Genomic DNA, 285,378 nt, shown 5'->3' with positions numbered 1-285,378 from the left:
ACTTGAGCAGATCTGCAGGTACCTGTGACGAGCTCATTAGGGATCCATTTGGGCAGCAGTTTGAGGTCATGGATGGGTGTGAGGACTCCCTCCAAGTTGCCAAACATGGAGGAGAGGCCCAAGCTGAAGAGCATTACAAAGAACAGTATGGCCCATATCTGTGAGCCTGGCATCTCTATCACCGCTTCAGTGAACACGATGAAAGCCAGTCCGGTACCTGAGGCGCTCTGGGGGAGGAAGATAAAAGAGGCAACAAATAATGAGGACGTTTCAACTGGCTGTACATATTGAACAGCTCATGATGTACTGTACTCCAGGAAAGAAAGGGGAGGCAAGAACAGATGAACTACAGAAGAATTAAGGGTAGAGAGATAAGAAAAAGGAGACTGACACAAATAGTATGCGATGTGCAAGACTGGAGGTAATACCTGGTCAAGGAATGTTTTCAAGTTGCAAGTCCTCAGGTTCAAGTCGGTCGTTAGGTTAGTATGTGCCTGATTTAGATAATCAAACCAGCTGTCGTAGTTCTCCAGTGTTATGTTCTGGTCTGAAATCTCAAAGTGGTTGGTCAGTGTCCAGATGTTTCTGTAGGAGGGGGGGTACAAAAAGATCTGCTTTATGGTGTTGAAAAAGCAAAGACGAGGCTAGAAAGTTAAACAAAGGAGATGTGCGAACATACTCTTGTAGGCAGTTGTTGAAGCCACTTTTAGCTTTAAATCCCAGGATGGAAAATATGGATATGGAGGCATACAGAGATGTGGCACTGTTTATAACTCCTACGAGAATGGCATCCCTCTCACAGTTGTTTCTAGTGGACACAGAACAGAGTAAAAAACAAGTTTTAAGTGGTACAAATCAATAAATTCAATCAATTAATTATCAATTTTACAGGTTTCAGTTCTTACCTCTCTTCATTGTAGCTGGAAAAAGCTATGAGACCTCCAAAGGCCACAGAGAGAGAGAAGAAGATCTGGGTGGCGGCGTCCAGCCACACCTGAGGGTTCATTAGTATCTCCCACTGGAGAGAGTGTAAAGACGGACATCAGGTCATTGTCTCTGACAGGAAAGATATTTCTCATACCTGCAGTAGCAACAAGTCTAGCTCACATCAGGAGAGAAGAGGTACAGCAGTCCATCGGTGGCTCCAGGCAGAGTGAGGGCACGAATCAGGAAGATGGTCAGGACCAGGTAAGGGAAGGTGGCTGTCACATACACAGCCTGAATTAAAAAAAAAAATATATATATATATTAGGCATGATACTGTGGTGGATTTTTAAATTGGAGCTTATATGTTTTTCACCAGATGAACTTACCTTCCCCATGGACTCGATGCCTTTGATGAAACAGATGTAGACTATGCTCCAGGCACTGGCCAAACAGATGACTATCCACCACTGCAGGGAGCCGCTGGTCTCAATGTCAGGTGTGATGTTCAAGGTCTCCCGATACCAGAAGTAATTGACAGGTGTGCTCTTCACACACTCAACATCATAGCCTGCAGAGGTACAAGAAGATTAAGTAAGTGGGGTTAAGGTAATTGCATGTACTTGAATATTCAGGACATTTGTTTTTGTATTTCACATTTGTAAAGTCATCCTGCATAAGGTTTCACTATCCGAGGGCCTGAATTTGATTAAGGCTGATTTGGAGCCAGTAAGGCAATACCTGTCAAGCCAAGAGGTCTTGCCACACCGCCCTTACACACTTTTTGCACACTTTATTTGGGATCTAGTAAATCAGCCCCTAAGTGTATTGCTGAAAACACATGAAAACGTAATGAAAACAATGTGTGCTCTTAGACTGTCACACATTATCTACCACTGTTCAAATACTTCATGAAAGGAAAAACACACCCTGAACATTTTATGTTGCGGTGTACTATTCCTTTGTGCCATAAAACAATCCAGTAGTTTTCCTAGTTATGAGTCTGCTCTAGATAGTTTAGTAAGTTTGAGGTAAATATGAAAATTTCCTTAAACCTAAGATAATGGCATACTTTTTGTCATTGTGTAAGTGTGAACTCATGGTGGTGTCCATTTACTATACTGTACTGTATGTCCACAAAGTTACCAGCCGCAGCTAGACTAAGGGCAGGCTATATTGTAAATGAGGTTACTCCTCAATATATCTCCGAGTTTAAATAAAGGTTATGAAATGAGGTGAGTTTCCCTCTCACCTGTCTGATTGACATTGACTGGACACTGGCTCCAAGGCAGTGGGTTTTGGAAGGAGTGACAGAAGTACCAGAGCACCCAGGCCAGGATGGTGTTGTAGAAAATACACACCAGAAATGACACCACCATAGAGGCAATGCCTACATGGAGGAAATAATGTTAGGAGAATAATATCATTAATAATAATAATAATAATAGAATAAGGAATAATAATAGAAAAAGGAATTGTGTCATAGCAGTTTAATATTTGAAATTTAACATAACAATGGTGACATTTCTTTTAATTTGTATAGAGGAGATGTTACTAGGCCACCTACCGAGCCCACCCAGCACTGGTGAGATGGAGTTCCAGACACCGATGGGGCCCATGCGGAGCCTCTGTCCTATAGCCAGCTCCAGGTAGAGCAGGGGGAGGCCCTCAAACACTAACGCTATCAGGTATGGGATGAGGAATGCGCCTGAAGACAATCAGTAAACATTTGCTTCACAGTTAAACATCAGTCAAATTACCATCAACATACTTTGCTGTGAAATTTAAAATGGGTTTTGTGATCATGTGTGGCCATTAATGAAGTCACCACCATTTTTTATTATCCTGATGGAGCCATAATAAGATAAGTCATATTTATAAATAAGGGCACTGCAATACTGAAAGATGTACATATTATGTATATTGTATTACAATGTTAAACATGAGGGGACCTGAGTCAGGTGAGTAAAAATGTAAAAGGAAAAAAAAACTAAGTATTAAAATCCTCACTCCTCACTGCATGTGTACCAAATAATCTGGAATGAAAATGAAAGAAAATGTGACTAATTGATCCCTAAGCCGAGGTCAAACAGAGTCTGAACCACTACCTGTGGGAATCTCAGAATCTAAACATTGTAACTTGATAGACGTGTGCACATTTGCAGGATTGGCTGTTTACTCAACTTTACTCTGACCCAGGTCCTTTAGGATTCTGTCTGTGGGCCTCAAGATATCTCACTGAAAGCTATGAGGAAGTGAATACAGGAATTTAGTCTATTGAATTGGAAAGATCTGTAATGCTCCCACCGATCAAACAAACATAGATAAGCCTCACCATTTTCCACAGGCAGTCACAATGACTGGCCTGGTCCATTTGGTAATGAGTAATTACACTAAAACAAAAGAGAGAATCTTTGCTCTTGTGGAAATTCAGCTGTGGCCAACAATAAAGCATCTCATGACTAGATAAGACAATTGATAACACACTTGAAATCTCTCACAGAAAATGTGATGAATTATGGTCAAATGTGAAATAATGTGGGGAAAAAATGAATGTAAAGGTAGCATCTCACCCCCTCCATAAATTTGGCAAAGGTAGGGAAAACGCCAAACATTTCCAAGTCCCACTGCGAAGCCGATGCATGTTAGCAGGTACTGCACCTTGTTGTCCCATTTGGGTCTCTCCTGTGCCTCAGCGTTGTTTGTTTTGCCCATCCTCAGCTGATCCAGTGCTTGGCATAACCACAATTCTGTTACAAGAATGCAACCTTCCTAATTCCAACATTCACTGTATACCTGTCAGGTCGTATATATATTTGTCATTTAATCCAGAATTCTCCTTCTGCTCTCAGCCCAGTGTATGTTAGAATAGATACTGTTTTCAGTGATGTTTAGTGCTCACCTCTCGTCCTCTGTCTGACTCCCTTCAGTGGGCTGTCCTTTAAAATCCTACCAGATTCACCTACAAGGCAGGTTTGAGTGTGATGCTTGAAATTAATGGATAACCTGGTGATGCTGTACCAGTGTTCCACTGACCTACAGCACACTGTTCAGTCGATAATGTAGATATCATGAAAGTTGTAAAGTGTTGTTTACACAATTAAAATGTACACATGAAGCTGGTTTTGTTAATTTGAATGCAAGACAAAATAATAATAAAAAAGGGATTTAATTTAAAGTTAACAAGTCACTGTTCAATTAAAAATATATATTTTGATAGCACAATAACTATGGTAATTTACCTCATGTTTAAGTAAAGGTGAAAAGATTCATAGAGAAATTTTTTGAAAGTTCATGTGTGCCAAAGACTTCTGCAGCAATCTAATGAGAGTACAATATAAGTTTTTGAGTTTTCTGTGCCTCTGAGAATGGTCTCTTTCCAGGAATGGGTGGTGGTGGTGGTGGTGGCAATGGCACATTGGAGGCTACCGTGAGTTGCTGTAGTAAATGTGATGAGCCAGATGACTTCAGTTGAAGAAAATACATGATGCTCTTGGTGAGTAAGGGAATTTCAGGGTGAGGGTTACTTGCTAAACTTAACTCTCCTGTTCTCTGACCTGGTCAGTAAACCACTGTTAAAACCAATGTTATCAATGTACTTTATATGGGAAATGGGAAATACAGTAATTGGCCAACTGTCATTCATACCCCAATCAAATGGAGAGCATGTGACAGAGTGCACTCTTCAGTCCCCGCTCCAACGTTTAAAATTTCATTAAATTAGTTTAATTTAAGTTTTTACCAACTCTCTCAGTGCCTGTCATTCAAGGTGTACATGTAAGCATGCTGTGTGCATGTTGTGGAAACCTTCTTTCTGACCAATCACAACCAAGATATAAATGCATGTGTCCAGCTTATGTTAGCTAGACTAAATCTAACCTCAGCCCAGGGAAGGAAGATGTAATAGCATCAGTAGCTGAGACTTATTCAGAGCAGTAGATTGGATGGGCAAGGGTAGCCAGTTAGCATGCTAACTTTGGTTGATAGGCTTTTCTTTGCAATACATGGATATCGCTGATACAACATTAAATGTTTAATTTATTTACATTCTGTTGACAGTCTCAGTTCATGAGACTATATGAGCATATTCTAGGTTTTGACCCACTTTTGTTTTATCTCTGGCAGCTGGTTTGGTTGCCAATAGCAGTCTTATCTGCAGATTAGAAAAGAAACGTGTGATAAAGCCTTCATGCCTGCTTCCTGTCTGTGACTGTGAGCTCAATCATGTTCTCCCCTCACAACTTCGGTTTTAATTAAATAAGTTGTTATTGCTGCTGCCAATTTTCTTTTATTCCCTTTATTTTCCCTATATGCAACACAGAACAGTTGCATGAATGCTTGTAAAATTGATTCGCAGTTACACTAAACTTCTTTTTGATAGATTTCTAGTCTGTCCAATACCCTCAAAAACGACCATATTTGACACAATTAGTTCATGAAAACCATTACTTTACACTGTCAACTCAGACTACGCCTACATAACATAGATGCAAGGACTGCAAATGTGAATAACTTCTCTACTACACCTAATAATGATGATTTTCTCCTATAATTCTTTTCCTGTTTTAAGGGAACAACTCTCAGCAGTTGTCTGTTTCTGCCACCTGCTGGTGTGCTTCTGTGTGTCTTCAGTTGTGTGTATGTCCGTGTCCGATCCTTCAATCATTTAATTGCCAACTACACTTAAGAATCAAGGATGTTTTTAATGTTACAAATATTTATTAAATGCAACATTGAAACATAAAGAAATCAAATAAAAAAGAACAATGTCACAATACAATGCGCACCAGTCACCTGGACAGAGAGAACAACAAGTTGTTCTTTTGGCAGGCTCTGGTGCTGCTGGTTACATACAGTGAAGACATGTTCATATTCACATGTCTATACCTACATTTCATTTCATTTATTGTTTATTTGACAAGGACAGTGCACATTAATGAACAATTTGTGACGTGCACATCACGTCATGTAAATATGCTGGATTTAGCTCAAAGCTAAATTCCATATATACACATGGTTCCTACGCAAGTATGGAAAGTATGGAAAAGTATGGAATTTGATTTTATACATTTCCAGGTCTGGAAAAGTATGGAAAATGGAAACTATTGTCTGGAAATATATTTATTTTATTGATCTTATCTTGGTTTGGTCTTATCTGAGGTTATTTGGGTTAACTATTTAGTATGTGCTACTATTGCATGCTTTTTTTATATTATGCACATCTATTTACTTAAAGCAGAAGTAAGTGGTCCGTTTTCGCTAATGCTGCGTTCCAGGCAGGCTTTTGAAATCGTAAATTACAGCTTCAAGTCACAACTTACGACTTTGTAGCGTTCCAGGCAACCCACTCGTGTTTTTCCGACCTGTTTTACCGGTGAAAGTCACTATAACGGCCACTCGTAACTTCCGACCGGTGAACTCGTACCAGATCGAACTGGTAGGACTTCACGGTCGGAAAAATACGAGTTTTCCTTGAACGCACCATAACAGTCCTCGTCCCTACGTCACCACATTCACAGCGTCCCTTGGCTGCACACACAGCCCTGCATGCCGTTCTCTCTCCTCATTGGATAAAAAATGTAGGATACGATAAATGTTTTCTCCTCGGCTCAGAGCAGAGCAGAGTGACTGACAGACCCGTGTTTCAGACCAAACACTCTATGTAAGTGATTGCTGTCGGAAGATATAACTATTTAAGACTTATATTAACACAAATATATCACTTACTTCTGCTTTAAATATCACAAATTATTTTAATTTTTTTACAGAGAAGTCTGGAAATTAGGGTCTGGAAAAAGTATGGAATTTGGACATTTCAAATGTGTAGGAACCCTGTTATATATGCATTCACTAACCATACAAAAACATTCACATGTATATGTATGTCTATTTTTAATGCATACATACACATACCCCACTCACAGTATATACAATATATTGATATACAGTATATGCATAATCACTAGCTCACTTGTAGAGTTTATATACACATGCATATAATACAGATGGGATAGTTATGCACAGAAACTATAAGTATACATATAAAATCAAACAAATAATTCAGTTAACAATAAGTGCCTTCAAGTGTTTATGTACTCATAAGTCCAGCTGAAGCATTTTTTCTTTTGTCATTTACACAATTCACAATACCTTACTTATACTAAGGGGATATTGTGTTTAATAAAATAGTAGATATGCATTAAGTTAATGCAACTTGCAGTTTGGGCACTAAACTTTATAGTAAAAAAAATTGAAAAAAAACGACTGAACAAACTGAAATAAAAAAATCATGCATTTTTTTAGTTTTTTTTTTTTTTGGTTTTTGGCTCAGAATTTTTCACTTTAGGAAATTTCCTTAATTTTTTCTCTTGACGCACATTTTTTCTTACAGCAGACATAGACCAGTCGACATAATGCAAACACAGGCACTGCCAGGCTGGGGACTCCTGCCAAAAGAAATATGACTGCACTTATCCATGAAGGGTATGGTATTGATGCCAGAGATGGAAACTCCACCTGAATAACACAGAACATTGTTATCAATACTTATCATTATATGTTATAGCATTAAAAAATCGTTTACCAAAATATATCATCATAAATGTATCTTTTTCAATAAGCCATGCGAAAAAGCACAGTGTGATCAAATTTGCTCTGACTTCCAATTAGTAATGATCACCAAGTACTGTAAGAATTTATGTGCTTACGGTGTTGATGTCCCAGACTAAATAGGTGAGCTCCTCTTGGGCTTGGGTCACGAGGTAGAAAACTAAGATAACCAGGATGATCAGAGGACTGACAAGTCTCCATGAAACCTGCCAGAAGAGGCAGGGCTTACGTCCAGTCATGAACTCCAAGTCCTCATTGAACCTAACACACAAGAAGGTTTTGATTGGGTTATAACATATAACTTTAATTCATCTGGAAAGTTCTTTGCAAAAAAAGCCATTTTACAGGGGGGTCCTTGCAAAGATACAAGAAAACTCATACAACAAACAATACAGTATGCAGGAATAGGAAGTGCTAAATTGAGTGATACTTATCTTTAGGTTTGTTGCTACAGGTTATAGAGTAATTGTTCCATTAAAAATATGAATGCCTGTGTCCATATGGTAATTTCACAGTGAGATGTACAATATCATGATATTATATGAAGTAGATACAGGAGCTTCGTGAACTAACCTGTCGATGCCGTAGATGTAAACAACAGCGATCAACTCAAACAGTCCAATGGTCAGAAGTGGAACAGATCCAGCAAAGTTGTCAAAGAGAGTTACCCAGTAAAGTCCTGAGTACTGCGCAAACAGGAGGGAGATGACAAAGGACACAGCGCATGTTGTCACTGTAACACACATGCACAGAAACAAAGTAGTTTGTGTTAAGACCAAAACCAGACATAGCTTCATCTCCGGTTGCAAAGCCGACGTGAAGATTAATTTAACTACAAAACAGAATACCAGTCAGTGCTTCCTGGGGCCATTTTTTAGGAAAAATATTCAGGTCTTTCAAGGGTACGACCACTCCTTCAATGTTGCCAAACAGGGTTGAGACCCCCAGGCAGAGAAGCATGACGAAAAATAGGACAGACCACGCTGGAGAGCCAGGCATCTTGGTGATGGCTTCTGTAAACACAATAAAGGCCAAACCTGTTCCCTCCACTCCCTGAGCAAACACAATGTAGATTAGAGTAACAAACAATAATAACTGAGGAATTTGATAGATATACGTACATCAAGATAGTTACCTCGCTGAGAAGTTTCTGCATGTCACAGGTTTTGATATCCAATCCAAGAACAGTGTCAGGATAGGAGCTGTTGAGATGATTCAACATTGTCTCATAGTTGCTCGTAGTGATGTTGTCTTCAGGGAGTTCAAATGCATTCAATAATGTCAAGATGTTTCTGGAAAAAGATATATGACTGATTAGCAATTTTGGATTGCTGGAGTCAACAGAAGAGATCATATTTGTGTTTTTACTCTAATAACTGAAAAAGTAAAAGTAAGTAACAAATGGCAAAATTGATTTTTTGTTATACAGTTTATCTAAGGTCAAGATATTCCTGATATCTGATATAAAAACCAAACAAAACTTAGAAACTGTCTCTACCAATTCCTTGAAGGCCCAATCAGTCATTTTTTGCTATACCATCCATCTTAATACACATTAAATTGTGGATCATTGAAAAAAAACAAAGAAACCCCTTCTAAAAACTGTACTCACTCATTGATACAGTTGTCAAATTTCTCAGTAGCCCTGAAGCCAATGATGGTGTAGGTGACTGTGGCAGCATAGATTGAGGTGAAGCCAGTTATTGCAGTCAGGATCACAGCATCTTGCATGCAGTTGTTGCTGAGGAAAGACAATAGAGAAATGATTGAGGACACACCATGTCTGACAATGGCTGCTGTCTTTTTTTATTTTGATTGAAGTGAGGCGCTCTGTGGTTATAAAACACTTCATGTCTTCTAAATGTCTCTTACTGAACAGGGTTATAGCTTGAGAAGGAGATGAGACCTCCCCATGCTATACTGAAGGCATAGAAGACCTGGGCACCTGCATCAAGCCAAGTTGTAGGTTTCATCAACTCCTCCACCTGCAAGAATATATGGATTTGAGTGCAGAGGTAGGCTTTATAACAGTTTCTGACATCTGCGAATGACCATAACTGACTGAGTGATAGAGTTCAGTCAGTGATAAAGATATGCTATTGGATATGTCATTGGTTGATGGATTGGCTGATCATTTGTTAAAAGGACCTGGAACCAGCAGCTTCTATTATATTGTTGGATGCATTTACAGTTGATTCACAACCACCCTCATTTCAGGCAAGTCATTAATATCTCTAAATCCATGTGTTTGATCTGTTTAATTTGTCATTCTGGTATGTTAGTACAAAGCCTCTGGTCCGCTCCTGATTGCCAAATTAAAGTTACAGCATACAACTTTCCAGTTGTTGAGGTTTCTGATGTTTACATGCTTTCACATGTGTACACATACAGTACATGCTTGCTGATGGCCCCTTTCTCGTTCTATACAATCCTTCATGCCTAATGATTTCTTCACCAATTTTAGCAATAATGACACATAATGGAAGAAGTTTATGTGCGGTAATAGTACTGGAAGCATAGTTTGGCCTTAAAGCCACATTTCATGCCATGGTTTTTTCAACAACTAATTAAATCAGATCAATCCAATCAGAAATGGAATTTCTCTGTAGCTCTTAAACTGTATGACAATTTCCTGAAAGAGGATTTCATCCTGGTGTGTTGAATTAGTATACTCTTTTGATTTGTACAAATGCCAGAGAAATATACCAGATATTGTTGCTCTATTAAGATTTGAAACATACGTCTGGTGTGAAGAGGAACTGTATTCCACTCAGGGCTCCTTTAAGAGTCAGTCCTCGCACCAGGAAGATGAACAGCACTATGTACGGCAGGATGGCTGTGACGTACACTGCCTGAGGTGAAGACAGGATATTAAAACACATGAAATAATTGCGATAGTGACTGATAGCAGTGATTCAGTATTATATATTATTTAACATCAGATTCTACAAACCTTGCCTGATGTGCTGATGCCACGTATGTAGCAGATACAGATGAGTGTCCAGGCAGCTAACAGGCACACCACTATCGGCCAGTGGAGTCCCGTTGAGTCAGCGATAGAGGACGAACTATTTAGAGTCACTCGATAAAAATAGTAGTCCACAGTAGAGCTCTGTTGACACTCTGGAATGAATTCTGTGGATGCAAGGAAGAGGCATCTGCACATGTTTCCATCATGAGTTTGGGGTGCTCACTGTGCTTGAGTTTGTGTTTGTGTGTATTTCCAAATACCTGTCCCATTCTCAGCGAGAGGACACTGGGTCCAAGGCAGTGGGTCTTGAAAGGAGTTGAATAAATACCACAAGATCCAGGCAATTAAAGTGTTGTAGTACAGTCCAACCAAAAAGGACACCAGCATGGAGGCTATACCTGTGGGAGAGCGTCACTGACTGTGATATTGCACATTCATTAACACAAACATTCATTGACAGCTTTGCGTTGCTGTGTTTCCATGTTCTTTCAACTTGTTCATTTTGCCTCTGCTTTCAGAGCCTACTATACTTACCAATACCGGTTAAATAAGGGCTGATGGCTCTCCACACTCCCACACTGCCTTTCCTGAGGCGCTGGCCAATGGCAAACTCCATCAGCAGAAGAGGCATTCCTTCCAGCACCAGCAGGATCAGATAGGGAATCAAAAAGGCACCTGTAAAATGTAAGTGATCAGTGGTGCACTATTACACCTGTCATACTGAATTTCTGACAATCATAAATCTTTTTAGCAATCAAAATGTAAGCATTGGCTACAGATAAAGCTTTGATATTTAATACATCGATTAACCTTGGCTGTAAAACATTAGGTCAGTTAGTGTCATTAATCTCTCAATGCTGGACTCCGGCCATCCAACCCCCATGTGTCCGCTTGGTTTGTTGATATTCCAGAAGAATTACCTCAATTTGCTCTCATCTGCTGTTTGCCAATCAGTGTTTAGAGTTAAGTTAAATGTACGCTTTATTAATGTGTGTACAGTTAAAGCAGAAGTAAGCGATCCGGTCGTTTTGGCTAACTTCTTGTCAGCCGATGGAGTTAGCAGTCCCCTCGTCCCTACGTCACCACATGCACGCGCATCCCTTGGCTGCACACACAGAGAGGACCGCCCCTTTATGCCGTTCTCTCTCCTCATTGGATAAAGGTTGTAGGATACAAGGAAAGTTTTCTCCTCGGCTTACAGCAGAGCAGAGTGACTGACAGACCCGTGTTTCAGACCAAACACTCTATATAAGTGATTCCCGTCGGAAGATATAACTATTTAAGACTTATATTAACACAAACATTCCGCTTACTTCTGCTTTTACTCATTTGTGTTCTCAGCCCATTTTCTTGGTCATGTTTATAACCACTAGCAACTCTTTACTGTGAGTAAACTATCTAACAAGCTACCATGATAGTTAGAAGGCTTATCTCACAAATTTTAGTTATAGTGTTGTGTACATACAATATTTTTTAGTGCATTCCCACTTGTAAATGACATTTATGTCAACATCCAATTAGTAATTCCAATTATTGCAAAAATCTGCATCGTTTTTGATGTCTGCAGTATCAGTCTGAGTGATTTACACTGTTGCCCATAAAGTTGGAATAAAATATATTTTTTACCTTTTCTCATGAAATGATTGTGACAATGTGATTTATTCTTCATAGATAAAATGTATATTTTCTCAAAACTTTATTGACAAATCTCTTCCAGATGTATTACTGTGAAAATTAAACCACAATTAAACTTTATAAAAGGAATTAAAAGGAGGAATGTGTCTGAAAACAAAATTATTCCAACTTTATGGGCAACTGTGTATAATATAAAAAAAGTAATTGTAGACAATTAGTATACAGATACACGCAGTCATACAGATACAGTGTCATGTTCCACAGCGTAGTGCAGTATTTTTAACATCTACAAAACTATCTTTGTAATTGAGCTGTTTGATGACGTAATCACTCTCAGGTTGCAAACATGGGAGTTTTTCCAGTGGGGGCGATCCAAAGCTGGATATCAGTTACAATAACCAAAAACAAACACAAATCACTATGCACGGTGTTGGAACTGTAGTGTTAACAGAGCAGAGCATATGCTTAAACTAATGACTGCAAAAGACAACAAATACAATACTACTGTTTGACCGTTAAGATAATTTTTATTAGTGGTAGAAATAGATGTAACAGGAGTGTTTGCTGTGTTTTTTCTTTCCTTTGCGCTTACTAATAATTCTGCCACACGTACTTGCACTTGCATGAACCAATACGAAATTGATTAAACAACCTAATTTCTTCTGTAATTACATTGATTTGAGTTTTCGCTGTCTTGTCCCATCGGTGGGTTGCCCGTTGTGTTACAGTCAATAAAACAATGAATAATATTATAATGAATTATCTTTGCAAAATTGTCTCATCCCCTGAGGCTTAATACATATTATTTCAGATCCATTGTGGCTCACTTGGCACAGCCACTTTTGAAAATGATACTCAATTTCCAAGTGTGTGCTTCCTTTGAGAGTGAAAGTGTTCAGAGTTCAGTTGTATACTATCAGCAGTTGCCTTTTGAACCCTTTCTTGAAGGCCAGTACTAATAGCGAGTCCTTCCATGAAAAGCTCATATACAAGACCATTCTTTTAGATTCATGTAAGAAGATGTCGCTTTACCATTTCTGTTTAGACTTACCTCCTCCATGACTTTGACATAAGTAAGGGAATCGCCATACGTTCCCAATTCCTATGCAGAAGCCCACACAGGTTAGGATGTACTGGGCTTTGTTGTCCCACTTGGGCCTGTCACTGGACTCTTCCTTCTCCAGCCGCTCCAGATCTTCATAGTTGGGGATCCGGAGATCCAAGCCCCGGTTGGGAAATACTAGTCTCATGGCAAACTGGTCAAAGCAAAGATGTTAACACTATCGTTCTTGGATGTTGAAGTGAGCCCTTGGAGTATGCACTTGCCAAGGTTGAGACATGTTTATGATCTTTTACTTTATCTGGAGCAGTTCATTGGCTGGTGCATACTCTGTACTTCTATTTTTATGCCACCAGTCTTGCTGAGTTGTTGTTCCAAGTATATTAATACGGGGTATCAGGTGTAAGGGTCTGTTGAATGGAAGGTTTGCCAAACTATCTCTAACTTTACAGCTGAGGCAGTCACTCACTGAGTAGAGTTTCACCTTGAGAATGAAACGAACCCTCCAACGAGGTCAAAGGGAAGAAAACCTGTTCGCTTGCCTCCAGCTTGTCACATGGATTTATGAACTCAAGGGAGCACGGGGTAGTAAGATTTCATAAAACAAACCTGTTGATTTAGTACCACTCAAAACTGCCCTGGCCATTGTAAATAATACATGTTTGAAGTTACTGTGCATTAATCTACTGTTTCGGTTTAATTTAATTGACTGTGGTGATGAAGAGTGAACAACCAATGCTAATAAATTGAGGTCCACATGTGCAGGACTGTGTAGCAAAGCTTACCCCAGTGTTTACACAGTCATGATAGCGTAAGTATAAGGTGACAGCTATAACCTCAACTGGGATCTCTTATATACCCTAAACTGTTATGTCTCGTGTAAATAAAAGGGAGAAACATCAGGAAATCAAAACAAACTCACTGGATTCCCTTTATGCTGTTCTTACTGTGGTGAACCACAATACCATTTGTTTTTGATTATTTGAAACCGGTATGCATTTGATGTGATAATGAGGGTGTAAAACCTGCTCAAGTTTAGCTTAAAGCACATTACTTATATTCTATATTTTCCATCATGTCATAAATATAGTACACATAATCATTTGTACTTTAAAAATTAAGTTTAGTAATTCAGTTTATATGCTGTAATGTACTTGGGTTAGGGGGTTAGGGTTAAAAATCATGACAGACTACATGAAAACAAATTCTGAGACACCTCTATTTTTATAATTTGTAACAATGTCCAGAGCTAATATAGAATAGAATACTTTATTGATTCCCCGAGGGGGAAATTCACAGTGTAATTTTGATGTGTCACTCACCTCTGAAATATGTTATAATGATGATATTATAATTCACGAGCCTTTAGGTAGCTCATACAGTTACAGTACATATTAAGTATGCAGTGGGGGTCTATCAGTGAATGACCTGTTGATGATCCTGCAGTAAAATTCACAATTTATAAGACATCAGCAATATAAAATGTTCTGATACTGTTATCGTTATTATGAATTATTAAAGGACAATAGTTTGGCAATTGCTCAGGTACACTTAATCAACAAGAAGCAAAGTTCAGTTTGTTCAGAACATGCTTCCATAAAAGTTATTTTAAGTTATGAATCATTACTGATTATTAGTTGTAAATGTTACCACTAGCGCCACCAATCAATCATTGTCAGTGTACATAATGTAATAAAAGCAAAATATATCAGATTAAATCATATCCTCCTATACAGGAGTTGGATAAGTGCACAAATAATGGCTTTATTACCAACAGTGATCTGTTGATACGTCATCACAGTGGAGGAGCCTTTAACGTTCCTCCTCCACAGTGCTTTGTGCTTTACTGTGTCCGGTTCACCTGACCTTGCCACTACCCCGAGTTCTGTCAGTGAAATGTCTCCCTCTCCTGGTCGATTTGCTTTTAAGCCGATCTTCTACAGCATTACTGTTCAGCTGATTCAGTCCCTTACTGTATGTCATCTCATATGTTCAGTGAAAAAGTTACTATTTTATCCACACCCTTTGTATCTGTTCTAGATGTAATTTCTTAAGTTACATCTAGAATATTTAATTTATAGGCGCCATGAGCCAGAGATGTTCACAAGTCTTTTTTTGCAAGTCCAAGTCAAGTCTCAAGTCTTTGGTCACGAGTCCGAGTCAAGTCTCAAGTCTTTGAGGGGTGAGACTTCATCAAGTCTCAAGTCTTTGGTCACGAGTCCGAGTCAAGTCTCAAGTCTTTGAGGGGTGAGACTTCATCAAGTCTCAAGTCTTTGGTCACGAGTCCAAGTCAAGTCTCAAGTCTCTAAAAAAATAAAAGTCTCCTGTCTCTTCTGGTTGTAATGACCCTTCTATCATCTGCTGCTATCCGGTCTACTAAGGATACTGCACAGCTATATCTAAGAGATTCAAAGCATTTACTGTAGGTTATTATCACTCCTTTATCTATACAGTATTGATTAGTTGTTTATCTATTATATGATCACTTTAAACAGGATATTGCAATGCATGAAGAAAACACACAATGAAAGCTTTCCTTTAAAGGAAACTGTATTCTGAGCTGCTCTGCCCCTCTGCACTGGCCTTTTCTCTCTTTTTTGCTTTGTTGAATTCAGAAAACCCAGATGAACAACATGGAAAATGATTTAGGCTGTTAATTACGGGTCATAAGATCTGGATGGTATAGCTCACATCTTTATGTGCAGCAAAACCTTTCTGGAACTGCATGTTTCTGAGAGAAGAACTGGTTTTTTTTTTTTTTTTTAATTAGCTCCGTCAACTCATGGGGGCGTGTCGACACGTACAGACTTCCATACAGGCCTTTTATTTCGCAGCAAAAACATAAATAAACAGCAGGATTTAGCCTACAGTAGCCTGATATGTGCCAGTTATACATCAGCTAGTCCCCGTGAAGGAAGGTCTGACAACAAACGGACGTTGTAGGCTACCTCACATGTAGGCTACGGACGGTGCCGCTATTAAAAAAAAAAAGCCATGCAGTTCACAGTCACCTGTCACTCACCTGCAGCTGACTGCGCTGTCAGAGGAGCTCTGCTGTTCCTCTCTCTTTAGACACTGGTGTTGCTGCACTCTGTAGGAGTTCAATATGAAGATCTAACCTCCATCTGAATAACGTTACCGGCCATGTGGCGCTGCTCCGCTAGTGGTGTGTTAACGGCAAAAAAACAAAAAAAAAAAGGTCGTCGGTCGTCCTGTCAGGAGGGAGGCACGAGCCAAAACAATAATGATTGTTCAGGAGTCTCAAAACACGAGTCCGAGTCGAGTCTGAAGTCTTTTGGGCACGAGTCCAAGTCAAGTCTGAAGTGTCTGTGGGTGCGATTCAAGTGCGACTCCAGTTCGAGTCGCAAACTCGAGTAATTCCCCCCATAACCCAGATGCCCACAATGTTTAGATTTTGCACGTTTTCAGACATATTTTTATTTCTTTATACATAAAGACATTTCAAAATATTTGAAGCAATTTCCTTTAATTTTTACTCGTTCAAACTTTTCTCCTCTGAGAAATACATTAAGTTAATGGCAAATGAAAATAAAATAACAAAAATAAGACTTTAAAAAGCCAGAGGCACCAGGCGGTTCATTAGCAACATATAGTTAAGTTATTTAGACAAAATAATATTAAACTGAGGTGAAAATGATTTCAGCAGCAGAACTTTGTATGTCTGTATAAATATTTATACAGAATAATATGTTTCCCTTCAAATAAAGCATGTCTGGATGGAAACTAACTTTCTCTCATCTCTGCGTTAATAAAAAATGATACGACAATAAACTGTATCTGTACGGTGAGTCAGTATGTTTATACAGAAGCCATAAAACAGCACAAAAACTGAACAGAAACAGGTACTTTACTTAAGTAGCTATTTTATCATGTTGATCGATTTCAACAAGACAAAGAAATGATTTGGTATCTGGATTATTATAAAATGCAGAGGTGTGGACTGAAGTCACATGAGTTGGACTGGAGTCACAACTTTGACAACTTCAGACTTGACTTGAGAAACACAAGAAAGACTTGAGTCAACTTTGAGCACCACTGACCCGTGACTTCACTTGGACTTGGTCCCTTTGACTCGGAGAGGCCTGACAGTCTCCCTATAGCCACAAATTTAAAAAAGAAAAATGCAATTAATTACTTTGTGCAAGCCCCACAATGCGTTAGGAAATGTTGCCTGGCTTTGTTGACATCTGGAAATCCAAGATCCACCCTGAACCAATCAGACAGCCAATCCTATTGCACGTGATAACAGTTCAGGCAGTGTGTGTGAGGTGTGTGGCTCTTAAAGAGTTCATAGATAAAACAGAGGTGAGCGGGAAGTATGGTTACGATATTAACAAAATAAGAGTATGTATCAAGCCAACAACAATCAGCTTTATGATGTTAGGTGGAGGTGTGTGTGTGTGTGAGAGAGAGAGAGAGAGACTGAGAGTGTGTCTGTGAGTGTGTCTGTTTAGGTTTAAATACTTAAGTCTATGAGTGCCATTACGATGTTCATATTGTTGACAAGCATTCATTTGAACCCACCTTTGCTAAAATGGATGACGTAGGACATCTTAAGTAATTTGGTCCTGTTTTTCACTGATTGCATTCTTCTTCTTACAGCAGACATAGACCAGTCGACAAAGTGCATAAACAGGCATTGCCAGGCTGGGGACTCCTGCCAAAAGAAATATGACTGCACTTATCCATGACGGGTATGGTACTGATGCCAGAGATGGAAACCCCTCCTGTGAAATAAAGAGCAGTGTAGTAAGTACAGTATATTTACCATGCAAATGCCTTTTTAAACTTTGATGAATGTGGTCAAGCTCTTTGATATGCTATTGCTATGCTATTTTTCAATGGTCTTATGCATAAGCTGATTCCACAGTTTATATTCTTACAGAGTTGGGGTCCCAGACTAAATAGGTGAGCTCTTCTTGGGCTTGGGTCACAAGATAGAAAACCAAGATAACCAGGACAATTAGAGGACTGATGAATCTCCATGAAACCTGCCAGAAGATGGAGGGCTTATGTCCAATCAGGAACTCCAAGTCCTCATTGAACCTGAATAACAAGAGCATTGAAATTAGATTAGTTTTGAAACTTGTCATGGTATATGGCCTGGACTTTAATAGATCAACCATCATCATAAGATTTTGCTGAAAACTAGTAGAATTTGGTGCTGCTATGGAGGTATTTTGAAGCCATTTTGCAAAAGATAATATGTTGCTTAAAATAACTGAGCTAGCACTAACCTGTCGATACCGTAGACGTAAACAACGGCGATCATCTCAAACAGTCCAATGGTCAGAAGTGGAACAGATCCAGCAAAGTTGTCAAAGAGAGTTACCCAGTAAAGTCCTGAATACTGTGCAAACAGGAGGGTGATGACAAAGGACACAGCGCACGTTGTTCCTGAAACACATTAGTTGTCCATCATTAGTTGATGAAAATGTGATAAACTGACTTGAGTTGATCTGTAAAAACTGGCTACCTGTCAGTGCTTCATGGGGCCATTTTTTAGGGAATACATTCAGGTCTTTCAAGGGTACGACCACTCCTTCAATGTTGCCAAACAGGGTTGAGACCCCCAGGCAGAGAAGCATGACGAAAAATAGGACAGACCACGCTGGAGAGCCAGGCATCTTGGTGATGGCTTCTGTAAACACAATAAAGGCCAAACCTGTTCCCTCCACTCCCTGAGCAAACACAATGCAGATTAGAGTGACAAACAATAATAACTGAGGAATTTGATAGATATACGTACATCAAGATAGTTACCTCGCTGAGAAGTTTCTGCATTTCACAGGTTTTGATATCCAATCCAAGAACAGTGTCAGGATAGGAGCTGTTGAGATGATTCAACATTGTCTCATAGTTGCTCGTAGTGATGTTGTCTTCAGGGAGTTCAAATGCATTCAATAATGTCAAGATGTTTCTGTAAAAAATGATATATCTCCGATTAGTAACTCTGGAGTCCACATTATGGGTTCAAATTTTACAGGAATTGTCCTAATAGAATTCCCATATAGACACTGAAATGGTAATTGGTCACTATTATAGTTGCTCTTGACCCTGTACTTATGCAACAACTTCTGAGTCTGATGTGTTGAAGCTACTTTGAAGGCATAGCTTTGGAAGTTACCACTCACTTAATTTGTACAACAGTCAAACTACCCTATATATTTAGTCTAGTTAATTCAAACTATTTAGACAGGTAGTACAAACTACTTAGCCAAAAAACATCAAATTTACATGTGATACTTGTGATTGCATGATAAAAAATGAAAAATAAAAAAAGTCTACCTGTTTAGAGGTCATACGGTACATAAACCAAAAATAAGTAATAAATAAATAATTTTCTAGTGGCAAGAGTTGTCATCATGCGTCATAAAACCTGCATGATAATGCTGCTCTGCCTCTGACCACAAAGACACATGTACAACTATAAACAAATTAATGTAAATAATGATTTAAGAGTGGTTTGTCATGACTGAAGTGTACTCACTCATTGATACAATTGTCATATTTTTCAGTGGCCCTAAAGCCAATGATGGAGTAGGTGACTGAAGCAGCATAGATTGAGGTGAGGCCAGTTACTACAGTGAGGACCACAGCATCTTGCATGCAGTTGTTGCTGATGAAAGAAAACAGGCAAACAATTTGAAGTAATCTCAGTGAGAAATGAGCTCCTGTGTGGTTATGAAACAACAAGTATGTTCAAATGTCTCTTACTGAACAGGGTTGTAGCTTGAGAAGGAGATGAGACCTCCCCATGCAAGACCAAAAGAATAAAAGACCTGGGCACCTGCATCCAGCCAAGTTGTTGGTTTCATCAGCTCTTCAACCTGCAAGAGTGAGGTACACACTGTAATTTTGGCTTTGACAAACAATACACTGTTCTCACAACTTGAAACTTGAAACATACATCTGGTGTGAAGAGGAACTGTATTCCACTTAGGGCTCCTTTAAGAGTCAGTCCTCGGATCAGGAAGATGGCCAGCACTATGTACGGCAGGATGGCTGTGACGTACACTGCCTGAAGTTATAACATAAAAACATGAAATGCTTAACAACAGACACAAAAGTTTTATCAGCTATTTATTATAGTCGACCATTTCCTAAAACCCCTTCCCCAGATACTAATTGTACAATTAAAATGATCTGCAACCAGACTCTGGATTTGGATCTCCCTGCATGTGGAGTGTGTCGACATGAAGCTTTGAAGAGGCAATACATAAGTTTTCTGTGCCACCAACTGAAATCTCTTGTTGAGAACCAGTTGTGCCGATTGTCACTTGACAAGAGCTTTGGCCATTGTTGTTGTTGTTGTGATACAGGAGGTTATATAAGCAATGCCACCTGTCCAGAGCAGATTGGAAGCTACAATGGGCTGCCGTCACTTAAATAACTGAAAAGCTAGCTATGTAGTAATGGGAAAACTTATATTTAGCTCCTTTTAACTTAGTAAGTAAGACACCCTAGGTCGCCATTTTCAACCACTTCACTCAAACTTTGAACCAATTTTAGAAATAGTTCATAACTTAAATAGTGAATCTTTCTCAGTTATCCTGTTTTTCTATTTTTAGTTATTTCATTTATTCGATTAGCATTCAAAATCCACCCCCAACGAAGTACATCGAAGATTTACCTAAACTGCAAACATAATACAAAAAGGGATGAAGCTCATTGAAAATGTGTATGCTGAAGCTCATGCTTATTATGCCTACCCCTTTTACAAAATAGCTTCAAGCAAGGAAACTTTTAAACTACACGATCTGCATTACACCAAGGCTTCAGAACAAACAGACTTTTAAACATCTTACAAAAGTAGATAAATAAATAAATCCTTATGTTCTTATGATTGACGGTTCAACAAACCTTGCCTGAAGTGCTGATGCCCCTTATACAGCAGATAGCAATAATGGTCCAGGCGGCAAACAGGCAGGCGACTATGGGCCACTGGATTCCTTCAGAGTCATCTATAGCGGTCGAACTATTCAGAGTCACTCTATAAAAATAATAATCTATGGTGGAGCTCCGTTGACACTCGGATATAAACCCTGAGGGATCAAAAAAAATATATACAAATAAATAATAGAGCAAATTGGGTGCTTTAGTGTGTATCAGAGTGTATGATAAAATGTGTCAAATGTAATATTTTTCTGTTCAGATACCTGTCCCATTCTCAGCAAGAGGACACTGGGCCCAAGGCAGTGGGTCTTGAAAGGAGTTGAAGAGATACCACAAGACCCAGGCAATTAAAGTATTGTAGTACAGTCCAACCATAAATGACACCAGCATGGAGGCTATACCTGTGGGACAGCATAATTAACTGTAAAGGTTTGTGGCTCTGGGAACTCAACAAATAGAAAACTGCAAAAAACAAACAAACAAAAAAAACACATGCAAATGTATTGTAAGAAGTTTAATTTGCAACAGCTTATCTGTATTTGTGTGTTTTCCTAAGTTGTGTTGCATACTCATCGGACATTAAACTCAGTTTTGATCCAGAGCCTATACCTACCAATACCAGTCAGATAAGGGTTGATGGCCCTCCACACTCCTACGCTGCCTTTCCTGAGACGTTGGCCAATGGCAAACTCCATAAGTAGTAGAGGCATGCCCTCCAACACCAGCAGGATCAGGTATGGAATCAAGAAGGCACCTAGAAAACATGTGACTATTAGTTTAAAGGGGACATATTGGTCCCTAGTTTCGTGGCGCGGCGCAGGGTGGTGCAGGGTGGCGGAGCCGGCGCAGTGCAAGTTTCAACCAGTGCAGCCCTGCACACGGTCAGTTTGGCAGTTTGGTAGACCGCAGTGCGCTGAGATGGGTATGGTGGCGCGGCAGGGGGAGGCGTCACAGATTTAGCGTGGCGTAGTGGAAGTTTAGTGCCAAAAAGCGGTGACGTGTGCACACAGGCAGGTTTCCACAGTTCCAGGCACATTTAAATAATCACAACTATTTACTGCGCACTTGCGCTGCGCCTAGACTGCGCCTGGTCTACGAATCTAGGGCCCATTATGTAAATATCACTCTCCGAAGGCTCTTAAACATCTATATTTGGGTGTTTTGCTTGGCTTCCGGCCCCAAAAATGTGAGAATTTACAAAAAAAATCTGTAATTTGCAGGCTCCCTAGGTTGAAATCCATGTGGTTTTACAAGCTGTTCCCTCAGTTGTTAACCGATGATAGCATTAATTTTCGAATTTGCATAATACCACCCCTACTGTACCTGTGTGTATCAGTACCAGTAGAGGGGCGGGGTGAGCAGTGGCTCATTTGCACTTAAAGGGACAGGCACTGAAACTGGCCGTTCTGAACAGAACAGAACAATTTTTAAATCTGGAAAAGTGGCATAATAGCGCTCCTTTAAACCTTAATTTCTAAATAGAAGATGTTTTTCTTGAACGTAATCAAATAAAATAAATCTTTATTAATGCTGTTGTAGCCGATGTCGATCTGGCCCTATGCGTTGTGTTTCTCACGGCCTGCCCTAGGTGGGGTTCGATCCCACGACCTCCCGCACCGGAGGCAACGATGCTAACCTCTTCACCAAGAGGTTGACAACCGCTTGGCAAGTTGGTTAGCACGTCTTTTATGGGTGGAGTGAGTGCACATCCGTTACACTGTCACCAGTTTCATCAGCCATCATAAAACTGATGATGATTTGGATAATGGGCCTTCATTTTGGTCCATACGATACCTCATGAAATTCAGCTGCATTTCAGCATTTTAGACTTGTTTGTATAGATTTTGGTGGCTCTCGGCAGGGAAAATCTAAGACATAATGTAAAAGTTTTATTAGAGGAATTTTGCTGATAAAAGTAGTTAATAGCAGTTATGTATTAACTATAAGTACACTGTCATTACTGTGGCTGATGATATGGACTATGGACAGTGGTTTTAACTGTACAGTGTGGACCTGACCTCTCAAGTTAACAAGTGACAGAAACAAAAACACATTATTTTTGCTATGATCTATCTCCAGTAGCCCAGTGTGCAGCACATCAAAAGCATAACAATGACAACTCCTTTAACACACAAATAAACAATTATATACAGTACAGGAATGTATAGCATTCTTTGCATTTTGTTTCAACTAAAGGCAGAATAACTCAGGATCTCTGTCTTTGGCTCATATGTGATGCCATAGGTTAGCTATTACTTCAGAAGACCTCATACACTTGAGAATCATTGATATGACTTGATGGTAATTTCATGACATTCTCTTCTTTCCATGAATGAGTAACATATTTAACTCTCCATTTCCCCCAGTTGCAAAGGACCAGTGATTTTGTCGAGAGTGAAATGGCTTACCTCCTCCATGGCTTTGACACAAATAAGGGAATCGCCACACATTTCCAAGCCCGATGCAAAACCCCACACAGGTGAGGATGTACTGGGCTTTGTTGTCCCATTTCTGCCTGTCCCCAGCCTCCTCCTTTTCTTTCCTGTCAAGATCCTCATGGCTAGGGATCCGGAGATCTAGTCCTGGGTTCGGAAAGACCAGTCTCATGGTGATGACATGTGTACTGAAACAGAGTGGCAGTGTCCTCAATTGTACAGTTGAAGCATTAGTGAGAGATTGAATGTCCACATAGAAGCACCCAACAATGTTGACATGTTCGTAATCTTTTACTGCTGCCGATCATTGATTAGCCAGAGCAGACTCTGAACTTGTTTCCTTATATACAGGTACGCAATCATTCCTATTTGTGACTCACTTTCATAATTAAATGTCATATGTAAAAAACTTCATGGATAATCTGAGAAAAAAGTTGGATTGAGTTAAATTACAGTTGAATTACATTCAATTTTAATGACTGGAAACCCATTTGACACAGACAGGGGGAAAATAATTTTTAATTGCTTTTGTGATATTAGTGATTTATTTTAAAAGAATTTGTTTGAAATGTCAGTTACAACAGTATAATAATAATAATGATCATACTGTGTGTATGTACAAGTTTGCTCAGGAAAAAATAATCTAAAGTGCCAGCTCATGATAGTCTACAGTATATTGTTTACATAAATAATTTTTTAAAATATTTTTTTCTCTGAAGTCTTAACTGATGAGATGCTTACTAGCAGATGAGTCAGTTAATGATGGTATAAGTACAGTATTATAATGTACACTATATTAAAACAAACAGACAAAAAAGTGGATTTAAAAAGCCCTGATGACATTGATTTGTATGTCAGAAGATGTAACAATAATTAATTATTTTTGCCAAATATTAAAAACAACAACAATAACAACATTTTTGTATAATAGAAACATGCATTATAGTAAATATACAATATTATGGTAGAGACGTATTACTTTTCTTTTCAAAGTGAGACAGAACTGATGCCACTCATTATAGGCCAAGCTTGTATAATCGACAGCTGCAGCTGGTCCCATTATATTTGGTGCACACACATAAGAATGATATCAGTCCACTTGTCTTCTTGGTGAGAAAACATATAGAGAGCCTAAGCGGAAGCAGGAAGTAACGGTCGCCATGGGACCTCAACTCTGAAAAACTCGCCATTCAAATGAACGGGACTGAAAATTTTATTTCGTGATCCGTTTGAATTGTGCCATGAGAAAAAAATATGTTCTCTACCTGTTTAAAACATCACGTTTCATCCAGAGAAATCAGCAGTTTGTTGTAAAGCTATTGTAGAATAAAATTCAGAAGAATCTGTAAGCAGAAAGACTACAAGTCGCGTAGGTGACGTCACACACCAAATGCCGCCCTTCCCCATGTCAGTTGGTGACGTATTTTCTGTGGGACACAGATCTGTAGTCCGTGGAGTGGTCTTCACACAAAATACATTCTTCTGTTGCCGTTTTATGATAAACGGCTGATTTCTCGGCATGAAACGTGATGTTTTAAACAGGTAGAGGACATATTTTTTTCTCATGGCGCAATTCAATCGGATCACGAAATAAAATTTTCAGTCTCATTCATTTGAATGGCGAGTTTTTCAGAGTTGAGGTCCCATGGGGCCGTTACTTCCTGCTTCCGCTTAGGCTCTCTATAAGTGTGTTTCCAAAAATGTCCAGCTGTTCCTTTAATGCATAACTATATACCTAAAATGTGAAACATGATACAACAGGAAACTAATATTAGATAACGAAAAACATATTATTAAATTACTTATGCCTTAATGTGCTTTAATCACCAACAGTATTTTACAGAGGATGCTTTAAAAGTTTACTAACATGTTTTTTCTATTATTGTACAGGGTCAGATTTATACAAAAAAATAACAAAACAGGCCTTGACTCATTTTGGTTTTAAATAATCAAAAGAAATACTATTTAAAATTTCATTTTGTCATCCATTTGTATTTTGGCAGAGATATTGTCCAGTGTCTTGTCACTGTAGTCCTTCTGCTTGCAGCATTTATTTTGGATGAATTTGAAGAGGGCGAAAACTGGGATAGATAAACTGGGAATTCCAGCCAGGATGAAGATGGTGACGTAGATCCAGTTGGGATATGGACGTGGTTCAAGGGTAGGGAAGTCCTCCTATAGCCAGAGTCAAGAGAAAATTTTGTGATTTTTCAGTAGTGTATTAAATAAGATATTAATTTATCACAAGTAGGGCCGGGACTCGATTAAAACAATTAATCGAATTAATTAGAGGCTTTGTAATTAATTAATCGCAATTAATCACATTTTAATCGCATATAAATATTTGACCTGAGAACAGTGAGAAGCATTTTTTTTTCACATGGATTTTAGTATACCATTGAATGAGTGAACACATAAGCTTAAGCATTCAAGGTGGTACTTAACCAAGACCAACAGACTAGGGATGCAAATTATCGATTAATTCATTAATCGATATTTGATACATCAATCAATCAATCAATCAATCAATCAATCAATCAATCAATCAATCAATCAATCAATCAATTTGTTTATTTCGGGCATGTCAATTACATACAAATACATACAGATTAAATGGTCTTTCCTTCCAATACACTATGATGATTACTGTAGTATTTAACTAGGCTACTTAAATCACAGTAGCATAAACTGATTTGTTGAACTCAGTCTGATGTAAACATTAATAAAACTCAGTAACCAATCACACAGGCAGCTCCATGTTGTCCCTGTGTGATGTTCAGGGACAGGTCAGGACAGTCTGAAGACAGACAGCTCTGAGGGTGAAGTCCTATCATAATGAGATGAGATGCACCTGTGACAGTGACAGGTCATAGATATAGCGCTGCAGCTGAGCAATTAGCGCTATATAGGCCGGTGCATATTCTCATTTGTCCAGGTCATAGTATTTCAAAGGAGGTTAAATCGAAAGCAACTGGACTTAGTTATTTGTCTAGGAAGACGTTTCACCTCTCATCCAAGAGGCTTCATCAGTTCATGTACGCAGCTGACCAGGCTGGGACTGGTCCAACTATCTGGTGTGGAGACTCACTATTTAACCTCTTGTGTGGGCGTTTAACAAGGGTGATGATGTCACTGGTTCCCTTTTGTGCTCCAAGTGCCAACGACAGTCGTTGGAGTGACAGTCGTTGGTGGGAAGTTGGTTTCGACTTCGTTAGTGCCCTATTGTGTTCTAACGACAGTCGTTGGAGTCACTTGCCTCTTTCAAACCATCTGTCAGATGATTTGAAAGAGGAGTTAAAGATGGTTTGAAAGAGGAGTTAAAGAAGCCATTTTTGTAAAAGTAGAAAAACCAACCCTCAACAGGGGAGGTGGCCTCAGACACCACCTATCTCCAATTTACAATGCTGCCCTTTCATCCCTTCCCAGGAGACTCAACCATCTAGCCTCAAAGAACAACCACTGTTCACAAGTGGCAAGTGACTCCAACGACTGTCGTTAGAACACAATAGGGCACTAACGAAGTCGAAACCAACTTCCCACCAACGACTGTCACTCCAACGACTGTCGTTGGCACTTGGAGCACAAAAGGGAACCAGTGACATCATCACCCTTGTGAAACGCCCACACAAGAGGTTAAATAGTGAGTCTCCACACCAGATAGTTGGACCAGTCCCAGCCTGGTCAGCTGCGTACATGAACTGATGAAGCCTCTTGGATGAGAGGTGAAACGTCTTCCTAGACAAATGACTAAGTCCAGTTGCTTTCGATTTAACCTCCTTTGAAATAGCGCTATATAGCGCATTTAGCGTGCGCCCGTGTCTGTGTATCTATGTGCAGGCAGAGATCAGAGATGGTGTTTTAAATAACCATGCTAGCGTTTCACCAGCTCTCATCTCTGCCAGTCAGCCTCTCAAACTGCCGCCTCTCTCGCGTGTGGGCGCACCGCACGTAGACACACGTGAGAAAAAAAAAAAAAGATTTGAAAAAAATGTTTATAAGTGCGATTAAAATGCGTTAATTTTTTTAACGCGTTAATTTTTGTGTAATTAATTAATCGTAATTAACGCGTTAAAGTCCCGGCCCTAATCACAAGATAGAAGGACGCGATACATGGTAATAATAGAAACAGACAACACACTTACCGCCTCCAGGTCCCAGACCAAATAGGTGAGCGTCTTTGAGACTTGGGTGATGAAGTAGAAAATCAGGATGAAGATCATTATGAGTGGGCTGACCACTCTCCATGACACCTGCCAGAAAATATTGGGCTTGTGGCCAATCATAAACTCAATGTCCTCGTTAAACCTGCGTGGAGGCAATAAGAGGGAGATTTTATGCCAGCTAAGCATGTGCGGAAGCATCTATGAAAAATGAGTTTGTATTTTTATAGTTTTAGCAATAATGTGTTGCTGATATTGTGTTCCCCTCGTGAGGCTGTGTCTATGTGTGTCATCATGGTAAAATGTTGTCCAGGAGAAACGTACTGTAGTGGGATCTACCACAAGTCCTCTTGCAAATGTCTGTTTTGTTATCGTGTCACTGTGTAGGATGCAGTCACAAAACTTTATAGACTCACCTATCTATGCCATAAATGTAGATAACAGCAATCATTTCACACAATGCGATGATCAGAAGGGGAATGGAGCCTGCAAAGTTGTCAAAAAGAGCTAGCCAGTAGTTTCCTGAGCGCTGAGCAAATATGAGCCCAACAGCAAAGGAAATGAAGCAAGTCAGGCCTGAAAAAAAAGACAATGATAAAATAAGTGGTTACACCTAAATCTATATCAAAATTTCTAACCCCACATAAAAAGGTATTAATATTTATAAGGAAAATTACCACAGAAAGCTTCTTTGGGCCATGTTCGTGGTAACACTCCTAGGTCCTGCAGAGGGACCACCACTCCCTCAATGCAGCCAAACATGGTTGAGAGCCCAAGGCAGAAGAGCATGATGAAGAAGAAAACCGCCCAGAGAGGAGAAACAGGCATCTTGATGATGGCCTCTGTGAACACGATGAAGGCCAATCCTGTTCCCTCCACACCCTGAAGGGAAAAACACCACATACCATTCACATACTCTTTGGCTTATCAAATGTGTGAGAGAGAAAACTCAAAATTTTGGTTGAATGAATATGTATTGATTTTTACTGACCTGACTGAGGAAAGTCTGCATGTCACAGAACTGCAGTTGCAAGTCTTGGATGACATTTGGATTTGTCTGGTTGAGATGAGCCAGAACCTCTTTGTAGTTGTTCTCTGTGATGTTTCCTTCAGGATAGTTGAAGGCATTCATCAGCTTCAAGATGTTGCTGCAACAAAAGAAGAGACAAAGGAATTAAGTCTGATATAGTAAGTGACTCAGTCTCTGTTCCTTTTGAGAAATTGAAACTCACTCTTTCATGCAGTCATCGAAGTTTTGCATGGCCCTAAAGCCAATGATAGAGTAGATAACGATTGCAGAGAACACTGAGGTGCAGCCATTGATGATAGAGATGAGAACAGCATCCTGCTCGCAGTTGTTACTACAAGAAAAAAGTGATGACATTAAGATGTGTACAAAACAGTTCTCATTGCATAATGGTGCAAGCTGAATCTGTTACTCACTGAATAGAGTTGTAACTGGAGAAAGAGATGAGACCCCCAAAAGCCAGAGAGAAGGAGTAGAACACCTGAGCACCTGCATCCAACCAGGTTGATGGATTCATTAACTCATTCACCTAGAAACAAAATATAAAGAAAATATATTCTTCGTAAAACTGAGCTGAGATAGTTAAGCTTATTAGTTTCTATCCAGTCTAATTTTAATCAGGAAAATTAGAATTTAACAATGTTACTACTATTTAATGACTGAAAACTGGAGGACTTTATACTTTTTTGTCAGTTTCAAGTCCCTATGTGATATTAAGCTAAAAGCTTCTGACTGGCCTTTTACTCTGACAGACAGCTATCAAGCAGCTCATCTTGAGGGGATAAAAAAACATGATTTAAATTACAGTGACAAATGTAGTATATTGGTGTTCACAACTGTCCTTACATCTGGTGTGAAGAGAAACTTGATCCCTTCTACAGAGCCTTTCAGAGTCAGTCCTCTGATAAGGAAGATGGTGAGGACCACATATGGCAGAGTGGATGTGATGTACACAGCCTGAGAAGCAAGAAAATAAGAAAATAATCAAGAGGTATATCTGAATTAACACAAAGACACAAAAGCAGGGATCATCCCCACATTGAATTGCTGTGATGTGACTTGCAGACCTTTCCAGTGGTCTCGATGCCCCGAATGCAGCAGACATAGAGCAGAGACCAGGCAGACAGCAGGGACAACACCATCCACCACTGCAGACCCCCAGACTCATCAATAGCTGTTGAAGTGTTCAGAGTCTCCCTGTACCAGAAGTAGTCGACGGTGCTGCTCCGAGCACACTCCTCTACCAGACCTAGACAGAACCAAATAGTGAAGAACTGGATGTCAGAAACCTTCAACATTTGTTTTTCACTCAGTCTGACTTCAGTCTTGATAGATGGAGGAATACCTGTCCTGTTGGCATTGAGAGGACACTGGCTCCAAGGCAGAGGGCTTTGAAAGGAATTGAAGAGATACCACATGATCCAGGCCATGATGGTGTTGTAGTACATACCCACCAAAAATGAGACCAGCATGGATGCAACACCTGCAACAGGATAAAACAAAGAGTCTAGAGGTACAGTAGTGGTCTTTCTTTTAAATGTGTCTAAAAAATCTGCAGATGATCATAAGTGTCTCTACCACATACCAAGTAACTGTTTTGATTAAATTGCTGAACTATACCTAACTGCCCTCCTTGGGGCATGTGCTTGTGTCATTTGATTTATTCATTTTTACAATGCATGTTGCTTTTTGTTTACCCACCAACTCCTGTCAGGTAGGGATTGATTGATCTCCACACTCCCACGCTGCCTTTCCTCAGACGCTGACCGATGGCAAACTCCAGGTGCAACAGTGGGATTCCCTCCAGAACCAGCAGGATCAGAAACGGGATTATAAATGCTCCTAGAGGTAAAACATTTGCATTATATTGAGTCAAGACCACGGTGAGTGGTTGACTTCATTCAGTAGTGAAAGTGAGTCAATACTCAGCAGCTAATGTTGTTCAAAAAGTGTTTGTCCGTCCAAATCTCGCGTGATTCGCAGTAACCGCACTGACGCCGGCGCAAATCACGCGAGATTTGGACGGACCAGGAAGAGGAGCTTCGAGAAGCTTCCGCTACAAACAAGCTTAAAATATAGACTTATTTAATTTTTTTCGGGACAATTACGCAATTTGGGGCTTCAGCACAAGACGGACATTACATACGAGCATCATGGAGGTATTTGGATGTTTTTTTGTGTGTGTTTTTTTACGAAGAGCTCTGGTGTCCCTTTGCAACCGTTGCATTGAAATGCACTGCTACGCCAAGACCCCCTGTAACTCAGAGAAGGGACGGTGGACTCTGAAAATTCTTCCAGCCCTTAGTCAACATGAGGGTGAGTAGATAATGAGCGAAATATCATTCTAGGGTGAACTATCCCTTTAATTTGTGTAGCTACAGTTCACTGCCTTATCATGTGTTACAAACTCTGATCTGTTTTCTTAATCTTTTACTAATTCAGAAGCCAATCAGAAAGTATCCAGTCCCTTTCCATCTTACCTCCTCCATGACTTTGACACAGGTATGGGAACCTCCAGACGTTGCCAAGTCCCACACAGAAGCCCACACATGTGAGCAGGTACTGGGCTTTGTTGTCCCATTTGGGCCGGTCCCCAGCCTCCTCCTTCTCCATCCTCTCCAGGTCCTTGTGAGAGGGGATCCGCAAATCCAGTCCCGGGTTTGGTATCTTAAGCTTCATGGCCACTTTTTGTAAATTTCGCTGGACACAGAGTTGGAAAATGTAGCCGCGGAGTCTTCCAGTTGGTAAGTAGTTGTTGCTTAGGTGCTTTTCTCTGGCCTTTGCCAGGCTGTGTGTCCTTCTCAAAATTAATCTCCTCTACCTGAAGCTGTTACTGATTCTCTGGTGACTGTCCCTGTCTCTCACACCCCTACTGAGTGTCTTCTGAAGTATTTACTGTGACCTATGGCACCTAAACTGCAGTTATCAGTTGCTCATCACAGTCTGTCTTGTATCATGTAATGTCAGCAAGTTTAAGCAGAAAAAGATGCAAGCTTTGTGATAATGGTTAATAAATCACATGTCTGGCCAACACTTTTCCAGAAATTATGAGTCTGGTATTCATGAGTTTTTAAAGGAAAATATGTGATGTGGTGCGAACAAATGACAGGTCTTATATATCTTAGATCTTAATATATTGGAGTTGAAACAAGATTATTTTTTAATAATGGTTTACTCTTCAAAGGGGGGGGGGGGGGGGGGGGGGGGGGGGGGGTGTTCGAGTTCTCGTGGTGGAAACAAAGGAGTAAGCTCCAGGTGTTGCGGGGTGCTCTTGAAGTTGAAAAAGAATTTAAGAGACGAAAAAAGCACAAGGCTTGTTTCAGGCACTCACACGCAAGGAGACAAGGTGATGCATAAAAGGCCTTTAATTAATCAGGGCATGGATACAGGATAAAAAAGAACGCCGACCGGTTAATTGTTTACTCTTCTTTAAAAAAGCCAAGCCTATTTTTTAGGCCTTTTCTCGAAAATTGCATATCCATAATAAAATGAGTATATCTCTGCAACCACAAGGTCTATTTGAATACTTTTGGTGTCATAGTAAAGGGAAAAAATTGAGAAATTGCTGAGATGTGTACATTTCAGTAAATGTGTTACTGGTGAAGAGTAAATGAAGATGACACAGAAAAAATTCAATCAAATTAATATTTGCCTAAAAAAATCATATTTTTGATGAGTGTCCCTTAGAATAATGCTATCCAAGCTCAAACCCTCTATAAAATCATTGCACAACATATGAACATTAGATAATTTATTATTAACATTGTCTCTGCAGTGGTTGATTCTGATTAATTGAAGCAGGACAAAATTATTGAGATTTTACTACAAAATATTCAGGCAAGCTTTCCAAAATGTCCATTTTTGGCACAGCTTGGAACCACCTGCCACTATAAACCATTGTTTAATCTTTATTTTCACACAATTTGCATAAACTAACTGAAAAAGAATCAACCGGGACTAAATAAGAACTCCTTTCCAGGCCCTCTGTGTCCCTCTCATGGATGTGTTATGGGTCCCTCTCATAATACATCCATGGTCCCTCTGCATAAATCTGCACTGAGAGCAGCTTATTTGGGTGGGTTTGAATGCCTGGCTCTATCTCTGCAGCAGATTGGTTGATTCGAGTGATTGACAGTGCATTCGAAACGTTAAAGCCAATAGAATGAGGCTATACCCACGTTGATGTGGACAGCACTGGCAGCCAATCAGAATCAGAATTCTTCTCATGAGCCAATCAGAATCAGCAGAATCCATGTGCAGGCTGTTGTGTGCGCCCGTAAAGGTTCCGCTGCTCCTAAAGCCCGTCCGGACCGATTTAGATGTAACACCAGTCAAAGTTCAACTGGAAATATTATGGATTTACCTTTTACAGTCTATAGGATTTACCCATGCAACAAACTTTTCATGGCAAAACAGCAAAGGTAAGAGGAAAATGTACAACCATGTTTTGGCCAAGCAGTGTCTGTGTTTGCTCGACTTTGCTCGTTGTTGGCTTCTCTCTCTGCCTTGCACTGTGTGTGTATTTGAGTAGCCTAGTGTTTGGGCTGTGTTTGGGTCATATAAACATGGTTTTTACACGTTGTAGCCCAGCTTTTGCTGTTTAATTTGACATTCATAATTAGTCCAGTGGTGGCTCTGTGATTGTTCTGCATGTCTTAAAGTGATTTTGTAAAGCATCTAAAGCATTTAAATGCCACAACAACACAGATTTTTTCTCTTTCTTGGAAAACATAAACATATATGGAAAACACAAAAATGTTTGACCTTATCTTAACAACGCCTTTTCCAGTCCTTGAAAAGTCAAATTGTTTTATTGCATAGTGATTGGTTCAGTCCTATTTAGCCTATCTCATACTTCAATGTAAATTTCTGAACCACTCTTAAAGCAGTGATTATCACCTGAGTGAATGTAAAAAAAACTTAAATACTAATACAGAACTTAAATTCAATGCAATTTTATTTGGGTGGGACAGTGCAAGTTCAAGAACAAGAACCCTGGAGTACAATACAATAAATAAAAACATGTTACCACAGTTATAAATAGCAGCATTCAGTTACAGTTCACTTTTTAAAGTAATAATAGCCTACATACAACTGGTATTTGTTCACTGCCTTCATTGCCCCAGTGACCCACTCCCTCTCCGATGGAGCTTTGGAACAGATCCAGTTGTTGATGATCACCTTTTTTGTGATCATGAATAAAGAGAGGAACACCTTCTTGTCCTTAGGTGGAACTTTATTAAAATTATGTAAATCTCCTAATATACTTGGTGTTAGTGGAATAGTTATGTTAAAGCAGAAGTAAGCGATCCGGTCGTTTTGGCTAACTTCCTGTCATCGGATGGAGTTAGCAGTCCCCACCCTCGTCCCTACGTCGCCACATTCATGCGCATCCCTTGGCTGCACACACAGAGAGGACCGCCCCTTTATGCCGTTCTCTCTCCTCATTGGATAAAGGTTGTAGGATACAAGGAAAGTTTTCTCCTCGGCTTACAGCAGAGCAGAGTGACTGACAGACCCGTGTTTCGGACCAAATACTCTATATAAGTGATTGCCGTCGGAAGATATAACTAATTAAGACTTATTAACACAAACATTCCGCTTACTTCTGCTTTAATATGGGTCATAGCCTGTTTTGTTATACCAAGCCAAATTTATTTTATTTTATGGCAATCCCAGAGCAAGTGAAACAAAGTTCCATCAGTATTGCCGCATTTTGGGACATTTACGGTCTTCTTGTAAGCCCATTGTAAATAGTTTTGATGGTGTGTAGTATAATCTGTTGAGTGTTTTGAATTGTCTTAGTTTATTTTTTAAAAGGAAAAAAAAGAAAAAGAGGGAATATGCGCACACTGGATTAAAGCTCCCATTTATTGGATACTTGCATGCAACATTTCGACCAGATGTACTAGTCAGTCCTCAGGCAACTAGAGAGAATTTTTAAAAATAGGTTTAATAGGTTAAATCAGTGTTGTTTTACTGTATTTTGTAATGGACAAGTAAAAGTTATGCACTACAGCTTTAAAGCAGAAGTAAGCGGAATGTTTGTGTTAATATAAGTCTTAAATAGTTATATCTTCCGACAGCAATCACTTATATAGAGTGTTTGGTCCAAAACACGGGTCTGTCAGTCACTCTGCTCTGCTGTAAGCCGAGGAGAAAACTTTCCTTGTATCCTACAACCTCAATCCAATGAGGAGAGAGAACGGCATAAAGGGGCGGTCCTCTCTGTGCAGCCAAGGGATGCGCGTGAATGTGGCGACGTAGGGACGAGGGTGGGGACTGCTAACTCCATCTGATGACAGGAAGTTAGCCAAAACGACCGGATCGCTTACTTCTGCTTTAAGTCTAAAATGACATTGTAAGTAGTAGCCTATTGAATGTACATATTACACTAAAATTAAAAAAAAAGTCCTCACAATAGAGGAAAACTCATCATTAAACCAAGGGGACTAAAAAGCACATGAATGTGACATGATTGTAGACATGCTTTTAAGTTTGTCAGAAGTTTCAATAAGACTCCTCTCCTTTTCACAAAAAAAAAAAAATTATAATGGAAAAATGCATAGAGTAATTTTACAATTTTAAGCGATGGACTTACAGTATTAGTTTTATCACACAGTGAAACAGAACTGATGCCACTCTCTTGGCCAAGCTCATAGAATCATAGCTACCTATCCCTTTATATTTGGTGCACAGACAGGAGCAAGAAAATAGCAGCAGTTTCCCAAAATGTCTAGCAACATACAGCTACACAGATACAACAGGAAACATATGTCACAATAGCCAGAAACACATTATTAAATGACCCTTTTCACCTAAATTTATTTATTTTTTATAGAAAATGCTTCTGATTTTTATTGGCATTTTTTCTATAATACATGATATAGCCTACAAAAGACAACAAAACAGGCCTTAACTCAATTTGGTTTTGGATAATCAAAATAAACAATTTAAAATTTCATTTTGTCATCCATTTGTATTTTGGCAGAGATACTGTCCAGTGTGTTGTCACTGTAGTCCTTCTGCTTGCAGCATATCCTCTGGATGAATTTGAAGAGGGCGAAAACTGGGATAGATAAACTGGGAATTCCAGCCAGGATGAAGATGATGACGTAGATCCAGTTGGGATATGGACGTGGTTCAAGGGTAGGGAAGTCCTCCTGTAGCCAGAGTCAAGAGAAAATGTTGTGATTTTCAGTAGTGTATTAATAATTAGCTAATTAATTAATGTATAAAGAAAATATTCATTAAGATTAAATAAACCGATACATGATAATAATAGAAACGAACGACAGACTTACCGCCTCCAGGTCCCAGACCAAATAGGTGAGCGTCTTTGAGACTTGGGTGATGAAGTAAAAAATCAAGATGACGATCATTATGAGTGGGCTGATCACTCTCCATGTCACCTGCCAGAAAATATTGGGCTTGTGGCCAATCATAAACTCAATGTCCTTGTTAAACCTGCGTGGAAGCAACAAGAGGGAGATTTTCTGTCAGCTAAGCATGTACCAAAGCATCTATAAAAGATGACCTTGTATTTAACAGCAAATAAAGCAAGAGGTTGATGACACACAACTCGACATTTTGCTCTCACTGAGTAACAATTTTCCTGCTTTCATCAACACTATTATTGTAACCTTGTTTGTAGCTTTGTTTTTTTTATGAACACACTCAACACACTTTTGCTACATTACAAAAATAATCTGTACATCTTTATCTTCCATATGATGGATGTGACACATTTTCTCTGTTCCAAGGTAACAGTCGGAACACAGAACCCTGTTATTTTCTAGCCTCGTAAACCAGCCTCTCGTGGAAGTGCATTTCATTTAATTCCGAGGGAGAGTCTGGCCTCATCCCCATTCTAAGCGTTTGGACTGAAACCCTCAGAAGGCCGAGCCAATCAGCGTCGCCCGCTGTGATTGACACAGCACGTTGGCCAATCAGGGACCGACTGGTGCAAAGCCCCGTCACTACACCAACTTGCTGATTGGCTGAATGGGGTTGTCTGTCAACGCTACTACCAAAGATATTAAACCGTCTTTGCTACTACTCCCGCCCAGCTCCCGCCCACCCCAAACGCTTAGAGGGGGGATGAGGCCAGACTCTCCCGAGAAATGAAATGAAATGCATTTCCGCGAGAGGCTGGTTTACGAGGCTAGTTATTTTCTACCTTGTTACCAACTATGATAGCATGTTTCTGATGTTGTTTTCACCTTTTCAGGTTGTGTGTGTCATGTCACAAAACTTTACAGGTGGTCATTTATTGGACAAACTTACCTATCTATGCCATAAACGTAGATAACAGCAATCATTTCACAGAATCCAATGACCAGAAGGGGAATGGAGCCTGCAAAGTTGTCAAAAAGAGCTAGCCAGTAGTTTCCAGAGCGCTGAGCAAATATGAGCCCCAAAGCACAAGAAATTAAGCAAGTCAGGCCTGAAAAAAAAGACAAAAATTGTGATTACACTCAAATCTCTATAGATCAGAACTAACCTCAAGTGGAACTGTATTACTTAATTAATAGTAAAATTACCACAGAAAACTTCTTTGGGCCATGTTCGTGGCAACACTCTTAGGTCCTGCAGAGGGACCACCACTCCCTCAATGTTGCCAAACATGGTTGAGAGGCCAAGGCAGAAGAGCATGATGAAGAAGAGAACCGCCCAGAGAGGAGAAAAGGGCATCTTGGTGATGGCCTCTGTGAACACGATGAAGGCCAATCCTGTTCCCTCCACACCCTGAAGACACAAACATCACATATACTAGGGCTGACCCAAAAAAAAATCGAAGCTTCGTTCGTTGCCATGGTAATCGATCATAAAGTCTGTGATCTATTGTTTTTTTTCTCTTCCTTTTTTCCTTTTTGACACCGGTTCTCATCGGAAATTGTTACATTAAAATGAGTAGGCGACTTGGCATCCTGGAAACCTGCCTGATTTTGGAGACATGCAGTGTTTGTTTGCCATTACTTACATCATTTCCGCTACGATCGCCCCCCCACCCCCGGTCAGACGCGCATCCCCCCGGCCGTCGAAGCTTCGATTAAAATCGATTTCATGTCCGCAAAGCTTCAATTATGAAAATATGATAATCGGGTCAGCCCTAACATATACTACCAATCACTTACCCTCTGGTTAATCATCTATGTGAGACTAAAACTTGAACTGATGAATATCTATTGATTTTTACTGACCTGACTGAGGAAAGTCTGCATGTCACAGAACTGCAGTTGCAAGTCTTGGATGACATTTGGATTTGTCTGGTTGAGATGAGCCAGAACCTCTTTGTAGTTGTTCTCTGTGATGTTTCCTTCAGGATAGTTGAAGGCATTCATCAGCTTCAAGATGTTGCTGCAATAAAAGAACAACAGAGAGAGATGTAAGAGTATGGTCAAATACGTAAGTGACTCAGACTCTGTTTTTTTTTGAGAAATTGAAACTCACTCTCCCATGCAGTCATCAAATTTTGCTGTGGCCCTGAAGCCGATGATAGAGTAGATAACGGTTGCAGAGAAAACTGAGGTGCAGCCATTGATGATAGAGATGAGAACAGCATCCTGCTCGCAGTTGTTACTACAAGAAAATAGCAATCATGTGAGAACAAGTGTTCAAAACAGTGCTCATTGTGTAACTGCAGCAGAATATGTCACTCACTGAATAGAGTTGTAACTGGAGAAAGAGATGAGACCTCCAAAAGCCAGAGAGAAGGAGTAGAACACCTGAGCACCTGCATCCAACCAGGTTGATGGATTCATTAACTCATTCACCTAAAAACAATCAAAACTAAGTGTCAACCATCTTTCCTGGAATTAAATGCTGCAAATTACAATTATTAGCTGCTTCTGACCTCCTGCTGAAGGTTTCAATTCATACATATACAACTGTGGCAAGGTGAAGAGGGCCCAGCCGGGCCGGGCTCTGCAAGCTATAGCAGCTGAGACAAAAAGTGTTACAACCATCCCCGGCCTCAATAAATCTTCAATTCAGATTTCACGTCATATATTTAAAGCAGAAGTAAGCGATCCGGTCATTTTGGCTAATGCTGCGTTCCAGGCAGGCTTTTGAAACCGTAAATTACAGCTTCAAGTCACAACTTACGACTTTGTAGCGTTCCAGGCAACCCAATCGTGTTTTTCCGACCTGTTTTACTGGTGAAAGTCTCTATAACGGCCACTCGTAACTTCTGACCCGTGAACTCGTACCAGATCGAACTGGTACAACTTCACAGGTCGGAAAAACACGAGTTACGGGCTGCCTTGAACGCACCATTACAGTCCTCGTCCCTACGTCACCGCATTCACGGTGTTAAGAATTCTTCAAGTTAACTGGTTTCGTATTCATGCTTTTATTTTGAAAGTGGGCGTTTTATTTTGAAGACAGTTTATGCAGTTCCTCTTCCGGCCTCACGTTCGCCGATTGACATGTTTACAGTGGTACAGCAGTCACTGACGATGTAAGTTATGGTCATAATGATGTGAAATGAATGTGGATATGTTACTTACCCTTTCTGATAGTGATGTGTAGCTCCTGGTGTTTATTTACGCTCGTTAAAAGGGCCGTTTTCACCCGTTAGCATGATCGCGAGTTAGCATCTATAAGCTAACCAAGTTTGAATGAGTTTGTATGGCTGCTAGCCTTCATATTTGTTTTCGGTTTACATGTGTATGCTACATAATTAATAGTTAAAGCCACATTGATGAATATTAGTGCTTGACACTGAGATATGTGTTTATGTACTGTGAAGTGGCTGTTAAGCCTACTGTATTCAATTGCATATATTTAAAGCAGTACACTGTGGTAATTCAGTCTTTTATTTCTTTGTATATTTACAGAAACTGCATTGCATTGTACCAAACGAATTGCTGCACAGTTCTACAGTAAACATCATAGACTCCATTGATGTCTCGTGTGCTTTCTGACCGAAGCCCTGCAGTGGTCAGTTAGGCTAAAATCAGCAACAGAGGTCACACTCCACAACACACGGTGTCCCTTGGCTGCACACACAGCCCTGCATGCCGTTCTCTCTCCTCATTGGATAAAGGTTGTAGGATACGAGAAATGTTTTCTCCTAGGCTCGGCGCAGAGCAGAGTGACTGACAGACCCGTGTTTCGGTCCAAACACTCTATGTAAGTGATTGCTGTCGGAAGATATAACTATTTAAAGCAGATATCAGCTTCACGGCCGTTTCGGCTAATGCTGCGTTCAAGGCAGGCTTTTGAAACCGTAAGTTACAGCTTCAAGTCACAACTACGACTTGGTAGCGTTCCAGGTAACCCGTAGCTCGTGTTTTTACCATCCTGTTGTCTGTGAAAGTTCCCTATAACGGCCACTCGTAACTTCCGACCCGTGAACTCGTACCAGATCGAACTGGTATGACTTCACAGGAAGGAAAAACACAAAGTACGAGTTTCTTTGAACGCACCATGAGTTAGCAGCCCCCGCCCTTGTCAGGCATCAATTGGTCCTCGTGCTACGTCACCACATTCACGCGCATCCCTTGGCTGCACACACAGCCCTTCATGCCGTTCTCTCTCCTCATTGGATAACACTTGTATCCCACAAGGAAAATTTTCTCCTCGGGTTACAGCAGAGCAGAGTGACGGAGAGACTCGTGTTTAGGCTGAAATACTTCATGTAAGTGATTGCTGACGGAAAATAGGACTATTTAGGACTTATATTAACAAAAACATTCCACTGATATCTGCTTTAAGACTTATATTAACACAAATATATCACTTACTTCTGCTTTAACTCATTTAATTTTCAGCAAACTTGTGCATTTCAGAAGTAATTCATGTCTGCACAGTAGCCTAAATATGAAGCGGGGTCATCCCTATGTTCCCCGGGTCCCATGTTCCCCACTTTGTATGGGACCGGGGAACATAGAACCCTATTTTTTTTTTTTAAAAAAGGTCCTATATGTTCACCGCTTTTCCCCAAAAGGGTCCTATTTTCCCCGCTGTGTCCGGACCGGGGAACATAGAACCTTATTTTACAAAAAGGGTCCTATGTTCCCCACTTTTCCCCAAAAGGACCCGGGGAACATCCAATTTTTGTACCCATAACTGGAAGCGGAGTTGTGAGTGACTTGGCATATCTTTGCCTATTTTTGAGTGAGAAGTTGAGTTGTGACTTTGAGTGAGAAGTGGAATTGTCCCATTGTTTGGGTTTAGGCAATGAAGAAAGGAGTTGGTTAAGTTTAGTAAAAAGACTAGGTAGAGGTTAGACAGGCCAGATAGATAGAGAGAGTCCAGATAGAGAGAGTCCATCGACCGGCAACAGCGGGGAGTGGAGAGACTGGGGAACATATACAGATGTTACTGGTTCAAATTTGTGGACTTCACGCGTGGTCCACGCGAGACGGCACAAGACTCATGCATTTTTTTTCTTTGGCGAGACAAGAGGTTTTAATGAAAAGCCTCAATGTGCCAAAACAACCGCCAGGTGGCATCTGTGAGAACGGAGGACGACAGGCGGATGACTCAGTGATCTGTGCAGTAATCCACAGCTTAAACTCTTGGCTATTAAACTAGAACTAACTACTGTATACCCTGCCTAAATCACAGAAACTATTGTAATATGATAAAGCCTGTCTTGCTTTATGACTTGATGATTATGTATCACAAATTATGAAGGATCATCTGCGCAAGGCAAAGATGATAGCATCAACAAAACACGGCGTAACACACGCGGCTGTATGGGACAGGCTTTTATTTAATTCAGAACAAACCGCTTAGCAAAAATGGAAAATATAGTCTATAATAATTAATTGATCTGTTGTTTGGCCACTGTTTGAAAATAACCCGAATTATGAGCAAATAATCGGATCCAGAACAGCAGTCATAATCAGACTTCTTCTAAATAAACCTAAACATTAAATAACTGGGTCAGGTCGGACCATGGGGTTATTTTTTCTCTTGTTCTTCACAGGAGAAAATGAGGTGCGCTGCGCTCACGGACGCGTTGATGTTTTGTGATTTATCTGCTGCCTTGACTCTGCCCTTTATACATGTGCGTTCAGATTAACAATAAGACAAGCCATGGTTGAGTTTATTGAGTTTTAGCTGCTCAATCTCATTGTTTCAAAGAAAAGGGATTGATTTTTATAACGAAATGAAACGAAAACAATATTATATTGATACATTGTTGTAAAAAAAAATCCAAAAGAAACGAAAATGAACTAAAGAAAATAACTTTCACACACACACATTAAAACAGTGCGATTGGTTGAAAGCTGATAATTAGCCATGTGCTTATAAGCTGATTGGCCGAAACCAAGAACAAAGCCGCGTGAATGGCCAATCGCCATACGGCCGACATGTAAATCAGCTGTTTCGATGGGCGTTATATGAATAGAGATGTTAATGTGGTACTTTGCACATAGGCTACTTTCTGTAACTGGAAGAAAAACAGCCAGCTGGAAGAATGTGTTGCCTAAATCTTTTACTGTGTGGGAGATCTCCACCAACGTAGCCGGGGAGAAAGCAAGTGGGACCGTTCTGCTGCGGGGGGAGGGAGGGGGGCTGTCGGGGTGGAGGTGCTGAAATGGAGAGCTGTCCCCCACAAGGTGCTAAAGTGAGGGAGAGGAGTGGAGACGCCGGTTGATTTGAGCGATTTAAGCAAAGCAAAGCCTGGGCTTTTATTTGGTTTTATTATATGCTTGTGGTTTTTCTCTATTTTTGCCTGTTTTCACTCTGCACCTGCCCTAATGTGTGTCTCCCTTGTCTCTAGTAAATGAATATTTCCCACAATAAAATGAGTCTTTAGAACAAAGAACTGATTTTTTTCTCTAGCTTTATAGAGCTTTATAGGCTATAATAACCTTGCTTACTGCTTTTTGAATCACTTGACAAAATAAGATGCCTCGAGCAAACTTGGATATGAAAACATTTTATTGAAGAAGAAAAAACACACACACACATTGTAGCATCAAGTACTGTAGGCTACTGTAGGCTACTGTAGGCTACAGTAGGGTGAGGATAGGACCCTCAGATGATCTTCTCGGAGTTCGCAAGAACTCGTTGATCTTATCTATGCAGTCTTTCAAGTCCTTTCTGTCCATGCCTGGAAACTCCGTTCTCAGTGACTGCACTCTAGCTTTATTTAAAATATACAGCAGCTTTATATTAGGCTACAGTCACCAGCAGGCACACAAACAGCATCCCCAGGACAGGATATCGATTACGGTCACATGCCAGTCGCTCCTCCCTTCAGTTCTATAACTTTCTCAATGACACTGTCCAGATGATCGATGTACTTATTACAGACGCTGATGGTCAGCTTCTCCATCCAAAATGTCTGGATCGCTGCTTCCAACTCCTCCCTGTTAGTTGGTTTCGCCTCAGAGCGGATGTAGTGCTTCATCGAAGCCCAGACCAGCTCTATCGGGTTTAGATCTGGTGACCTAAACAGAAGAATATGATAGATTAGCACTTATTTCCTGCTATTAATTTATCCCAATTATAAATGCATCATTATTAATGCAGGTAATCACGCCAAATTTATGACTAACTTACTCTGCTGGTGTTGGCACCCAGTTGATTCCCTCTGTCTTCATACAGGCTCTGACACTGATTGCAGTGTGTTTGGGATCATTGTCTGGTGGAGGGAAAATAAAGAAAACATTAGATTTCACCAACTAAATCATCATTACATTGCCTTTATTGTAGCCTAAGAATGTTAAGGATGGTTTTAAAAAAGTGTTAAGATGATACCTTGGAAGAATCGATGTGTGCGCATCGGATACTGCTCTCTGAGGTATGGACCAGCAACTTTTCGGATGATTTCCTCTTGGTAAAAGTGTCGGTCCATAATGCCTGTGGGTGACATAACGGGCTTAATTTCAACATTTTTTATTCTTCATTTTTTTATTTTTTTTATTTTAACTCTGTTTCAGACTAAATTGTTAGGTAGGTCTATATATATTCAAACTACGTTTTTTCCCCACTCACCGTCGAAAATGAGAAGCGGGCAAGGGCCACAGCGTGAAATTCCACCCCAGACATGAAGCTTGAGGGGGTGTTTAGCTTTAGGCTTTGGCGTCCCTGCAAAGTTGCTCCTCCTCCAGCACTTCAAGGCAAAACGCTCAAGGGCCACAGTCGACTCGTCGGTGAAGAGGACATCGTCGAATTTCTCCCCAGCAGCTTTCCATTTCTCAGCCTGGAGTAGACGTGCTTCTTTGTTTTTGTCCCTCGTCATAGGAACAAATCTGCAGAATATGTAGAAATTAGGCTTAAGCGAGCAGTTCATTACTAATAAATGTAACATAATTTCAAATTTCAATGCAAGATGCAAAAGAGCCTAATGTTTTACCTTGACTTCCCATAGTTCCAGCCAAGCTGATGCAACACCTTCCGCACCGACCATAAACTGATGTTTATGTTGTGGTCACGCAAAAGAATCTCTTTCAATTTTCTTGCAGGTAACTCGTCGTTTGCTTTCAGGATGGCATCTAGTCTTTCCACCACCTGACTGATAGAGAGACATTGTTAGGGTAATAACAACAACAACAATAATAATAATAATAATAATAATAATAATAATAATAATAATAATAATGAAAAAACTATATTGGCAATACCTTGTCAGTTTACGTGGTTTACAGACTCTTTTCTCCACAGTTGCATGCAGGAAATGATGCTGAATTGTGCGCAGGGAGGCTGAGACTCCGGCCGACTTGAGATGTGCAGCGATGGCTCGTGCAGTCCAGCCTTTCCTCCGCAGAGTCTTGATGAGTTCACTCGTTTTCGCGTCGATCATAGCCATCTCTGAGTAAATCGAAGTCCAACTCAATGAAGACTAACCAAATGTAGTCCATGTAGGCTACAACAATTTATTCTTGCTGAGTGGGCGTTGATTAGGATGCCTCTCCCAAGGGGCGTGTCTGGTCTAAAATGATTTTTTTTCTTTTACTGTGGGTCTCACATTCGCCTAATGGGCGTGGCTACCCTACTGTAACTCTGCTGCCTTGTTCAATCACGTCCTCAGTTCTGTACCATATGGGCTATATGGCCCCCTGCTGATTACTCGACTCGACTCGACCTACTGATTACTTTAGCTGACCGAATTCAACTGCTTCAAGATGAAGAGCGCACGTTTCTACGGAGCATCCAAGGTCAGCAAGGCTCTCTTTCCCCGAGATGAGAACTCACCACCTGCTGCACGGGGGCGCAAAAAGGTATTTTTTCCCATTACATTTACAAGCGAGAATCAAACATTTGTCAACCTAATGGAAGAGATCAACGTTTTTAATTTTCAGTCTCTAATTTCTTTGCTATTTTTCCTTGTTACAGGTTGCAGCAAAAACCGCACAATCGTCTGCCCCGCCAGCAAAGCGTCTCATCCAAAAAAAAGCGGTAAGTGTCATAGGCCTAGACTACACTTTATACCGTGTACTGTATACTACTCTATCTCCCTTGTTTATTATACCGTAAACCATGACTCATTACTTGTTTGTTTTTCAAACCACAGGCAGAGGTTTCTCGTTTGGTGGCTCCTCGTGTTCCTGGTGATGTTGCTCTGAATATGCTCCTGGACCACAGAACGCAGCAGCTGCAGCGCGAGAAAGAGGAAAAAGGCAAGCTTCTGGCAGAAAAAGAGACCCTGCTCGCAAAAATTACCCGGATGGAGGATGAACTGGCAACCCTGAGGCAGGAAAATCAAAACCTCAGAGAGAGCGGGAACTCCGAAGGAAGAGGGCAGGCTTTCATGGAGGAGATCCGAGCTGGGATCGGAGAACTGCGAGATGCTTTCCGCGAGCAGCGAACTCGCATCCCGGTTACGCCCCTTACCCCCGTCAGGCCGATCGCACGACACACATCGACTCCTGATCTTTCCTCGTCGCAAGCCTTGATGTCTCCGCTGGTTCTATCTTCAACCTCGGACAGCATTAACATCTCTCACCAACACCCCGATGTAAGCTTGAGGCATGTCGGACCTGAAGACCATGCTCAAGTCCGTCACCAGAGCCACGGCCAGGTGGGACGTTTTGGGTGCCTACTGTTCCGGAGAGTCATTTCAGAGGACAATTACCGAGCCTGGGCCAAAACGACAAACTGGGACGGATCCCGGGGGAAACATGAACTGCCACAAAATGTGAAGAACTTTGTAGTGCAGTCACTGAGAACGGAGTTTCCAGGCATGGACAGAAAGGACTTGAAATACTGCATAGATAAGATCAACGAGTTCTTGCGAACTCCGAGAAGATCATCTGAGGGTCCTATCCTCACCCTACTGTAGCCTACAGTAGCCTACAGTACTTGATGCTACAATGTGTGTGTGTTTTTTCTTCAATAAAATGTTTTCATATCCAAGTTTGCTCGAGGCATCTTATTTTGTCAAGTGATTCAAAAAGCAGTAAGCAAGGTTATTATAGCCTATAAAGCTCTATAAAGCTAGAGAAAAAAATCAGTTCTTTGTTCTAAAGACTCATTTTATTGTGGGAAATATTCATTTACTAGAGACAAGGGAGACACACATTAGGGCAGGTGCAGAGTGAAAACAGGCAAAAATAGAGAAAAACCACAAGCATATAATAAAACCAAATAAAAGCCCAGGCTTTGCTTTGCTTAAATCGCTCAAATCAACCGGCGTTTCTTAGGACGGCCAGTCTCTCCACTCCTCTCCCTCACTTTAGCACCTTGTGGGGGACAGCTCTCCATTTCAGCACCTCCACCCCGACAGCCCCCCTCCCTCCCCCCGCAGCAGAACGGTCCCACTTGCTTTCTCCCCGGCTACGTTGGTGGAGATCTCCCACACAGTAAAAGATTTAGGCAACACATTCTTCCAGCTGGCTGTTTTTCTTCCAGTTACAGAAAGTAGCCTATGTGCAAAGTACCACATTAACATCTCTATTCATATAACGCCCATCGAAACAGCTGATTTACATGTCGGCCGTATGGCGATTGGCCATTCACGCGGCTTTGTTCTTGGTTTCGGCCAATCAGCTTATAAGCACATGGCTAATTATCAGCTTTCAACCAATCGCACTGTTTTAATGTGTGTGTGTGAAAGTTATTTTCTTTAGTTCATTTTCGTTTCTTTTGGATTTTTTTTTACAACAATGTATCAATATAATATTGTTTTCGTTTCATTTCGTTATAAAAATCAATCCCTTTTCTTTGAAACAATGAGATTGAGCAGCTAAAACTCAATAAACTCAACCATGGCTTGTCTTATTGTTAATCTGAACGCACATGTATAAAGGGCAGAGTCAAGGCAGCAGATAAATCACAAAACATCAACGCGTCCGTGAGCGCAGCGCACCTCATTTTCTCCTGTGAAGAACAAGAGAAAAAATAACCCCATGGTCCGACCTGACCCAGTTATTTAATGTTTAGGTTTATTTAGAAGAAGTCTGATTATGACTGCTGTTCTGGATCAGATTATTTGCTCATAATTCGGGTTATTTTCAAACAGTGGCCAAACAACAGATCAATTAATTATTATAGACTATATTTTCCATTTTTGCTAAGCGGTTTGTTCTGAATTAAATAAAAGCCTGTCCCATACAGCCGCGTGTGTTACGCCGTGTTTTGTTGATGCTATCATCTTTGCCTTGCGCAGATGATCCTTCATAATTAAAAATAAAAAGTCCAGGCCGGCTGCATGGCTGACGGTGTCACTTTGTATCGGCCGCGTCTTCTATCGAGGGAAAGTTATTTATCCTATGTTTTATCGCCCAGCCCCAAAGTGACACAGACCCGTTCATTCACAAGAAATCATCCAGCTGCACTCTCAAACAAGGTGCGGAGTGAGAAATCTGCGGCACTACTGCACAGTACTGTAGTTGGCTCATTTTAAAAACACATTTTGGAGATGACGAGACAGATGACCGAAAAAAGAGAGTGAGACGTGGGCTATAGTCTACTGTAGCTGCCGTCGTTACATTTTGTCATTGAAAAACAAGGCTACTATATTATTTACTGTCTGCAGCTAGTTCTCCTTTCATCCTCTTGTATTCTGTATCATGAACAGCGCCACTCCTAATTGCGGCTATCAGGCTGTCAGCATTGTCCCCAAAACGTCTGAGCAGTATTTAGTACGGTGCTGCCACCCAGAGGAAAACAGTTGTGGTGAAAAGTCACGCGATCACGCGATCCTGCAGTGCAGGACAAACCCCGCAAATTTGAACCAGTAACATCTGTAGGGACCCTTTTTCAGAAAAAGGGTCCGATGTTCCCCAGTATGTATTGCGACCGGGGAACATAGGACCCTTTTTGGGAAAACGGGGAACATACAGTAGGACCCTTTTTCAAAAAGAGGGTCCTATATTCCCCTATGGGGGAACATGGAATTGGGGAACATAGGTACGCTCCCATATGAAGCACACAGACTGCAAAAAGGTAAAATTAGCTAGCATACAACGATAACAAAATTCACTCACAGCAACTCTCACAACCTGACATTTAACTTATCATAAGTCATATGTTAAACAAATGAGACTTAAGCTTTTTGCCAGTCTCAAGCCCCTATGCTAAGCTAAGCTAACAGCTTCTGACTTTAGCCTTTTACTTTTCATATCATTTAAGGAAAACAACACATTATGAGCCTACAGTGTTTACAACAGTGCTTACATCTGGTGTGTAGAGAAACTTGATCCCCTCTAGAGAACCTTTCAGAGTCAGTCCTCTGATAAGGAAGATGGTGAGGACCACATATGGCAGAGTGGATGTGATGTACACAGCCTGAGAAACGAGAAAATAACAAAAATAATCAAAAGGTATAATATTGAATTAACTTAGACACAAAAGCAGGGATCATCCCCACATTGAATTGCTGTGATGTGACTTGCAGACCTTTCCAGTGGTCTCGATGCCCCGAATGCTGCAGACATAGAGCAGAGACCAGGCAGACAGCAGGGACAACACCATCCACCACTGCAGACCCCCAGACTCATCAATAGCTGTTGAAGTGTTCAGAGTCTCCCTGTACCAGAAGTAGTCGACGGTGCTGCTCCGAGCACACTCCTCTACCAGACCTGGACAGAACCAAATAGTGAAGAACTGGATGTCAGAAACCTACAACATTTGTATTTCACTCAGTCTGACTTCAGTCTTGATAGATGGAGGAATACCTGTCCTGTTGGCATTGAGAGGACACTGGCTCCAAGGCAGAGGGCTTTGAAAGGAATTGAAGAGATACCACATGATCCAGGCCATGATGGTGTTGTAGTACATACCCACCAAAAATGAGGCCAGCAATGAGGCAATACCTGCAACAGGGTGAAGCAAAGAGTTTTTTGGTAGTGATTTTATAGACCACTATGACAGGACTTTTCAGCAACATGTTATCTTGTGTCTCTACCACACACTGAGTAATTTTTTTGATGAAAACGGTCTCAGATGAAAGTGTTGGACATCAAAGGGACTAAGAGGAGTTTCAGAAAGCAAAGTGTTTTCACTCTACATTTCCCATGAGCCTCCGTGCACACGGTGAAATTCTTGGACTGGCACAAGATGGACGAAAGCAAAAGCATTTGCCAAGAATGTTTTCATTAATCAAGAATGAAAATCGGAGGTTCGAAGACGATCAGGTACCGTCGTAGTTCCGACCATAAACGGCGATCCAGCAGCGTTATTCCCAACCGAAACTAGGAAATGCAGAGCGAGTTGACCACTAAATAATTATATCAAAATAACTATAAAGACAAAACGATATATTTATCGAAAATGGGCCCATTAACAAGAGTGAATAATGTAGATTAATCCACATTACGTAATATGAGACTCTTTTATAATCAAAAGCAAACTCCTCGGGGTCTCTTAATACTGTACCCTCCCTAGGGCATTTGCATTTCCATTTGTCATTATTCATTTTTTTAAATGTTTTTTTTTGTTTGTTTACCCACCAACTCCTTTCAGGTAGGGACTGATTGAACTCCACACTCCCACGCTGCCTTTCCTCAGGCGCTGACCAATGGCAAACTCCAGGTGCAACAGTGGGATTCCCTCCAGAACCAGCAGGATCAGGAATGGGATCATAAATGCTCCTAGAGGTAAAACATTCATAATAAGTCAACACCACAGTGAGTGATTGACTTTATCAGTAGTGAAAGTGAGTGAATACTCAGCAGCTATGTCGTTCACAAAAGTGGTCAACACTATGTCTTGTTTAACAGCAGAGGAAAAACCTTTAAACAACCATTTTTCAACTTGATATTCAACGACTTTTCCTGGAGTCAACCCACCATTAGAAATCTCCTACTTTGTTAGTATTTCCATCACAACTGTCCATTTGTGGTTCTGAATGTAAATTATCATCACAGCTGAGCTGGGTCTGACATGCTGGTGCCCTTCCACCGGTACAGTCCACACCACTATCAATAAATGAAGTAAATCTGGCCAGAGTTCAGTATACATTTTAGCTACTTCACTTACCATTACTGGTGTGGACTACGGTACTGGTGGAACAGCACCTGCAGCCAGCACACCAGCAACCACCGCTCACTCAATCTCTCCTATTGGGAGTGGACTGGCCATGTTTTATTCGCACACAGCCGTCTCACCTACTCATGGTCTGTGGTGTGTGGACGGAGACATGTGAGCTGGGGAGAGTGCAAGGGACGTTTACCAAAGGTTCAGACCTTGGTTTTTTGCATATTTTGCAAATGTTTTACTTTCCACTTAATCTCCATTTAACATTTACACTTAAATTTAACTTTTTTGATTTAGATATAACATTTAGATGTAACATTCAACATTTTGAATTGGATTAAACATTTAACATTAGATCCAAGCATTGAAATTAATGTTTTACGTTTAAAATGATTGAATATAAAATGTGGTTTCATAAGAATTTCTGTCTCAGAATACTCACTATTAGCAATATTACTGTAACCAAGAGAGAGAGAGACATTTAGAATGTGTGCTACTGATTGATCTCTGAAAAAACAGGACTTTGTTGTACAAGTGTGGTATCATTCAAATTTACGTTTCAAGTCCTATCAGTGTCAAATTCAATAAACATTAATCGAAAACATTGTTTACTACTGAGCATGTAGTCTCCATTAGTCAGAGTAGGCTAATACTGGATATGCAATGAGGTATCATCTTCAGATGAAGAAGACATTTTCCAAGCTGAGAGAGATACATTTTTTAAAGAACAGCAATATGGTTGTCATCACCATTTGACAATCAGGGCAGAATGGCAGCACAAAAGTCATAAGGATTGCCCGGGTCCTGCAAGATTATGTAGTTATATGCGCAGAAGAACATTGCTTTAATATTCCACATGTTCATCACACCAGCCATTGAAAAAATCATCTTGAACAAATTTGGAGGGTGTCTGTAGGGATAAAGGGATAACGAATTCCATAAACTTAAAAAAAAAAAAAATCAATCATGGTTTATTATCTATTATAGGTACAATATAAGTCAAGAATAATGTCTGAACACAGGTTCTTTCATAGTTTGATGTATTCTTCTTCTTCTTCTTCTTCTTCTTCTTCTTCTTCTTCTTCTTCTTCTTCTTCTTCTTCTTCTTCTTCTTCTTCTTCTTCTTCTTATTATATTATTATTTGATGTAATATTTTATGGATAAACAACTCAATCAGAAAGTATCCAATCCCTTGCCATCTTACCTCCTCCATGACTTTGACACAGGTATGGGAACCTCCAGACGTTGCCAAGTCCCACACAGAAGCCCACACATGTGAGCAGGTACTGGGCTTTGTTGTCCCATTTGGGCCGGTCCCCAGCCTCCTCCTTCTCCATCCTCTCCAGGTCCTTGTGAGAGGGGATTCGCAAATCCAGTCCCGGGTTTGGTATCTTCAGCTTCATGGCCGCTTTTTGTAAATTTCGATGGACACAGAGTTGGAAAATGTAGCCGCGGAGTCTTCCAGTTGATAAGTAGTTGTTGCTTTGGTGCTTTCCTGAAAACTGTCAGTCTCCTCTGGTTGAAGCTGTTACTGATTCTCTGGTCCCTGTCCCCACTGAGTGTCTTGGGAAGGGGAACTTAGGTGTTTACTGTGACCTATGGCACCTAAACTGCAGTTATCTGTAGCTCATTACAGTCTGTGTTGCATTACGTAATCTCAGAAAAACCTTCATGATCATGGTGAATACATACAAGATAAGTTTGGTATTCATGATTTTGAAAATGGAAATAGTGCAATGTGCTGTTGGGTGAACAAATGAATTGTCTTTATTTACATAATAAATTAAGGAGTTAAAACAAGCTTGTTTATTATTTCAACTGCAAGATTCAATCTAGTGGCAAGCAAGCATCTGAAGCATGAAATTACTACATATATTGTCTCTTTTTGGACAAAAATGTAAGATGAAACTTTAAGGCAGTACATTTTGTCAGTAGTGTAACCTTATTTATGACTTGTGCTATTATTTTTATTTACAATCTACTATTATGTTGTTTATATGTTATTATAAATTATTACATATAATATTGATGCTATTTTATATTATTATTTAATATATATATATTGTGCAGTATGGTTTATTATTAGTTTTATTACATTTTTAAGATAATTGTTTTATTATCAGTTGTATTAATTTTAGTTCCCCCTGCTCATCTTTTGCAGGGGACAGGTAAAAGTGAAGGTCTCACATCCTTTGACTATAGTTTGCAGCTGGCATGCGATCACCATGTTGAGGTGTGTGAGAGCTATAAATTTGGAGTTCTACTGTCCGGATGTCCCGGTGCCAATTTTTGAAGGTTTTTAAACCCCCTTGTATCCTGCATTGTCCCACAGCTCTGAGAAAGCTATACCAGATCCACAAAAAAGTTCTTACAGTAGTGTTTTAGTTTTGAAGGGTTTATTCAAAATCACAGTTACAACAGGAAATATCGCATGTGCAATAAGCCTGTGAATATTCTCATTAGTCCAGGTCATAGTTATCTCAAGGAAATTTAAAACGAATGCATGCAAAAATTGCATTCGATTTAAATCCTTTCCTTGAGATATTGCATGTGCAAGCAGGCAAAAATAATTTAAAGTGCCACACAGCTCATAATATACTGCATGGTTTACTTAAATACGGTAACACATATTTCTTAAAAAATCAAGCAACAACTTAATTTTGCACCTATATCTGAACTAATCAGCTAATTATTTACATGTAAGTAGAGTATAGTGCCATAATGTACACTGGACATCAAAACTTTACAAAAAGAAAAGAAAAAGACTGATGACATGAATGTTGTCATGTTTACATTATGTCAGAGGTTCAAACAAGAATCCAGTCTTTTTTACAAAGTGTCAAAATAAAACATTTTCTCGTTGATATGCTTATAATAAACTAACAATATTAAGCGATAAACAACACCTTGAGAGAGAGAGTGCAAGAAAGTGATACCACTGGGTCAAAGATGGTGCATGGAACTAGTGTATAACTTTGTGTGATGAAAATGTGTGTTTTCAATTAGCTGCCCCATTGTGAATGAGAGGACGCTGGGTCCAAGACAGTGAATCTTAAGAGAAGTTGATGAAATACTCATGCCTGTTAGCCCAGCCTACGAGCGAACCTCCAGAGTCTCCATGCCCGTCTTTTGTTCCTCTTGTCCTCCCCTTTTTATGGGTTAATTTTCAAATATTTAGCCCTTTTCCTATTGTGTTGTTTTGCCCTAGGGTAGGGTAAAATCTTTACTGATTAGCCACACAGTTCCAAATGCCAGTGGCAAATATTTCCATTCACACATTACATTATCATTTTTATGAAAAGAGTCCCCACAATAAAAAAAACTCCTCATAAAACCAAAGTGACTAAAACGCATTAGTGACATGATTGTAGTCATGCTTTCAGTTTGTCAGAAGTTTCAGTAAGACTCACTCCTTTTCATAAAAACACAAAAACAAAATTCTTGTATAACAGAAACATACATAGACTTAAGTAGGCCTAATGTTTTAAAAATAAATAAAAATAATTACAGTGAAACAGAACTGATGCCACTCACTCTCTAGGCCAATCTCCTAAAGTCAGTAGCTACCTATCCCTTTATATTTGGGACACAGACAGGAGCAAGAAAATAGCAGCAGTTTCCCAAAATGTCTAGCAACATACAGCTACACAGATACAACAGGAAACATATATCACAATATCCAGAAACACATTATGAATTTACCCTTTTCACCAGAATTGAATTTTTACAGAAAATGCTTCTAATTTTCATTGGCATTTTTTTCTATTAGTGTATCATGCATGTACATGATATACAAAAAACAACAAAACAGGCCTTAACTCAATTTGGTTTTGGATCATCAAAAAATAAACGATTTAAAATTTCATTTTGTTATCCATTTGTATTTTGGCAGAGATACTGTCCAGTGTCTTGTCACTGTAGTCCTTCTGCTTGCAGCATTTATTTTGGATGAATTTGAAGAGGGCGAAAACTGGGATAGATAAACTGGGAATTCCAGCCACGATGAAGATGATGACATAGATCCAGCTTGGATATGGACGATGTTCAAGGGTAGGGAACTTCTCCTATAGCCAGAGTCAAGAGAAAATTTTGTGATTTTTCAGTAGTGTATTAAAGAAAATATTCATTGAGATGAAAGAAAGCCATACATAGTAATAACAGAAACAGACAACAGACTTACCGCCTCCTGGTCCCAGACCAAATAGGTGAGCGTCTTTGAGACTTGGGTGATGAAGTAGAAAATCAAGATGACGATCATTATGAGTGGGCTGATCACTCTCCATGTCACCTGCCAGAAAATATTGGGCTTGTGGCCAATCATAAACTCAATGTCCTCGTTAAACCTGCGTGGAAGCAATAAGAGGGAAATTTTATGACAGCTAAGCATGTACGAAAGCATCTATAAAAATTGACCTTGTATTTAACAGCGAATAAAGCAAGAGGTTGATGGTTGAAGACACACAACTCGACATGTTTCTCTTTTTGTCACTCTGAGTAACAATTGTTCCTGTTTTCATAAACACTATTATTTTTGCCTTGTTTGTAGCTTTGTTTTTTGTTTTTTTCAAGTTCAAGTTCAAAGTGATTATTGTCATTTGCACAGTGGAAAGGTGAGTTTCCCTGACAATGAAATTCTTACTTTGCTGTCCTCGTCATAGAAAGCCAGCAATTATAAGGAAAATACTGTAACCCTGTTATTTTCTACCTCGTTAGCAACTATGATAGCGTACTGCTGATGTTGCTTTCACCTTTTAAGGTTGTATGTGGCATCATGTCACAAAACTTTACAGGTGGTCATTTATTGGACAAACATACCTATCTATGCCATAAATGTAGATAACAGCAATCATTTCACAGGATCCAATGATCAGAAGGGGAATGGAGCCTGCAAAGTTGTCAAAAAGAGCTAGCCAGTAGTTTCCAGAGCCCTGAGCAAATATGAGCCCCAGAGCAAAAGAAATAAAGCAAGTCAGGCCTGGAAAAAAAAGACAAAAGGTGTGATTACACTCAAATCTCTATAGATCAGAACTAACCCCACATGAAAATGTATTACTTAATTAATAGTAAAATTACCACAGAAAACTTCTTTGGGCCATGTTCGTGGCAACACTCCTAGGTCCTGCAGAGGGACCACCACTCCCTCAATGCTGCCAAACATGGTTGAGAGCCCAAGGCAGAAGAGCATGATGAAGAAGAGAACCGCCCAGAGAGGAGAAAAGGGCATCTTGGTGATGGCCTCTGTGAACACGATGAAGGCCAATCCTGTTCCCTCCACACCCTGAAGACACAAACATCACATAATCACTTACCCTCTGGTTAATCATCTATGTGAGACTAAAACTTGATGAATATCTATTAATTTTTACTGACCTGACTGAGGAAAGTCTGCATGTCACAGAACCGCAGTTGCAAGTCTTGGATGACATTTGGATTTGTCTGGTTGAGATGAGCCAAAACCTCTTTGTAGTTGTTCTCTGTGATGTTTCCTTCAGGATAGTTGAAGGCATTCATCAGCTTCAAGATGTTGCTGCAATAAAAGAACAACAGAGAGAGATGTAAGAGTATGGTCAAATACGTAAGTGACTCAGACTCTGTTTTTTTTTGAGAAATTGAAACTTACTCTCCCATGCAGTCATCAAATTTTGCTGTGGCCCTGAAGCCGATGATAGAGTAGATAACGGTTGCAGAGAAAACTGAGGTGCAGCCATTGATGATAGAGATGAGAACAGCATCCTGCTCGCAGTTGTTACTACAAGAAAATAGCAATCATGTTAGAGGGGTGAACAAGTGTTCAAAACAGTGCTCATTGTGTAACTGCAGCAGATTCTGTTACTCACTGAATAGAGTTGTAACTGGAGAAAGAGATGAGACCTCCAAAAGCCAGAGAGAAGGAGTAGAACACCTGAGCACCTGCATCCAACCAGGTTGATGGATTCATTAACTCATTCACCTAAAAACAATCAAAAGATGCATTCTTAGTAAAACTGAGCTGAGATAGTCATGCTTACTTATTATATTACTTTTAATATTTGATTTATCAGTGGGATTATTGGTTGAGAGGGGGCAGAATAGTGTTTTTGGACTAAAAAAGTGTAGCGTTTTTGCACATCTTCAATTCTGATTTCACGTCATAGGCTATAATTTTAGGTCATAGCGGTTGACTCTGTTTATGTTATAAACAAACCAGTTAATTTAAACTTGTGCATTTCTGAAGTAGCCTAATTCATGTCTGCACAGTAATGAAGCTAAAGTTACCTTAGCACACAGACTGCAAACAGGTGAAATATCATCCTAAAATAACAAAATTCACTAACAGCTGCTCCAGAACTCACAACCTAACATTTACCTTTTACATTTTACCATTTACCTTATCATAAGTAATAGACAAATGAGAGCTGGGGAACTTAAAGCTTGTTTTGCCAGTCTCAAGCCCCTATGCTAAGCTAAGCTAACAGCTTGCTTCTGACTTTAGCTTTTTTGCTTTAATATATAATTTAAGGGAATGAAATAACATTGCTGCATTATGAATTATAGTGACATTTGGTGTTTACAACAGTGCTTACATCTGGTGTGAAGAGAAACTTGATCCCTTCTACAGAGCCTTTCAGAGTCAGTCCTCTGATAAGGAAGATGGTGAGGACCACATATGGCAGAGTGGATGTGACGTACACAGCCTGAGAAACGAGAAAATGACAAAATAATCAAAAGGTATAATATTGAATTAACTCAACACACAAAAGCAGGGATCATCCCCACATTGAATTGCTGTGATGTGACTTGCAGACCTTTCCAGTGGTCTCGATGCCCCGAATGCAGCAGACATAGAGCAGAGACCAGGCAGACAGCAGGGACAACACCATCCACCACTGCAGACCCCCAGACTCATCAATAGCTGTTGAAGTGTTCAGAGTCTCCCTGTACCAGAAGTAGTCGACGGTGCTGCTCCGAGCACACTCCTCTACCAGACCTAGACAGAACCAAATAGTGAAGAACTGGATGTCAGAAACCTTCAACATTTGTATTTCACTCAGTCTGACTTCAGTCTTGATAGATGGAGGAATACCTGTCCTGTTGGCATTGAGAGGACACTGGCTCCAAGGCAGAGGGCTTTGAAAGGAATTGAAGAGATACCACATGATCCAGGCCATGATGGTGTTGTAGTACATACCCACCAAAAATGAGACCAGCAATGAGGCAATACCTGCAACAGGGTGAAGCAATGAGTTTAGTGATTTTATAGACCACTATGACAGGACTAAAGCTGTGCTAGTTGCTCTGTGAGGCTGTAAATACTTTCAGCAACATGCTGATCCTAGTATCTCTACCACACACTGAGTAATTGTTTTGTATTTTTTATATTAATTTGTTTTTTGTTTACCCACCAACTCCTTTCAGGTAGGGACTGATTGAGCTCCACACTCCCACGCTGCCTTTCCTCAGACGCTGACCGATGGCAAATTCCAGGTGCAACAGTGGGATTCCCTCCAGAACCAGTAGGATCAGAAACGGGATCATAAATGCTCCTAGAGGTAAAACATTCACATCATGAGTTAACACCATGAGTTAACACCACGGTGAGTGGTTGACTTTATTCAGTAGTGAAGCTATGCCATTCACAAACGTGTTCCAATAACCTTTTTGTTGTCTTGTTTAACATCAGAGAAAAACCTCTAAACAATATTTTTTTGTCTTTAAATTCAACAACTTTTCCTGGAGTCCAGAGTTCACTAATTACTTACAATTTAGCTACTTCACTGACACTTACCATTACTGGTGTGGACTGTACTGGTGGAACAGCACCTTGTACTGCAGCCAGCACACCAGCAATCACCGCTCACTCAATCTCTCCTATTGGGAGTGGACTGGCCATGTTTTATTCACTCACAGCCGTCTCACCTACTGATCCATGGTCAGTGGTGTGGACGGAGACATGTGAGCTGGGAAGAGTGCAAGGGACGTTTACCAAAGGTTCAGACCTTGGTTATTTGCATATTTAGGGCCTGAACGGGAAAGTCCTATGCAGACCCTATCGAAATCGCTCTGTTTATTATTACTCCTGTGAACATTTAAACCCCTATTTGGCCCCTGAAAACACTCACAGCCCCCAGGTGCCTCAGGCCCCCACGGTTGCATGGGGGAGCGATCATTGCCGCTGCTTGCGGCTTTATTTTCTAAACGTTTTGCTTTACACTTGACGCCCATTTAACATTTACACTTAAATTTAACATTTTGATTTAACATTTAGATGTAACATTTAACATTTTGAATTAGATTTGACTTTTGATTCAACATTTATCATTTAGATTTATATTAAAGCATTCAGTTTAATGTTTGATGTAAAGATATTTAGGGCAATAGTATGTTGTTTTATAAGAATTCTTGTCCCAAAATATTCTCAATATATCAGCAATATAGCTGTAACCAATATTTGACATTCAGCCCCCCAAATGTACAAAGATTGTTTTAGTGTCATTTTTGACCCAGCATGTAAAACCATAGTCAAAGTAAGTTACATGCTATAAAAACTACAAAGACACACACACACACACACACACACACACACACACACACACACACACACACACACACACACACACACACACACACACACACACACACACACACACTCACACACACTACTGATTAATCGCTGAAAAAACAGGACTTCTTTGTTGTACAAGTGTGGTATCAACCATTGATTCAAATTTATAGTTAAAGTCCAATCAGTGTCAAATTCGATAAACATTTATCAAAAGCATTTTTCATTACTGAGCATGCAGTCTCCATTAGTCAGAAGCATTTAGCCATGAGAGCAGCTTTCAATGCCAAATCATTTAGCTACGAGTGACTTCAAGTGTATTATAAAGAATGCAGTGAGGGAAGAGTGTCATTGTTTTTCTCGTATGAACTGTGTGTGAGTCTCTGAGTTTTATTGTTTATTTTATATCTTGTATGGACTGATTTTACATGGCTGCTACCTTGGCCAGGTCTCTCTTGTAAAAGAGATCTCAGATCTCATTGGGATTTGCTGGTTAAATAAAATAAATTTAAAAAATGCCCAACAGGCAATAGACCTGCTTTTTTCCTGAACCAATGGGGAACAAAGATTCAAAGGAGGGGGAAGTATCTGAGAAGGAGATGGGGGTGAATATTATTCAGACTATCATGCATCATCTTCAGATTAGACAATTTCCCAAGCTGAGAGATATACTTTTTTTTTTTTTAAAGAACAGCAATATGATATGGTTGTCATCACCATTTGACAATCAGGGCAGAATGGCAGCACAAAGTCACAAGGATGATGGGACCCACAAGATATGAAGTTGCTATGCGCAGAAGAAGGTTGCTTTAATTTTCCACATGTTCATCACATCAGCCATTAAAAAAATAATCCTAAACAAATTTGGAGGGTGTCCGCAGGGATAAAGGAATAAAGAAACCCATAAACTGTAGAAAAAAAAGAAAAGAAAAAAAAGCATGGTTTATTACTATTCTATGTACAATATGAGTAAAGAATCATGTCTGAATGTTTACGTTTTGATGCACAGGTTCCTTCATTTGTGTAGCTGTTTTGATTTATTTTATGGATAAAGAACTTAATCAGAAAGTATCCAGTCCCTTGCCATCTTACCTCCTCCATGACTTTGACACAGGTATGGGAACCTCCAGACGTTGCCAAGTCCCACACAGAAGCCCACACATGTGAGCAGGTACTGGGCTTTGTTGTCCCATTTGGGCCGGTCCCCAGCCTCCTCCTTCTCCATCCTCTCCAGGTCCTTGTGAGAGGGGATCCGCAAATCCAGTCCCGGGTTTGGTATCTTCAGCTTCATGGCCACTTTTTGTAAATTTCACTGGATACAGAGTTGGAAAATGTAGCCGCGGAGTCTTACAGTTGGTAAGTAGTTGCTGCTTTGGTGCTTTCCTGCAAACTGTCAGTCTCCTCTGGTTGAAGCTGTTACTGATTCTCTGGTCACTGTCCCTGTCCTTGGGGAGGGGAACTGACTTATGACACCTACTGCAGCTATCAGGAGCTCATAAACAGTCTGTGTTACGTAATGTAATCTCAGCAAATTTAATCAGAAAAACATTCATGATCATGGTGAATGCATACAAGATGAGTTTGTTCACCCAGTGCTGCTGGGTGAACAAATGAAATGTCTTTATTTACCAAATAAATAAATGAGTGTGTGTGTCTGCTGTTTCTTTTTATTTAGCCTGGCATTTGGCTGCACTCAAAACTGTTCAAAATGTGAAGAGCTAATCGCCATGTCTGAGCCAGTGCACAATGGACGCGGTTCTGCACAGCTGGAGCAGCATGCCTGTTGTCAACACATGTTTTACAACATCAACAAGAAAAAAAGTATTGCCGATCATCCTTTCAATCACTGATCGCCGATCGGCACAAGACTATTTGGGATGACGGATAATAGACTCAAATCTAGTGGGGAAAAAAAGATTGAATGTCACGCGATCTACATGTAGTCTACTATCTTTGCGTTCTACCGGCCCATTGCGATCGACATAACGAGCACCCCTGCTCTAGCACAACTAAGCAAAAATATTGAGATGCCTCACACGGAAGCACCAATTAAGGGTTTGCACAATGTTGAACAATAATGTTACAATGTCGGAGTACTATAATTTAAGGTGTCCATTACACATGGCTCCAATTATGTATCTGACATAGAGGGCGCTATTTACAGTGCACTCATGAGGGTTATTGGCTATCAAATTAGTAAAATATTAATATCAGAATATTAATAATTACTATAAAAAAATGTATAGGATTTAATTTTATTAAATACACCTCAGGGCACCAGACAGCCAATTTACCAAAATCACTCTCATAAAAGTACGCTATATTAATACAGAACCTTGATTAATAATTAAGTTAATGATTATAAACATTATTACCTCATTAATAGTAGCAAAGTTTAAAGATTTAAGAGTTCTACAGCGTAGAGGTTGGCATATCATTCCTGTACAACATTAACAGACGAGCAAAGTTTCAAAGGAAGTTTATTGGACACATCTAGAAAATGAAATAACAAAACATTAACCATCATGAGCTGCATACAAGTACACGAGGTGTGTTCCAAGTCACATGAAGGAGAGATGATTCCAGTGGTTGAAATCATGTGGTTGCAGGGTTGCGGCTCCTGTGGTTGCTACAAAGTCCAGTTGTTGTGTCCTTGTTCAGTGATAGATAGATAGACAGATAGATGGATATAGATAGCCTTTATTATCATTGCAACGAAATTGAGGGTGCTCCCACAGACCCACCATGCACCACAAGATAAAAGGAGTGTTCGTTCGATGCTGCTCTAACGTCCTGCTCCTGGCATCAAGCTGGAGTTCTGATGGGCCTGACAAACTACATTAAACATTATTATGATTAGCTATTGGTATGAAAAACTAAGAATTTTTTTTATAAAAATGAATTACATGGTGAAAAATGTATTGTACTGTAAATGAGAGAAACAGAAAAGAAGAGTGGAGGAGAACAGTTATTAGGAATTAGGATAAATTAAAAAAAAAATAAAATAAAATTAAAAATTAAAAATAAAGATAGGATATTATTTTAAACAGGGACAATGCACAAAAACATAAATCTTGTAAAACAAGAGAAGATGCCTTGAGCCAGGTTGTAGCAACATTTGTTAATTTCCACCTGTAGTCCCTGGGCAGGTAAGAAACAGACAGATAACAATATATTAAGAATGCTGAATAAAAGTGATATGATCTGATATAATAATATTTTTAAAAATAGACAGAGTTAACTAGCAAAAGCACCAAATCATGAAATGCACAATAGAGTTAAATGAACAGCACATTCTCTTATTCTCATCACACATTCAAATACAAGCACACACATAGACAACAGTCCAACTATCTCCTTCCCCATCCTCACCCTCATCTAATATCCACACTCATGCACATATTAATAACCAGACACATTTGCATACACACTCACATGTAACTCAACAATGCGTGCAAGCTTGCTTACTACAGTAAGTAACCAGCTCTTTGATAAGCATGGAAATGTATAGGAATTTGTACATTAAAATAAATTCTGTTGGAAGGACATTGACTCATGGCCACACATGAAAAAGAAGAGCTACCAAACTGAGTACGTTGTGGGATGCTACACTCACCCCTTGTAACAGATTGAGTTATTCGTGCTGTATTTTCAGAGCAGAATGTAACAAACTTTTTCAGAGGGGGAGCATAAGCATTGTAAATAATTTTGTGAAGTAAACGAACATTTGAGTGTATTATCAAGTTTTCAAAACTCAAAATATCATATTTATCAAGTACATGACCATGTTTTTTTTGGCATGGGTCTTGAGGCTACTTTTAGGCAAGGCAAGGCAAGGCATCTTTATTTATATAGCGCATTTCATACCAAGGCAACTCAATGTGCTTTACATAAAGACAAAACATAAAAAAGAAGCATAAGACAGAATAAAAACAAACAAAACACTAAAAACAGAGTTAAAAGCAAGAGCAAATAAAAGTAAAAGAAAAGAAAATAGATAAAGTTTTAAGTTCTCAGCTATAAGCATGTGAAAAAAGAAATGTTTTTAACCTGGATTTAAAAGTGCTTACAGTTGGGGCTGATCTCAGTTCTGCTGGTAGTTTGTTCCACTTGTGTGCAGCATAGCAGCTAAATGCTGCTTCACCATGTCTGGTCTGAACTCTGAGCTCCACTATTTGACCTGAGTCAGTAGATCTCAGAGCTCTACTGGGTTTATACTCTACTAACATGTCATTCATGTATTCTGGACCTAAACCATTCAGTGATTTGTAAACCAGTAGCAGAACTTTAAAATATATTCTGTAGCTGACTGGGAGCCAATGTAAGGTCTTAAGAACCGGGGTGATGTGATCTGATCTCTTTGTTCTGGTTAAAACTCGAGCTGCAGCGTTCTGAATGAGCTGCAGCTGTTTGATGCTTTTTTGGGGGAGACCAGTCAGAAGACCGTTACAGTAGTCAAGTCTACTGGAGATAAAAGCATGAATCAGCTTCTCCTGATCAGTTTGGGACATAAAACCCTTAATTCTGGATATATGTTCTTAAGTTGATAAAAGGCTGATTTGGTGACTGATTTGATATGGCTGTTGAAGGTCAGATCTGAGTCTATCAGCACACCAAGGTTTCGGACTTGGTCTTTAGTTTCTAAAGACAGTGACTCAAGGTGTTTACTGACAGCAACCCTCTTCACTTTATTTCCAAAAACAATGACCTCAGTTTTTTCTTGATTTAACTGAAGGAAATTTTGGCTCATCCAATTTTTGACTTGCTCTAAACAGTGACATAATGACTCTATTGGACTGCAGTCATCTGGAGACAGTGCAAGATATATCTGTGTGTCATCTGCACAACTATGATAGTTGACATTAGAGTTCTGTAGAATTTGACCCAAAGGCATATACAGGTTAAACAGAAGGGGTCCAAGGACTGACCCCTGAGGAACTCCACATGTCATAGCCACTCGATCAGATTGATAATGGTCACAAAATAACTCTGTTCCTCTAAGTAGGACCTGAACCATTTTAGGACTGTCCCGCTGAGTCCTGCCCAGGTTTCCAACCTGTCCAGCAGTATACTGTGATCCACAGTGTCAAACGCAGCACTGAGATCCAACAGGACCAGAACTGACACCTTGCCTGAGTCAGTGTTCAGCCTTATGTCATTTAACACTCTAATAAGAGCTGTTTCTGTACTGTGGTGAGGTCGGAAGCCTGATTGAAATTTGTCAAAGAGTCCACTGGAATTCAAGAAGTTGCTGAGTTGATTAAAAACCACTTTCTCAACGATCTTGGCTATAAAGGGAAGATTTGAGATGGGTCTGTAATTGGTTAAAATGGTAGTGTAATACAAGTGGGTTTTACCTTTGGCAACGAATGCCAGGAATGTCAGAACCTTGAACAAACACACCGTGGAGAGAGTGGCGTACAAAAAGGACAATTCTTTATTAACAGCAATAATTCATAAAAAGGAGTGGAGAGTTACGGCAAGGTAAGGATGACAGTCGGGGGGGAAACACATAGGCTCCCTTTAAGTTGAATCTCAGCACACAAATTGAAGAACCACTACACACAGGGCTAGTCACTACTTTAAGGCACACCTGGGAACACGGCACACTAAGTTGAAGGATCACTACACACGGCTAAACTTTTAGCATAAGGCAAAAGGCATGCTACACCCTCTTAAGGCACTGCAAACACACACCAAGGAGAACCATAAAATGTCCCGCCCACGGCTTGCCACTACCCCCCAAGAACTTCTCCCTCACACTATTAAAATCATACAATAATAAGATAACACATTACACACAATATAAAATGGACATGTGTGGTGTAAGTGTAATGTTACTTAACTCGCCCTCTAGGCGAGACCCTCCCCCGGGGTCTGAGTTTATGTCGCCGTCCAACTCCCCGGGGCAACGGCTTCGCTGGACGGCGAAGACAGGAACTGGATGCAGTGTTGCAGCAAGCACAGCGGGCAGCAGAGTCAGTGCTGCAGCAGAAGCAGCAAGCAGCAGCAAGCACAGCAGGCAGCAGAGTCAGTGTTGCAGCAGAAGCAGCAAGCAGCAGCAAGCAGCAGAGTCAGTGTTACACAGGGAGCTGTGGCAGCCCAGCACTCTCTAATGTGGACCCTAAGTCTGGCTACAGGAGGCACTCAGCCTCCCCTCCTAGTCTATGGGGTTAACTCCCCTGGCTACCTGTCTTCATCGCCGGCAGCTCTAAATCACTGCGAACGACACCCTCCCGGCCCGGACCCTCCTGACAGAGTGCCGTGCTGCCGTGACTGTTGCTCCAACCCCCACCTGCTGCATCTGTGAGTCTCTTCACTGCTCCTCTCTCTGTCCCCTCTCCGCCACACCTGCATGAGATCAGTAATTAAGGAGTCCCTGCTCCGCCTCCCACCAAGTCTCACCACAGTAGTATCCAATGTTCTCTTTTTTAAGAGTGGCTTGATGGCAGCTACTTTCAGGGGTTTAGGAAACGTGCCTGATTGAAGTGAGCAATTTATTATTTGCTGCAGATCTGTTTGGACAGAGCTTATAATAGTTTCAAAAAAGTCAGATGGTATTGTGTCAAGACAACATGTCGATGTTTTAAGATGCTGAACTGTTTCTTCTAAGGTTTTTTGGTCAACTGTATTAAACTCTGACATTACAGTTGATTTATTCCTAGGTGATTTTAGGGATTGCATCATTGTATTATTTTGCTGATTTGTGTTGATATTTAGCCTTATAGATTTGATTTTTTCTTTGAAAAAGTAAGCAAATTCATTGCATTTTTCTGTGGAAAAGAGTTCTGAAGCTATCTCTTTTGGGGGGGTTGTAAGCTTATCAACCATAGCAAACAGAGCACGAGTGTTGTTGATGTTCTTATTAATCATTTCATTAAAGTGTTGCTGTCTAGCCTTGAATAACCCATGGTTAAAATTACAAAGACTTTGTTTGTAGAGGTCATGGTGGATTTGAAGTTTAGTTTTTCTCCATTTACGCTCAGCTTTCCTGCATTCTGTTTTCAGAGCCTTTACCATCAAAGTGTTCCTCCAGGGTGTTCTCTGTCTGGTCAAGGTCATCTTAGTTTTAAAAGGTGCAATGGTATCAATGACATTTGAGATTTTGCAGTTGAAATTATCCAGGAGTTCATCAACTGTCTCTGCACTCACAGTTGGTGACATCGGTCACCAACAGACCGCAGTATGTCATACTGAAGGACATCACATCTGACACTGTGGTCAGCAGCACAGGAGCACCGCAGGGAACTGTGCTGGCCCCTCTCCTCTACACCCTATACACCTCAGACTTCGGCTACAGCTCGGAGCTGTGTCACATCCAGAAGTTTGCCGACGACACGGCCATTGTGGGATGTATTAGGGATGATAGAGAGGATGAGTACAGGAGCCTGATAAGTGACTTTGTTGCCTGGAGCGGAAGAAACCATCTACAGCTCAACACCTCAAAGACCAAGGAGTTGGTCATAGATTTTGGGAAGTCCAGACCACGTCCACATCGAAAACATTTAGAAAAATTTAGATTAATTTAAATTAGGATTGATGTATTTATATGTATTTAATGCTGATGTTCTAGCCCTGACTGCACTTTATATTTTATGTTTTTATATTTATTTTTATATTCTATATCTATCTGTGCCTTTTTAATGTATGATCGGTGCTGTGCTGCTTGCTGGAACCTCAATTTCCCTGAGGGTAACCTCTCAAGGGATTAATAAAGTACTATCTATCTATCTATCTATCTATCTATCTATCTATCTATCTATCTATCTATCTATCTATCTATCTATCTATCTATCTATCTATCTATCTATCTATCTATCTATCTATCTATCTATCTATCTATCTATGACTATAGCCTCCATAAACTTAACACTGGTATTCTCATTTATGAACCTTTTCCTAACAGATACAGAGGGTAACTGCATGTCGGAGTTATCTGTAAGTCAAAGAACACACAGAAATGATCAGAAAGAGCCAAGTCCTTGATATCAACATGTCAACAACACCTCTACAGATAACCAGATCCAGAGTGTGGCCTTGGGTGTGTGTGGGCCCTTTCACATGTTGGGAGAGGCCAAAAGTGTCAAGAAGAGAGCAAAGTTCTTTGGCATTTGTGTCCATGTTATTGTCTATGTGAATGTTAAAATCCCCTGTTATGATAAAAAAGTTGTAGTCAGTGCAGATAACTGACAGCAGTTCGGCAAACTCATCAAAGAATTTTCCTGGGTATCTTGGTGGTCTGTAAATAATTAGGAAGAGAACTTTTGGATCCCCCTTTACTAAAAAACAGAGATATTCAAAAGAGCTAAAATCACCAAATATAGTTTGCTTGCACTGAAATACAGATTTAAAAATGGCAGCAACTCCCCCGCCTTTCTTACCACTTCGACACTTATTCATAAAACTGAAATTTGTTGGTGCAGCCTCATTGAGAATGGTAGCACAGCTACATTCAGTCAGCCATGTTTCACTAAGAAGTAAGAAGTCTAGATTATAGGTCATAATGATGTCATTTACTAACAAGGATTTGTTGGCTAGTGATCTGATACTAAGTAGAGCTAACCTTGTGGAGATAACAGGAGACACTGGTGAGTTTCGAGGTTGACAAGCTATACTCACTAGATTGGTAGATTTAATTGAACCCTTTTTATTTCTCACCAGTTTGATCACTTTTCTGTTACCCGTCACCACAGGGATTGAGAAAGCTGCCTGAACTCCATAGGGCCCTGACTTTTCCTGGGAAAGAACATTCTTGATATCAGTATTGCAGCCTGGACCCGGCACATATCATTCAGACTCAATGATATGATGATTCAGAGGAGGTGGGGGGGCTCGGTTGCTTTTGGTCGAGGGCTGTTTCTGACGCGGTGGAATGGGAGGGGGTGGACGATGTGGGGGGTTAATGGGGGAAAATATGAGACCCTGGCGTGGTGTTAGTTGGATTCCAGTAGTGATGAAGCTCTTCATCCTGTCAGGGAAATCCAGAATTGGGGAGTCAAGACTAGATGAAGAGAGTTGGGGGCTGGATGGGGTCCGGGGGGTTGAATGTTGGGAGTCTCCTGTTGGGGCCGGAGAGACTCCCCTTTTGGGGCTTTTGGGGCTAAGGGAGACTCCTCGTGTTGTGTTGATGGGGCTGGTGTATAATCCACTTGTTGGGGTGCAGATGATGATGTTGCTGGGACTGGTGTATAATCCACTTGCTGGGGTGCAGATGATGACGTTGCAGGTTCTTTCGGAGTCTGCTGTCCTCCGTTGGCAATCCTTAACTCAGCACCCTCACCAGAGCGCCGTCTTATCTATACAATGACTCTAATGGTTTCATAACTGTTTTACTTGCCTGAGACCAGGATGTGATACAGTACATAATGATAATGAATAATGAATAAAAATAAAGTGTGTGTGTGTTTTCTGTGCGCGTGGTCACTTTTTGGGGAAAAAAATCCCCCGCCTCCACAAGGCCACAAGTTCCTTTACCTCAGCCCTGTACGTTGTCTCGTCCCCGTCGCAGATGAGTCCAACCACAGTGGTGTCGTCTGCATATTTCATAATGCAGTTGGTTGGGTGGATCGGAGAACATGTGGATCGTGGGTGTACAGGGCGTAGAGTAGAGGGCTCAGAACGCAGCCTTGGGGGGAACCAGTGCTGAGTATGAGTGTGGAGGAGTGGTGGGCGGGGGTCGAGTTTCACAGACTGTGGACAACTCGACAGGAAGTCTTTTATCCAGATGCAGGTGGGAGGGGGATCTGCAGCTGAAACAGTTTTTTGAGGAGAATGTCTGGGATGATTGTGTCAAATGCTGAGCTGTAGTCCACAAAGAGCATCCTCATGTAGCTCTTCTTGTTCTCCAGGTGGCTCAGCACTGTGTGTAGTGTGAGGGTGATGGCATCCTCTGTGGACTGGTTTGCCATGTGTGGGGGTTGAAGGAGGAGGGGAGGCAGTCTCTGATGTGCTGGGAGACTGATCGCTCAAGGCACATGATTACGGACATCAGGGCGATGGGTCTGTAATTATTGAGGTTGTGTATGGCAGGTTTTTTGGGGATGGGGACAATGGTCGAGGCCTTCAGGCAAGTGGGAACAGTGGCATGTGTCAGGGAGAGGTTGAAGCGCTTGGTGATTATCTCTGTCAGCTGGTCTGCACATGCTTTAATGACCGCTTGGATACCGTCAGGACCAGCAGCTTTCCTGGGGTTCACTGCTATCAGGTTCTTCCTCACCTCATGCTGGAGGATGTGGGAGGGGGGTGGCCTTTGTAGTTGGTTAGGGCCTGGATGCCCCTCCACATCTGTCGCGGGTTGTTGTTTTTCAGGTATCCCTCCACTTTCCTTGTGTAGGAATCCTTGGCCTGTTTGATGCCCCTCCTCAGGTCAGCTCTGGCGGTGCTGTAGAGAGCTCTGTCCCCCGTCCTGAAAGCCGAGTTGCGAGCTCTGATCAGAGTCTGGACCTTCCTGTTCCGGAAGACAGCTTTCTTCTGTGACATTGAACTACAGCTGTCCTGGCTGTGTAGTTCAAGTTTCGGTCCTAGTTCTCCTTGCATATGTGACAGTTGAGGTTCCTGTCACTATGCCTCCAATTGATAATGCACCCTGGCTACTTGTCCAAAGGGATGTCCCTTTGGGTGACTGGCAAGCGCACATGACTCTTACCCGGGAGGTGTGGGTTCAATCCCCGCACGGGCCCTCTTCACCTTGCCACACATAGTTGGTTGTTTGCTCAGCTTTGGGTGGTTGCTCCGTTACTTGTTAACTCAACTAGTAGACCTTGTGTCGTGCTAGTTGGTTTCCATCCTTAAATCATTTGGTAGACACTCGCGTCGCTACCAAGGTCCAGTCCAGTGAGGCCTCTGCTTTATGCAGGCCTCATGGAGGTTGGAGAGCTGTAGGGGAGATCGGAGCTCAGAAGAGCAGAGAGAGAGGAGAAGGATACTTCTCCTTTTATATATAGTCTGGTGACCTCAGAGGTCCTGGGCCATACAGTGACCAATGAGGGTTAGAAGTGGGGGTTTTACACCTAGGTGTGAAAAGGTGAAGGATGCAGGGAGGCTGAGTTCAACAGCTTTGCTTTGTCTGGGGGAAAAAAAGCCACAAGGTCTTATCCCCCCCATATATATACTGTACATATATATGTGACTGACGTCTGCTGTGAACATGGTCCATGTGGCGATGTTCGTTGGTTGCCTAGGAGATAAAAGGGACTGACGTGGAAACAGCTGGAGAGAAAGGCCCAGGACAGACGAGGGTGGAAACAATTCATCAATGGCCTATGTTCCGAAAGGAACACAAAGGCCTAAGTAAGTAAGTATATATGTGTGTGTGTGTGTGTGTGTGTGTGTGTGTGTGTGTGTGTGTGTGTGTGTGTGTGTGTGTGTGTGTGTGTGTGTGTGTGTGTGAATTATGTTGTCTGGCCTGCCCTGAGTGGGTTTCAAACCCGGGTCTCCCGCACTGCGGGCGACGATGCTAACCGTTTCGCCAAGAGGCCAATGGCCACTTGACAAGTTGGTTAGCACGTCTTTTATGGGTGAGTGAGTTTAACTTCAGTACCGCTAACCGCCACACGCTTTTTGAAGGTTTTGAACCTCCTTGTAACCTGCATTACCCCACAGCTCTGAGAAAGCTATACCAGATCCACAAAAAAGTTCTTACAGTAGTGTTTTAGTTTTGAAGGGTTTATTCAAAATCACAGTTACAACAGGAAATATTGCATGTGCAAGTGTTCTCAGGCAAAAATAATTTAAAGTACCAGACAGCTCATAATATACTACATTGTTTCCTTAAATACGGTAACACATATTTCTTCAAATTGCAAGCAACCACTTAATTTTGCACCTATATCTGAACTGATGAGTTGATTATTCGCAAGTAAGTAAGTACAATGCTGTAATGTACACTGGACATTAACATTTTACAAAAAGAAAAGAAATAGACAAAACAGAAGTAGACTGATGACATGAATGTTGTCATGTTTACATTATGTCAGAGGTTCAAACAAGAATCCAGTCTTTTTTTTTTTTTTTTTTTTTTACAAAGTATCAAAATAAAAAAATATGTCTTGAAATATGCTTATAATAAACTAACAATAAACATATTCGATTTTTTTTTTTTTTACAGTTTGAGACAGAGGCTAGTTGTTTTTCTAGCTAGTCATCACTGTAGTCCTTCTGCTTGCAGCATTTATTCTGGATGAATTTGAAGAGGGCAAAAACTGGGATAGATAAACTGGGAACTCCAGCCAGAATGAAGACGATGACGTAGATCCAGGAGGGATATGGACGTAGTTCAAGGGTAGGGAACTTCTCCTGTAGCCAGAGTCAAGAGAACATTTTGTGATTTTCAGCAAAGTATCAAAGAAAACATTCAGTAAGATAAGGGAAAGCGATACATGGTAATGGAAACTTACCGCCTCCTGGTCCCAGACCAAATAGGTGAGTGTCTTTGAGACTTGGGTGATGAAGTAGAAAATCAAGATGACGATCATTATAAGGGGGCTGACCACTCTCCATGTCACCTGCCAGAAAATATTGGGCTTGTGGCCAATCATAAACTCAATGTCCTTGTTAAACCTGCGTGGAGGCAATAAGAGGGAGATTTTATGTCAGCTAAGCATGTACGAAATCATCTATAAAAGATGACGTTGTATTTTTATAAGTAACGGTAAATAAAGCAAGAGATTGATGCGTTTACAAGAGCTCTTTACTGGTCTTTTGATGGGCTTCAAAGAAACACAACTGTATTAGAAACATCTTTCTACTATTGTAGCTTTAAAAACAAACAAACAAAAATAAACTTCTGATGGATGTGATGCACTTTCTCTGTTCCAAGGTCTGAACAGTCAGAACACATCACCCTGTTATTTCATGCCTGGTTACCAACAACGATAGCATGTTGCTTTTCACCGTGTGAGGTTGTGTGTATATGCATGTGTGTGTCATGTGTGGCCAAATGAGGTCCTGTTGAAGACATGATATGTCTGTTTTGTCATCACCATGGCATCATGACTTTACATGTGGTCATTTATTGGACAGACTTACCTATCTATGCCATAAACGTAGATAACAGCAATCATTTCACAGAATCCAATGACCAGAAGGGGAATGGAGCCTGCGAAGTTGTCAAAAAGAGCTAGCCAGTAGTTTCCAGAGCCCTGAGCAAATATGAGCCCAACAGCAAAAGAAATAAAGCAGGTCAGACCTGAAAAAAAGAAGGCAAAAAGTGTGATTACACTCAAATCTCTATAGATCAGAACTAACCTCACATGAAAATGTATTACTTAATTCATAGTAAAATTACCACAGAAAGCTTCTTTGGTCCATGTCCGTGGCAACACTCCTAGGTCCTGCAGAGGGACCACCACTCCCTCAATGTTGCCAAACATGGTTGAGAGGCCAAGGCAGAAGAGCATGATGAAGAAGAGAACCGCCCAGAGAGGAGAAACAGGCATCTTGATGATGGCCTCTGTGAACACGATGAAGGCCAATCCTGTTCCCTCCACACCCTGAAGACACAAACATCACATATAGCATCACGTCTCATCTATGTGAGACTAAAACTAGAGATTTTGGTTGAACTTATTGATTTTTACTGACCTGACTGAGGAAAGTCTGCATGTCACAGAACTGCAGTTGCAAGTCTTGGATGACATTTGGATTTGTCTGGTTGTGATGAGCCAGAACCTCTTTGTAGTTGTTCTCTGTGATGTTTCCTTCAGGATAGTTGAAGGCATTCATCAGCTTCAAGATGTTGCTGCGACAAAAGAACAACAGAGAGAGAGAGAGAGACAGATGAGTTCAGTCTGATATAGGTAAGTGAGTGACTCAGATTTTGTTTCTTTTGAGAAATTGAAACTCACTCTCCCATGCAGTCATCAAATTTTTCTGTGGCCCTGAAGCCGATGATAGAGTAGATAACGGTTGCAGAGAACACTGAGGTGCAGCCATTGATGATAGAGATGAGAACAGCATCCTGCTCGCAGTTGTTACTACAAGAAAATAGCAATCATGTTAGAGGGGTGAACAAGTGTTCAAAACAGTGCTCATTGTGTAACTGCAGCAGATTCTGTTACTCACTTAATCGAGTTGTAACTGGAGAAAGAGATGAGACCTCCAAAAGCCAGAGAGAAGGAGTAGAACACCTGAGCACCTGCATCCAACCAGGTTGATGGATTCATTAACTCATCCACCTAAAAACAATCATTATTGGTTAAGGTGTCTCAGAATGTGCTGGCAGTATAATGTTTTATAGAATTTGCATTGCCACTTTTATCAGTGCGTATGTTACTGTGTAATTGTACATTGCATTGGAAGTAATTGATGTGCCTTTAAATATGAAGCTAGAGTTAGCTCAGCACACAGACTGAAAATAGCTAGCATGGTTTGGTTTGGTCTTAAGATAACAAAATTCACTCCAAAACTCACCACCTGACATTTACCTTTTTATGAGTCATAAAATAAAGTATCAGTCTATTCATCTTAAGGGAATAACAAAACATCACATTATGAGTTACAGTGACAAACGCTGATTGGTGTTTACAGTGCTTACATCTGGTGTGAAGAGAAACTTGAGCCCCGCTAGAGAACCTTTCAGAGTCAGTCCTCTGATAAGGAAGATGGTGAGGACCACATATGGCAGAGTGGATGTGATGTACACAGCCTGAGAAACGAGTAAATAACAAAAATAATCAAAAGGTATAATATTGAATTAACTTCGACACAAAAGCAGGGATCATCCCCACATTGAATTGCTGTGATGTGACTTGCAGACCTTTCCAGTGGTCTCGATGCCCCGAATGCAGCAGACATAGAGTAGAGACCAGGCAGACAGCAGGGACAACACCATCCACCACTGCAGACCCCCAGACTCATCAATAGCTGTTGTAGTGTTCAGAGTCTCCCTGTACCAGAAGTAGTCGACGGTGCTGCTCCGAGCACACTCCTCTACCAGACCTAGACAGAACCAAATAGTGAAGAACTGGATGTCAGAAACCTTCAACATTTGTTTTTCACTCAGTCTGACTTCAGTCTTGATAGATGGAGGAATACCTGTCCTGTTGGCATTGAGAGGACACTGGCTCCAAGGCAGAGGGCTTTGAAAGGAATTGAAGAGATACCACATGATCCAGGCCATGATGGTGTTGTAGTACAAAGCCACCAAAAATGAGACCAGCATGGATGCAATACCTGAAAAATTGAAGCAAAGAGTTTATTGGTATAGTGGTACTGCATCTGTGCTAGCTGCTCTAGGCTGTAGTACATGCTGATCCTAAGTGTCTCTACCACATACCGAGTAATTGTTTTGATGGTTCAGTCAGGATGAAAGTGTTGCACATTACTACCTTCCCTAGGGCATTTGCATGTGCTTTTTATTCATTCATTTTTATGATGTTTTTTTTGTTTTTTTGTTTACCCACCAAGTCCTGTCAGGTAGGGACTGATTGATCTCCACACTCCCATGCTGCCTTTCCTGAGACGCTGACCGATGGCAAACTCCAGGTGCAACAGTGGGATTCCCTCCAGAACCAGTAGGATCAGAAAGGGGATCATAAATGCTCCTAGAGGTAAAACATTTGCATCATAATAAGACAACACCACGGTGAGTGGTTGACTTTATTTAGTAATTGAATGTGAGTAAATAAAAAGCAGCTGACACTATTTACAAAAGTATTCCTATAAAACACACCCACAAAACTGTAAAAAGCATGTTTTATCTATTCTAGGTACAATATGAGTCAAGAGTCAGACTTGCATGTTAACTTTTTGATGCACAGGTTCCTTCATTTGTGTAGCTACAGTTAACTGTGTTATTATGTGTTACACACTTGGATTTATTTTCTTAATATTTTATGAATCAAGAACTCAATCAGAAAGTATCCAGTCCCTTTCCATCTTACCTCCTCCATGACTTTGACACAGGTATGGGAACCTCCAGACGTTGCCAAGTCCCACACAGAAGCCCACACATGTGAGCAGGTACTGGGCTTTGTTGTCCCATTTGGGCCGGTCCCCAGCCTCCTCCTTCTCCATCCTCTCCAGGTCCTTGTGAGAGGGGATCCGCAAATCCAGTCCGGGGTTTGGTATCTTAAGCTTCATGGCCGCTTTTTGTAAATTTCCAAATAGTGAGTTGTATTTGAAAAATGTAGCCGTGGACTCTTCCAATTGGTTAGCAGTAGTTTGTTTGGTGCTTCCCTGCAAACTTTCAAAACCTACAATCTTCTCTGGTGGAAGCTGTTACTGATTCTCTAGTGAGAGTCCCTCTCTCTCAGAGTCCTACACCCCTACTGAGTGTCTTGGGAAGGGGCACTGAGGCTTTTGCTGGAACCTATGAATGGAAGGGTTAGTAAACTGTAAGGAAGTAAAATTTCCTTCTGAGCTTATCGTAATTATTATGCAACACCTTTTCCAGTCCTTGAAAAGTCAAATCATTTTATGGCATGGGGAATTCAGTACATTCAGCCCAATTTCTCTCAAACGTACTTCAATTTCTTAATTGTTTTTGGAAAAATAACAATATCTGAGTGATGGTGGAAATGTCACAGAGTTGTGGAACTGATGTTTCTTTTGTTATTACATTTTCTTTTTGCTGTGAAATTGTAAAGCAGCTGACAATCTTATCAGTGTTCCTTTGTAATGCAATGATTTACCAAAAAAGATAAGTGTCGGCATTTACAAAGGTGTATAGTGACTGGTAGTTGTCAGCAGGCATATCAAGGGTTATTTTAAGGATGTCTATAGAGCTACTGAGCTGCGTGTAGGCCTATGTACAGCATGTGCACCACTTGGCCCAAAAAATACTTTCTTAATCTTACAAAAAACTGTCTCAGTAAAAAGTTGGAGGTGTATGTTCGCAAGTAGGGTGGTGGAAAAAGAGAGTTTCTCTCTGGGTTTATTTTAACATTTGCAAGTGAGGGGCTTACACTACACAACATGGGTATGTTTATGTTTCATCATAATCAAATATATAAGTTTGTTATTGTTGTTATTTGTAACGTTGCCTGTGGATAAATGTTGATACACTATCAGAATATAAATACAGACTTCATAATATATTCATGCCCTGTATTGAACATCAATCTCCTGGGGTGAAATTAAGAGATGAAGACGTGCTCTTTTTTTTCACAAAATGGTGAAAAATGGTCAGTATGGAGCAAAAAAAATATATATATTTTTTTACAATTACTACCATTTTGAAGCAATTATCTTTATTGTTAAATGTAGATAGAAATATGAAAGTTTCAAATGTGGATGTTACATTTAGTCACAGGTTCTGGACTCAAAAATGCAAAACTCTGACTCAGAGACAAAAGAGGTCTTAAACAGACACAAACGTTGCAGAAACAAAAAACAGCTAGCAAGGCTTGGAGTTGAACAGCCAGGCATGGGTCCTCTAGAACGGGTATCACAGTAAGCCTCTCCTGACGGCAAACAGAAAGATATGTGGAAGCAGATGGGCCTGAAGTGGAAACAGACAGAAGTCAGTAACTAAACTGGGACTACTTTTATTAACACTGGGAATAAAAAAGTAGTAGTAGTAGTTGTATCTCTTTTTATCCAAAGCAAAAATGTATTTCTTAGAGAGTGTAGCCTACGAAAAATAAAAAAGACACATTAATATTGCAATTCCTACTGTATGTGAGCATAATCATCAAATTCAGAATAGTGTGCACTTAATAAACAGGGTTGTAACCCCATAAAGGAGAGAGAGAGAAAGAGAGAGAGTGAGAGAGAGTGAGAGAGAAGAACAGTTGAGTGAAGATGGTAACTCTTTTTCACAAGACATTTGTAATACTGATCCTCTTCTTTTTTTCAAGTCTCACATCGAAGCAAGCCTGCCTACTCTCTTTAATTTCAGCACCAGCACTCAATCATATCAATTTGTATGCAATTATACTTCTTTTTTATTTTAACCCTTGTACTTATGGTTTATTGTGCCTAGGTTTTCCCGAGTACCATGAATGTGCGTATTAATAAAATGTATCTTTATTACAGCATGAAGGAAAGGAAAGGAAAGATACATTTAAAAGGGCAGATTTGTTTCACTTTAAAATAACATAATAACTCAAAACAACAGCCCAATCCCCTACACTGCCCTTCCCGAGGCACTGGTAAAAGTTCAACAGTGGAATATACCGTCCTGGACAGGCAAGATAAGGACCTGGAGCATAAAAGTAGCTGAGGACACACCAAGGTAACCTCAGATAACCAGAAAGATAGAAGACATACAGTATGCATGTTAAAGTAGATACAATCTTATGTGATCTTTGGAACAATAGACGCCTCAACACTGAAACAACTTGCGATTTCTGTCTCACAGTACAGTCTAAGAGGCCTTTCCAATTTTATTACTCTCTTCATTATTCCTTCTGTATCCAATTATTGAATCATCCCCCCAGTTTGTCCTATGTACTTATTCACATACAAAACTTAAGAGTCACGTGAAACGTCTACGGAAACAAGAAGTGCAGCCAAAAAAAAAAAGCAGTAAAAGAAGCCTTTATTATCTTCATTATCAAGATGCAGGTGGAGTCGACTCAAGGCTGAAAAGTTCACTCTGGTGTCAGGACAGATAGCACATGTCTAAATTAGCTGATACAAAAAGCTGGAAGCACACATGAAATTAATTATTATCTTTATGAATAATCATCTTAAAGTAGGAGGAGATAGAATGACATTGGCCTTCACAGAGAGGTGGAAGTCATATTTAACTTGTTACTCTCTACGTCACTGAACCTTTCAGTAATAACATGAGCTAAATGTCAACCACATTGGACTACAGACTCATGTGAATGGCAGCTGGTGCGTTACCTTTAACACTTGTGCGACAGAGGCTGATATCATAAACTGTATCAGCTGGCCATTTGTATGTTCACCGCCTTGTCATCATGCTGTTAGTAAGCTAAAATGACAGGAAGCTATATAGTTTCTAGGTGTTCTGCTTGGTGAAAACTAGGTTGACTGGAAACGCTCTGACCATGAAGGCAGAACAACACTGACTGTTATGACCTTTGTTACAGACAGCTTTTGCCTTGAATGGAAAGCACACAAAGAGACAGGAAATGGGGAGGCAGAGAGGGGGGAATGACATGCAGGAAAGGGCCGCTCAATGTGGGATTCGAACTGGGGCCACCTGCAGTGAAGACTGTAGCCTCAACACATGGGGCGGCTGCTTTACCAACTCAGCTAAACACCACCCCGTGGCCCAAGTCTTGAAAAACGCGTGCTGAAGTGCCCTCTTCAGTGGCGAGGACACGCTGTATGTGCCCTTTTTTTTTCTTTTCGCCCCTGCCCTTCAAAAAGTCTGTGCACGCCACTGCACAGTGGTTTAATGCATGAGTGGTGCTTTGCTGTCAAATGGACATTTAAGCTTCACGCACATCCACACGTGTAGGAGTTAATATTTTACCTGAATCACTTTAATTGCAGATATTCGGCGCTAGTGATGCATAATGGTTTTATGGTATGGTACTTAGTGTGTTTACTCAATAGATAATTATCTTTTATATCCAATCCTGAATGTTAATGTCATGCTCACAAAATTTCTTACAGTGTATTCACATACAGTATCAGCGCAAGTTAGCCAGCTTTTAATACTTAGATATTGTATTTTTTATATGGATCGTTTCATATTGAGCATTGTGTTAAGCATTCATATACTTTGAATGTCTCTTAATCCATTTAAATTTCCACTCAGTAACATTGAAATATGTTCATTTTGCATCTTGGCAGAAGAGCTTAGGTCCACCATGACGTGGGAGCCATTAGATGTTACCAAGTCTCTCCCATTGAAGCCCAATACAGGTGAGCAAGTACTGGGCTTTACTGTCACATTTATTCTGTCTCCAGCTTCTTTCTGCATCTTCCACATTGCCATGATTTATTGTTGCTATAAACAGGGCCGTTGCTGGGAATTCTGGTCCCCCTGAAAGAATACTAAAGTGGGCCCCTGCCCCCTGACTTTTCCCCTTCTTTCTTAGACTACGTACTGTATGTATTATCATTTTTTATTGACTTTGTTTTGATGCTAATGCAGCATTACATATGAGTATCAGTCAGGGTCATATGCAGAATAATTTAGTCATACAGAGATTAGACTACTGGGTTTTTTGTGGGCCCTATGGGCGCTGGGCCCCAAAAATTATCATCACCTTTCTCCCCTATACAACGGCCCTGGCTATAAAGCACATGTACCGATGGCCTGTGAGACTGTTTACATCTTAATCTCACCAACCATCTTGGACAGGAGTATCTCCATCATAAAATATTCCTACCAGTTAACAAAATAGAATTTTATTTGCAACGTGTTCTTTAAAAAAAAAAATTACACTAAATATATGTTTAATGTCGTGTATCAATCTTCTTGCATAAACCAGCATACAATTACACATGTTGAATTCTCCAAGTTGTAGTTGTGGATTTATATTGAAAGTTCAGACTTTAACCAGTCTTACTTAGGATTTTATCCAAAATGACCAACTTAAGAGTGACTGTGCATTTCACACAGTTAATAAACAATCTACTGAGACTACTGTAAATGTGTGACTATAGACAGGAAAGGAGAAGCATGACAGTTTGCCCCGTCAATAAATTTTATGGGAACCAAAATGACCCCTGAGACTAAGGAAGGAAACCAAAGTGACTTATCGATCTGATCTTGTACTTTCTGTCATGCCATGTGTTTATTTCATTTAGCAACAACACAGCCACACCTGACCAACCAGAGAACATTGGATGTCTGCAGCCCCACTGATAAGAGGGAGTAATGCAGGGTAAGGTGCACTTCTGGTTTTCCCCGCAGTGCTGGGGGAGATCGTTTGAAATGTCTAAAGGTTGCTATAGAAGCTGCAGACCAAAATTAATCTGTACATCATTGCAGCAGTGCAGGGAAGCTGACTACTGCAACATTTTCAGGATGCAGTTTACTAGCAGTGAAGCCACTGTGACTTCAAATAAGAAACAGGGAACAACACAAAAAAATACATCTTAATCTAAGTCTCAGCTCCTCAAAACTGACTCTGGTAATGCTTAAAATAGAAAGTACTAGCAGCTTTATCAGTACAATGAATACGATGAACTTCAGCAATCACGTCATTCATTTCAGTCATTTCATTTATGTCCTTCTTAAGATATGAAATTGTAAGGTTAATTTGATTGAAGATATATGTTTAGTTAAAAAAGAACTGATGGTGTGTATGACCCTGATTATGATTTACAATGTTGAAACTAATTTCTGTTTTTCTCTTTTTGAGGTTATCAACCTGATTAATTCAACAACAAGAAAAATCAAATAAAAGGAATAAGTTGAATTGAGTTGACTCCTGCGTCCTCTGTGCCAAGTGGTCGAGTTCAGGCAGATGAAGTCCAAATAACTCGACAATATCCTAATTGTCTGTTAACAATAGCAGTTTACTTTTTCCAGAGATGTAGTCATCATAACCTAAACCTACACACATGTATATAAAACAGATACCAAATTGTTTTATTCATTTTCTGAGTACAAAGGTGTGTCTGAGGATTATCAAACCGAGTTTAGGCATGGGCCGATCATCTCCAACCCTGCTGCTGAGCTACAGATAAGACAACATGCTCTATGTGGCTGTCAGGGTGTGTGAGGAAATCTTTGCACTTTCAGCCTTGTTTCATATCATTCACTGGCTTATGATGCATGTTGTTCTGCCTCTATTTTTTATCTCTTGGCTGATGAGTGGTAAAAATCAGTGGCTTTCTGCCCTCCAGTGGTAACAGAGCAGCTCTCCACTGATTTTTTCCCCACAGGCAATTACATTTTACACAATATTTTGTACTCACTTTCAGGTGCAGCGTAGGCCAGGTGACATGCTTTTATTTTATTCTATTCTATTTGAATCTATTTTATTTTATTCTTCTATCCAAAGGGCTTTATTATTTACCTCTCACTGACAAATATCAGCAGCAAGGCAAGACAAGGCAATTTTATTTGTATAGCCCGTTTTTACAAACAGTTTGTCTCAAAGGGCTTTATGTGGCATCATAACAACATCCTCTGCCCTTAGACCCTCACATCCACTGAGGAAAAACTCCTGGAAACCCTTTTAACAGGGAAAAATGGGAGAAACCTCAGGGTGAGCAACAGAGGAGGGATCCCTCACCCAGGACGGGCAGATGTGCAATAGATGTTGTATACAGACAAGAAAACAGTTTATAACACAGAATATGAAAAACATAGAAATGTTAACAAGAGCTGATGGAGGCAGCTTCTGGTGGGAGAAAAGAGAAAAGGCATGAGGGCAGGCCAGCTTAATGGGAGGACTATCCCAAGCTACAGTATCTTACAAGGCACTGTCCTTACCATTTGGGGCTTTAGTGAGACATTTTGATGTGGGGATCAAACCATGATTTGCATGATAAAGATTAAAGAGCTTATCGCAGAGCTCTGTGGTGTGATTAATTACATTTGTTGTCCTTTTAATATTTTTCCATAATCACTGCATAGTTTACTGATTATCATCACCTACAGCAGCCTGGGCCACTTTACTGTATTATTCCTGTATTGCCACATAGGAACTGGAAGTGTATCCACCTATTATTATTATGCAATTATTTGATATGTTGTAGAGAAATAATCTAAGTTAGTATAAACTGGACATGAAAGTCTTTGCATGTCACATTTTTGGCCACAAGATGTCAGCATTGGGCAAAATTGTGCTCTAAAACTCTTACCAAATATAGCTTCTTGTACCGGCCTACTCTTCCCAGTAAAAGTAAAATGAGGCTGCAGTGTCTCTTCTACTGGATAATGAACTTATAAAACATCTGTCTCACTATAGTTGCTTGTATTTCACCTCCTTATTGTAGTAGGCAGTTTGTTTATGAGGTAGCTTAATAGCCTACTGCCTAAGTTATAAAGCAGCTTAAGAATATATTCACCTTGTTGTTTTCTTCTTCATGGCAAATTTAACGTGTGATTTTTATTTGTCTAGTCTTTCATGTTGGAATAATAGCCCACTGAGGCTAACTTTTTTTTAACATGTGTTGGCCTCAAAATATTATTTGAAATAAATAAGAAGGCTCAGTTCATTCTTATAGGAAGCCACTGCTAAGCCGGGGACATAGATCTGAAGGGAGGGGGGAGGAGGGATGTGAAGCAGAGGGGAAAATAGATATGGTGGGGGGTGGGGGGTGGATTTACCAGGACTCAGACAGACAGCAGACCGGCTGTCCCAAGCTGCGCTGATCCTTCACTCTCCGGCACCAAGCTGGAGTCCGCCCGCCCGCTGCCTCCCCCCCTTATCACCGGCCACCTGCCCCTCCGAGAATAACACAGCGGCACCAAAAAGCTCCGTGGCGCGCACAAACCAAAGCAAGGAGGCGAGGCAAGATACTGACCGGCTCCCTGTGCCATCATTTTCGGCATCCAAGCCCGACCAACAACCACCCGTCCTGCAGAGGACAGGCTGCGCACAGGGCGCACTTAGCGACCCGGGTTTGTTGTCGTTACCAGGAGAGGGACGCTCAGCGAACAGAGAGTCTGTGCACACCGGGCTGCCCCTCAGAGGAGACACTTGCATGGATGCACCATGGCCACGTTTGTCTGCAGGGTTCAGTTTTTAGATGACACCGATCCGTTCAACAGTACTAATTTCCCAGAGCCGACGAGACCACCACTGTACACCTTCAGAGAGGATATCCCACTCATCAACCAGTTAGCAGGCGTCCACCGGCTCCTCAAAGCCCCTCACAAGGTAGGATCACAAATTCCGTCCTAGAAGTGACTTTATGAAAATATTTGATTGCCTATAGAGAGGTTTACTAGGCTATATGAAATTTATAGTAAATTATCAGACCAAAATGTATTTAAAAACAATAGAAAATCAAAGGCTTGAAGAGAAATCTCATGTTTGGATTCAAACACACACATTGATTCTTGGGAACACATCCTGAGGTTGTTTTGCAACCTTTAGGGCTGCTGTTTTTCACTTCAAGCCAACTGCAAATAAACTTCCATACCCACCATTCACAGGCTATTTTGAGAACACATGCAAATAGGAGTGATTGGCTCTCCAGGCTGTGGACTGAAACAAGGTTGCAAATATTTGCCTCACAGCCCCCAGCAACACAAAACACTTCAACTGTAAATAATCCATCATTTTATCCCACTGGATCTCACCATTACCCAGTTAAGGGATGCCAGATATTGTTGCAAGTGAAGTGAATCAACAATTTTTTTTTACAACTGGGTTATTTTACACTCCGCTTAGCATGTTACAGTTACAGGTGGTTGGAAAGGTATAACTGCCACTGCAAACAAGCAATTTGGTGGGAAGTGTCAGATTAAGATAAGTGTGTGAACCAGAGAAAACGTGTGATGGAGAGAGTCCACTGTTAGTGATAAAGCAATCAAAAAAAACAACAACACATTCCTTACTGACAGGTTGACTCAGAAACACAGACACACCTACAGAGGCCTGACATGTCAAGCAGATACTGTATGTGACCGTATTTTTTATTCTTCATTTGAAATGAGATGGTCCACAATTCAAGTAGGAAACGTGGATTGAACAGTTGAAAATAAAAGTGAGACAGAGGAAGGGGAGGGAGTTGGACTGCTGGCACACAACTCAATGACAGCAAATCAGTGTGTTCAACGGCAGAGTGGTTTTCCAGACCGGGTCGATCTTTTGCTGCCCCATCTTTAAAAGCCACAAAACAAATGAAAAATGGCCCACAGCACAGAAATGCTTATGATTACAACCTATACAAGGACAGATGGCACAGCTTGCGTCCGTGTTTGCAATTTTACTCACATCAGGAGGATGGCTGTGAGCAGTGGCAACTGCATATTGCACTTAGATTATAGGGATGGAACTGAAGTGCTAAAAGGTGGTGCTTACAGAAAGGCTTGAGCGTTCTCCTGCAGGAAAACGTGCTCAGCTTTGTCTTTTCTTTGAATATCTTGAGCTATTTCTTAGTCTTTATATGCTAAAACACTCTTCCTCCCTTTTTTGTCTTAGCCTCCTCTGCTTCTCTCTCAGAAAAGGTCCACTGTATTATTATGTTGTGATGGTAGAGCTCTGTGTATGGCTGGCTGGGCTGCATGTATGTAAGTATAGGTCACTTGTCCCAGAATTCCTGCGGCCGGGGCCTGGATCCCTGCGACACTTTGTTCTCCTCACTTTGGCTGCTGTGGTTTTCCTGACCTCTTCCTCCATCTCCTTTTCCACCTCTCTGACCAAGCACCCATTTGCACATTCAAACACAAACACTCATAAACACACACATGAGGATGCATGAGATGTGTCATTTTGTCCCAACTGCTGAACAAAGAAGTTTCCTTTTGATTCTCACAGAGGAGAGACAGGCACTAGCTTTAAATAAATAACCTAAAATAATAAAAAGTTTGAAACATTTATCCCAAAATGTAGAAATAAGTGAGTGTAGTTAAGCATCAAGATAAATTACCCTCACAAAATTGTTAAGCTCAGTGCAGAAGCTTCACCATCAGTCAAGCAGCTCCAGTTTTGTAAAGAAAAACTCCCGTTCCCATCAAAGAACAACAAAGCCCAGACTTCACAGCGTAACTTTTATGTCATTACCAAAGGGTTTCCATTAAAGAAACATTGGGGGATTTAATAGCTGTGTAGAACACGCCCTCCCCCACGCTCTTCAAAGAGCCCGATCCTCTGCAGCTCTGATTCTGACACACAAAAAAAGTTCTTAAAAACTCATCGTCTAAGTTACGTAAGGGCATCGTTAACTGTCGGCCCACTGTGATCGCCAGCAGGCTCAGTGTTGTTTTAACGTGGAGGCAATTAACCCCCCCCCCCTAACTTTTTCCCTTTGCTTTTGCTCTTCTGGGAGAATTTGATTAAATGAGTGTAAAGTATACTAGCCACTAAGTGTTTCCGTGGCCCGTCCTACAGCCTTGAGTGTGAAGAGTTAGCGGTTCCTTCTGGAGCCGCCTCTGTCCCGGGCTTCATCCAGCATGATGTGTTTTGTTATGTTATTACTCCTGTTACCCAAACAGAGTGTTTTAGGCAAGAGTCAGCCTTTGGAGAGGGAGCTGTTAACATAATGTTACAAAGTGGTCCACTCCAGGGTCACTTCTTGCTGCCCAAGAAGAATTTATATGATTGACTAATGTTTTGAGATAAAGAGGAGCAGCAAAAGAGGAGGTGAAAGTTAGATGTTTTCAAAAAGACAAGGAAAACCTCACTGAGAGAGGAAGGGGAAAGAGACACAGGTCAGTTGGGTGGAATATCACTGAAAATGCTGAATAACGTTGACAGATTGGGTCATACAATTTGGGGCAGTGGGACAAGGCATGATTAACCCCACCCACTGTCTCCGCCCCGCCTCTATTCAGTCAAACCTCAATCTGAGGTTTAACAACATTCTTACATGCCTTATTTACACGAGATGTGTGAACACCACCAGGCATTGTTTTGGGGTTCAGCATCTGGTGAAAGTGGGTTCAGGCTGTAGAGCTCTCACATCAGATTGCTTATGTTATTTGTCCCTTGTGATTAGTTCACTCAGGATGGAGATGTGCCTTCATGCATTAGATGGACAGGCAAAAAAAAAAAAAACCTTATTCATCATTCCCTTTGATGATTCCCACTTTTCCTCCTGTGGCACCACCATGAGGTCTGTGTTTTTGCCTTTGAGTGAAGTATCTCAGCAATTGTTTAATGGGATGCTATAAGATGTGGTGAATACATAAATGACCCCCTCTTCAGGATGAATTGATACTTTTTTCATTTCACACCTCATCACTTCAAAATGTCAGCTTCTCTATTTGCTTGGTTGCTCAGCTGTACTTCCTCTTTACTGCAAATCATAGGATGTTAGCATGCAAACATGCTAAACTAACAACAAAAATCATTACTTGAGGTCAACTAAATATACTGCCAGCTTCATGAAGACTCCCCCTACTCATTTCCTCTGAATTTTCCCTGTGCATGTTATGGTGTAGGTTGTAGATAATAAAATGAATCCAGCCCATACTTGGGCCGCAGCTTGTTTACATTCTGGCACAGTATGTCCAGTTGTCAGATGTGAGTTCCACATCTGGACCAGTTCCTACCAGCTGTCAGTCAAATAGTGGAGAATAACTGTCCGAATCTGCCCAGATGTGGAAGTAAGTGCAGGGCCAATGATCCAGGTGTTTGTGGGGCCAGCAGTTTCATTTTGCTATCTGGGTTCTTAAATTTGGGCTGCCAGGGGAAATGTTTTGACAGCACTTTAACTGTCTCAAATTTCAGTGAGGATGTATTCATTAGGTGTGTGTTTTGCTTTGTGGATTAGGAATTTGTCACAGGGGAGTTGATGTGGTCTGGGGAAGGGGAAACTGAAACATATCCCAAAGTCACTTCCTTTACTAATAGAGTGTGCTCATGGGATTGAAAGCATGAAAAATAGGTTAAAGTAGCACTTCAAGTTCATTGTAACACTTTGGCCGGTGCCCCCCCGCCCCCACCACAAACTTTCAGCCTCGCAGACACACCCACTGTTGAGCTCCTGTGTGCATGCTGCCTCAGAGCAGAGTAAATATAGCAAGGTTATATTTATGCTGTGAGTCCATCCGACAGTCCGTCTCTCTGTTTCCGAGTGAAAGGGAGGGACAGACAGAGAGCGGCAGCTGGTCTTGTGATCTGCAGTCTCTGCTGGTCAGTGAGTGTCGTCATGAAGCCCGGCTGGACGGCGTTTGGCAGTCTACCATACGCTGGGCTAGGTCAAACCCACCAATACCACTGAGGTGCTAAATGCTAGTTCAACTCATGACACTGATCTCACTCACCTATTCATACATCAGCAGCTTTACCACTGTGTTGTGAAGCTCAGATGGTTGTTGCAACATTATGATGTATGTTATTTTTTATTGGCTCTCTAGTCGCTGGGATGGCAGCTTGCACCTGCTATCAACTTGTGACTGTACTCATAAACATCATAGTGGTGTGCAGATATATTACTGTGCACCTGGTCTCAAACTCAGCAGGGTTTCTCATTACACAGCAGAGTGGGTCAATTCTGATATACGTATGCCGCTCTGCTGTGTTACCTTAGATCAGGCTAGCACAGATGGCCTGGGTGCAAGATTGGTCTGTTCTTGAAATGAAGAATGGGGACATTGCACAATCTGTGCATAAATATACATGTAAATCATTTACGTGGGGATGACTGTGCTATAGATTCATAATATTGTACACAATTAGGTGTCATATTCCTCACGTGGCATTCAAAAGGTCTAAAATCTCTCTATCCGTCCTTGCTTTCTCGTCTGGTTTTAGTTTCATGTTCTGCAGCCTTTATGGCTATGTCTCTACTACTTAATTCCCTTAACAGCTTTGTAATAGTGGAAGCAGAGCCACACTGCATATGGCTCTGCTCCCCCCCTTTTCATGGACCTCAGTACACACTCGTGTTCAAACCCCTGTCCCGTAAACTGGATTTGTTTTATTGGCTTAAATTGTTTTAAAAAAGGGTGTGAAATGTGGAGAGACATATTGAGGGAACATTAAAAAAGTGAGCCTAGAGACCAATGTCATTCCTGTGGGTAGTTCATATGTATGTACATCACTGCCAGGGAAATTTCACATGCCACCATGTATGTCCAAGTTCTGAATCATATTTTCCATTTTTCCATCTAACTTAGGTAAAAATGTGAAGTTTAAGTATAGGGACCACTTTAGCTATAGGATTTCTAAATCTAACCCAGTATCTTAGCTCAGGTTCATTTCATTCATTAAACCGTTCTGTCTTAAAAAAGATTTTTCTCTTTCTTCCCTACCACCACAGCTTGATGACTGTGCGCTACAGCTCTCCCACAATGGCACCTATCTGGATCTGGAGTCCTCACTGGCTGAGCAAAGGGATGAGCTGGAGGGCTTTCAGCAGGACGACACAGGGTGAGACTGACTCACATTTATTCCATTTGCCACAACATCCACTCACTCTAAATCACATACACTTTCACTCTTCCATATCAAAATATCATCTGCAATCATCTAAGACAAAGTGATGAGTTCCCTTGCCCTTTTTCTTCCTCACACGCGCACACACACATACATACATACGCACTCATGCACACACATTTTTCTGAGTTTCTCCATTCTTATAAAATGGTAGAAATCACAAGCTGCTGGATATGGATTTCTTGGAAGCACAAGTTCACGGAAAGTATGAAGCGCTCTGGAAAGTGAGACAGATGTGCCCTCACTTCCACAGCAACAGCTCCTCTCTCACTGTACTTCCATAAAAATCGTTATTGTGGTCTTCTTTGTGACAAGACTTCACAGTTCACAAACCTGTCAACTCTGGCTGCTGGAGGAAACCACATTACCACTTTGTTAGAGTACTGCTGTGAATCATTTTCTTACTCTCACATATCCCAGCTATCTCTCTTTGGGGAAACGGGAGAAATGGAAAATGGCTGATCTGATACTCTGGCTCAAAGATTTCCCCCAAATAAGATCAATTTAATGAACAATAGCAACACTATTAAATGTTTGGCATTTTCATTGTGGAATACCACCTCAGTATTGGCAGGTATATGATTATTCACAGATTATATGTGCAAACCTTTAAATGAATAATAATTACAGCATGTTTCATCTTAATAGTACCTATACATCAAACTGACTCTGGGTCTGGCATGAAGGAACCAAACACTATCAATCAAATAAGTTTGATTTTCTGCACCTGGCAGCACAGCAGCATCTTACCGTGCGTTATTTTTTACTTTTGATGTTTATTTTGTTAGTACAAGGTTTTGTTTTGCCTATTGTTGGTACATTTATTAGCTATCTTAGCATCAAGTTTGGTAACTAACTGTTGTTTACATCCTGTGGTTGAGCAATTGCTGCTTAGTTGGCCAGGTGTTGTAACTTAAGCTAATTAGCTGTATAACAAACAGGTGCACATCATGCACATTCATTTGACATATTGTAACATCATGAGTGCTGGGGTTGCTTAATAAATCATGTAAGAAGCTAAATCACAACCTTGTTGCCTCCAACACTATTTTGTCACCTAAAATCTCTTTATTTATACAATACATTGTCATGTGGAGCTGTGGGAAATACACTATGAAGGCAGCTGTTAACTTAAGTGGCTGCACATTTGTGTGTGTGACAGTGTGCATGGTATGTTGATCTGTTGGGGGCAGCATGATAAGTGATGGCAGACCCCATAGAGCCTGGTTGTTCTGTGTCTGTTTGTGTGTGTCTTGTTTCCATATGTACATCTGTTTGTTTGGCTGGATGTGGGTGTGTAGCCATTTTGACACATGATGGGTGGATGAATGAAGGCTGTGTGTGTGTGTGTTTCTGCAGTGGCTGTGATCTTGGGGAACTGGTTGGTTTGGATGGGCCTGTCTGTCTTCCTATCAAACTGAGGCTTTTACCAAGGTCACACTTTACTGACAATAGGAAATGAATCACACACTAGGTTTGACCCTCTCCTGGCAAGAAAACAAGAAGACTGTGGATGGACGCATATTCTACTAAACATGCTCTGTCCTCCCTCTGTTGGATGAACACTTTTTAAATAGTTTAAAAAATGAATAAACCATTCATACTCAATATCAGCCTAATCTCTTAGTGCTTTAAAATCAGATCACATTTTTACAGTTGCTGTTACACATTAAAGGCAAGCTGGACATCAGAAACAAAACATCAGTGTTATTGTGCTGTGTGGATAATAGCTGCCATTCAGGTACATTATAGTGTAAAGCTTCTCCGGTCTCACAATATTAAATATGCATTTGTCATGTGTGCGTCATGGTATCGTGGTGATAGGTTTGTCACTTGTCACATGAATTATATGTATAGAGATATATTTTAAGGAATACAAATAAGGCCTATAGCCTACTTTTTCTATTTTTTACTGACAAAGTGAAACTTGCTTTTCACTGACAAATGGGCAGAGGTTTATGCAGAGCACATCAGTGAATTTATGTTCCCACGCATCAAAAATGTGTTGAGATTCCAGTTGTGGTGGGACTCCGCTCACCGCAGTTGACAGTAAACAAAGTCCTCTGGCGACAGGATAGCTGAGACTGTGCTTCCCCTGAAGGAAGGTTTAAGAGAAAACTGGATTGAAAGGTTGGTATTTAAGGAGACATGATTGGACACTAATGCCAACCTGATAGACTTTGGGAACTCAGACATACCTCATTTATCCCCACGGATGTCAGTATAAAAAGCTAAATCCTCTTAAACACCCTCACGCCCAGTGTTTACCGGTATCTAATTTTTCCTCCCTTTGTTGTGTTGGCTGTCAGCCTCTCTGAGTCACTGCTTCAAGTGTCATTCTCACACAATAGATTACCAGAGAGGTATGAAAGATGAATTTGTTCTATCAGCATCTCAACAGATTGTGTTAACATTTTGCTCTATTTCCGAGCAAAGCTGATAACAGAGCTTAACAGCAGGATAGGAGGCCAGCTGCTGCCTTGTTTGGGTGTATGCTATCCTTACTGCATGTAATGCATAACGAGTGTCTTCCAGCTGTGTGTGTTTTTAGAGTGGCTTGGGTTAGATTCTATCAGTGTGTTAGTGATGGATGTCAGTGATTAGCTCCTACAGCTTGGACGATAAGGGCTAGGGTTTGGAGAGAGAGTTTGACGTGTTCTCAAAATACCATCATACTTGTGTGTACATATTTTGTTTTCCCACTGGAAATATGCTGTGTATGAATGTGTGTTCATTGGCACACTAGTGTGTGGCAGTCTATAGATGTGTATGTGTGTGTTGTGTCTGTTCCTGCAGTTCTGCTGTCTCTCCTCAAGGCTCAGATGTTTATCAGTATAGGGGTACTAATCTAATGCAGGCCACTATTTGTCTTCGTCATTCCCATCATCCCAACAAGTTTGCACCATAAGAATTGTCCATCATAACAAATCCTTGCCTCGTATTGTCTGAAAATCTGATTTGTCTGGACATGAACACCTGAAATACGACAAAAAAAATGACAGATCATTTTTGCTACAGCCAAGAAAATTACACAGGATAGCTGAAATGAAACATTAACCTCAGCCGTAAGTCACCTGTTTGCTTTTCTCACTCCACTTTCTCTCCTAGGTCCAGAGGAAAGAAGCACAGTGTTATCTTACGGACCCAACTGACTGTCCGTGTACATGCCTGCATCGGTGAGTGCTGTGTGACATGTTTGTGTATGTGCTTAACACGTGTTTCTCCCTGGACACACACGCAGCACAGTTAGATACATCAGCAATGAGGGCATACAGTACAACACATTCACCCTGGCGTTTACATGTGGTATGTGCTTGGGCTGGACCACGGTTTAAAATAGTGAAGCAAAGGAGGGGATAAGATAAGATGCATCTTAATAAGGGGAAAAACTTAAATAAGGGATAATTGAGATAGGGAATAATAGGAGTGTTTGTACTTGTTGTGATGTACACAGAGCCATTTTAGTTTAACAACAAGCATACAACAAAATCATTCATGATGTATGAAGATGTATGCAGATCATGCGGTCCCAGATAAAAAGAAACCAGTGGACTTTTACAGTTTTCAAACTTATATACTGAACAGAGTGAACTGAGTTCTAGAGATGGAAACATCCAGGTCCAGACTCAAATATCTCAACAACTATTGGACGGATTAAAATTGAAAATTGAAAATCCAAACAACACCTTCCTCATGATTGATTGTAACACCTTTGCAGTACCTTAACTTTTTATATCACACTCTCACCAAGTCCAACTTTAATTTTGGTTTATAAACTCACCAACTTGGCTGTTGACATAATGTACAAGGTCTATATTAATGATCTTAAAAAAACAATCTACTGAGAACACATGGATGGTCTTGGCTTCTCTGGTCTTATTACTTTAAACTGTTGGCCAAAAACCCAGTGCTATAACAAGCAATGCATTCCTTTGACTTCTTTCTGATCATGTGGTCTCATGAGGGTTGTAATATGCCTTTCTCTGTCTTTATCTCAGTCTCTTCAGATCCATTCAAATCACCCCACTCTGTCTGACTGTCTTTCCTCTGGGTCTATGTTCCTCAATCCTTTCCTCTATGTCTTTCCTGCACGGTCAACATTCTCCATGCTAGTGATAGGGGTGCTAATTCTGGATCCTAGAGTCAGTGACTCTGATTGGATGAGAACATGATGAGGTGAAAGGTCACACAGAGAGGGGATAGGTGTGCTTGAGTGCCAATAGAGAAAAATAATCTTCTTTTTTACTATATACTGTATACATAGGAGGTGTCATGTTCACAGTGCATTGATAACATGACAAAGAAAATAATTAATCATTCTATACTATTATCAAACATGTTGATTTGCTTTGGTACAAATCTAAAGGATCTCATTCCACTAGTAGATTGTATTGCATATGAAGAAATAGAATAGGATAAATGTAGTTTTTTTCATTTGGAGTTTACTCAACTTCCTGTAAATGACAGTTCATCTTTTAGCTGATCTTACCCAATATTATATTATTGCACTGCAATTTTATCATACTCAATCTCAATATTGTGGAAAGGGGTATCAGACTTTTGGTTTCAACACTTTGGTTACTTTAGACACAAATACACAAGCCAAAGCATTTGTATCATTTCTTTGCTTTACACAGCCTGACCGGTGGAAGCTAAATCTAAAACACACCCACTCACACACATAAGCCGTTATGAGGGATCTTCCCATGGCTCATCTTGGTTTGAGGAAAACCCAGTTCTGGGCTATATTTGTATTTCTCTTTCAGGATATTTTGAAAAACAGCTTTTTAGTCAAACATGTCTTTCTGTTGGAGAGAAACCTGTGTCATTGCCGTATGCGGTGCATGTCCTTTTAAACAGCATGAGTGAATTTTGCCCAGTGCAAGAGGTTAATGGTAGAGTTTGCTCACTTTATTCAGCACTATACAGATTTCAATCAGCATGGCACAAATTTTAGGGCAGCAGACTGGACTGCATATTCCTGGAGTGGCAGGTTGTCATTCGACTGAATTAAACAGACATATAATCAGGAAGCTTGAGTAAGTCAGGCATCCATTCACTTCAGAGATCTACTGACCACTTTCCAACCCCCTCTCAGTGCTGCATCGTTCAGCTGTCCACTCATCTAACCGTTAAACGCTCCATAATCCTTCTGGGCCTTGACCTTCAAATCGCCTGAGTAGTGGTCAGCATACTACCCACTAAATGAAAAATCTGCCACAATCAAGGATACAGATGGCTTGTAGAATCATGTGTCTGTGGCTCACAAGTAGTTGGTTAGTGTAGTCAGATTGCGTGTTTGAATTAAGAGTATGGATTACTGATAGTGGCAAATGATGCTTCATGGTTCACTCTCGTGATTAAAATGCAGGAAAGGATCAATTCCTTGCCGATTTTCTTAATCTTGAAGGCTTCATCAGCTGTCAGCTTTGATCGGTGATGGTCAGGATTCTATTGTATTAAGGTCAAATATTAGGGAGCTCACAGGGTCTTCGACCTTCTGCAGACTTCCATTGATCTTCTCTCTAGGCCACAAGGTTGAGAAAATGAGTATAACTGTATGAGGAAAACCGCTTTCCTTGGCACCACTGCTAACGGGAAGCTCATATTACATGCAAGCTTGCCAACCTGGGATTAAGGATGCTCTGTGATGTGTGTGTGTGTGTGTGTGTGTGTGTGTGTGTGTGTGTGTGTGTGTGTGTGTGTGTGTGTGTGTGTGTGTGTGTGTGTGTGTGTGTGTGTGTGTGTGTGTGTGTGTGTGTGTGTGAATGAGGGGGTGAGTTAGATATGAAAGAAAGTCAGATTAGCATGCTCAGCAAAGCAGTTACTTTGTCTGCTGGTCTAAGCACTACACTGCAGGCAATGTGTTTGCACCGGAGAGGCCCACTTTACTGATCCAGCTCCTCTTAGCACTCATGAAGCCCATGGGGAGATTGGGGTCAGTTTTACCTGATTTAAAAAAAAATATGCAGGGCTGGTGCCCTAAGTGTCCATACCTTTAGGTTGAATAAGATTCCTATTTTGTCTCTCAAAATGTACTCATGTGTCCTCTCTCCTATATGCCTTCTCTCAGTCCATCCAGTGATCTGCAGTCCTGTCAGACTGCCAATCAAACCTGCCAACCTCTTGTTTAAGGTTTAATTTTAGCCGCCTCTGTCGCAGCAGAGTTGTTGTGGACCATGGCTGACGGGGGTGCAGAGAGGTGGTTCGGGGGGGGGGGGGGGGTGAAGTGCAGGTGTTATCTTTAGAAAGTGTTGACAGCACAGAAACATGCGGGGAAGGCAGCACAGTGCCGAAACTCTACTCACTATGTGACAGTTATGAAGCAAGAGGTGCGAAAGAGCTGACTGAGGAAGCCAAAGGAAAACTGGAAGGAATTACGTAGTGTTACCTTTTGTTATACCACTGACAGATTTAGTTGTTTTCTAAAAACTATACACTAAGCAGAGGTTTAAGGTCTAGACGTCTAGAGTCCTGCTGGATGCATCAGTGGCACCTTGAGCCATCAGTGCTTCTTACATGATAGTAAAAGAGCTGTGTTCTGCATATTTGTCGGCCATTCAGCAATTATTGTACTCCAGGGATTGTGTGCAAAATTGGCAAAGCTACATATTAGTATCCCAAGCTGTAGTGTTCATCCTCATGGGAGCATGAAAGTGGACCTCAGCTGTTGCCAATAGCTACATATAGAGGAAAAGTCATACTGTAGGGTCGTCTAAAACAGCAGGATTAATTTGAGACCACAATACTACAGTACTGAATTTTGTAAGATGGATACTAATGTTGCTTGTTAGTTTATTTAAAAAAAATCATCATTAACAAAGACAGACATACTCTACCTTTAATTGATTTTTATTATGTTAAAATTTGAAGAAATCAGAGAAATATCCTGCTGCCATAGCTGATATATTGTTGTCAGTTTTTAGAGTTGTTTATTTTAAAGGGATAGTTAAACATTTTGGTAAATTGGCCCATTGCCATAATCCCTATAGTTTTAGGAGTAGGTTCGTTACCTTTAATTGTCGGTGCAAGCTATTTTTAGAACGGCGGAACAGAACCGCGAGCAACTGAGCTATGCTAGGGAGGCTGATGGAATTTCTTGGTTTCCCTCATCAAACTCATCAAATACACAATCCAACAACTCCAAAACGCTCTCATCGACAAGTTGTGACCTGCACATTCACCACGCTATGAGATAATAATGGAACATTACGAGACAGAGTGGTTCTCAAGGCAAATACAGAGGCTGCTTGCCAAAAAACTGCCCCCGACAGAAACGCGCATCAGCGGTTTTAGATTAGATGCAACTTTATTGATCCCGAAGGAAATTCCACGTTGGTCCTTTTTTTTTGCATGAATTTACCTCGAAAACAACTCCACGTTCCATTATTAGTGTGACTGCTGAGCAGTCACACTATTGTTCTTCTGTTTGGCCATTTTCTTCCGCCTTTTTACGGTCTTCTTCTAGTCCTTCATACTTTGTGCTATTTCAACAATTCATATATCAAAACGTGCAGCTTTTTCTGGACTTTATTGGCATTACTTTTCTCTTTTTAACTCTTTATACTTTTTAAAATATTTAACTTTTTAGATGTTGACAGTGTGCAGATCATTAACAGACAACAGTCTTCTTGACAACTCCACTGTAGTGTAGGGGTTAGGGTGGCCGCTTCCCAACCCTAAGGTCACTGGTTCGAATCCAAGGGAAGAACTCTTGTTATGTTATGTTGAATTCTGCTCTCCTCCCCCGCCTTCAATTGGTCACAGGTGTTTGTTATCTCCTTGATTACTCATACCAGTTTGCAGCACATCATCACATTACAATGAAAGACAACAGTCTTGAAAGCAGTGTGCTCTCTGTAGCCGAGTGGCAGAGTAAAGGTTTAGTGATCATATGGTCATGGGTTCGATTCCTGCCTTAGTCATTTCACATCATTGCTTGACTTTTGATTCCAATTATTCAGCTGTCATTGGACAGTCTTTGATTCCTCATAGTATAAAGCTCATTGTATCAAAGGTTTTCTTTACCCCTCACATACTGTCTCTGTCTGTAGCCTAGTGGTTAGCTTGCTGGTCTGGAGACCTGAAGGTTGCTGGTTCAAATCTTGCCTCAACAACAATTATAGTGAATTATTTTCCCAGTCGTCATCTGTTGACTTCTGATAACTTGCTTCATGTTGAAACTGCTGCTCTCAGCCTGAAATTCACAGAAATTTTCATTCTAAGTCATTCAAGCTTGACTCTCAAGCTTTCTTGATGTTGACAGTGTGCAGATCATTAACAGACAACAGTCTCTGCAACTGTGTGTGCACTGTGGCCTAGAGGCAGAGTGGAAGTCTAATGACAATGAGGTTGTGGGTTCGATTCCGACCTTGGTCAAACATTTGTATGGTGATCACTGCTTGCACTATTTGCTAATTCTGCAACAGCGTTCAGTTGCTATCAGCAGTCACACCATTTCCATTCTTGGAAATGCTTTTTCTAGTTATCTCATACTGTAGCGTGGTGAATTTACAGGTCTTGTCCACGAGAGTGTTTTGGAGTTGTTGGATTGTGTATTTGATGAGTTTGATGAGGGAAACCAAGAAATCCCATTAGCCTGTAGCCCTGAGCAGCTTGCAGCTCTGCTCTGCCAACAATTAAAGGTAACGAACCTACTCCTAAGACTATAAGGATTATGGCAATGGGCCAATTTGGCAAAATGTTGAACTATCCCTTTAAGTAGTGAGAGTGAAGCAAAAGTTGATGGAGGAATATTTTACACACATAGCAGTTATATGTAATGTTTTGTTTTTTGTTTTTTGTGAGCTTCATCACATGATTTATCATTTCTGCACATAACCATAAAAAAAACAATATACAAGACGAGATGAATCATAAATGAATCATAAATTCAAAACCTGAGTTAGAAAAACGTTAAGGATAAATTATTTAACCACATATCAAGCTGCACTGGCTTACAAACTGTAATCTTCTCATTTGTACCCTGTTGAAGGCACATTACTTACCAGAATGTTTTCAGAATCCCAAAGCTTTCACTTCCCATGTGGCCTTATTTCCCAGCTTCTCCTGAAGTGAAGGGATATGCAGTAATTAAATACAGTTTAAGTGATCAAATCTAGAGAGGGTATCCCATCTGACAGGTAAAGCTCCCTGTAATGAGTGGTACAGCAGGTGAAACAAAAGAACCCGAGTGCAGAACAAAAGACCTTGCATGTGTTTTGGAGCCTGTTCAATCCCTTGGCACTGAGCTCTGGAATTTCGCCTTGTTTCAAAAAAAAAAAAAAAAAAAAAAAAATTGGCATCTATACTGCTGGATTTCTGTGCTCCAATTATCCGTCTCTAATCACCCCCTGCAGTATTGTGAAGGTGGGGCGGGGGCTGGAGGTAGAGGGGGAGTAAAGGTTGACTTTCTTTGATTTTCTCTAGTTGTGTTGTTATATAACAAATTAGCATCTTGTCAAAAAAGTTGCTGCATACGTCTGCTTGTTCTCGCTTGTCTTGCCTGTTTATGCTCAACTTTCCCTTCCAGCACAGGGTTCATAGTTCCCAAAATATGCCTGTCCACACACCACTTTTTGTCTTTATTCACTTCACTTCAAAGCAGGCTTTATACTAACTGTATTTACACACTGTAAAGAGATGTTTTGAGGATCATATGGAATCAGTGAGAGTCGCACAAATCAAAATCTCTGTAAATATGATCTTACTGACATGGTGGTCTCCATTGACAAAGCAGTAGTCACTACCCGATGTTGCTTTACCAGCGGGGGTGCAGTGGCAGTGACAGCAGTCTGGCCTTAAGACTCTACAGTAAAAGATGACTACAGCTGGTTATAACAGCGATTTACAGTGCTTGGTCCTCCCCCTGCTGAGGGAGATAAGGCCTGGTAATGGCATGGTGTGACAGCGGGATAATGTGTAGTGGGTAAGCTTAGAGGGGGCAGTGGTATACAGTGGGACATCTGTGGCTGTGTAGTTGTAAAACTCCAGGCACATTATATGACTTTTCTGGTAGCTGCATGTCCTACAGTACCTTTAGCCAACGTGCTGTAATGACTTTTCAATCTGGCATCATTTCCCCTTCATCCTCTTTTATTTTACTTTGCTCCATATTGTCCATTTGCTCCCATTTCTAACACGGTATATTCAAACACGCTCTGCTCCTGTTGTTAAACCCCTGCATTACTTTTTTTTTTCCTGGCCTGCATGCTTCACTCTCTAAATCTATATTTACTCCACTCAGCTACTCACTGTTCATGACTCTTTGTTCTCATAACCACCTGTGGCTTTGGCTTGGAATTGTGCTTCACGGTGCCTCTGCTTGCAGTCAACAAGGTTAACAACAAGTTCTCAACCTGTCACTCAGCCTATTTTTCCCCTGTGCAGAGCCATCATATCTTCTCCCTCTGTATGTGTGTGTGTTTATGTTTCTGCATTTTGTTTTGAGCACAACCTAAAGTCAGCAGTTATAGATGCAGAGAAGAGGACAACTCCCTCTATTTTTTATTTGTTTCACAGAGAGAAAGAAGGAATGCAAAATCATTCAAATGGTTTCCCCCCTACCCTTACCAGCAGCTGAGACCCTGAGGAGCAACTTACAGCATTGCACCCACATGAGTCATGCCTTACTTACTGCTGTGGGAGATGGAGAGATGGGCTGATGAGGCATTAGGGATGGAAGTGTAGAAGTAGAAGTGGTGGAATAACATGCCCGTAACATGTGTCTGTGCTGCAGCTGTTCTCCATTACCACTGCATAGTGTTCTTTGAATTATAACTTGCCATCTAGCTTAAACAGTTTAGGAGTAGATGATGTTGGGCAGTGGGATCTTTGACTAAAGTAAACCTGGCCTGGTTTCTGTTGCTGAATGCCATCATCTGATAGCAATAGCAACTACACACTTCATGCTGTCAGACTCTATTTTCATGCACTAAAACTATACAATGTGATTATTTCTGACTTTTATGGTTTTGCTGTGTAATCCGGTTGTATGTTGCTGATGTGTGTCTGTTGTGACTGTCATCTGTTGCTGTGGTGTGGCGGCTCCATATGTTACAGCCTTCCTGCTTTCTGTGGATGTGGCAGGGTTTTCCCTGGGCTCTAGTTATGCTGACCAACATGAGCAGCCCATGTCTGGTGCTGTGGCACAGCATACTGCTGTTTGGGTTTTTTTCTCCCAAGCACCAGGGTATATATCACTGTGTGTGTGTGTGTGTGTGTGTGTGTGTGTGTGTGTGTGTGTGTGTGTGTGTGTGTGTGTGTGTGTGTGTGTGTGTGTGTGTATGGGGGGGGGGGGGGGCTGTGTACATGTCTGAGTGTTATGTCTGGGCTCGTTCATATCTGCACCAGAATGCGCCTGCACAAACCTCTGGCTGGTCTGTTTTAATCATTTTGTAACTGTTACATAATGCAATAAAACATTACAAGTACCACAAGCTAAACATCCAGAACACACACTGGAGAATCTGTGGGCTTGGCGTCTTGTCCAGTCATGGGGTTTTAGAGATGATGGGTTTAGAGAATGTGTGGAGCGAGATGGGGAGAGGGATGATTTCCAGGGAAATGGTAAATCACTTAGGTAAGGATTGGAAACACAAGGGAAAAACAAAGCAAAGAGGAAATGCACCTGCCAGACAGAGCAACAGCAGCTGGAAGGTAGCTCCACAAGTTATGTCATAGCTCTGTGGTCTGCTGACTTACAGGTGAGGAAAGAAAGAAAGAAAGAAAGAAAGAAAGAAAGAAAGAAAGAAAGAAAGAAAGAAAGAAAGAAAGAAAGAAAGAAAGAAAGAAAGAAAGGAAGGTGCAGTTGTTACAGCAACTGTCTTCTATGCACAATAACATAACTCGATCGTTCTGTACTACATTACTCCTACATTTGGTGCTTCCTAAATGTATTGCTTTGGCTGCTTGATATAGAAAATAATTTGGGGGCAATGTCAAAAACTTAACTTTGCTTGTTGTGGTGTCTCCTCTTTTTGTAAACACGCTTAACTATTCCATAACCCTCTTTATACAGTAGCTTATGTCACATTGTCTTTGCGTGTGCTATATTAGGGACACATGCAGACAGTCACAAACACACACACACACACACACACACACACACACACACACACACACACACACACACACACACACACACACACACACACACACACACACACACACACACACAAGCGAGGAGTATAATATCAGACAAGGGTTGTATGAGTCAGAGCAAGATTTCACTCAGCTAATCCACTCAGCAAGCTGCACGTATCCTCCAAGATCCTCTCTGTTTGTTCAGGCTGACTGCTGTTAGTCTTGCTCTGGTTTCTCCCTCTGTTTCTACTGTGTTTGTCTTCTTCACTCTTCCTGTGCTCTTCTTCTCTCTCTTCCGCTTTATTATTTGGCAGCCTCTTTTTATATAGACACAATCCAGCCAATGTTTGGATGGTTGTTATCAAAAAGGAAAAAAGACAAAAGAAAAAAAAATACATTGATTTCTGGTACAGATTATTATTTATATTATCACATTGTATTACAGCTGTGGGCCCTGCTCACTGTAATGGACAGCGCTGAGTTAGCTAATCTAAATAGGTAGGCTATGTAAAGCTTTTGCATATAATTTTCTCGCTCATTTCACTCACATCTTTTTACTTCTCTTTCACTTTTCAGTCTCACTTTAACCAGGCTCTGTCGCTGCACATGCCCTGTGAGTCTGGTCAATTAACAATGGCAGAAGCATGATTGAGCGTGAGAAGTGAGTGAGACAGAAGACAAAGGGTTGAGGGGATAGCAAGGGAAAACACTGAGTGCTTGTTTCACATGTGCACAGTTGAATGTTGGATTGACCAACACAACATTTTCCCCCAGCACTGAGACAAGTGTAAACATGACTCATTATGGTTGTAATGGGAGTCAACTGTGTCAATACTGACAAGTTGAAGACTAAAGACGGTGGAAACATGAATAAAATACATTACTGTAATTGAGCTTAGTGCTACTGGGTAGAGTCTGTGTCCGACTGCTCAAACATTGTTAGATGTACTGAAATATTGATACAAGTGGATGATACGATGTCACTATCACCGTGGATACAGTGTAGTACAAAACAGTCTGCATGTGTTTATGAGTGTGAGAATATAGAACAGCACAGTAGTAGCAATGGACTCAGCCCTGTCATCACTGTGTCTTTAAGAAGACTAGCTGGGTATATTTGTGCTTGTGTTGTGGGTAACTATTCCTGTGTGTGTGTGTGTGTGTGTGTGTGTGTGTGTGTGTGTGTGTGTGTGTGTGTGTGTGTGCGTGTGTGTGTGTGCGTGTGTACTATGGACTAATTCAGAGGTGCCAGGGGCATGTGAAGGGCATAGGGTGCTTCGGTCTCAGTGTGTATGAGAGTAAGGCATGTTGTTTTTGTTGGTGCGTGGGTCTATGTTTGTGTGTGTATTTTTATGCGTTTGCTTGTGTTTATGTGGCAGTGAGTGAGTTCCCTTCCTGATGACATTTGCTTCTGAGCTTCTTCCACACTTGATGTCCTTCAGGATTCAAGGGTGCAGTCTCGTGATGTTTGGGTGTGTGTGTGTCGGTGTGCGTGTAGGTATGTCATATGTCTTGTATATTGTTGTGTTAACTATAGAATATAGCATTTGCTTTTACAGCAGCAGATTTATGGGAATCATATAAAAGTTTGTTTTCATTTACTCCCAAGTGTTTCTGTTGCCTGGAGTTGTACTGTATCTGCCTGGGGGACGTGTGTACATGCTTGTGTGTGTCAGTGCTCAGCTTAGTGTAATCTCTGTCTAGGTCTGTCGCCATTCTTTAAATCTCATGAATCCCACAGAGAACGCATGGAGGTCTCACTCTCCCTTTCGTTCTGTGTTTCTCTCTATTCTCTCTATCACACAAACACACACACACACACACTGAGCTCATGGGGCCTCTATCGTCAGCTGTACCATCAGCAGCCTCCAGTACTCACACTACAGGCCAAGACCAACAGACAAAAAATAGACAGTCGCAAAATAACCAAGTTGTCCTCAGCAGTCTGGCCTTTTGCTGCCTGCCAGTTTTTCTTCTTCACTCCACTTGACATGAGTTTGAAATCGTGCATTATTGTCCAAACTAAGGCAGCGCTTGATAGATTGATGGGAGTGTTTATCCTTTTAACTACAGATTGATGCACATCCACAGATGTGTGCACACAAGAATGGAATGCCACCCAACGGTACCTTTGCACATGCGTACTGACACAAAATACGAGAGCTAACTGAAGAATACTGGTGTTGTTTTCAGCGGTAAACAGGACACAAAAGGAATTCCCTCAAAGAAATTCCTAAAACAGGTAAAAATGCAACGGAAATGACTGAAATAGTCTCACCCAGTTGACTCATTTTTCTTTGACCGAATGTAGAGTTGACAGGTCTGTACACTCACAGTGCACTGCATGACCTGAACAACGATTGAACCCAGTATCTCAGGTTGTTACAGTACGCTTGATACCCAACCCACCTATATTTAGTGCGATACCAGTACGTGGAGGGAAAGACTTCCTGGGATTAAACCAAGCTCTACAGCGTGCCATTACACCTCCCTGCTCCCCTCACTTCTTTATTTCAGACCCACTGAAGACCCAGTTTGAAAGCCAACTGACTGATTGGCCCAGACAGCCGCGTGGGGGCTTTTTTAGGAGGGTGCAATGAAATCCTCCAGAAACACGAGTCAGCGGTTATAACTGGGCTTAAGTACAGGCCCACCAGCTGTGACAAGCCCCTCTCTCGGGCCTGACCCACGCACAGTTGTGCTATCCTGATAAATATTTCCCTTCGTTGACCTCAGTGTGTGCTTATCTGCAAATATCCTGTGACCTAATAAAGATGTATCACACTAAAATAATTCCCCCTAATCAAAGTACGTGGAATACAACAGGGTTACACCATGGGTGGAAAGTTTGTGTTTTGTTTGTCTTTATGTATTTCTCTTGTAGCTGTAATTGGCACTGTGTTGACATCACCATGATATTTGCAGGTGGCTTTCAGCTCTTAGCTCATATCTAGGCAATGAATTATCAAGTATCAATCAAGTAGAATCCACACACTGTTCAGTCCACTTCCACAGCATCACATCTTATAGATAATATATGCTGAACAAACACAGCTCAGATGCAGCCTTTTTTTTCAGTCTTCTGGTCTCCAGAGATAGTTGGAGTCTGATAAGGCAACTGTCCTACTGTAAGTCACAATAATTGTATAAACCGCAGTGGGTGCACATCAAGTCTAATTATATATGTACATTTGATTATATGACTGCTGTTATTACCTATGTTACTTTTTGATTTAAATTTGTTTTAATTTGATTTCCAAAGATATGATATGAACGTTTTGGAAATCAAGCTTGTGCATGAGACTCGTATCAAATCCTCCCACCTCTCCCTCTTTCTGTTCAGTTACACCCCGCTCAGCCCTTCCCCTCCATCTTTCTCTGTATAACGTCTACATAAAGCTTTGGTGGCTGGTCGGTGGTGAAGGTGGATGAGAGCAGTACAAGTTGTGGGTATACGTACCAATACAAAGAGCTAAAAGGCACTAAAAGGCTGTGTACGGCTGCTGATATTTCCCTGTGGCTTCACTGGTATGAGTAACTGCAAGACAAGTCAAGTAGAGTTTGATCATTCCTAAATGATTTAATACCATTTCAAATGATCACCTGCTTTAATTGCGAAAGAAATTAGTGATTCTCAGCGTTTTCCTGACCCTTCACGACAATGTTTCTCTAACTAGTTCAACATCTGCTGAGCTGGCTGTCTGTGGATTAAGCATCGTAGTAGTAGATTGTTGCTGCTCTTTGTAAAGGCCAACTAAGCAGAATTAAACCATACTCAACCTGGGACTTAGTAGTAAAACACAATACAGTGTGGTTCTGAGTTTATTTGTTGTGGATTATTCCTAGTGTAGCCTGAGCTGACCTGTGTGTTTTTCTGTTTGGAGATGTGTAGATGATGCAGTAAATGTTAAGGGATTAGTCAAAGCTGAAGGGTCACAGCACTAATCTCATTATGGCAGAAGGAGAAGAGGGATCTGACCACTCCTGAACGACTTAGCAGACAGCCTTGGCACCGGGGGAATCCCTGTTTCACTACAGAGGACACTCCCACACACACATGCCCGAAAGCACATACAGTTACCACCATTGCAAAAGCTGTGTTAAAGGTGTTTCAGTCATTATTACAGTTCTAATTATTTCTGGAGGGATTTTGGATATTGATCACATGTGGAGGATGTTACACAATAGATTTTGTTGAGTCCTCCTCGCTTGTGGTGTTGAGGATGTTATAAAAGCTCAAGAGTGTAAAACTAAACTTTTTTTTTTTTTTTTAGAGTTTATAGGCTTTGTGTGTAAGAGTTTTGTTTCAATCATATTAAATTAAAGGAGAAAGTTATACAGAGAAGTGACAACATCAGAAACAAATGGAAATAAGTCTTTTTTTTCCAAGCAAATTTTCCCCCCCGCTTCAAGAAAATTAGGTTTTTAAGATGGAATATGAGGCTAAATGACTCGTTAAGCCTGACACATTGCAGTGCATGTGAGGTCATGGTGAAACAGTGTGGACAAGAACTGTGAGTCCTCCAAAACAAAACAGTAAAACTCCAAGCGAACCTATAAATGAAAAGTGCCTTTCCTTCATCTGTCTGTCTGCACTCAGCAAACACAGGCTCTGGGTTACACATGGGTGCATGCACACGGTCACACACATGCATGCATGCATGCACACACACACATACACACTGTAATGCAAGCACACAGACACACATAAGCCACAATGACACATCCCAGTGAGAGTTTGAGCTTTTCTTGTGACAATAATAAAACCTAGTGCCAGGAAAAAAAGGAGAATGACCAGCAAAAGACACGTGGACAGACAAAACCTTGCTTCAAAAACCATCCTTTGATCTTTTTCTCTTCTTCCTCTTCACTTATTCTCTGTGGAGCAGTGGCTGACATCTAATTAAGATGCATTATCTTCCTATTTTGTGTTTTGCTGTGATTTCAGTTTCTCTCCTGAGAGATGCAGGCACTAAGGCAGATTTGCTAGGCCAAGCTGTTTGGTCCAGAGGTTGAAGGAGAGAGGGACTTGTTTGAATTATTTCCAGCTTGAACGCACCGTAATTCTAGACATGCAGTGTTAGGACAGCTGTAGACCTTTGTGCCGATGGGAAAATGCCCGATTGATTATTTAGCATGTCAAACTCTGTTTACTCTGGAGCAGAAGGGTACTTATTTTGACAAGACTTTATTAGCAACGATAAGGTGATCAGAGGATATTGCCATGATAATGTTAATTTTGGCATGTCTGTGAGGTTGTTGGTTCAACTGTGCACTTCAAAAACATCCCAGGAATTTAATACTGAATGTAAGTATGAAAAAAAAAACTAGCAAGGGATTCTCTTGCTGTTTAAGCACAAATAGATCAACTAAATATATAGAAAAAGTAATTTTCTGTGTAAATATCATACTAATGTTACATACAGAGCCTGCCAATTGCTCATTGCTCTGAGTACGACAGTGAGCTGTTTAACAGAGATCCCTTTATATTGCTGTTAAGAAGACCCCTCATTATACAACCTTTGATTGTTTACACGGAATCAAATCTAAGTGTCATCATCTGTGTCCCCATGCCAGCTTCCTCCCTTTCACACAGGTATTGTATCATGGTGGCTACACCTGCCACTGGCTTAAGGTAACAACAAAGCTCCTTTTATACAGGGCAATGAAGTGAAATAAAGGCACAACATATCCACCTTAAACAGGTTGTGTAAAAGGTGCAACTTACAGGAACACCTTGGAAGTTTTAAACACTTTCATTCTGAGTTGAACCATGGGATTCACAGGGATTTGTGATGATTACACTTACATACAGTGTCGGGCCTGTATAATGTGATTGGCTTGGGCGGTGCACTGACCTTGGGAGGTACCACATTGACCAGAATTCAGTATTAAAATATTTCACTTGTTTAAACAGGAGGAGTAGCTTCAAGAATGAGAGCCTTCTTGGACTAAACCATTGGTGCACCATAAAGAATCAAGCCAAGTTTAATGCTTATCACTGCTGCTGACATGCTCCTGATGCACAGCAGATGATTTGGTAAAGGTTACCCTGACAGAGCCACTCATGGCCGGATCGCCTGAATGAAACCATTGACACTCAAGGGCCTGCCGGAGTGCTCCATGCCCCATGAAGAGGCCACTTGATTTCCAGGGAGACCTAGAGGGGCAAAGACAAGGAAATCAAATCAAAGCAAGGAAATCCAAACTCGCTATTTGAAGAGAAGAGTGTGTTACATGAAAAGACGACAACTTTGTGTGGTTAGCCAGCAACAACTTTAATGATGGCGGCCATCCCCAACAACAACAACAACTTCAATAGCTGTAGCGCCCAGCTAAATCCCTAAACATCCTTTCCAGGACCTTCACAATAAAAGCACCTTACACTTCTCCTTAACACAAAATATTCCAACACAGACGATCATCAAACAGAATACATCACAACCAGCACAGAAATATTAGCATTTGAGACCTAACATAAAAGACTCCACAATTTTATATATGTACCGTATGTATGTAGGTATATGTACTACATATACATACTACTGTATATGGTCATCCATTGAGATGGGTGATTAATGAAATTGACATTTTGCATTTTGTTGAAGGCTGATCTCAGATGAACAGAGTGAAATGAGCAGGCCCTGATCTATTCCCAGGAAGTGATTATGCCCAAATGGTCACTTTCACAACAAAAGGAAATAATGTCATGCTTTTAGAGTAGTGTGACAATAAATATACATTTGGTTGCAAATCTCTTACTGTAAAATAACATTTCCAATTAAAGCAGAAGTGAGTGATATATTTGTGTTAATATAAGTCTTAAATAGTTATATCTTCCGACAGCAATCACTTACATAGAGTGTTTGGACTGAAACACGGGTCTGTCAGTCACTCTGCTCTGCTCTGAGCCGAAGAGAAAACATTTATCGTATCCTACAGTTTTTATCCAATGAGGAGAGAGAACGGCATGCAGGGCTGTGTGTGCAGCCAAGGAACGCTGTGAATGTGGTGACGTAGCGACGAGGACTGTTACTAAACTCGTATTTTTCCGACCGTGAAGTGGTACCAGTTCGATCTGGTACGAGTTCACCGGTCGGAAGTTACGAGTGGCCGTTATAGTGACTTTCACCGGTAAAACAGGTCGGAAAAACACGAGTGGGTTGCCTGAAACGCTACAAAGTCGTAAGTTGTGACTTGAAGCTGTAATTTACGATTTCAAAAGTCTGCCTGGAACGCAGCATTAGCGAAAACGACCGGACCACTCACTTCTGCTTTAACTGTATTACTTTAAAGTAATTTCCAACGTTCTCCAATGTTCCATCTGTTTACCCATAAGGACTGTTAAGGACTGTCCTCTCCTATCCTCTCCTCTACTCTGCAATAATGACTTGGCTGATTTGGGTTTTTTTGATGATGTTGATCATTATCTCACTGTGCACTATCACTGATGTATGGTAATGATTTCGACCCTGGGTTAGCCTTGCTTCGCCTTGCTTAGTGACAGTTACTCAAGACAGCTGGATCGACTGGCCGGCTGTGTAGCCAGGCTAGCCCATGTCTGGACACACATCAGGGGGTGTGTTTGCTGTCCTGTCCCACCCTTACTTCTTTACTCTTTTAACCAGCTGCCTCCCTCCTGATGAACTGAAGGATTTATCATTAACATGCAAACTGGGGATTTAAACACACAGGTTCCCAAACCCCCTGCTGACACACAGCTGACACACACACAAATGGACAATATGGGCACCCAATGAAACTGACTTTGAGCTTAATGCATACAGCACTTAGGAAAATTATTTCTGTTGTTTGATCATTACAGGACTGTATAATCTGCAGATAAAATATTTGTTTGTACAGGAAGTAGACAAAATGAAAAGGACACTGGAAGGTAAAATATAACTGAATTTTTCAACCACTCAATATTCGGTTTACTAGATTTATAAAGGTATTATAGGTATAATTTAAATACACCTTAAGAGATAAATGAAAGAGGAAATTACAGTATAAATATAGGAGGTCACAGAATATGATTTAATGCCATAGCCACATAAAAAGGGATCATCTCTTACAGTGCAGAAGACAATGCTGCACCAAATGGTAAAAAAAATACACTTTTCAAGACACTGTAGGAATAGATTAATATTATCTTTGTGTTCAAGGACAGAAATTATTACGCTAAATATCAGTGTGACGGTATAAGAGCTGTTGGTTTGAGTGTTTTCCGTGTCGTGACCTGAATACCTCATTGCTGAGGTCCGGCCAACAGCTCATTAACATTCCAATACAACTCTAATCACTGCTGCAATGTGTGTGTATTTGTGCATGTGAGAGAGACCATGCACGTGTTGCTGTACAAGTGAGGACGCAGTGAAAGTGTGTGATGAAGTGCCTGCCTCAGGTGATCAAAGCTGAGTGGTATGAGTGGTTCTAATGACTTGTATCACTCCCAATGCATCTCAGTCAATTGGACAAAATATCCACATGCCCAAAAGGTTTTCTAACACCAGGTGCATTCTGTCACTTTTCATATGTGTTACTATGTCTTGTTGCCATTTTGGTAAATTGTAGAAACATAATCATTTCTATGTCATTCTCTGTCTCTACAGAAAGACTGTATAACTCCAATGGGCGTGACTTAAGAAGGGCTCTGTTCTCTCTGAAGCAAATTTTTCAGGTAACACACACACACACTCACACACACACACACACACACACACACACACACACACACACACACACACACACACACACACACACACACACACACACACACACACACACACACACATGTCATATGCAATTACAGTCAGTTTGTTGTTGCAGGCTAGAGTTGGTTATTGTGGCTACTGTGCGCTTCCATGATGACAGACGGGGAACGCCATCAACGTGGCATTTTTCTCTGTGTATATCTGTGTGATGACACATACTGTATATTTGTTATGTATGTATATGTGTGTGTATGTGAATGGGAGTCTTTGCATTTTTTTGTGTGAATCAGATTTTTGCAGTAAGATGAGAGGGCCTTTTTTAGGAGCACATAGACATACAACTCAGATATAATAATAACACACATTTCAGGAAGTAAAAAAGTAATGTGAGAGTCATTTTTACTACAGCAGCGTCAAAGTGCCCCCAAAAGCCCTGTCTTTGCCTGAGAGCAAACGCAGTGACTTTTGACAGCTTCCACCTACTACTACCCTTCTTCTCCAAAAGACGTAACAGCTACTGTACCAATGAAACATGAAAAGAAAGGAAAGCCACAAATAAGATGTCTGAACTTGGAGCTTTGACAGTGCACCTGGGATGTTCCTTAAAATATTTGCATCATCATTTTAGATTTGTTCATGTCAGAAGAGAGCAATGGTTGTTGTCATTGAGTGGGTGAAGTTCTGAATTTCTGCACATTACTGCCACCATGTGGGAAGGGCAGGTAAGAGGTAATAAGAAGTCATTATGATCCAATACGTGTTAATATTTCATTTTTACTGAATTATTCTGTGCTTCAGGATGACAAAGATCTGGTCCATGAGTTTGTGATGGCCGAGGGGCTGACATGTCTCATCAAGGTGGGAGCAGAAGCTGACCAGAACTACCAGAACTACATATTAAGAGGTACAGCCTCTCACTCTTGGTTTTTCTGATTCACCATAATCAGAGTCATCAATGCAAATAAAAAATAATACATTCATTTCCTAACTTGCAGATGCTCTAAATTGTACAAAAAGATAGTGCAGATGAGTAGTTTAAGATTCTGTAAAAGGACCCCTGATGTAGATCCAGCAGCAGTTAAGGTCAGTCACTGAGGTCAGACCTTTGTAAAGTGCACTGCATTTCATAGTTCACTTGGTATAGAGCAAAAGATGGTGAAACACTGTAATAAAGAAGAAATTATAATAAAAAACATAATAGAGATGAATGAATGAAATGAAAAGAGTCCACATCAGTGTAGGCTTCTCTAAGCTGATGTCATGCTTTCATATAGTGTTTAGTTCTAACATGTCACTCACTTCTCCACCTGGAGCTACACACATGTTTTCCATAATTTCCACCAGAAGTAAATACACTTCCCCAGAGAAGTCCTTGCTTTCTTTCTTTTTTCTTCCTTTTTTTACATTAAAGCAGATATCAGTGGAATGTTTTTGTTAATATAAGTCCTAAATAGTCCTATTTTCCGTCAGCAATCACTTACATGAAGTATTTCAGCCTAAACACGAGTCTCTCCGTCACTCTGCTCTGCTGTAACCCGAGGAGAAAAATTTCCTTGTGGGATACAAGTGTTATCCAATGAGGAGAGAGAACGGCATGAAGGGCTGTGTGTGCAGCCAAGGGATGCGCGTGAATGTGGTGACGTAGCACGAGGACCAATTGATGCCTGACAAGGGCGGGGGCTGCTAACTCATGGTGCGTTCAAAGAAACTCGTACTTTGTGTTTTTCCTTCCTGTGAAGTCATACCAGTTCGATCTGGTACGAGTTCACGGGTCGGAAGTTACGAGTGGCCGTTATAGGGAACTTTCACAGACAACAGGATGGTAAAAACACGAGCTACGGGTTACCTGGAACGCTACCAAGTCGTAGTTGTGACTTGAAGCTGTAACTTACGGTTTCAAAAGCCTGCCTTGAACGCAGCATTAGCCGAAACGGCCGTGAAGCTGATATCTGCTTTAAATATACACATGCACACATTCCTCATCATCTGTCTTTTCTATAATTTCTCTACTTCAAACATGTGTCACAGATAATCACAGAGGTGTTTTTTTTCTGTTAATTGTCTAATCGTGAGCTATTTACAGCCATGTGATAAATCTTACTGAGGCAGCTCTGAGCAGAGGACAGAACAGAGAATCCGTCATCCCTGAGCAAAACCTCTTACTGAAAGTTGCCACCCCCCACACCAGTAAAAACACACTGTAGTGAACTGCATTTACTGTTCTTTATTTATACAGTATGAAAGTTTAACAAGCATGTTTGTCAAGTGTAAGAACCAATGGCTGCTGCTGATGCATTCATCTGTTGAAAAGTCAGTGCTGCTGCAGCTGGTAACTGCTGACATTTAACACAAGTTCTTAACAAAAAAAACCAACAATTTAAAACACAAGATAACAAGTAAGTAAACATAAAGTTTCGTATTTACATGCAGCCCAAATGTTACACTGGAAAACCTCTCTGTCCACGTTTAAGTTGGTGAAGAGTTCCAACAGGAAATCCCCTAACATGCCAGCACCAGTAAAACACTGAGAATTTACAACTCCTATAGAGTAACAAACAAGTAATGAATGAACATTTTTATAACTTTTCTCTTTAGGTCCGGTCTAATTGATATAACTCTAACAAAAGCCTTTGTGTAAATGTACAGTTCTAGTATTCATAAGTAAATTTTCTCAAAAGCATCTCCGGGCCCTTAAAAATGTTTTTTTTTATGTTAAGTCAATCATTTCTTATCATAACCCTCATAAACCTATAAAATATTCACTTAGCAATTAGGAGAGGCTTAAATGACATGTACTGTAATAACAGCAAACATATCCCAACATACCTGAATGACTGCTGTCATCATCATCATCATCATCATCATCACCTCAATCATAATCACTGCTGTCATGATAATAAGGATTACCATTGTCACCACTGTCATCATCATATCTGCCATTGTCACCGGTATCATCATCACCATAGTCGTCGTCGTCATCATCATCATCTCTCTCATCAGCGTTATAATCATCACCATTGTAGTTGTCACTAGAATAATCATCACCGGTGTCAACATCAACGCTGCCACCATCAGATCGATCATCCTCACCTCTGTCGTTGTCGTCGTCAACCGTATCCTCATCACGGCTGTCATGTTCAGCACTACCATCATCACTTCTGTCTTCATCCCCAGAATCCTCATAATCTCTGTCATCATCAAACTGGTCGTCCTCACCTCCGTCCACAACGGTGCCATCATCACTTCTGTCTTCATCCTCAGAATCTCTGTCCTCATCATCAGCACTGTCATCATCTAACTGGTCGTCCTCACCTCCGTCCACAACGGTGCCATCATCACTTCTGTCCTCATCAGTGGTATAATCAGTGGTATAATCCTCATGGCCAGTATCATCACCACTGTCATCATCAACACTTATTTCCTTAATCAGGATGCCATAAGGTCGAATGGAGCTCTCCACTGTCTGCTTCTCTTCCTTGGCAGATGCTTGTTTATGAACACGAACCAGCCAATGGTCTGATCTTTGGCAAATCTCTCTCCTTTCAGGATTGATGCGATTCTGCAGAATCACTTTGTAACTTTTCCCTGTTGTCTTCGATGTGAAGGTCTTGGCATAGTCCTCCTCCTCAGCAATGTGTATATCTGGGGTAGAGTAGATTCCTCTTCCATACAGAGTTCTGTCTCCTGCTTTGTAGTGACTCCAGATGATGCCTTTGACTCCAGCTAAGCTTGTTCCATGATAAGAAACAGGCCATTCTCCAGGTACAGACCGACTCCTCCATCCATTGGTGCCCAGCCAGGCGTCTCCATCTGGATATTTACCTCTGACCTTTAAGGCCATGCGGTACCAGCCTTTTGGTCGCTCATAAAGCTCATCACCTCTCTTGCACTCACCAGAGTCAGAGAAGTCACTGAAGTCACAGTCAAACTGTGGGTCAAAAAAATCTTCCTCGTCAATGAAACGTTCCTTCGCACAACCCTTCCTTTTCCCAGTGATGGTGTTGAGGTGAAAGTCGTCAACAGACAAAATGTCAGCTGTTCTCCTGTATCTCTTCTTGTCATAGGGTCGAAGGTTTTGTCCGAGAAGTGTAGATAAAACTTCAATTCGCAAATTTGAGTCCAAATGCATGGTTGAGGAGGAGTTTTGAATCGATATTGAGATATAGATCTTGTTGGCGATATGCGAGAGCCGTCTCTTTACAAAATCTTAACTTTCACTTTCACTTTCGTGGAAGGCGCGCCTCCCTCCTGCGAGTGGAGGGGAATAATTCAGGGGAGGTGGCGTGTACCAAATCCATGGATCGTTCTCATTTCGGTCAGGGAGTGTTGTTGTGTAGTTAACGTCGCGGGATGGCGCACAGGCACTGTGGTGCAGCTGATTCACCATCCGCGGTGAAATTAGATCTAGCGGCGACAACTTCTTCTGTTTCAACCTTTTACAGTCTATGGTTTCAACCGGTGTTTGGCTGTTCGTTCACGGTCTGTTGACACCTCGCTGTCAACTACCACGATCTCATTTAGGGACCATCAACAAGTTCCATTGAAATATCATCCAACCAGTGTTATTTATAATAGCCTATATTCTAGAAATATTTCTCTTTGATGATGAATCAGACACACCACTTTGTATGGTATTTTAGTGCTCCCTCTATTTTATATCAATAATGGGAAAAAATAGCATTGTTTTCTCAATAGCTTCCAGTTCATGTAACCTATTGGCTCAAAATCAGTCTAAGACCATAGTGCCAGGCGTGTGTGAGACACACCTCTTTTTTTAATCAGGACCCAAAATCAATTTGAGCCATTTCTCCATCTTTGCCAAGTTGAAAAGGGGGGAGTGAGTTTGCTGTAATAAAATAGAATAGAAAGCCTTTATTGTCATTAATAAAGGCTTTCTATTCTATTCTATTACAGCAAACTCAACAATGCAGTAAAGATGAGAGTGAATTAAAACCATCAAAATATGACTAATTTCCCAAGATATGCCGGATTGGGAAAAACCTTAGCTTCTGCAGTTTAGGCAATAATGATAACTCCAGTCACTATTTTAGTAAAACGATAAATGTCTGTAAAGGTAACTCAATAAAATGATTAAGTACCACCACTTAAGTACCTGCAATTACACTAGGGGTCCCAGTGCCCCTGGTTGAGAAACACTGTTCTCAGATATAAAACCAATAACATAAGTTATTCTGCAACCGGAAAATACAGTACCATCACCACTGAAGCTTGAAGAGAGTAATTTTTATAAATCATTTAAATGTTATGCTCTATTATATGATTTGTCTGTCATAAAGACCTAAAGTTTATAAAGCAAAACCCTTCTCCCTGATGACTCCTGTTATTTATAGCTGTTGTAGAAGGAACCATATAGCTGCACACAGTTGGTTTGTTTGGAGAAAGTGTTGAATCATCTTTCTATATTTGTTCTGGCTCTCTAAGTTTTTGTTTCTCTCTTTCCTCCCTCTCTCTCAGCTCTGGGGCAGATTATGCTGTATGTAGACGGGATGAACGGCGTCATTGGTCACGCTGAAACAATCCAGTGGCTGTACACTCTTGTTGGCTCAAAGGTATGATTATACGTACATGAATATTAAATCACCCCCATGTTCATTACCACCACGCTGTACGAGCCACCCATCCATTGTTTGTCGGATATTTGCCATTGCTGTCATTGCTTTCATTCTGTTCATCTCTAGTTACATGAACACTCAATGCTTGTGGAGAGAACCACAACCATATTGTAACCCAGTCTTCATTTTGATATGAACTGCCCACCTGTAAGGTTTCTTGACTATATCTTGCATATTGGTAATAACATTTTTCCACAGAGCCACCTACCAAAGTAGGTGTCTCGCAGGCCATATTTGTTGTACAATATGATGCACATGCAGCAATAATACACCAATTAAAGATTTTCAGAATTATGCCAGAGGACCCAATCATATCAATTACTTGTGTACATTTCTTTGTTTCCTCCTAGTTCCGTCTGGTTGTGAAAACAACTCTGAAGCTGTTGCTGGTGTTTGTGGAGTACTCTGAGTCCAACGCCCCGCTGCTGATAGAAGCCATCACCTCTGTGGACACCAAGACAGGTACAGAAGATTTCACACACCACAAACTGATGGGGGACTTATTGACATTCATTGTCAATGTAATGTCTTGGTTGAATGCTACGGTCACAGAGAAAAGGGCGTTTGGTTGAGTAGAAACACAACACAACTTTTGTTTTCAATGATGAACTGACTCGTGGATATGGACTGATCTCCAGGCTCCAAGCCATGGTCCAATGCCATGGAGATCTTACACGAGAAGGATGGAGTGGACACAGAGCTGCTGGTCTATGCCATGACCCTCATCAACAAGGTACAGTATCTATGTCTATAGTTTCACATACTGAATATTATTTTTTAAAGCATTAGATACAGGAACTAAACATCTGATGTAACTTTTGATTTCCTTATACTTATTTTTTTAGTAATTTATGATGTTAGTAAATTCTTCCAGCCGTTTATGGCACATCTCACAACTTTTAAGCCTCAGTTACACCTTGATCTTCTGTCTTTTTGCAGACACTTTCAGCACTGCCAGACCAGGATTCATTCTATGACATGCTGGATGGTTTGGAGGAACAGGGCATGGAGACTGTGTCCCAAAGACACCTGGGGCGGAAAGGCACTGATCTGGACTTGGTTGAGCAACTTAACATCTATGAGGTTTGACACTTGCACAAACATAGACTATTGCCTTAAAGATCAGATTTCAGCTGTTCTCCGCCAACGAATCTGATGTGATCTGATCGTGTACAGTAGCCTATTTATAGTACAGTTGCTTAACACTAAAACTCTCTGAGGGAAGCACCTGCCACCTCTCCAACTTTTTTTTTAAGTATATATATATATATATTTTGGGGCTTTTAATGCCTTTAATTGATAGCACAGTGGAGAGAGAGACAGGAAATGGGGTGGCAGAGAGGGGGATTGACATGCAGGAAAGGGCTACCCGATGCGGGATTCGAACCGGGGCGACAGCTCTACTGTACCAAGTGAGTTAAACACCGCCCCGCCACCTCTCCAACTTGACACCCAACCACCTTTTTACTCCAGATGACCCTACGGCATGAAGATGGTGATGATGACAGCCAGCCTCCACCGATGGGACGGCGGGACCGGCGACGAGCAAGCCTCGGGGGCGGAGACAAAAAGCGTGGCCTGGAAAGGAGGCGGAGCCGCAGGGCCTCTCTCGGTCGATCTGGTCATGCCTCCCCCTGCAGCCCCGCATCCCCACAGAGAGCCGGCTTCCAGCCTTTCAGCGGACAGAGAGCCGAGGACATGAGTGAGAGGTGAGAGGCGGAGATGATGGAGGAATGACAGATTTATACATATATTTAAAAAAGGTGTCATGATAGAAGGGACAGAGGGGGTGGTTTTAAAGGCTGGTGTGAAATATTCATCTCTTTACCATTACACATGTGTTTAGCTCTGACTGCCTTATACTACCACATTCTGCTCCAGGGCACTTTCAGGTTTTCTTCCATCCATGTAAGTCCAAAGGTCGCACTAAAAATGGTCACCTGTTGACCTGTGTGACCTTCTGTGAAGTTTTAACTACTGCTGCTCCTCACCTACCTGCTGTAACAAATATTAATGTGTCTCATGTGACATGAAGCACTTTGTGATGGTTTTCCCGTACTTCACTGAAAAACTGGTACAGACTTGCGCTCCACTAAAAGAAATAAAACAGCTGCGCAAGCCTTCAGGCCAGGGTTTGCTTGTAAGTCTAAAACAAGCGTACACATTATTAAACCAGCACAGGCTTACTTCAGTGCTGTGTGTGGATACACAAAAAAGGGGGATTTTGAGCCATCTGTAGCTGTTTACTTCAGGTAAATCATCCCTTGTTCCTATTTCACTTCTATTATGAGTCTCTTCATCCCCTGGCAGTGTGTAACAAACCCAAAGCAGATTATAGTACCATGCTTCAGTTAATGCTAATATTGTGTGTGTGTGTGTGTGTGTGTGTGTGTGTGTGTGTGTGTGTGTGTGTGTGTGTGTGTGTGTGTGTGTGTTCCACGTCTAAATGTACACATACCAGAGCACCTGTTTATCTAAAAATGTGTATGACTGTGAGAATCTGTTTTCTTATGGTTCTTTGAATGAGGTGATGGGTGAAAGTTGTTCCATGTCAGAGCCTACACCCTGCTTCACATTATGCATGCACACACAGAAAAACAAACACAACTTTTATTGGGCATCCCATTCGTCACACACATGGCTCTGGTCTTGCGGAACACCACCTGGCAGCGCACGCCGACTCCGCTGCAACAGCACTCCTCTGGTTTCACTTGACAAAACAGCTCTGGTCTCAAGTCAGTTGTTCAGCCACGGTATACTTTCCTCTTAGTGTTCCCTTCCCAGTCCCTGTCATTATATTTTGTCCTCATGTGCATGTAAACTTAACTAACTCAAGACATGGAGTGAGTAATGTGAATCATTCACCCACCCTTTGTTTCTCTATCACTCCATCTGATATATGTCCTGTCCTTGTTTGTTGTCTCTTGAGCACCAGCGGAGCTATAAACATTGTTTCCACACATCAATCTCATCTAACCCACCATCTTTCTTTCCTTTGTTCCACCTCTTTATTTCTTCACTAGTGTAGTCATTTGTACAGTATTTACGTAAAATTCTTATGTATCTTGTCATCTCTCCCTCAATACTTTGTATACATTGTCCACTCATCCATCCCCCCTGCCCCCTGCCTCACCAGAGAGGAGCAGTGTGAGGATGGTGTAGAGGTGCAGGAGGAGGAGGAGGAGGAGGATGAAGAGGAGGCTCCAGTGACTGAGTCTGAGTCAGATGAGCAGGAGGGGGCTCTTACAGTGTCTAATCAGACCACCCCCAGGTACTTTAGGACATGGTGGTAACATAAAAATTGCAAAAAGGGGCTTTTGTTGTGAAGTCACAACATTTTTAAATGTCTCTCTTGCAACTGCTTTCTGTTGTATATTGGGTTGGTTTGATCCTTGTGGCCTACTGTATGTATATAGCGGTTATGACTCTCAGTGCAGTTCTGTGTTGCCCTTAAACCTCTCTCAGGGCTTCTCTTTCATCCATTTATTAATCTCAACCCATCCCCCTGTTCCTAGCCCGGCTCGACATCTTCCATCAATTGTTCATAGAACAACACTTCAGTCCATCACCATCACTTCCAGGAAGGAGAACATAAAAGAGGACGAGCAGAGGAATCGGACTGACCCACCTTCAGCACCCACCCTCCACTCCCCTTCTACTCCCGTCTCCTCCCCTGTCAGCCCCCCAGCTCAGCCTTCGCTTCTGGCCAGCCTTCTGGCCAGGAAGAGATCCACTGTCACCGTCCCAGCCACTAAAGAGGTCAGCCCACCACTACGTGGCAGCTCTCGTCCCTCCCCTGACCGCCTGCCCTACCTGCCACACTCGCCCTTTCACCTCTTCTCCTATGACCTCGATGAGGAGCTGCTGCCCCCGGCTCCGACCAAACCTGCGGAGGAGTCCCCAAAAACGACGTCTCCAAGGTCAGAGGGACAGCAATATTCAATCTCCCACGAGGAGCACCAAAAGTTTCCCTTCCTTTTTCGCACTTTTCACTTCTGTTTCTGGCTTTTTCTCCTGGCACCAGCTTGGATTTCTTTGCACCACTTTTGTTATTCATCACCTCCGTTTTCACCACTTCTTTTCACGTCTTTGACTGCACAGCTTCTCACCTTCAGACTGTCGCTTATCACTTCTCACTTTCCAATCTGTTTATTTCACTTCCGTCACTGCGTCACTCTGTCACAATTCTTTGCACTTTGTTTTCCAGTGCCACTGAGTTTTCACTCTCTTCAAGAACAGCACCAGATGCCTTTTCAAATTCTTCTATTGCACATCTCCATTTTCTCTCCTTGCTTATCAGCACAATTATGTTTTACAGAACATTGCACTTTCTCACCCCTACTTTCTGCACACACTGTCCTCTTATACTGTAAGGGTATAGTAAGGGTGTCTCTTCCTGGATAAGACTTTATAGCCACATGACCAGTATGTACCTATGTACAGGAAGTTGACAAATTAAAGGGAAAAACCTGAGTAAATGAGAGGAGAAACCCGATGAATACAGATGTTTTCAGATACAGCACGACGGGTGGTAAATGGTTTTAGTATGCTCATGATGTGAATCATGCTTTGCTTTGGGCTTTGTAGTCATTGGAGATCAACTCAGGTGAACATCTTGGGGAGACTTTGAACCAACTCAAGTCTTTGCTATCGAAGATGTTGTGGATGTTAGCCATTGAGGTTTCAGTGTTGAAAACAAACTCAACGGCAGTAGGCCTATACACACACTTCTGCTTTGATAACTCCTTTGGTATATACCAATATTAGTTTATACCAGGAAGTTGTAGCCTGCTAATGCTGGCTAAATGAGTTATTAAGGTGAACATATTTTTGCAGTGGACTGTGAGTGAGAAGACACCTTGTCTGGAGTTTCCCCAGAATCCTATGTAAACACCACAGCAGTCACTAACTAGGGTCACTCTAGTGTTGCACCAACAACTTTCCCCGTTATGTAACAAAGTATCACATTCGTTTCTCGCTAGCAGTTTTTCACAGACCACTCAGTTGGTGTGGTGTCCGGTAACTGCACACCCCTTCTCTCTCTTAGGAATGGAGGTTTCACATCCTACAGCAGTCCGAGTACGCCCACCAGCTCCAGGTGAGAGGACTCTGCTCATGAAAACGTGCCCAAAATACACACTCCTGCACTGACAAGTATATCAGTGTGTTAGCGTGAACAAAAACGCACATGCTACATGTAAATGTGTTACAAATGTGAACGGTGTGCAGCCCTGTCGTGCCGTCATAGTGATGACGTACTGTAATAAGCGTGATCTCAGCCTCCTGGTTCCCTAATTAATAGGCTGCTCCTATTTCCTCCATGGGGAGTGCAGACGCCCAAACATAATTTATGATGTGTTACGTACATACATGTATAGAGGGGCTGCATATACTAAGAACAGATGTGTGTATTCATCAACAGATTTATATGTTTATGTTGTCATATTGCGTCACATTGGTGCAGCAGATTAAAGAACAAACAGTGATGTGGTACGATATCTGATGAAAATTTTAATCGCTGTGCTGAACTGCAGTGTTTTACAGAACCATCTGTTGCTCGAGGGTTACTGAATTATTCTGACTGTGCAGTGGTGTGATCCAAACTTTTGTATTTCTTTTCTCCCTCCTCTTCAGGCCTGCTCTTGGGGGTCTCCTGTCCTCTTCCTACAGGCAACACCAAGAATCTCTGGCAGCTGAGCGAGAGCGCCGCCGTGTGGAGAGAGAGGAGAGACTGCAGAGAATAGAGAGAGAGGAGCGGAACAAGCACAGGTGAGGCATTGCTTGCTTTGAGTTTGAAATATCCCCAAAAAGGGACAGCATTAAACACATTAAGACATCATAGTTAGTGAGCTTTCGAGGTGCAAGAAGGCAGTTTTACCTTCTACAGGGCCAGGCCAGCCATTTTTTTCCTGCCATAATTCTAGCTAAGCTAACCGGCCACTGTGCAGTACTGTATTTATCCACCTTTGACAGCTCATCTCTCCCATTCTGATTTACTCTAATCAAATTAAAACTTAACCAGTTTTACAGTGAAAACTGTTGTGAGCACTGCAGCACTTTATTACTTCACTCGTCATATTCATCTTCAATGATCATGGATTTGCATTGTTTCACCTACATACAGTACTATCCATAGCCTTTCATTCAATCATCTTGTACTGTATTATATTGCACTATTGGTTTTGTTGTGTTTCTCAATCCATCTTAGCACAACTCTGCATTGCTGCACCTCCATCCCATTTATCCACCCCTGACAGTTTCATCCATCCCAATTTAACTTATCTAATTTAATTAAAACTTTGACTTTTACTGTGACAACTGCTTTGGGCACTGCAGCACTTTATGACATCATACATCATATTATACATTATGCCAATGATCATGGACTTGCATTGTTTCATTTACTTACTATCCATAGCCTCTCGATTAACTATCTTGCACTTTATCATATTGCACTGTACCTATTGGTTTTCTCTGTGTATTACTGTCCACTTGTTATTATTATTTGTTTTATATATTATGACTTTTGTGTTCTCGTCTTTGTGTTTTTTAATGTCCTGAGGTCTTTTTAACATCATGCCAGAGGACTACAATTGTAAATTAACCTTAGGCTAACACTGGCACATTTACAGCAATGTCCATTAATGTGCACGGTCCTCTAAATAAATAAATAAATAAAATAGTATATCCCAAATCTGTTGTGTCAGCAGTAAAATACAGTGTGCATATAGTAAACGGATGTAATAGAACTAAGAAGAAGAATACAGTTGAATCAGGGAATAATGAGAATGTAAATAACAATCAATGTAGACTAAAGGAAAGATGTGAAAGTAAATATTTTAGAAGAATTTGAATGTAAATTAAATGCAGAAGTAAAACTGATTGAAATTGATTAATTTAATTTTGTGCATATAGTCAAAAGAAACATTATGGGTTAGGCCGACACTAGTAGCCTCTCCTGCTTGTGTGCTTGATGTGCAAACATGTTGTATTTACACTGGCAGCTCTACAGAGGACTATACAGGGGTAGAGAATGATTATTATGCTTTAAATTAATCTGTTTATGTGTCATTCTCAGTCGCGACTATGTGGATAAAATGGAGGAGGCCAGGCTTGCACGGGAGGAGAGGTAAGTGTGTTTGCTAAATCAAAACAACACACACTCAGAACAGCTGAACCCAGGGGGGAATATGTTTGAGCTTGTGGTTTGGGAAGCTCAGTAAAAGAATAATTGTTTTCAGGTTAAAAAGGTGCCCTTTGCTGCCAGAGGCGTGGGGGGTGGGGGGTGGGGGGGTTGCTGAACTGATTTTCTTTGCTCCCACTGCCTGTTTTCTTCTCTCTTAAGGCGCTGTATTTTAACGTTCTGCCAGGGGCCTGATTGCTTTGGCTGCATGTTGTGAGAAAATCAGATTCCAGGATTTATCAAGCTTTTCGTTCTGAATCCACATGCACACACAGACACACATTTTATCAGACACGTATACTTTTAAACACACACACACAAGAAGAATTTTCATGGGGCTAATAAATCGATGTTTGTGTGCAGATGGAAATCAAGGGAAGCAAGAGATTTACTGGGTATGTGAGGTCACAATCAGATTTAGGACTGATCATACTCGATGCATCCATATATAAACTAGGACAACTGTGAAAAAAAGTCATTCTGATCAACACAATAGTTAAAAAAGTATGAGGGATAAACTTCTTTCTTCGTCCTTTTGTTGCTTCCCTTTATTCATTTCTTTTCTCATTCTGCTTCTTTTTTTTCGGCTGTGCGGTCGTGCTGTGCCAAGTGCCGAGTCTCATCCTCAAGTTTCAGAACAGTTGATATAATACAATTGAATGGTGAGAGACAGAGAGAAAGAAAGACACACAGATGGAGGAAAGAAGCACGAGACAGACAGAAATCCAGAAAGCTGCCAAGTGAGCCTGAGGGAGATGTATCCAAAGAATAATGTTGATGTATTTAAGGTCATTGGGACATCATGGTTGTCAGGACAACATGAGTTTTTACCCTGGCTCACCTCCTTGAAAGACGCATGTGCTTGAAAAGCTACTAGCAGAATAACACCTGGACAAAAAGCACTTGCTGTTCACGGATAGTGTATTTACAGGGCAGGACTGAAATATTTTTATAGAGGGTGTGTTGCTAATGTAAGCATGATGACGTGCTAAATTAAGATGACGAACTTTGTGAACATTACACCTGCTAAGTTTTTTATTGTCATTAGCATTAGAAAGCATTAGCCTTCGCAAGTTAGCAGGGAGATACAGTAGCATTTAGCTCAAAATACCACTATGTCTATGAAAGCTCAGAGAAATTCATTTGACCTAAAAAAACAAAACATGACACTGTTATCCAGGTGTGTCAGTGTACAGAACTTTCCAAATGTAGCTATATCAAAGAAATATCTCATTACTAGTAATGTCACCTGAGTAGCCTAAATATAAGTATTATCAGCAAAATGCTCTTGGAGTGTTGTAATAGATTATAATTGAGTGATGCTTACATAGTTTGTAATGAATTAGTCAAACGTATGTAGTGGAGTAAAAAATATAATTTTTCCTTGTGGAGAACAGGTAAAGTGACATTGAATGAGTACATTATCACTAGGGGTGTGCCAAAAAATTGATTCACATAAGAATCGCAATTCTCATTTAATACGATTCAGAATCGATATAAAATGTCCCAAAATCGATTTAAAAAAAATAAAACAATGAAACAAATTCTAAGGAAAATCCATTTCCTTAGAATTTAAAAAGCAGCTGTTTAACTGCACTATTGTTTTTAAAATAAAGAGGCACTTTTAATGTTGTTACTTAAGTAATATGTGATGTTGCTTTTATGCAACAGTTTCAACAAATCCATCTAAGCATGGATAAAGGTTTAAAACTCAATAAATGTGAAAAAGACACTTTAGTCATTCTGTCTTGCAAAGCAGGCTGGAGTAGATCATGAGGATCCTTTGCACACCGATAGACTGAAGCAGTAATCATTATGAATCAAATCGTTTTGAATCGAAAATCGATTTTGAATCGAATCGTAGCCCCAAAATCAGAATCGAATCGTATCGTGAGTTAGTAAAAGATTCCCACCCCTAATTATCACAGTGCATGATTAAATCCAGTTGGTTTCAGACCCCCACTGCTTCCATGAGGTATTTAGGCTACTGTATATGATGGCAATAGCAGTTCAACACACAATAATACCGAGATGCATTGGCAGAGTAGCTAATCAGACACTACTGTACTTACAGTAGTCTTACACAAGTTTTTTTATATACCGGTATATATATCACTTAACATTTTACTAAGGTGTGTAAGGACATAACAACATATTTGGTTTTGGTTCAGTCACACAATACACAGTTGGCTCACTCACCACATTTCACTCCTGATCACATGCACATGCACACAAACACACACATATATATTGGTATCTAGTTTCCTCGGCCCTCTGAAGTGGCCTGATGCTAATGAACTCTGAACAGAGGCTCCACACATTCATGGTACGGTGGGAAAGAGGAGGGGTTAGAGAAAGAAAGAGAGAGAGGGAGAGAGAGAGAGAGAGAGAGAGAGAGAGAGGGTTGATTCAGTGCCCTAAATCTCTGTTCTGGCCGGCAGGTTGAATTGTAAAGTTTGATAGAGGAAGAAAAGGAGGAAGACAAGGGAGGTAGGAAGAGAAATGCAAAGGACAAGCCAACAGACCTGACCGAAGCACATCTTGAACAGGTTTACTCTGATTCACTTCTGATGTTTGGCCTTTCAGCAGCCAAACTAACATTAACTTCTCCCCATCTCTTTCATTCTTCTCTCCCGTCGTTCTCCTCTGCTCTACACCCTCCTCCCTAACACCGTTGCTTCTTCTCTGAACTCCCTCTTGTTGCATATATTGGACTCAGTCTGATAGTGAAGCGTTTGCCCTAGATAGACCAGGAGAGAGGACCAGGATGGTGAACCTCTGCAGGAAATTCGAAGTGAATGCATTGAATTCTTTGTGGACCAATCATTTGGACAAAGTAGAGGCGTGAGGTGGGCTCATACTGTAGTAGGGTGTTGAGGTGGCATCGCAGCTACACAGGTGAAGAATGTGCAGTGTTTTTTGGGAAGTGGTGAAGTTTGTGATGAATTCAACTAAACTGGCTAAAGATTATTGGTAATTGTTGGTTTAGTCTTAGACAGTTTTGCAAATGAGCGACACAGAGCAGCACTGCAGAGAAAGGCCAGACTTTGCCTCTGACTCTGTTTTTACCTTCCTTTTTTTTAACCTTCTCTCTCAGGTATAAGAACGTGGAGCGTCTGGCAGCAGAGGAGTTCGAGAAGGAGCGTGTCCGGGTCTCGAGGACTCGCCCTGACCTCAACCTGACCTTTACACCCTCAGAGGCCTGGCCCTCATCATCGCGCAGCAGCACCCCGTCTTCCTTCGCCTCTCAAGAGGACACAGAGGCTGAACTTGAAGCAGAAGCCTCTGCCACCCCTTATACCCCCTCTGAGACTGGTAGGGCAATAAGTATTTATTACTGTTGACTATTAACACAAAGTGATATATGATATACTACATAGCTACTGTACTATTACTGTTTGGGTTGCTGTTTCTCCTGTTAGTCCAGTATTGATACTGCTAAACATATCATTTTAAAGGGGTTAAGCTTAGGCTTTATGACACTGCGGAATAATCTACAATATGATAATTTAATTAGTAATGGAAACACATTGAATTTAATTCGGTTGATTTGGAGACATTTGAACAGCTAGTTCGTCAGAAAACACAACAGAGCAGCAACTAGTATCTCTATGAATCTCTAGTGTGTATGAAGGCAAGTGTGAATGGACGATATAATTGAAACTGACTGTATACTATTTCTGAATGCATGAGCATTGAATGGCTATTGAAAGAAATATGTTGGCCATAAATACATTATCATAAATAGCTTAAAATCAGTGTGTCAGAGGTTTCATAGTTTAGAACACTTGCTGGTTGATACTTCAGGGAGTTAGAACCAGAAGCTCACTAGTTCGATTCCCAACAGTGCACCCCAGAGCAATAATTCTTAACCTTAAATTGTTTCAGTTTGCAGCCTGCTCTTTAAATTAACATGCAGGTGTGAGCAAGAGAGGGAGAGAAGAGACAGACTGTGGAAAAAAAAGGGAGGGAGAGGAGGGGACAGCATCATTGGGGTAGAAAGAAGAAAATACAGAGAGGATATGGGTGAAAGGGTCAAATGGGCTTTTGAAAGAGCTTTTTGAAAGTGTGATGCCAAAACATCTTGTGTAAGAAAACAGCCTTGTGTTGGAGTGCATGCTCGGCCATGAGATGAGGTTCTGTAGCTCACACAGGCGAGTGTCTGAGGCCTCTGAGTGCCATGTTATTCTAACCTCGCCTGCATCACTGCATGGACTGTTACTGTTGAGGTACGCGTGTGTGCCATACGTGAGTGTGTTTTGACCTAAACAGGAACTTAATTCTTCATTTCCTCTTCATATCCTGGTGCTGCAATAACCCAGTTTTGTTTACACGCCATATTGTTTACATTAGAGCATGAGTGTGTGTTTTTGTTTTTCTTGTTTTCTTGTGTGTGTGTGTGTGGGTGTGGGTGAAAGTGTATTGATACAGGCGTGTCCCATGTGCAACCTTTAAAATCAAAGAGAGCCGTTTCAAACAGTATTTCACTGTAAATAATTCTTACACTATCCCACAGGATTGTAAAATTCAGGAATTACAAGAGTCTATCAGTTTGAGAGATAAAGCTCGTAATCAGAGTCTTACAGTTATACTGACTCTTTGTTACAGGCGAGGCTGATGACTCCAGTGCCAGCGTAGAAACAGAGGAGAAAGAGGCAGAAGCCACCGCCGAAGAGGAGGAAGAACAGAAAGAAGAGGAAGGAGAGGAAGTGCAGGAGGAAACAACCACAGAAAAGGAGGAGGAGGAAGTCAAGGAGCAGGAATCGGAGAGAGAGAGAGAGGAGGCAGAGGAGGACAGCGGCATCTTGAGCGACAAGGAACGGCAGAATGAGGAAGTGAACGAGAAGGACAACTGCTCGGCCTCCAGCATCTCCTCTGCCAGCAGCACTCTGGAGAGAGAGGAGCGGGGGAGCGCGGAGAATGGTGGGCAGTTTTTCATCTGAAGAGTGCTTCATTCAATAGCAGTTTTTTTTAACACAAGGTTACTGATCTGCTGTATTATGGCCTGTTGCCCTGGAAACAGGTGAGATGTCTGAGGATGCAGGGATGAGCTGACTTTTTCTGATGTGGTAGCAGTGCACCATTTCCACCAAATTGAAAATCTGTTTACCTAGATATAACTGTAGAAGTTACTGTAGAGGTGGACGATACGGCAAAAATATAATTTCATTTTTTTTTTATAGTAACATCATGATCATGATTTATCACAATTCTTTCTTTTTAAAAATAATTTTAAACTATTGATTGTTTGACTATTATAGTTACTGAACAGTGCAACCAAATTACTTCCCTAGGTAAAAACACTTGAAAGATTATCAGAGCATTTAGGTTAAAGAACCTTTGTGAAAAAAATTTGATCAGTTTATGCAATTTTGCCAACTTGTTTCAAGTACAATAGACCTTTAACAAGAATGTTGACATACTTAAGACTTAAGACAAAAATCATCATTCAGGGCATTCCCTAATATTATAAGAGACGCACTTTCTCAGTGTTTTTTCCCCAGCGCTCAAGACAAATGTGAAAAATTATGATTTTTTCAATGAAAGCTCCCACTGGGACACAGTTTACTGTCAGTGAGGTAATGTAGCTGAAAGCTAAAACACTGAATTAACTGAGTCTGTGTGTAATGTTCATCGTTCACAGCTGACTGATACCTGACTCCTGGTCAGTGTTTTTACTTTTTTTTTTTTTTTTATATGTTCATATTCACTTTCACCAGTGCAGTTGAATGACAAACAGAACATCAACAGAAACAGACAAACATGGATTTGCACTGCATTATGCAAGTCAAGGTCGATTAAGGTCAAAACACCTCTGAGTGATAAGGGTTTTTGTCTGAGCATTATATGAGGATATCAGACATGACATTTTGAACATGCCTGTGTTATATGACAAGAAGAATTTCTGCATTGCCACAAATCCACAATTACAAACAAATAAACACAATCAACAGTAAAACCAAACCATAAAAAAGGACAAAACATTTTTTTTAAAAAGCAGCAACATCAACCACAAACACAGTAGCAATAACAACGTCAGTGTTTGTACTGATACACAGAGATGAGGTCTTAATGCAGCACGTAGAGAGAATGTATCATTACTTCACCAGTGGAAATGAAAGGTAGTTGTGGAAAACTGTTAATAGGAAAATACATGATTTTTGGTAAGAATATTCTAACCTTAACCCTGTTCCATCCTCATTATACTCTAAAATAACTCAAATAAGACCTACTAATGTGTTACTCTCTTTCTCAGGCTTTAAGGAGGGAGAGGTGAACGAGCCGTGCAGTAAACTCCTCAACAGTAAGCTCTTCATGCTGGACATGCTGTACTCCCAGAACAAGAAGCCCAGTGATGAAGAGGAGGAAGAGGAGGATGCAGAGAAGGAGAAAGAGCGAGGAGATGGGGAGGACAAAGAAACCAAGGAGGACGCAGAGGGGCAGCTGGACGCCGATAAGGAGAGTGACAACAGGGATGACAAATCAGAGCAGCATAGGAGCATCCGTCCGCTCGCCGAACGATTTGGAAACTTGATCAAGGACCTCACTTCACCCCACCCTCACCTGGACGCCCCAGCCAACGAGCCCCCGCCCCCGACCCCGCCCCCCAAAAAGGAATCAGACACCATCTGGGACCAGCTCCTGGCCAGCCCTCGAGAGCTGCGCATCGGAGATATCAACTTCACCGACCTGACAGAGGACGACGACAAGGACATTCTGGACCCCGTTTTGATGGGAGGGTGCGGCGACCTCCCGCCCCCACCTCCTCTTCCACCTTGCTTCCCCCCACCGCCACCTATGTTAGGCATCTGCCCCCCACCTCCTCCCCTGATAGGGATTATGAGGCCTCCTCCTCCTCCATGCTTTAGTGCTCCGATGCCAGCGCCTCCTCCTCCAGAACCGCCTTCATTCAACAAGAAGAGGAAGACAATCAGGCTTTTCTGGAGCGAGGTGAGTCAACACAAACAGCAACTTTTTTTTCATTGGGTAGATTTTTGAAAAGATGTGTCACCACTTTTATACCCAAATTTATCTAGGGGCTGAAAACTGGAGGTAGATTTACAATTTAATTACAGTAATGACTTCAGTTTCAGACATTAGGTCCTGTTACTGTTTTAGGTTTAACAAACAGCGCTGGTTGGCCAGAAGATGCTACAGATCAAGATGGAGAGTTCTTTAAAGACTACGCCTACATGTTTCCCCTGTTAAGATTAAGAGGTCATCAAAAACAATGACTCACTCAACATGTTCCTGTTGCTGCTATTATTCGTGGTTCTTTCTCTCTCATTTACCTGTTTTATTAAAGGAAATGGGAGTTTAACACATGTCTCCACTTAATGTAGTCCATTCTTGTCTTTGTGATCAGGTGCGTCCGACAGACTCTCAGTACAGGGACTACAAGCGGAGTGGAGACTTATTCTGGTCCAAACTGGAGCCAGTAAAGTTGGACACAGCTAAACTGGAGCATCTGTTTGAGTCGAAGTCGAAGGAAATGCCAGTGACAAAGGTAAATAACCAGTGCCTGGTCGGGGGCGCAGAATGTTTTGGGATTCTGGTCAGTGCTGGCAGATTTGTCTTCAGCTACAGTACTACCTCTTCAAAAAACTGCAAAACTTCATCAGGAGTCCTGTCCTCTCATGATATTTCAAGTGCTCCGGTGGCTCTTGCTTCATCACTAGCTCCTCCTGTCTGTAGGTTTGGTGGCCGTCATTTCCAATACTCAATGTTTTAAGGGTTAAGCAAGGTCATGTGTGTTTTGATCTGGATCAAACGGGGGAACGTTGAATCCTACATACTTCTCAAAAAGCTTTTAAATGAGAAAAGTATGGTCTACTAAGACACGGGAGCTGAACGCAGACACCTCACGCTTTGAACTTCTGAGCCACTGCTTCAAACCCCAACTCCTGTTAGAGCCAAACCAGTAAGTAACTCACGTCAGGCCCACACATAATGTGACACAGTGATGGTGGTCTCCAGATCGAAATAACTCAAGCAAAGCTGACAGATAATGAGAGAAAGCAAGTTTAAAAAGGACTTTTAGAAGCCAAAGCCTTCAAAGGTCTGAGGAAACTTTACCAGTGCTTATATGGACTCCTTATCTAAAACTCAAACCCAATATTGTTTTGAGGCTGTCTGTTCTTTTCGTCCTTTTATTTTGCATAGACAGAATTCCTTCAAATTTGGCATTCACATGATTAGGACTCAAAGAAACTCTGACTAGATTTTGGTGGCAGTAAATGGTCAAAGGTTAAAGTCATAGTGACATCAGAAAGCATGATTTGAACCTTGTGAGAACAATATTGCATATATCCTACCTCTAGGGAATCCCTTCAAAGTTTGCACTAATGTCCGCTTGGATTCAGGGACAAACAAGGTCAAGGTCAGGGAGAAATCAGAAAACACATTGCGACTATGACACAATGTCAGACTGGTGGTTTCACATTTTTACATGCCTCTGGATAAACAGGGGTGTACTGTCTGGCAGACAACCATGAGGAGGTATGTTGTGGCTGGTTTTACCTTTTACCAACCTCAAATCTTCACAAGTTCTGGGAACAGGTGAGGTTATTGAAAGAGCTGCTACATTTTTACCTTAATTAAAAACTTTCTGAGTAATTGTGAGTAATTTGTTTAAAACAAATGCACATGGCCGGGAGGAGGGTTAGCAACACAATTGAAAAGCAGCCAGACTTGCATAGTTCCCCTTTAACCGCTGGTCTGACCAATTCATTTGGTCAGCATTATTAGAAACATCTTTTGACATAACACCATGGTAAAATAAAAATATTAATTAATAATATGTTTTTAAAAAATGAATGAACAACATTGGGAAATGTGCTTCAAGTAAATACATCTGCGTCACAACAGCATAAACTGTAACATGAAGCAGCTCATTAGTTGTAGTTGTACTGGAATGTAAATCTACCGCTCTCATATTATGCTAAAAAAAAATTCCCAGGGGCAGTAACCAAGTCTTAGCACCTACTCTGTTACACTTTAATGTGATGACACACTTCCTTTCCATTATAGCCTACAATAGCCTCAAGTGCTTATGATGTCATAGCCATTTATATAGTCACAATATGTCTGCAGACTTATCCACATGCTAAAACTAAAACACATGTAGGCTACACATAAGTATAGAACTAACCTGTAATGGTATTTCCTGCTCCCACTAACCATCTAGCTCTTGTTGTCAGTCAGTGTAACCTGAGTGGTGATCACTCTTATCCAACCCCATAAAGCAGGCCACACTGAGGAGGGGCCAGACAGAGACCCAGCACTGACCCTCTGTATTTTCGTGCCCTAGAAAACAGCAGCAGACGGCAAGCGGCAGGAGATCATCGTGCTGGATTCCAAGAGGAGCAACGCCATCAATATCGGCTTGACGGTGCTGCCTCCTCCTCGAACCATAAAGACGGCCATCCTTAACTTTGATGAGTATGCGCTCAACAAGGAAGGCATAGAGGTGAGAGATACATGCGACAGTGAAAAAGAAGCAAGTGACGATTGAAACTTGTCGCTTCAACTTTTATTTCATAATTTGACGCCTACTATCTGTTGTTCTTTGCCCTCAGAAAATCCTAACCATGATCCCCACAGAGGAAGAGAAGCAGAAGATCCAGGAGGCTCAGCTGGCCAACCCCGACGTCCCACTGGGCTCAGCAGAGCAGTTCCTCCTCACTCTGTCCTCCATTAGTGAGCTGTCTGCCAGACTCCAGCTCTGGGCCTTCAAGATGGACTACGAGGCCACAGAGAAGGTCTGTTTAAACCAGAGGCACTGCTTCTTTTTCTTTTTGTTTCTTTTTTCTTTTGAAATAAAACTGCACTAAATTGGAGAAAAAATGGTTGATGCATCATGAGAATGTCCAAACAAAAACCCTTACCAAGTGCACATCTAAAAACATACAGTCATACGTGATTGTGCTTTTGTTAAAGAAGAAACAGAGCACGTGTGTGTTCGTGTGTCCAATGCCCAAGTCAGTAAGTATCAATATCCATTCTAGCACAAACAACATCCACAAAACAGACATGGTTACATAGTTACATAATAACATCAGAACTAAATATGCAGGCTTATTAGCAGCACCTCGTCTTCTTCCTCTGGCACACCATGTTTTACTCAAGCAAAGAATGCATCCAGGAGAAGGAGTTCAAAGTCAGACCCAGAGAATGAAAAACATGCCGACCCTCCGTTGCTGTCCTGTAAATTTTACAGCTTTCCACAGGATGCAGTTGCCTTTAATCTCTCCATGAAAGGCACGATGCCCAACCGCATATTCGGCAGAGCTGCTTTCCCAACTCAACTCTGTGGGACGGTGTGGTAGTGGGAGGCTTAATGGAGGGCAGCATAGCGCGCAGGCATACAAACAAAGGCTCGCAAGAAAACAAAGTTTTCATGTCGTCAGAAGGGCGTTTGATATTGCGGCTGCTACCTTTACACGACCTCTCCTGACCTAAAACAAAAGCAGATGAGTTGTGGCAGGAGGGGAGGTGCACCTGTTTACTCACCACTTGTATAACTGTAGACTAATGAATCACATGTTTTCAGGAGTCTGAACAAATGATGTGTGTGCGTGTGTGTTTGTGTGTGTCTTCCTCCTTCCAGGAAGTAGCAGAGCCGCTGCAGGATCTGAAGGAGGGTATGGAGCAGCTGGAGAAGAACAAAACTCTACGCTACATCCTGTCCACACTGCTCTCAATGGGAAACTTCCTAAATGGCACCAATGTGAGTCACGACCATCACAGGTTAACTTCATCTGACAGAGGTGGAATGTCTCCTACTGCAATTATTATAGACATTACCAGGGATTTTATTAGAGTGTGAATCTCCAAAATTTGTATTTTAAAAATTACATCACATATCTGCAACTATAATTTAGAGCAGGGGTGTTTGGCCCATGGGCCAAAACCGTCCCACCAGGATGAATTTTCCAAGTATGAAAATTACATAGAAGACAGAAGACACATTGTGGAAATTCCACACAGTTTTCTCAAGGAATTTCAGGTTGTTCCTAATGTTTTGTAAAGGATATGCATATGGAGATATGTGAACTTCTTTGCACTAAAACAAAAGGAAAAATTAAAAGTTCACTCATTATTTATAGGGTAATATGCTGTTGTTTTACTGGAGATGAAATTGTGCTGTGGCCCCTGAACTAAAATTAGTTTGACACCCCTAATTTAGAGAGTGTGTCTGAGGCCCTGAGGCCCCTGACCTTTGTTAGTAACTAGTGTGTCCATGTGTCCAGGCTAAAGGATTCGAGTTTACATATCTGGAGAAGGTTCTGGAGGTGAAGGACACGGTTCATAAACAGTCTCTACTGCATCACGCCTGCTCTGCCGTGGTGGAGAACTTCCCTCAGAGCACCGACCTGTACTCAGAGATCGGAGCCATCACACGTTCTGCAAAGGTACGCTTCGCACTGGTTTGAATCTGCGCCAGTGCAAAACATTTCAAGCTGGTCCAACTGGTGCAACTCGAAACGTGAGTTCTCCTGTTGCCTCAAACATGTGGGTTACAGGAAGTGAGCGTAGCTTGAAAACTTTTCTCCAACTCGGCTCACAAGTCACTGTCGTGCAAAAGCAGTTCACTGAATTTGGGAAAGTTAGAATGAATAGATAGATAGAGATAGATACCAGGCACATTCAACAGTGACTTTCAAGCTACTTTTTGTCAGTTTGAAGAATCATTTTTCCTGCAAAGATCATCCAGCTGTGTCGGCTGCTGTTAGAGCCACTAGTGTCAATACAAGGATTGTTTTCACTACTAACAGAGGAAACAACTGCTGTTTAACAAGCAATAAAGACACAGCTAGTTTATGCCATATTTGTTTTCTCAAAAACTACAAAAAGAAAGATGTCTGGAGAGATTTGACTCGCAAACAAAACATGCTGGGAAGTCTGATTGTGATACATTCATTAGAATCATTACAGGTCAAAACTCAAACTTTAATATCTTGAATTCAAAACTAGAAATAACTTGGAATTTAAAAAACTCGATAAAACATGAGGTTGGACTAGATTCTGTTTTACGGTGCGACTGAACAAGACTTTCGACCACATGCGTTTCACCACGTGTTGCTTATTCACTCACATCATCTCTTCTATCAGGTGGATTTTGACCAGCTGCAGGAAAACCTGTGTCAGATGGAGCGTCGCTGCAAAGCCTCATGGGATCACCTGAAGGTCATCGCCAAGCATGAGATGAAGCCACAGCTGAAGCAGAAGATGTCTGACTTCCTCAAAGACTGCGCTGAGAGGATCATCATCCTCAAGATAGTTCACCGCAGGATCATCAACAGGTAGCAAGACAAACAGACTGAAAAACAGCTTTTACCCCAAAGCCATCACAATACTGAATGCAAACATGAACAGACAGCCTATATGGCTATATTCATATACGTACATATCTCTTATTTATTTACTTATTTTTATACATACAGTATACTCTCATATTTTACCCTGCTAGTCATCAATGCACTTGCACTGTCACTTTATCTATACACATTATCATAATTGTTGATTGTTGAATAACTGAATGTCGGCACTGATTGTGTTACTGTTTATTGTCTGTCTTGTTTCTATGTGTGGTTACACTTTAAGGTTTAGCTTTTAACCTTGTTGTGCTGTTGTGCAATGACAAATAAATTCTGATTCTGATTCTGATTCTCACAGTTTGTTTAGCTTGATTAGTGCATTATGTATTAAAGCAGAAGTGAGTGATCCGGTCGTTTTCGCTAATGCTGCGTTCCAGGCAGGCTTTTGAAATCGTAAATTACAGCTTCAAGTCACAACTTACGACTTTGTAGCGTTCCAGGCAACCCACTCGTGTTTTTCCGACCTGTTTTACCGGTGAAAGTCACTATAACGGCCACTCGTAACTTCCGACCGGTGAACTCGTACCAGATCGAACTGGTACCACTTCACGGTCGGAAAAATACGAGTTTCCTTGAACGCACCATAACAGTCCTCGTCGCTACGTCACCACATTCACGGCGTTCCTTGGCTGCACACACAGCCCTGCATGCCGTTCTCTCTCCTCATTGGATAAAAACTGTAGGATACGATAAATGTTTTCTCTTCGGCTCAGAGCAGAGCAGAGGGACTGAGAGACCCGTGTTTCAGTCCAAACACTCTATGTAAGTGATTGCTGTCGGAAGATATAACTATTTAAGACTTATATTAACACAAATATATCACTCACTTCTGCTTTAAAGTGCTAAATCACTTTATTTTTACCTACGTATTATTGCAATCCCTATTTTTCTGTATGAAGCATCCCTCTGTCCTTTGCCTCTTTCTCTCAGGTTCCATTCATTCCTGTTGTTCCTCGGTCACCCGGCCTACAGAGTGAGGGAGATCAGTGTCCACAGGTTTAGTAAGATCATCAGTGAGTTTGCGCTGGAGTACAGAACCACCAGAGACCGCGTGCTGCAGCAGAAACAGAAAAGGGCTGACCACCGCGAACGCAACAAGACCAGAGGAAAGATGATCATAGACGTCAACGCTCCTGTGAGTATCACACAGACAGAGAAACCTTCACACACAGACACACTGCCTTTTACTTCTATTTTCACCTCCATTTTTCTTTTATCTGTTCTTTAAATTTCACTCTTTCTTTCTCCTGTAGTCGGATGATGAAGAGGAGAGTGAGGTATCAACACATGTGCTGCCTGTCTGCATGTCTGTGTGTGTGTGCGAGCGCATGAATCCACTAACTAACTACTTCAAAGTTTCCTTTTCACTAAATGTCTGAGTGAATTAGTCAGTAAAACATGGTAGGGAATGCCGTTGTTACAGGTTGTATGTTTTCCTGGATGTTTCAGGCTTGCCCCATGGTCAAAGGCCCAAATACTTCAAATAAAAGCTGTGAGATTCTCATCCTGTTTCTTTCTGTTTCTCCCCATCAGTGTGGTCGATATGGCTCCAGCAGTAACAACACTGCCCCTAGTGGGAGCCAGGAGAGCAAGCAGCCTCAGGGCCTGGGCCATGCTGAGGACACTGCAGAGCACGAGAACATGAAAGCGGTGCTGAGAACCAGCCTCAGCGGCGGGGACAAGGAGAGCAGCGGTGTACCCGGACTTCGCACACGGACAAGGTCTCGGCCTGGACGAGGAGGTGAGGGGGACAGGGAGTTCTTCACCGGGTGACAGATAAATACACAGTAAAACAAACAAAAGACAAGCATTTATCACTTTTCTCTGTTTGTTCAGGTCGCACTATGCAGGCCTGGACGCCACCTGTGGAGGATTCTCAGACTGGTGGAGACGACGCCGCAGACGAGATCATGGAGCGCATCGTGAGGTCGGCCACTCAGGGTCCAGGAACCAGAGCTCAGCCCAGAGAGAGGAGGAGGTCCAGGGCGAACCGCAAGTCATGTACGACCTCAACACAGAACCTGTGTCCAAAATACATGCTCTGAAAAGTCTGAAAATAACCACCGATGATATCATCCGGCTGTGAACTCTTAAAGGAAACAAGCTGTAGGAAGAAGCTTCTAGCATTATTTTGAATTTGCTGGTGAAAAGGAGAAGAACAGCCCAGTGAAATGCAAACTATGCGTGGGTGATACGTTTATATCGGCTGCAAAGAACTGCGTCCCCTCTCTCAGATGCTGTCCTTCATTCCTGTTATCATAAGCCTGCAGTCAGGGTTTCATATTATGGTTTGAATGCTGCACACTCGGACATACAGGGGTGTTTCAAGGCGTGCATGAGTTTTTTCACTCTTTTAATCTGATCATTCAGAAACACACAGTCACTCGGTTGCTCACTGCAGGCGATCTGTTTACTGACACACATGCGTTCACATTTACTACTCAACTTTAACGGCTGTTATCTTATTGTAATAATACTCAAATCAAACACTCATCACATTCTGCCATTCACACAACTCATATTTTGAACTAGTCACAGTTGGAGTCACAGGAATCACCTCTGAGCGGTTCACTAACATGAGGTCAAGCACCGTCTCTGATGTCACGGACATTTATTAACTTACAAACAGCAACATAAATTTCCTGTTTGTGTTATCAACAGCACATAACACGTTTGCATTCCATGTATATCTGTGTTGCTTCTCTTATAAATGTTTTTATCACTTTGGCTCACCTGATAATTCAGAAACACAGACTGAATCAGTCACTCGGTTTCTTGCTGCAGGCAATCTGTTTACTGACACACTCCTGCCTTCACCTGAGGACCCCTTAGGGCACCTAACTGCCCCAAAAGTGCCTCTGTGACCTCTTTGCGTTGTAACCCACATCCACTTAGCAAAATATTACAGTTGTGATGAATAGCCAGAAATTAAACAAAACAATTAATGAAATAAAACAATGGAAAATCCTAAGTGAAAATGGGGGGTGCTGAATTGATTGATTGATGAGCTTTAATATCGCCAAGGGGCAATTCGGTGTACAGCAGCAGTTGGCACAATAAACACATCATGTAACACACATAAAATAATAATAAATAAATAGAAATACATCATATAATTAATACATAGCAATACGAGAAATATCAAAATACATCATAAAAGGTATTACCTACCAATACCAGAATACATCATAAAAAAAGTACTACCTACAAGTTACACCAAATCGTCAGCTACAGCTGATTCAAATATTTGACAGCTAATGGGACGAATGATCTCAAGTATCTGTTCAACCTGGCCTTCCTAGAAAAAGACAGCCTTCTTCCTGAAGGTAACAGTCTGAACTCCTTGTTCAGAGGATGATCGGGATCTGCCAGTATGGCCTTTGTACTCTGAACACACCTGACTTGATGGATCTGACCTAGATCATCAAGGTCAGTGCCGATGGCCGAATGTCGAATGTCCATGACAGTTGCAATGTTACACCAGGTACCGCGCGCTGTCATTCAGTGATGGGACTTCTCGGTGCATTTAAAGGAGGGTGTGTGTGTTCTGTGGTCAATTAAGCTGCAGCATGTGTGAGGCGTTTTTAGTAACAGCTGAGTATTGTAACACATTACATTTATTCACAGGTAACGCAGATAAATAACAAATTACTTTAACAATAATATTGTAAGGTTATTAGTTACTTTTCAAAGTGACTATACCCAACACTAGGCATTGGTATATGATCACATACAGTAATCTCTTCTCTTCTCTTCTGGCAGTGAGGCGGACACTGAAGAACGGTCTGACACCAGAGGAAGCTCTTGCTTTGGGACTAACTGATTCTCCAGACACATAAATGTGATGCGCCGCCCCCTGACTGTCATCTTTGCCGTGGAAACGGAGCGACAAACCATGATTCGACGCCTCCGTCAGCTACCTGCCTTCGCCACACTTGTACTCCAGCAGTAACACGCCCCTTTAGGTTTTTTGCTGCTAATCTTGCCTGTTGTGTCTGAGTGATGAAACTACAGAGTAAATAATCCTCCAGAATAGACAATGGAGGTGAAGAAGAAGAAAAGAAGGAAAAGAGAATCTAAAAATCGATGATTCTGCCTCTACATTCAGCTGAAACATTTTTTTTATTTATGTAAAAATATTTCAAACATTGTATTAGTTCAAAGGGATATTTTTTTGCTTTAAACTCTGCAGCTGTGACTTCACTATGTTTCATTTATTTAAGCTGTGAATTTTGGTTGTAAAGATGAATGGGCTGAAGAGGAAGCTCGATTTGTTCTCTTATCCAATTTCAAAGAACGCCAGGAAAACAATGAGAATCAGATTGTTTTTGCAGCTGCACATTTGACAAGTGGCGGGTGTGGCTGTGGATCAGTGGGCATGTGAACGGTTTTCAATCTGATGTGTGCCTTTCATTGAAAAGGGACAGTGCTGTACCTTTTTCGCCATCCCATGCTATTGTGTTAGTCACTTCCTGCTTTCCAGATGACTCACAGTTTGACAGGTGTAGTTATATGGTGTGAGTGGTGATGACGTTTAGCTTTTTTCATTTCAAAAGAATTCTCCTCCTCAGTATTTATTTGCAAAAGCTCAGATGTTGCACCTTACTCGCGTTAATAGTCCGTCGAGCTGAAATGAACGACTGATTTAAAACACAGAAAAGGAAGTTTTTATCTCAGAGGAACTGTTTGTAAAGTGTAAAAAGATAAAAAGATAAGGACTTAAAAAAAATAATAATAATAATCTATTTGAAGGACATGCAGAGAATCCTGCAGAAGATGTGTAAATGCCCTTGTCTGCTGCCAGATACAGTGTGCATGTTTAGTGCAGTTCATATTCTGTATTATTTTTGTAATTTTCTGTAGTCACTTGTATTATATAGAGAGAAAGGCTAAAAAAGAAGAAGCTATTCTGTGAATTGTAATTAAAGATGAAAGAAGTGAAAGATGATGGTCAGAGCTGAAATATGTGTTTTTAAAAATGATGTTCCGTGCAGAGAGGGTGAGAGAGGAGAAGTCTTTGGACATTTGCTTTGAACTTTGTGGTCACGGTGTACTTTGTATGAACTTGAAACAGATTGTGGAGCAGTCCCAGCAGAAGTGTGCGCTCCTCTCACAGTCCAGAACAAACAAAACAAAACTGGGAATCATCGCTGCATAAATATCATGTAGTGAGCTAATCATGAAACCATGGTTACAGACACTTTCACTTGAAATGCTGTGTATACACATTCTGCAATAAAACCACTGAGTGAAAATGTGGGATGTGCGTGTTGTTCTTCGTCATTACTTTTACGTCTTAAGACCATGAATAAGTTATATCATATAGTATCAATCTGCCCTCCCCCATCCCCACTGTGCACATCCATTGACAGCACACAGATATCTGTGTGCTGTCAATGGATGTGACTGAAACGTATATACGTTTCAGTCACACACCTACGTCCAATATTAGACACCTTTTTTCCTCATTTGTTCCATGGACATTATGTATCTGTAATAAAGTAACAGTAAAGTGTGAACAAGCTGCACATGACTTCTTATGCTCATTTGTTGTTTTATTCTAGAGGTTAATTGTCAAATGGAACATGTTGAATATTATAGCTTCATGCTTGAACATCATACATAGGCCTAATCATTATTTATTTTGTGTCTTTGTTGTTATAGAATCAGTTTAAATCACAATGCAACACACTGACACTGATGTGACAGAAGGCCTCACACTCAGTAAACTCAGTAAGATAGCCTACACGCAGGTCTACAACTCTTGGGGTGCCGAATATTAAAATTTCAGCTACAATTTTATTGCTGATATTGTGAGTATTTAGCTCACCTCCCAAGAGGAGGTTGAGCTGCCCTACTGGGAGAACAACTGTAGGCATGTTGTTGTCTGCTCATGTTCACATTGGTTGCCCTGTTTTGGATTCGTGTAGGCTATGTTTAATAGTCAAGTTAATGAAAATAATATTCTGAAACAATTTCAGAGTGAATTTGTTGAAAAACGTGTGGCATTGTTGTTGTTTTTTATTTGAAAGGGAGAGAGAAAGAGTTGTGTTTACGCTCCAAGCCACCAGGGGGCGACGCGATCATTGATCACAGTTTGAGAGTCACATGATCGTCACAACAACAAATCCCCTCTCTCTGGTGATCGCACTGCGCAGTTGGCTCTGTCTCTTCAGCGTCTCCGAGGCCCAGCTCCAGCCTCCAGGCGGTGAACCTCTGAAACCATGGCCGAAGACATGACTCTGCTGTGGGGCTCCGGCTCTCCTCCCTGCTGGAGGGTGATGATCGCTCTGGAGGAGAAGAACCTGCAGGGCTACAACCACAAACTGCTCTCCTTTGAGAAAATGGAGCACAAGTCTCAAGAAGTGTTAGATATAAATCCCAGAGGTCAGGTAGGAGCAGCCTGCAGGAAACCCCACCTACTAACCAGTAGTCTAACTGAAATAGACAAGTTATCCCCGAAAAGTGAGTAGCCTAACCTAGATACCCCAACAGAAGAAAAACGTGCGTCTTGTAAGCTGACGTCAAACTCCGTTTGTAATTTATATTTTTCAGCTCCTTGGTAAAAAACCAAACAAACAAACAAACAAACAAAAACTCAACAGAGAGTGTGTCTTTCATGTCTCATTCTTGTTGGGCTGATGTTGAGTTAACCAGCAGCTCTAACTTCAGAAGCAAACCCAGATGCACAGTTCACACAAACTTAACGCATTGGCTGATTCTTCGGTGCATTTTAAAGCCATAAATTGGTAGATCCACTCGTCTTTGGATTATAAAACACAAAAAACTATAAAAATCTTGTATTTTTATTTTATTTTTTATGGGTTGCTAGGCTAGATTACAGCCACATTTCAAATAAATAAATACAAAAATTGCAGTTAACCCATTTTTTGTAACCAAAACAATACAAAAATCTGATATAAATATATTTATTTATTTAATAACAATATTTTATCATGTTCCCCGGTTTTGTTCAACCTCGTAACACATACCAATTCCCCTGTTTACAGTTTGACATCCTCAGCATTTAAGTCTTTTACTGAAGTTTTTAGAAGAACGTACTAAGAACGTGTTAGCATATTTTCTTACATATATTTCATTGTTTTTATTGTGAGATTGACATCGTCAAGCCCAACCTTTCAACTCCACTAATAATTTATAGTTAACAACTGTTTAGGAAAAAACAAACAATAGTGTTAGAAATTATAATTTAATGATTGCATGCCTTCTACATGACCTCTGGCAATATGCACAAGTTTTCAGGAGTCATGTGTAACTTAAGTCTCCATTCATTATTCACCAGGCACGTTGTTTACCAGGCGAGATAACGTTAATTTGGATTAACAGGATTTTTAATGTAGTTTAGTTCAGTGAGTCATCATGTTACATGATACAGCCATACGGTTGTGTTAAAAGCACTTACTGTAAGTGTTCCCCAGCACTACCAGCACAGCAGTTTGTGTTAATTAGCTCCCCACAGCATTAAACTCATAACAGTAGGTAACCCTTGACAACCTGTCTTGCAACCTGTTTGTTTTCTAGCTTCCCTCTTTCAAGCATGGAGACGTTGCTGTGAACGAATCCTACGCAGCCTGTTTCTACCTGGAGGTTAGTGTGGCAGCGAATACACACAAGCACCAAATGCAACCTCACGTCGAGTGTGTGACGTTCAAATGCGTGTGTCTCTTCTCTCCCGATGTCAGAATCAGTTTAAGGCCCAGGGAGCCCAGCTGATCCCAGAGAGCCCGGCAGAACAAGCACTGATGTACCAGCGCATGTTTGAGGGTCTCACATTCTACGAAAAACTCAGTAAGACAAATGAACATGATCCCTGAGTGGTCAGGTGATAGGTCACACCTTGTGACTGCAGAGCAACACTACAGTCTACATGCAACTCAAATCAACTTCTTTCTACATTATAGTCACCAGGCAGGAAGTCACCGTTTAAGCTGTAATGTTCCACTCTGCCATCCATACAAAAAATATTTATTTATTTAATTATATATTAATTTGATGCCGCACTAACACGCACACTAGTTTCTCTTTTCCCATAGAGAAGGATCCACATAGTTCTGCTGCGGTTCAGTTGCGTGCAAAATGTTTGTTTATTTGTTAGGACTTGTGATTGGAGAAATGATATGTGTATACCACCACATATCAGCAAATCCTGGATGTTAATTTCCTGCAGCCAGTCAAGGACTGAATAGACTGGTTTCTAACAGGACACTCATCTGAAGCAGAACTTCAACTCCACCCTGAGCTTCCTCTTCAAACATTAGCTCAAACTGTTGGATCTGAAAACATGCTGTATCCTTAACCCTTAGATGCACAAGTGGGTCAAAAATGACCCGGTGAGGTCGTTTTCTTGTAATATCTTCGCAACAAAAAGTTGTTATCATTTCATATCCCAGGTATTCCTCAAAATACATGCTATTGATATTATACCATTTAAATATGTATCTTACCTTTTATACATTTTAAGAAATTTTAGTTTTTGTATTACTACCCCAAGCGCCCGCCCCACATTCATTTCCTATGGAATTTCATTGAAACCTGTGATTCTTATCAACTGTGACTGTATATCTAAGTATTATCTTCACTTTTTTACCTCAGAAGATATGTCATGATATATTGAAGGTGTCAGGGCTGCTACATTAGCTACACACACACACAGTAGGCTACATACAGTTAGGTTGCCTTTGTTTTTTTAGTAAGTAAAAGTGAAAAATATTAAATATTTAAAACATGTAATATTTCTTGTGTGGACCAAAATATAAAACAATATATAATACAACACACTGAGTCTAATACTGGTCGAAGAGTGTAGGGTCCAGTCACTTGTGCATCTAAGGGTTAAGCCAGCCGGAACTTCTCATCTCTTTGAAAAAGAGGTTGAAAATTCATTACGTCAAGAATAGAAAGACTCAGCTTGCTACAGAAAGTGTTTCCAAGTTGAGACATCTGCCAGAGGGAGAGCACCAATCATTAGCATGCAGTTTGCTTTAGTCCAGGGACCTTTATTTTTGTCCAGAGCTGTTAAAACACACAGATGAGCCGCATGGTTGCACTCTGTGACCTGTTCCTTTATTATGATAACTGTGGGCACTGCAGGTTTATTTTAGTTGATCCCACAGCACATACTAGGGGTTTGACTCAAGATAAATAAAACACTGTCCTGCTCCTATAAAAACTAAAGCACCTTATTAATATCAATCCGCTGCCAGAATTAAATAAACTATGAGTCCAACAAAATCATATAACTGCTTATTATGTTTTATGGAGGATTAACACAGTTTACTGAAGCTGCTGTCTGTTCAATATGTTCATGTGTGTGTGTGTGTGTGTGTTTCTGTTGTCTTTCTTTTTTTTAAAGATGCAGTTATCTACTACAACTGGTTCATCCCCGAGGAAGAGAGGCATGACTCAGCTCTGCAGAGGAACAAGGAGGCTCTGACCACTGAGCTCAGACTTTGGGAGGGTTACCTGCAGAAGGTAGTGTGTGTACAGTAAACACACACACACACACACACACACACACACACACACACACACACAAGCATAAACTAACTTAGAAAGCACTGATGTATTTAAAGGGACAGTATGGGACTTTATTGGCTTTTTATTGACAAAAATCAAATATCGCTTTCATAAATACGTATTTCACTGAAGTGGAATCGCGCCCGCATACAAACGAGCGCTTTCTCGTACCTTAGAATGAGATGTTACAAGTCGTTACAAACATACAGGGGGGGGTTCACCGAACCTTCTCTGCCATGTTGAATCGCCATGTTTTACGTTCAGTGTCACCGTGGCTGTAAGTAACCTCAAACTCGGGCCGCCGGAGCTTCTCGGCTCGGGGAGAAAGTTTTCCAGACAGCGCCTGTTAAAACTGTCACCACCGTGTAGCTAGTGTGAGGAAGGACGGAGGCACTGGTGTTGCCTTCAGGTGCAGTCAGACACCTGAATGACGCCGTGAGTGACGCCGTCGGCAAACCAACTGGATGTTATTTTACTCGACGAGAGAAAGCCGGTAAAACGTGGGTCAGGTAAACAATACGACATCACCATGACAACATATTGTCACGCCTGTATTGTTTTGCCTCGTGCTGGCGGACCGTTTGTTTACATAGAGGCTTGTTTATCCTGATACATGCAGCGTGTGTTGTTTTTCTGACTTCTGCCCGAGTTTACGTAAACGCAACAGCAAGAATACGTGCCGACATGCAACCGCACCGCTAGATGGGGGTAAATCTCACATACTGTCCCTTTAAACACACTGATTTTTGTTCTTTTCTTTTTTTTTCAGCTGGGCTCAGGGTCTCACCTGGCAGGAGCAACCTTCTCTCTGGCAGATGTGACTGTTTTTCCAACTGTTGCTACTCTTTACAGATTTGGGTGAGTGGAAATTGACTGGCTCACTGTTCTGGAGTCAGACCGGCCCAGTAGGTGTTTTTGGTCCGACCCTGCACTACAAGTGTCTCCCGTCTTTCTGTTCTGCAGGTTGTCTGCAGAGCATTACCCTCAGCTGGGAGCCTATTACGCTCTGGTGAAGGAGAGACCGAGTGTCAAAGCCAGCTGGCCTCCTCATTGGCTGGAGAACCCCAAGGGACAAGACACACTCAAAGACATCTGATATTCATGTTACGCCTACCTGTTGTGTTGTAGTTTGGCTTCCAAGAGCAGCACTTTGTCATGACGCATTTTCAGTGTTTCCATTGGTTCAAATTTTTGTGCACAGCTTATAATTTGTCAAACATATTTCCTATATTTTTTTGAGTATTTCTTTTGGAGTCGTCTTTCAATCAAATGTTTGTCCCATCAGTCATCATATCTAACTTCATATCTAACTCCAAGTCAACCAAGAGCTGCTAGAGCTGAATTTTCTAATGCATATTGGTTCCTCCTATTGGTTTTAACCTTTGTGTTGGCTGCACTGTAAACCAGTAGAGTGAGTCTGCAATTAGAGCACAGGCTGAATAAACTACTGTAGTTTGGATGTACCATTGTACCAGTTTAGCTCATGATTACATGACCATAAAAGAGGTGAACAAAACATTGCATGTAGTCTCTTACACCCCTATATTCAAAACTAGTCATGGTAGATTAGATCACAGTAGAAAATGGGCGGCGCCTTTTAGGACATGACCCCTGCCTTTTTAGTGGCTGATTGGCTGTGCTCAACCTGTTTTTTTTTCTCCGCACAAAGGTAACTGAAACACCCTGCGTTACCGTGACGATGCATGCAGTAGATGAGATAGTATTCCATGGCATCCTCTGCATGACTTTGCATTTTATGCAGAACACACGGCCTCTTGGAGACATTCACTGCAACTGTACTGATCTGGATGTTGAACTATCCTTTGTCACTTGACAATGCTGACCAACCAAATCAAATTTAATATATTACAAAATAAAAGTAGGCTACCAGTCCTGAACAAAAGTAGTCTCTAAAAAACACAGCTACAATTTGTGTAATTTTTTCCTCTATTTATTAAACCATGACCATTTTTACACAAGGTGGCCTGAAGACAGCGGCTCACAGTCACTCCTCTGTGCGGATGACCTGTGCACACAGGACAACAAAAGCATGAGATAAAAATCTAACAATTAAAAAGATATTTGTTAAGGCATTTACTAAATGTCCCAAGTAATGCATCTGATTAGCCCATAGACTGTAAAAAGAGCCCTAGGAAAACTACTTGTATGACTTGACATAAGTCACCATGGCTTTTGTGTTGGTGAATGCTTTGCCAACTAAAAATATCTGCGTCATGCTAGTCAAGCAGAATGACACTCATGCACACTCCCAGAAAGATACAAACAATGATACTGTCTTCATACTGGTTGACACATGAATATTTTTTTCATGAGGGAAATCACAAAGACACATAAATACTGATCAGAGGTGTGAATGTGATGTGTTGATGGAGGGAGGAGCATTCATTGTATTCAACAGGATGTCAGCTGCAGACCAAAAGAGCAAAGAGATCATTGTGTCAAATACATGGCAGAGCTGTGGATCATTTCCACACAGATTACATCACTCGCTGTGGTGTTGGCAGTGGCTCTGAAGCACACGGTCCAGGGTTTAAGGACTGACACAGAGAAGAAGATGCACACTGTTCACAAGCAGGGTCAAGCTCAAAAGTGTGCGCTCAAGTTTTTCTATTCTGTCACAATGGACGATTTAGGTAGATGGTGTCGATTGCATTTGATTGTCTAGTTTGCATGACTGAGGCTAGAACTGGTTTTGTGTGTGTGCAGAGGTGAATGGAAAGTGCTGAGTCACTGTGAGTTTACAAGTATCCAACTTAACTCCAACTGAAAAGGAAGTCAGCAAATCACTGCAGAAATAGTTCAAAATAGACATTTGAAATAATAATAACAATACAAAGCAATATTCATACTGAAGCATATGCCTACTATAGGCTATGTGAAAAAACTGCAACCGTGATCAAAGTCTGCAGGGTGAGTAGGCCTATTACATGTAAAATACGTATACAAAATCACTGTATGAACGCAGTAAACAAAACACAGCTACTGTCTTTTTAGTTGTTTGAAATTATCTCCCCCCCCCCTTGTTTAAACAGAAATATAAAAGGATTAACTCTGAAATAGTGCGAAAAGTAGGTTGCAGTCTCAATTTTTGTAACTTCCTATCAGTACCCAGAATCTAGTCAAAAAGTATATTTTTGGGGCTGTTTGCCTTTAATTGACAGGTTGAAAGAGACAGGAAATGGGGAGGCAGAACAACACGCAGCAAAGGGCCGATGCGGGACTCGAACCGGTACCGGCCGCGGAGAGGACTGCAGCCTCTGCACATGGGGCGCCTGCTCAACCCGCTAAACTGTATGGTGCCCCAAAAAACTTGGATTTCTTTATTCTGGCTTCCGTTTTATCATTGTCATTATTTTTCGCAGCTTAACAAAGAGTATTAATGCAAAGCAAGAGCAGTCACTCCTCCACACATTTGGCTTTGCTAATGCCTGTTGATACAAACAGCTAGAGATGTAGGCTACTCACATTTAGGCATCCACTCAGCTGAGCTGTGCAATTAATAAAAATAAGCATGTATTTCAGTAGGACGTCGTGTTGCCCTGAGTTACAGAGGGGGGTGGGCTGGAGGTTAACATGTTTGGACAGGGTGGGAACAATCTCAACTTTGCTATGTCACATCTTTGTTGATAACACAAAAATGGGATGGGACTTAATCCCACCAATCCTGGTGTAGAGGGAGTGGGGGTTGTTATAAAACCACTCTTCTGTCACACTCCTGCTCCACTCTCCACGCCCTCCACCATTCAGCATTTCAGCCACTCACAGGTACAGCTGTTCACTCTGAAACCATGGCCAAAGACATGACTCTGCTGTGGGGCTCCGGCTCTCCTCCCTGCTGGAGGGTGATGATGGTGCTGGAGGAGAAGAACCTGCAGGGCTACAACCAAAAACTGCTCTCCTTTGAGAAAATGGAGCACAAGTCAGCAGAAGTCATGAGCATGAATCCCAGGGGTCAGGTAAGTTCAAAGCAGTCTGCATTTTCCTAGTCATTCACAGATGATGCCATGTCCATGCAGTAAAACAAATAGCAATGCCTCAAGTTCAAGTAGTTTTAATTCTACTCTTTCTTAAAGCTTCCTGCCTTCAAGCATGGGAACAAGATCCTGAACGAGTCCTACGCCGCCTGCATGTACCTGGAGGTGAGAAGTTGAACTTGTTCCAAATTGCTAAACTTGACCCTACTTGAAATTCGATGAAGCCAGACTACACCAAGGAGTTAATAAGTAGCTGTAACCCTTGCACTGTTGATTTTCCAACAATGCCCTACAGACAGACAGAAACCTAACACTGCAGAGAAGAAGAAACCGGAGCTCTGTGCAGCTGTTCATAATCATTGCTCTTTTCATTCATCTCTAACAACAGAGCCAGTTCAAGTCCCAGGGAAACAAGCTGATCCCTGACTGCCCTGCTGAGCAAGCACTGATGTACCAGCGCATGTTCGAGGCTTTCGCACTCAACGAGAAAATGGGTACGATCACTCTTGCGTCTCTGTAAAATCCTGCATCTTAGATTTCATTCAGAATGAACCGGATGTTAGTTCCTCTAAACAACCGCTTGGATCTAGTGACTCATTACTGACCAGACAGCCAAAGCTTTCCTGAACAATATAGCTTTATGACTGAAGTTGTTGTTGCCATTCAGAGGTCTTCCTTTTGGGACTTTGTCCTACATTGCACTTGGCAACATAGTGCACCATTCTGCTACCGTTAAACCACTGAGACTCTGTTGAGACAACAACAACTGGGCTGCACATAATTAAGCTGGGAAAGGCTACAGTGGTGCACCCCTTAAAACAGGTAGTGATGTTGAGAGGTCACATGTTAATCACACAAAGGATCACATGCTCAGAGTAGCTCTATTGCAAAGCTGATGTCATGAGACAGAGCACCTAAGGGTGCAAGAAAAAAAGGTAACACTTTACAATAAGGGTCCCTTAATTAACGTTAATATATAAACTAATGTGTTAATTAATGCTGAGTAATGCATACATAATGATAACTAATTACATTATTCAACTTTTAATTCATTAACTAACTTTGAGTAGTAAACATTAATTAACTGCTTACTAATAGGCTACATTAATGAATGTGTTTCCTAACCCTAAGAAATACATAATGATTGTTAATATATCTGTAAACAGTTAATTAATGCTTAATAATGTACTAACTAACGTTAATTAAGGGACCCTTATTGTAAAGTGTTACTGAAAAAAAAAACTGAAAAATTCTGAATGCACATTTAGCTTGTGAAGAATGTGAGTGTCTTTTTTCCTTCTGTTATTTTACACTCTCTTCAACTTAAGACTCCTGTTGCATAATAACCAGACTCCTGCCACAGTTGCTAAAAAGGAAATGGAAGCAACCATGTTCAGCACAGTGTGGGAGTGGTTGTTTTTATAATTTGTTGACAGATTTTTATCAATAAGTCTCATACTTGACATGCCTCCACTGTCTCAGCTGAATTCCTGTTTGACTTTTTTCAGCGAGTGTTATCTACTACAACTGGAAGGTCCCAGAGGGAGAGAGACACGACTCTGCTGTGAAGAGAAACAGAGAGGCTCTGGCTGCTGAGATCAAGCTGTGGGAGGGATACCTGCAGAAGGTAAATCCACATGCATGTAAAAGACAACAGAGAGCTGCAGAGGCAGGCTGGCAACTTGAGTGACACAAGCTCATTGTGCATTTAATTGACTCTTCAGCGACATCTGGTGGATGAATAGATTCTTCTTTGATAAGCTTACAGTCTAGCAACAGCAGCAGCACTTCCTACTTTTTTTTTTTTTTTTAATTTTGGCTTTGAATGGAGTGAACTAGCCTACAAGTTCAGTTAAGACTTGGCACAAAAAATAATCTTAATCTTCAAGATAGTGTCAAACCCATTTGATTTGTTTTTTGTCACTTTAAAAAAAGACAATCCTTTTAATGGTTATTTGGGCTTCTTGAAATTGTTGCTAGAGTCGACACCTTTTAGATTAAATATAGCAGGATCAAGGGGGTAATTCACCCAGCATTGCATTATGAGTAGAAACACAGAGGAGCAGTTGGTCTCAGCTGTACATAAAATCAAATGTAAAAACATTCGGGGGAAAAAAGTGTTGGTTCTGCTCCCAGCCAAGAAATAATCTGAAATTCTTGCAAATTGTCATTTTTAAAATAAATAATATTAACAGTGTTAATAGGCAGGTCTTGCTTCCTTCAGACAGAGGCAGTTGTTTCTCCCATTCCCACTCTTTATCCTAGGATAAGCTTAACTGGCTGGCTGCTCCTTCTTTTATTAAAACTCTTGGGAGGAGTGTGAGCAAGTTGATATCAAACCTCTTTAAATGCACACTCACCTAAAATGTGTGTATGTGTGTGCAATGTTAAGTAATTTTCAACTAGTCAGGTTATAGACATCACTATAGGTACATAGGTTCACTGGTTCTCTCTCCCTTGTGCTTCTTTCAAGGCTTCAGGCTCTTTCATAGCAGGAAAGAGCTTCTCACTGGCTGATGTGACTGTTTTCCCAGGCATCGCTTATCTCTTCCGTTTTGGGTGAGTGGCCTTCATGACTGTAAATTACTCTAAGCTGCACCACAGAATCAGTGAAAGGATACTAAGAAGCAATGCATGCATAACTTCTCTCCAATCTGTGTAGACTATGTGAGGAGCGTTACCCTAAGGTGGCAGCGTACTACAACTCTCTGAAGGACAGACCCAGCATCAAGGCCAGCTGGCCTCCTACCTGGCTAGAGAGCCCACAGGGACAAGAACTTCTGAAAGACATCTGAAATCCAAACAAACAGAAAAAGCTGTTTGTTTCTTATGTGTAACATGTTAACACTCCTTGTAGTGCACTACTTTGCCCAGCTGCATTTTCAGGAGATAATTTTTTGTCGTCTACTTGATACTTTAACAACAAATATTTCAATTTGATGCTGTAAACAAAACATAATAAAAATTCAAAAAAAAGAAAAGACTTTCAAATTTTCTTCTTTTATTGATTACCAGATGACACCCACGTTATCATCTTTGACAATTTTACATTCGCTCCACAAGGTAACAATAGCACCTCCAATGCCTGTCGAGTAAAATAATAATGTCTGTCAGCAAAGAATGATTAATCTAAGTATTTCTTTCAGTGTATGTTGGGTTTTAGTTGAAATGATATTTATGATAAAGAATAATAGAGAGTACTGTAGAGTTTCCTGCTCTTATCTCTTATTCATCAGGCTGACGCCTGTCTGCTGTTGGCAGTGGAAGTTGTGCCTGTACACTAAACTAAACTAAACACTAATGTTTGATTAAATAAAGGTTGAGCAGGCACCTCATGTGTTGAGGCTACAGTCCTCGTGCAGGCGGGCCCGGTTCGAATCCTGCATCGTGCAGCCCTTTCCTGCGTGTCATTCCCCCTCTCTCAGCCTCCCCATCTCGTGTCTCTCTCGACTGTACTATCAAATAAAGGCATGAACCCCCCCCCCTGCCAAAGAAAAAGAAACTGGCATGGAGTTTTCTGCCACACTTTTTAGCTGTCATCCCTCTGCCCATTTTCATCACCATATAATTAATGTGGCTTTTTTACTATCAACAGCAACCCATAATAACTTTCAGATTAAAACCATAACCTTTGGTCACACCTTATCTTTGAAAGCACATTTTGATGTTTGGATATCAATAGCATTGCGGTGAAAAACAAACCTCCTTTAAGTCCTGCACCTTTTACATTTCAACAGCAGAGGTCAGTAACTTAAGTAAACTGTTCCCTGTTTAACCAAGAACTGATATACCTGATCTTAATAATTTGACCTGATCCCTGCTGCTGGTGTCACTTTTAAGGCTTATGTTGGTACTAGTTTGACAAGAATGACACTAGTTGCTAAAATAGAGTGACTTGTGGGAGACTTTGACCAGATGTCCAAATGGTGCTTATTTTTTTATTTAAAAGGGACAATACACATTAATGAACATCAGTACGGGTGTACAGATGCGTCGGAGTTAGCAGTCTGCTAATTTGCATCCGCAGTCTCTTGGCAGGTAATAAACAAACAGACAGAGAAATACACAAAGAATTATACAGTGATTCACATCATATAAACATTCATACATATACATAAAGTGCATGTCAGCATGAGTTCTATAAAATGCCGGGTATAAAGTGCCAATTTTTAAAGTGCAAGTGCAAGTTTAAATAGATAAAGTGTATGTCTACAGTAAATGGATGGATCCAGATGTGATGGCCCTCTCCTGCCGCTTGGGGTGGACCAAGACATTGGAGACTACAGTAGCAGCAGGTGTATAAGTCCCATTCACACACATGTCACACAAGGACAATGTGCAGTATAAAAAAATAAGACAAGTGCAGTGCATGCATACGCATATGTAGGCGTGCACTGCACAACAATAACAAAAATTATGACAGCCAAAAGTACAGAGCAAGAGGGACGGACGCAGAGCACGGCACGTGTGTCGCGCTCTGCGAAAGTCCCGCCTAGTCATGATTACAGAGTTGGTTTGTTTTAAGCCAGTTTTTGAGGTGGGCCTTAAAAGTGTTGTAAGTGGTACCATGTATTGTACACGGTACGTTACTCCAGATGTTACTATCCTTATATCTGATAGCTGATATCAAGGATATGGAATAAATGCTCAAACAGCAAAGGAAATCAGCAAATCACTGAATAAATAGGGTTTGGAACAGTCTCAAATCTCTTATGTCACATCTTTGTTGACAACGCACAACAATAATGGGATGGGACTTCATGCCACCAATCCTGTTGTAAAGGGGGTGGAGGTTAAAAAAAAAACACTCCTCTGTCATACTTCTGCTTCACTCTTCACTGGCTCCATCATTCAGCCTTCAGTCACTGACAGGTGCAGCAGGTTATTCTGAAACCACCAGAAACTTGACTTGAGCAGAGGACATGAGCATGGATCACGGGAGTCAGGTAAGCCCAGACCAGTCTGCATTAGTGTTGCTTCTTATACTGTCCTTTGGTTTGACTGATCCATATTCTGCTTTTCAGACTTGCCTTTCCCCTGGTTCCCTGTTTTAAATGTTTTTACATCAAAACTACAAAGAGGCAGTGTCTGGGTTAATACCCTAATTGTCTCAAGGCAAAATAAATCATTTTTATACTTGTAGTGACACTCATACTGGTCAAATGCCCTCTGCAAAAAGCAATGTGAGTTGGTTTAGAGAGTTATGAAAAAGGTTTTCAACTTCACTTCTGTTTCTGCCAAAACATCCAAATGTCATTTTTATTCTAGACACTGAAAGCCAATAAAGCTGCACGGCTATTGTTTGCTTGCATGGCGGACACAAGATCATTGAAAGACTTGGATGGCACTACTTAAAAAAAAAACATTTTTCATGTGTAATGCCTGAAAATCAAGTTTAATTTGACATCTGATGAACATTTGGAAAATCTGAAGATGAGCTGCAGCCTTGGCTATAAAGAATGGCAAGAAATATCAGCATCAACTCCTTGACAGTTCATTCTTTCTTCTTTGCAGAGCGCTTGGAAGACCGAGAAGATGCAGATCCATTTGATTTTGGTGGGTCTGCTCTTTTTCTGCAGCCTCCCCTTCAGCCATGGTAATACATACTCTTTGTTATTCCAGTAATTGCCTGATTTATCTCTTACTATGTGTTAGTTTAATGTGCTCATGTCAAATGTCTCTGTGCCTCTCTTTTTTCTTCAGCATGTAGAGAAGATCTTTTGGTGAATGTGAATTTCCCAGGACAAGACATAACATTTCACTACGCCCCTGATGCAGAGCACTGTCAGAAGTTGTGCACCCAATACCCAAAGTGTTTCTTCTTTACCTTTTATCGAGACACCTGGACCAGAGACAACAAGTATGACACCCCCTAGCCCATTATGACACCAGAATGATAAATAAATAATGTTCATGTTTTGTTTTTCGCTCCTATCTGCATCACCTACCGAGGAATCTTATATAGACAGGTGTGTCTTTACCTAACATCTAATGAGTCTTATTGACCAGAGATGGATTCCAGTCCATCTTCTCCAGCATGATCAAGAAAAATCTCTTTTTCAAGACAAACTAAGAAGGATCTGAATACTTATGTCTACAGTATGTAATCCTTCAGTTTTTCCTATTGTTTATAGAATAATCTGTATCTTTCTGCAGGAAGTTCTACTGCTATCTCAAATTCTCTGCCTCTGGAGAGCCCAGTGCCCAGACACCTCTAAATGGTGTCACCTCGGGCTTTTCTCTCAGAAACTGCAGCACAGAGAAACGTAAGTTCACAAACATTTTAATCCATAATGAAAACTATTTAATACCTTGTGAGGTATGGTTTTGTTCTCTCTAACTCTTTCTGTCTGTCTGCTGGGCTGTCTTTCTGCCAGAATATTGCCTGTCTAAAGTGTACAACAACGTGGCCTTCTTGGGGACAGACTACAAATTCTTGTTCACGTCCTCCTATGAAGCGTGTCAGAGGGTGTGCACACGGGATCCTTCATGCCAGTTCTTTACTTTCATGCATGGAAACTACACAATATTGAAAATAAGGTAAAAGTTACTTTGTGGTTTGTCATGTTTTTGAGATATGAGGGGGAAGTCATTTACTGAAATAAAGCTGGGTATCCATTATGGATTTATTATGGATTATGATGTAGTTAAAATCATTAACCAGAAAACACTGATACATCTTGAAAACGGGGCTCAGTGGTCAAGCTTCATAATGAGACATGAACTGGGACTTTGATGAATCCATCCAATGCCCTGCCATTTCTGTTTCAGACACAAATGTCATCTTAAATACAGCATGTCGGTACCAAGGATTCCCAGTGTGAAGACTCTGTCTAATGTAGTCTCTGGATTCTCCAACCAATCAAACATATTTAAAAACTTTACAAACGGTACGCAGTGTTGTAGCATTAATAAAACACCCTGCAGGTTGTTGTATGCACATCCTAATTGTGTTGCCTGTGTTTTGTTCAGCATGTTCACCCAAATTCATTACGTCGTCCAATTTGGAAGGAACGACCGTGCAGTCCCTGTCTGCTGTCTCTGCTGAGCACTGTCAGGCACTGTGCTCTGAGCATCCATGCTGTACCGTCTTCTCATTTACCAGGTAGTGTGTGCAAAACACACTGATTCAGAGTCAAACAAAGACAGCACAAAATATCCTGGATTATACTGTAAAATGGAACAATATCTAATTCTGTGGTAATTTCATTTTTGTTACTTTTGCAGCGTGCCTGACAAGGCATGTAACTTGAAAAGCAATACAGAAGTGGCCACTGCGGGCAGCATGGGCACCAAATCTGGGCTTCCAGTGTACGAGTGTCTGATGGACAGCAGTATGTATCACTAATCAACACTAAGACTGTTAGACAGGACATAACGTCAATAGATCAGCACAGACCATCTAAGAAGTGTTTTAGTTGAACACAGATATTCACAGTCCCCAGATTATGAATACAAAGACTAAGACAAAGGGCAAAATCATTTAGAGCAGATGAACATTTATCAATTTTCACAATGGTTAATGGAGAGTTTCTGTAACATATTCATTCTGTGCCTTTCTGCTAACAGCCTGGGTGACGGCTCAACATACTGATGTAGACTTCAAAGGTTGTGGCTTTCGAACTGTGCAGGACACTACTGATGCTAACGCCTGTCAGGAGGCCTGTAATGTAGACCGTAACTGTCAGTTCTACACCTACATCAAAAACACCTTCAGTGACACTGCTCAGAGGTACAGTATTCTTAATGCATGTATGCTAACTTGAATAAAACATTGTTGCTATTGAGTCATCTAGAGTTGTATAATTATAACTGTATTCATGTTGGTTGTATTTTCCCAGGAAAAGCTGCTATCTTAAGCGTGTCATCACCATGCCTGTTCCTCTCAAAGTTAGCGCGCTGCAAAACGCCGTGTCTGGTTTCTCCAAGAACATCTGTGTGTGAAGCGACGGAAACAGAATTGGAGGTATAAAGATGCTGATACAAGCATCTTCAGATTCTGTTATAAAAGCATACTAAGACCTATGTTTTTATTCCTGCATTTAGTTCATTCTCACATTTTTAATTTAATCTTTTATTTTACTTTCTTATTTCATTATTATATATTTTCCTATGTTTTAGCCTGTTAACACTTTTTCTCACTTCCCCCAGTGTTTTCGCATAATGTTATGATAGTTTTCCCTCCTGCTTTTAGAACATATTCCCTGTTTTTGTGTTTATGTTGTATTTGGTCTGTTAGGGTGATAATGTAGAAATCTCTTGGTTTGAATTTTGGTGATTTCACATACACTTGTGTTGGCTTCCCATGTAACCACAAAATATATACACACATACATGTACCATAAAATCAATAAAATCAAGTAAAGACACCAAGCAGTCTGTTCAAATCATTCTCCTTCAAATCAGACATTTATAGTCATTCTGAACTGTTAATCTTCCCCAAGACAGAGGAGCACAGGGGGAGCTGTAAAACAGGCCTAATACATGTCAGGAAGTCAAAGAGGCTATAAACTTTTTTTTTTTCTAAAACATTTTGTGACCTGTGAATCAGCCTTATGCTGTCATATTCCTCCAGGGCCCTCTCTAACACGATGATAGATGCAAATATCCTCCTAATTCGTACAATGTGTGTGTTCATACAATGTTCGTATAATATGTGTATGTTTCTATATTTACTTTTATTTATTTGACAAGTAATATTATTCCCCCCCTTTTACTGTTTGGTTTTTGTTTGTTTGTTTTATTTCCCATTCGTCTTAGAGGAAATGCTCCTTGTTTTTGTATTTGTGAAACAAAAAATGTGTGAACTTCTGGTTTACATTCTGTTATGGAACTATAGAGCTGACACAACAATGTATGATGATTTTCTTAGACTCATTAAATAATAATAATAATAATAAAAACTACCTTCCTGAGACACATAAAGATGTTGATTTCTTTATGTATGCTTTTTGTACACATCCTTTCCTCACCTGTGAGACATACGTAGCTACAGTACATGAGACATTTATAGATCTTTTGATTTTGTGTCAAAAAACAAACAAACAAACAAACAAAAAAACGTTTGCCCAAGTCATTTATTACTTGCGTACAGGATTAACCAAGACAGCATTTAGGTCATTCTCTGATTCAGACGCCCTACACATAAATCTATGCATCAGATTGCGCAGAACAGCACTGACAAACATATGGCTTGCACTGGAGCTTCTTGAGGCTCTCAGCAGTAGCCTCATGCTGTAAGCCACCATGAGCTTTCTTATACTACCTTGTTTATAGCGACACCGCAGATGGGCAGTGTACAAGGGTGTGCAATATGCTTTAAAAAGTGAGATCTTTACAGATACAGAGCACATGCTAAACTTACGACACAGTGTTTGCTTGTGTATAGAGCTTGCGACGCTGCCTGTATCTTTATCGTCCGACAAGTCATTAGCAATAATATGCAAATATTTAATCTCGCTGTGAGTGCAGTGCCAGACAGATGGAAGTCAGGGAAGGTTGACTGTCTATCTTCTCTGCTTCTAACAATCATGATTTTACCCTTTACAGCATTGTACTTTATGTCAAAGTCAGCACCATACTGTGTGCAAGTTCTCAATGTTGGAGACCAGCACTGTCAGGGCTGAAGAGGACCAGGTCGTCTGCGTACAACCCTACAACCTGCACCACATGCATTCAATATCAGAGACAAATCATTCGGCCTGGAAGGGATCAGATGTTACATTCCCCCATTTCATTCGCATTGTCTGATGCAAGTACCAATAGACCAGGGACCCCAACTTTAGACAATTTAAAAAATAATATCACATGATTAAAGGGATAGTTCACCCAAAATTCAAATTTCCCTCATTATCTATTCACCCTCATGTCAACTAAGAGCTGTGAAAATTTCCAGAGTCCTCCGTGCCTTTGTCCAAAAAGACACACCAAAAAACATCCAAATACCTCCATACTGCTCGTCTGTAATGTCCCTCTTGTATTGAAGCCCCGACATGAGAAATTGTTCCGAAAAAAATTAAATAAGTATATATTTTAAGCTTGTTTGTAGCGGAAACTCCCAGTGTCTCAGTTCACTGCTCTTCCTGTGTCAGTGCAAATCTCACGTGATTTGCACTGACCGGCGGAACAATTTCTCATGTCGGGGCTTTAATATAAGAGGGACATTACAGACGAGCAGTATGGAGGTATTTGGATGTTTTTTGGTGTGTCTTTTTGGACAAAGAAAAGTGGTATCCATTCACAACCATTATATGGACAAATACTGCTGCGCGGACCCCCCCCCGTAACTCCAAGAAGGCACGGAGGACTCTGAAAATTCTCACAGCTCTTATTCGACATGAGGGTTAGATAATGAGTGAAATTTGAATTTTGGGTGAACTATCCCTTGAACACGGTCGAATGCTTTAGATGCATCGATGGAGCACAAGAACATTGTAAAATTTTGCCTATTGTATTTAGACATCAATTATTTCTATTTTCAATTAGGGACTGACTGAGGCTGCCAGTTGTATCAAATGTATTCTGCTATTATGTTGTACTTTGTTGTGTAATTTTACATGATGCCCAGAGATCACCTTCACTGATGTAAATGAAGCGGACAATGTAGCTAGAACATGTGGCTAGATAGATAGAACAGATCCATCCTGTGAGCGAGGACAACTATACTGTCCTGTATCTGAGTGTAGGTGTGTCTGGTATGTGACCTATGACTACATGTAACTTGGAAGATATCCACTCAGGGTGGTGGTGCAGGTCTGTTCCGAGTTTAAGGTCACATGCCAGACACACCTACACTGCAGGTATAGGACAGTATAGATGTCCTCACTCACGTCACCGGATGGTGTCACCTGATGGAGAATGATAGGCATAATAGCTGCCTGTCATGAAACAGGTTTTTAGTGTTAAACATATAATTATAAACTGATAATCAGCAACATTTCCTACACCAGCAAAACCCTTCATGTTGCAGTAGTGCAACCTGTACACATCGCGTTTTTGCTTGTAGGACTTTACAGTGCAACATAATTACAATAAATCATAACAACTTTATTCATAAGGCACTATTCTAAACAAAGTTGTTAAAACGACTGAAATGTTGCACCTGTGTGTCAACCTGCCCTCGGGTTACCATGGTGATTTGAGATTTAACTGAGAGAGATTCAATTACGATTACGGCTTACGATTTATAGTAAAATATCCTAAATGTAATCACATACAGTAAAAGTACCCGTGTGCGTGTGTGTCTGTGTACGTGTGTGTGTGTGTGTGTGTGTGTGTGAGAGAGAGAGAGGTTTTAGGAAACAGTGACATCGCACCGCAGACCAACATCTCAATCAGAAACATATAGTTGGTGAAAATCTTCAAGTTGACAAACCAATAAGAAATTTGTTCTCCATCTGATACCCAGAATAGAACCAACAATGTCAGGTGGAATTTGCTGGAGGATGAAATTTGAAAATGAGGTCCACGCTGTGACGCCTGGGGCACATGGAGAGTGAGTTTACTGCATTATTTTAGATTTAAATGTGTCACATCCAGAAGCAGAAATGAAGAAATAACTAAATACATAAATATTAAGATAACCAATAAAAATATTTTACAATGGGTATTTGAGATAAATATAGTATTCCCAGAGGATGTAGTGTATGTATATACAATGGCATGCAAAAGTTTGGGTACCATTGGTCAACATTTCTGTTAATGTGAACAGTTAAGCAAGTGGAAGATGAAATGATCTCGAAAAGTTATAGAGTTACATGACACATTCCCCTTTATAGCCCCACCTTTGGCAACTATCACAGCATGTAAATAGTAAATAGCTGTCTGATATATTGGTCAAAGTTATCTGAGAACTCAAGTTTCCCATTCTTTTGCAGGGTGCTGCTTTGTTTCCCTTTGTCACTCTAAAATTGTAGAAAACAAAAATAACACACTGATAAAATAAAATATTGCAAAAGAGTGTTTCATGTTTAACATCATTTCATCTTCTACTTGCTGAACTGTTCATATTAACAGAAATTTTGACCAATGGTGGCCAAACTTTTGCATGTCACCGAATATATCTCCTTACAGAATGTGCCTGTTGAACAGAAGTGAGGACATCTATACTGTCCTGTACTGGAACGTCTGTGACCTATGACTAAGTGAAACTTGGAAAATAACTGCAGGGTGGTGGAGAAAAGGTCTGTTCCAAGTTTAACTTAATTATAGGTCACATACCAGACACACCATGCACTCAGGTACCGGACAGTATAGATGCTGGAGGGTGGAATTTAAAAATGAGGTAGGCAATAACAACAAATAAATAAACATCAAGATAAAGAAACATTAACAACCATATTTTTGAGATGATGTGTGATGATGATGACTAATTGACATGCCCGAAATGAACCAAATAAATAAATAAATAAAACAATGAATATTATTTGAGATAAATATTTTCATATATCCAGAGGATGTGTATGTGTGATGATAATATATCTCTTTAGAACAGATCAAGTGAGTGAAAACATCTCTACCTGAGTGTAGGTGTGTGTGGTATGTGTCCTGTTTGGATGATACCTGCTCAGGGTGATGGAGCAGGTCTGTTGACTTGGTTATAGGTCACATACCAGACACACCTACACTTACAGGACGGTATAGATGTCCACACACTCACGTCATCTGATGGTGTCAGCTGAGTGTGTGATGGACATGGCTTCCTGTTATGAGGCAGGTTTCTGTTAAACTTCTAATTATAAAGTGATAATCAGCAACATTTCATACACTAGTGACGCCCTTCATGCTGCAGTAGTGCAACCTGTACACATAGCCTTTTTGCCGCTATGGCTTTCCAGCATAACAACAAATAATAATAATGTCATTTATGTAGCACTTTTCCAAAACAAAATTACAAAATTGCTGACATTATGCTATGCAATGTTATGTCAGTCTACCCATCTGTCTGTGTAAAACACCTGAGGGTCAGCCTGCCCTCAGAGGTTACCATGGTAATTTCACCTGCCAAGTCTTTACTGAGTGAGATTCAGTTGAAATTCACATCTTAAACCCAGACATACACCTAAAACAACTTAAAATGTGCATCTGCCTCTGCGATGGTCTCACATTTGAGCTTATTATGACAAAACAGTAGCTCCTATCAGAATAAGAAGCAGACTGTCACTGAACATGCTGATGTGTTTTTAGTTTCCCATAATAAATAATTTGAAAGCCCATGAAAGTTCAAACAAAATGCACTTCCTAGCCTAAATGGAAATCTGCAACCCTGATTACATAGGGTGCGCAGTAAATTGTAATCGCTGTATGAACACAGCAAACAAAACACAGCTACTACCTTTTTCTTTTAGGTGTTCTAGTTTCCCTTTTTAAAAAACAAAAAAACAAACAGAAACATATATTTCAAAGATTAACTCTGACACAGTGGAAAAATTAGTTGCAGTCTCAGTGTCTGAGTTATTTTTGTTACGTCCCAAAACCTCATTATTTTTGTTCCCACTTGCCCATATTTCATCAACTGCACATTGAGACCAGAGTTAATGCAAAGTATCAATTAGCCACGCATTTGGCTTTGCTAATCTCTGTTGATACAAATAGCTAGAGATGCAGTTCATAAAAAATATACTATGTATTTAAATAAGACATGGTGTTTCCCTGAGTTACAGAGGATGATGGGTTGGGGGTTAACATGTTTGGACGCGTTGGCAACCGTCTCAACTCTCTTATGTCACATCTTTGTTGACAACACACAACAATAATGGGATGGGACTTAATGCCACCAATCCTGGTGTAAAGGGGGTGGAGGTTTTGCTGTCATACTTCTGCTTCACTCTTCACTGGCTCCATCATTCAGCCTTCAGTCACTGACAGGTGCAGCAGGTCATTCTGAAACCACCAGAAACTTGACTCTGCTGTGGGTCTCTGGATCTGGGATCAGTCTGGAGGAGAAGAACCTGCAGGGCTGCAACCAAAAACTGCTCTCCTTTGAGAAAGTGGAGCACAAGTCAGCAGAGGACATGAGCATGAATCTCGGCAGTCAGGTAAGCCCAGACCAGTCTGCAATTTTTCTAATGTCAAGAAAAGTAATGAATTCACAGCCACTATTGCTCGAGATACAACAATTCTCTATTCTACACTCGTTTCACAAGGTAACAACAGCACTTCTGATTGTGATGCTTTATTTGGTGTAGGCTACTTGTAGTCAGTTCAAGTTACAATGTATTGTGTTGGACTGGATCAGTGAATAACAATCAAAGTGTGATAGCATGTTTGCAGTAATTGTTTGATGAAATAACCTGGCATTCATTTTCTGCCATGCTTTAGAGCTGTCATCCCTCTGCCAATTTTCGTGTCTTTTTTACTATCAACAGCAATCCATAATCATTTTCAGATGAAACCATAACCCCCGGTCATACTTTATCTTTGAAAGCACATTTTGATGTTTGGATATCAATAGGGTTGAGGTGAAAAACAAACCTCCTTTAAGTCCTGCACCTTTTACATTTCAACAGCAGAGGTCAGTAACTTAAGTAAACTGTTGCTTCTCACACTGTCCTCTGGTTTGACTCATCCATATGCTGGTTTACAGACTTGCGTTTCCCCTGGTTGACCAAGAATTGTCAACACAATATAGAAAGTGAACATGAACTCTTTATTGGGATTTAAAAGGTTTTTACATCAAGACTACAAAGAGGCAATGTCTGGGTTAATGCTTCTCTTATAATGATACTGTGTGAGAGGATTCAGTGAGTTATGAAAAGTGGTTATCAAACTTAAGTTCTGTTGGTGCCAAAAAGTACAAATGCCATCTTTAATCATTTTAATCAGAGCTGCAGTGTGTAGTAATACCCGGGAATGAAGTTTAACTTTATATCTGAAGATGAGCTACAAAGCTTGGCTGTAGAGACAGGCAAGAAATTTGTAACAACATTGTAGCATCAACTCTGTACTTCAATTTCACTAATAGATTAAATGTAAAAATGTTACAGAACAGGTCTTTGGCTTGCAGAGTCACCTTGGAGCTCTGAGAGCTCCTTGCCTCTGCATCAGCCACCGCCTGTACCGCTCTGCTCCTACTGTAAACTGGCCTGCCCTCCCTGTATGACCCAGCTTGCCCAATAGAAGCTGCCTTCATCAGCTCCTCTTCACTGCACAACCCCTTATACCATGTTGTTAATCCATGTTGTTTTCTTGTTGTGTGTACACAACACCTATTGCTAGACTTAGTCTAACTGCAGCTGTGCTCCAGTGACTTTATTCTTCTCTGCAGAGCAATTGCAATACCAAGAAGATGCAGATCCATTTGATTTTGGTGGGTCTTCTCTCTTCTCTCTCTCTTGGCTTGAGTCAACTAGGTAAAAGAAACTCTACATTATTGTCATTCCAATAATTGCCTAATTTATCTCTTACAATGTGTTAGTCAGTTTATTACAGTGTATGCCCATGTCAAATGCCTGAGCCTCTTTTCCTTTTCTTCAGCATGTAAACCAAATATTCAGAAGGACGTAGATTTCCCAGGTTTCAACTCAGGAACCGGCTACTCTCCTGATGCAGAGCATTGTCAGAAGCTGTGCACCCAGGACCCAAGATGTCGCATCTTTACCTATATTCGGGAGGAGTCGACGACCTTGACAGATATGTATGATTTTTTTTTTTTTTACAAATTTTGTTTCAGAAAAGGGAGAAACTCAAGTGTTGACTTAAGGATCCTTTCCTCGGTTGAATCTTCTGCTTTTATTCTCCAGCTGGGCCACTCAAGGACATTCACAGAGTTATTGCTAAGCCACTCTTGGCTGTGTGCTTAAGGTCATTGTCCTGATAGAAAGTCAGAGAAAGTCATCTGCACTTTTTTCTTTCTTTTCAACTAATTCTAATCAGCTTCGAAGCTGGCTCACTGAGAGCCTCCTGTCTACCATGACGCCCAGATTGGTAGAATGCTGCATTAATGTTTGTTCTACTAGTAGTTTCTCCAGGATCTCTGGAGCTCAGGTAGAGACCTTCGGGTTCTTGGTCATTTCTCCCCATTTGCTCATTCTGTCAGGGCAGAAAGCTCCTTGAAGAGTCCTGGTTGCTACAATATCTACAATATAACAGTTTTTGTCCCCTTCCCTCCTCCTTGTGTTATGTTTTTTGCTCTGATCTGCATCACCAACTGAGGGATCTTATGTAGACCGGTGTGTCTTTCCCAAACATAGCTATTCAGTGTAGTTGACCACAGGTGACATTCAGTCCATCATCGCCAACATGACCAAGAGTAATCTCTTTTTCAAGAGGAAGCTAAGAAGGATCTAAATACTTATGTCAATGTAATCCACTGGTTTTTCCTTTTGTCTATATGATAATCTGTATCTCTCTGCAGTCACTATCAGTGCATCTTCAAGTTCACTGACAATGGAGAGCCAGGCACCCAAGGTGTCAACAATGGTGTCACCTCTGGTTATTCTCTCAAACCCTGCGCAACGGAGGACCGTAAGTTCACCAACATTTCAACACCATTATGGAAATTGTTTAATAGTTGATGTGATTTTGTTCTCTCTAAGTCTGTCTGTCTGTCTGTCTGTCTGTCTGTCTGTCTGTCTGTCTGTCTGTCTGTCTGTCCGTCTGCTGTCTCTCTGCCAGTCCTTTGTCTGTCTAAAGTGTACCCCAGCCTTGAGTTCCTGGGGACAAACTACACATCCTTGGTCACGGCCACCTCTGAAGAGTGTCAGAGGGTGTGCACACGGGACCCTTTTTGCCAGTTCTTTACTTATGTAAATGAAAGCTTCACAAAATCGGAAGAAAGGTAAAACTGGATATCATGTTACTTTGTTGTTTGTCATCTTTATAAGGTTAAAGGGGAAGTCAATGGCTGAAATAAAGTAGGGCATGTCAATGTATATGATGTGGAGAGAGAGGTCTGCTATGCAGCCAAGGTCATTAACAGAAACCACTGATACATCTTGAGAACAGGGCTCAGTGGTCAAGCTTCATAATATTTGGAACCTACATTTTCCCACAGTTTAGCTTGATAGCATGTTTCGTTAATATTGTTCGCTCACTCCACCCCTAAGCTTATAATGCTGGTTTTCTGTTCAAAAACTTCTTGTCCAAGCTGCGATAACCCCGGTGATGTCACAGTGATATCATGTGGGTTATTTTCACAGATGTGACAAAACCTCTCCAGAACCACAGACATTGTATGCCTCTCAAGTTTTCAACAGGAATTGGGACTTTGATGAATCCATCCAATGCCCTGCCATTTCTGTTTCAGATACAAATGTCATCTTAAATACAGCATGTCGATCCCAAGGGCTCCCAGTGTGGTCACTCTGGCTGATGTAGTCTCTGGATACTCCAACAAATCAAACATATTTAAAAACTTTACAAACGGTACGCAGTGTTGTAGCATCAATAAAACACCCTGCAGGTTGTTGTGTGCACGCATCCTAATGTGTTGCCTGTGTTTTGTCCAGCATGTGAGAGCACATTTTTTCCAGACACTGAGATCCAAGGAAACAGCTTCCAGTCCCTGCCTGCTGCCTCTGCTGAGAACTGTCAGGCACTGTGCTCTGCTCATCCATGCTGTACCTATTTCTCATATGAAAAGTAGGTCTGAGAGTCAAACAATGACGGCACAAACTGAAACGACAAAGTGCTAAATTACTGTAAATTGGAACGATATCTAAATCTGTGGTAATTTCATTTTTTGTTATTTTTGCAGTGCTACCTTCACATGTAACATGAAGAACAATACAGATGAACTGATTACACAAGCCAAAACGGGATTCTATTCTGGGCTTCCAGTGTACGAGTGTCTAATGGATAGCGGTATGTATCACTAATCAACATTTAACTAATGTAACTATTAATTATTAATCTAACTAATCAACTGTTAGCCAGGACATAACATCAGTAGAGCAGCACAGACTATCTAAGAAGTGTTTTGGTTGAACACAGATATTCACAGTCCCCAGATAATTCATACAAAGACTAAGAAAAAGAACAAAATCATTTATGAACATTTATCAATCCATTGTTTCACTATAGAGAGTTTCTGTAGCATATTAATTGTGTGTCTCTCTGCCAACAGGCTGGTTGAAGCCTCAATATACTGATGTAGACTTTTTCGGGTTTGACATTGAAGCGATTAAAAAGGATTCTGCTGACGAGTGTCAGGAGGCCTGTGATACAGACCGTAACTGTCTGTTCTACACCTACATCAAAGACAGCTTCGTTCCTAACGCTGACCTGAAGTACAGTATTCTTAATACATGCATGCCAACTTGAAAACATAGCTGCCATTGAGCCATTTAGAGTAGTTGAATGATTAGAACTGCATTTATGAACTGATGTTGATTTTATTTTTCAGAAAGGATTGCAATTTGAAGCGTGTCATCACCATGCCTGCTCCTGAAGGAATTAATAAAGTAGACAATGTTGTGTCTGGTTTCTCCCTGAACATCTGTGTGTGAAGTGTCACAGAGACGGAATTACAGGTATTAGGAGGGTAATCAGTAATTTATAAATCTCTTGCTTTGAAATTGGCAATGGGACGATGCGACAGTTGTTTTGGTAATATTTAGACTTATTTTAGGGATGTGTGGTTAAACTTTTGTGTGTGGCTTGCTAGGTATTTAACCTAAAAAAAGTACATTTTCATATATGGCACTTTGTTAATAACGTGATTCATCCCTCCCTCCTTTTCTTTTTTATATACAGTATTTATTTTATTTTTATTTACTTATTTTTTATATTGTGGAAGTTCATTATGTCCGAATGTAGTAGCTATTTAGTTTTCCTTTTTTCTTTTCCAAGACAAGAAGTTGTTTCTCATACCTTGTTAACAGTTTTGGCATGTTCTTCCGCCTTCTTCAGAACTGTCACCGTGATGTCAGACGGCAACAGACGGTGACGTGCCTTATCAGCTTGTGTTACGGAGGCGTGACCTTGCTCCTGCAGGACGGTGCTCCAGGTGTGTGACAGCGTGTAGGCTCCCTCATCCCGGTTCATAGTCCTGTGGGCACGTTTTCTGATCTCCTCCGCCTCCATAATCCATCGTTGGTATCTGTTTTCTTCTGCGTGTATGACTCTGGCCTTCTCCCAGTTCATTAGCCTATGTGGTTTTGTCTTTTGCAGTGGTCTGATTTTTATTTTTTATTATTTTTCGTTTGTTTTGCACCCTACTTAACTATGTATGATTCTTTTGGAAGGTAAAGGTATTTTCAGTTATCTGTTTATCTCTGCAAGGTTTTGGAAGACTACATTAGAATTTCATGTTTCTCTGTGAATTCACATATCTGCCCTAATTGGATGATTTGTCTTTGATCTATATGTTTGTTCAAATGTTAAAATGGGAAAAACTTAACAAATAAAGTATTTTTAAAAAAGCCAAAACAAAACAAAAAGACATGCTTTCACATTTATCTATTTTATTTTATTTATTTTTTCAGGCTTTTTTCTCAGTAAAAGTTTGATCACCCCTTGATAAAACTGACCTCTGGGACCTAAAGCAAGTTGTTCCACTAACACAGTGCACACCAATCCAATCAAGACTGACTCAATACAGACTTGCTGTTTCCTGGGATGTCAGGATTTGTAAATAATCTGGTCTGACAAAATCAATACACAGATAAAACAGGGAACCCGAGTATTGATTTAGGCCCCGTTTATATGTACCCAGTTATTTTTAAAAACGGAGACATTAACCATCGTTTGCACCATCCGTTTACACGCAAACGGAGAAAACGCCCCTGAAAACGATGCTTTTTAAAAAAAACTCCGGCCAGGGTGGAGATTTTGGAAAACTCCGTTTTCACGTTTGTAGTAAACGGAGAAAAACTGAGATTTGGGTAGCCGACGTACGTTAGACCCTGACGTCTAACCGTAACCATATTACATAACTTAATAAAATAAATAAATAATAATAATGATAAAATTTAATGCAGACTGATGTGTTCATTGTAAAACATTTATTTGTAACATTAAATGGGGTGATTTCTGTACAGAGTCCCGAGGCTGAGCTGCTCTCACATGAAGCTTCACTTTTCATTCAAACAAACTGCTACTGCCACAATTGTTAGATTTCATCAATGAGACCAACATTTATCTCCTAGAAATAATTTAACCAGCCGGTGGTAAACCTCTAAAAACCTGCGGGTAAGTTAATTAGCGATCGTTTTGTCCCCCAGGAGGACGACAGAGGCTGGCCGACCGAGCAGCATTGCAGAGCGTACACTGTCTCTGTGATGTCCCGGCCGTTGCTCCACAGGTGAAGCTTCACTTCTCTGAAAAAAAAAAAAGCTTCACCTCTCCGAGAAACATCGGAGCAAACTTCTAAACAGCCGTCATCTGGATAAACTGGCCGTATATTTGGCATCTAAACAGTTACTTTCTCGCATGAAAAAATATTAAAACTTTACACACAAGGAGGGCAAGTGACGTAGTTGTTGTTGTTGCTGTTGCTATCAGGTTGCTATGCGGGATCATGTGCGGGATTCTGATTGGCTGACGTGGGCTTGAGCTTCTCGCTACACTGCCACCTACAGGTTTGGCATGCTCTTGACGGGTTAGTGTAAACGAAACGTTTTCTGATAACGGACTGGTGTGCACGCAGTGTTTATGGTATCTTGTGGGAGAGTTGTGACACTTAAGCTAAACTTATTGTGTAACCTATTTAGCTTATTATTAGCAAAAATCAAATATTGCTTTCATAAGGCGCGTTTCCACTGCAGGAGTTCCTGGTAAAGGGAGGGGGTAGGAACCTTTACAGGAACCATGCTCTCCACTGCAGACAGGACCCACCGGGCTCTTACATGGCGACGTGCAACAGTTTCGATCATCGCGTGGCCGTTGTGCAGCGGTTTGTTTTTGTTTTCTGCTCTTGTTGTTTTTCCTGCACTGGAAACGCGCCTATAAATACATATTTACATAAGTCTAATCATCATGAAGGCTTTCTCGTAGCTTAGAGTTGTTTACAAATATAGGTGGCGGACTGGCGGTGCACCCAACCAAGGCTGCCATGTTGCATCACCATCTTTGAATAGGGTAGCCGAAAGGGGGACAAACCTGTTTTTTTTACTGGGTGGACGCCATTGAAATACCAAATCTGTGACGTCATTGAAATAAATGTGACATCTACCATCCACACAAGAGTTTAGTGTCACTAAACAATACTTTAACGTTAAATTGTTATCTAGCCTAATGCCACTGTCACGATCATTCACTCCAAAGTCTTGAAAGTCCAAGCCAAAGTGTTAGACAAACAACTTTTAGACCAGACCTAGTAGGCTACCTAATCATACGATGCAAGCGTCAACCTTACGCAGATCATATGCCTCTAGTGTAGAGGCTTACGTTTGCTTAGTGTCACCAGAAAGAAACACAGATGAAAAGAGAGCCCAGTTGAACATTAGGCCTATGACCGCCCAAGAAACGAACACCGACTCAAAAGTCAGAACCCACATAACTGCAGCCAGCAGGAATCTCACCCGTCTACGATCTCACTGATCGTAGATCGCAATGCATGGCACAGCGGCCGTGGAATCTGAACGCTGAATGTCACGGTTTTCCCCCCATTTTACACACTGGAGCTTTAAACAAAACTTGTAGGACCTCAAGTTTGTTTGTTTTTGTTCAGCTGATTTCTGACTAGTAGCCTACTCCTGTCTGTTGTCCACTGGTGGAATTTTATGTATCTTGGTGGGTTGCTAAAACAGAATTGCCTTTTGGGATCAATAAAGTTGCTTGAATCTAATCGAATTGAATCAAATCAAACTTAAAGAGGAACTAAACCCCCAAACCACTTTTTTTCTGCTGAAAACAAATATATTTGGGTATAAGGTAGTGTTGTCAGTTGATTCTGGTCCAACTTTTGACATTTTAGTCAAAATATTTCAATTTGGTGTATTTTGTAGTAAAAATGTGTGACTGCCCTCTATGGGTTGAAACACGGCTATTGCAATCGAATTTTTCTATTGGCTGAGATGGAGGCAGATGACGTTTTGGAGGCAGCTTTCGTCACCGGCCACCAGCTCCCCGACCAATCAGCACCGGCTGCTGCCTGCCGCTAACGGTTGCTAGGCACTCTAGCTGCTCTGCTGCGGCTAACGGCTGCTAACAGCTGCCTGAACGGGAATCGTTAGTGCGGCCGCTGCTGGCGCTAACGAGCCGTTAACGAGCCGCTAACGAGCCGGGGATCAGCTGTAGATGCTGTGTCACGGCTCTGGCGTCCTCTCCTAGTAGTGTCCGCCCTACTAGTGCTGTTGAGTCGCTCGTTAGCGCTAGCAGAAGTATCGTTGTGTGTTTATTACTTTTTTTTCTCTTTTGTGTGATTTCGCGGGTGTGAATGGGGCGCAAGGGGGGGGGGGGGTCGGAGAGTGCTCCTGGAGTCCCGCCCATAATCAAGGCATTTTTTGAATTTCAAGCTTAGAGCACGTCATCCAAAACTGAGGGGTTTAGTTCCCCTTTAACATGGCACTGACCAACAAACAAAAAGACATGTTGCTGGGGGAGAATTGATTGTCTCGGGCTGTAAGCTGTTTTCTGTGACAAGTTTTGCTGTTGCTACATGGCCAGCATTTAGTCCTGGGGAAATGTTGCACATTCAGCATCAAAAGCCACTATTTTACTCACCAATAGCTGTCTCCTGAGATAAAAAAAAAAAACATCAGTTTTTCTATCACACCTTTTATTTAGCATGCTAATATAGCCCACATTCTGACAGGCTCAAATCTGCGCTGATGATGTAGCACTGCTCAGAAGGCATACAAGAGCAGAAGAAGAAAAAAACTTCTGGTCATTGATACGAAGGTCTGAACTATACAAAAAAAAAATTTCACACTGCAAAAGGTCCGAACCTTGGTTTGTTTGGTCCCGATCGAGACCACCTCTTTTGGTCGGACCAAATTTTGGTCCTTTGGTGCGGACCGTTGTCCGCAGTACCTTTCACACTTGGAATTTAGGTTTGGATCAAACTGAAAAGTCAGAAAGTCCGGACCAAACGAGATAGGTGTGAAAGCTTGTCTATATGATTATCATGCAGTTGACAGACATTGCTGATATTGGCATTGGTACTATCAGTGAATAAGGTATGTTTATAAATGGCAGAGGGACAGCCAACCTACTCATTGTAGCCTACAGTAGGCTACCTTGTACACGTTTAGAAAAAATATGAATATGTGAACCTGTGTATTAATTGAATAGCTGAGTATTGAATGCACAATAACAAGCTACGTTGTGGTAGCCTACTGGGCCCGGTTCAATAATACACAATTTCTTAATATAGTAGCCTAGGCGTTCCTTCTCCAACTGTTGCACATACAGTAATCCAATAAAAGACAGTTTAGATGAGTTTATTTACACATTGGGAGGAAAGGTTCTCTCACTTCCTGTTTTTCTCTCACTTCTGCCTTCCTCCCTGCTTCTTGAAGCCTCCTCCTTTCCTCTGCCTGAACCATAGTCTGCTCTGCTCCATACACTCTTGCCTCACACACAGGCACAAACACACACTGCACTTCCCTCCTTTTTTCTCTGCCATTCCCTTCCCTCCTTCCTCCCTGCTCCCATCCGTCTCCCCTCCCCCGTGGGAAACCCAGTGTAGTGTGACTGTGGTTGTCCTTCCTGGAAGCTGTGGTGGTGACTCTGGCTCCTCTGCTCAGAGGCTAGAATAGTACCAGCCCGTGTGTGTGTGTGTGTCTATGTTTGTGTGTTGACAGTGAATCTGTGTGTGTGTGTGTGTGTGTGTGTGTGTGTGTGTGTGTGTGTGTGTGTGTGTGTGTGTGTGTGTGTGTGTGTGTGTGTGTGTGTGTGTGTGTGTGTGTGTGTGTGCGCGCATATGCACCCTCCACAAACATTCCACCACCATACCGTCTGTCCGACCGCCGGCCAGCCTTGCACGAGAGCCACGCCGCCACCGCAGCTCAGTCCTGACGCCAGCCCTGAAGACTCACATTACACACATACAGACACACAAGACGTGTGTGCGCACACAACAGCACATACACAAAAGTCTCAGTGAGGCACACAGACACACAAAGAGGGCAGCAAGCACATGAGACTGGCTGGAGCACACACTAGCACACACACACTCAAATAAACAATATACACTTTGCGGAACACACACATTTCGGACCACAGACCACAGACATTGCATCCTGAAGTAGATCAAAGAGCTCTCCAGCAGTAAACACACACACACAAGCTTCTTCTCTGCTGTCTCATCCCTGCAGAGCTGTTTTGGTGATGCATGGCACAATTATTCTCAGCCTCTTGAGAAACAGCTTGTTGCCACTGTCATTCATCATTGGCTTGTTGCTGGCCGACTCTCTATGATTCACACCATCTCCCTTCCTGCCCTCATAAACCTTCAGAGTTCCTCTCATCTCCTATGTAACCCTGTCTCCTGCTTCCCTCCCACCCTGTTATTGAACTTGTACGATGAATCAGTCACCCAACCACAGCCCTTCAGATCTTTTTCATTGTTTTCCCCTCTCCCCATCTCTCTTCATCCCTCATTTGCCCTTGTCTTTACTCTATGTCCATTGTTGAGCAGACAGAGGCGCAGACAAACAGGGGGAGAAGATATCCGCTGGTGTACCACAAGATTGGAGAGGAAGAATGGCAGAGAGACTTGCAGGGGAGAGGAGGATACATAGACTGATACGAGGGCAAAGTTAATTACAGGGGACTGCCAATTAGAGGGCAAAGTGATGGGTCTGCTCGCCTCACCACAGCATCCCAAAAACATCACCAGCTCCCACCATGTTTATCCTTTGCAGCCACAAGACCGCGGCTCCCATCAGCCTTTACTGGAGCCAGCTCCAGTCGGGGCTTTAGGCTGGGGAACACGCAAGCTGTGACTGCAGACACAGCTAATATGCATAACTGGGTAAAACATTGTTTTCAACCATGTTCTTTTGTTTGTTCTTTGTATGTATGGCAGATTATGTCACTACTATTGCGTGTTTGCATTGAAATGAGAAAACACAGAGCAGAGGAAAACATGAACAGAGGTAAAAGCACTTTATAGAGATTTTTGTCAAACATTCTTCAGATTTGGAAAAGGTACTCAAATGTATAATTGTTATGGGAAAAAAATGAAATATCACAGTTCAAAGATCAGTTAAAACTCAATATCACCCTGTTGTGCATTATATATTTATATATCTATATATATATGGCTCTGAAACTCTTCTATGTGTGTATTTGTCAAGCCAGATCATGAGCAGGAATTCATTCAAATCTATTCTTCACATTCCTCCATCCTTTCATCATATGATTGTTTGTGATTACCTAAAACTTCACCCACAGTCTCATATGGCTTTAGAGTATAGTGGACACAGTCATCATAGGTCCGATACTTCTTTCTTCAAAGGTATCGTGTTTGCTACTTGGTAAACACTGGGCACTCCGTGTCCACTATACAGAGTTAATTTGGGAAACAAAACCAGACTTAAGCCTCAGAAAGCTCCGATCTCAGTCCCCCATCCTTGGGTTGACTTAGCTGTTCCACTCAGGCCCCTGCGCTGGGTTGTTGGAGACCCCAGAGGTGCAAAGGGCCTGAAAGAGACTTGTGTTGGAGCAGAAGATGATGAAGTAGAGGAGGAGGGAGAGGAGGTGGAAGGAGAGGAAGAGGAAGAGGTGGGGAGAGGAAGAGGCGAAGCCCTGGTAGCGCAGTGAGGGGACGGCTGGGTCGATCTGGAGGGGGCTAGGGCAGGGGACGCTGCCAGGGCAGGCATCCTGTGGACTGTGGCCAGGGCTGTAGGCGCAAGGAGCGGCGGTGCACCCTGCTGGCAGCCAGCCAGAGGGGCAAGGCGGAGGGAAGTGGGCGATGGGTAGCTCCTCAGAAGGGCGAGATCTCTTCGCCCATTTGGGAAAGAAGGTGAGGAGGAGGCTGGTGAGTTGGGGGAGATCTGAGAGAAGGATGCCCAGGGCCAAGGAGGAAAAGGCAAGGCGGAGGCCGGGGGGGACTGTAAGAGGAGAGGGTCTAGCTCGCTTGCACAGTGGGAGAGGTGGGAGACCAGGCGGGCTCCTATTGGGTCTGGGGACTCACCCTCGAGGGAGCTGAGGTATCGCACCACCTCCCCAACACACTCCCTAAAACCCAGGGTCCTGTAGTCGACTGCCAGAGCCCTCGCATCAAAGTATCCTAAAAGAGAAAAAGAGTTTAGTCACATGCTGAGCAACCATTTGATGGACTGGTGATCGATTTGATGGATTCCAGCATCGTTTGGTTAATGAGTGAAAAGGCAAGATGAAAAAAGAGAGCAAAAATCACTCACCTTTTCCTCCCATGGCATGCAGCAGTTTGAGGTGGTCCACTGTCATCTGCAGAATCTCTGCTTTCTCCAGCTTCGATGAACCCTGTGGGAGAAAATGAGCCAGTTGCATCAGATTTCATTAAACTGGATTACAGTAATACTCCCATCACTGAGTTAGAATAAATACAGAGGTGTGATTTGTAGCCGCTCACCTGTTTCTCAAAAGCACTGGGCACAAGTCTTCGGAGCTCTGACAGGCTGTGGTTGATGCGGTCTCTGCGCCTCTTCTCTATGATCTACAAAACAAATATGAGCATTTAGGGACATTTAGGGTTGACCAAAAAAACAAAATAAAAAAACAACAAGATTATAATTCACTCACCCCTCTTCTCTTCTTTCGGGCCAGAATCTGCGAGGCGCTGCCAGGAGACATGGACCCAGTGACTGGGCTGTACCATAGAAACAGAGGGGAGGGAGAGGGGAGGGTTGAAAGAGGGAGGGTGCATTGGCACAGAGAAAAATATGGTAACTTTAATTCCCCTGCATATTGTTATTATTACCCTCCTTAATATGACACAGAGTCGGTATGGCACATCAGCTCCCTTCAATCTAATTTGTTTTTTGGGCACAGCGAGGCAAAGGAGTGCCCGGGAGAGGAGGGAAGACGAGATTGTTTTTGGTTAAATGCATTTCTGGACATTAGTCTCAGTGAAATGACATGCTGTTCTCCTTTCCATCTGAGAGAACGCACTTTTAGAAAGATGATTACATAGCCTCGGGGCGATGCTTTTGCTCACATGCGGCTCCAACAAGCAGCATGGGATGTGAGCTCCTCTTAGAACAGTCACTCAATATGGATTGTGTTTGTTTGTGAGCTCTCATCTTATAGAGGCCTGTCAACTTGGAGTTTCCTGGCCAACCAGAGATTTTTTTTTGTGTTTCTATTATAGTTTTATGTGAAGGCTGCCAATTTAGCTGTGTGTTTTTGTTTAGGTTTATGTTTGATGGGTCTGACTTGAAAAAGCTGCACTGTCTTCTGTTTGCATGTCACATGGCAATCTGATTTATCCAAACCGTACTCAGCGTTACTGGCGTGCTGAGAGCTTGTGATGTAACCAGTATTCCTGTCAGGTTTTATGTGCTGTAGATGCACTCTTAGAAATACACTCTTATGAATATTCATTTTAGTTCACGTTTCCATGCTGCCTGACAAAGAGTTTGACAAATGCACCTAAAATACTAAATTGCATAATGAGTGTGTGCAGTCATTTTATTGCTCATAAGACATTTTCTCCGACACATTATCATGCATTTGACTTGCATGGCAAAGTTAGCCTACTCATGTTTGCAAACCAACAATTTTCCAACTACTGAATTTTTTCAGGTAAAAAATATTTTGTATTTGTAATTTTACATTTTCCTGATTCCCAGATTAACATATATTTAACTACATGTGTATGAATAATTGACAAACTTCATACATCACAGAGAAGAATGACTAATACTTTAAGACCACAGGTTAGTGAGGTTTGGTAAAGTTTAGTCTTTCAAAATATTTTTGACCGTGAATTAAATCTTAAATAATAGAAAAAAAATGTTTGTATGCTCCACTAAATTTAATTTCAGTATTCAGTTGCACAAATACATGCTACAAATAAATATGTTATAAATTCTTAATATCTCTGTTGCTTTTTTGCAGCATCAGAGAGTTTCTGAACTGGAGGGGATTCAAAATGTAATATTGCCACATTGCTAATTATTAATTAACCCCCAAAAAATGTGATGGAAAAAAAGTACAACTTGCAAGACTTTTTTAATGTGTTTGATCAGAGGATATTTTCTATACCAAACACATTTATCAAATAGTGTCATAAAAGTCAGCTCTAGTGCAGCCATGCTTTAAACTAATCTGGCATATTTACATCAAATAATTGTTTTTGTATGTTCATGAATATGTGGAGTCCTGTTTTAAATAAACTAATAAATAAATGCCATGCATGCAATGACGGAGCAAACACGACACACTTTCAAAAAGAGGGATAAATGAGGAATGTATTTCTCCGAATGAGTGGCTGCAGGAAATTCGCAGCCACGGGCCTTAAGTTTGAGCTTCGGTTTAAACTGGCAGCTCAGGTTTGTTGGGTTAAATTACTTAACTACATTTACCGATAACTATTTGATCTGAATGCAGTAAACTTTTTAAGAGCAAGGATCACTGATTTGTCATTACTACTTGATAAACCACATCAGCTTGTGAGACTTTGAAGGTTTTCCTCCAGCCTCTCAGCTGGTCTGCAGTTTGACAGATGTCAGAGCCTCTGTGAAGCCACTGAGCAGATTGAGCTACTAATTACAACTGGATAACGTCTAATTTCAGTTTAAACGCTGATTGCAGCGCATGTCTTATAAACTCTGGTTGGTGGATGCTCACCAGTAGCTGTCCTCTTGTCCCACGTCGATAAACTCGTCTGTGTCCGAGTCTGGGGAGCTGTAGTCGTGAGGTCTCTTCATGTCTCTGCACCTTCCTGCCTGGATGGATGAACGGACGGATGAATGGATGATGGACCAAAGGATCTGGGTGATCTTGTCGGCCGCTCTCTGTGCTGTGTGGAGGCACCACACCAAAGACTGTGTCTCCCTCTGCTCACCCTGTGTGCCCCTTACTCTCTTGCATTTGCAGTTTCTCATAAAAGCTTTGTCGTCCTTAGGTAGGTCTTATCACTTGAGTTCGTTTTTTGCTGTTGTTGTTGTTGTTCATTCATGTGTCCTCTGGCCTTCCCTCTATGAGTTAGCGGCACCACTTGATTGACCCCAAAGGGCCCATGACAAGTAAGAAAATTCAAAAGCTGCTTTAATCTTTCACTCTATCATTGGCAGTCTCTCGCTTTCTCGCTCACTGTTATTTCTCCCTTAGCTCCCTCTCTCTGTCACAGCCACCCAATGACAAAATAGGACTTTGGCAGTTGGTGCAGGGTTGCCAGTTTTGGCTCCCCCGCCTCCTCTGCCTGTCCCTCCTCCCTCCCTTTAATCTGCCCCTCCCTGTCTTGTCACCCTCCCTCCCTCCCTCCCTCACCACCCCCGGCCCCATCTTTTTACCCCTTTGCTCAGTCATCTTCAGTCAATTAGTCTCCAATCTCATCCTGCTCTCCATCCGTTCTTCTTTCTGGCCTTACTTTCTCTCTCTTTTTCTCTTTCTGCTCCTTTAATTATACTCTGTTGTAAAACAATGAAACAATGGCAGCAGGGAGAGTGGGTGAGGTGTAGGAATGATGGACCATGAAAACACTCGGGAAGTGTATGTGTGTGTGTGTTTACTGCTATGTGTATTCACAGTTTGTTCTTACTAGCTTTGTTTAGTCATAATTTCTAGCTAATTAACTGGACAGTAGCCTAATTGTATAGTTTATTATTTATTTATTTATTATTTTACCTTTATTTTACCACACAGATTGCTTGAGATTAGAAAAAAAAAAAAATATTTTCCAAGCAAGAAAGAAGCAAACAAGATATACACACAAAGAAGAAGGGACAGACATGAAAGAGAAAAGAGAGAAAAAATAAATGATAAAAGGACATCCAGCCCTATATGTTACGGGGGTATAGGAGGAAGAGAAGGAGGAAGAGAGGGCTGCGTGGTGGAAGAGAAAGCTGTACCAGGGGATCCTGATGGAAGAGAGATTATGGTAGTTAGGCTACTATTTACAGATTTATATCATAAGGATTTATAAACTGTGCACCTGCATTTATTATCATTTATTCATTAGTTTTTTGTTGTTTTGTTTTGTTGTTGTTTTTTACACAGACTTGGCATCAACTCAGACAGGACTGTTTGATCCAACTTTGTTCAAACCTAATTGGTTTTGTATGGATCAGTCCCATGGTCAATGAATCCAGAGATGAGGGATGGTTCTGAGAGGTCAAGAGAGAACTCAGCCCAGTGAGTGTCTGAACATCTGGGCTCTTCACTGGACAAGATAGCACTCTCTGTGCGCTCTCTCTCTCTCTTACTCACTCACTCACTCACACAAACACGCGCTCGCTTGCAACACTTAGCGCTCGGTTCCGCTGCCACTGTGGGAAGATTGCTGGTACAGATTGCCATGGAAACATGCCGGTTGTCAAGAGCGATGCCTGCCTGACCCACCAGTGTGTGCATATGTGTGTGTTAAAGAGGGAGTGAGGCCAAGTGGCATGCCCCCTTCTACACAATGCCCAGCTGAGTGTGTCCCTTCCTGCCTGGCAGACTGGAAGGGTGTGTTAGTTTAGGTTTAAACATGCTGCAGCACATGAGTGAAAGATCTTTGTATGGTTTTTTTTTATTATAAATAAATTGGTTTACTTTAAGTTCTATTTATTTTATTATATACCTTTTTTTTCTATGAACCTCACATACATTAATTAGGCTATAACTGCATCTTTTTTGCCTGCATTTTATCATATCGTACATGTCAAGTAAGTAAGTAAAGTAACTTATAACACATGCATAAGTCCTTTCATTACCAGTCGCTCCTTGATTCAGATCTGGATTTCATTTCAGCATAAAAAAACAGAGAAGAAAGAGTCTTAGAGGAAAGAGGCATCTATGAAGTATACAGACTTCAGTCTCTTCTCTGTTGTATTTTTTGTCACCAACTCACCCACCCTTGTCTTCAAAGATTAGCTTTGTTCTCTGTATCACCAATGTTTTTTTTCTTCCTTTTTGTGAAATGAAATCACTCTGGTTTCACTCATTGTTTTTGGCGCCACCTCGCAGCTGTTCCAGGACGAGGCAAGTTGCGTGAAAAACACACACGGAGTGGAAAGTAATTGAGAAGATGAATGAATAAATAAATAAATGAATAAATAAGTTAATTATGAAAATGGTTTCATGGTGGGGGTGTGTGGGGGGAGGTTGATGGAGAGAAACATAAGAGAGCGAAAGCTGGCACTGCATGATGGGATGGAATTCTGGGAGATTTCTGGCGATCTTGGTTGGCCACTTCAAGTCCTCTCCCTCCCATCCCTCCAAAACCACAACAAGGCCACGTCCCTTATTGAAATTAACAAGCTCATACTTTTACAATTTGCACACACACGCACACATATGCAGCTCAAATATGAACGTGTGAATGCTCAGGCACATGCACACACACATGGCCATGAGCTGATTCATACAGGCACACACACACACACACACACACACACACACACACACACACACACACACACACACACACACACACACACACACACACACACACACACACACACACACACACACACACACACACACACACACACACACACTCACACAACTCCTCACACGAATGTGGACAGTGCATACCCACAATTTATAAGGCACAAACACTCAGCGGCAATTATTGTTTCTGATGCATGACTATTGCTATTGTTTGAAAGTCTGTGAGATGGAACCAGCTCAACAGGATATTTTATTTGTGACTTTTACACTGCATTCACGTCAGACTGAATAACTGGTCAGATATGTATCGCTGCATGGTTGACTTCAATTAGTTGTCCTTTTTTTTCTCAGAAAATCAACTTTCAGCTACTTTTTTTTTTTTTTCAAAAAATGTGAGTGCTGAAGTTTAAAAAGACATCCAAAGAATTTAATCAGATAAATAAAGATAAGTGAACTTGTTGTAAGCTATTAAACACATTGGAGAGTTTTATTTCTCATAAAAGTGCATAGTGACAGGGGTGCCAGTATCATAGGTGAAGTCATTAAATAATAAAGGTCTTGCATCTTGATACAGAAATAAAGATCTTAGAGATTAGAAGAGTTGTTCAATCTCAAATCTATGTTTAATTCTATTAGCCTACTAATGGTAGCTCCGAGGGAGCCCCCTGACTGAAATCTATGACTGAAATACATCAATGTGTGAGCAAAAAAAGAGACACTGATGCGCCGTATGGAGCCTGTGAAAGAGTACCACCTGTTCCTATTTTGAGAACTGATATAAAAAATACATGAATAACTGTTATGTAATGTGTTAACAAAGCATCAAGTTAAAATCATGATGTATAATAATTGAAAGTCCAACAAACCAAAATCCTGGATGGCTGAATTCCAGGAAAATATGAAAACATCTAATTATAGATGTAGTGTCCCACAAAACAATCAAATGTGATCAAATAAGCAGATGAAGCTTTTGTTCACTGTTGCGAACCCCTGCTCAGAATTTGTGAAAGGCCAAATGCAGTCAAAGGCACACTGCATGGTGCCCTGCTGTATGCAAGTGCTACTGACATATACCCAAAACCTCCACTGATTTCTTATTGGTATGAGGCCTTTCTAACAGTATGCCGTTAGAAAGTGCTCAGCCACTGGGGTCAAGATTGGATTGGCATGGGAACTGGCACTGGAGTAGCTTGGCACTGTCCGGGCTGGATCCATGAGGGAAATATCTGTCCCCATGCAGACACATAAGGAATGCCTGGGACCAGTGGCCCTGTCCGTCTGGCCGTCGCCACGGTATATGCAGAGAAACCTGTGTCCATGAGGCATTCCTGGGAGGGCCAGGGCTGTTCCTAAAGAGCTGCATTGTGTTTTTATGATCTGATTGAGCTGATATGAGGTGTGAACAAACCCACAGAGAAACAGGTTTAGACACAGTCAGTATATATGTTTGAGATATTGGCTGCTTTGAGGTGTCGAGAGGGCAGGAGGGCTGCAGGGATGGGTCACCCTGCCTGACAGAGGGGCGAGAGACATGGAGAGAGAATGGAAAGAGAGAGAGAGAGAGAGAGAGAGTCCTCCCTCCTCGCGCGGCCCCCCTGCGCAAAGATAAATAAAGAGACTAAGAGCCGAAAAGAAGAAGCAGAAAGGAGCTTTTGTGGTTGCTGAGTGGGGTCCCTTTCATGAAGGTTCCCACAGCACCAGGCCTGTGATGACATTCACCATGTTTCACACACACACACACACACGCATGCTGATGGGCCCTGTGACTGCGGTGACTTTCGCTGGTGCCTGGCCCCAGACGGGACGGCGAGGGCCCCGAGAGCCACAGGCAGCCATTGTGCTGTCGCCGCGGAAACCAGCCTCTTTATGTCAGACATGTTTTTCTGTTTGTTTTCTTTTTTATGTCTTTAATGTGGGCATGGGGGAATGTTTCCCCTCTCATCTCCACCCTCCCCCTTCACTGCTCTGCATTATCTCCCCCAGTCCCCCGCCTCCCCCCCCAATACCCTGCTTCCTCCTCCTCCTCCTCCTCGTCCCACCAATCCATCCACATTTGTTTCTCCTCTTTTCCTCCCTCCTCCTCTTCCACTCCCTTCCTCCCTCATGTTGACTCCCCCTTTTCCCCCTGGAGATTGTCATTTGTAAAGTTCTTTGCTTAGACAGCCCATATCTTTGTCGTGGTGTTGTGGCCTCCCTCTCACTCAACTCCTTTTTATCTGTACTTCATGAGGTTTTGGCACAAACTGGCACTTTTTCTTCCTGCACTGAGAGAAAAAAAAAACCCAACAAAACAATGTGCACAACTCTAAAACAACAAAATGTATCCCCCAAAGAATTCTGCCTTTCCCACGCTAAGCCAATTTTCTTCACAAGATTAAACAAACTCCCAATAACAAAATGAAAGAAAAGGGGAGGAGGGGGTTGAAGAGAGAGAGAGAGAGAAAAAAAAGAATCTGGTTATGATTCGAGTCTCCAGAAAAGCCAAGATGCCCCAAAGTCCTCAGATGAGAAAAACAAACCTTAAAAAAAACCCAACTGTTACTATTTTTAAGTGCCTGAAGAATGTTACTCGGTGCCATAACTGAAAGGCATGCCGGCTCTCGTCCGTAATCAGTTCATTCTTACTGCACTCCTCCACCACATCACACACAGGACGCAATCTTTTATGAGCCACAGCAAAAGACGAGGAGAAGAAGGGGAAAGTGGAAAAAAAAACTAAAAGAGTTCAGGGCTAATCCGCTCTGTCCCCAGGGTGGACTCAAGCTAATATTCACCACGATAAAACATAAAACTACTTTTGCTCAAGCTGACTATCATTCAAGTTTTATAGAGGAGAGCATTTTTTATAGCATGGAGCGATTTAATGCTTGATTCCTCGATCAGTTTTCTATTTTTGTCAGTGACTGGAGAAAAGGCACACAGTGGAGACGGCATGTTGTCATTCTGAAAGGACAGTAAACCGTACATGGCAAGGATGCGCTCAAAACAGAAAACACATGGATGTGACCCTCAGTCCGTTTAAAATTAAGATATTTGGATAAATTGAATTCTATGTTTGTTCAGAGCAGCTCTCACGGAGTCCTAATCCCTGTTTTACGCTGCCCTGAATACCCCGGGCTGCAGCTCTCTGACACCCTCTCACTTCCCCAAATCCCTCTTGTAACTTTACACCTCAGATTACGCCTTTATCAGGGAGGCATCCTGCTGACACCTCGTCCTGACAGCAGCTCGGAAGAGCAGGCATAAGCCCTTAAAAACCAACATAAAAACTTGCCGCCGCTGCACTGCTGAGTCATTTTTAGTGTTCCCAGAAGGGGATTACAGTGAGTGTGCAGGGAAAGAAAAGAAGACTTAATGGTAATGACGGACATAGTTTTCATCTCCTGTGGGAGCAGCTGTCACTTTTATCAATCCTGAGGTGTTTTTTTTAATTGATATTACCAGAACTGAAATAAGGGTCGCGCTGATCGTTGAGTGTGCATGTGTCATTGTTCTTTTTAATGACACAAAATTAAGTTTGTGTTGTTCAGTAAAACTGGAACATCTGATCTATCTGTTAAATGGATAGTTCAACATTTTGGCAAATTGGCCTGTTGCCATAATCCTTATAGTCATAGCAGTAGGTTTGTTACCTTTATTTGTCGGTGTAAGCTATTTTTAGAATGGCAGAGCAGCGCCGTGAGCTGCTCAGAGCTAGGCTACGGAGGCTAGAGGGATTTCTTGGTTTCCCTCATCAAACTCATCAAATACACAATCCAACAACTCCAAAATGCTGCCGTGGACAAGTTGTGACCTGCACATTCACCACGCTATGAGATAATAATGCAACGTTACGAGATGGAGTTGTTTTAGAGGTAAATACAGAGACTGGTTTTTGGTTACTGTGTAAGTTTGCATTAATATAACGACCTGTGGTTCAGGAGGAAGAGCAGGTCAACCACTTGCCCCACATGTATGGGGTGTGTGTATGTGTGTGGTGGAAAAGCACTACTGGCGTCAAGTGCTACATGAATGTACTACATGTGAATGAGTGATGACTTGTGTGAAGCACTTTTGAGACTACAAAATCACAGTTAAAATTTTATTAGCTGAACACGTTGGATGTTGGTGCAGTTTACCTTCAGGTTTTGCTCTATATCTTCAGACTGTACAGGTTGATCATTCCTTTTATAGTTTAATTCTGCAAACCCATTGTACTGTATTTAGCTAGCTATTTCAGCTATTTATCACTTTAGCTAGACAAACATTTTCAACTGTTCATTCATTAGATGTGTACATTACATATTAGTATATTGCTTTTATCTACTGAACTGTTTCACCATCACCTTTGGCACACTATTTCCACTGTTCTATGTTACTTTTTACTACCTTTCGACAGTTATTTTAAAGGGGAACTATGCAGGTTCGGTTGCTTTTTCGCTGTTTTGCTAACCCTCCTCCTGGCCATGTGGATTTGTTTTCAACAAAGTGGACAGGAAGGCATCCGTGGAGCAGTGGATAACGTTATTTATCTTACCATGTTATGATGTGTATATTTGTGTACTATTATCTGTCAAAAACAATACATTATGGATAACGGGACGTTTGTGTCGCGCTGATCTTGCAAGGTTGGTTTTCAGCCAATAGATGTTAGGTGGAAGGCAGAGAGCCGAAGCTGTTTAATAAATTAATCATTTAAATTTAAAAAAGGTAAAAAAAAAAATCCTATTTAACTTCTCGCTCACTGTTAACTGACTTTCAGACACATGCTTGTCATTGAGACTTTGACGGGCAGATCACTGGTGACTGTTAATTTGAAATTTGCTGATTGCAGTCCTATTTGGCTGTCTATTTCCCTCTTCACCACAAAGCCTCAGATGTAGCTGATCAAATGGTGAATGCAGTTGCAACTGCAAGGATGCATTCTGGTTCAAGAAGAACATGTCAGGTATGAAATATATCAGGATGTATGTAATGCCACAGCTTTCCACATGTTAATATAAACACAATGTCATCTGTTTTGACATGACATCAAACAAACACAAGACAATGACTGAATTTGACACACACCACATGGATACAGACAGACATGAACACATGAATTGAGAGACCTACACATGACAGATGTTCATACAAAACTGATACACTCTGCACGTAGCTCAGGCACAAACACACGCTGTCTTTCTCAGACATGAAAACTTGCTTGAGGTCAATGCTGGAAGCCAACTGGTTAGCTGTATAGGAGCCTTTGATCTGTGTGCTTGGCTGTGGCAAAGACAGCCAGTCAGAGCTGAGGCCCTGCGCCACCGAAAGCTTGTGGTCTGGGACGGCTCCATTTACCATTCTGTTCTGGTGCTAAGTATACAACGATAAAAGGACTGACAGATTTATTTCAGACTGTGATATGTTTCCTCTCCAAAAAGGGAAGAAAGGACTAAGCGAGAGACAGACGTCTCCAAATCACTGAGCGACATTAAGTGATAATTACAGAGAGATAGACAGAAAGAGAGAGACGAGGTTCCCCCTCTGGCTTTTCTCTTCCTCTTCTTCTGTTACTACAGAGGAAAGTGGCGTCTCCAAACTGAAGAGGGGCACCCGCTGTATTAGAGTCCCAATGATTGGCTATGATTGCATTATCTGATCTCATGAGGGATAAAAGGACAGCAACACACACACACTGTCTCCACATGCCTATATTTCATTGCTCAATAATCGCTGCCCCCTCTGAAGTCAAACATGTTTTTTTGTTTTTTTTAAAGGTCTTTAAACATGTGGTCATAACAGAAAATATGATTCAAACTTAAACTTTGTCTTTATCTTTTTCAAGTCAGTTTTTCTGAAACATTTAAGTATGCACACACATACACGCACACACTCAGGCTCCCCTATGCACTCGACTTCACCACCGGTCCACCGCACGCCTCTTAAAGCTCTTTGATCCCCGGTCGAGGGTCCTCTCCGCGGTGTTTCTGTCTGGATTCCAGGGATTCTGGGAGAATTCAAACATTTCACGCCACATACTTGGTCCCCCCAGGAGACAGCGGCAGAGATGGAAAATGCCACCAAGGTCCCCAAGCTTTCTCTCCCTCCATTGTCCCTACTCTTTAATCAGGCCCTCTCTGTGGCTCACGCTGCCACCATGGTGTGTTGTCTCAGCCTGGGAAAATGCCGGCCTAAGTGGCTGTTATGTGCTGAGGCGCAGACCACTGGGACCCAGAGGGGTGCTGTTGGAGCCCTCGGTGCCAGCCATGGGTCTCAGAGTGGCTAGCACACACAATGAGTGAGGTCTGAAATTTAGATGTAGTCTTTCATAACAGCCAGTGCTACATCTATTTACATTTTAGAATGAGCATCAATCAGTAAATCATACGTCATCATAATCACAGGCGCAAGCCAAAACCCAGTCGTAAATCATGAATATTATTTGCCTCTTAGGGGTTGTTGGGTGTAAACGAGCATTAAACTGCCACACAGATAGGGTAGTATTGTAGCAACTCCAGTGAGATGGCTTGGCTGCAAACGGTCTGTGGAGAGGGAGTTTCCTGCCCCTATGTCAACACATGACCAAAACAAAGGCCCTGTGTTTCCCTGAGTCACAGTGAGAAGAAGGTCAGAAACAACGCTACCTCAGAGTTGAACCCACTTTGGCTTTGTTTTGGGACAGACTTGTGTTAAGGGCTGTGGAGCCGGGTCAAGCGACGGTAGGTCTGCCTTTAGCCGGACACAGCGCTGTATCGGGTCAAGTTTACAAGGACTGTGTCAAATGCAGCTGGTTTATTCTTGTTTATATTTAGTGCTTATAAGCGTGAATCGACTTTTTATGGGGTGCCATAAATTTCGATTTCAAAAGAGGGAGAGTATGGCGGCTCATGTACGCCTACTCTGTGGCTTCTCCAGGCCACCACAAAGCCTTTGTATTCTCCTTGTTTGCCATGGGAAAATATCTGAAACAAATAAGTCGCCTGGTCGGCACCCATCAGTGTAAAAAACACTTCTAAGAGCTGTGGATTATGCTGAGGGTGTGGCGCAGTCCTTAAGGAACTACTTGTTTACCCTTGCCTTGTCCAAAAATAAAAAAGGAACTATTTTTTCTCTGAGATGGAAGTCATATAAACAAGTATTCTTGACTTGACGTTGTGAGCAAGCGGGGGTCGTCTGTGGTTGTGCTGCAACATCCTGAACTTGGTTTGAGCACTTATGTGACACTTTGAGGTTGTTCCCCTACAACATCATCACCATCATTGTCATCATTACTATCACTGAGCTTCTACAGTGAAAAAAGGTAGACATAGATCAGACTTAATTAAAATAAGACTATGACATGGTCAAAAAAGTGATTCCTTAAGATAGCCTACTAAAATCTTAAAATGCACCAAAACCACTATTACTTTGGTTTGGTTTTGTTAAATCCTACACTGGTTAAAATGGTCGGTTAAAACCACTTTCCAGGTATGTTGGCCAAGACAAACCCTCCTATGTGTCAGGGCATGAACAAAGGTTCAGACATAAAAGCAAAGACATCAGTGACACTCTAAAGCAGTAGGTGGCAGTAGTGAGTCACTAGTTTGCCAGTCACTATAAAACAGAAAAAGAACAAAAAAGAAACTTACCACAACAAACGTGCCGGGGGAAGTGGAAGAGCCACCACCTACCAGTGCAAAGTATAACTAAGATGGAAAGACCAAGACTGGCAGAGGGTCAACAGACCAGAAACAGAAAGTGAGGAACTTTGGATGAAGACAAGAATAACCCTCAGTCAAACAATAACAGAAGGGAAAGAGGCAAAGTAATAAGTGGTTTCAGAACAGACTCAGAGAGGGCATCCTGCTTTACTCAACAGCTAACGAAACTTCTAACACTAAGTGAACTAACTAAGCAAATGGATGTGCAACACTAAGCTACGCAAAGTAACTCACTGTTTAGCATGACTGTTCATTTCCGATGGGTGTAACCAGCAGTAACCACATTTATTTATCAGATCCTCCGATGAAGGATGTAATTCGCCGCTATGGTCTGTTGTTAGTTTGTGTCTCATCAACATCTAAATTGTCTGGTAATGAATAGAGTCAAGTTCCAGATGACCAGTCCTCAGACTGTTCTTGAAACTTAGCCGCTAATTAACAGAGCAAAGCCACATAAAGCAGTGACTACATCCACATGTCTATCTGTGGCCATGGCTTGAGTTGTCACCCCTGGCGGGAGGTTGGTACAATCAGTCAGCATAAGCTAACTCGGACTCGGACTTACTCAGAATTTAATGAACCAACACCCTGTAATTACCACTTGTGGTCACAGAGGCTGCTTCTACTCAGCAAACATCGCATTGTCTCTCTTTAAAGTCAAGACAATCATTTATTGTCGAAAAATAGGATGATTGTCACGTGGACGTTAAGATTTAAGAAATGTTTTATTGTCAAACATGCTACATTCAAATAACGCTACAGCATTTCTGAATTGAAAGAAAAGGTAGGCTAAGTGAAATAAGTAGAGAATCCATCTAATATGGTTTTTTATCACATCAAAAATATTATAGGTTCACATACGGTAAAAATGTCATTTTCTCAACTCCAGTGGTTTCAAATGAAAGTTCAATCATTATTTCGACCCACTTTTAACAGTGGGATATACATTAAAGCAGTATGGTAGGCTATAGCATCCAGGCATGCATATCTTGTTAATCATTGAGCAAAACATTGTTTAAAATAGCCTAATGTTTCTTTCTTTTAATCTCAGTTTGAATTTGCACCAATGTCACTAACAACCAGGAAGAAAAACATGTCACATGAGACTCTTAGATGTGGCCTGATAGAGCCGCAGTGGGATCAGAGTGGAGAAATCATCCTTACACAAGGTTTTTGGTTTGAGCTCCATTGTCCTCATCCTCTTTGCGTTATTTGGGGGAAATGACAAGTTCAAGAGTTCAAAATGAGTGAGAGCGCGAGTGGTGAATTTCTTAAGGGACACAGGGCTTTTTTTAATAGGATATAAAGTAGGCCTAGGTGAGGATTTGTGTAGCCTACTACTAGGATAACTTATAACTATGTGTGTGTGTGTGTGTGTGTGTGTGTGTGTGTGTGTGTGTGTGTGTGTGTGTGTGTGTGTGTGTGTGTGTGTGTGTTGTGGTGTGGGTCACACTCCAGAGCAGAGGGGGGCGGTAATGCACCAAGTGCTGGATACCGACCGCCGGAAACAAAGAAGAAAAGAAGGCGGAGGTTGTTGGCTAACAGTCTATGGCTAACATCAACACTGGACAATGAGCCTGGCTAATTTCCATTTTGGTGTTATTATAAAGGTTTTTTGACGTTCTGGCGGGTAATCCGACAGGTGAGCCAACGATATGCGTTTTTCTCTCATTGCTGCTGTGTGTAGTTATCCAGCTGCTCTCAATCAATATCTCTGACTAACACTAGCCACTCGGCGCTAGCAACACACGCTAGCATGTAAGCAAACACAAACTCAGGCGATTTGGCTCCTGCCTGCTACTTTCCCACTCGTACACACTAAAGCTAAAAAGGACAACGGGTACTTCTGATGAAACCTCGGCGGTAAACCACTGCACGACCTGCATACGAACAAGAAAAGTAAACTCAGTGAGGACGGTGCCCTCCTCTCACTGTGACCCATTTTAACCCAGCAGTGCAACACATACCTTGACAGAATTGATGCCTTTGCATCACTGCCAATTTCCCCATGATCCTTCTCTGCCTGACAAATAACTCCTCATGACTCTAAGCCTGTGAATATTCCCATTTGTCCAGGTCATAGTTATCTCAAGGAAATTTAAATCGAATGCAACTGGACTTGGTTCAGTTTTTTGGTTACTCATGACTCTAATTATTCTTTGATGTTGAGGAGGCGAAACATTTTCATGCAATGTCGTTTCATGGAGCTCATTACACAACTGATTTATGTTGTATAGTAATCATAATTTACTTACAATCGATCATTTATTATAGCCTATATTACTTTGTTTACCTAATATTTATATGGAGATAAATATATAGGTAAACGTGTTTTACTACCTCTGCATGTAGAAACAGATTATTATTATATTATTATAATTTTCATCATTGTTGTGTCTTTTGTATTGTTGTAAAAACATTTGATGACTGGTAAGTTACCAGCACTGACAAATATTAAACCAAACTTACTGTACACCCCTGACATTTGTTTTATTATATTATATCTTTTCATGGGACAACACTGAAGATATGACACTTTGATACATAGTAAAGTAGTCAGTGTAGGCAAGGCAAGGCAAGGCAAGGCATCTTTATTTATATAGCGCATTTCATACCAAGGCAACTCAATGTGCTTTACATAAAGACAAAACATTAAAAAAAGAAGCATAAAACAGAATAAAAACAAACAAAACACTAAAAACAGAGTTAAAAGCAAGAGCAAATAAAAGAAACATAAAAAAAGAAGCATAAGACAGAATAAAAACAGAGTTAAAAGCAAGAGCAAATAAAAGTAAAATAAAAGAAAATAGATAAAGTTTTAAGTTCTCAGCTATAGCCTAAGCACGCGAAAAGAGAAATGTTTTTAACCTGGATTTAAAAGTACAGCTTGTATAACAGTGTAAATGTGCTGTCCCCTCAAAATAACTCAACACACAGACATTAATGTCTGAACCACTGGCAACAAAAGTGAGTACACCCCTAAGTAAAATGTCCAAATTGTGCCCAAATTTGTGTAGATTATACCTTTTTTCTTCCAGCATTGCCTTAATTGTCTTGGACATAGAGTTCACTAGAGCTTCACAGGTTGCCACTGGAAACCTCTTCCACTCCTCCATGATGACATCACCGAGCTGGTGGATGTTAGACACCTTGCGCTCCTCCACCTTCCATTTGAAGATGGTCCACAGATGCTGAATAGGGTTTAGGTCTGGAGAAATGTTGGACAGTCCATCACCTTTACCCTCAGCGTCTTTAGCAAGGCAGTGGTCGTCTTGGAGATGTGTTTGGGGTCGTTATCTTGTTGGACTACTGCCCTGGGCCCAGTTTCTGAAGGGAGGCGATCATACATTATAAGACTACGGAGTGGCCCGAGGTTCAAATGTCACAGCGTTAATCGTGCGTTTAAAAAAAATAGTGCCGTTAAAAGCATTTTGCGTTAACTTTGACAGCCTTAATATATCTTATATACACACACACACACACACAGATATTGCACAATAACACAGGGGCGTGACTGACTGGTAAAGTGGGTAGAATCTGCCTTCAGAGTCAGACAAGTCATAGGCCCCCATTTGGACGACCAGGCAGCGTGGCGCCCCTCTGGACAGCCGGCAGCCCTAGCATTTGCCTATACTGCCTATGCCACGGGCTGGCCCTGGATATTGGTGTACTTTTTTTTGCCTCCTAGCAATTTGAAATAAAAACATCAACAACATCAACCTCTCGCCGTTCTGTATCCCAGGTGACATACCCTCGTCTCTCCTCTCTCTGCCAGGGTGGTCCGAGACATGGAGGTGCCCTGCTATTTGCCCAAACTGCTGTTTGAGCTCAATGAGCAGCGCAAGCGAGACTTCTTCTGTGACTGCAGCATCCTTGTCGAGGGCCGTGTCTTCAAGGCCCACCGCAACGTGTTGTTTGCTGGGAGTGGATACTTTCGGGCTCTTCTGGTTCACTATCTGCAGGTGAGATTAGGGTACCTGGCTTTTATTTTATTCATTTGAAGTGTTGGTCATGGCTACTTAGAAAACAATGTCATGATCTGACTGAATTAAATGTAGTGTTCCTGTGTTTCATGTGCTCAGATGCCTTACGTGTTTTATTTTAACAGATTGTCTTTTATTGAAATAGCGAAGAAGTCAGCTCCTGACGTTGTATGTGTGTGTACATGTCTCTTTCAGGACAATGGCCAGCGCTACAGCACTGCATCGCTTGACATTGTAACAGCTGATGCTTTTTCAATTATCCTTGACTTCCTGTACTCTGGCCGCTTGGCCCTAAACAGAAGCAATGTCATTGAGGTGATGTCGGCCGCCAGCTACCTGCAGATGACAGATCTGGTGAACTTCTGTAAAGGATATATCCGCTCGTCTTTGGAAATATGCAACAAGGAGAAGGATAGGAACACAGAGAAGGAGGACCAGGGGCAGGATGGAGGGATGGGACCGGCGGACAGCGGCACCCCGGCTGTGACAATCTCTAATGGCGTGGCGGGTGCAGAGCCTCGCTCACAGGTTGCAGAGGCAGACAGAGGTTCGGGTCTAGGTCCGGAATCGGTGAGCTCGGCTCGAACCCCTGTGTCTATCCCTGTCGGCACCCCCCCAGGGACCAGCAGAGACATGGACAGCGACTATCATTCTAGGGAGGAGTTTACATCTGGGAGTGAAGGACAGAAAGGACACATGGATCAGACCAACCTCTCATCTTCCTCATCATCTGCTTTGACCCCAGAGTTAGTGAACCCCAAGATAGAGTACGACCCCGATGAGGAGCTTATGGAGTCCCCTGACACCAAAGACCTTGCTTCGTATCCTGGTCCCTCTTTGCATAATCCTCATCACAGCAGGTTACTTCCCCCTAGTCCCTCTCCCTCCACTGAGCGCTCCCCTTTGGGATACAGCCCGTCTTTCAATGCCAGGCAGCTGATGGAGATGCTGGCCAGAGGTGAAGGCCCCAGTCCTCTGGGAGACCGAGGGGGGCAGCGCTTTAACCAAGGACTTGGTGGCAGCACAGGTGGAGGCAGAATGGATGAAAGTTTAGGGTTTGTTGGATCATCTATAATGGAGATCCAGTCTGACTGGCTTGGAGAGGACACGGGTAAATGGCTCCGGGTGACATTAAAAATATGAATTGAAACCAATTCTGTGTTGCTCTCAGAACAGGGTACATATCATGCAGAGTTGTCGTAAGTGGGATAGATGACCTGATGGCCTCTCTCTCTCTCTCTCTCTCTCCCCCTGCAGGTGATGGCTTGGTAGTGCCGGTGAAACTCCACAAATGTCCATTCTGCCCATACACTGCAAAGCAGAAGGGTATCATGAAGAGACACATCCGATGCCACACAGGAGAGAGGCCCTTCCCTTGTCCCATGTGTGGCAAAAGGTTCACACGGCAGGAGCATCTTCGCAGCCACGCCCTCAGCGTAAGCACTCCCAGTGTAGTTGCCAGAGCAGAAAAACCTGGAAACTTTGTTCTACAGGTGGTGTTAACGTGCCAGCAGCCATAACTTTAAATTACCTAGGTCGATAGTTTTGTTTTTCAGATGTGGATTTCTAAAACTTCTTTTAAAGAACACCAGGGCATTCATGGATAGCACCAACTATTCTCCATGAACCTACCCCAGATTAATCAAAGGTTTAGCAAAAAGTGTATCTTTATCTAGAGTAGCAAAGGCTGGTCTTTTGTTGACAGCTGCTGAAAAGAAAATTAATTAACTTCTTAAAGATTTAGAAGTTCTTCTTGATTTTGATTCATTCTTAAAGGGATAGTTCAGTTGTTTTAGAGGAAAATTCATGCAAAACAGCTGATGCACCTTCCTGTCAAGGGCAGTTTTTCTGCAAGCAGTCTCTACATTTACCTCGAAAACAACTCTGTCTCATAACGTTCCATTATTATCTCATAGCGTGGTGAATGTGCAGGTCACAACTTGTCCATGAGAGCGTTTTGGAGTTGTTGGATTGTGTATTTGATGAGTTTGATGAGGGAAACCAAGAAATTCCATGAGCGTCCCTAGCATAGCTCTGAGCAGCTCACGGCTCTGCTCCACCGTTCCAAAAATAGCTTGCAACGACAAATAAAGGTAACAAACCTATTGCTATGACTATAGGGATTATGGCAATGGGCCAATTTGCCTAAATGTTGAACTATCCCTTTAACTGAAAGGAATTGATCTGAAGTGGTAGTTTGTACAAATGTTGAAGCCAGTAACTGCTCACAGTTGTAAATAGAAATAAATTAAAGGTCCCATATTATGCTGTTTTTCAACTATTTCACATGGTTCTAAGTTGTCCAACCATATTGTATTCCTAGTGTATTGTCTCCAAATCAATCTGCAGCTCTACATCTCAGTAATCTAAAAGTGTCTCTCCAGAGCTCTCCTGAGAACGAGCCATTTCTGTGTCTGCACCTTGAAATGCAAATAAGATGTGCAAACCACGTCCACTCCACAGCTGTCACGGGCAGAGGGTGTGGTTTTCACTACAGGTACATGTGCCAGTGTTGACATTGGGACAGGGGTCGGGCATTGATTTCCGAAAAAAAAAAAAAAAAAAAAATCTGAGACTGGCATCTTGTCTGAAAAAATGTAAATGTTCCTTTTTTTCTTTTTTCTTTTTACTGTGGCAGAAGGAGAAACATGGAGAGACTCCTACCAGAAAGTTCTGTGTGAAACTGTCAAATAAAAAAAACGTGTAGTGAAACTGAGGAGCGCAGCACAAACTGTGCACTGTTGTATGGACTGATGAGAAGTTACTGGAGAATATTGACGTGGTTTTGCGCCGGGAGAGGAGACTTCCTCGTTCAGTTGTCTCTCATTCCGTGATGAGGACCGCTGCGCTGATGAGAAGCGGTATCATCCCAATATTCTCTGATCCGCGATTTCATTTTTAATGACAGGCGACGGTTTTTCAGTCAATGATTCAAAATGATCATCTGGCCGCCGCGGTACGGACCGCTCCTCCCGTAGGTCGACCGCTTCATGTCAAATGACGGACGGCGGACGGGGAGAGAGAGGTTCGCTGTTAACGGAAAAGTGTCAGCGGGCGGAGCTCACGTTTTTCCAGACTGGCCCAGGGGGAGTATAAGGAAGTACCGGGAGGTGGAGTCACCTGAGTTCAGCGCATCCTGACGTCAAGTCTGCCAGCACTTCCAATTCGCCCGTTTGGAGACACGATCTCAAAAAAGTGTAGAAATCAATTAAGGGAGTGAACAGACTTTTTTCACCTCCAGGCGTCATAGAAAGGCCACAGGAACACATAGGACCACTACAAAACCTGTAGAAAGTGGATTTTGCATAATATGGGCCCTTTAAAGTAAATTTGTAAATAGTAATCATCCCCCTCACTCCTAAATGTATGCACTTAAACTCAGTTCTTTCCCTGTTGCTTGTGTTTTGTATGGAGTGACATAATGAGAAGTGTAAACCTCACGTGCCCTGTAATGCTGTTCTTTGCTTACCGTAGAACAATCTAGTTGTTGTTGGCTTTCCATCCAATATGATTGACATACAGCTGTCTTTCTCACTGTGTCACCAATTGGCAGGTCCACAGACACTACTGGCCAGTGTCTTGTAAGAGCTGCAGGCGAACCTTCACTGGATCCAGCGTCTCACCGGGACTCAGGCGCTTCGGTATCTGCGACAGCTGCAACTGCGTGACCACCACTCATGATGATTCTGCCCCGGTTCACACTGCCAGCCAACCAGAGTCCATGGAACGAGTGGATGGGGGTACAGATTGGTCCAGTTTTATGGACGACGTGGATGAGGTGGAGGTCGGCAGAGTGGAAGACTTGGTGGAGAAACAGATGCTTGAACGGCAGCTGGCTGTCTGCACTGATGTGGGTCACACGCTGTGAATCTGTAGCCCAGTGTACCAGTAAAAAAAAAAAAAAATCCACTACATAAATAATTAACTGTGGCCATACTGTTATCAATGTTAAATTGTTACCGTACGATTCACCTATTTATTGATTCCTTTTTACCTGTTGGAGATATAGTGCTCCTGTGATTTGACTCAAAATAGATTCAGTGTTGATTGTCCTTTAAAATCACGTGGCCTTTATTTTCCCGCCCATCCTTGCACAGTTGATAAATCCAAATTTGCCTGTATGCACTGTACATAAAGAGATTGTGGCTGTCAAAGCTGTACTATGTTATGATCCCAGATGATTCCAGTTTACAGATCATTCAGAAAGAGTTAGCTTTGTGTTAATGATGGGGCCACTGTGGGAATTATTACAATAAATGTGTCAAACTGTTGACATGTTTTGTGTGTGTATGTTCATGTCAGTTTTTCAGTTCAGTCCCCTGCTGCTTGACAGAGGAGATTAGGCGAGCCACCAGTATTGTTTTTGACATTAAGAAGTGTCCGACGCCCTCTAGTGGTTTAATCCTTACCAGTGAGAAAAAAAGCATTCTTCATGGCAGATAGATAGATAGATAGATAGATAGATAGATAGATAGATAGATAGATAGATAGATAGATAGATAGATAGACAACTAGAATGATAAACAAGGAAATTATCAAATATCAGTTTATAGAAGTGATATCTCACTCTTAAAAGAAGTGCTGTATACCAGAGTAACAACTGTCAAGTTGTCTCCGGCAATCTGCATTTCCTAGTTTGGCGACGGCTGTGTCACTAATGTCTGTTTGAAAGTCACCTTTTTTCAGTGGATTTGGTGACCTTTTACCCTGCACCGAAGAGCAGATGTTGCAGGTCCTGGCCAGCAACCTCAGACTCCACCACCATCCTCAATGATCTCCCTATATTCAGCCATGCCTCCTCTCATCTTCCCTGCGCTGATTGAGTTTTCTTACTTCATTCTTTTCTTTCATTTGTCTCTTTCCCTGGTTCTCTCTCCCTTTGCCATTGCGATCTAAAATACATGGTATTTATTTAATTATTATATGTTGTGCTCTGATTACTTTGAACTCAATTTTTCATAAACATTATCAAAAAAGACTAGAAACAAGACAAAAAACAACAACTCATGACCATTTTACAATTTGAACAGTGATACAGCCATTCCCAGCTAATAAATAATTTGCTCTTTACTTAAAATATTGAGAATATTGACACCACATTATAGGATATATTTTGATATGAATATTAAGTTTGTCTAAACATAATGCAACTTGTTAGAAGGCTGCCTCGCCCCAATTTCTGACATTTGAAATGTCATGATTTTGTTTGAACCGGTTGTTACATTTACTTTCTTTTGCTAGAGAAAGACCTGCTTCAGGTTGAGCCTTAGTCTAATTCACAATACAATCTGTCAAAGATAGTAATATTATTTTTAAGCAGCTGCAGCTTTAAGCGGGCGTGCGACACCTGGGTCCCTCCCTCCCATGGATGCTACAGGTAGCTACATAGTGAAGACACAGGTGTAGGGTCACTTGGTCCGACTGACAAGGAGCAACAAGCAGGAGTTTTAAAATCACTACAGAGCTCCAACCTTCCTCAGAGGTCATCCTGCTCCAAATGGGACCTGCATGCATTATCCCACTGCTGTGCGTCATCCCTCTACTTTTGAGCAGACCTGGGTGCGCAGCGCGTTACGCACCAAACTGGGACAGTCTGGATGCGAGACCCCTGCCCCGGTGGTTCGACGAGGCAAAAGTCGGGATCTTTGTTCACTGGGGGGTTTTCTCGGTCCCCGGGTTCGGCCAGTACAGTGAGTGGTTCTGGTATTGGTGGCGTTCCGAGAAGCGCGCAGAGTGTGTTGAGTTCATGCAGAGAAACTACCCGCCGGGCTTCAAGTACGCAGATTTTGCGACAGAGTTTCGTGCAGAATTCTTTGACCCGGATACATGGGCGGAAATAATCAATGCCTCTGGTGCCAGGTATGACCATGAGCTCCATTTCTTCCCTATACCCCTCAAAATGTGCACAAACAGGTCTCTCTTGTTGTCGCTGTTTGCTCAGCACCAGCCACACCTGCAAAATGTCTTTTATACTGCTGCTGACCCTGAAATGTGTGTGGCTGTTGGTGCTCTGTCATTTCAAGGTATGTGGTATTCACATCCAAACACCATGAAGGATTCACAAACTGGCCCTCAGCAGACTCCTGGAACTGGAATTCAATGGACGTCGGTCCTCACCGGGACCTGGTGGGAGAACTGGCTGCAGCTGTCAGGAAACAGTAAGACAGTATACACTAGTACTCACAAAATGTTAGGGATATTCAGCTTTCGGAAGAAACTTCTGATAGCACCTAAAATGCAATATAACCTTTACAGGTGAACTTAATTTGACCTTTTGTCCAACTGTTCAACACTGAAGTACTTACAACATAATAATAATAATAATAATCTTTTATTACGGACTCAGGTCCATTATGGGGAGACAATACAAAAAACACATACAATACAAGATAAAAAACACCATCATAAATTTAAAACACATACAGACACCTGTTCCAGTGTCTCCAGAGACCTGACAAGTAATATATAATGTGCTGTTCAATAGCAAGGTGATTAACAGCAAAAATTACAGACAGTCTGATCCATGAATCGACCACAAAATGGTTCAATGGCAGTTTGTACTGAAACAGTCCTCTTCATTATGCTGTTCATATTCTGACATCATGAGACCACCACATCTAGCAAATAAAAATACCTGGCCATGTTGAGGCTTCAGACGATGGGATGTTGTCAGGGTCCACTGAGCTCACCACTGTTGTTAGCTTTTGTGTCAATTAATAGTTTGAGACAAAGACATTACCAATCCATACTTCTACTTAAAAGCCATTCTTTCATGATATAACTAACTATTTACATTTCCCATAAATTTCACCCCAAAGTCGCCTAACTTTTTGTGAGTAGTGTAGTTTAATAAATGAGCATTGGGCCAGGAAAAATGGCAATAATGTTAAATATGTCATTCATTTTAATAGAAGATGAGATTAATGATTGAAGAAATATTTCAGTTCAGTTGGAATCTAAAAGACACAGCTTCTGATATGAGATTGATAACAATAATCCGTGACATAATTCAATAATGTTGTCCTCGCGCCCCATTTTCAACAAGAGCTTTCTACTCATAAATTGCGGTGTTCACATTACATGACTGATAATTTTCTTTCCCCAGCTCACTGCATTTTGGTCTGTACCACTCCCTGTTTGAATGGTACCATCCACTTTTCTTGATGGACCAAGCCACAGGATTCAAGACTCAACATTTTGTTGCCCGTAAGACTCTTCCTGAGCTGGTGAACCTCGTGATGGCATACAAGCCCGATCTGATCTGGTCTGATGGGGACTGGGCAGCACCAGATACCTACTGGAACTCCACACAGTTTCTGGCCTGGCTTTACAATGACAGCCCAGTCAAGGTGAAAGACACTATGCATATATCCATTACATATGATGTGTTAATAATGCTAATACCCCAGGAATGCAACTGAGAAATATAACGAGATAAGAAATTATAGGAGCTCTATGTGTGAGAATAAATTAGAGTATTGGTTGGTATACTGTTGCATATTTAGTGACAAATGTTTCTTCAGGATGTGGTGGTTACCAATGACCGGTGGGGTAATGGTTGCTACTGCAAACATGGAGGCTATTACAACTGCGCTGACAGATACACCCCAGGTAAACTTCCAGACCACAAGTGGGAAAAATGCCAGTCCATCGACACCCGTTCCTGGGGCTACAGGAGAGACATGAAGCTCAGTGAACTCATGGATCTGCCCACCATCATAAAGGTGAAAAGTCACGGTTATTCGTGCCCAGTTATTTTGTGGTTAGTTGACGGGTAATCTTGTTTTAAATGTAACACTGTCTCACCACAGGACATGGTGAACGTGGTTGCAATGGGTGGCAACTACCTACTGAACATTGGGCCCATGTCAGATGGCATGATTGCCCCAGTGTTTGAGGACAGGCTGAGGGGACTTGGTGCCTGGTTGGGGATTAACGGGGAGGCTATCTATGCCTCCAAACCCTGGAGGATCCAGATGGAGAACAGCACTGTCCAAGTCTGGTGGGACTGAGAATTATATGTCACGTTCCATTTCACTGTTATGAAAAAGCCTGTTGTTGTACGGCTTTACCTACTGTTTGCTCTTACGACAGGTACACTGCCAAAAACAGCACCGTTTATGCCATATTCTTTGGTTGGCCACCCAAACAACTCCTTCAGCTTCCAACACCAAAGACATCTGGCGCAACAAAAGTAAGCCTTACACTGTACCTGGTAAATTTAACATTATTTGCTGTGAACTCTAAACTATCATGTTTTGCATCCACAGGTGACACTTTTGGACTATCCAGACGTACCACTGAAGTGGATGCCAGTGACACAAACAGCTGGACTGACCATTTCTATGCCTGCTATGCCAGTATCTCTTGGGAATACCTGGACTCTAAAACTGGAGGGTGTAGCCTAATATTACAGAGGCAGCAAAATGAGATCTCAATATGCAAGTCTATTACGTACTTCTGTTTACAAAATACACACTTGATGTGTGCAATTGTGTTAAAAATGAATATGTTTTGGGGTCATGGTCAATGGTTTTAATATTTCTCCTAATTGTCTGTTCTGCTGCCTTGACACCCGGTTGCTCTGAACACTTTGGTGTTTGTATTACATTTTGATTATAAGTTGGATTCATTTGTTAGTGGGTTTAGGTCAGGTGATGGATAACTCAATTAACACTTTTGTGTAGGCCTATAATTCCATATGCATCCTTCATAGTTTTGATGACAGTATGAATCTACAATGTAGAAAATAATTTTAAAAAAATAAAGAAAGACAATTGAATGAGAAGGTGTGTCCAAACTTTTTACTGTACAACAACAATCTGGTATTTTCTCTACAAAATGTTTCAGCCAATGGCACTGTGATGTTCTAGTACCCTATTGGTGGTTTTATCTATGTTTTTTGTTTGTTTAAATACAAACTATATGATGACAATATAATAACTTATGGCTATGTATTCTTGATGGAAAAAATAATAGAGCTCACGAAGCCAACTGAGGGAGGCGAGAGTGAGCCTCCGTGGAGCCGGATATGCAGCACCAAAGAAGAAGAATCATTTATTTTTACGACTTTGTTTTGTTTCCAGCAGCAAACGAGCGTGTCCGTGTAGTCTAAGTTACCGCTTTAGAAATCCCTCCCCCCCCCCGGGCTGCATCAGTGTCGGGAGAACCGGTGACACATGGGGAAGTCTCGGGATTTGAGTGAGTTTGAGCGGGGTATGATCGTCGGAGCGCGCAGCGCCGGCTGCAGCATCTCGGAGACAGTGAAGCGGCTGGGCTTCTCCAAGACTGCGGTGTCTCGAGTTTACCGGGAATGGTGCGAGAAGCGTAAGACCTCCAGTCACCGGGGCTCCTGCGGGAGAAAGCGCCTCGTCGACGAGGACGGTGAAAAGATGATGGAGAAGGTGCTGGAAGCCAACACACAGGCCACCAACGAGCAGATCCAGGCTCTGTATAACAGCGGCGCGCAGGAGAAACCCATCTCACTCGCTACAACGCGCCGGACGCTGAAGCGACTGGGCTACAGCAGCCGCAAGACCCAGCGACGGGATTCACTGATCGTGGCCGGGCTGGAGGCTTTAGCTGTGTACGCGTCCTCCTGCCCTCAACAGGTAGAGACCTCCTCCACGGACCTGGTGCGCAGGGACGAGAGTGAGGCGGACTCCAGGGTTCAGTCCTCTGCGGAGGCTGACTGCAGCGGTCAGAGTCACCTGGAGCCGCGGATGGAGTGAAAGGAGTGGACGCCTCTTTCAAATATGACCCCCCCCCCCCCCCCATTGTTTCCCAATAAAGTTTCTTTGTTAACATGTGCATTGTGGGCCTATTGGGCAGTGACTGAGCATCTCTTTGCTCTTCAACAGCCTTGGGGAGTCCACAAGATGTTGGAAACATTTGTTGCTATTGACATGAATGTAGAATCGCAGATCTGTCAGCTGCACATTCATGCTGTCAATCTCCAGTAGTTAAAAAAAGTGGGGTCAGATCTGGTGAGTGAGGAGGCCACAGAAGTTCACATATAGCCTACTTGAACAGTTTGAGCCTCATGGTGTGCTATCAAACTGAAAGTTTACCAGAAGATATTAAGTTATGACTATGATGGTGGGGGTGGCACTGAAATCATGATTGATGGTAAATTGATGATGATTGCGGCCATAAGTGTGTCAGGAAAACATTCCCTACATCCCCTACATTCTCCATAGAGAACTGCTGCTCCCTTGATCCCCTTTTGGAGACTATTATGAATGACAATCCCGAGATCAGCAGAGTGATGATTATGTAAATCACAGTTGCCCCTGACAGCAACAGGCCCTGCTGTCTGATGTGGGATGTAAATGTGGCAAGGTGAAGAGGGCCCGGGCAGGGATTGAACCCACACCTCCCGGGTAAGAGTCATGCGCGCTTGCCAGTCACCCAAAGGGACATCCCCTTGGCCAAGTAGCCAGGGCACATGATCAATTGGAGGCATAGTGACAGGAACCTCAACTGTCACATAAACTGATGCTCCTGTATCTGCATTGCTCCCATGTTACTGTGTTTGTTTGGAGAAAAAAAGCAGGGGGTTCCTAATAAACAGCCCGGTGAATGTATACTTTGTAATTGGTGCAGAGTCCCTGGAGATGGAAAAAAAGAATACAAAAATCAGTGCCTATGTATTTTTAAAAAGGTGAATGTTTGTCTTTTGCCTGTATGTAGGGACAAATTCTAATCTTGGCTAAACTAGATTGTACTGCACTTTGTTTTGTTTTGTTTATTTTAAGTCCATGCAATTGATTACAGGAAGATCTTTGCCCATTTTGTTGCCTTCAAAACAATAAAAAAAAAAGTCTCTATGTACTGCAGCCTTTCTCCTGATATCAGCATGCTTGACTGAACAGATTGAAAGGTCCTTAAAAAAAATCCCCCTTACTTTAGTGGTGATACAAAATAAAGGAGGTAGGATATTATACCAAACTTAAATGTATTTAATTGCGATTTTATGTGATAGACCACAATTATGCAACTTTTTGTTGGTCTGTGGTTGTAACGTGACATAATGTGGAAAAGTTCAAGGGGTAGCCTATGAATACTTTTGCAAGGCGCTGCAGCTATGTCTGTTCAATAAAGTTGTGATTTTAAAAAAAGAGAGAGAGCGCAGATCGTCACGTGAACACTCATATGTTTACAATCACATGACCGGGGAAGTAAGTCACCTGCACATTCACAACACAAAGCGAAACCCACGTCGGTCCAGACCAGCAGCCCGAGCCTCCTTGTAGTGTCTGTGTAACGTTAGTGGTGAAGGAGCTGGATGGTTGACTGAGCTGCAGCTGCTGCAACGATGCTGCTGCTGCTCTTGTTGCTCTGTGCCGCCGCCTCGGTCTCCGGGGCGACGGCTCGGTTCACGGCGGACTGGAAGAGCCTGGACGCCAGACCGCTGCCTCCGTGGTACGACGAGGCCAAACTGGGGATTTTTATCCACTGGGGTGTGTTTTCTGTCCCCGGCTTTGGCAGCGAGTGGTTTTGGTGGCACTGGCAGGGTCAGCAGCCTCCGGACCCCAAGTGTGTGATCTACATGGCCATGAACTACCCGCCCGGATTCAGCTACCCGGAGTTCGCGCCCCAGTTTCACGGCCAGTTCTTCAACCCGGAGGAGTGGGCGGACATGTTTAAAGCCTCAGGCGCAAAGTGAGTCCAAAATATGGGCGCTTTTCTCCTACACCTGCTACTAAAAACGTATTAAATGTATCCATGACATATTATTATCTGAATTACAGATATGTCGTCCTGACTGCCAAACACCACGAGGGCTTCACTAACTGGGCTTCTCCAAACTCCTGGAACTGGAATTCAGTCGATACTGGTCCTCACAGGGATCTGGTGGGAGACCTGGGAGAGGCAGTGCGCAACAGGTGGGTTTGAAGTGTCAAGTCAAAGTCATTTTATAAGTGTTCATATTATAGATAGATAGATAGATGGGTAGATAGATAGGATCTTAATTTGTCATTGCACAAAAAAATACAATGCAACTTTGTTTAGAAGCTTGAATAAAAATAACACAATAATGCAATGAGTGTTGTAACCTTCGATCTTCCTGGTCATGTGACATCCACTGCCTTCACTCTGCTTCCTGGTTCAGTATCAGTACTGCTTATACTTTTATGGTCCTTGTATATGTGACAGTTGAGGTTCCTGTCACGATGCCTCCAATTCACTTTATGCACAGCTACACTACTTCCTGAAATAAGCCAGCTCGTTTAATTCTTGTCTTACATTATTGGACCAACTGATTAATCCAGGTGTGTCTGAGTAGTCACAGTGGTCAGACACAGTTGGTCCAATAATGTAAGACAGGAATTAAACGAGCTGGCTTATTTCAGGAAGTAGTGTAGCTGTGCATAAAGTGAATTGATCATGTGCCCTGGCTACTTGGCCAAAAGGATGTCCCTTTGGGTGACTGGCAAGCGCGCATGACTATTACCCGGGAGGTGTGGGTTCAATCCCTGCCCGGGCCCTCTTCACCTTGCCACATATGGATTAGGTTTAGTGTCTTTGTTTACACTGTCAAGTCATGTGAGCTGCGCAATTGGCTTTTAGTGCCACAGTAAACATATCAGCAACATGTCACTGCACACAGATATGAGCTCTGTGAGGAATGAGTAGAAAGCAGACTCCTGGCAGTGAAGAAACATTGACCACTGTGCCCTCATAGTCAGCACCAGAGGTAAATTATGTCTTCCCCTTTATGTAGCCTACTGTAAATATCAACAACAACTGCAAAGGGAGAAGGTTAATCCCTTGTGACTGAGAAACCACATACATACCAGCCTTGGAGACCAGACTCACAGAACAGAGGTAACATCATATACTGTATGGTATTGACATGTATTGGTGATATCTCTGTTCTCCTTGATTGATTATACTTCAATGAATTGTCTTCAGCATAAGACATCTCCCTAACACAGACACATATTGAGTCATCAGGGAGGGAAATGGTGGCATGGTGTCATTTTCTACTGTCTTGAACAAGAAGTTAAAGTGTAATTTCTTTATTTAGGTCATTGCACTACGGACTCTACAACTCCTTGTATGAGTGGTTCCACCCTCTCTACCTGGCTGACAAGAAGAACGGATTCAAAACACAGGACTTTGTGATGCATAAACTGCTACCAGAGCTTTACAACATGGTTGTAAGGTTTGTACTGCTGAAGTTATTGCACCAGCTGCTCGCACTACTGCATGTTTACACTGACATGTGCATCTACGAGAGTGTGTCTGAGCCTTTAGCCATCCTGTTGTCTTGTAGGTACAGACCTGAGTTGATATGGTCTGACGGGGACTGGGAAGCGCCCGACACCTACTGGAACTCCACCCAGTTCCTGGCCTGGCTCTACAACGACAGCCCTGTTAAAGTAAGTGGGTTTATGCCAAAGAAGAAATGCACAGATTGTATTTACATCGAGCAAGAAGACCATCAACAGTCAGTTGTTTCAGCGGTGTTGCATGGACTCATGAGCAGTGATGGGAATAACATCATTACCAAATAACTGCGTTATTAACGGCGCTACTTTTTTCAGTAACGAGTAATCAAAAAAGTTCCTGTTTCCCCCATTATATAGCCGTTACCATTACTGACAATTAATTCTGCCGTTACTCATCGTTACTTGATTCAAGAAGCCCAGTCACAAAATAAAATACACCGTTACGTACACATTTTTTCAGTCCATCAACTAGTCGGAAATAAACCATTTATCTGGAACTAACAGTATTCAGTATAATACTGAGTGAGTTGGTTAGTTCCGTTAGTTCCAGATAAACCGAGGGTTACAGTTATGTTTAGGAGGGCGAGTCACAGTAATTCGACATATTTGAGCATTTTATAAAAAAGAAACGCAATAGTTACTTTTCCTGGTAAGGAGTTACTTTTATGAATAAAAAGAAAATGTGAATATTTCCCTATCTGCAGCCTTTGCAAAATGGAGATGGCGTACCACAGTGTTTTTCTAAATTAATAATCGCCAACTAAAAAGTAATCGCTAGATTAGTAGAAAAATTAATCGTTACACTAATCGATTAATCAAATAAATAGTCGATAGATTAATTGAGAGAAAAACAATTGTTTAGGACAGCCCTAATATAGTAATTCAGTTACTTTTTGGGGAAGTAACTAATAACCATAACTAATTAGTTTTTAACAGTAACATGCCCAACACTTATGAGATCTCCCTTTGCCTTCAGGATACCATCGTGACCAATGACAGATGGGGAGCTGGCTGTGCCTGTAAACACGGTGGCTACTATAACTGTGAGGACAAGTACACTCCAGGACAGCTGCCAAAGCACAAGTGGGAGAAGTGCACATCTGTGGACACGCACTCGTGGGGTTACCGACGGAACATGAAGATGAGCGAACTGATGGACTTGCCCACTATCATAGAGGTGAGGAGAAGAGATAGCAGTCATTTAGATATGATTTATCACCAACAAAGCTGTTTAACCCTCTCCCTGATGATGCTATCATAAAGGATCTGGTTCGCACCGTGGCTCTGGGAGGCAACTACCTCCTGAACGTGGGTCCCACTCCTGACGGGATGATCCCTGCTGTGTTTGAGGAGAGGCTCCGGGGCGTTGGAGCGTGGATGGAGATCAACGGAGATGCCATTTATGCTTCTAAACCCTGGAGGGTCCAGACAGAAAACACAACTGTGTCAGTCTGGTAAGAAGCATTCAGATTTTATTGATTGATTGATTGATTGTTTCTTTTTAATGACCACACAGCCAGGCTGGTGGAATGTGCTTCCAGTACAGCTCATTGGTACAAGTTCCAAACATATAACATAGTATATAGATTAGACATACATACAATCATAAGGGCCATGCTTGTGCTGCTGTGTAGAGGTGATCAAGTGATTGATCAATTCATTGATATAAAGCTACATCTGTCAACTCTAATTTTCTAGGTATACATCTAAAGGGAGTTCTGTTTATGCCATCCTGACGACCAAACCCACCACGGCCACAGTGCAACTGCTGGAACCCATAACATCAGCAGCCACCAAGGTGAAGTGATTAAGATGATATTTTAAAGACACGAACCAAAAGAAATGAATTACAGAAACAATGAAGTCTGACAGAACATTACAACCTGCTTATTTAACTTTAATTAACTTGTGTGATTCCAGGCATGTGAGATGTAAGAATCTAAATAGCTGTTATTTGTCCAACATCCAGGTGACCTTACTGGGGAATCCAAAGCCCTTACCCTGGTCCCCAGTCCAGCCCAGTTCTGGCCTGATTGTCCTCCTGCCTGAGCTGCCCTGTGCCCCCGGTCAGGCCTGGACACTCAAACTGGACGGTGTCCAGTGAAGCTCAAACACCAACAAGTGCCCAACCTCTCCACAGCTGAATGTGCAGAACTTTAAACTCAGGTTTTTACTCTGTGGAAAAAAGGGGACACACGTGCACTATGGTGAAAGGAACCACACTGATTAAATAGATTCATATATTTGTGAGGAAAAAGAAATATCAGCACACTCCCCTTCCATGATTCATTGTTTGCTGTTGCTGTGCCACTTAATTCTGCTCTTTTTTAAACGATTGAATGAATCAATGAATGCAGCTTCTCAAATATCTATAACGTCTGTTTCAGAAATGAACCAGAATTGGAGTGGGTTGTTTTAAAATGAATACTTATTTTTTACTTATTTTTTTACTGTATGGTTTTGAAATTGTGGGATAAAGCATCACTTTTTGTCTGATGAATGACTATTGTTAGAAATAAAAGATATATTAAAAAAATTGTTACTCAAGAGTCACTTCAGCCTTATCTGTCCTCACGCTGTCCTCAGTCTGAAGGGTGTCTGAACTAGAAACAAAGACACCGTAAAAAATTTTAAAAATCGCCTGTGTGGATTTTGGTCATTTTCTCCAAAACCACTGGCCCGATTTCAACCAGACCTTCTGCGTTGGACTCCCCTCAGACCCCCAGATGATATATACGAGTTTGGAGAAATTTGAAGAAATTTTAATTTTTGGTCAAAAACACTTGCGGGTCAAAATCTCCTGTGTTGTTTTTGGTCATTTTCTCCAAAACCACTGGCCTGATTTGAACAAATGATTACTGTAGAAATTCTACTCTTGAGCGTCACACAGAATTGTTTGGGAGAATAGCACTAAAAATAGCAAAGACAGAAGTGTTTGTGTAAAGTTCATCAGTGTGTTGCTGTTGATTTGAAAGTGAATCGAATTGACACAGGTGTGTATCATTTTGTTGCTAGAATGACATTTTTACAAAGGGTTGTAAGGTTTTGATTTCAGAGCTGTGAGGTGTTTTACAAGTGTTGTGTCTTATCTCACTTTTGTGTAGAGTTTTGACACAGTGAGCCAAATTTTGAAAAAAGTGTGTAAGCAATTGGCAAAAACTGTAACAATAACCGTCATGTGTAGAGCATATTGAGTTCATCAGTATGGCAGCACAATCTAATTTCTCAGCAACTTCTCACAAAACAGGGCTTTCAACGTTTCTACGCATATCTATGCAAGTGAAAACGTTAAGTATCTGGGTTTCATGTTTTGTGGTGTTGTGTGGTTTATCTCCTGTGAGACTATATGATATAAACAAACACAGGTGTGAAATATAGAAACACTTTATTCCCAGAAGTTGTAGCAGTAGAGTTATGTTCAGACAAATAAAAGGCCAATGAACCAACTTGAGTACAACGGTATGACGTACAACAAGAGCTTACCCATTCACATTCTGTAAACCCACATACAGAAACACAATGATTGTTACTGTCCCATCAAGCTATGGACACTGGACAGCTCTAGTACATGGACAACAGAATATACTTTTGCTTGAGGGTGGGGCAGCTTGAACGCTTGATTTAGGACACCGAATGTAGCAGATGGGAGGAGTTGTACTTTCTCTTTTTTGGGGGGTACAAGAAATATCAGCATGTCTTGTGACATGATATGGTGAACAACAAGGAAGTGTAGAGGAAACACATCACCAAAATACTACATCAACATCTGGAATGGTGGGTGGATCTGAAAAGGGGGGAGATGCCTTGTTGCCCCAAATGCCGTCCCACTGCAGAAAACACAGGAATAGGTTCATTTACAGTTTTGGTCAAGTTAACAAAACTTTACTTAGGAGGTATTGTACTATTTTTTATTTTTGTGTTAAAGTTGGTAGCAAGTCCATTCGGTTTTTAATTTTTGGATTGATGACTAGTTAGAAAAGTCATAGGAATCGCATGTAGCAACGAAGCATCTCCCTCTCACAGGAAAACAACACAGTTGAGAGTCAAAGCTCTCTTGTTCATTATAAGAAAATACCAAGGTTGAAAACACTTGTTCTTCAAGTGCAAAATCCAGTACTTAACAAATCACACACACCCATCATCCCCAAAATCTGACAGATCCTTGTCATTTGTGAGAGGTTGGGTTTTTATTTTTGCCATCAACTACACAGCAATTCAGGAAGGTGCTAGAGGAGCAATAGGGAAGGACACAAATATTGCCTCTTCGTCATGATAACAATACTGTGCGAATGTAAACATTAAAAACTGATTCGTATCATACTTATTTGATTTTGTGTGGTTGTTTTTCCAGATGCTTTAAGGGAAGAATGTGGAATTTCTTTAAAGAAGCACAGCTGTAACTGATCACTGACTGTCAAAAAAAGAAGTGTGAACAGAGGGAGTTTGGGTTATTTTCCCAAAATATGGAAAACACTGAAAAAAGTGAAATTTGTATTGCTATGGGAAGGGATGTATTGTTTTTTTTGTTTGTTTTTTAAAGTAGTAGAAACACTTGTTTCAGCTAGGATAATCATACCTTGTTCATTGTATCAATCAGCAGCCTTTATTCTAAAAACAATTGTACATACACATACAGTACACACACTCAAGCATGCTCACACATACTCAACATCTGCCCTCTGACAAACCTGGGCAAGGTCAGCATGGATGTATGGGAAAGCCATGCAGGGCAACAAATGCCAATTAAAATACTTTCCAAATACATTTCCACATAGTTTTTAGTAATGAGAGTTTTTTTAAGTGCACCCATTGTACGACAGGCCACTCTGCAAAGGAGTGCAGTTCTGTCCTGGCACAGCTTCACGGCAACAGTGCACTACTGAAAATCGGTGAAGCTGGAAGTGGTATCCTCGACATCCCGCCTCCATCAGGCCCAGAGGAGTTGAGTCTGCTAGAGGAGAGGAGCTGATGGTGCTCTGGATATCTGAGTGGAGGAGGACGACGACAGCAGGCTGGTTTACACCACACGGAATCAAAGACGTTAAAATGAAGTTACAGAGGAAACGGTGGGAGTTTTTGTTCATGTCTTTGTGGTTCTTTTGCAGTTGGCATGGCTTGGAGTTCCAGGTCACAGGTACAGGGTCAGAGGTGAGGGTTCAGGTAAGTCACAAAGGGTTCAAAGGTCAGAGCCAAGGTGCACGCTGATGCTGGGAGAGCGCTGCGTGTGGTTTGGCGTGGGACTCAAGTACCCCAGCCCCTCCTCCTGCAGGCTGCATGAGTAGCGACCGGCCTCGGAGGCGTTGTTGTGGTTGCTGGAGGGAGGGGCGTTGCCGCTGGCCACCTGCTCGAAGGAGCGGGAGAAGACGGCGCTGGCGGTGCGCGTCAGGCTGGTGAGAGCTCCTGCCTTGGGCACCGATTGGCTGGAGGTGAGCGTCAGTCTCTTGACGGACAGCTCTGTGTTTTCGCTGGCAGCCCGGCCCGTTATTAGAGGCCCCGCCTCCTTGTCCTTGTCCTTGCTGGTGCGCCCGCCGAGCCGACACTTCTTCATGGCCTTGGCCCCCAGGTTCAACGTGGTGACGCTGTTGCTGATAGTTATGGTGGGTGGGGTCATGTCAGGCCCCACCCCGCCTGGCCACACCCCTTCATCCACCTCCGAGATATCCATCAGCTCATCCGGGGAACCCAGATCCACTGCGTCTGTGAGACCGACAGACAGATGGGAGACAAAACAAGAAGTGAATAGAAAAACAGGAGCTTACCGAGCGAAAATACAACCTCCTCATCTGTCATCCAGCCCATCTGATCCAGTCAAATCATCACTTAAAATATAAAATCATAAAGTAACACGTTTAAAAGAATATATAGTCGGCACTCTTTGCATAAAAGTTGGGCTGGATGACAGAGGAGTTCTGTCACTGTCCAGCAGGTGGCACCATCACACTGTAACCTCAGCTAACAACATCTTTTAAGTTCCAGTGCAGCACACATGTTAGGATAACCAGCAGCACCTGTGAGACAACAAGTCAGAGGCAGAGGGGTGCATGTTTTGTCCCAAAGCCAGGAGAGGACAGTGTCTAAGAGCACAAGCCTAGGAAAGACCACAAAGGGAAGGTAAAGGAAGGCAAAGGCAAAGTTCATCTTGAAATGCATTTCGCACCACTACCTCTAAAGACACGCACTAACGGCTTTTCTGCTTTCTTCAAGACATGCATCCACAAGCCATCCGAGTAGCCACACACGCACAAATGCACACTTCTGATTTGATCTATCACTGGAACAGAACACCAGTAAACAGCTGGTCAACAGACTGATAGGCAGGTCCTTTTATCATCATTTCATGGTCAGATTGTGTTCCCTGTTCAGAGCCACTGGGACAAGCCTTTTGCTTCAAATAATTCAAAGACCTGCATATCTTTCCTCAGCTCCTACAGTAGCTACCGGTCAGAAGGAAGTAATCTGTCTCCAAGTGCAACCCAGGAGTAACGTGTTGTCGAGGCGTACCGAGATGTGCTGTACAGACACACAAAAACTCACTGATCCCACCAGTTAAAAAGGAGTCAGATGTCTAAACAACACTGGATTGTGAATCAAGGCCTTCCTGTTATCAGTACTGTCATAAATTTACAGTATGCTTTTTGTTTAACTGATGTTCTGCTTTTTAATTTGAGCCTCTTAATATTACTCGGTGTAAAACACATCCCATCATTTTTATTATGTGATTAAGCCAAGCACATTTCATTATTATGAGATTATTTATCTGCCATTTTGTTAGATCTTCAAGTCATTAATTAGATTTTAAGGAATCTCAGCAGGAGATCATCATGAGGAAGCTTTAGCCACAGAGGAGAGTAAATGAATGAATGACATCAGATAGACATATGAGAGGAATAGTGCAATTAGGCGAAGAGAGGGTGGTGGAGCCCAGTGCAAAAAAGGTAAAGGGGGAAGTCATCATGCAGCTTTTTCAGACCACGCCCCCCGCACACGGTTACCTAGGTTACCCCGGGAGCGGGGCAGGGGGAGGGAGGGGCAGGACCTTAGTACTGGCTCCTCCCTGTGGAGGCCGACCCAGAACCCTCATTCTCCACCATTCGCCTCACAGACTTCTGCCTCCTGACCTCCTGACCCCGCGTGCTGGAGTCATGACCTCGGGGGTCCATGCTGACCTCAGACGTGGTGCCCAACATGTCGCCATCAGGCTGGGCGCGACCGTCAGAGCGTGGCCTTAGGGAGTCTCCGTTGGGCATTCGCTCGCCGCTCACGCCTGTCACACTGATCTCGGGGATAGCCACGCCCCCCAGAGCAGCCTCACTGTCTACACTCACCTCCTGGGACTCTGGTGGTGGGGGAGCATGTCGGGGGGGTAATTGGACAATACATAGACATATATATACACACACACACACACACACACAAAAATGGACAAGACACAGAACACACATCATGCACACGAGACAAACAAAAAGACGGCCATGTGCACAGGCACACACGACCACAGCAACACAAGACACAACAGAGGTAATCAATGTAATGGTAGAAAAAATAAAAAGAGAAAAATCATATTGATCAGAACATAACACATGGTCAAAATACATGCAATGTGGAGATGAATGTGAACACAGTATTTGAATGGAATCACATTTTCATACAGGTCACCACCACTGGCCACTACATGTGAATTAATGTTTAATAGTATTTTCCTCAATCATTTGCCCATAACAGAAGCTTTATGCATAAACAAGAAGCTCTGATAAGGGCATCAATGAGCAGGATCCGTGAGATGAAAAAAGGGTAATTAGGCTTGTGATGAAACCTACCCATTAAACAAGCTGAAGGCTGTAATTTACCTGCCTCTTCTGTACTCTGGGAAACGAGCGACTAAATCCTGAAATCGCACGCAGACTGTCTTTTATTGTTGCTCTTTTGAGTCAACGACGGCAAAATTTCAGTTTCTGCCATCTAAATATTGTAGACTGAAACTACACACAACATGACATTCACCAGACACTGCAGCTCGTACTGTATTATGCTATGAATACCTGTTCTGTGGTTTCCTGTCTTCTCCTATCTGTCAAATAAGGTTCATGTGCTGTGTTGAGTCTGTCTGGCTGCATCTCTCTGAGCACTCTCAATGAGAGAAAGGAAATTATATTTTTGAATGAGGATGTTCGAAGAAAGTAGACAGCGAGGAAATGTCATGTGTGGGATGACAACACTTGTGACCACAGGACATGAAAAATGATATATGAAATGAAATGGTGAAATGAGGTGATCTAAACCTCATGCTCTCTCCTGTGGTGTGGATTTAGTCTTCAAACAAGCAATCCTAGTTTTCATTCGCCCACAAAAATGTGATTCAAATTGCAAATTGTTTACAGAAAAGTGTGAAACCACATGTTCCCGGGGTCACCCTCCGATAAATATGTCCCTACGTCCTGCTTTTTTTCTCCGAGTGTGCGTCTTACCGTGTCTCTTCCAGCGGTGTCCCCTGATAGAGAGGGAGGTGACAGCATTTCGGGAGATCCTGGAGGAGGTGGGTGTGATCTCCACCTGGATACTTCGCGCACCTTCCTTGTTGTTACTCTTCAGTGCTGCGCCGTGGAGTGCCTGCTTGATGGCGTTACCCACCTGAGGGCGAGGAGAAGCACAAAAAGCACTGTTTAATACTGTAGTTTCAGAGGACAATAGGGGCATTTGCATAAAAGACCCTCTGCCAGTGAGGAACTGAACCAGCCTGCTGAATGATTAGCAACGGTTAGCAACCAGGAAATGGTTGACAACCAGGCCATTCTTTGTTGCTTGCAAAGACGACCTCAATGTACACGCTTCAAGTCCCTTTTGTGAATGGAGCTGTCAACTGTCATTTACATTTATCTGATCTGTCCCCACAATAATCTGTATCAGTTCAGGTCATGAAGAATAGCCACTCTACAAGTTGTGGTACTAACCCTATTTTAGGGGTGATCAAAAAAACAAAAATAACAATTTGAATATGTTGGCAGATGTTGCATTATGAGTCACGATTTCATTTGGGGATTATACCGAACATATTTCATCACATCTGGAGGATATGATTTTTTTTAACCCTAATCCTAACCCACCACAGTGTGTATTTTTGGTTTTGTTGTGACACTTTCTATTGTGAAGTCTGAGGAAGAGCCTGTCAGCTCCAAACGTTACTGAATAAATATCCTAAAGGGGAGTTTAATGTTGTGTGGATCTCTTTGTTATTTTATTACACATTCTATCTTCATCAAAAAATTGCAGCACCTGTGCTTTGCATATCATACTTTACACATATAATATAAAAACAATTCTTCATAATAGGTTATTACATTTATATGACTATAATCAGTATATACATGCATCAGTGAAAACATCGTAGTCCTGTGTAGTAAGTACAAGTAGAGAAAAACAGATGATGCAAAAAGAGCAAAGAGTAAAAGCAGTGGACCAGTTCCTAGAGTCTGTAAAGGCAGCATTTCTGATACTAGTGAGTTCAGACCATGTAACTGAACCAGTGACATCTGATCAATAATCCCATATCCACCTGATTTATGCAAAGGGATGAAACTAAAAGCTTGACACCAACTGCCTCAGTTACACGGACTGGTGAAATAGGAACACACAAGTCTTTGTATTTCACTCTACATAACACTATTTCACAAGTCCTGATATAATAGCCACTTGCACTCCTTGGAAATTCTCAAGCAGCATTTGCAATAATGATCATGTAACAGCTGGGTAGGTAACATGAGGTACACAGCATCATAATCACCACCACACAACATGTCTTTTGTCTGCGCGGCTCCAACACATTGGTCTCATGAGGGAAACGTCACCAAGTTATGCTAAGCTAGCAGCCACCTGGTGCAGTTCACTCCAACAAGTAAACACAAATAAACACTGGACAATACTGATACTCCACATCAGAGTGTGTGTATTCATGGCATTTATTTATCCACAAAGCCGTTTCTTTATTTAAAAAAAAACAAAAAAACTGACACCGCTCTTAATATTGTGTGTTTTGATTGTTGCAGAGGTACACCTTGACTTGTGTAGTAATACTGTGACCCTCGGTTCAATCCTCCACTCCCTGGACCTCAAGGATTACAGCTTAACGGAGCAGAGAGGAAAGCATGTAAATAATCTAGTGGGATTACACTCTGCTTGCAGACTCTGACACACACACAGGCTAACACAATACAGCATAGTGTGCCGTGTATGAATCAAAACCACAAGCCAGCATGTGCGTCTAAGTCACATGCTCTCTCGGGCACACGAATGCACGCACACACACATACACGCGCGCACATAGCAGGTCCACAACCTAAACAGTACAGGGAGATGTGATAGTAGCAAAAAAATATTATTGTACCCACCAGTAGAGCCTCGGGGAACAGCTCTAGCTGGGCTCGATACAGAACGTCATCCAGTGCTTTCGATCCCAGTTCCACTTCCCCGTTACACCTACACACATGCACAAACACACACACAAACATGTTACATTGGTAGATGCTCCTTGAAACAGTAAACACCAGTCATTTCTGAGACTTAAAAATTAGGAGTTGTGGCACAATAGGAACCTGAGGACATGAAACATTTAGTTGAAACAGTGGGGCTGTGTTGGCGTGTGTGTGTGTGTGTGTGTGTGTGTGTGCACTCACAAGGCGTAGTGTATACCCGTGATGAGCTGAACCAGGAACTCTGATGTGACCGTCAGTCGCGTGCTGATGCCTTTGTAGCGCCGGATCTGTTGCCGTGGGTAACCGCATATACACACCCTGGAGGACGACCAATAAAAATCCAAAAGGGAAGTTTGTATCGGTGTTAACAGGGAAGCTGGGACTGAGCCATTTAGCTGCATCTCCATTAGGGGAATTTACTTCTCTGTGGCAAGCAGATATAAAGCTCAGTAATGAGCAAGTAATGGCTGACCATAAACATACAAGCACATGAACACACACACAAATGAATGCCACAAAATGATTTATTCATGGTTTTCTACATTACCCACAGCATTTACAAATATTTAATAACTTCAGAGCATAAACAGTAAATGGTTAATTATTTTCAATCATATAGTTCTCACATGCTGAAGCTGCAGGAGTCACTATGTTCACTATACAGTTAGCAAATACACAGCAAAATGTAGAGGGGGGAAATCTAAACTGATGACTTCTCTTTAGCTCTGTGCTTATCAGACCAATGCTCAGCTGCAGTTGGCAGATTACCAAAATCACTGGGCTGAGCTGGGATGTGTGTACATCACAGCTCTTTGCCGAATAGCGGTATCTTGGCTCTCGCTGGCAGCAAAGTCTATAAGAGGATCAGATAAGCAAGAGCTTGCAAAACTATGTGTGTGTGTGTGTGTGCATGTTTGGAAGTAGTGTCCTTAAAAATATCAGTACTTTGTGACGCAAAGGTCACAAAGTATGAAATCAGTTTTTCTTGGCACAGATTAATTCCTCAAGGCCTTAATGATAAGGTGAGCCGTGGTTTGCTACCGTACAGCATGTTGGGATATGCTGAGATTTCTGTGTTTATGTTTGTGTTTCACCTGGAGCTGAGCTGGCAGAGCGACTGGAGGGAGGTGGGGCACATGTAGCTGAGAGCAGAATTGTAGCACAGCAGCAGGAAGGTCAGCACGTCGAATCTTAAAAACATAAACACACGCTTAAATAGCAGGTAAATAAATAAATAACGTGACATACGAACCAAAACTTACATGGCAGAACTTTCCAGCTACAGTTATGCTTACAATACAAACAGTCCAACAAAGGGGACAGATTATCTTTAAAAAGCAGGCAGACTTGTTTTGTAACATAAAAAAAAGAATTCTTCGAGCTAAAAATAAAAAACATCCATCACCTATTTTTAAATCTATCTAGCCAGTCTGAAAAAGTTTAAGAAAACAGGAAAGTTGAGGATGTTGAACTCAAACCGCCGCGACCTTTAGAGTCTGTCTGCAGTACAGCCTCATTACAGTAATTTAAGAAACACTAACAGCCATCTAACAACTTCAAACGCTACGAAACAAAGACAGCTGCCACAGGCCACCGCTGAAGCAAACACACCATAAAATAATTGGCCACAGTAGGAGCTGAACTCACCATCACCACACAAGTCTGATTTTGAGGATAAGATGTTCAAAAGCTGCTAAAAATGTCAATAGTTTTACAAGTGCAGAGAGTTTTTCTATCAACATTTGGTGAGTAAACCTGTCAGTGCTCCTTTGCCAGAGTGCACATCCTCCTTCATGGGTGTTTCTATTTCGGTGGCTGGCTGGTGTTCGCTGCCAATTCAGAGCAGGCAGACCGACAGCCTGCCCGTGTTAAAACGAGCACAATCTCCTCTCTGCCCGACACGCCCCCACCCGCCCTGATGACTTTAAAACAAGCGCGCCCATTGAGTGTCTTTACCTGTTCTGTGCCGTGAAGGTCTCTCTCTGCAGGTGTGGCCCGCTGTACACCACCCTGCTCAGGCCATGGTTGGCTAAAGCGCCTTCGGTGAGGGCCATGGAGCCAATGGCTGAAGGCTGGCAGTGAGAGGAAGTCGTTTTTATATTTACGTTTTTTGCAAAAGCACATTAAAAAGGTGTGTGTGCGGTTGAATGTGCTTCTCACCTCGTGGTACACTGATGGTTTGGAGAGGGAAGGGACGGTAAAAGATAACACTTTACTTTGTCCATCTTTATCAACTATTTCCTGCGAAAGAAAAAGACAGGAAGACAAAGAAATAATGTTTCTGTCAGCGAGAAAAAACAAGCTTTTTTTCCCCTCTGTCATAAACCTCTGAAGAGCGTGTGCTTATCTCTTCAAGCACACTCATCTGTTATGTGTGGGTGTATGTGTGTGGACCTCAGGGTCTGCGTTTCCTCCGCTCATTCTGTTGGTGTGTATTTGTGGGCGTGTGCTGTGTGAAAAAAAAAGCACGCAACAAACTCCAGGATTTTGGTGTCCCCTGTGGGCATGTTAATGTCAAAAAGATTAATGGAAGCCAGGCAGTGTGTTGAGTGACAGCTGACCTATTCTGCTATTCAGACAGGAAGTAAGGGGGCACTGCGCCGTGCTGATAAATAGATCACCCAGAGCCAAAATGGATGAAGACAGAATCTAACAAACTGCAATAATTACCAGCACTGGCATCTCTGTGGGGTATTTAGTGACAAGAAGCAACTCATCCATATAATATACTTGCAAAATCACTATCTTTCAGTTCCCCTATTTGTTACCCACACTTCTTGTGACTCTCCATGCGTAGCTGTTACTTTCTGCAGAAAGGGCAGAAAGTAATTGTTTGAAACACATGACGCAGCTCCCAGAAATAGTTGAGAGGTTAAGTCCCCGGCCTCTGAAACGGCATGATTACTTCCACTTGTTAAGGATCAGGGACTTTTCCTCAGTTTGCACTCATACTGGAAATATTTCATTGTCATTACCAAGAACAGCTCTCTGTTACTGATAATGAATGAAAAGGATCAGCTGTGACATAGGAATGTGGTATTGAAAATGTAAACAGGGACACTCACGCATACACGCACACATGCACAGACCCCATCATCCCCCTCCCCACCCAACCCCCTGCCCCCTACCAGGTTGTAAATGCCCAGCAGCAGGGCCTCTATGCAGCCGGAGGTGTGGGGATCTCTGGCTGCGCTGACGGACAGGAGGCTCCACAGGAGCTCAGGCAGGAACTGTAGCGTGAACCGCTGCAGCTGTGGCTCACCGCTCCGGTAAAACTCAAACAACTGGTGACACACTGGCTCCAGTAACTGTGGGGAGAACAGATGAAGCAAAATTCATGCACACACACACACACACACACGGTTACATCACATCAGGCTACAAAAATTGGCAGGCAACACTTGCCCCTGCAGCCGTAAAGAAAATGTTGTATTTGGCAATTATGGTTCCACAACAATATAACGACATGGGAAACGTCAGAAAGTCAGAATAAAGCAAATGTCAATCTCTAATGTTTACATAAAAACGTCAAGCATTACAGTGTGTGTGTGTACATACGTCACTGTAGTTCTCTCGTATGACCTTGTAGAGAGCGGGGACCAGAGCACCTTTGTCTCTTAGTGAGGCCGCATAGGTGGACACAGCACTGTCAGGGAGGGTCTGAAAAACACAAACAGTTGAAGTTTGAAATAACTGAGACTAAAGGCCTACCAGCACTCTATGAATAACACAGCATGGTCATTTGAGAGGGGACTGTGGAATAGCCAAACATTTACCGAAATGTGATCTGATCAAGCTTGGCATTTATGCAGTTCAGATATCATTTGAAACCAATAAATCTGCTTAATATTATGACTGTTGCTGAATGAAATAAACAAACATCAATGACAGTGAGTGAATCAACAGTGCATCATATCTGTTGTAACTGGAGGCAGAGCGCTCCAAGGTGACTGCACGCAGAGACGAAGAGTGATAATATCTAAAGCAGAGATGTTCCAATCTCATTTTTTCCTTATCGAGCATGACCCAATACCAATGCAACAACATTTACAAAAGGCATGCTACTAACCCTGTATGGATGTGGTATTATTTCTGCTGTTGTTGTATGGCATCGCTCAGCTTAAACCCTTTGTAAAACATAGGCTACTGCGCAAATACTGTAAATGAAAGCCATGGAATCTCTCTGTATTGCAGTAGAAACAGCTTATAGTGATCACAGTCACAGGCATCAACCGCTGATATGGCTCAAAAGCTTGGGATAAAATCTCTCTCATACATTTGATGATTCAGTAATTGGCTTATAGTAATCAAGTAATCCACTTACAGTGTTTATTTAGGGTCTTTAACATATGGAAAAAGAAATTAGTGTAACCTCTGCTACTGCAAACTGTCACATGCTCAGGCCCTCCGACCTATTTCGTCTCTTCCCTCATTTCAACGTGTGAGTGTGTATCTCCATGGCAAGTCGCAACAATTGGCCAAGTAACATCACATGATGAATGGACTTAAATCTTTTACATTTTAAAGGCTAAAATAGCAGCACCAGTTAAAACAGAAACAGTCCATCAAATTTTAATAATTCTCAATAATTTATAGGTTTTAGGTCTGGGCAGGACAGCATCTGGATCTGGACCCGGACTGCGGTCCACCTATTATCAGCACATTGAGCTACTGCTACTACAGCTACTGTATGTCTGAAATCAATTCCTTTTCACTGCTCCCAGCGGCTGCACAGTACAACCTCTTGTGTAGGATTCTGCGAAGAAGATCTGATTTCTGGGGAAACATGTCATTTTATCTGGGCGTAAAACTATAAAGTTCATCAATACATGAACTTGTATTGAATAGATGCATAGACTAGACTTGCATACCCTCCAATTCCCTATCCAGAATTTGAGGCAGTATCTGAGTCATTTTAATTACTGGTACCAGAATTAGAACTACTCAAGAGTCTAAAGCAGCTGCATGTTGATGTGGCTGCTATAGAGGTCATCTTCACTGAGAGTGTTTGACAGATGGGTCATCATATGTTCACTAAGGAGAATCTCATCTGCTCTTTCATTACACTTCGCCGAGCCTGAGCTTTGGTAGGAGTCAAGTATTGTTGAGTCCTCGTGTTTGAGTAGGAGCGTGCGATTTTCTAGGAATAAAGCACTTCAGAGAATGTTTGTTTACGTGTGTGGAGGAGATTCTGCCAAAATGCAGCAGCAGATATGATACTGCACGCTCGCTGATCAGGGGTACATGCTTTTTAACATTGCCCCCCCCTCCCCCCAAAAAAAACAAAAAAACATGCACATGAATACACACAGCAGTACCTTAAATTCTGACAGCCATTCCTCCACCACTCCTTGGTCCATAGCCAACATGTTCCCTCATCTGCAGTGGAGTCACCTCTACCTAAGAGAGAAACACATACAGTATAAACACAGTGAACATTATTATTGACACATAGCAAATAAATGGAGCAATTTCTCCCTCTCTCTCTCTCACACATACACACACGCAATTACAGTTTGAATGAGGTCCTCTCATGTGTGTGCCTTCTATTGTTTTGTATCCTGATAAAAATCTTCTATTAGAAATGACAAACAATGCCATAGCGGCGGTGCACGCTGAGTGTACATGCTGCAGGCATCAATACTCCACAAAGAAACACAAGTCTCTCCTTCCCCCGGCTCTCCTCCTGTTTCCCTCTCATTCCTCTCTAGACATACACCTCTGCAGCATGCAGAGTACCTAACCTATTCTCAACTCAGGCTGGCAAAACGAAAAATCACCCACACAGAGAATCCTGGCTGGCTGCACTGCTGAAGCACTGATGAGAGGGAAGAAAAGAAAAATGTGGCACAGCAAGATTTAGATGCCCGATGAACAGGCTGTACAGTTCAGACATCTTTAAATGCAGACGGACAGAAAACGAGGCTCTTGAATGCAGTAACTTACATCTACTCAAGGTGAAATTAATTCTCTGCTTCTCCCATCACCGTTTTTTTTTTATTTTTCCGTTCCCATCAACACAGATGTTTGTATCGCCTGCGTCCCGCCTCTCTTCTTCTAGACACTTTTTTTCCACTCAACCTCCAATGTTACCCTATCTTCTCATCTCTTATGAATAATCCATCTTGTAATCAAGAAACAATGCACATCCCTGATTAATTAATCATCACTTGTGATGGAGAGAACAATTAAATAGGTTATGTTGTTTATGGAGCAACAACAACTGAGAATTTACAGCCCGGCCAGCTGCTCTGAGAGATTGCTAAACAGCTCAATGTAAAGGAAGACACACTCCTCAGCAATACCTGCTGGTGGCGCTCCATGGAGAGTCAGAGGATAACCTGTCAGGATTTATCCTTTGAGGACTATAGATGTCTCTCATAGCTATCCATACAATAAGTGCATCATTGTTATTTCAGTTTGAGCCCAACGGCCCAACACTGCCATTCCTATGACTAGTGTGGCTAAAAATATTCACCAGCTCCAATGTCATGTAACAATGTTCTGCTTTTCTCTTGGTTCATACATGTTTCTAATTCTAAACATACCAAGCAGGGATGCACGATAACTATCGGTACAGATAATTATCAGCAAAATACGGTACACAGGTAAGTCAGGTAATGTACGTGGAATATAATTAAAAATTTTTGACAATTATAATTAGCCAACGTTACCTTGATTTCTTTCATTATTATCAGTCTGTTTGGCCCCTAAGTTGATTTGAAACAATAATAAATGTTGATTTTTTTAAGATAACTGTTCTTGTTTTTGTTGTGATTACAGTAGTGATGTCAGTTATATTATTTTGTTAAGTCAGAGGCAGAGCTCTAGTGTTTACTTAATCTTTACTCACTACATCTTAGCCTTTCTTGAACCTCAGGTGTGTGTATAAACTATCAAAAATGTTAATTGGTATTGGCATCGGTTATGAGAAGCAGTAAGTTATCGGGTATCAGTGGGAAAAAAAAAAACGGTTATTGTGCATCCCTAAATAACAAGTTATTTGCAGACAATGCCTTTGGCTATAGAAAACTGTCATGGCCACCTTTCATGTTGGTATTCTACAGCTCAAAACAAATTATTCATCATAAATTAATTTGAAAAAATAAAAAAGTATAGTTTCAGTCTTAGATTTCACACATACTGCTGTCACCTTAACCAGCTCTGCAATATGAGTGACAGAACTGACAGCTAAGACAATGTGGCAGACTGACCGAGACCTACAGCATGCTTTCTTCTTCCCAGGATGTCTCTTTGCACGCCTGATTAATCATCCATTTTCGACTAGCAGTCTCTTTAACTGCGGGGTATGATGTCGTGTCTGTTGTCGTGTCTGCATTCTAAAACAGTGCAAGGCTGAATTGGCAGTTGAATGCAGAGAAAGAGTCCATGTTTGGTGTGTCTGGTAACAGAGACTAAGAAAAAAAAAAGAGGGAGAGAGGAAGTGGAAGAAGTCCTTCTATGTGCACACTTGTCATGCAGATAACGTCTGCTCGGATTTTGCCTTGAATTTCGTCTTCCAAAAGTCTCCCACTTTCAAAATGTCACTCGGGGGGGATCTCACGCACACACATCTGCATGCACACACTCCAACGCACAAACACACCTCACATCTTCAGCTGACAAACATGCAAAGCAAATATTCCAAAGATGTTCTGGAGATGAACTCAGACAGCATTCATACTGTATATCATAGGATCCATATTATCTATTCATGTATGCATGACGCAAAATTAAAAAATATGTCACTGGTTGTTTTCTTGTCTTTCCTGTCCTGATTCAGCCTCCTCTGTCCCTCCGCACATCCTCCCACACTACATCATTTTTCTCTCCCCATCTTGCCTGCCTCTTAATCTGTCTTTTCACATATCAAAAGGCTTTTATTACATTTTGTAGGATTCTTGTGCTTGGTCTCTCAATGGCAGCCAGGTGTCTATTTATGGACTGTACCAATGACAAGAATGACAGGGCGAGCAGGGGGGGGGGGGGGGGGGGGCAGTGACTCATGAAATGGGGAAGGATTATAAAGCAGAATAGCCTCCATTTAGAGAAATTAGTCCTTTGTGGCGGTTATGCTGGCGAAGACGAACAAGGAGGACGGCAGTGTCTAAAGCCTGTGCGTTTTAATGGCATGCTGGCTGAATAAAAATAAATAAATAAAGGCTGTGATTAGAGTGTGGATGAGTCAGTCCTGTAAGAGGAATGGATTCTCCTCCTACAGAGTCACTTTTAACCCGTCAACTCTGTCCACGCTGGCGTCTGGGGCATGACATCTGGATCCAGAATAAGATACCTGCAGACCAAAACCAGCAGCTGCCTGCCACACACACACACACACACACATCACCTACTCCTGCGATATTCTTCGCCTTCTGTCTCAGCAGCGAGCAAAGAAAGATTCTGCAGTGTGACACTAAAGGCAGCAGAAGAGGATAGACACTTGGTACAAAGTTAAAGGGATAGTTCAACATTTTGGCAAATTGGCCCATTGCTATATTCCCTCTGGTCATAGCAGTAGGTTTGTTACCTTATGCTATGTTTAGAATGGTAAATTCATGCAAACCGCTGATGCGCGTTTCCGTCAGGGGCAGTTTTTCGGCAAGCAGTCTCTGCATTTGCCTCAAAAACAACTCTGTCTTGTAAAGTTCCGTTATTATCTCATAGCGTGGTGAATGTGCAGGTCGGATTGGATTGTGTTTTTGATGAGTTTGAAACCAAGAAATCCCATTAGCCTCCGTAGCGTAGCTCTGAGCAGCTGTCGGCTCTGCTCCGCTGTTCTAAAAATAGCTTGCACCGACAATTAAAGGTAACGAACCTACTCCTAAAACTATAGGGATTTGCCAAAAATGTTGAACTATCCCTTTAAACTATCAAAGTTGTCAATTTAAAATCTGTTAGGTAGATACTTGTGAAAGGTGCAAAAATGAAAAGTGTTCAGATTTTTACAAAATAACTCAACTTTTCATGCTGTCAATGATTAGACAGGATCATCATAGTTACAGAAATGGAAGCAAAGCAAGTTTTATGGCATCTATTGTTGTCTGCCATCAATTATTTTCACCAATCACATACGTGTGGAACATTTTTCTAGTAATCTAATTAGCAAGGTACCATACTGTGCAGGTGTGTAGCTATTGATCATTTACATCTCATTATTTACTGTTGAGGTTTAATCCTCTAGAGCAGGATGTCCCTGTTTGCTTGTATTGTAGACAAGCACAAAATATAGATACACTTGCATGCACATTAGTGCAGCACAATACATCTTTGCCAATGGTTTCACACTGGCCCACTGATCTACAGGTGGTGGTAAGTAACACATTGTGGTAACACAGCGGTGTGCCAACAAAAAAAGGGCAGTGATGAGGAAGACTGCCAGAAAACAAACATGGGTGTAAACAAAGTAGGTTTCAAAATGTTTAAAAAAATAAATAAAAAAAAACGAGGAAGGAAATACTTTCAACACATTTGTCAAACCTCAAGGATTCAGACAATGTGTTTCGGTGAGTAACACCGAATATGAGCAACATTGTTTGTTGTTTTTATCTCCAGTTTAGAATAAGAAATGAGTAGAAGAAGCAAAGATTTGACTTGATGGCTTAATAACGGCTTCTTCAGATACGATTAGCCAAGATAAGGATACTGAACCCATAATTGGAGCTGCTTATCCATGGAAACAGAGATGATTCAAAGTGAAACTGCGAGAGAGATCGTGGTACAAACAGCACATATACTACATCTAGAAAGACTTTTCAGCTGTGTTGTTGACACGCTGCAGACAGACACAAGCAGATAGCCGGGGCAAATAAAAAACTAATTGCCCTGGGAGTACTCTATAGAGCGTAATTATGTTATTCGTTAGCCCTCTCTACGTCATTACGGACTCACAGATCATGACAGAAATCAATACAAGCCAGAGAGAGCACACAAATGACACAGCGGCTGGCGAGCTTCTTCCTATGCAGCTCAGCCATGTTGACCAGCACGAACACGCACGAGGATCAACCAGTTTTAGGGATAAGTGGCTGAGCAGGCTTGACAGGCACAACTAACAATCCAGTAAAGTGATGAGCAAGTACATGATCAATGCAGGAGAGAGAGAGAGGCAGAGAGGCAGGGAGAGCAGCGGGATGAATCGATGCCTAAATGAATAGAGGCCGAGATAAATGGATGTATAGAGAGGTGAGGGATAAAAGAGATTCATGACAACCCAAGGGATGGATAACTCAAGAAGAAAAAAGACCGTGGGGTCGACTCGGCAGATGAGGAGAGTTCATTAGATTTCTACCTGCGCTGCCGCTGGCAACCTCCCAACGCTGTGAAACACACACAATAAAACACACCCCTCTCTGTGAGCGGAACTACAAATAGGTCTAACCGGTCTGTTTACCAGCCTGGTTTTGACATACTCTGAGTTTTTCACTGCTGCAAAGCTCTGATGGAACAAACACCTTGATGGAACTACATGATAGAAAATGCATCATGCATTGCACAAGTGTATGTGTGCCTCCAAGTGTGTTTGTTCGGTGTCTTGTTTGACAAAACTTGTTCCTGTGAGCTAGCAAGTTGACAGTTCGTTCCTTCAGAATTTACACCCACGGCTCATCCTTCAACTCTCTCTCTCACACATACACACAGGACAGGCAGGCTGAATGACCTTATTCTCAACTCCTCCTCCTGAGGACGTCTTCCAACACAAACAGGTCTCCTTTGAGTTTACATTCCTAATCCTTGCTGTAAGTGTGCTTGCAAGCCCTGACAAGAGTTACCACAAAACACCTGAGGCAAACACAATATACACCGCAGACGGCCGCGGTGCTCGATGGCTGAGTGTGAACATACCTGACGTGAGAAACCTGTTGCAGAGAGGACTGAAGACTGAGTCCAAGTGAGAAAGAGTTAAAGGTAGGGGGGGGGGGGGGGGTTACCCACAAACATGTCCATCCCTCCCTGCTGATTACCTCATTTCCTATTACACATATGCTTCTCTTTTTTCAGGAAGTGAGTGGGCCAATAACAATGAAGGTCTGAATGGAGCGAAGAAAGAAAGGCAGACAGAGAGATGAAGTGGGTGGTTTTTGAGAGCGACAGAGCTGGCCCAGCTGCTTTTTCCTGTGTCATAGGGTGCAAGGCGAGCCACACTAACTACTAGTTAGGCTGATTACTAATCCCTCCAGGAATGAAAGCTATACGTAAAACAGGAGGGATGTGAAATCGATCAAATGAGCTGAAATGAACCTAAACTAGCGCCGTGTGTACAAGAGTGACTCAACTTTTCTACCGACACACCCAAACCACTAGCCGCTCAACTCACCAGTGTCAGAAACCTGAACTACAGAAACATGCCTCCACCCTGAATCTGTAACCAGCCGGTAACTGTCAACAAAGCACAAACAGTGACTACACACTTATTTCAACTTGAATGGAAGCAAAAGCCGCTGGGGAACTATTTTGAGGATCTGAGGGGTGTCCAAGTGAAGGGTGTAATGAGGTTATATAACTGGTCATAAAGGGCAGAGCATCTAAGCTCACAGCTTCGCCAGCCCCTGCTTGGAGCAATTTACAATGTTTGTCCATGTCCATTTGTCCAACATTTTGTTTGACGTTTCTCTTCAGTTTGCATCAAATCCTTATCACGCTGTCCGTTGCCATCGTCTTTATTTGGGCTATAGCTTGCCCTGTGGTTAACCCTGTTGCATCACTGCCTCCCACCTTGCTCTGCCCTCAGGTCTTCTTCAATAAGCAGGTTGCTTATAGCTTGAAGGAGAAGGGGGTGGAGGGGAGGTTCAGCTCTTCCTCTGTTTTCTTTCTCTTTTACACACAAACATGCAGAGCAGAGGGCCGCCTGCAGCTAAGCGGACATGACAACAGAGTCTGGTTTTGTGTGTGGTTTCTGCTGCCGAGGGAGACAGATAGAGAGATCTGACAGGGAGGAATCCTCTTATAGCAGCCTACGCTCTCTCCTCCTTTGCCTCTAAGCCAGTGATGCATCTTCTTTCCCTCCTCTCACTCTTCCGACTCCCTATCTTCCTGCAGCAAGTGAGTCGAAAGAGACCAATGGTTAATCTCACCGGTTTTTCAATTTCAGCACTCTTTCATCCTTGTCTCTTTTTTCTCTCTATCACAGCAGGCAGCTTTGATTGTGACAGTTGCATATAGCTTTCTCATAATTTATCAACAATAATCAGCCTTTGATCTTTCTAATACCACTTTCGGTGCAACTAATTAGCTCACTTCACTTTAAAAGATCTTTCATAAAGCTAACGGTATGCTACATCTGCTTACACCTGTGACTAGAACATTATGCTTTTATGAATACATATGTAATTCACTTACGCTCCGCTTGTGCATGTAGGTGCAGATTCAGACAGACAGTTTTACAGAAACAGTTTTTCACTGCTCAAATTGCTCATGAGACCACAGGGCATGGGTGACTCCTGCTGTGATGCTGGATGACAGCAGAGCCAGTGTGATCTTCCTGCTCCATGACCTGCCGGGCTTCAGAGTCAAAAAGCATTAAGAGGTCTGAGACACTAGCAGCCACGGATGCCACATATTAACAAGCATGCGCATACTCCTTCACGCATGCACACACAAACACACACACACACACACACCAGAATGACAGCACTTTAACAGAGCAGGATCACTCACCCAACAAACACATCAACCGCTGATGGAGGGGGGTGGGAAACCAAACCTCTCCCTTGTGACAAAGGCAAACACAGATATGTAAAGCAAAGGACAACCAAAATAAAAGCTTAATTAAACAACAGCTAGAAGCCTGGAGCCAAGCCTCCGTGAAGGACACAGAGTGTGAAACAGACGTTTTCCAACTTCTAACAGTATGTGTGTGTGTGTGTGTGTGTGTGTGTGTGGGGGGGGGGGGGGGGGGGGGGTTCATGTCATACAGCTGCTCTGTCATGGGGCTCTGCGGCAAAGCTTCACAATACTACCACACTCATACAGGAAACCCCTCAAATGGCTGAGTGGCACTGAGGAAGGCTGCATCACATGATAGTGTTTAGAAAAATCCCAACAACGCATTATCTCTAAAATACCAGTCTGCAGTGTGGCTGCCAAAGTGACTCACACATGCAAGGCGGAATATCACCTGAGGATCTTACCAAAGTCCTCACAGACAACTCAAGACACACACACACACACACACACACACACACACACACACACACAAAGTCGAGTACAAAGTCTGTGTACATTTGATAGATGTAAACCGAGTCGTTTACAGCAGCAAAATGGTTGCTATGAAAAGCTCGTTAACTTGGACATATTCCAGACTTCTCCTCTCGGCTAATGTTGAATGTGGTGTTATCTAAGTGGAAGTGTACCTGTCCTTGAGTGGTGCTAATAACCAGCTAGTTTACCACCCTGACGACTGGTCACACGGGCTACACAGTTAGACAACGTGAAATTCTGCCTCAACACACCGGTGGCTCAATGACAAACATTAGCTTTCCCGGTCGTCCAAGCTATTTCCAGTGTATTTGTTAAGCAGTTTCAGTCGGGAGAGTGTAAATTAATCCCCCCTCCCCGCCGCCGTCACACACTCTGTGTCGGCTTGCTGAATGACTTCGAGCTGTCACTGAGGGTTGCTTACAGATTAGCTAGTTAGCTAACGCGGCTAAGGCGCGACACCAACTAAACTGGGGAAGTTAGTTTACTTACTGGCATGCTATCTGTCAATATCCTGGTATCGCTGTCCTCTGCGCTTCCGACAAGGCGAGTAAACAGCTATCAGTTCGCTACTCAATAAATCTCCTCAATAATTCAACAACATCGGCTCCTTCCATCTTCATTACTTTCTCCACTCAGACTACCTTAGACGAGGGGGACACGGTTCGCCCGGAGTAACTGCGCGGCTGAGCCAATGAGGAGGCAGTATATAATCTAACTGCCACACCCCCCAGCCGCAGTAGCCAATCAGATTAGAGTGTAGGCTGCACGTTAATAATTTCCACGATCATGGTAGGTTGTCGCTGCCAGTCACTGCTCTTTGACAGCAGTGATCTACCATGAATGTTGGCAAATCAGTTCTTCTTTCTTTCTTTCTTTCTTTCATTAATATGAGAACATTTCAAGAATATCCCACAGCATATAAACTGCATTTGAATAATGTTTAATAATTAGAAACCTCTCTTTGATTTGTTTGATTAAAACAGTATATTCACATTTTAATTATGAACATAATTATTCCATTTGAACTATTTTGCTGAATACAGAATACATTGAATCTAGTCAAAGTCATTACATATTGTTAGGGTGTCTGGATTGAACATGTAAAGAATACAATTTAATTTAATTTGTTATATTTGCAGAACCTTTTCATTAGTACAGACTAACCCAATGTTCTCAGGTTTTATCCAACGCATCCTGAACACTTAATTCCAAATTAATCTGTAAAGCTTAAGGCCAAACCAGCACTCTGTCAGATAAATAATGCATGGCCACTTCACAATGACCTCTGGAACAATGGATTTTCCAAAATTAATTATCAAGATGGCATATGACCATGTGTTTGTTTGCTTTCACATCAACAGACACAGAAAAGCTGCCGTTTTTAATCAGTTAATAAATGCAATGGGGGCTTTTCTGGATAATAAGCAGCAAATCTGCTTTGTCTGAATGTTACAATAGCAAAAGGAGACACATGCAGTCACAACAGAACTCAAGTTGAGCTCCCATTGTGGCTGTAGAAGAGTATTGACCTGTTTATCCCAATAGAAGAAATGTAGTATCAAGTAGGCTGTCTAGTGCAGTTCAAAAGGACAAACCTAAATACTCCTGCATTTAGAACAATCTTTCCATTACTAATACATTTAAGTGACTAATTACATACAAGATTAAAAAGAATGTGATTCACTGATTATGTAGATACTCAGCTTCTGTTAATCTTGATTCATAAATGTAATATCTGAGACAGACTAAAGAAATATGAATCAAAGACAAGTCGTTACAATTGTAAAATGAGTCTGCAATGCCCCCTGATGGTAGATAATAACATTACACATATAAAGGAAAATTCCATTCTTCGCAGACAAATTTACAGCATTAAAAGTGAGTGCAAATCTCTGCTATATTCATTGCAATTTTGATAAAATACTAAAAGGCAGGCATGATCGCAAGTCCTCAAGTCCCTGTAACAAATGTGAAACAAGAAGCAGCAAAGGCTTAAAAAGCACAATGTGCAGTTTGCACCGTACATGAGTGAGTGACATTCTGTGTGCGTGTCATACTATCTTTTGTGTCACATTCACAGCATTCCTGATGTGGCTGCAGGTGCCAGGATATGAACACAGATTAGTGATTCTGATATGTTGCATGTTCACCAAGTGACCGTTGCTGGCTTTCCAACTGACAAGTTTATCAGGAAAAACAGCCCAACTGTTGGAAAAAGTGTTTTCTCTATAAGTATGGAACAATGTGCATACACTCTGTAAAGTCGGATCTAATTTGTGGATTTAAAAAAAAGGATCTATGAGTTAAAGCCTGCGATATGTGCAGCCTCGTTGAGGACTTCTGCAGCTCGTTCTTTGTATCGCACAGACAACTCCTTTGCCCTCCTCACTTCGCTCATGTTCTCCTCCAGGTTTGTCTTCAGTCTTCCGTGCTCCTGGTACGACGATGCCACCTGCTTAACTTGCTCAGCTATTTGATCCCTGCTGTGGTTCAGCCAGATGAGCAGTTCTTTCAGTGTGGTGCCCCTTGACATGGTGGCTCTGGCCCTCTCAGAAGTGCCCCTCAGCTCATCCCGAGCCAACCTCAGACTTCGAGGCAGCAGCGCCTCCCTGTGTTTTCCTGCTAACCCCATGGGAACCACACTGAGGAAGAAGTTGTAGCCATTCATCTTAAGGCAGACCTTGTATGTGGATTCTGGAGGAAGGGAGAGACTGAGTTAAACACAGGGGAAAGCAACAGAACAAACTGCTTTTGCTGTAGTGAAACATTTCCTTTACTGACAAGTAGTGTGGATTGAGCTCAGAGTCTGTCACTCACGATACTCCTCTCTGATCTTCCCCACGCATTCAGCAATAGACAGGGTATCGCTGTGGGCGCAGCCGTAGCTCTGCTGCAGGTTCCTGATGTGTCGGACCATGGCCTCATAGTGCTCCTGCTGTTCATTGAAGGTCTCCGCCATGTCAGAAAACCTCTGGTCCAACTCTGGCACATCTACTCGCTTAATTACCAGCTTGCCAATCCGCCTCACAGTGTTTGCTACAATACAGAAAATACAAAAAGAGTGTGTGTAGGACAGATTCATTCTCTGTTTAATGTATTGGTATGTAGGTTTAAGAGACAAATATAAAGAGTTAGAGAGATGATACCACTGCGTGCTGGTTGGATCTGCCTGGCTGATGCAGCTTCATTCAGATAGGAAGCTATGGGCTGCAGGAGAGGCTGCCTCTGAAAAAGCAAAGTTATTTATTTACGTATCATCTTTCTGTCATTAGTGTTTTTTTTTTGTTTTTTTTTTTACTGATAAACAAACTGAAAGCAATAATTACGCACTTATGTGCACTTGAAACATAATTGGTGCTCTAGCCTAATAGGCTGTTTGTATTTCATGTTGTTCATCCAGCCTTCATGTTGCATTCTCTACACTTTATATAGAGACATAACATTATTATGACATAATTGTGATTTTCAAGAAGATTTCTAGCTATTACATGTACTATAAAGCATGACTCAAATAGCCAACATTAAAGGATTATAACGATGAGCGTAGTCCCCACCATGCTTGAATTAAAGAAGGATAGTGGTAATGGGTTGATCCAGATATTTCACTACAGCAAAAGCAGTTTGAACTCTGAACTCTACTGTAACATGCCATCAGCATTTATACAAAAACTAAGAATAGTCCAATGACATACCTCGCTCTCGGGGTTTTCAGGAGAGAAGCAGCAACAGCAGAGACAACGATGCATTTTCTGCAGCTCTGGTGCCTGTCAGTTTGTTTTCAGGTCAGTTATTTCTGACAATAGGCTATGTACTTGTAGCCCCCATCCCGCTTGACGTCAGCGTCATGCGATTTCTGAAACAAAGTTTTCTTCCTGGTTATGTAGCGAAAGTTGCTGTGCAGGTAGGTAGGCTATGCACAGGTGTGGCAGACAGGTGTAAGTTAACCCTGGCCACCTGTGGGTGCGGAAGTTACACTACGTAAACAAACCGCTGCTGTCGCAACGAGCTGTATCTGGACCTTGTAAATGAGATCAAATCGAAAACATACTATTTAAAATGATCATATAGCCTACTGCTGAGGCGCGTCAGAGCTATAAACTAACTTTGTCAAAGCTCCGCATTGAAACCGGCAGGTCAATCTGTCGTTTGCCATGTGCGTCACTAGATGGCGCAGGCGAGTTTCTCCAACCACAACCAAACCGTTGAAGAAGAAGCACATCCACATCCCAAGCTAAGGATTTGAGTTGTAGCTTAAAAGAAATGCTACACTAACGGGGTTTTTATTACTATTTCAACACACGAGAGCAAGTTTGTTTTTATTACTTTATCTCTGCCACCTTTCTAGGCGAAGTTGCAGTCAAACTGACGGCGTTTTAATTCATTTAATGATAACACAACAACAAGCTGCTCTCGTGCTTGTGAGCAAACTGTCAACAAAGAGACCGCAGCAGCAGCAGCAGCACTTTGTTGTTGGCTCCTGTCGTAGTTTGATAAAAGCCGGAGAGACAGTATTAACCTGGCGGACATGACGGGGATAGCCTCTCCGGAGAAGGCGTCCACCTCCAAAAAGAAGAGCGAGAGGAAATGTGCCACCAAAGAGGAGTACAGACAGCTGTCCAGCATCATGGGAGTCATGAACAACCTGAGGAAACAGGTGAGTGTGTGTGTGTGTGTGTGTGTGTGTGTGTGTGTGTGTGTGTGTGTGTGTGTGTGTGTGTGTGTGTGTGTGTGCGTGTGAATAGACACTAATTTGCGTGATATGAAAATGTGTGTCTTGACTGATGGTCTGTATGTCTGCCTGTGTTTTGCTCAGGGCACCCTCTGTGATGTGACCCTGGTTGTTCAGGGGAAACACTTCCCCGCCCATAGAGTCGTGCTGGCAGCTGCAAGCCACTTCTTCAGCCTCATGTTCACCAGTAAGTGTTACACAAACACACACATACCCATTATCATGAAGAATCCCACTGGTTTCAATAATCCTCTGTCATATATATTCCAGAATGTGAAGTAAAATCATGATGTTTATGATCAAAACTGATTAAATGTTCACTGGTTTCTAAATGTTGTCAAGCATTGCATGAAAAAATATTGAATGCTGCCACTTAATATTTGTTGTTTCTTCACCTCTAGCCCGAATGATGGAGTCAATGTCCCACGAGGTGGAGCTCAGGAGTGCTGAGCCCGAGATCATTGAGCTGTTGATTGAGTTTATCTACACAGCAAGGTAAGAATCTTGGCTTGACGTTGAGCATAAGACACAAAGGATAATTGTGAGTTTTAAGACTGATAACTGGTAATGAACGGTGATCTGATGCTGCCATTACCAGCTTCATAACGTGGCATATTGTTTCTTATTAGTCTTCGATTTTTTGTTTTCTTTTCTTTATTGCTGTATGTTATATTTAGGCATTTTTGTCTTTATTCATTATGATAGTACAGTAGAACAAAGCCTGTATGTCGCTCGCTGTTTTCTTATGTGAAATGCACTGCATGTGTTTGTGTGTGTCAGGATCTCAGTGAACAGCAGTAATGTCCAGTCGTTGCTGGATGCAGCCAACCAGTACCAGATTGAACCTGTGAAGAAGATGTGTGTGGAGTTCCTCAAAGGACAGATTGATGCAACAAACTGTCTGGGTTAGTTCAGCGTTAACTTTCTGTGATGCTTCATTTATTGATTCAACAACATTACTTATTAATTAGCTGCTGGAGAAATGGCCAATATGGTCCAGGAGAATACTTTTTTTGTTTACATTTATTTATTTATTAAAGCACTCTTTTGTTTTTAGATGTAAAAACAAATAATATTCAAGTATTTAAATTACTTTTCCAGTGAAGCTTTTACTCATAACCCTGATGTATGTTCTGTCCTCCTGCAGGTATCTCAGCCCTTGCAGACTGTATGGACTGTCCAGAACTGAAAGCAGCAGCAGAGGACTTCTTCCAGCTCCACTTCACCGAAGTCTACAAACTGGATGAGTTCCTGCAATTGGATGTGACACAGCTCACACGTGTGCTGCACCAAGACAAACTCACTGTCCGTGCTGAGGCCCAGGTATCACAGCCATTCTTTGAAAATATGGTTCATTTCATTTGTACTGTTCTTTTTTTTTTTAATCTAGAAAAGTGTCCAAGAACCTTTTGTCAAGTATTAACTGGATCACAAAATGAATGGGCCTGGATTAAAAAGAATATCCCCCATAACATATTGTTTACTCATGTTTTATTGTTGCATTTCTTGTCAAAGATTTATGATGCAGCAGTGCGTTGGCTGAAGTACGATGTGTGCAACAGACAGCAATACATGGTGGAGGTGCTGGGGAGTGTTCGATTCCCCTTGGTCTCCAAAACCTTCCTCTCTAAGACGGTGCAGGGTGAGCCCCTCATCCAGGACAACCCACAGTGCCTCAAAATGGTCATAAGTGAGTAGGCGTGTATTGCACTCAATAACACTGCTGTAATGAGGGAACAGTTGATATGTTGGATCTTAGTTAAACTGTCTGCATCGCATTTTGTTATAGCAATAAAAGCTTAAATATTCTTTATCATTTAGGCTAAACCCCCCCTCAAACACATACAAAAAACCAAACAGTTTTCTTTTTGTCTCAGGTGGGATGCGCTACCACCTGCTGTCTCTGGAGGATCGTGAGGACCTGGGAGAGAGCAGCCGACCGAGACGGAAGAAGCACGACTACCGCATTGCTTTGTTTGGAGGCTCACAGCCGCAGTCCTGCCGCTACTTCAACCCCAAGGTAACAGACTGCACATTAAAACAGATTTTTACCCACAAGAGACTTGATTGTATTAGCCAGTGGTCACGTAAGTTAGTAAGTAACTTTATTTATATAGCAACTTTCATGAGCATCTACGTCACAAAGTGCTTTACAGAGGCAATCACAGGTCAGTCTGACTTTTCCATGCAGGACTCCAGCTGGACAGACATCCGCTGCCCCTTTGAGAAGCGCAGGGATGCCACAGCCGTCTTCTGGGACAATGTGGTCTACATCCTGGGTGGCTCACAGCTCTTCCCCATCAAGCGTATGGACTGCTACAATGTCCTGAAGGACAGCTGGTACTCCAAACTGGGTCCGCCAACGCCACGCGACAGTCTGGCTGCCTGCGCCGCCCAGGGCAAGATCTACACATCCGGAGGGTCAGAAGTAGGTGAGCACAGCGAGGTGGGAGAGAGGGACTTTGTCTCTTGGAATCGGTGACTTCAGGGTGGTTTATATTTTCTTTTTTAGATATGGGTTTGGAAAAGTACAGGGAATTATTTAGATGATTCCCAATGGATGAAATACCACCCATTTTTGCAAATATCTATTGTGCGTCAATAGGGAGCTCAGCCTTGGACCTTTTTGAATGTTACGACACCAGGACGGAGTCGTGGCAGGTGAAAACCAGCATGCTGATGGCCCGCTGCAGTCACGGCTCAGTGGAGGCCAACGGGCTCATCTACGTCTGCGGAGGAACGGTGGGGAACAACCTGTCTGGCAGGGTCCTCAACAACTGTGAGGTGTATGACCCCAGCACACAACAGTGAGTCACGCAAACACACACTTGTACGACACAAGAAATTATGCACGGTGCGTTAGTGTGTGCTCACAGTCCTGAGACAGTTTTTTTCCCCATAGGTTTACATGCAAAGTGTATGGATGGATATAATAATGAAGAATACGCAGAAAAGAGTGTTGCATTGTTGATCTATACTGGTCTTATTATTTGCACCAAAGTGTGTATAAACATATTGATTTTGTAATATGAATATTATTTGTCTCAGTATTTTTTTTTAGTTTAGTTAGGGATGCCTGATAACTATTGGTACAGATAATTATATATTGGCTGATAATTATCGGTCAAAATACACGGATAAGTGTATAATAATTAGCCAACTTTGCCTGGATTTCACTCATTTTCAGTCCATTTAACCACTAAGTTGATTTGAAACAATATTAACTTGATTGATTTTTATTTTTTATTTTTTTATTGTTATCATTATAACTGTTCTTGCTTTTGTTGTAATTACAGTAGTGATGTCAGTTATATTATTTGGTAAAGTCAGAGGCAGAGCTATAGTGTAAAACTCATCTTTACTCACTACAACTTAGCCTTTCTTAACCGCAAACTATTAATAATGTTATCGGTTATTGGTTATCAGCATCGGTGGGGGAAAAAAAGAGTTATCGTGCATCCCTAAATTTAATCTAATCAATAGATCAAAAGCATTTCTCAACATAGAAGCAGGAAAATTACATAGTAATGAGCTTTCTCTGTCTTCCTGTCCTCAGATGGAGGGAGTTGTGTGGAATGAGAGAGGCCAGGAAGAACCACGGGCTGGTGGTGGTCAACAACAGGATCTATGCTGTCGGAGGGCAGGGAGCGCTGGGTAATAAAACTGCAACTGGAATAATACCAGTACTGCTGGACAGAGTGGCTGTGGCATCTGTGGAATATGTATTTGTGTGTGTGTTTTTTTGTAGGTGGACTGGACTCAGTGGAGTTTTATGACATCGCTAGTAATGAGTGGCGTGCTGCCTCGCCGATGCCGTGGCGAGGCGTGACGGTGAAGTGCGCAGCAGTCAGTGATGTCATCTACGTGCTGGCAGGGTTTCAAGGTGTAGGACGGCTTGGACACGTCCTGGAGTACCACACTGACACCGACAGGTTGGTGTATTAACTAAATAAAACAAATTATAATGGCACAGAAAAGACTAAAACTAATTCTATAATTTTTCTTCTGTGTTCAGGTGGGTGACTTGCAGCAAAGTGCGAGCGTTTCCCATCACCAGCTGCCTGATCTGCGTGGTCGACACGTGTGGAGTGAACGAAGACGAAGACATGGACCTTATAGACTCTCAGCCACACGCTGCATCCGCTGCCCCTCCCTCTGCCTCAACCCCAGCAACGTCATAGGACGAGAGGAAGGTTGAGTGTACTTTACGTTATGGCTGTCACTACATTAGGGCCTCTGAAAGAATATGGAGTTGCTTTACAAATTAAGTGCATTAGAAATATAATTTATTATTATAATTAATTATTACAGGAGGAAAGACCAGGCTTTCTGGAACAGTCTGTCTTGCCTTGACAGGTCATGCCAATGTAAATATTTCTGTGTATATTTAAGTAGTTATGGGAATAAAGGGATAATGAGGCTCTCGATGACAGAGGTTTGTCAGGTTGGATACCCTGGCTGTTTTTGAAAAAAAAAAGAAAAGAAAAAGACAGCGGAGTAGCGAGGATGTCATTTTATTGTACTTTTGCTTTTTGTTGCTTGTGAATTACATACTGTTACAGAGTGTAGATATACTGCATTTATGAGTAGTTGAATCTTGTTTGTGTTGAGTGTTTATATTTAATAAACGTTCCTCTGTGATGCATTGTAACTTGACAGACATTCAATCAACATTTGATCTTAAGAATCACATGGCTGCAAGTACAAATTAGCTGAATACTCATACCTTAAAAACATTTTTATAGAAAGACAGGTAAACAACTCAAGAGCACCAAATTCATGAGAATTAAGGCATCTGCAATAAATTGACATGAAATTTCATATATTGCTCATTACAATGACATTAGCTGCCATACAACTTTCTGGTCAACGATGATAAAAACATCACTACATTCACTGTTGAAATCTTGTGCTCACATGTCAATAAAACTTTAAGGTTGGAAACAATGTCATTAATTATAGTGATATTATGTTGATAAAAGCTGCATGCATATGTTTTAAGGTCACATGATTGTAAATGGAAACAGAAATTTGAACATAAAAAGCAAGTAGTAGGGAGGTTAAATTAGTGCAATAGTTTTAAAAGTTGATGCACAGTGGTAAACACGAAGAGGTGTTTTTCTTCACTTGAAAATGACTGTAGCATTCCCTGAGCTTGTTTTGTAAACCACTGGAATGTCCTCCTTCATTTGGCCCCTAGCAAGCACTTAGTTAGTATCAGCTGGCTCATTTTTCTCCGACCTCCTCACCAATCATCGTCAGACTCTTCCTCGCTCATCAAGAGAGCAAATCTGTTGTTTACCTCGTCCGTCCCTTGCCCCCCTCCCCGAGCCCCTCTCCCGCCTCCTCTCCTTCCTCTCCTCCCACGGCCTCTTCCTCTCCTTCCTCTGCCTGGAGCCGAAGAGGAGGGATGAGCTTTGGAGCTGCACTTCCTCACAGCATCCGTGAGGGAGGAGTAGACCTGTCCAGACAACGGGCCCCCGGCTAAGAGAGATTCAGCAGCTCGGCCCCCTTTGATGTACTTGAGGAGGCCGTGCACCAGGGTACCACTGAACAACCTGAGAAAACACAGAGCGGAGAAGGGAGGCGAGCAAATGGAAACAAAAATACAAGTTACGCTTGAGGTTAGTTTCAGGCCCACTTTTGAGAAACTGAATTAAATTTCAATGTCATTAATATTTCAGCAATGTGCAAAAGAGTCCTCAGACAAAAAGTAGAAGCTCCTGATTTCTGATGTTTTGAGCACCACAACTGAAATTTCATCAACCTCTGTTGTACCAAGGCGGCAGCGGAGACAGTCACCTCAAAACCTCTGCTAATAAAACTAAAACTGTAAATCTAGGTGGGAAGTGTTTTATAATTTAGTAGAACTGATGCACTGGGAACATTTGTCAAATTTATTTATGTAATCTTCTCATCAGTGCTGAAACAATTGGCCATCAAGCCAATCACCACAACACAATCGACATAAAATTAGTTACTAACAAGACGGAGTCATGTATTTGATTAAGACAATTATGAAGCACAAATGCAGATTGTAATCGGCATTTAGCACTTCTTTCTGACATTTCAATTAATTAGTAATTAAAACAGCTTAATAGTTTCACCTAATGTTTCCGCACATGAAAAATACAAACTGTAATATTTTTTACATCCCTGTGTCTTACCATGACAAGCGAGATTCAGGCAGAGGCAGCAGCAGAAGCTGATTGAGACACAGTGCGCTCCAGAGGCAGGCCTGCCATTGGCTCAGACTGTGAGCCATTCCAACATCCAAGCCCCGCCTCTCTCCTGGTCTCACGCGCTGTCGGTCCATCCCTGCCAACACGCTGCGCTCTGCAGCCCAGTTCTGCTGTGGGACTAGGATGATATGTTTTGGCAACAGGTTTTAGATCATTAGCGATGGATCACTGTTAGTCATCACATCACATTTAGTCTTTGTAATTGTGTAGAATTAACGGATAGATGGATCACAACTAACCAGTATGTTGGTTATGGTTAGCTCCAGGCTGGTTGTTCCAGGACAGTTCTCCATAAACCATGCCCAGCACCAAGGCCTGGATGTGGGGCTGTGAGGGCGTAGGTGTGGACTCTCGCAGCCAGAAGCCTGTCGCTGCTACAGCCAGCCTCAGGTGGAGAGGAACAGCAGCCAGATCAGACTCCTTCACTCCTAAGACTTCTAACAGGACGCCAAGACGAACTGCCACAGAAGCCTGTGTAAAATTAGGAAACATTTCCCTTTTTAAAAAATTATAAAACAAATACGGTTAATAAGAAAGACATATTTTTATTGTCATGTTTACCTGGGTGAGTGTGTCGAGATTTATTGGGGTTCTTGGCAGATGTGCCTCCTCTTGGTTTTTCTTCAAGTTCAGGTCTGAACGGTCATATTCTTCCACACTAATGGATGCACTAGGGCCCTGAGTGTGCACTGTGGCTCCACCAGCTGCTTGTTGGATGTTCAATCCTACATTTACACCCTGCTGTGTGGGTGAAATGATGCCCTGACCCCTCCCTCCACCCCTGTGACCACCTCTTCCTCCTCGCCCTCTCCCACCTCTCACACCCTGGCTGAAGTTTTCTTGTACTGTCACATCCTGTGCTTGGACTACACCCCCCTGCCCCTTCAATAGCTGCCCACTGCCAGCCCCACCATGGGGCACATTATACTGGCCTCTTTGCAATAATATCCCATATACTGCCTGACGTATCTTTTTAGCACTACAGTGGCTACTCGATAGTTTGCTGTTCTCCACCTGTGGGATGAGCAGGACCCTACGCATCACCAGAGCATCCACCACCATAGGGGCCAAAAGCCCCTTCGCTGCAGCCAGTGAAAGACACTCTGGTAGCTGCGTGAGCCTGGAGGCCCACTCTCCTAAAGCTGCCTTATCTCCAGAGAACCAGCGAGCCACAGAGCTCTGGGGGGTGAGGTAGTACTCCTGCATACCTGCCCACAGCTGGGAACTGAGTCCACCTTTCTGTCCTCTCTTCACCCTGAGATCCTCCTCCCCCATCAACCTGCTCACTTCCTCCAGGGCCACCGCCGGGTTTGAAAAAGAAGACAGCCACATGAGGATTCCCTCGATGCGGGAGGAAGGAGCTCTACCTTTACCTCTGCCACCTCTGCCTACATCTAACAGAGCAAGTAGTGTTTCAGCATCTTTTGGAGTCCCATAGTCATTCCCAGTTAGGACTGCACACAAGGGTAGTAACTCAGGGTTCATTCCCCCAAACCAGTGACAAAGGCGGTTAGTGGTGTAGCAGCGAGCCGAGATGTAGCGTTGAGAGGCTTTACCGTTAAGGTTGTTCCACTGGAAAGAGCTGAATGGCAGGTAACCACCTATGAGGAGACACAAGAGACAAATATAATATATAACAACTACAAAATCAAGATAACAAAGATCAATACAATTCATTAATTTAGGGGTTTTCGTACTACCCACACCTGGCAGGTCAAAGATATAAAAGTCACTGTCATTGGTCAGAACCGGGCAGCTCCACTGATGAGCCAAACACGCGATCTCCCAGTCAGCCTCTGCTGCACACTGGTAGAGTGGGACTCTTCTCTGGCTGAGGACTTGAATGAAGACATCTCTTGTGAGGATGGGGAGAACAGAGCCACTGCGGCCATGAGAGATGCTGTCTGCCTCCTTTATCTTGGACTGCAGGCGCTGACGCAGAGTGGAAAACTTCTTGTCACTGGGGTCCGTCCCTAATAGTCATAAAAACGACAGAAATTACATTGTGGGTGAGTTATAGGGTTTATGTTTTATAACATGCACTGTGGTACCTAATGAGGAGTCTTGTATCTAACTGACCTTGACCTCTGCATGTGTGATATTTGTGAAATGGAAGATTAGATGACTGTGTGGTTGAATGGGTGAGGATCTGATTTACTTTGAAAGGCTTCTTTAAGATTCCCCTCTTTGACTAACTATATACTTGGAAACCAGTATTGTTAATTGTAAAAGAAATAGAGTTTATTAAAGATTTAGGAGCTCATAGGGTGCAAGAATTTAATATGATTGTTATTACATCATCTTTACCTCCATCAAGTACCACATAGGGCTGAATGTTGCAGGCTGCCAACGCAGAGAGAAACTGGATGAGAAGGCGGGCGAAAGCATCATAGTCCCCTCCATGCTGCTGGTCCAGGCCGTGGCTAAAGTAGAGGCGGAAGTACAGACTGCACCCATCAATAACCAGGCGACTGTCCCTGAACTTCACATCTTGGAGGAACTGTCTGTTCCCCTCAACATAGGTGGTCAGACCCTGGACACCCATGGGATCTCAGGGCCTATGGAAAAACGGAGAGAGAGGGAGAGAGGTTGTATGAGTTGTTGTTACTTACAGGAGTGCTGGTGCTTCAGTGCCTTGCACACTAGTTTCCACTGGGTGTGTGGATCTGTGGTTGGACAGACAATTATAGCATGCGACGGAAAATAAACGCGCTGCTGCAGCTGGACATGAGTTTGTTTTTCCAAAAGGGAAAAAACTGTGTGACAACGAAAAGACTGCAACACAAGACCAAAGGCAACTGATAGGTACATTTTCGCACACATACTCGGAGAGTAGTTTTGAGTTAGGGCATTAAAATATTCGAGTTGCTACTAACCAATGTGTCTTTTTGACTTCTGTTTACATTTCCTCCTGTGCAGTTACTTCCGTGTTTCACTTCAAAGTAAAGGTCCTACCTTGAAAATGCGTATATTATCTTTTGGGCACGGAACCAATATCTTTGCTTATTTAAATAATATAAAACAGAATCAAAAAGACAATTAATGCAATGTAAAAAATAGTTGCAAATATAAAAAAGTAAAAAAAATAAAATAAAATATAAATGCCGTAACTTGTTATGCCAAATTACGACAGTGTGCGCCACATATCGCGAGAGAACGCGAGAACACAAAAGCTAGCAGTTTTGTTCTCCCGTTTGAAATTATTCTCGTTTTATTATGGCCACAATGTCCGGAGGAGCAAACCTCGGGATTCCCGGGACGAGCCAGACCAGCTCCGGGACTTCTGTGCATCGGAAAAAAGACAGCAGTCCGTCCGCCAGGTTCTGGGAAAGTCCGGATACTACAGCCCAACTGGAGGTGGTGCGACAGTGGATCGGGAAGCACTACAAAAAGGTAGTTAGCTCGCCAGAAAGCTAGCTAACGAGCTAGCCGCCCCCTGCTAGAAAGCCCAATGGCTCACACTGTAAACAAACGTCTCATGCTGGATACTACTACGTTTACACACTGGCTAGAAAGAGTTATGCAATGAGCCTGAATAGTAATAGACCAACTTAAAATGAAATACAAAAGATGAAGTGTGAATGTTGCGAAATCTAAGTGGGTTAATCAGCCCAAACACAGCTACAGCGCAGTTGAGACTGACGGTAAATACAGGAAGAATAATAATTCATATAGAACATTGTAATGAACAACTCTCCTTCTCCTATCCCTCTCTAAATGTGTGTATGTGTGTGTGTTTGTGTTTGTCAGTTTGTGTTGGTGGATGCTCCATCATGCCAGGCCCTGGCTGCAGTCACTTTACAGCTGCTCCAGTTTCAAGAGGATGCCTTTGGCCGTCAAGCCACCAGTCCTGCTCTCACCAAACTGCCTGTGAGTTTACCTTCCTCTTTCACTTTGTCACACTAAAATATCAGATCAGAGTACAGAGTCCATTGGTTGTTTTCAGATTTTGTGTATGTTGCTGTAATGTTCTTGTTTTTTTAAATCACTTTAAAGACACAAAGATAGATTTATGTGACGGTATGGACACAGATTAGAACTTAGTCCCTCAGTCTTTACAATAACGATTGTGGTAAATTAAAACATAACATTAGCACTAGTCCTTATCAAGTGGGGAAACTATAAAATTATTATAGATCTTAAAAACTGTCATGGTGGCTGTAAGCTATCAAATAAACTAAATAGCAAATATTACTGTTTCCCTCTAGGCACAGTGCTTCCTGGACATGCAACCAGGTGGTGGACTCTGCCACATTCTTGGCACTGCCTACAAATTCAAGGCAGAGCAAGGCTGGTGGGTAACAGGACTAATTTTACTGTGATATTCCCTTACAAAACCTCTTTTTTGTGTGTCTTTAATATCTTCTGTATCTTTGCAGGCGACGATTTGACCTGCAGAATCCGTCCAGAACAGAGAGGAATGTGGAGATGTTTGGTGCCATTGAAGGAGCACTGATCCAGGTAATAAAGCAAAGAGACACACACATATTGTATTTAGATACTAGACTACCAAAAGACACACACACTGATGAACTTGCACCTCTATTTGTGTGTTTACAGAACAATTGTATGTCACTGCCTGTGGTGTATCTGGATTCCACTCTTGATCAGGAGCTGGCAAGCAGACTTACCAATATTATCACCAAGCACCAGGTAAAGTGCTGCAGAATAGAGTTACGTATAAAACAACAAAGACAGAGACAGATTATTAAAAGTATTCTAAGGCTGATATTACTGATTAACTCCACTGTAGCTCTGGTAACATAATCCCTCTCAGTACAGCTGGGTCATGATTTGTCTTTGCACAGGGTACACTCACTGAGGATCGAACGCTGGCGAGTCACCACATCTACCCCTCACCTGCTTCTACAGAGGAAGGTCAGTTCAAATGTGTGCATGCGCAATATGTGTGTTTGTTATTGTTATAAATATCCAGCACAATTTCAACTTAATTCATTTTTTTTTTAATACACATCTCTTTTCAGATGAATGGATGTGTCCTGTCATGCGAAAAGACAAACATGTATTGGTACACTGGGGCATGCACCCGGACAGGTAATGCAGAAGCACCCACATTCACACACAAATGGTCACACACAATCCGATCACTTAACCAATTACGTCTCTTGTTTTTCTTGCAGTTATGACAGCTGGCTGTCCTCAGGTGATGTTGATGGAGAGGTTGAGGAGCCACCGCACCCAGAAAAACCCTGGAGGGTGAGCATACATAAAATTAACTTTGTATCTAACTGTCTGTTTACTCCTGAGCAGTTTGATTTGCTTGCATATCAAGAGAGTGTGGCATTCGACAGTTCAAAAAGTGGGCATCAACATGATCTTGACTGAAGCAGACTGAATAATGCGTGGTAGACTGAATAATGCGTGGCAGTTTTAGACAGTGAAGACATAGGTCTGTACACAAAATTATACACATGAATTCCCTCAGTTATATTTCTATGTGCTTGTGTGTTTCAGGTCCATGCTGGTTGGGTTCTGGACGCAGATGTTTTTAACGAGTGGATGAACGAGGAAGACTATTGTGTAGATGAGAGGAATGCACCAGCAATCCTCCGCCAGCGTATTTACCTCCGAGATGACCAGGTTTGTGTGAACCTGTAGGAACCTGTAGAAGGTCTAGACACCTTGTGAAAGGAACAGCACAAATTTCCGTTCCGGACAATAAAGGTCTTTTAAGTTAAGTTTAAGTAATCGGTTAAAACAATCACTTCAGCTACAGAAAGCAGGCGTGTTCCTTGAGACTGTCATTTTTTTCCTCAATGTGTTGGGTGTTTGTTTCAGTCAAAGACTCTTACACTCTTCTACCCACCTCTACCTTATCTTCTAGGACTCAAAGACGACCCCCTCCAAAAAGAGAAGGCGATCCCCCTCTCCTCCTTCCTCTGAAGGCAGAAAGAAAGGAAAGAAGGGGTATGAAACAACTGTTTGATCTAAGCAGGGATATGTTGGGCATTTTGGTTTAAGGTCTAATGGCCACTTGTTTTGTGTGCACAGGAGAAGGCGTGGGCAACAGGAGGAAGAGCCAGAAGAGGACCTGACCAAAGACATGGAGGACCCGACACCTGTTCCTAACATGGAGGAGGTCATACTACCCAAGAATGGTAAAACACTCAAAAACAGCTTTTATAACTCACTAAAATGTTTAACATGTTTAGAGTGACATTTCTCTTAAAGGTAAAAATTGTTTCTTCTAACGTCTTACTCTGTCTGTGTAGTCAACCTGAAGAAAGACAGTGAGAACACTCCTGTCAAAGGAGGCACCATGGCCGACCTAGGTAAGCTAGCATGTGTTAATGGTAAATGTTTTCAAATAAACTAGAATTGGTAAATTTTCCAGGTTTAAAACAAATTCAATAGAATTGTAGTCTCCCTCTGGGGTTTGTGTATATGCATCTTGATTCATGCTTCACTGTTTCTCTTACAGATGAACAGGAAGAGGATTTCCCAGGAAGGGTAAATATTAAACCAATTTTCATTAATCAGAATGTTTATAATTGCATAGTCTATTGATTTTTTTTTTTGTCTCATAAAATTAAGGTGTTGATGCATTTGTATTGTGTGTTTGTGTACAGGAGGATGAGGAGGGAAGAGCAGAGCTGCCACGCTTATCAGAGGGAGAGGACAATATCACAGAGCAAACCCATCACATTATAATACCAAGCTACACGTCATGGTTCAATTACAACAGGTGAACGAACACACACAGATACACACAGACCTCTACTGACACTGACTTGTTCTCCTGTGCCAGTGTGTGCCTAACATAAAATGTTTGTGTCTGTGTGTTTCCAGCACTCACTTAATAGAGAAACGTGCACTGCCTGAATTCTTTAATGGGAAGAACAAGTCCAAATCTCCAGAAATGTGAGTACCGCTGACATTCAGACATCACCATCACATTACATGATGGAGAATACCTCACCAATGGCCTGATGTTCTTCTCACATTGCAGTTACCTGGCGTACCGCAACTTCATGATCGACACATACCGGCTGAACCCGCAGGAATACCTCAGTTCAACGTCCTGCAGGCGCAACCTCACCGGGGACGTCTGTGCTGTCATGAGGTATAACTTCGTGTGTGGGTGTTTTGCTGCACCAGCTGTATCAGCTAAATTAAGTCTATTATGTAGGCATTTGGGACTGTAAATGTGTTAAGAAATTCAATATGTTATTGTTGCGAAAGAACATGTGACATTCGGTGTCGTTAACGGGGGCTGCCTGCAGTTTAAAGGCAGCTTTTATTTTTCATCACAGTGTGACAGATGCTGGTTTGTGTTTTTCTACTTTGACGCTTGTTGAGGCAGTTTGCATTTCAGTGAAACACGTAGAAAGAAAAAAAAAACATACTTGTGTTTCAGGGTTCATGCATTTTTGGAGCAGTGGGGTTTGATTAACTACCAAGTGGATGCAGAGAGCAGGCCCCTCCCCATGGGACCTCCACCCACCCCTCATTTCAACGTACTGGCTGACACACCGTCCGGGCTGGCCCCGCTACAACATAAACCCCTACAGGTAACACACACACACAAACAAACTTTGCATGTGGAGCACGTGACAAGAGCTTAACACAGATGGATATGAGACACCCATTGATGGCCTTTTGTTGCTCGCTCTCTCTCTCTTGCAGGTGTCCGCCTCGCAGCACATGTTGTATTTCCCAGAAAAGAACAGAGAGAAGCCTTCAGACAGCCAGAACTTTGGTCTGCGCTCCGACATCTACGCCAAGAAACACCCGAAGGTCTCGCACAGTTACAGTACAAATATACTTAATAAAACATTGTAGTTTCCTCTTTTTTTTCTTTTTTTTTTGATATTATGGTACTGTCTCTGGTCGAATAATTATTTCCATTTATATATATTAGTCCATATTTAATCACTGTATGCATTTAGATGTGGAAAAAGTTATCTATTATCAATTGTATTAATGTTATTTTGCCATTTTCTTCAGACCAAAGGAGCGAGTGCAGGAAGGGAATGGACAGAGCAAGAGACCCTCTTGTTGTTAGAGGTAAGGGAAACATTTTCTGCATGATTCTGGTTTCCTGTCATGAATCATACACATGACTCAGTGCTTACCAGATTATTTTGATGACTGTGATCTGAGCCTAGCCTGTTCCTCTGTCTCTCCCCTTCATCTGTTTCCCATGTCTCTCTCAGGCTTTAGAGGTGTACAGAGACGACTGGAACAAAGTATCTGAGCATGTGGGCTCCAGAACGCAGGACGAGTGCATCCTCCACTTCCTCCGTCTGCCAATCGAAGATCCCTACCTAGAAGACTCCTCCGCCTCACTCGGTCCACTGGCGTTCCAGCCTGTGCCTTTCAGCCAATCGGAGAACCCCGTTATGAGCACTGTGGCCTTCCTGGCATCTGTGGTGGACCCACGGGTAGCATCGGCTGCAGCTAAAGCAGCACTGGGTAAGGGGACAGAGGCAGGGGTGCTCATTTGTTTGTAGTAGTTTGTTTATGATATCATTCTAAGATAGTACAGAGTGTGTGTCATGAGTATACATCTCTGTCTTCAGAGGAATTTTCCAAAGTGCACGAGGACTTACCGGACAAGATCTCTGAATTGTCCAACCAGCTTGAAAAAACAGGTAATATGGTATACACTTATCATATTCAATTGATACATACTCAATCTATACGGTCTATAATACATAATATTACAATCTATCTCCCTGTGTCATTTAGACTCAATGGATGCAGAAAAAATGGAAACAAACTCCTCCTCCCATCAGGTAATGCAACAACAAGAGAGTTTTATCATATCTACTGTGATTGTAGCCTAATATGTGTTTGTGTGTGTGTTTGTGTGTGTGTCAGATCCCTGGAAGGGCAGATGGCCTCAAGGTGGAACCTAGTGGGGCAAAAGAGGAGGGAGATCAAGTTAAAAGGGAAAATGCAGAAAATATTCTTGGAGAGGAGACGGATGGTATATAAACACGTACAATACACATAAATGTGTGTATATATATATATTTATATGTGTGTATGACTGACTCTATTCATGAAAATCTGTTTATGATTCAGGAAGGGGTGATGAAGACGAGAGTGTAGGGCGGCGAGAGGGAGATGGGGACGAGGGGAGGAGAGGGATGGAGCTGGAGCTGGTGGAGGGCAGCGTTGCCACGGCAGCAGCATCTGCTCTGGCCTCGGCTGCTACAAAGGCCAAGGTAAGGCCGGCCCCCCTGCATCAGAACTGACCAATTACAAGAGGATATAGTGAAGCAATGGTTGTCACTTTTTTTTTCCAGTTGTGTCAGAGGTCTCCTAGCAACCAAAACAGGCCCCATCTCAGAGACCCGTTCAATACGAGGGCTTTGTACATGTAATTGACAGAGGCAGGGACTGAAATTATCTCGATATCCAGCAGAAAATAATAATTAAAAGTGTTTTATGTTTCCAGTGGAGAGGAAGAATATTCAGAGGTGTTCATCTGCCCATGGTTGTTTCCTTTGTAATACATTGAATATGGCCACTAGAGGGGGCATTACTTCAAGAGGCAAACCTCTGCTGGTAACAACCATGAAGTGATAAAAAAGAAATGCATAATAAAAAATTGAAATTGACATGATTTTGATCATTTTTGAATCCAAAAGTTGACTTGATTTGAATTTAGAGTTATTTAGTTTCCATAGTCTTAAGAGCTTAACCAACAACCCATCATCTTCACACTTTGATTTTTTGTCCAAATTAAACTTGCATACCGTATGTAGCATGTTAAATCAGGCTAGGCTATCTGTGTCCCTTTGCTTTCAGTCTATGCTAAGCTAACTGGTTGCCAAGAGCGGTATTGTTCCTCTCATCCAAGAAGGGTGTCCTTAAATCTTCTTAAATCTTCTCATCCTCTTCAGTCCCTTCCAACTACTTTGATATAGTCCTAGCGATAATATAAACCTGCAAAGTTGCGATTACTTTTAATGTGTTCTGTCAAGTTGTGCGGTTAGATCAATTGGTGTCCAGCCCCTTATTTGTTGATGATTGATTTTCTATTTTTCTTCCATCCAGTTGCTTCATTTATTTTCTCTCTATCCCTGCCACGCTCTGGCACACCCAATTTATTCCACCCTCCTCTACCTCCTCTCACCTCGTATCTTTTCTCTCCGTTCTGTGTTTTCCTTCTTTATCTCGCCTCTGCTACTTTTTTCATTTCCTTCATTCTCACCTATCACCCAGTCTCTCACTCATTTAGGGTTTCATTTCCCCTCTAACTTCATCCTCTTTTAACTCCTGCCTTTTTCTCCCTGTATCACAGCATTTGGCTGCAGTAGAAGAGAGGAAGATCAAGTCCCTCGTGGCTCTGCTGGTGGAGACTCAGATGAAGAAGCTGGAGATCAAGCTGCGACACTTCGAGGAGCTGGAGACCATCATGGACCGTGAGAAAGAGGCTGTAAGTGGATCTGCTACCTGCGGCTATCTAAAATAAAGACAATACAATTTTCTGTGGGGTTTATGTCCAGAAACAACTGTAGCATACCCATCCCTTATCACTAAGTCTTTGCGTATGTGTGTGTGTGTCATGCAGCTGGAGCAGCAACGGCAGCAGCTTCTATCAGAGAGACAGACTTTCCACACGGAGCAGCTGAAACAGGCGGAGATGAAGGTCCGCCAGCAGAAAGAGCAGCAAGGACAGCCAGGATACACAATGCAGCATTCTGGTCAGTCCATATATACACATACATCATTATGTGTATTTTACACACACATAAATCAGATTAACCATTTTACTTAACAAAAAACTTTTTTTTTTTTACAGTGAAATACATCCTGTCTCACTCTGCTATTCATTTCTCATGTTTGGAATCGTTGTTTGATCCCACTCCTAATGTTTTACTCTTTCCCTCTTCTTCAGGGCAGTCCATGCCTAATCGGATGATACCTAGTGGAGGCAACCCCCAGCCGATGGCCCCCCGACACCCTGGAGCCCCTAATGGCATGTGTGAGTATTCCTAACTGTTGTCATTTGTTTAAAATGCTGCTAATTTCATCGGATTGTGTGACAACAATAACTTCTTCCTCCACAGACCCGTCTTCACAGCCTGATGGCATCGCACCAGCTCAGCCCGGTCCTCCAGCATCCACCCACAGCTGAAACAACCATAAGACAAGTCACGCGCGCGCACACACACACACACACACACACACACACACACACACACACACACACACACACACACACACCAGTCCTCCTTCAAGAGGGATACACACACACATTAAAATGTAACACTGGCGTTAATGTTTAGGAACAATTGCTAAAAATTGAAGTCAGTAACTCCTCAGTAGTCACACATTTATAAATATTGAAATATTTGTGCTCTGATGTCAGAGTTGAGAAATCTGCAGATTGAACTCGACTCATTAAAGTTGTTTTATACAAAGCTTTGGTCTTATTGTTTGTCCCAGTCCAACTGGTTCATCGCAGGTGTTTGTGATGTCAGTTGTGACACGAATAAGAAATCACTGTTCTAAGTGCATGATATGCACTGAATGCCAGCCATCAGTAAGGACTGCACAAGGTATAACAGTTCTCAATGCATTAATACAATACCAAACAATAGAGTATTAACAGTTGTTTTTATTGGAGAGTAATGATTCCACTGATCTACTGATACAGTTAATTTGAGAAGAGAAACTTTGTTAACTTTGATCATAAAAAAAGATAAGACAAATAAATGAAGTCTTGCTATCATGGGAGTGGAACATATTTTGATATGTAAATGTGGTACCACTCAATAGGCTTTATGCACAGCTCCACTACTTCCTGAAATAAGCCAGCTCCTTTATTTCCTGTTTTATATTATTGGACAAAGTGATTAATCCAGGTGTGCCTGACCATTGTGACTACTCAGACACACCTGGATTAATCAATTGGTCCAATAATGTAAAACAGGAAATAAAGGAGCTGGCTTATATCAGGAAGTAGTGGAGCTGTGCATAAAGCCCATTGCCGTCTGTCTTTGCCCTATAGAGTGAGTGGAGACTGTAAATTTAGAGTACAAAGTATTAGACACTCTACAAGTATACTGACTGAATGAAAAAAAATCCTGATATGCTCCAGGTTCTTGCACAAATCTAATTATGAACTAGCCTGACAAGCCAGACTATATCATTAAAATGTATAGTCTGGCAACGACCGGTAGACCTCGGCTCAATCCAGGGGGCGGGATGAAGGCTGTCTTTCAAACTGCCTCTGCACGCAATAGGGTAGTGCTTGAGCGCTATGACTAATCAGAGCAAAGAGCAGGATGACGTTAGCCTGACAAGCCAATTAAAATGTATGTCGTCATCGCGTTAAGCCCGCCCAATGACTCTCTAAACAGATAGAGCTCTGTGATTGGTGAACACAATCGGTGTTCGAGACTCAAAAAGTTCCTATGGCTCGTTTCTAGACCCACCTACGGAGCAAATATATTTGCTGCCGCTAGGGTGCGTCTAGATTTCTAGGCTAATTATGAACCATTAGCTCTGGATCAACTTCCACTGGCCCTACTCTGAGAAAAATGTGTTGTGTTCTATGAACTGGCTGCCTCTCTAGCCAATGCATAACAACAAGTACCATTAGCACAAAAGCATTGAATCCACAGGCCATCGAAGTTTCCATTCTGATCACTTGAGTGACGTTCAATGCAATCATCCCAATCATCATTTTGACTTTATCCCTGGAAAAAAATAGAAAAAGATTAATTAAAGATGGCTTAGATAGGGTTAACACTTTCTTTCCTAAATTTTACCTAAAGGGGAATTGCCTTCTTTTTTTAAGATCTGGACCTTATTTCTAGCATAAAATACGATAACCCAGATAACTTGTCAACTTGGTGTCATTACAAGTCGTTCCGACGAAATTAGATCCAGCCGAGAGCCATGTATAACAGGAGCCTCTAAATAACACGTTGTCTGCCGTGAAACTCGTTCATCTTGCCAATATTTTGTTAAGATAATGTAATATATCCATGCTTAAGATAGTGCTATTCCCCTCTGAGTCTGGGGTTTGCTGTTAACAACTTCCGGGATCTGTAGGTTCTTCTCCAGAGAAGAAGGTTAGTAGGTCAACGTATAATGCAAAAATATGCAACAGAAATTTTGAATAACAACAACAACTGTGTCCTCATCTTGCAAATGAGAATGACTGAGGCATCCTGGGTAATTTAGGGGCTGTGTCCGGCATTTTTAAATTCCCTCAGGTCTGCACTCAGTGGCTTTTTTTATTTATTTATTTTTTTTTGTTTCTTTTGTAGCACTATGTCTCGTAATTATTTTGACACCCTCATTGAAACCGACCGTTCACGCTATCTTGAAAAAAATCCATCGGTATGCCCATTTAGCCTCCCACAATTGGATCAATGACCCCACACAGTGGCCAACAGTTTCTTACCCGGACATCTTCATGTATTTGGTCGAATCACTAGGTAGGTTTTGGCTAAGTGTTGTCTGTAAATAGCATGGATCCATGGTAAATAGCCTGTTAATAGCCAACTTTTTGTTAGTTAGTTTGTCAAGCCAGTTAGGCTAACTAATGTTGACTAACATTAGCTAACTTATTTTAAAAATGCTGGGCGCTGCCCCTAAATTAGTACCCAGAATGCCTCCTTCACTTTCATTTGCATAAAGATGCCTCTCTGGTCTATGTCTTTTGATCCAGCACAAAGGTCAGTGAGGAAACCAAAGGTAATTTAAGCAGTGTTAACAAATCTAGACTTACTCTGATGAATGCTCTTTGATCAACATGTAGACTCCAAGAAACAGCATGGAGATGTTTATTCCCTGCGCCACAAACTCAGAATGTAGAGTGATGACATTGGTTGTTCTCATTCCAAAAGCAATAAGTAAGCTCTTCCTGTAAAATCACAAAATAATCACATGAATGTATTTATACACAGCATGAAATGCATCATGTCTGCAGGAGAAATGAAATGACCAACTGTACTCACACAACTGGAATATCCATCTTGAGTAAAGTCCTTTATTTGTTTCTCCAGTAGTTACCTGTCCCCTCTGTATCCTCCAAGTGTCTGTCTTACCTTAATAATAATAATACATTTTATTTGGAGGCGCCTTTCAGGTCACCCAAGGTCACCTTACAAAAAAGGAGTGATAAAAGATCATAGTAAAAACAAAACAAACAAAACATCAAGATATAAGCGAGTGTAGTGCAGAGTGTCTGGTTTATAGGGAGTGTGCCAGTTTGAACAGGTGGGTTTTAAGTTGGGATTTGAATGTTGTGATGGAGTCTGACTGTCTTATGTGTGGTGGGAGGGAGTTCCAGAGTTTTGGTGCCGAGTAGATGGCACAGTAATTTTAATCTTGCAGTATCTTATCGGTCTATTAATGTATCACTACTGTACAGCTAAATGGGTCAGTGTTGTCCAACAAAGTCAGTGCCAAGGTTTGTGAAAGTCAGAGTTCACCTCTCCCAAAGAAACAGAAAGCCACAAATTGTAATTGCAAAAGCCAAATATTCTGTGTACTATTTATCTTAAAATGTCTCAAACCATATTTCATTTCCAGATATAGCTTAAATATGTGATTTCTGCCACAGATAGCATTGCTTTTTCTGTTGTTTAATTCTGCATTTAAGATAGAGCTTAATGACTCTGAATGAATGTACACCACTCCCACAACTGTTGCTCCAGCTATTGCTGCCACTGCAAATATCGCTGTCACACTAGGGGCTGACATTTTCACACCTTCGACCACAATGGTAAATCCAGTCACAGCGATATTCACCTTCACTTTATCACTTAGAAAAGAGGACACGCTTAATAACTACAGTAATTGGACACCCAGTGATTTAGGTACAATTTCAACATCACCTGAAAAAAAATGTTAAATTGAAACTAAAAATGATGAAGTCACTTCTATCACACACATAAATGTTGCTTTTAAAGAGTTGATCCATCCCTGCACCTCCTGTAGGATCGTACGTATCAAGACAATGTTACGAGTGAGGTTCATTACTTACATTGTAAGAGCCATCCTGACTATTGTATCTCCCTGCAGAAGTAATCTGGGAACAGATAATGGTACAGAGTGCCCTTCAGATTCAGTGTAAGGTTTTTATCTAGAGCCAAATCAAACTCACATTACCACATTGCTACAAGAGAGGCTGCATCATGACTACAGTTACTAAGTAACTAAGCCACCCTAATTTTGTGACGCAGTGAAACACTGTTTACTTTCAGTTTCATTCTTACTCACACATAATTATGAACCTACTCAGACAACTTGATTGTTTTCTTTTTGTTTTTATTCAAGGTACTTGGGCACAAAGGCTGGCAGATAGGGTTTGACAAATTATTTAATAAAATAATAACCCACATGGGTTAGGGCATGAAAAATAATAATCATTAAAATAATTATGGAAAAATATTTAATTCAACTAATCCAAACTGGAAATAAATTTAAGCACATCATGGAAAGCCACCGTACACAAACAGGAGCCTAACTGACGATAAGGGGAAGACAGAGAGATTGCATATGGGTGTATAACACATGAGGGCAGGGCAGACAAACCCACTGAATGGAAAACAAGACAGATGGTAAATAATAGGGTGCCCTGGGGGCTCACCTAAAATTCGGTACATGTGGAGGGTCTCTCTTTACAGTACCTGTGGCTGCAGTTTGAGAACCTGACCCAAACTTGACCCTAACCTCTATTTTTCTCAAGCTCTAACCCCAACCTTCCTCTTGTCTAACCCCAAGCTTAACCGTGACCCCTTAAAAAATATGATTTAATAATGTAATAGCAGTTGTAATAATTTATTAGTATATGAATTCAGTGTTTGGTTACAATTTATCTTTCTTTCTGAGTAATTTTGGTTCCACCTGCCCGGTTTCTATGGGAGACAGGTAAAATGCAAGTCTTCTTATCGGGGCTCTCACTCGCACTGGCTTGATGTTGGTTTGTGTCTGTTGATTCAGTTGTAAGCAGTGTGTGTCATTTGGTGTTTGCGGCACTTGGAGTGATTTGGTGGCCCTAAACGAAATCTTGTTTGGGGCCACCAAAATCCTAGGGCCGGGCCTGGTTGAGCTGAACAAATGGTCTCACTGTCCTGCTGTAACCGTGTATATTTTTATAAGGATCAAACACCCATTGTAACCTGTAACACCAATGGCCCTGACACGCTATCCCACTCATAAAATAGGGTTACAAAAGTATTGCATTTGGTGCTTTGTGACACCCCCAATTGTGAAGAATATATTTTTTTTATGGGAATTTACAACAACAACAAAAGTTCACATTAATGTTTTTATTTGCAGAAATGCAGCATGTCAACAGTAAGTGATAGTGGGATTGGATCAATTACACTATATTACCAAAAGTATTCGCTCACCTGCCTTTACTCATTCTATGAACTGAAGTGCCATCCCATTCCTAACTCATAGAATTCAATATGATGTCGGTCCACCTTTTGCAGCTATTACAGCTTCAACTCTTCTGGGAAGACTGTCCACAAGGTTGAGGAGAGTGTTTATAGGAATTTTTGACCATTCTTCCAAAAGCGCATTGGTGAGGTCACACACTGATGTTGGTCGAGAAGGCCTGGCTCTCAGTCTCCGCTCTAATTCATCCCAAAGGTGTTCTATCGGGTTCAGGTCAGGACTCTGTGCAGGCCAGTCAAGTTCATCCACACCAGACTCTGTCATCCACGTCTTTATGGACCTTGCTTTGTGCACTGGTGCACAGTCATGTTGGAAGAGGAAGGGGCCCGCTCCAAACTGTTCCCACAAGGTTGGGAGCATGGAATCGTCCAAAATGTTTTGGTAACCTGAAGCATTCAAAGTTCCTTTCACTGGAACTAAGGGAATTTATACACCTGGGGCCAGGCCAAGTGATTAGGACACCTGATTCTGATCATTTGAATGGGTGAGCGAATACTTTTGGTAATATAGTGTATCTTGAGAAAAGCCATTTATTGGAAAGCCATTTACTGGGTTCAGCAAGTGTCACTTGTCTCCAGGGACAGTTGTTTTCAAGCTGCATTATGAACCAGTGATAGAGGACTTGATTGGTGTATTGGAAATTTGATTCAGGTAGTGTCTCAAAGATAAACAAATTGTGTTTGTACTTAGTGATTCGTATAATGATGGTTATAGAATTCCCTTTAAAAGTAAAAAAAAAAAAAAAGCTTTGTCTTCTTACCACCAGCTGAATTCGTTTGCTTTTGAGCAAAAATCAACGAGTGGGGGCGGTGTTTAGCTAGAGCACCCGCCCCATGTGTTGAGACTAATAGTCCTCACTGGTTCGAGTCCCGCATCGAGTGGCCCTATCCTGCGTGTCATCCCCCCCCTCTCTACCTCCCATTTCCTATCTCTCTCTCAGCTGTCCTGTCCACTAAAGGCGAAAAAGCCCCAAAAATATACTTAAACATTTTTTTTTTTAAATCAACGAGTGCCATATGTTTGGCAGCCCACACCATGCAATAGAAATCAAGTGAGTATTAAGTTGTTGGTACAGACATTTTCTTTAAAATGACGGATCAATATGGACAATGATTTTCTCGTATTTATGATTAGTAAACAAGAATGTGATTAAGGTGGTGAGGATGAGCTCATGTTAGTTCTGCTATTTCTTTACTTGGCCATTTTTGCCTGAAAGAAAAAAAGGACAAACAATTATGATGATTGAATCTAACATTGAGAAGTTTCTTTACATAAGTTATTAATAACTTACTGCTGAGAACGGCCGTAACTCCCACAGCTGTAGCTCCTGCTATTGCTGCCACTGCAGCAGGCAGTGACACTGTCACACCTTCAACCTGAAGGGACATTCCAGTTACAGAGGCATCCACCTTCACTTTATCACTAAAGAAAGTAAAAAGAGCAAGAACAATAAAACAATGTCTTCTCAGGGGAGGAGGAGAACATTTCATCATGTTATCAAAGACAAACACGTGTGTGTGACATCGCTTTGAGATATTAATTCTGTGGTGAAGAGGTATCATGAATGAAAATGTTTATTTGTTAGGCTAATAACTACACACACACACAAAAATCGTTCATATAATTGCACATAGTATACTACATGGTCATGGAAGTATTCGAATTGAGACACAGCACAATACTTTAGGGGGGCGTGACCAAGACCAAAACCAAAACCAAACCAATGCAAGACCATTTTCAAGACTATTACTGTATTCAATACTACAGTAATACTTATAATGATCATGTATGCTAGGTATATTATTCCTCAGCTAATAAGAAAATATGAGAGAGACAAAGTAAGAAAATATGATTTTATATAAAATCTATACCATATTTAATTGCAATGAAGTTTGGATTGAAAAGAATAACACAACACACAACCAGCTCCCCCTCCAGCTTTTGACACTGATACAACCAAGTTTCCAGATGGTTACACAAGCATAATACTTTAGTAGAACAAACTGAGTGAGAGAGAAAAAAAAGACGAGAAAAAAATCCTGAATCTAGCTCAATGGAAACCGAGACAAGATCGATTAAAAGTTTTGTCGATTCCGAGACAAGACCAAGACCTTGAAAATGTTCAGTCTTGTTTACCACAACACTACATACCACATTTAATACTTACAGTAATCAGACACAGACTAATTTAGTCAAAATTTCAACATCACCTGAAAAACAATCTAAAATGATAAATGTCCTGCACTTCTACAGCAAACATGATTGCTGCATGAAAATGAATTCTATCAACCCATCCCTTCACCCCCTGTTGGATCAAAACAATGTTAAGATTAATTACTTACATATCCATTCTGATTATTTTGTCTCTCTGCAGAAGTTATCTGGGAACAGATGCCGATCAGAATGACTTTCAGATTCATTATGAGGTCTATCTTTATCTCTATCAAACTCACATTACCACATTCTTTCATGAAAGGCTATAGCACTTATCAAAATCCACTGTACTGTAGTGTAACTTAGCAACACTATGTCACTCCTGAACCAACTTGAACTTGAATGATTTCAATGAATGTATTTTTCACTGGTCGTTCATTAGGATGTTTAAACTTTTTTTGGTCAGCTGCACCTCAGCATATACCAGCATGCATCTGGCAATTCAAACAGCACAATCTATTGGAGATAAAGTGTATGTTATCACTCAGACACAGCCTACACATCTCCACAAAAAATCCTATATCATTTCCTGCTGCTGAGGTACATAAAGGGACCACAGGAGAATTGCCATTGATTCATCATCACACATAAACTTCCAGCAAGGAAAACATCAAGCACGGCAAGGATCAGCAAAGGGCCACTGAATGATTAGAGACCTTTATGGAGGCATCTTGTATCATTAAAATACAACAAAGGTAGAAATAAAATAAAATAAAAAAACAGAGGGGAGACAGATACTTAAATGCAACAAGAAGCAAGAAGGTAAAGATAATTAGACACAGGTATAAGACATGAGGGTAGGGCAGATACAAAAGGATACCTATAGGTGACTCACCTGGGTGTAAACCAACAGCACAGAGACAGTAAATAAGAGTGTGCCCTGGTTGTTCACCTATGTATTACAGTCAAATAACAAGAGAACAATATGAGAGTTAGGCAAACACAAACATTAATACTGGTGTTTGCAAATACACTGTTGACTACAGTTGTACATTTGACACTGTTTCCCCATCCAAGCATTATGATAAACTCTGTCATATCAACTAAACACATTTTCAAAACTTTAGCCTACTGTCCCCAGTCTAGTACATATTGTACACAATGAGTACATTTTCCACTGATAGTTGATTAGTTGTTTAAATTCACTGATGACACCAAAGTAGTGTGTTTGATCCCTGACAATGATGAAGCAGCTTGTAGAACTGATGTTTTATCTGCAGTGTTAACGCTATAGCCTCAAATTAAATGTGATCCAGATTCTTGCACACATTTTTACAGACAAAACTTCTGTGCACTATTTATTTCAAAGCGTTTCAAATATTTCTTGCCTGTTAAGTTCAATTCTTACTTATTCAAAATCAAATATTCTTAAATGACCCTAATCCACTAATTACCAGACCCCAATGGCTCTGAATGTTTTCTCATGCAAGGATGACCTCCCTAACATCCTGAATGCCTGGTGTTTTATATTATCAATATCATCCTGTTCAGTAAGTAACTAAGGTTACTTACATTTGCACATCCATGCTGATTTGGGATCTGGGAGCAGATACCGATACAGAATGCCTTTCAGATTCACTATGAGTCAAATCAAACTCACATTACAACATTACATCAATACCTCACTGCAATGTATAGTATTTGTGTTAGGCTGCTACACTATAAAACAAGATTCCCTTTCAGTTTCACTCTTATGCAAAATAAAGACACGTGTCCTGAACCAAACCTGTTGGACAACTTGAATCATTTCATTAGGATGTTTAAATTTTTTTTGGTCAGCTGCATGTCAAGATGCATGCATCTGACCATTCAAACAAGCCAGTGTGTATTGTATCACTCAGACATGGCCACCACCATCACAGCAAACAAACATACTGAGCTAGAGAAAGGAACCACGTGAGAATTGCCTTTTATTCATTACGCAAACACTTCCAGGAAGGGAAACATCAAGGACAGCAAGGATTTCATTTTCATTTCATTTATTGTTTATTTGATGAGGACAATGCACATTAATGAACAGTTAGTGATGTGCACATCACGTTGTGTAAATGTACCGGATTTAGCTAGGAGCTAATTTCCATCCGATGAGCAAAGGGTCACTGTGGTTAGAGGCCTTTACTGAGGTCTCTTATCATTACTAAAAAGTAACAGAAATTGAAATAAAAGCCATGAGCAGGGATACCTGAATCAAAAGTTACACTTACACTTTTGATTGCAGATGCACCAGTTGTGATTTTTTTTTTTTTATAATTATTTAACAAAAAGTTCACATAAATGTATTTATATGCAGAAATGCACCATGTCAACAGTAAGTGAAATAAGAGACAGTTGGACTGGATCAATTATCTTGAGAAAAGCCATTTATTGGGTTCAGCAGGTGTCACTTGTCACCAGAGACAGTTTCCTTCATGTCTTCAACATGTTTGTCATTACATGAACAGGTGAAACAGGACATTTGTCTCATGTTACACTCAGGTTATGTCTCAAAGATAAACAACTTTTACTTCATGATTTGTGTTTAATGGTTTTAGAAGTCCCTTTAAAAAAGCCCAAGTTGTTTGCTTTGAGCAGAAATCAATCAGTGCCATAGTGTTAACAGTTTGCAAGCAGCGCCCATATGCGATAGAAATCAAGTGAGAAAAAGTTGTTGGTACAGAAGTTTTCTTTAAAATCACAGATCAATATAGGCAATGATTTTTTGTCCTGATTAATAAATAAGAATGTGAATCAGGTGGTGAGGCTGAGTCCATTCTTCTATTTCTTTATTTGGTCACTTTGGCCTGAAAGAAAAAAAAGGAAAAACAATTTTGATGCAAGACCAAATGATTAAACATTTAGAAGATTAGCACAAGTTATTAATCACTTACTGTTGAGAATGTACGCCACTCCCACAACTGTTGCTCCTGCAACTGCCGCCACTGCCATTGGTGATGATGTTATTGCTGTCACAGCAGGCAATGACACTGTCAGACTTTGAGTCAGAAGAGTCAGTCCAGCTTTAGTGATATCCAACTGCTCTCTCTTACTAAGAACGGAAAAGAGCAAGAACAACAGAACAATAGCTTCTCAGTGGAGGAGGAAAATAATCATGTTATCAAAGACAAACATTTGTGTGTGTACTGGTTTGAGATATTAATTCTGTGGTTAAGAGGTAAAAAGTTGTTCATAATATGAATATCCATTTAATGGCTCAGAAAATTGTTTGTTGTTCAGAGTTGTTTGTTCAGAAAGTTTTCTTTCCCTCCACATAGTGTTGTGTGGTCATGGTCAAGACCAAGACTTTAGGGGGTCGAGAGCAAGTCCACGACCGAGACCAAAACAATGCGAGACCATTTTCAAGACCATTCCTGTATTCAATACTAATACTCATAATAATCATGTGGCTTAATATTTACATTCTTCCTGAGCTAATAAGAAAATATATTTTATAGGCTACACCATATTTATTTGAAACAAAGTTTGGATTGAACACAGCACACAAACCTGCTAAAGTCTCCCACTTTTGACACAGTGCAACCAATTTTTCCAGATGGCTACACAAGCATAATACTTTTGCAAAAACAATTTTAATTATCTTAAAGTTATTGAATCACATTACATAAACCAAATTGAGTGAGTGGCAGAGAGAAACATTTGTGGCTGAAAATAAAAAAGAAAGAGAGATGGCACTGCAGCTGTGGTCTTGAGAAAAAAATCCTGAATCCAGCTCGAAAGAAACCGAGTGAAGACCGAGTAAAGGTTTTGTCGATCCGAGACAAGACCAAGACCTTGAAAATATGGTCTCCAGACCAGTCTTGATTACCACAACTCTACCCCCCCCCCCCCCACACACACACACACACATTTAATACTTACATTATCAGACACTTTATGATTTAGTCAAAATTTCAACATCACCTGAAAAACAATCTAAAATGATAAAATATTTGTCCTGAGAGAATCATGTTTGCACTTTCGCAAACATACATCTGCATGATAATTAATTCTATAAACCCATCCCTTCACCTCCTGTTGAATCAAAACAGTTTTCAGATTAATTACTTACTACTCCATCCTGGTTGTTTTGTCTCTCTGCAGAAGTAATCTGGGAACAGACACCGATTCAGAATGACTTTCAGATTCAATGAGGTCTGTCTTTATCTCTATCAAACTCACATTACCACATTCTTATGAAAGGATGCAACATGTACACTATGTTTGTGCAATAATTAAACAACATTCACTTTCAGTTTCATGAAAAATAAAGACACAGATCCTGAACCAAACCTTTTGGGCAACGTGAATGATTTGAATGAATGTATGACATAAAAGGACACCTATAGGTGACATGACTCACCTGGGTGTAAACCTACTGAAAGGAAAACAAGACAGAGACAGTAAATAAGAGGGTGCCCTGGTTGTTCAGTATTACAGTCAAATAACAAGAGAACAATATGAGAGTTAGGCAAACACGAACACTGGTGTTTGCAAATACACAGCTTTAACACTGTTTTCCCATCCAAGCATTATGATAAACTCTGTCATATGGGAGTTGAACAGTCTCTCTGTCAGTGGGTCCTTGACCTTTTGACTTTTTGTTAGAGAGGACGCCGCTTGTCAAACTAATTTTCAAAGTTTTACCTGACTGTCCCCACTCCAGTAGGCTATATATTGTACACAATGAGTGCATTTTCCACTGATAGTTATTTAGCATATTTAAATTCACCGATGACATCACAGTAGTGGGTTTGATCCCTGACAATGATGAAGCAGCTTGTAGAACTGATGTTTTATCTGTAGTGGTAACGCTATAGCCTCAAATTAAATGTGATCCAGATTCTTGCGCAAAACTTTTAGTCTTATTTATTTCATTCTGTTCAGTAACTAAAGTTAGTTACTTACATTTGCACATCCATGCTGATTTGGGATCTGGGAGCAGAGTGCCTTTCAGATTCACTATGAGTCAAATCAAACTCACATTGCAACATTACATCAATACCTCACTGCAGTGTATAGTCACACTATTTTTGTTGATTCCCTTTCAGTTTCACTCTTATGCAAAATAAAGACACATGTCCTGAACCAAACCTGTTGGACAACTTGAATCATTTCATTAGGATGTTTAAAATTTTTGGTCAGCTGCATCTTAGGATGCATGCATCTGACCATTCAAACAGCACATGAAGCCAGTGTGTATTTTATCACTCAGACATGGCCACCACCATCTCAGCAAACAAATATACTGAGCTACAGAAAGGAACCATGTAAGGATTGCCTTTTATTCATTATGCATACATTTCGAGCAAGGGAAACATCAAGGACAGCGAGGATGAGCAAAGGGTCACTGTGGTTAGAGGCCTTTACTGAGGTCTCTTATCATTAATGAAAAGTAACAGAGATTGAAATAAAAGCCATGATAACCTGAATCAAAAGTTACACTCACACTTACACTTTTGATTGCAGATGAATCAGTTGTAGAGTATCTGTTCAGACAGAGATTTTCCTCTTCTTGTTTGAATATTCAAGTCTAGTAACTCACAAGAAAAAGTCTGAAAATATGTTTCTCCTGCTTTCCATTTTGTTGATCACCTCCAGACCCTCTTAGATTTGTTCTGTGAACCCCTGTGGGGGCCTTGACCCTGTATTGTGGGCTTCATGGATGTAGATATGGTCATAATACACAGCTTTTCTTCTCCCTGGAGTGGATGTTGCAACATTGGACACAGAGTATGCACTAGAGGGGATTTGGACATCCTGTCCACCCCTCGCTGTTCAACACGGGAACACAGGATGGAAAAACCGACGTGGCCTGAGCCACAACATGCACAACCACATGCACGCACAGAGCTTGGCGTGGACCTAGGTGTGCTATTCTTCCACTCTGCTTCTCAGTAAGATCCATCTGTTCATCCTACACTAGAAAATAATATCCTTCCTTTCGCCATACAGCCTGAAAAACCATTCTGCCCATAAAAAAAGCAAAATACTGGAATTAATTCAATCGCTAGAGGAAGAGTGAGAGTTGAAAGATAAGATATACGTGCTTTTGTGTATTTATCACGGCAGATAAGTGTGTGTGTGTATTTGTGGGTGTGTTTTTGTGTGTATGGGGTGGGGGGTGCAGAAGCAATTTCGTTCTGCTCTGTTTGGCAGTGCATCAGTGAACATTTTTCTGTTCCTCTATATCTCAAACACTCTCTAGCTCCCTCTCTTCAACGCTCACCCGTCCATCCTCTATATCCCATCACACACACACACACACACACACACACACACACACACACACACACACACACACACACACACACACACACACACACACACACACACACACACACCCTCTCTCTCCTCCCCTCTCGTCTCTGTCCCTTCCTCAATTTTTCACTCTCTCACTCTGCCAGCTCCTTCTTATACAAATTCCTGTTGTTCTGTTATGGGAAGTGAGGAGACGAGGAGCTGTCTCAGTTTTGGATTTTGGTGTTTTTTGAAGGATAATTGATTGGGAAGAGCAGGATGCAGCTCACAGCAGGGGACTGGGAAATGGATTCACTGCCGATTCAATGAGTAATGAGTGGAACTGCAGTTTGTTCACTGCACAACAGAGCATTTGGTCTTATTATTTCATAATGTATCTGACATAATCCTGTTTAGGAGGAGAGTGGGTAGTCAGCCCTCCACAGGCCGTTTTGTTGGCTGTTTGTGATGGAAAAGGGAAAAGAAAAACAGGAAAGTGGATTAGTGTTACAAAGCAGCAATTACATGTTACACTATTTAGAGTGATGGAGGGACAGATAGTAAAATGTAGTGGTGCATAGGCAGCGTGGAAGGTGATGTGTGTGTGTGGTGGGTAGATGAAGGAAATAATGGAAATGATGCTTTGGAAGAGAATGTATTAAGCAGTGCACAGTGTGGCAGTGTATCTTACTGTAATGGGGGGATAGGCAGATGCCATTGTCTGGAGCCCTATATCACAAAATAACAGTAAGAGGATTTACCACCCATGGTGAAGACAAATGCACACAGACACACTCACAAACTGTAGTGGCCAAAACCAAGCAAACATGCACCCAAATAACCCCCTGACATATAAACACCACCCAGAGAGAGTGGGTGACAGACAGACAGACAGACAGACAGAGAGAGAGAGAGAGAGAGACACTTGGACATAATGTTCACACACACATTAGCAGTGGTGTAAAATGGAGCATATTGACATCCAGTGACAACAGACGCTGTTAAATCCCCCTCTCACCCCGATTCTACACAAAGCTACAGCAGGCGGCTGAGGCTGGACACTGCCAAACAGTTACTTGCGCGAGCGCGTGTGTGTGTGTTTCTGTGTGCACGTGTGTATGTGTGTGCGTTGGCACTTTGACACCCAAACGCACAGTGTGTGCGCGCGCCCTGCCGTGCCGTGCCGTTCTGCGCCGCGCCGCGCCGCGCTCTGCCGCTCATCGCCTCTGTAGCCGAGGGGGAAAAGTCTTAACGGATCTCAGGCAGGAAGGCGAGCGACAAACCCGGCTCATTAAAATCCCGTCCGCAGACCCTCTGCCGGTCGCGCGCATTACTACTACAACTCCTCGCGGTGCTGCCGGTGCCGTCGACGGACCCAGAGAGAGAGAGAGAGAGAAGGAGAGAGAGAGACGCGCGCGCAAAAGGTGTGGAGAGGAGAGGGCACAATGGGACCGAACCGGAGCCGTTAAACGGTTCAGACGTATATACGCACTCGGAAAACCACAGACGCGCACGCTGCAGCTGTGAAGGAGGCCAGACGCCGGGGAGGAAAACGGAGACATGGCGAAAACGGGCAAGATCTGAACTTTGGAGGATCCGCCGTGCAGGATTATATCGCTCAGTCCACGATCTGACCGCTGAAACCAGGGACGGAATCAGAGTTTGCATCAGTGTGTTAAAGGGAATAGTCTAGCCTACGTTATGGCGCGCGGTGACAGTCGTTTGGGGACCTGGCAGGTGCTGCTGACCATCTCACTGGTCATCACCCCCCTGTCTGCTCACGGTAAGTCCAGTGCACTACCCGAGTCCCACCCTGTGCGTGTGTATGCATGTGGATACGTGTGTGTGCGTGTGTGTGTGTGTGTGTGTTGCATGCAAGCGCTCACGTGCATAAATCAAATCACACCTGCATCGCCAAGGCTTTGACATGGAAAACATCAAATGACACTGTCGATCTATGCAACATAGGGACGCTGCCATGCAAATGAATGGTGGTGGTTAATAACCTCTCTATTGTCAGCGCTGGTTCTTTCAGCCAATTGACAGTAACCTGGTGGGCAGTGATAGGTTGATGGTGAATTCTGTTTGGACACTTATCTTTTAAATGCACTGACAATTGCATTCTAGCACCAATGATGTCATTTGGTGCTTTTTATATATATTTGCATTCAACAAACTAATGATCAATCACGAAGATGTGCAGGTTAATGTGACGAGCTGGTGTGAAATGTTCTCTCCGCTGTACAGATTATTAATGACACTTGAACCATTGACTGTTGGCGGGCATGGGTATGGTCCGGCCAATCCCATCATGTCCACTAAGGAGGGGGGGGGGGGGAAACCTTTGCATGCTGGAGAGACCAATAACTGTTTGATAGATAACTGGCTTATTTGAACGTTATTGGCCCTCGAGCAGTGTCAGTGTGCATCTCCATACAGAAGAAGACACACATGTCTGTGGGTGATCGGAGAGACAGAGACATTTGACAGCTCAGTGGCTGCTGCAGCTGCGGCTCGCCGCGGCGGTGCGTGGCCCAGACAAAGGCGGGATTAGGTGCGCGGTGGGCAGGCTACAGGGGGGCTAATTCACGGCGTTGAAAGGACTGAATTCCTCCAGACATGCAGGAGAAGCCCGAGACAACCGAACCCCCACCCACCCCGACCCCCACTCTTATTAAGCTACTGTCCCTCCCGTCCCTTGGAGAGATGAAGACGCACAGTGTGGGAACGGAAACCTGACATGTCTCTGTTGGCACACAGTAGCTACACACATAGAAAAATCCTAGAAATATAGAAATGAACGCCGCTGCCGCTGCCCAGCAACAGGGTGGCTCGTGCACGCAGAGGGTCGCCGGGGTTCACATGCATGGGCACGCGCTGCCACTGTACCGCTCCCCCCTCCTCCCTTTCGCCGCATCTCTCTCTCGCCCTCAATGTGTAACCAGGCGTTAACGCTGTGACATATTGACCGGCAAATGTACGGCCTGTCTCGCGCGCTCTAAACCCCAGAGAGCACGTGGCGGTGGGTATGTGATTAATAAGGAAGGCAGCACAGGTGATTTCTCATTTACACTCAGCTACAGCCGGTCAAAACTAATGCAGTCTCATCCAACAGCCCTGAAATGAAGCTTCCTGCATGAAGGTTTGTGTGGAACTGTTTCAGAAAAGGTGCTCGATTAATCTACTGAAAGCTAATTTTGGAGTTTGTCCACACTGTTTATATCAATGAGGGCTCAATTACACACAGGTAAAATACAAAATACTATAATCTCTCTCTCTCTCTCTCTCTCTCTCTCTCTCTCTCTCTCTCTCTCTCTCTCTCTCTCTCTCTCTCTCTCTCTCTCTCTCTCTGTGACCCTTACCCAGTAATAGAAGAAGAAGAAAATGAATGGAGACCACACAGTAGAAAATATGGCTTTAATATTCCTATAGTGGGCCTCCAGAGGCCTATGTCTTTATGAATTATAAGAATTATATGACTTTGAATTTTTCAAACCTATAGTTCATTGCACAGATTTTTGCTCTCACAGCAGCTCTGTGATTTTAAATGACTGTGTAACAGAAGCTGCACCGATCATTTATATTTTATTTTTTGCCAGATTTTTGACAGATCAATTCATTGTTCAGTCACGAAAAACTGCCAAAATGCTTGTTTTGTCACCTGTAGTCACTGACTTTATAAACTGCACACAATTGCAAAGAAATCCATCTTTACACCCTGTTTTATGAAACCAAAGGATATTCTATTATTGACTTTCATAAGGTGAAGATCCAATAAATCTCTGAATGTGAGAAGTAGCAATCATTAAATTCTTCTTGCGTTTACTGGAAAAATGACAATGACTAGATTATAGAAGTACTAATTAATATTCTGTTAATATTCTCTAAAATAGTCAGTCCACTAACGGATGCACACAGAAACATACAGAAATGCTGATTATCTTTGAAGGCCATGTAAAGGAATATGGACCAAATCCAGACTCTTGGGTGCTCTGCCATGTAAGTATGTGTGTATATGTGTGTGTGTGTATGTGTGTGTGTGTGTGTGTCTACTGTCTGAGTGACTGCACACTGTGAGGTCCATCTGCCCTGTAGCCCCAGAAAGCTCATGATATGTCACAATAGATCAGATCAGCAGCATCTCACTGACTTTCACACGCATGCACACAGAAGGGGAAGGAGACGGCTATTCATGGTTTAAAAATCCAAAATGCAGGTGTATGGGTGGGTGGGTGGGTGGGGGTGGGGGGTTATGGGTTGACCAGTTAAGAGGTGTCAAAAAAAAGATAAATGAAATACACTCAGAGCCGCTGGACACATGCAATGCAACATTTTATCAATGGTTTCTTGAGCAAAAAACACATTTTATTGTAAAAAATATTAAAATAATATAATTGGATTCACTGGCTGGGCCAAACAACAACAATATGCATTATTGACAACCCACTGATAATAAACCCCACTATGCACTGCAGGTGAGGTGTAGGCTCGCTGGGAATCTGCACTGTGGCCAGCTCTGCTGACCTTAGGTAAAACTTGTTACCATGGTGACATGCTCAGTGTGATGCCGTATAGGTGAAGAGCGGAGCGGCAGTCAAAGGCACAAATCGCACCATTTCTAAGACGGAAATCAAATTGCCAAGCAGGGGCTCGTACATTCACTTTGCTCATCTTGCTCTTGTAATCTCTTCATGTTCCCTTTTGCTCTTCTAATCACTATGAGACTGCCAGCTGCTAACAGGATGTGGCATCTGAGTCTCGACGGGGAACAAATTGGCAGACTGAACCTTTAAATGAAATGTGAATGAGTTGTAATCAGTTTTAACTAGTGGAGCATGTCTATCTCTTTCACAAGCGTTTGAGTTCATTCCACCTCAGTTTTCCCAGAGATGGAGTTGGCATCTAACGTTTACTGACTAGCAGGCTGATTGATTGAAAAACAAGAGAGGGAGCGCGCGAACACTGGATTCTCTGTTTCCACTGCAACTCCCTCGCCCCACTCCTCCTTTCAACATGGCACCTCTTTACATCTCACCATGGCAACAGCAGTGTGTGTGTGTGTGTGTGTGTGTGTGAGGTGAATCTCATGGTTTCTCAGCCACCATGAGTCTTCGTGACTCCAGGCACGTTCAGATGGTTTTTGTATTAGCTCTGAATGAGGTGGCAGACACTGAAAGCAGTGATCTCACTGGGCACAGTGATTTCGGGGTGGCAGCGGGAGAGAGGCCGCCTGGCCAAGTATTTGGATGAGTTGGATGAGACGACGTACCAGGCCAGTGGAAAACTATGAAGAAGTGGATATTTGAAATTCAGTCAACTGTGGGAACAGTACCTCTTGCTCAAGAAAAATATTCCCCAATCTGTTCACCAGCAGGGTCTTTTCTTTCTTCTTGCTCCCTTTATTTCCCCCTGTAAAGATATCTTTTTACATTTTGGAAGAGGCACAACTTGGCCTTCTTGCCAGGGCTTAGATGACAAGATTGATACCACTCTTATGTCTGTATGTTTAATATGAAGCTACTGCCAAGACTGGAAATACCTTCTCTTCCTCTGTCAAATAGGACAAAATCAAAAGGTTTTTTTTTTTTTGGAAACTTTTGGATCACCACTTGAATTTAAAATTGAGTTCTGCGGGTTTGAACGATGTTTGGCTGCACAGCAGCAATAGCTTGTAATGACTGGCCCACCCATCGGCAACTTGCTGCACGTTAAAAACTTTTAAGAGCTCCAGTCTGACTGTAGCCTCCCTCCCTGTCCTCTCCTTTTTTTGTTCTTTCTCTCTCTCGGCCTCTGTGGCTGTGTGTGTGCATCTTTCCCTGCAGCTTTCCAAGCAGAGGAGGAGTGCCTGACCGATCGGCCTCTAACCTATAGCTCTAAATCCTAATCTAATCCTCACCCAGCCTCTGTCACCAGAGCACATTAGACAATCAGTCAATGTGCCTAATCCTACATCTCCACAGTCTGATTACACGACAGTCTTCAGCTCTTGCTCTGATTTCTTTGACAATTAATCACTTAATAGCTCCTAAAACATGAACCCACAGCAACTCTTTGTCTTCCTATTGCGTGTTCTTATTTTACAGTGTTCATGAAAGGCAGGTGAATTCAGAGTGAAGGATATGTTGACTTAACGATACTCTCTCAGAAACCTAGCCTGGTTCAGCCTTAAGGCATTTCTGCAAAATACTGAGGGGATCCATTTCAATTATTCATGTTTCACCCTTGGCCACAATCTTTATAAAAGAAAACAGAGACAGCGCTATGGGATTTGCTCCAAGCCTTTGTTTTTTTATGCTGTCCTCTATATTTAGATGAAATCACAAAAAAAAAAAAACTGACAAACTCCTCCACTGCTCTGCGGCTGATGCAATGCTGACAATAAGATGAAGTCAAAGGGGCACGCCATTGATTTTACACATCAACGTCAGTTCACCTGTCACATGAAGGACTCAGCCGCCTGTGCAAACAGCTGGATGATGTCTTCATTGGTTGTGGAGCAGCTTTGTGTCTGGTATGACTAAATGAGCCAAGTGGATGTCGTCACATTTACCTTGGCTTGGGCTTCGAGACCACATTTTTTATTGATGAAAAACCTGTGTTACATTCTAGTGGCATCTGTTTTCCAGGTAGATAGAATCCAATGAACTGCATTATGGGAAGTGTATAGAAACCAGTGTTTTTGGAGCTTGATCCGCAATAAGAAAACAAAAGTCAATCTTGATGATTTGTGTGTCTGATTGACAGGGAGGCATTCACTGGCCAGGCGCCATCATCACCACAACCAGTCGTCTGTCAACCACGAGGCCTTGAACGCCAGGATGGTGCTCAGTGACGACTCGGCAGAGAGAGACCATCTGATCGGAGCAGGTCTCGGCGCCAAACTCCCTCTCAGCTCCGCCAAACATCACCATTCTCGTAAACGTGTCCACCTAGACTTTGTAGACGAGGACCCGCCTGCTGGAGAAGAGCTCACCGCCGGGGGGGCAGGTCCAGACCAACCTGGAAACCCCTTGTCCGACGACGTTATCACCGTAGAGTTCCACAGCCCAGCGCCGGATGTTGTGCCCTCTGATTCCGCTCTGGATTGGGCGAAAGCCCCCAAACCCCAGGCCCAGAAGCAGAAAGGTGGAGACCCTACCGCATGGACGCTCTCTGACTTTTACGACTACCTGTCCCCCGACGACGACCTTTCAGCATTAGATACTACTCCAGAACCCGAGCCCACCCCTTCACCCCCGGCCGACATGGAGGACGAGAATCCGCTCCTCACCGATCCCTCCGTCATTCCTGACGAGGTGAAGCCGAACGTGGACAACAGACCCTCCTTACCTGCTCCTCCCATGCCGGGGCCAGACAAGGGGGACGGGCTGGGCCTCGGTGGTGCCATGGGGACTGACGGCTGCAGGCTGGGCTTTGTGCGCTCTGGACCAGGGGTGTGTGTGTCTCAGTGTGACATTGAGCCCAATTTCTGCTTCAATGGAGGGGTGTGCACCGTGGTGGCAGGAATGGGAGCTTTCTGCAGGTGAGAAAAACACACTTTTTAATCTACAGGTAAAGTTCAGTCGGTTTTTTTTGTAACATTTTTTTTTACCAAGAAGGCAGTGACATGTTTGAGGAAAACTCGTGCACATACCACAAATGTACACTATGAAAGCGGCACCAGAAGTGTCTGGGCGCCCCCACTCCCCCCACCTCTTTTAATTTGTGTTGTGAAATTTTCCCAATATGTTCCCTCTCCGACACAAAAGAAAAGATTTAGGACATTTCAGACAAGCACACACACACACACACAGAAAACACACGCATGCACAAAGACAGAAGGCTGGCTTAATGTGTCATGAGGGTTCGTCAAGAACACAGCAGGGTCGCCGAAGGATTAGCTCAGTTTTGGAGGCAGTGTGTGTGTGTGTGTGTGTGTGTGTTATGCTTTTGATAGCTGATATAGACACACGCAGTATGCAGGCACAGAAAGTGTGTGAGAAATATGATAATACAGGGAGGCTAGGGAGGAACGCACACCACACGCATGTTAAGTGAAGACATACACACTCGTACGCCACGCTTTGATAGCACCATCTGTCCAATCCTACAACCTGACTGTAAGCTTAGAGGTAAACTGTTGCTCACCTGATCATACCTGCTGAGTAATAGCACACACGCACATGCACGTGCACATGCACACACTTCCTAATGTTAACGCAACACACGCAAAGAGACACACGGTCACAGACACAGATGCACACACAGGGGTATCTAAGGGTTCAAACATTTGCCTGCAGCTCCACAGGGAATAGACAGGAATATGGATAAGGTACAAACACACACACACACACACGTTCATAAACACACACATACACGCATGCATGTGTCCTGATCCTTTGATCTCATTAAGGACTAGGCTGCAGGCCGAATCCCTGCTTTGCTGGACAGACCTCAGGACACCATGTCATCAGGCCTGAGTACCATTTTACACTCTTTACTCAGGATAACAAGCTGTAGTGATAAATGTGCCAAATAAGCCAGTGCAGTGGGGAAACACTCCTGACCGCTGGCTTTTTCCACACAGCAGATTAGTAGTAAGCCAAAAGGGATAATTCAAAAAAAAAAAGGAAAAAAAAAAATTCTTTGATAAGCTATGAGGTAGAATGATGAAAGAATGAACAATATTCATGTTTTCTCTGTTCCCTCCCTTTGTATCCAGGTGCAATGTGCAGGACTACATCTGGAACAAAGGCACGCGCTGTGATTGGGCAGTCACCGAGTTTCAGGTGCTGTGTGTGGTGGTGGGCGTGGCCTCCTTCATGCTCCTCCTCCTCTTCATGATCATCGTATTCTTTGCCAAGAGGCTGCACCGCCTCAAGAACGAGAACAGGCGCCTTCGCAAACGCAGGTGTGTGTGACCATGTGTGTGTGTGTGTGTGTAAGTGTGTGTGCAACTGGGAGGTGAGAATGTAAAAATATGTACTGTGAGTTACACTATTTGGTGGTGGGAGCAAATTTGGATTTTAAAGTCATCAGCCACAGTTGATTTAATTATCTTTGGTATCCACTGAATTATTTGTATTTTTAGATTGTGATTGTACATTTTAGGTCTCTAGTTTCACTCTGTGCAGTGCAACGTGGGAAAATATGGACCTGAAATGCAAAGATTGAAAGAAAACATGAAAAAAAAAGTTTGCTGCAAATATTTAACCCACACATGTATCTCTGTCTCTCTCTCTCTCCGTGTCCTGCTGTAGTAAGTACCGCCCACAGAGCACTGAGCCACAGACGGACGGACTCTCGGTTTCCACAACAGCCGACGGCTCGCAGCCAAACGTAAGGAAACTGTGTGACTCCCCTCCGCCCGCTCCCCAAGCTCACTCTCACAACCTGGCGTACTATGACAACATTATCTGTCAGGTATGCCCCAACTCTCCTCATGTTTACCCTCCTCTCTCTTTCCGTCCATTCTTCTTCCATTCGATTTTATTTTCTCCGCCTCTCCCTCTCCCTCCCTCTCTCTCTCTCTCTCTCTTCTGCTTCTCTTTAATTTCCATCCATCTGTTTTCCTCCCTTCCTCATTACGTTCTCTCCTGTGTTGTCTCTGTGCCAGCTCGAGTAGAGTAGTGGTTCGATCAATGTATCATCCGTCCGTGTCTGTGTGCATGGCCGTCTATCTGTACTGAAAACACCCACCTAACTAAGCCTTGCAGTCTTATGCACACGCTAAACTCACCTTGATTCCCTAGTAAATTCTATATTTTATTGGGTTTTCACCTGGAGTTGTTTCTGTACAGTATAAGTGTGTATTTAATGCTTTTCACACTCGCCGATCCCTTCAGAGGCCATCAACAACCAGCTATACCTGGGAATATAAACCCAGAAACCCTTATAACCACTTCCAGGTAAGCAGAGCAGAAACATCCACATTGCCTGCAGCAGTCTCCCTCCTTGGCTTTGCTTTGAACTTATCCACTGTGCAACTGCTAGACGCCAGATTTTGGTTCTCCATTCGCATTGCAAACAAACCCCCCTCCTGCACCTGATCCTGTATCAGCCGTATTCCACTGTAGGTGAAATGATTAATCACCTCCCGCAAAGCTTGCCGCAATCAGTTGTTCAGAGGTGTCATGTAGCCAGCGCTGTGTGAATAAATAGTAAGTTCCCCCCATTTGCTGCCTCTCTCTCTTACCCGTGCCTCTGCAGCTTCCTGAGAAAGCTCGATGAGGAAGCCGGGCCTCCATTTTGTTTCAGCTGCTTGCTTCGCTCTCTCGTGCCCATAAAGCTCAGACAGCCATTTTAGGGTCCCAGTGCAGCAGGTCTCCCCTTTTCTGCCCAACTCTCCTCCAAAGGTTGTGCATGTATTGCCGTTATACGTTGAAATGCATTCTGTAGCTGCATGTGTGTGTCCATGAATATGAATGTGTATGCAGTGATGCATTCAATCAATTTCTATTCATTTTTCAATATGTAAAGGGGGGCTGTGTTTTCAGGCAGATTTATGTGCGCCCCTGTTTGGCATTCATCAGCCATACTGGGTTTCTAGGTTACTAAGCCAATACAGTATGTAAGGTTACTGAGGCATGGCTAAACCTTTCAACTCAATGATCAATGGAAATTCTTATTAACAGAGGCAGATATAAATAGAGATTAAACAGAGATGTTGAATAAACTTTATGAGATCAACAGAGCAAAGCCGTTTTACTTGCAGGACCTCAGGCTTTTTAAACTTGCCATCTCTGGCGTGAAAGGGCGTTAAGTGAGTCGTGTCCAGCTATGGCCAGTGTGACTGATCAATGATGCCCTACTTCCTGCCCGCTGTGACCGTGACCATGACCTTCAGATGTCTGTGACTGACATACCAATCAATCGATGGCTTCAACATTTACAGATGTACACAGACACAATAGTTTTGCAGCGATGCAAACACGGCTCGCGTCGATGACTGCATGCATTTAGTTCATTCAACACACGTGCAGTCACGAACACGAGAGCAGATTGATGGATTTTAAATATCGCATATTAATTCTCAGGCCATTACCCACACTTGGCTGGGCTAACTGGAGTGAGCAATTTGCGACTTGCTTTTTCTAATGTAAACCGCTGCTCTCGGAGCTCCGCTGGCATTTCAGCGCAGTTGTTACTGACGACTTTCTGTGACTTCCGGATGCTCTAAATGTCAGGTCTAGAGGCTAAAAAGCCCCTGCAGCCACATAGTCTGCAGTGCAGTTTTTTAAATGTCACAGAGCCGGTCGGTATTTTTTTAAAGGGATGAGGTATGATTAGTTGATTAGACAAAGGTCTAGGCGTACAGCATGACTATCAGTCCATACAGTGACCTATTAGTTCAAGAAGATCATTTATTGCAGCACAACACAAGCTTTCTGCAGCATAGGTATATGAGTTTATTTGTTTGTTACTGACATGCACGTTTTTAAGTTTCCATTTTTGGCTCAAGTTTAATTCTTAGTTTTTATTTGGTTAAGTAAAAAAAACCTTTGAGGAGTCTATATGTTCATTGTCCCTGCTCTGTACGTGATACCACTGACTCCATTATCTGGAGACACTGTACTTTCTCTAACACACATAGCCTCCTCTTCTCTTACCTGTTGGTTAGGAGCAGGTCTGTGAGGATGTAATGTGCCACAGAGGTTTATGCAAACCAATTTTTATGCATCTTTAGGTGAACATAGCATTTGCCAGACCATTGGATTTTCCTGTTAAATGACAGGAAATGCTACTCAGTGCCTTCAAATGATGTAAAATTCATATTCCAATACAAGTGAATGAACAATAGATGATACATTTTTAGGTTACAGAACCCTGTGTCTTATATTCTCTCTCTCTCTCTCTCTCTCTCTCTCTCTCTCTCTCTGTATACCAAGATGTGTTTGTAAGTGCAAATTTTAAGAGTAACCAATTCTCCCCACAGGATGAGCCCCAGAAGCAGGAGGACCCCGCAAAGTCCCCGCAAACCAAGGAGGAGGGGTCTATGAACATCCTCAACTCTCATTCCCCCAAGCACGAGAACAATCGCCCGACCTCTGTCGTCCACGACGACCACACCCCCAACAACACAGAGGAAAATGCCGAGGTAAACATGCTCCAGAACAACCTGGTATAATGTCACCACCTGTCAAAGTGCGCTGCCGGAGAATCAGACCAAAATATTCAGTGCGCACACAAACAGCCACAACAGCAACAACAGATCATTACAGGCTAACATTGTTTACACCTTGAAAAGTACATATTGTGTGTTTTATACCGTTTTAATCAGGCCTAAATGTCTAAAGTAAGCACAACATGAATTTAAGGATACAACTTGAGAAGCACAAAAGTCCTGTTTACAAGGCTGCCATGACATCACTGATCACATAGTGGCGCCACTGCCTCCTCTCTCTTCTCTGTCTGCCTCTCACTCTGGTCTAAAATCTCTGGCTTGGACCAACTAATGACTGACTTTTCTCTCTACTGATGCCCTGCCTTGGTCTTTGACCAATGAACTCTCGCTCCTTCATTGTCTCCTCTCCTGCCCCCGCCCCCTCCCCTTCCCCCCACACCTTCGCCTGCCCCGCCTTACTGTCTCCCTCTCCGCTCGCATGCATTGGTGTTATCAACGAAAAGTGTCTGAAAACGTAATATTTGCAAAAGAAGTACGTGGAAATCCAGTGAATCTGTATTTGCGAAATATTCATGTTTGACATTGCTAATAAGTGGATATGTTTAGATAAATTATATGAGGTAATTGCTTGGAGTTGATATTTGAATCTATATACACATATTACACACGCTGTGTCTTGGTTTTCAATGTGATTTCTAATACTTTAATGTACTTGAGGTTCTTTTGTACTTTTTTGGCTATACATGGAGGATTATAGTTCACAGTGGTTGGAATAAATCTTTTTAATTTTATCCAGCTTGTCCCTGTGTGTTGCTATGAGCTCTGCTTTCCCTGGAGATTCTCTGTTTCTCTCTGTTTCTCGCTCTCTCCTTTCTCTGCATGCCTGCTCATGATGAAGCTAACTACTGCCCAACTGCTCCCATGCTAATAATAACTGAATGCATGGCTGACCCCTGCTTTTGTACCACAGTAGGCAGCTCACAGATCACACTACACACACAATAGTGACTGTGTGCCCATTCAGCACCACGGACAGTTCCTCAAGATGAATAGAAACCACTGCAACAGCCTGAAATAGACCTTTTTTTTCTCAATTCTTCCTGTGGAAGCATTAAAATTTAAAGCAGGCTTTAACTCACACCCATTGTCAGTGCAGGGAGAATGTCACAGATTACTGAGTTTTAATTTGTCAATTACAGACTCAACAGATGAGCATTTAAAAAAAAAAAGAATGGTGATGAAAGTTAAATTATATGCTTTGAGCTTTGAGTTCATATTTCTCTGTCTGTTGTTCAACTTCCAGTTTTTAATCCTGTAATTTGAATGAATCAACACTTGACAATTGACAATCATTTCTATTCAGGCCCGCAGTTTTTATATGATTATCTGTGACTCTGGTTCCATGTATCATTTGGCGTTTTGTTTAATTTTTCCATGTCTTATTGTGATCAATTGTACTGTCATCTGTTTTGACCCTTTTCCATCCATGGATGCATTACTAAATGGGCCTACTGGGCCCACACCTGAGGTATCAGGGGTCCCAGAGCCTGTTCTTTCCAAATAATCCTAAAATTGTTAATATTGGTTATCGGCCTGATCTGATATTTTTTCTGATCTGATAGAGCTGCATTTAGATAATCCTAGAACAAAAATTAGTTTGGGAAAGGGAATTTTATTCACATAGAAAAGAGAATCAGACAATATTTAACATTACAATATAGGACAATAAAAATCTAATGCAACCAACTGAAACTATATAAGAGAGATCTATAAGAAAAAAGTAAAAACGGACAAAAAGATAACTGTCTCCTTTAAAGTGTTGTATATAGAACACATTATACTTGATGTATCTGTGGAGAGGAGTGTACCCTCTAATTTACACATCTCTAGCTTGAACAGCCAATGTCAAACCCTGAGAGTTATGATTGACGTGGCTATAAAAAAACATGTTTGTATTTAACAACGGTGAACATCACTTCTTATATCTGATCTCTGGTAATAAACTCACAGTGAATAATTACCCCACTCAGCTCCACGTATAGTGATTTCTATCTGGTAAACACAGTGGACAGATCAGCAGCTTAAGAATCAAATATTTCCCTCAGGAGTTGGTGGAGACCAAAACAGAGCTAAGATTTTTTTTTAAATCATGTTGCTCCATATGTGCAGGATTTATAAATAATAAACTGTTTGCAATATTGCCTTAATGAAACAGGTCAGTGTTGTATTCACAGCTGGTTTCCACTGCCCCCCAAGTAGCATAACCTGTTTTATCTGTGTGCCCAGGGGCCCATTGTCTCATAATCCATCCATGCCCTTTATCTCTGTACAGCTTTGTTTCATTGTGTTGCCTCTTTGACTCTCCCTGCATTGTTGCATCTTTCTCTACTTGCCATATTTTCACATCAGGATGGAGTCACTATTGGCCTGGAAGTGCTTCTCCCTAAAGAGGCAAAGCGCCACTCAGACGCCAACCCGCCCCTTCAGTATGACGTCTTCCTCTACAAGGTTGCCAACAATGGAGACCCCACCTCTCCCATCCATGCCCCCCAAACTCACTGTGCAAACTCTTATTCCTCCTCCCATCCGATTCCCAAATCACCCAAGACACCCAAGACACCCAAATCACCCAAATCGCCCAAATCGCCCAAAACATCCAAGATTCCCAAGTCACCCAAGGTGCCCAAGTCACCCAAATCACCCAGACACACCAAGGACCATCCATCTATTAACCGTGAGCCCTTGTCTGGGAGGCACTCCTCACCTGGTCGCCACCCCTCACCTGGCCGTCACCCCTCACTTGGTGGCCACCCATCACCCATTCGTCATTCTGCACCTGGGTTCTACTCTTCTCCCACCTACCATCCATCCTCCCATCACTCTCCCGCCCAGTACAGATGCATGCCAACCTCTGCTTCCACTCCACCTCAGATGCGCTCGCCCAGAGGTCGATCTCATGATCGGGACTCGGAGCACTTTTGGAATGGGAGAGAGTACCAGAGTGGACACATCCGTCCATCCCCCTCCTCACCTCATCTGACTCAGCCCCCTCCATCACCATCATCCAGGATGAAGTACAGCCCGGTCAGCACCCGATCCCTTCCACCGCTCTCCTGACCAGGCCTCCACCCAATCTGACCCAGCATCTGGAAACTCAAACGCACAAACATCTGTCATAATCTAACCAATCCAATGATCCGTCCATCATGACTCTATCTCTTTATTAGTGATTTATAGAAAATATATCCATCCATCCATCCATCCATCATCCAGTTTTATACCCTGACCTCCCCCATACATTTATACCCAGAGGACAACACAGCCCCTGGTCCTGATCCATGGAGCTTGAAAACAAGAACTGGAACAACTTTGTATACCACACTCAATCAAACCAAGATATGGGTGCATCACAATGCTCACACAAATCACAGTGTAGTCGCTGCAGCCACATATTCACACCTTTATGTAAATAACAAATTCTCAAAGCTCAGGTTACTGCTCACACATGCACAAAACGAACAACTACATGTGAACATAACTCTCCTAGAATGGTGCCAACGACAGCGACCGCTGAGGATATTGTGCATAAAGGTTTCATAGAGGTTTACTACAGTAGCCTTAGTGTTTTCAATGGTTTATATAAATCTTTTGCTATTCAGTGTGTAAGATTATTTCATGTTTTCAAAAGCTTTTTTGGTATGTTTTTCATGTTTCTAATCCTCAATAAATAGATGAACAACAGCATGTGCAGTGTTGTGCTCTAAAGATAGAGTGAGCCAAGAGGAACAAAGCGAACAATGATCAAAAGAGACGAGAGCGACTGCGAGGCAACAGGAGGAAAGGATGAGGATTTTTTTGCTTAGTGTACCCGACTGATATGTTAAAGAAATATGAGAGCTTCTGCTGCCCCCTTGTGGACAAATCAACCACTGCAACATGGAAAGCAAAACCTGTGTCGTTATGCTTTAGTTGCATGTTAGGTTGTTAGGTATTCATTTATTAAATTATACACAAATGATGAGTTAAAGAAGTAAATCACAAGTTTTAAATATATGGTAGCTCTCTGGATAATATTTTTTGTTTCTAACACTAACCCTAGCCATGATTAGCCTTATGCCACATAAGATTAAAATATAATGTTAATTTCTAAAACATTACAACAAGAACACAAAAAGAGATAAGTCAGTGAACTGACTCAATAACCCATCAGTTAGCAATATTGCCAGTAGCCTTTGAACAAAAGATTGTAACTCATTGTGCAGTCAGTAACACGATGTCATTTTATCATTTTTGTCAGTTGGAAAGGAAAACGTTAGGTTGTATGTGTTATTGACGACGTTTACTTGAGCATCAGTGAGGAAACAGACAAAAAGTAAATTAACAGAATTTAGCTATAGCTGAGCTACTGAAGAGAGAGGGAACCATATTGTCTGTAATGGCATTATCTGTTGTGAGGTATTTTTCAGTTACTGACAAGCTAATTAGCTGTTCAGCCTAAAATATGGCATTAGCAGTTCATTTTCCCAAGGTGCAGACAAAATCAGGAGCAGCCTACCCGGCTGCAGGCAAGATGGCCGACTTCCCAGGCATCTCAACTGTTGACAGGTAATCACAAACGTGTAAATCTTGAGGAGGTCTATAATTTGTAAAGGCTGATTGACTCTCAAAGTGTTTTTACAATATTTTAACTGAAGTTTCTAATAGTACAGATTTTAAGCCAGTTCTATACAAACAGCTGCCAAATCAAAATGTATAATAGAATTCTTATAAAATTATTTATAAAACAATCTGACTTTACCTCACTGGAGGACCCTGTAAGTTAGGCTAACTCTATTGAATCTTTGTTGTCAAAAACAAAAGCCATCCATCTACTAGCCTGTAGTACATTAATGTTAATGTTATGTTAATACAATGAACATCCGGACCAGTCAAAACCTTGCGCTTACTCTCACGAGAGAAAGTTGCCATAATGAAAAAGTGTCATAACAAGCTCTATGTTTGAATTTTTTTTTTTTTTCAAATGTTTCCAATAAGTTTTAAGAACTGATTCAAAGCAATTTAAGGGGGATTGGATACATAAAAAAACCAGGTGATGACTCCTTTAATGTATCAGGTTCATTTTGGGGCCTTTAGTATTTTGACAGTAGTATGAAAAACCTACTAACTGTACCTCAATGTCTGGGCAGTTGATGTCCTCATGCACAAAGGATATAAGAGCTCTGGCCAAATATCCTGTTTTGCTGAGGTGAAGATCTGAGTACTTTACTTATTGACCACGGTCTCTATGCTGAGCCAGGGATCGATTCCTGTGGTCATCATGTTCTTTATCCTCCATATATAAAGTAAAGTTCCTTGTGGTCATTGACTGTTCAGCTACGTGGGCAGATAGACCTTGGTAATTATCACAGGTATGACAGCATTTCTGCATTTGTTTAACCCCCCCCCCCCCCCCCCCCCTTTTTTCTTCTTATTCTGTTGTTCAAATTAATCACTATGATTTACTTCATACCGTAGACCCCCACCATCTGAAGAACTTACAAGCTATTAAAATTGCATCGGCCCATGCTCGGATGGACATCAGCAGTATGAGGTAGGCTATGTGTGCATTGCAGTCTACAGATCCAGTGTGGTCCCTCTGGTGGCGCGAGTTTAACAACTCTGGAGTGAGTTAATGTACAGTAGTTATTTAGAGTATATAAAGTGGATATACAGTACAGTATAATAGGTTCTCAGTCAAATTCAATTACAGTATTCCTGTAAACTATTATTTTGTATTCAGCCCAGTCTCTTCAGTTTGTGCATCTTGTGTATTAGCCTATTGCGGTTTTTGTGCAACACAAGAACAATTGGTATGTAATTATGAAATAATACTACTGTCAATATACTTACTTTTATACTTACATTTATAACTTTATAATAACATTTCCAAAATTTGGTTCATATTATATCAGTAATGCAAAGCTATGTCATTTGCAGGTACTGGCTTGATTTTAATCAGAAAAATAGGGCACAACTTGAGAATCCTAGTTAAAAATGTAAGAAACATAATGGTTTTTTCATCCAGATATTTGAAAGAGAATTTGAAGATCATGGAAATACCTTCAGAAGAGCAGTAACGCTTTTACATGGCTCTCTTCTGAACCATGACATGAAAGCAAATAGATGAAATATAAACTTCTCCCTTTCATTTTTTGATTTCTCCTCGAAGGTCAACGCGTGATTCAGATTGCAGATACATATGATGACGCAGAAACAAAGTGTCATTTGATTTCCCTTGAAAACATAGCAGAGAAAACACACTGACTCATACAGATTTAAGTGTTATTTAAGTGTGAGTTGTTATTCTCTTTGAACGTCTTTTACACGCTGCACTTTTTTCACATCATTGCTTCATTATTCATCATGTGGGGCTACTGCTTCTATTCTCTTTGGTGTTCAGAACTTGATCTGCTCATCTCTAGCAGCAGCTCTGTTGTCTCTGGGGAATTAAAATTAGGCAGCTTTTCTATTCTTTGACTTTTTATTCTTTTACCTGGATGAAAAGAAGCTTCTTGTTCTAGATGGATCAGGTGAAGGTGAAGTTATCCTTCCTGTGGCTCTCATTCATCAGAAATAGGCCGTCTTGACATGAAAAGAGTAATTGACAGGTTTTAAAGTGGAGTGTCTGTATCTCTCAGTGACACTCGATGCTTGTGAAGAGCACTCCTGTCCCGCTTCACCTGCAAGGTGCTCACTGTGTGTCCTCAGTGCGTCCTCACTTGTCAGGTTTTTCTTTTCTTTTTTTTCTCTTTTTTTGGCTGATGTAGCAGTGAGAGGTGTCCCGGCATTTGGAGTGACCCTGAAACCAAAATAGAGTCTCTGAAATGTAATTATGTTTTTCTCTTCTGAGCTCCTATGCTGGCAAATGAGAGGACATTTACATGAATTCTCACATTTTATTTCAAAATTGAAGAGAAATTATGAACAGCTGTTTTTTTTGTTTGTTTTGTTTTAGCTAAGGGGTTAAGTTACATCCATGTTACCTACAGCACATTACATGAGCTGATTTACAGAAACAAGGAGACAAAGTGAGAACACTGAAAGACTTTCTTTTTTTTGTCATTTACTTTTTATTGGTTTTTGATTTTACATGTACAACGAACAAACAGTCAAACAATCAACATGAAGACCTATAGACGAGAACAAAAATATCAAGGGGAAAGTAAAAGCGTATAAGGGGACCTCCAATCAAGAAAGTGAGAGAAAAAAAAAGCCAAAAGAGAAAAGTATAAAAGTATTCTCATAGTCCAGTCTAAGATTACCTGAAATCCGATTTTATGGTAGAGACATATGTAATCCATTTTTGCCAATTATCAATAAATACCTCTTTTTGTGTTCTTACTGTATATTAAAAGTAATTCTTTCCATTACAAAGATGCTGTACACAATATCAGTCCATTCATCTACACTAGGTGCCTCCCTCTTCAGCCATTTCGTTGTTATTGATTTCTTCACTGAAAGACTTTCAAATCAAAAACTATACAGATTAGCAAGATGAAATGACAAGAATATAGAACTGATAACATGATACTGCAGTTGGACATATGGATAGAAGTTACCCCACTGCTGCTGCCAGTATAGGGAATGATTGTTTACTCTGAGACCACCTCTATCTCACAGACGTCAGACAAAAGTCAGGACTCATCCAGAAACACTGACAGACTGTAAACGTTGTCACTATTATCTTGGCAGGGTGTAAATTTCCAGGCCCAGCTAGAGATGATCTCTCAGCGTGACTTGATTAGAGCGGAGGCGGTCGGTCAGGAGTGGAGCGGGGCAGAGTTTAGCCCTATAAAGAAGTCTGTTGTGACAGATTACAACCAGCGCGGTATAGCTACAGTCTGCCTGAGCAAACTCAGCTTTTAACCCATAAGAACCCAGACCCATTTATCCTTGAAGGAAAATTAAGTGGGGTGAAACACAGACCAAGTGGAATGCATGGAACACATTTTTGAAGTTTTTTTTGAAATAGCACCACCTATTGTCAGAGATCTGGAATGTTACATATATGTCACATCGGGCGTTTTTGGTATCTTAAATTTTCACTTGAAAATAAATGGGCTTAACATTTTCTTTTGCTCTGTAACACAAATTTGACCTTTTATTTGCATTTCCATAACATATATCAAAATTACAAATTTGCTGGTTACTATTAACACCTTTTTAAGACAAGTTTCACAACAAAAAAGGGCGAACACTATAGAAATGCGAATATTGCCTCATATTGAAGGCTTTAACCAGTTACTGAAGCCTTAAAAGCTGTGCAACCACAATTTTCTTTCCAACTACAAATACCTTGGCATCTGGGTGGACAGTTGTCTTAATTTTAAGCACCATATCACCACCCTCATTGCTAAACTAAGAACAATACTTGGCTTTCTATACAGAAATAAGCACCGTTTTCCTACTCACCACAGGAAAAAAAAATGGAGACACTATTTTTTCTCTGTTTTAGACTATGGAGATGACATCTATGGAAGAGCTGCTAGTTCCACTTTGATTCCACTGGATGCTGTTTACCACTCAGCCTTACATTTAATTTCCAATGATTCATATAATACTCATCACGGCACTCTTTATCAAAATGTCGGCTGGTCATTTCTAACAGTAAGGGGAAAACAGCATTGGTTTTTATCCATTTTTAAAGCCCTGTCACAGTTATTGTCTCCTTATTTATCATCTCTGTTAACTATGAAATCACAAAACATTGGTACCCACTCACAGAACTGATTGTTGGGTCATATTCCATTCGTCAGAACTGAGCCGGGTAAAACGTCCTTCTCTCACAATGCACCACATGGGACCCTCTCTCCCATCAGTACAGCAGTCCAGAACCCTTGTCTCAAACCTGGTTCATGACTGTTTGACTGTGTTAACTTTTCTTATTTGTTTCCTAATATTTTCTTATGTAAACTCTCATTCTTCTTTGCTGTATTTGTTGTTCTGTATACAACATCTATTGCACGTCTGATGATCGTCAGTGCATCCTGAACACTGTATCCTATTTTATTACAGAAAATACAGCAAAAAAGCATAATTACATTAATATGGGACCAGCATGGGATACTAAAATCTTGTTCATTTACTGAGAAGAGTGTCTCTGCTAAATCTGTGGTTCAATTTCCGGACTGATATATCATTTTATTAAATATTGATTGAATTTGACATTATTTTTATGTTAACATTTTTAAATTATGTTTTAAATTGAACAACATAGAGTATATTAATTCAAAATACCTGAATCACCTAATTTAATTGAGCAGTTCTTTCCCATTTTTCTCATTGTGACATAGGCGTCACATGGTATTTTTCCTGACTTTTTTAAGGCTAAGGCCCGATGTGACGTATATGTCACAGCAATATTTTCTTAAGTTGTTTTATATGAGTTTCTTCAAAAAATGAGGTCAGAACAGGTTAAATACAACAAGGGACATGTTATAAAAGGATTTGCATTGTGAAATGGGTGGTGGCTTATTTTATTGACAGAAAGCAAGCTTTTTAAAAGTAGTTGCCTCTGTGAAATGTGCCAACTCTGCTGGCCACCATCTTGGAAATGTTGTCATGGATAGAGAGATTCACAGAGAGTCATGTGACTGCACCAGGATGTTGAGTAGATGTCACTTAGGGACTTCATGAGTTAAAAGTTCAACATAAATATGTGTAAGGGGCTTTCCAGGACACTTGAAGGTGGTGTGACACCCGTGTCACCGTGGGTCCTTATGGGTTAAAACAAAACCTAACAGGGTCGGCCTTGTGTGTGCCTCGCAGAGACGACTGATAAAATATTGAGAATGTGGGCGAGATCATCCACACACACACACACACACACACACACAGACACACTCACAAAGATAGAAGAAAAAACTGAATGAGTCAAAAATATGTTCGAGCAAAACTACTTTCAGTTTGACCAGTAGTCTGTAAGCAGGTGCAAAACCTTGTTGGTGAGGGAAATATCACAGATCTCAAATACTTGATTCCTCTGAGATGTCACCTTGCACAACCTCTTCTCCAGCCAGACTGTCTATGTGTGTGTATGTGTGTGTGCAGCCCCTGTGTAAACCACTGAGCGGCAGCATTGCCCCACGCTCCAGCTCTCGCTCTGCTACTGTAGATAAGAGATAAGATGGGCCGACACTTTGAAACACTGATCTGCATCTTCATTAGCATTCAGTGTGAGTCGAGCGGGGGAATGTGTGCTGAATCAACACGATGCTAGGATAATTGATAATGTTATCATGTAGATATCTTGATGATCTCTGATGATCTCGGGCATATTTAAAGCTCAGCAGGGGGACGAGGTGAACGCTGGGATAGTGCGCAGGTGTGTGCGTGAGCGTGTGTGTGTTTCTGTGAGTGT

General features: G+C 41.7%; 22 protein-coding genes across 28 annotated transcripts in view; 12 read left to right on the top strand and 10 right to left on the bottom strand.

Annotated features, from left to right (window-relative positions):
• The window catches only part of LOC310993681 (sodium-dependent neutral amino acid transporter B(0)AT3-like), a 5,076-nt gene extending 1,277 nt beyond the window's left edge, over positions 1 to 3,799 (bottom strand). The window contains exons 1-9 of the mRNA XM_083982110.1: positions 3,498 to 3,799; positions 2,492 to 2,632; positions 2,177 to 2,314; positions 1,314 to 1,495; positions 1,108 to 1,218; positions 906 to 1,018; positions 680 to 808; positions 429 to 585; positions 23 to 227 (exon numbers count right to left, since the gene is read on the bottom strand). Of these exons, the coding sequence (XP_083838236.1) occupies positions 23 to 227; positions 429 to 585; positions 680 to 808; positions 906 to 1,018; positions 1,108 to 1,218; positions 1,314 to 1,495; positions 2,177 to 2,314; positions 2,492 to 2,632; positions 3,498 to 3,639 (1,318 nt within the window). The 5' untranslated portion in view covers positions 3,640 to 3,799. The remainder of the gene's footprint in view (positions 1 to 22; positions 228 to 428; positions 586 to 679; positions 809 to 905; positions 1,019 to 1,107; positions 1,219 to 1,313; positions 1,496 to 2,176; positions 2,315 to 2,491; positions 2,633 to 3,497) is intronic.
• A 2,891-nt stretch (positions 3,800 to 6,690) lies between these two features.
• On the bottom strand, positions 6,691 to 13,451 carry LOC310993314 (sodium-dependent neutral amino acid transporter B(0)AT1-like). The gene is made up of 12 exons (XM_083981635.1): positions 13,191 to 13,451; positions 11,039 to 11,179; positions 10,765 to 10,902; positions 10,487 to 10,668; positions 10,275 to 10,385; positions 9,406 to 9,518; positions 9,146 to 9,274; positions 8,669 to 8,825; positions 8,382 to 8,586; positions 8,107 to 8,266; positions 7,632 to 7,794; positions 6,691 to 7,440 (listed from the first exon to the last, which is right to left on the bottom strand). The coding sequence occupies exons 1-12, from the start codon at positions 13,387 to 13,389 to the stop codon at positions 7,267 to 7,269; spliced, it is 1,872 nt and encodes a 623-aa protein (XP_083837761.1). The 5' UTR covers positions 13,390 to 13,451; the 3' UTR covers positions 6,691 to 7,266.
• Positions 13,452 to 17,773: 4,322 nt separating this feature from the next.
• On the bottom strand, positions 17,774 to 23,723 carry LOC310993226 (sodium-dependent neutral amino acid transporter B(0)AT1-like; the record flags this gene model as incomplete). The annotated part of the gene is made up of 12 exons (XM_083981541.1): positions 17,774 to 17,947; positions 18,104 to 18,266; positions 18,458 to 18,617; positions 18,697 to 18,901; positions 18,984 to 19,140; positions 19,711 to 19,839; positions 19,938 to 20,050; positions 20,131 to 20,241; positions 21,084 to 21,265; positions 21,380 to 21,517; positions 21,730 to 21,870; positions 23,525 to 23,723. 12 exons carry the CDS (start codon positions 23,721 to 23,723, stop codon positions 17,774 to 17,776), a joined length of 1,872 nt encoding a protein of 623 aa, XP_083837667.1.
• Positions 23,724 to 25,516: 1,793 nt separating this feature from the next.
• On the bottom strand, positions 25,517 to 31,417 carry LOC310993315 (sodium-dependent neutral amino acid transporter B(0)AT1-like; the record flags this gene model as incomplete). The annotated part of the gene is made up of 12 exons (XM_083981636.1): positions 25,517 to 25,726; positions 27,694 to 27,856; positions 28,128 to 28,287; positions 28,389 to 28,593; positions 28,703 to 28,859; positions 28,944 to 29,072; positions 29,155 to 29,267; positions 29,585 to 29,695; positions 29,806 to 29,987; positions 30,084 to 30,221; positions 30,440 to 30,580; positions 31,219 to 31,417. 12 exons carry the CDS (start codon positions 31,415 to 31,417, stop codon positions 25,517 to 25,519), a joined length of 1,908 nt encoding a protein of 635 aa, XP_083837762.1.
• A 4,274-nt stretch (positions 31,418 to 35,691) lies between these two features.
• On the bottom strand, positions 35,692 to 51,526 carry LOC310993670 (sodium-dependent neutral amino acid transporter B(0)AT1-like; the record flags this gene model as incomplete). The annotated part of the gene is made up of 12 exons (XM_083982096.1): positions 35,692 to 35,901; positions 36,043 to 36,205; positions 37,025 to 37,184; positions 37,282 to 37,486; positions 37,942 to 38,098; positions 38,192 to 38,320; positions 38,402 to 38,514; positions 48,323 to 48,433; positions 48,545 to 48,726; positions 48,823 to 48,960; positions 49,597 to 49,737; positions 51,328 to 51,526. 12 exons carry the CDS (start codon positions 51,524 to 51,526, stop codon positions 35,692 to 35,694), a joined length of 1,908 nt encoding a protein of 635 aa, XP_083838222.1.
• On the top strand, positions 44,788 to 45,986 carry LOC310993807 (uncharacterized protein; the record flags this gene model as incomplete). Its single annotated transcript, XM_083982286.1, has 3 exons — positions 44,788 to 44,925; positions 45,041 to 45,103; positions 45,219 to 45,986. Exons 1-3 carry the CDS (start codon positions 44,830 to 44,832, stop codon positions 45,984 to 45,986), a joined length of 927 nt encoding a protein of 308 aa, XP_083838412.1. The 5' UTR covers positions 44,788 to 44,829.
• A 2,451-nt stretch (positions 51,527 to 53,977) lies between the features above and the next one.
• On the bottom strand, positions 53,978 to 59,953 carry LOC310993320 (sodium-dependent neutral amino acid transporter B(0)AT1-like; the record flags this gene model as incomplete). Its single annotated transcript, XM_083981641.1, has 12 exons — positions 53,978 to 54,187; positions 54,304 to 54,466; positions 54,939 to 55,098; positions 55,197 to 55,401; positions 55,494 to 55,650; positions 55,744 to 55,872; positions 55,961 to 56,073; positions 56,687 to 56,797; positions 56,909 to 57,090; positions 57,187 to 57,324; positions 57,506 to 57,646; positions 59,755 to 59,953. The coding sequence occupies 12 exons, from the start codon at positions 59,951 to 59,953 to the stop codon at positions 53,978 to 53,980; spliced, it is 1,908 nt and encodes a 635-aa protein (XP_083837767.1).
• A 10,844-nt stretch (positions 59,954 to 70,797) lies between these two features.
• On the bottom strand, positions 70,798 to 74,742 carry LOC310993481 (sodium-dependent neutral amino acid transporter B(0)AT1-like; the record flags this gene model as incomplete). The annotated part of the gene is made up of 12 exons (XM_083981837.1): positions 70,798 to 70,956; positions 71,058 to 71,220; positions 71,689 to 71,848; positions 71,948 to 72,152; positions 72,244 to 72,400; positions 72,507 to 72,635; positions 72,724 to 72,836; positions 73,196 to 73,306; positions 73,418 to 73,599; positions 73,696 to 73,833; positions 74,064 to 74,204; positions 74,544 to 74,742. 12 exons carry the CDS (start codon positions 74,740 to 74,742, stop codon positions 70,798 to 70,800), a joined length of 1,857 nt encoding a protein of 618 aa, XP_083837963.1.
• Positions 74,743 to 81,827: 7,085 nt separating this feature from the next.
• Positions 81,828 to 138,322, top strand: fhod3a (formin homology 2 domain containing 3a). 2 transcript variants are annotated; one of them, XM_083982226.1, is made up of 27 exons: positions 81,828 to 82,367; positions 87,421 to 87,530; positions 90,705 to 90,772; positions 108,293 to 108,360; positions 109,193 to 109,298; positions 113,870 to 113,964; positions 114,378 to 114,489; positions 114,666 to 114,760; positions 114,967 to 115,110; positions 115,501 to 115,736; positions 119,075 to 119,125; positions 119,662 to 119,796; positions 121,106 to 121,156; positions 124,308 to 124,525; positions 125,819 to 126,133; positions 127,467 to 128,161; positions 128,577 to 128,717; positions 130,521 to 130,679; positions 130,789 to 130,971; positions 131,820 to 131,939; positions 132,463 to 132,624; positions 133,325 to 133,515; positions 134,521 to 134,725; positions 134,844 to 134,867; positions 135,124 to 135,331; positions 135,427 to 135,591; positions 137,353 to 138,322. In XM_083982226.1, exons 1-27 carry the CDS (start codon positions 82,203 to 82,205, stop codon positions 137,427 to 137,429), a joined length of 4,299 nt encoding a protein of 1,432 aa, XP_083838352.1. In that variant the 5' UTR covers positions 81,828 to 82,202; the 3' UTR covers positions 137,430 to 138,322. The 2 variants fall into 2 exon arrangements, with proteins under 2 accessions (XP_083838352.1, XP_083838353.1); XM_083982227.1 differs by lacking the exon at positions 119,075 to 119,125.
• Positions 138,323 to 139,724: 1,402 nt separating this feature from the next.
• LOC310993671 (glutathione S-transferase A-like) lies at positions 139,725 to 144,598 on the top strand. 2 transcript variants are annotated; one of them, XM_083982098.1, is made up of 6 exons: positions 139,725 to 139,982; positions 141,133 to 141,198; positions 141,294 to 141,399; positions 142,964 to 143,082; positions 143,897 to 143,985; positions 144,091 to 144,598. In XM_083982098.1, exons 1-6 carry the CDS (start codon positions 139,815 to 139,817, stop codon positions 144,221 to 144,223), a joined length of 681 nt encoding a protein of 226 aa, XP_083838224.1. In that variant the 5' UTR covers positions 139,725 to 139,814; the 3' UTR covers positions 144,224 to 144,598. The 2 variants fall into 2 exon arrangements, with proteins under 2 accessions (XP_083838224.1, XP_083838223.1); XM_083982097.1 differs by having other exon boundaries at positions 142,964 to 143,085.
• A 2,254-nt stretch (positions 144,599 to 146,852) lies between these two features.
• LOC310993672 (glutathione S-transferase A) lies at positions 146,853 to 150,103 on the top strand. Its single transcript, XM_083982099.1, has 6 exons — positions 146,853 to 147,104; positions 147,222 to 147,287; positions 147,511 to 147,616; positions 148,631 to 148,749; positions 149,596 to 149,681; positions 149,785 to 150,103. Exons 1-6 carry the CDS (start codon positions 146,937 to 146,939, stop codon positions 149,915 to 149,917), a joined length of 678 nt encoding a protein of 225 aa, XP_083838225.1. The 5' UTR covers positions 146,853 to 146,936; the 3' UTR covers positions 149,918 to 150,103.
• Positions 150,104 to 152,020: 1,917 nt separating this feature from the next.
• Positions 152,021 to 154,358, top strand: LOC310993225 (plasma kallikrein-like; the record flags this gene model as incomplete). The annotated part of the gene is made up of 6 exons (XM_083981540.1): positions 152,021 to 152,068; positions 152,637 to 152,718; positions 152,826 to 152,982; positions 153,279 to 153,388; positions 153,500 to 153,591; positions 154,350 to 154,358. The coding sequence occupies exons 1-6, from the start codon at positions 152,045 to 152,047 to the stop codon at positions 154,356 to 154,358; spliced, it is 474 nt and encodes a 157-aa protein (XP_083837666.1). The 5' UTR covers positions 152,021 to 152,044.
• LOC310993461 (coagulation factor XI-like) lies at positions 153,547 to 155,294 on the top strand. Of its 2 annotated transcripts, none has more exons than XM_083981814.1 (4): positions 153,547 to 154,012; positions 154,095 to 154,456; positions 154,692 to 154,854; positions 154,964 to 155,294. In XM_083981814.1, exons 2-4 carry the CDS (start codon positions 154,408 to 154,410, stop codon positions 155,064 to 155,066), a joined length of 315 nt encoding a protein of 104 aa, XP_083837940.1. In that variant the 5' UTR covers positions 153,547 to 154,012; positions 154,095 to 154,407; the 3' UTR covers positions 155,067 to 155,294. The 2 variants fall into 2 exon arrangements, with proteins under 2 accessions (XP_083837940.1, XP_083837939.1); XM_083981813.1 differs by having other exon boundaries at positions 153,558 to 153,662; positions 153,894 to 154,456.
• A 17,258-nt stretch (positions 155,295 to 172,552) lies between these two features.
• heyl (hes related family bHLH transcription factor with YRPW motif like) lies at positions 172,553 to 175,881 on the bottom strand (the record flags this gene model as incomplete). The annotated part of the gene is made up of 5 exons (XM_083982457.1): positions 175,785 to 175,881; positions 173,736 to 173,802; positions 173,566 to 173,649; positions 173,375 to 173,456; positions 172,553 to 173,241 (listed from the first exon to the last, which is right to left on the bottom strand). The coding sequence occupies exons 1-5, from the start codon at positions 175,862 to 175,864 to the stop codon at positions 172,553 to 172,555; spliced, it is 1,002 nt and encodes a 333-aa protein (XP_083838583.1). The 5' UTR covers positions 175,865 to 175,881.
• Positions 175,882 to 187,709: 11,828 nt separating this feature from the next.
• On the top strand, positions 187,710 to 194,447 carry zbtb8b (zinc finger and BTB domain containing 8B). Its single transcript, XM_083981870.1, has 5 exons — positions 187,710 to 187,835; positions 189,969 to 190,155; positions 190,372 to 191,287; positions 191,434 to 191,612; positions 193,730 to 194,447. The coding sequence occupies exons 2-5, from the start codon at positions 189,982 to 189,984 to the stop codon at positions 194,042 to 194,044; spliced, it is 1,584 nt and encodes a 527-aa protein (XP_083837996.1). The 5' UTR covers positions 187,710 to 187,835; positions 189,969 to 189,981; the 3' UTR covers positions 194,045 to 194,447.
• Positions 194,448 to 195,673: 1,226 nt separating this feature from the next.
• LOC310993224 (tissue alpha-L-fucosidase-like) lies at positions 195,674 to 198,584 on the top strand (the record flags this gene model as incomplete). The annotated part of the gene is made up of 7 exons (XM_083981539.1): positions 195,674 to 196,035; positions 196,200 to 196,334; positions 197,282 to 197,525; positions 197,700 to 197,900; positions 197,988 to 198,178; positions 198,271 to 198,370; positions 198,447 to 198,584. 7 exons carry the CDS (start codon positions 195,674 to 195,676, stop codon positions 198,582 to 198,584), a joined length of 1,371 nt encoding a protein of 456 aa, XP_083837665.1.
• Positions 198,585 to 201,356: 2,772 nt separating this feature from the next.
• Positions 201,357 to 206,107, top strand: LOC310993951 (tissue alpha-L-fucosidase-like). The gene is made up of 8 exons (XM_083982436.1): positions 201,357 to 201,840; positions 201,930 to 202,064; positions 203,210 to 203,347; positions 203,459 to 203,564; positions 204,391 to 204,591; positions 204,678 to 204,868; positions 205,113 to 205,212; positions 205,384 to 206,107. Exons 1-8 carry the CDS (start codon positions 201,494 to 201,496, stop codon positions 205,516 to 205,518), a joined length of 1,353 nt encoding a protein of 450 aa, XP_083838562.1. The 5' UTR covers positions 201,357 to 201,493; the 3' UTR covers positions 205,519 to 206,107.
• Positions 206,108 to 207,928: 1,821 nt separating this feature from the next.
• hycc1 (hyccin PI4KA lipid kinase complex subunit 1) lies at positions 207,929 to 227,739 on the bottom strand. 3 transcript variants are annotated; one of them, XM_083981977.1, is made up of 13 exons: positions 227,567 to 227,739; positions 226,535 to 226,586; positions 219,199 to 219,280; positions 217,439 to 217,540; positions 217,009 to 217,188; positions 216,041 to 216,121; positions 215,837 to 215,952; positions 214,975 to 215,070; positions 214,082 to 214,198; positions 213,797 to 213,884; positions 211,880 to 212,042; positions 210,407 to 210,750; positions 208,875 to 209,111 (listed from the first exon to the last, which is right to left on the bottom strand). In XM_083981977.1, the coding sequence occupies exons 3-12, from the start codon at positions 219,247 to 219,249 to the stop codon at positions 210,452 to 210,454; spliced, it is 1,293 nt and encodes a 430-aa protein (XP_083838103.1). In that variant the 5' UTR covers positions 219,250 to 219,280; positions 226,535 to 226,586; positions 227,567 to 227,739; the 3' UTR covers positions 208,875 to 209,111; positions 210,407 to 210,451. The 3 variants fall into 3 exon arrangements, with proteins under 3 accessions (XP_083838104.1, XP_083838103.1, XP_083838102.1); XM_083981976.1 differs by lacking the exon at positions 226,535 to 226,586; XM_083981978.1 differs by lacking the exons at positions 210,407 to 210,750; positions 226,535 to 226,586 and having other exon boundaries at positions 207,929 to 209,111.
• A 3,548-nt stretch (positions 227,740 to 231,287) lies between these two features.
• On the top strand, positions 231,288 to 236,106 carry klhl7 (kelch-like family member 7). Its single transcript, XM_083981889.1, has 12 exons — positions 231,288 to 231,731; positions 231,891 to 231,993; positions 232,208 to 232,301; positions 232,587 to 232,711; positions 232,954 to 233,129; positions 233,322 to 233,496; positions 233,684 to 233,826; positions 233,998 to 234,238; positions 234,412 to 234,613; positions 235,363 to 235,460; positions 235,555 to 235,738; positions 235,822 to 236,106. The coding sequence occupies exons 1-12, from the start codon at positions 231,603 to 231,605 to the stop codon at positions 235,985 to 235,987; spliced, it is 1,836 nt and encodes a 611-aa protein (XP_083838015.1). The 5' UTR covers positions 231,288 to 231,602; the 3' UTR covers positions 235,988 to 236,106.
• Positions 236,107 to 236,309: 203 nt separating this feature from the next.
• aste1b (asteroid homolog 1b) lies at positions 236,310 to 241,425 on the bottom strand. Of its 2 annotated transcripts, none has more exons than XM_083981888.1 (7): positions 241,292 to 241,425; positions 240,356 to 240,606; positions 239,755 to 240,021; positions 238,610 to 239,649; positions 238,288 to 238,519; positions 237,974 to 238,166; positions 236,310 to 237,364 (listed from the first exon to the last, which is right to left on the bottom strand). In XM_083981888.1, exons 2-7 carry the CDS (start codon positions 240,591 to 240,593, stop codon positions 237,052 to 237,054), a joined length of 2,283 nt encoding a protein of 760 aa, XP_083838014.1. In that variant the 5' UTR covers positions 240,594 to 240,606; positions 241,292 to 241,425; the 3' UTR covers positions 236,310 to 237,051. The 2 variants fall into 2 exon arrangements, with proteins under 2 accessions (XP_083838014.1, XP_083838013.1); XM_083981887.1 differs by lacking the exon at positions 241,292 to 241,425 and adding an exon at positions 240,925 to 240,976 and having other exon boundaries at positions 236,312 to 237,364.
• On the top strand, positions 241,030 to 249,401 carry smarcc1b (SWI/SNF related BAF chromatin remodeling complex subunit C1b). Its single transcript, XM_083981886.1, has 28 exons — positions 241,030 to 241,441; positions 241,799 to 241,918; positions 242,257 to 242,342; positions 242,428 to 242,509; positions 242,609 to 242,701; positions 242,857 to 242,926; positions 243,034 to 243,103; positions 243,190 to 243,265; positions 243,524 to 243,649; positions 243,894 to 243,976; positions 244,061 to 244,167; positions 244,282 to 244,341; positions 244,491 to 244,519; positions 244,639 to 244,754; positions 244,859 to 244,930; positions 245,019 to 245,132; positions 245,427 to 245,580; positions 245,696 to 245,806; positions 246,017 to 246,076; positions 246,226 to 246,484; positions 246,592 to 246,663; positions 246,761 to 246,807; positions 246,893 to 247,001; positions 247,100 to 247,242; positions 248,325 to 248,459; positions 248,595 to 248,727; positions 248,922 to 249,008; positions 249,094 to 249,401. Exons 1-28 carry the CDS (start codon positions 241,265 to 241,267, stop codon positions 249,159 to 249,161), a joined length of 2,859 nt encoding a protein of 952 aa, XP_083838012.1. The 5' UTR covers positions 241,030 to 241,264; the 3' UTR covers positions 249,162 to 249,401.
• Positions 249,402 to 264,505: 15,104 nt separating this feature from the next.
• On the top strand, positions 264,506 to 274,982 carry cspg5b (chondroitin sulfate proteoglycan 5b; the record flags this gene model as incomplete). The annotated part of the gene is made up of 5 exons (XM_083981868.1): positions 264,506 to 264,659; positions 269,621 to 270,398; positions 271,578 to 271,766; positions 272,116 to 272,278; positions 274,791 to 274,982. The coding sequence occupies exons 1-5, from the start codon at positions 264,578 to 264,580 to the stop codon at positions 274,980 to 274,982; spliced, it is 1,404 nt and encodes a 467-aa protein (XP_083837994.1). The 5' UTR covers positions 264,506 to 264,577.
• Positions 274,983 to 285,378: the final 10,396 nt, after the last annotated feature.

The sequence above is a fragment of the Trachurus trachurus genome, assembly GCF_905171665.1.
Source record: "Trachurus trachurus genome assembly, chromosome: 11".
Lineage (NCBI taxonomy): Eukaryota > Metazoa > Chordata > Actinopteri > Carangiformes > Carangidae > Trachurus > Trachurus trachurus.
This window is presented reverse-complemented; position numbering and strand designations above follow the sequence as displayed.

What these genes read in the sequence shown, in the direction of transcription:
- LOC310993671 (XM_083982097.1), top strand. Translation starts at nt 139,815, where the DNA reads ATGGCCGAAGACATGACTCTGCTGTGGGGCTCCGGCTCTCCTCCCTGC. An exon ending in ATATAAATCCCAGAGGTCAG is followed by an intron (nt 139,983 to 141,132) that starts GTAGGAGCAGCC and finishes TTTGTTTTCTAG; the next exon opens with CTTCCCTCTTTCAAGCATGG. An exon ending in GCTACTCTTTACAGATTTGG is followed by an intron (nt 143,986 to 144,090) that starts GTGAGTGGAAAT and finishes TCTGTTCTGCAG; the next exon opens with GTTGTCTGCAGAGCATTACC.
- LOC310993314 (XM_083981635.1), bottom strand. Translation starts at nt 13,389, where the DNA reads ATGAGACTAGTATTTCCCAACCGGGGCTTGGATCTCCGGATCCCCAAC. An exon ending in CCCTTATTTAACCGGTATTG is followed by an intron (nt 10,903 to 11,038) that starts GTAAGTATAGTA and finishes GCTCTCCCACAG; the next exon opens with GTATAGCCTCCATGCTGGTG. An exon ending in TCTCGCTGAGAATGGGACAG is followed by an intron (nt 10,669 to 10,764) that starts GTATTTGGAAAT and finishes TTGCATCCACAG; the next exon opens with AATTCATTCCAGAGTGTCAA.
- hycc1 (XM_083981978.1), bottom strand. Translation starts at nt 219,249, where the DNA reads ATGTTGGCTATGGACCAAGGAGTGGTGGAGGAATGGCTGTCAGAATTT. An exon ending in AATGGCTGTCAGAATTTAAG is followed by an intron (nt 217,541 to 219,198) that starts GTACTGCTGTGT and finishes TGTGTTTTTCAG; the next exon opens with ACCCTCCCTGACAGTGCTGT. An exon ending in ACGGGTATACACTACGCCTT is followed by an intron (nt 213,885 to 214,081) that starts GTGAGTGCACAC and finishes GCATGTGTGTAG; the next exon opens with GTGTAACGGGGAAGTGGAAC.
- LOC310993461 (XM_083981814.1), top strand. Translation starts at nt 154,408, where the DNA reads ATGGGCACCAAATCTGGGCTTCCAGTGTACGAGTGTCTGATGGACAGC. An exon ending in CGAGTGTCTGATGGACAGCA is followed by an intron (nt 154,457 to 154,691) that starts GTATGTATCACT and finishes TTCTGCTAACAG; the next exon opens with CCTGGGTGACGGCTCAACAT. An exon ending in TTCAGTGACACTGCTCAGAG is followed by an intron (nt 154,855 to 154,963) that starts GTACAGTATTCT and finishes GTATTTTCCCAG; the next exon opens with GAAAAGCTGCTATCTTAAGC.
- aste1b (XM_083981888.1), bottom strand. Translation starts at nt 240,593, where the DNA reads ATGGGTGTCCAGGGTCTGACCACCTATGTTGAGGGGAACAGACAGTTC. An exon ending in ATCTCGACACACTCACCCAG is followed by an intron (nt 238,520 to 238,609) that starts GTAAACATGACA and finishes AATTTTACACAG; the next exon opens with GCTTCTGTGGCAGTTCGTCT. An exon ending in CCTGAATCTCGCTTGTCATG is followed by an intron (nt 237,365 to 237,973) that starts GTAAGACACAGG and finishes GTGTTTTCTCAG; the next exon opens with GTTGTTCAGTGGTACCCTGG.
- klhl7 (XM_083981889.1), top strand. Translation starts at nt 231,603, where the DNA reads ATGACGGGGATAGCCTCTCCGGAGAAGGCGTCCACCTCCAAAAAGAAG. An exon ending in TATGACCCCAGCACACAACA is followed by an intron (nt 234,614 to 235,362) that starts GTGAGTCACGCA and finishes TCCTGTCCTCAG; the next exon opens with ATGGAGGGAGTTGTGTGGAA. An exon ending in CGGAGGGCAGGGAGCGCTGG is followed by an intron (nt 235,461 to 235,554) that starts GTAATAAAACTG and finishes GTTTTTTTGTAG; the next exon opens with GTGGACTGGACTCAGTGGAG.
- LOC310993672 (XM_083982099.1), top strand. Translation starts at nt 146,937, where the DNA reads ATGGCCAAAGACATGACTCTGCTGTGGGGCTCCGGCTCTCCTCCCTGC. An exon ending in CCGCCTGCATGTACCTGGAG is followed by an intron (nt 147,288 to 147,510) that starts GTGAGAAGTTGA and finishes CTCTAACAACAG; the next exon opens with AGCCAGTTCAAGTCCCAGGG. An exon ending in GCTTATCTCTTCCGTTTTGG is followed by an intron (nt 149,682 to 149,784) that starts GTGAGTGGCCTT and finishes CAATCTGTGTAG; the next exon opens with ACTATGTGAGGAGCGTTACC.
- fhod3a (XM_083982226.1), top strand. Translation starts at nt 82,203, where the DNA reads ATGGCCACGTTTGTCTGCAGGGTTCAGTTTTTAGATGACACCGATCCG. An exon ending in TTTCAGCAGGACGACACAGG is followed by an intron (nt 87,531 to 90,704) that starts GTGAGACTGACT and finishes TTTCTCTCCTAG; the next exon opens with GTCCAGAGGAAAGAAGCACA. An exon ending in CCAGAACTACATATTAAGAG is followed by an intron (nt 109,299 to 113,869) that starts GTACAGCCTCTC and finishes CCTCTCTCTCAG; the next exon opens with CTCTGGGGCAGATTATGCTG.
- smarcc1b (XM_083981886.1), top strand. Translation starts at nt 241,265, where the DNA reads ATGGCCACAATGTCCGGAGGAGCAAACCTCGGGATTCCCGGGACGAGC. An exon ending in GACGTCTGTGCTGTCATGAG is followed by an intron (nt 245,133 to 245,426) that starts GTATAACTTCGT and finishes CTTGTGTTTCAG; the next exon opens with GGTTCATGCATTTTTGGAGC. An exon ending in TGCAGCTAAAGCAGCACTGG is followed by an intron (nt 246,485 to 246,591) that starts GTAAGGGGACAG and finishes CTCTGTCTTCAG; the next exon opens with AGGAATTTTCCAAAGTGCAC.
- zbtb8b (XM_083981870.1), top strand. Translation starts at nt 189,982, where the DNA reads ATGGAGGTGCCCTGCTATTTGCCCAAACTGCTGTTTGAGCTCAATGAG. An exon ending in CTGGCTTGGAGAGGACACGG is followed by an intron (nt 191,288 to 191,433) that starts GTAAATGGCTCC and finishes CTCCCCCTGCAG; the next exon opens with GTGATGGCTTGGTAGTGCCG. An exon ending in TTCGCAGCCACGCCCTCAGC is followed by an intron (nt 191,613 to 193,729) that starts GTAAGCACTCCC and finishes ACCAATTGGCAG; the next exon opens with GTCCACAGACACTACTGGCC.
- LOC310993951 (XM_083982436.1), top strand. Translation starts at nt 201,494, where the DNA reads ATGCTGCTGCTGCTCTTGTTGCTCTGTGCCGCCGCCTCGGTCTCCGGG. An exon ending in TTTAAAGCCTCAGGCGCAAA is followed by an intron (nt 201,841 to 201,929) that starts GTGAGTCCAAAA and finishes TCTGAATTACAG; the next exon opens with ATATGTCGTCCTGACTGCCA. An exon ending in AACACAACTGTGTCAGTCTG is followed by an intron (nt 204,869 to 205,112) that starts GTAAGAAGCATT and finishes CTAATTTTCTAG; the next exon opens with GTATACATCTAAAGGGAGTT.